We start from the raw sequence: 288,358 nt of genomic DNA on the forward strand, positions 1-288,358 counted from the left end.
ATCCCGTTTTTTATTTCTCTCTATACATTTCGCACTTTAAATTCCATATCTCGTGATATTTTTGTATTTCGTTAATGAATAGTTCTCCATTCAGTTCTTCGCTTTCCATTTCTGCGGGCGCGGGAAAGTCTGCACGTGTGGCTTGACTCATTGCCAGTACAACAAAATACTTTGGTTTGTGTAATATTTACCTGTACCTTGGGCAGAAAGTATTCATACATATGCACTATACTTAGTAGAATGTTAATTTCATATTAACAAAAGAAGAATGTTTTTAATATATGTAAGATTATTATGGGATAGTTGTTGATATGAACATGTTTGATGGTTACCTAGTCAGTGAGTTTGTGTACTTAACAGTTTTAAGAAAAGGATATTATAAGTTATATCAAATAATAAACCAGTTTAACATCGTTTATAGACGTTGTCATATTTATTAAAAAGGTGAGATTAATGGTATTTAAATATCGAAGCTAATATTTTTATGTCAAAGAATTACTACCACTTCGGATTTTTATCTCTGCAAACGAACCAGGTTTACGACTATCTTTTTGATAAGACGTTGTAAAAATTTGGTTTACCTCACCCGGGACTTTGTAAATTCAGTTCCCGAAGAAGAAGAGTAAGGTTGAATTTACTTTTATATTACAGTTAATGAATACGAACTTAACCATATTGCGAAGTGGTAAAGTAATCATAAGAAAAATGGACAACGAAACAATGCAGCAGGAATCAAATACTAGTGACCAAGGTGAGACTAGTATAACACCAGGATTGGCATCGGAAGATATCTTGTTAGCTTTACAGCGACAAATAATGCAGATGTCTACCGAGATAAAGCAGACCATAGAGCAGAAGTCTGACGAAGCTAACAAGCAATATGAAGAATTAAAGCAGACCATGGAGCAGAAGTCTGACGAAGCTAACAAGCAATATGAAGAATTAAAGCAGACCATGGAACAGAAGTTCAACGAAGCTAACAAACAAAATGAAGAATTAAAGCAGACCATGGAACAGAAGTTCCACGAATCTAACACGACCATGGAACAGAAATTCAACGAATCTAACAAGACCATGGAACAGAAAATAGAACTGAAGTTTGACGAAATGGAACAGAAGTTTGACCAAGCTAACAAGCAAAATGAAGAATTAAGTAGACGAATGGACCAGAAGTTCGACGAATCTAATAAGCAATATGAAGAATTAAGTAGACGGATAGAACAGAAATCAGATGAAACGAAACAGACAATTGTCCAGGTGGTGAACGACATATCCTCACAATTTGAGGAAAAGTTAAAAAGGATATCCGATGATTGTCAAGAAAAGCACAATCACCAAAATCAAGAAATCTGTGCTGTAAAAAAAGATTTAGAAGTAATAGAATCTTCCATTAAACAGCAAAAGATCCAGGTCAGCAACAACTCTAATAACATACGTGTAAATACACAGTTGTTAGCTACTATTCAGGAAGAGATTAGAACGTTACAGGCTAAAGACAACATTTACCGTAATAACCTGGGTAGTGATCGCTTTGAGTTTCCCCACTCACCAGAGACGAACTCGCCTTCGCCGGGGTCTGATGAAGATATTATACTAGAAGAAAGTTGTCCGAAGAGTACTGACGAGCGAAACATAGATGGTGTGACGACACAGCATGTCACGGATAGGAACTATCACTCAACAAGAACAAGGAATGAGAAAAAGAAGGTAAAATTAAGTGTTAAGATGAGTGAAATCCGAGCTATGAGCAAATTCAGTGGTAAGTGTAATGAGAATGCTACTTCTTTCTTAGAGAAATTCCAAGACGAATGCAATATAATGTCAATCGATCGATCACAATATATGAAATTAATACCCCATGTATTACTCCCACCTTGTTCCTTATGGTTTAAGGCAATACGTGATCACATTAGTTCATATGAGGAATTCAAAGCGGCATTGATCGCAAATTATGAAAATGACTTTTTGCTTGCAAATAGAGATGCCACCCTTAGAAATCAACACTTCAATCCTCGATTGCACAGATCTGTTGTAGAGTTTGTTGTAAATGTCTACAACGAATTAAAGGTCGTTAATCCTTTGCAATCGGAATCGAGAATAATAGCATCGATTCGAAATTTGCTTCCATTTAAACTGCAACAGATCTTATTTTCCACACAGTGTATGAGTTTCAGTCATTTATTGATGCTTGTCCAATGCTACGAAACTCAATACCATGCCATGAATCCACAATCAGGAATGGGTAAAAATAAGAATAATTCAGATCATTTGGTGCCTGTTCGGAATTTAAATATTCGGAGTGTGAATAATACAGAACCTAACCTAAGCCGAGTATACTCTAGCAATCAAAATGAGCAAAATAGCCAAGGTTATGTAGGGAATCCGCTTAACCTAACTAATCATGGTAATTATGATGTCAGATCACTCAACCGCAGTAGATATAAAAATAATCGAAGTACTGAGCGAAATTCCAGAAATGCAGCGAACTACGTGAATAGACGTAATTGGAGATCAAGAGATGGCACTCCATATCAAAATCGGAATCACGATGAAAGACATGTACCACATCATGTAGAACCTAATCATGATAGCGCAGTACAGTGTACGTTATTAGAACCGTATGCAAGTTCGAATGTAACCTGATTACCGTTACTGAAATTAGGTTAAATTCATGTTAGTTATAGATTCTTGTAAATTTCATTTTAAAGTTTATGTGTTAATATCAATAATGAAAACGATTCTTAAAAATACTTGAAATGCTTAGATAGAGTTTTAAGTAGACTGGAAAATTGATTTTCAAATGATTTTTATTCAATTTAATTCTCTTTAATTCTCATTAATCAATGATAATTTTCAAATGTTTTTAATATGAAGAATCATAATTCGATTTATAATTAATTAAAAGCAAAGATTATTTATATTAGATTGATTTGTGTTGAAAATTTAATTGTCAAAGATTATGTTAAAAAGAAGCTCTATTCTATAAAATCAATTATTCAACGACTACCTTGAATGATATTCTTCTTTATTATAACATCTTAGTGCTACTATGTATACCTTTAAATGCAACATCTGACTTATTTGTTATTTAATGCGCCCGTAAAGATTAATATTATTTGTAACCCACGTTTGTCCTTTACATTTTTTGAAATTGCACCCTGCGACGACTAATTAAATAAGCGACGATATTCTAATAAGAAAATGTAATAATAATATAATGAAATAAATATAATTAATGTAATTAAAGATAAATATTGATGAAATGAAAGAATTGTTATGAATATATTTATATATATATATGTATATGTGAAATATAATGAATAGATATACAAGGTGCGGTTAAAATATGATGGGCATATGTAATGTAAAGAACACTAATGTAAACGGACCAGTGGTTCTTGAAGATAAAAGCCAAGCCTACTCATGACTTTTATATTCAGTCCCTTTGTCGAGCGACATTTTATACAACAAAATACTTTGGTTTGTGTAATATTTACCTGTACCTTGGGCAGAAAGTACTCATACATATGCACTATACTTAGTAGAATGTTAATTTCATATTAACAAAAGAAGAATGTTTTTAATATATGTAAGATTATTATGGGATAGTTGTTGATATGAACATGTTTGATGGTTACCTAGTCAGTGAGTTTGTGTACTTAACAGTTTTAAGAAAAGGATATTATAAGTTATATCAAATAATAAACCAGTTTAACATCGTTTATAGACGTTGTCATATTTATTAAAAAGGTGAGATTAATGGTATTTAAATATCGAAGCTAATATTTTTATGTCAAAGAATTACTACCACTTCGGATTTTTATCTCTGCAAACGAACCAGGTTTACGACTATCTTTTTGATAAGTCGTTGTACCAGCTATAGTTTTCCGACCCGCTACACCTGTGCGGACTCGCTGCAAGCAAGCAGTCCCCGCAACTCGATTTTTGCCCGCTGCGGGTCCGCAGCAGAGTCGTGCGGGAAAGTCTGAACGTGTGGCATGAATGATAAGAACCTATGTATTTCCGGCTCGCGCGGGCCCGCAACAGATTTTTCTGCACGTCTGAACCGAGACTAATGCTAAGGTACTGTTTTGTACTAGAAGATCGTTATTAGAAGTAACAAAGGAGGAACTGAGAATTTCAAACAGCAAACTGTGAGCTCTGTTCATAAGTCTTGTTTCTTTTTTCATTCCTTCCCTTCCTCTCACTCAGAATGCGTTGTTGCCAAACTTACAATTTTAAGAGACTTAGAAAATTTTACTTACGCATTTATAAATTGGAGAAGGTACAGTAGACAGCAAAAAACCTGGAACATTAGCATGTAAGTTTATTGTGAAACTACGCGTAACAGCGCAGGGAATAAACATAACGTCTAAGTGGGACGAATCACGCCAGGACAAATCTGGGCGTCCTCCTCTGCACATTTATTTTGAAACCAAAGACTTCGTCGTTTGACAATAAATTTACATGCTCATGTTGCAGGTTTTTGCTGCAGACTGTACATATACATATATATTTCCTTTATAAAATAAGTGTATTTTCTAAAACTGTATGATGGGAAACGCCACATTGAATTTGGGACTAACTAGCAATGCTCCGGGGCGCAGCCACGAGGGGGAGATCCACCGGGTCCGAATCTCCCAAAAATTTCAAAACTTGACTAACATTTGTAGACTTTCTTAACGAAATATATTTGTTTCACAGATAAATGATTAAAGTAGGCTAAATATTTTATTTTACGTCTCATCATGTACTCTTTCTTTTCTTAAAAATGATCGTTCTATCATTTTTTGCTATGAATATAGGTGACAGTAATTCTTATCGCCTTTACGGGTGCAGAATGAGAAAGGTGTATATTGCATAGACATTTCCCTCCCAGCAAACAGTTCTGGGTGTAGAACTGACAATGCTGTTGTTTTGACGTTCTTTATCTTTTGGCCTCTGCTAATAATGATCTTACATCTGGCGGGTTTCAAAGTTTCCTTTCCACAACATATGGCATTGATAAGCGTAGTTACGCATCATGTGGAAGTATATTGTGTTCTTCGTGCGTTGCTTAACCAAGATGGGTGATTTGGAATGTAGTTTTTATTTTGCTCACGTGTGTGTTTTTGTGTAGATGTATGCATATCTGACATTTACAATTCATATTCCGGTACCTCTTTTGTATCAGGCTGTTTCTATTAATCAGCTGTTTTGGTTTTTAGTTATTAGATTTAATTGTATTGTGTGTGTTCTAATTCTGTAAATAACCTACCAATTCTAAATGAATTCTATACTCTGGCTTCTGTAAATAACTTACAAAAAAAATGCCCAGCTTTCAGCTGAGGAAAAACTTCCAACTAAAGCTTAGACAAAACAAGCAAAGGGCATTCAGGAGAATACTCAAAAAAATTCGGTTTAAATTCACAAGATATCTTACGCCAATAATGTTGTTTGCCTTAGATATATTTCCACAATTTATTTTAAATTTTCCTAGATAAACTGTGAATAAAGTATGTTCAATATATATATATATATATATATATATATATATATATATATATATATATATATATAATATTTGAACATTAATCTCTCCCACGAACTGTCTTCAGTCTACGCTGCAGAGGAATTTGGATCACTTTCAGGGAGTGGGTTTGCTCGAATGATTTCTTCGCAATAATCTAGAAAAACTATTTAGTTAATCTACAAAGCTTCTGAAATTAATATTAACTCGTAAGCATAAAGAGAAAATCTTTTTCGCACATCGAAAAGAATTGACACTTTCAAGGAATTGAATGCCCCAAGAAAAGTTATCACCATTGGTAATGTTTTGTATCGAAAAAGACCTGACAATAAGAATACCAGATTTCAACCAGCACGTATTAAGCAGATTTGCTCCAATTAAAGAGAGGAAAATGAACTTACTAATTAAATAAAGTGACTAATCGGATAAAATGTTCTGCATTATTTTTTTATTTTTTAAAACAATTTTATTTAATTTCACAAGTTACATAGCATTTGCATCTAAAGTTATGCTGATTAGTCAATGAGTCCACCAGGCAAGTAGTCAGCCCAAAAATGATGGGGGGAGGGAGGCGGTAGAAGTTAGAAACGCCGATCTAACCATATTATAGTCCATTTGCAAGCCTACCGTGAAAATTTTAGGGATCCAGCAAAAATTTAGGAGGATTGGATTGGATTTTGAGTTTAACGTCCCGTTCAGCAGCGAGGCTATATGAGACGTGGACCTACTGATTAACGTGGAATCCGAACCACATGAGCTCCCGCCGGGAATCGAACCCGGGTCTCCCAAAATTTAGGAGGGTCCGGCCCCCTAGCCTCTCGTGGATACGGGCCTGGAGCCCACTTTATATCTTCTCTCTCCGATCATTGGTACTGCAACACCCGAAACCACAATCCCCCGTCGCTACTGTATTTGATGTCGTTAACACTTCAGAATACTTCGCGCAGAGCACTTACATGTTACCAAAAAGAACGCTATTTGTTGGCAGCTATCACTTTTGTCATATATAAGTGAATATTATAGCCTATAACTCCGAAAGGAAGCATTTGTGCACCTAAGTTGGTCTATACTTTTTGTCTTATGATGTCAGGAATCACCTCCCAAACGTGGTCGGTGGTTTTGAAACACCTTGTATAGGAGACATTCCGTGTGGGGACACATTGTATTAAAATCTGTAAAATCCCCCAGACATTAGACAAAAGTTACAAAATAATCGGGATTGGACAGAAGTGTCCGGACGACCAGGACATATCCCCTGCATACGTACCTACAACTAGCTAGATGTTAACATGTTCACTGCGGTACTCTAAAACTCAGTTTGGATCTCAGTAATATACGAGTCACCGTCTCTCTCGTTGAAGCGCACAGAAACGAAGTATGGCACGAGCCACCGGGAAGTCGTAACGCAGCCAACGTGTTTCAAACGGAAATTTTCCAGTCAAATTTCTTGTAGAAAGTAAGCCTACTGAACTCCCAATAGCCCTAAGAAAAAATCTTTTCAAGTTTTACGTTCCATGCTTATGCCGACTAAAGGAGACGTCGATAACGAGAACGAAAGAAATAGTGGAATGAAGAAATAGTGGGAGGAAACAGAACCCCGAGAAAAGCTAGACACGGCGTTTCTCCAGCACAATGATCACTGGGCGAGGGCTGGGATAGATGCAGGGACACTCCAGAGCTGAGTGGGCTACGACCACAACAACAACCATAAAGAAAGCGCTTAACCTTTTTGGAACATGGTAAACCATTAAATTCGCAAAAACTTCAGTAATATTATTATTATTATTATTATTATTATTATTATTATATTAAATTTTTAAGTCGCCTTAAAATTAGGCAAAACTTACAGAAAAATCGGGATTTCGGGGAGGGGGTCTGGACCTCCAGAACACACATCTGCAACCAAAATTTTCAACGAAAGCGTTCCTCTAAAATTTCATGTAGAAAGTATTCTACTGTACGTTTTAAGGAAAATAACTGTAATAAAAATAACTGAATATCAATGAAAAGTAAGGTATATAACAAACTAACTTAGGAAATGCAGTACTTATAAAAGCTTTGCTACAAAGACACGTACACAGACCATAATTTGATAAGCTCAAAAATACAAAATACTGTTTAAGATTCATTCTACAGAGCAATTGTTACTTAAAGAATGGACATACACTACTTCGAGAATCAAGACGAGAAATGTTTACGATACTTTTCATCTCTTCTCGATTCTCATCGCTAAAGCATTTGAGTTAGCTTTGTCCCATCTTGAAAGTAAAATATTCCTTCTCGTCTCGATTTGGTTTGTTTTGCTTGAGAAACGAGATGAGAAATTCCTCTTCTCGTGGGCAACAGTAAACAAAACTGGAATGTTCTTGCCAAATGTCACGTTTCTGCTTGTAATGATACCTGAGCGATAATAAGCTCCTAACTTAATCTACGAGACTATTATTATTATTATACCTCAAGATTTGGTAGTTCAAGTATTGAAATATCTGAGCATTCAAAATCTGAAAGTAAAAAAATGAGTGTGATCGCCGATCAATCGCCACCAAAAATTCTAAAGTAAAAAGAAACATGCCTTCCGTGGATCCGATCCGACGACCTTTAGATTACTGGTCGAGCGCCTTGCCCACTGAACCACGATCACTACACAGTAAAAGATTCGTCCTTAGTATGTTCACATTAGGTTTCTTTGCCTCCGGTTACATTTTTTTGTTTCCAAAGGTCTTTCGTATTTCTTTTATGGTGGTCTAAATCAATAATCTTCGGATAGTTTCTATTAATAACGAGTTGTTTTGAAACCTTTGGTTCTCAATTTTGTTTCTTATCCACACCTAACTACAGATATGACAAATTTAATTCTCATACTCTGTATTTGGTTTCAAAGAGGTCCCCATTACCTTGTCAAGGACTTATATCCGCCACTAAACAAACGTTTGTTCGACGTAGTATTGAAGCACAAGGATCACATTGTCAGCTCCAAATTCAAATTACTGAATTGTTGCCTTCTATTTGTTTTTTTAAAAGAAGCATTAGGAAAAAGGAATCATAAGATAGCTGCGACGGAGGTTTGAACCCGACTCCTAATGATTACATTAATGTTCAAGTACGTTATCCACTCACCCAAACTTCTGTAACATATCTCGGACTAGTTGTGATACTTTTTATGAAGTTTTGATTCGATTTTTTTTTATTTTTACAGCTTGTCTAAACTGCAACATTAAAATAAATGTAAATAATTTTATTCATATTTGCTACTTGAATAGCTTTTTCGTTTCCGTTCTTTCTCCCTCCAACCATTATTTCATGACAGAACTCAAGTTGGGAGACTTCGGCAGTAGTGAAAGAATAGTCGAGGCACTAGGTTAGAAATCCGGCGGTCATGGGTAATCTCCTCAAAGTAAGCTTAATACTTTTAACTTGTTCTTGCAGGGTATGATGATCTGTTTGCTCAGTTCTCCACCTAGAGATGAGATGCAATAGTCATGCACATGCTAACCGAGAGAGAGAGAGAGTGCAGACATCTTCAATTGAAATATTATCCGACACATTCATCGATATTCATATTTGATTAGGTTTTACTTCATTTTTATTTATCCTTCATTAAGAAATTACTGTTCTGGATTACTTATAATATAGCAAGATAGTGAATGATATATTATGGAGTATTAGAAGAGAAATCGTATTCTTTTGATATCGTATATACCTCTAATAAATACATGCTTGTATCATTAATTGGAAATTAAATTACACAAACTGATGTGCAAACAAAATATGAATATTTGTCATATTTAAAACATATGACATGCTTTTTACTGATGCAGTGGTTTTCGCAAATTGAATTGACACGCTGCACATCTTGTTTTTACTTTCTTATTTTTTTCTTTTTCCGTTGTATTTCTTTTTTCATTTTCCGAACACACTGGAGACTAGTAATATAACTCCAGAAAATATTCTTGTTAGGTTTAATGTGTAAATGAATAATAATAATAATAATAATAATAATAATAATAATAATAATAATAATAATAATAATACATTTAAAAAATAAAAACTACGATGGTTTTGCTGATAAAAAATATTCTCGCGAAACAAAGTTGGGAGTTAAATGATCTGGATCTGATATTTTTTCTTATAGTTTTAGTAGAGATATTAAAACTGATAAAAGTGAGGGTAACTTTGAAGTAAATAGTGTAAAACATTCGGAGATTTTAGAAAATGCTATAACCTGTGAAATGAATGTTTGACCAACATTGATTTTTCCTTGGTATATCGAAAGTTAAATTCAAATTTATCTGTAACTCTCTCATGATATCAATCGCACTGTAAATACTAAACTGTGTATTCTAACCGATTTTTGTTCGTTGCAGGGGTATGGATATTTTTCTATTTTTTTAAATTTGCTACACTGACACGTTTCGAAAAAACTAGTGCACTTGTAGTACGCCTTATGTAGTTCTCAACCAGCGAACCTTAACAGTATTGTTGGTTGTCTAACGATGCAGGATATGAAAATTGGAAGCGTGAATGCACTTTTGCTCGTGTGTATATTATAAACTTATGTGGGTCAATCCATACGAAGTGGTCCAGACGTTGTTGCTCGACCACCTTCGAAAATTATAAAACTTTCAGTGTGTGAGGTCAATGACATCATTCACGTTATCGAAGGTACAGTCCGCAGCAAAAAACCTGCAACATGAGCATGTAACCAGGGAATCAACATAACGTCTAAGTGGCACGAATCACGCCAGGAGAAACCTTGGCGGCCTCCCGTGCACACGTATTTTGGAGCAAGTCTTCATCGTTTCACAATAAACTTACATGCTCATGTTGCAGGTTTTTTGCTGCGAACTGTACAAGTGTTCCTGAATGGTGGCCATCTTTGTTGTCGGAGGAGTGCCATGTTTTGCATTTACAAGTGTTTGCGAAAACTACAATTACTCAGGACGTACGTATCAGACGAACTCCAAACAAAAACGAATGTTTAGAGGAGAGACTAGGGTACGTGCAGAATATATACTCTTGCTTCTAAATAAATATGCAGGGTTGCAAACTAATTCATGGAATCACTAGAAAAAGTACAGAAAATTACACTTTTGAAGGAGCTGTATTTTGGAATGGCATAAAGTGGGGGGTTCATAAGTTTTGTGCTGAATACTATTGCATGTAAAGAGTCTGGAGAAATATGGCATCGTAGATTTATGGGGGTTCGTAAGTTGGAGTTTGTGATTTTGATGCCCTGTTTGGAGCGTAATATCTCAGGAGGGCAAAGTGCTTAGAAAAATTGCTTAGGCCACAAAGTAATTCTGTATGTGAATAAACTATTGCGAAAAAATCATGACTGATATTACATGGAGAAAAAAGTGAGGACATGGTAAAAACGCGGAAAAAGCACACGCGTGTCGATGCTCATAGCCCGGAAAAATTTAAATGTTTTGATATGTTTCATGCTAGGTCTAAAAAACTACGCATGGTTTAGCAATTAGGCCCGCTTTTGTTTCTGTTCAGTTGTGCAAAAGCTTGAGTGGCGTTTGTTCCATCTTTCTAGCACCATGATCATTGCCAAGTCTACAGAGTGGACAATTTATCTTGACCATCCGCTATAACGGACAAACGAAAAGAGAGAAAAGCGAAACTTTGCACGAATCAACTGTAAGAAGGGGGATCTTTGTATGTATTAAACAGACTCAATAGTGTTGCCAACCCAATATGGTTATATTTTTTTCAAATGTCACTACGTCAGATTATTAGATATTTCAAATCAACGTGTCAAACAATCTTAAAATACCATTTTTATTATTTAGTGTTGCAAACTAATGATGTTATAGTATCACAAACATCCAAAGTTCGGAAGCTTCTAACTCAAATACAGCATAACAGAGATGTACACGATAATGCATATCAAAAGCATTTTAGTGCTGGATACTATGGCCATGATATGACTTGTTTCGAACGAATAGGAACGAAGTTAGTACCAGGGCTTAACATTTTTTTTGAAAGCATTTATTTCGAAAAAATGCTAAGTATCATATCTTGTTACTTGTATAGTTTGTAATGGATATGTAAATTATTTTGCCGTTTACAGCACTTCGATATCTCAAACCGTTCCAGAGATAAGATAAACATTGCTAAAGTTTGCAACACTGCTTAAATCGTGTAATTGCGAGAACTTATTATTACAAACACTAAAAGCTTTGTCTGTAATGCTATAGAGAAGGGAAACAACAATTATTTTAAATATTTCCCACAAATACGCCATTTTTATGTGGGATATATAGGTAAAACGCAACCTTGTAACATTAACTTCCGCAACTGGGATTGGATTTCAATGATACTTTGCTGATACATTACGTGACTTAATACTGCGGTCCATTTCGACGATGGGTGTTGTATGTGAGTGCAATGGGGAGCTAACCTCCTTACAATATAGACGTGGCAATGATCATAGAGCTAGAAAGATGGAACAAACGCCACTCGCAAGCTTTTGCAAACAAAAGCGGGCCTAATTGCTGAACCATGCGTAGTTTTTGAGATCTAGCATGAAACATATCAAAACATTTAAATTTTTCCGGGCTATGACCATCGACACGCGCGTGCTTTTTCCGCTTTTTTTTACCTCATCTCCTCACTTTTTTCTCCACGTGATACCAGTCATGATATTTTCGCAATAGTTTATTCACATACAGAATTACTTGTGGCCTAAACAGCATTTTTTTTAGCACTTTGTCCTCCTGAGATATTACGCCCCAAACAGGGCATCAAAATCAAAACTTCAACTTTCGGACTCGCATAAAACTGTGGTGCCAGTAGTATCATAGGTGTGGATATTTCTCCAGACTTTACATGCAGTAGTATTCAGCACAAAACTTATGAACCTCCCATTTTATGCCATTCCAAAATACAGCTCTTTTAAAAGAGTAATTTTCTGTACTTTTTCTAGTGATTTCATGTATTGGTTTGCAACCCTGCATATTTATTTAGAAGCAAGAGTATATGTTCTCCGTGTACCTCAGTCTCTCCTCTAAACATTCGTTTTTGTTTAGTGCTCGTCTGATTCGTACGTCCTGAGCAACTGTAGTTTTTGTAAACGCTTGCACACGCAAAAATTGGCACTCCACCGACAACAAAGATGACCGCCATTCAGGAACACTTGTGCATAAGACAACGTGAATGATGTTACTGACCTTCTCATACACAAGGTTCATCACACTCCAATTTCTATAATTTTCGGAGATGGTCGAGCTACAATTTTCCTAATTTTTGGATCACTTCAGATGGATTGACCCATGTGGATCTTCCTCACCCCATATCCTGCGGTTATGAATGTGCACCTTACCTGACGCAGGGGTGCCCACAAGGGGGGGGGGCATGACGCAAAGTGCGTCATTGAAATATTTGGGGGGGGTAAAAATCTGTATAAATATGTTTGAGGGAGTGTAAAAAATAATCGAAAAGAAGATTTTTTTCATGGAAGAACACCTATGGGTAGACAATTGGGGGGGGGCATGACGCAAAGTGCGTCATTGAAATATTTGGGGGGGGGGGGTAAAAATCTGTATAAATATGTTTGAGGGAGTGTAAAAAATAATCGAAAAGAAGATTTTTTTCATGGAAGAACACCTATGGGTAGACAATTGGGGGGGGGGGTGCGTCATGGACATAAGGGGGGGTGGGCACCACTGCCTGACGTATGGAAGGTGGCTTCATCAGAAAAAGCTACCCTTTTAAGGATATTGTCCTCATCAATGTGCAGTAACATTTGAACAGCGAATTAATATCTGCAAGGCGTGTCATTAAACTGAAACTTCTGAACAACTACTAGGCATAACATTCTATTTTTTCCTCTTTCCGAGAACCAAAATCGGACGATTCTATCACTATTGGTTCTCGAGCTATTCACATTTCTTATTGGTATATCTTCATCCGCACATGCTGCGTACATTAGGATATTTTGTCAACCTCCGAACGAACGTTCTAACGTTTTAGCACAGAAAATAGCCTATGAACTTCCTTCGCTCGGTACAATCAATTTCAAGATCTTTGAGTCACATAAATACTGAAATTTTAAAAGGCATGCTTTTAGAAGAGTCGATATTAAAAATCTTTCTCTTAGTTCCCAGTATGGGTTACTACTAATTTAAAATGCATAAGGTTATTTGAATACTATGAAACATCAGTATTATTTTTGCATTAAAAAAAAATCTTCCTGCCAGAAAGTGGTGTTCCTACGAAATTTATGTTTTTGTCCAACATCCCACGAATATGCTCCGAAACTAAGGAAGTCTGTGAGGAGTGAAATGGTGGAATGAAGGTAAGAGGAAACGGGAAACACCGAGAAAACCCACGCACACAATGTATGTCCACCATAAAGCTCACTTTGTGCAAGGTAGGATCGAACCACGAATATGTACCAGATGTGAGTACTACCACTAAGGCACTCTGGCTTCTTAAGTCATATTAGGTCGTAATTTAAAAATAAATATATTTTTATTCCCATTAGTTAACTTGCAATAAGACTTCTTAAGAATCAGTTGGCTACACAAAAAAAAAAAAAAAAAAAAACTTATTTTCTGAAAAACAAAACTTTAACTGCTTCACTGAAAGAATGGTTGTTTTAAGAGTGTCAGGGCAGAAAAAGAGCATCGTAGTATATGCAGCAAAATGTATTAACGTCGGCCCATATCGGTTCTTCAAACTTTAATTTCGTACATGTTCTAGTATCTTCTAACTATGTCATGAAGATTGTAATACTGACAGTGTAAGTAAATGTCACTCTACTCTGTTTCTTGAGATCTTCAACTCTTTCGGAAATAAAGACCGGTTTTCCTTGCTTGCGCCGCACAGTGGTCTACACACCCTTCAAACCTGGTCAAAACCTCAAAAATCGAAATTAACACAAATATGAAAGACCTTACACATTTAATAAGGGAAGACGTAAGGTTTTCCAGAAATTGGTAGGTTTTCGCGCAGCTGCTAAGAGTTGAGCCTACAGTTAGTACCAATGTGAAAGATTAAAGTCGGTGGAAGAAGGCCATGTATCTACCCCAGTAGCAGACGCAAAGTTCAAGATGCGAAAACAAAATGTTTCGTTATTCGGCGTCAACAATGATTGTGCAGAACATTGTTATACATTCATCGTTCACGACACATACATACAACTCTTACTGTGTGCTGAATGTGAAAGTAGAGGATGTTATTTGTTAGAGGAAAAGACCAATTGTTGCCTGTTTTTGCCCATCTGGTTTGAAAGGCATATTTGTATGTGAGTAGGGTAATATTTTTGCGAGTAGTGTTTAGGCTAATGACTGTTTTTCCTTGTCACTCTCGAAATGTCATATAAAACAACACGAAGGCGACTTCTACAAGTTCTGTGGAATGAAGAAGGAAACAAAGACACCAAAAGGCAACATCGGATTGGTTTCCTTGAGAAACAAACGTCCACCGAATTGACTAGTAAAATAGCACTAGTCAATTCGGTGAACGTTTCTTTATCATAGCAACCATCCGATGGTGCCTTTTGGTGTCCCTGTTTCCTTCTATATTCCGCAAAACTTGTAGAAGTCGCCTTTGTGTTGTTTTGTATGACATTTCGAGAGTGACAAGGAAAAACAGTCATTAGCCTAAACACTACTCGCAAAAATATTACCCTACTCACATACAAATATGCCTTTCAAACCAGATGGGCAAAAACAGGCAACAATTGGTCTTTTCCTCTAACAAATAACATCCTCTACTTTCACATTCAGCACACAGTAAGAGTTCTATGTATGTGTCGTGATCGATGAATGTATAACAATGTTCTGCACAATCATTGTTGACGCCTAATAACGAAATATGTTGTTTTCGCATCATGAACTTTGCGTCTGCTACCGGGGTAGATACATGGCCCTCTTCCACCGACTTGAATCTTTCACACTGGTACTAACTATAGGCTCAACTCTTAGCAGCTGCACGAAAACCTACCAATTTCTGGAAAACCTTACATCTTTCCTTATTAAATGTGTAAGGTCTTTCATATTTGTGTTAATTTCAATTTTTGAGGTTTTGACCAGGTTTGAAGGGTGTCTGGACCACTGTGTACCGTGCTGATTTCAATAGGATTTTGATAAGGTAGACCTTGGCTTTCGCTCCAAACAAGCTCACCGGACAGGAACGTGTTGGGAGGGCACTCGAACTGGCAGTGAACCAACAGAATACACAACATATATGGTTAGTCATCGTAGTTTACTTGAAGTTATGATATTGCTACTATTAGCAAAATAGTTCTAGATTTGAAATACCGTAAACTGGATATACTTTGTCTGGGTACTTTTAATTTTCAAAATTCCCATTCTAATATCTCCTAAGATTAGGGGGGTAATTTAATAACATTTCTCCTTGTTAAAATGCAATCCTCTTGCTTTCTTCTGAAAGCAGTAAACACTCAGTGTGACCAAGAATGATTATAGTACCAATTTTTTGATGCCATGCAAGATTTTTCATGATTGGGGTAACTTTAGTCCATTTGTCAAAATGACTAATTAATACACGAAAGTATTATTGTAGCACTGTATTTCAGAAGTAGAAGAGAAGAACAGGGTATTATTATAAACACATTGGTGAAATTATCAGTTTTTACTCAATTTCAATCGAACGCGAAATATCGTCTGATGAAAATATTTGTATTCTATTTGGTCTAGGAATTAATTCGTGCGGGTGGACAAGAGATGGCGCAACGAACGGAGCGTCCCACAGTTCCGTGTATCCACACATGTGTTGCAAACCCCTGTCATCGCGTATCGTTCGTAGTATAGGGCAGTGGATTAAAGCGTCAACAACACCAGTTTGTAGTTAAGTGAACATGGCGCAATTTGTGCCTGATAAAGTGTTTTTGCGGGGTGTCCTGCTGCATTACTTTAACATGCAGAAAAGTGCGACTGAAAGTCATCGTATTTTGGTGGAAGTGTATGGTGACCATGCTCTAGCTGAGCGAACGTGTCAGAAGTGGTTTGCACGGTTTAGAAGTGGTGATTTCGGCTTGGCAGACCAAGAGCGAGCTGGACAGCCAAAAAAATTTCAAGACGAAGAATTGACAGCATTGCTCGAGCAGGATTCGTGTCAAACGCAGGAACAACTTGCAGCAGCATTAGGCGTTGATCAAACAACAGTCTCCAAACGCTTGAAAGCCATGGGAATGATTCAAAAGATGTCACATTGGGTTCCACATGAATTGAAAGACAGAGACGTTGAAAGACGAAAAACCATTTGCGAATTGCTGCTTCAACGACAGAGCAGAAAGGGAAATGAAATGAAATCTTTGAGTTTTACGTCCCGCGGTTATGCCGGTTAGGCTAAAGGAGACGGTGATGATGAATAATGAATGAAATGGTGGAATGAAGAGTGGGAGGAAACGGGAGAACCCCGAGAAAACCCACGCACACGGTGTTTGTCCACCACAAAGTTCACTTGGCGGGGGCTGGGATCGAACCCGGGACCCCAAGCACCAGAGGTGAGAGCAGAAAGGGGTTTCTGCATCGAATTATTACAGGTGATGAGAAGTGGATCCATTACGAGAACCCTAAACGAAAAAAGGCCTGGGTGAAACCAGGTGAACTAGGTCCATCACAACCAAAACGAGATATTAACTATGCAAAGGTTATGCTGTGCATATGGTGGGATATGAAAGGTGTGGTGTACTATGAGCTGCTGCAACCGGGCGAAACTATGAATGGAGAACGTTATCGACGACAATTAATGCGTTTGAAGCAAGCTCTGGCCAGAACACGACCAGAATGGGAGAACAGACATGATAAACTTATTGTTCAACATGATAACGCTCGCCCACATGTCGCAAAACCGGTCAAAACCTATTTAGAAAATGTCGGATGGGAAGTTTTACCCCACCCGCCGTATTCACCAGACGTTGCTCCTTCGGACTACTACTTGTTCGATTGCATGAACAACGATTTGATTGGACAGCGGTTTACTTCTTCAGAAGATATCGAAACATGGGTCTCTGACTGGATCGCTTCCAAGGATGAGGACTTCTTTCGCCACGGAATCCGTACATTGCCTGACATATGGGCGAAAGTGGTGGCTAGCGATGGACAATATTTTTCTTAAGGTATTTATGTATTTTGTGTTTGTACTACAGCTTCAATGTGTGCGTACCAACCGCACGAATTAATTCCTAGACCAAATACTTAGGGGTGAATACGAAAAATCTATAAAAGAACGCTACAAATGTTTGAATACTTACCGGTAACTTAAAATACCGATATTACAAGCACATGGGTGAAATCACTTTGTTTAATTTAGAGGCAAACAAAAATATCGTTCAATGAAAATCTCTCTAAGTGGATGAATACTTAACGTCCGAAAATAAGAGCACCATATTCTTCATTGCGGTAGAGTACTTTAGCGGTACCATACTGCTCAGTTTTAGGAAGAAAATTATTGCAATTCAGGCACTGCATAATATCTTTTATATATATATATATATATATATATATATATATACGCTAGAGGGGGATTAACCTTCCTTATTACATCGCACTATTTGTACACCACTTCATCTTCAATATTGGGCCATTACGAATACAGAAAATGTGGGCCAATGCTACTCCACGTAATTAAACGCTTAATAGTTTGTGCGTAATTGAAGGAACATTTAAGGCGTTAGCTTATTAATATTCGCTAATGAACATTCTTTTATATTATATGTCACTTTAATGCAATGAACAAAAGTTGTGGAACTTGAAATATAAATGTTTACTTGCTAACAATTGCTAGCATTTTGCTTCCCACGTTCTGGAAACAAATCACTAGCTGCAATATTCATGTGTTCTCAATGTTGTAATACTTCGATCCATAACTTTTCTTACTGATAAAAACCATAATAACAATGTAGAAAGAAATCAAGTCATCTTTCTCCTTTGGGCCAAAGTATACCCAGTTTACGGTACAGATTATGTATAAATTTGCGATATAAAATTACAGTATTTTCCTGTATAGTAGCTGTTTTTGATCGCACACCAGTCAGTCAAATAAATTACGGTGTGCATACAGTAATATTATCATTCAATTTTCAATCCTGTGTGTGATAAAAACGCAGGGAAAATGAATCAGACCTAAGAAAATTCATAAGGATGATCTAGCGTCGTTTTATCGGACTTAGTCTCTGGAAGGCAGTCTGTGTTTTTGTGTCTAGAAGTGTACCATTCCTCGTACAATGTGGCACTCGGTTTTATCAGCGAAAATAGAGGAGGGTAATGGGGCGTTTACACTTAGTCGATTTAGTCGCACGACTAAATCGACTCGCTGCATTTGCCACTAAATCGAAGAAACTAGGCCGAATCAGATTGATGGATGTGTTCAATTATTTCAACCACAGAAAATAGAACGTCTTTTAATTCAGTTGCCAGTCTATTAGTTGCCTTCGATCAACAAGTGATTAAGTTGAAGACCCGTTTACACGGTCGATTAAGTTGAAAGTGACGTCAATTCAACTGAATCGAACGCAAATCGACTAAGTGTAAACGCCCCATTAGCTTCAAAAATGACTAAAGATGTAGTTCATCCCCGATGTTCGCAAAAACACGCCTGAACATCTCCAGCACTATCAATTCGTGCTTTCAAATCTTGAAAAATTGCGTCATTTACAAAAATCGTCTAGACAATAGGATGCTATTGGTCAGCTAATGGGGCGTTTACACTTAGTCGATTTGCGTTCGATTCAGTTGAATTGACGTCACTTTCAACTTAATCGACCGTGTAAACGGGACTTCAATTTAATCGCTTGTTGATCGAAGGCGACTAATCGACTGGCAACTGAATTGAAAGACGTTCTATTTTCTTCTGCTATAACACCGCAAATTGTACCAATTACTGCTTGCTTGGACATCTTTAAAATTGCCAGTCGATTTCGAATCGACCAGAGGAGGGCGAGTCGACAAGCAGCATTCAATTTCGGTTGAAACAATTGAACACATCCATCGATCTGATTCGGCCTAGTTGCTTCGATTTAGTCGCAAATGCAACGAGTCGATTTAGCCGTGCGACTAAATCGCCCAAGTGTAAACTCCCCATAAGGAAAAAGAGGATTCCTTTGATCATATTACGAGTTTCCAGTCAATGGAGCTCCACTTTGTATGTTCTCATCACCATTTTCTTTCGCCAAAGCGTTGTTGATGATGACATTGCAATTTGGCATTTTGATATTTAGACATTGCAATTTCACAGTGGATGTTCAGTTTACGCAACAAACGGCGACTATGTGGCAATAGGTTTTACAGGTGTTAAATTGCGTAGTCACTGTTGCCACATTTGCTCTACAGTCCTTGACAATCCTCTTGAATAATCGTTGTTGATTCTTGTAACTGAGGATCTCCTTCCGTCCCGCATTACTCTTTTCTCGATGTTTGCAATGAAATATGTAGACCGTAATCTTAGGCTCTGTTCTTCGCGACGCACTAGCTACTGTAGATACACTTACGCCAACTAACCGCCCATCTACAATCTGGTGTCTTTAAAATCAGATATGTGTCCCGTTATGCATCACCATCACCTGGGCGCATCAACATACGCCTCAGTCTACCCCGCCTGACGCACTATACAGGGTTTGTCCAAGAAGTAATGAGAGTCTATAAACAGGAATTTATTCATCCGATTTTAACAACTCCTTAAAATTCTTCAGAATAGTCCCCTTGGGCGTCGATGCACCGCTGCCAGTACGATTTCCATGGTTCATAGCTCCCTGGAAGTCAACTTCAGAAATGCCTTTTAAAGATTTGGTTACGGCCTTCTGGACGGCGGCAACGTCATCAAAACGGCGACCTTTCAGGGCAGTTTTCACTTTGGGAAACGGGACAAACTCTGCTTTACCTTCCACAACCTCCACCATTTCACGACAGTCAACTCGTCGTTATTTTTGTTCATCATTCAATATTTTTGGTACGAACTTTGCATAAACATTTCTCATGTTCAAATTCTCGGTTACAATATTGTGTACTGTTGACTTGTACATGTTAAGTTCTTCCGCTATTAATCGCAGACAACCGACGGTCAGAGTCCAAGAGTTCTTTCACCTCTGACACTTTTTCATTCGAAGAACTCGTCGAAGGGCATCCAGATCGATCTTTGTCCTAAACTGTCTCCCGCCAGTGTTTGAAGTCCTTATGAAAAAAAAAAAAAAAAAAAAAAAAAACTGGGCTTTTGACATATATCGATCTTTGTCCTAAACTGTCTCCCGCCAGTGTTTGAAGTCCTTATGCTAGCAAGAAAAACCTGGGCTTTCGACATATCAGTCTCCGTAGGTCTGCTCAATCAAGGCAAGAGTCTATGAAGCAGTTTTGACCAAGCGAACGCAGAATTTGATGGCGTATAGCTTCTCTATCGTCCGCTCCCTTTTTCGCTTATCCCGTGACCAAAACGATAAAACACACTTTGCGCAACGATCGATCCTCATTCTCTCACTGCTCAGAAGCGACTGTAGCGCGGTGCGATGCTTAGGTAAGACTCCCGCCCCCGATACCGCCCACTGAGAACGATTAGAGCGCTACGCGGCGGCCAGTCTCATTACTTCTTGAACAAACCCTGTAGACTATGTGTACCTACACAATTGAGGCGGAGCTTGTCCGTGGCCAAGCGGTTAGCGTACGCGCCTTTGGCGTGGGAAACCTGGGTTCGATTTCCGCCGGGAGCTCATGTGGTTCGGATTCCACGTTAATCAGTAGGTCCACGTCTCATATAGCCTCGCTGCTGAAAAGGACGCTAAACTAAAATCAACTCAACTCAACTCAACAACAATTGAGGCGCTCGGGCGAACATAATGGCAAGCGCTACTTCCAATGAAATTGAGTTAATAGATGGAATGAATTGTGATCGAATCACATGAAGGTACACTCATGTTCAAAATTATTGTCGCATGTCTATAAATATGTTGTTGTAGGAATAGAATTTGATAACGAATTCACCCGGTATTTCTTATAATGTTAGTATGTGTATAATCGGCAAAGACATGTATGTGGCAAATTTCATGTCAAAAGAGCAGTACATAAGAACAATAAAACTAAAATAAAATTTTCTTGTCCATTTAGCAACATTTTGTTTTACTCATTCTAATTTTCGCATTTATAATTCTTTTCCTATGAAATTTACCTCAAATATACATTTCCCGATTATACACATAGTATCAGTGTTAAAAGTACCCTGCACAATCATTATCAAATTATATTCTTACAAGAGCTTTAGATATGCGACAATCATTTTGGATATGAGTGTACGTAGGTAGTTTAATTTCGGAAATGTATCTATAGATTGCAGGAGAAGCTTATTTGGTATGTCATCGCATCGAATTGCATGATATTATCTACCTTCTTATCTAGTTTAGTCTAAAGTTCATCTCGGCCGCTGCTCAATTAATAACCACCAGGCACTGTATACACATTCAGTGTTATCCTCTCACATCCCCTGTGGTGCAACTACAGTTAATAATAATTCCATTATTGAATTATTACATCATTAATTCGTTTTCACACTGAATATGTAATCTACTGAGGATGCTATTATATTAAGCCGAATTTGAAGATGCCACTTACCTAGGAAATGCTATATTTTCACCAACGGTTGCGTTCGACCTGCTGGCCACCTATACTGACCATTGCCCAGCATCGGGGTTTCCATTGCAGAAGACTGCGTTGCAGCTGGACCATGGGCTGCATTCCTCTCCCCTTTAGAAGCGTTCCCAAACCGACGATTGTGATGACTGGACGATAGAACTGGCACCACTTGAGGAGTCCGAAAGCACGACAGTCCATTGAATTAGCATAATAACTTTTCATAGGGATGTCAGAGAAGGGAATTGCCGAATAGACTTCCAGGGATGCCTTGTCTTGGTACAGTTCAACCTGGTTCACGCTTTATCCGTACAACGCTGGGATTACATACTGGTACTTTTCAGTTAGGACATAAATCTGATAGTACGCATCATTGATTTTGACGTTTTGCTTCACCTTTCAGACACAGCTTGCCTCTGTATGACAAACAGGCCACTATCATGAACATGTTTGGGAAACACTGCACGTTGGCGGAAGAAAGTGCTTCGTCCTTGCGTCAACAGGTCTGCATGTAATGGCACGAACTTTACAACAGTTTGTGAAGTAAATCCACGCCTCATAAAGGGTAACAACAAACCTCCACCTATCATCGCGAGATGGAGTTCATACAGCTTCCTGTAGTTCCTTTTTCGCTCGGCCACATGTTATGGTTTCAGGACGTGCACACTACTCTTGCGAACGACCGTAAAGCGTAAATTCCTATGAAAGGTGCGGTTGATTGTCGCCCGCGGTGTGTGGCATTCGCTGGCCATCGCACACTCTGCATGGTAATTTTCGGACGTCGCCATACATCGAACGACACGAAATAGGAGCGGGGTCCTTCTCACGGGATGGTTTCTAGCTGCTCACAACGATGTGATGGACCCATGACTCTTGTGTCGCATATTTCCGTATAATACGATTCACACTGTCACGATCTATACGAAAATTACGCACTTTACGAATTTCTACGATACGTGACGTCGTGAACGTACCCTCGGATAAGGTTACGATTAACCCCTCCCAGAATCTGTTGAGTTTCGGCAACATTAGATTATGCTCAACGACACTGCTTTACAGCGTGACTAACGAAATACTGTTGCTTGCCTCGTGGCAATCTCCCGGCGATGGACTGCGCATACGCGGTACAGTTGCACAAAGTGAATCCATCTGTATTACCACGTTAACTACCAGCAATCAGCAGTTACGCAAGATATCTGTCCAGATCAGCCTTTCTCAATGCCTGTCACTCCTAATTAAAATCTCAATTGAAAACTGATTTTACTTCTATACTATATATATAATGAAATTTTGAACATACCTCCAATTCAGGATCGCCGATCCTGGGGGTGGAATAGTGGTCGATGCTTCACTTGACAAATGTTGTTAAGACAATATGTGACTATGAAACACTTATATGTGAACGTCCCTCCTCCTTCAGTTACGCAGAGACTGGTGTCATTGCCTGAGATAATAATCTAGTATTATTTGAGCGTGATATCTAGTGTCAAACCTTTCAGGGTGAAGAGGTATACCAAATTTTCTGCAACACAATTCGTTTCACTGATTGTTTCTTCCTAACACACACTATACGTATTGTGGGGTTTCTTCTCTTTTTATGGGAGGAAATATCACCAAAGTATGTTCTTTCGTTTTGTCATTAGGACGAAGTGGAGGCGATGACGGTACTTTCTTGAAAGATCTATGGATCAAAGTCTGAGATGATCCCGGGAATGCTTGTGAAATATTCGAAATGCCACATGCGGCTCATTGAGGTGAGTTGATTAAAATCTTTATCGTTCCATTCAGCAGCAAGGCTACATGAGACGAGGACCTACTGATTATTATGGAATCCGAACCACATGAGCTCCCGCCAGGAACACAAGCGGCTCGTGTGGGAGCTAAAGGTGGTGTTATCATCTCATGAAAAAACAAATCATTCACTTTCACGTCCCACGATTGTGCCTCTTAGTCTAAAGGAAACGGATGATTAAAGCAAGTGAATGATGAAAGAATTGGTGGAAATAATAATGTGGAACAGGAATACCCCGAGTAAACCCATGGACAGGATGTTCTTCAGCGCAAACTTACTTGGACGGGGATCAAACCAGGCACCAGAGGTAAGCGATCTACCATTGAGCCTCCCACAATCATTTAATCGAGCTATGTATCTAAGTTACGTCATCTGGAGGCAGAATATTTAGAAAATAGACCTTAAAGAATGGAAAATAAACATTGAAAGATATGTGGCTACTTAATAGGAAGAACATTAATCTCCATCTCTTGGGAGCTAGAACGAACTATGAAGAACTACTTAAAACATAAAACCTTCGCACGTACTCAAAGCCGATTTTAGTCTGACATGATCTGCAAAATACGTCAATTAAATCCGATCAGGGTCGGATACAGGAGCGAACGTGTTAAAAGAACTCAACAATTCTAGAGAAGTTTTCCTAAAAATATTCTGTGTAACTGTAATTATTGAGTTTTATGCCACGTTAATGAGAAAAAAAAGCCGTTACTGTATACATATTTATTCATACGCCAGTAGAATTAGGCATCGATTGTACACATAATAATGAATATTTACCTAATTAAAGTGGTTCTAATTACCTTCATCAACATATTAAAAGTTCACATAGTCCAACATGTGCTATGGTCATCATCTTGGAAAAATGACAGACGAAGACGCAGCTTCATTCGGTTTTGGCAAATTTCTAAAACCTAGCTGTTCACTTCCATGTAACAACTGATGACCGCGAGAAAATTTTGGGATTGATTTAAGCCGACTTTGCAGTAAGATTAAGGAAGTCTTTTTTAGATTATTGAGTTGTCCTTTTTATATATATATATATTCTAAAATTATGCACCGAAGTTAAGGGCCGGTGGTGAAGTTGATGAATGAAGAAAGCTGGAGAAAATGGGAAAACCCCGAGGAAACAAACGCACATGGTGTTTATCCACTACAAAGCATACTTGGTAGGAGTTGAGATTAAATCAAGAGACAATTTTAAGTACTGATTATCAATGGCAATATTCATGTAAATGTTATTTAAAAATAATTTATATTCTCTTTTCCCTTCCATGTAACAGCCAATATTATTTTCAGGAGTGATGTAAGACACGATGTCACATGTGACTTTTTTAAAAAGTCAAAATTTAACAATTCAGCAACGGAAATGCATTACAATTTCATTCTACATTGATAATTTATTTTTCTAAAAATTTGATGTCTTACCTTGTATTTTCTTGCCTTCCCAACTGCGACAATTTAATTCGGAGCACCTTTCAACTTCCGGGTAAAAGCTTTAATTTGCAATAGAATTGAGCGTCCCTTTAAGCAGCAAGGCTATGATATGGATTTCAAGTTTAGGGTAAGATTTGAAACAAAGAGCTCTCAACGGGGATCGAATCAAGATGCTATCCAGCGCCAAAGGCATGTACACTAACTACATAGCCATGAGGGAGCTCTTTATTTCAAGTTTCGTGATTTACATAATGGATTTCTTTTTAGAAAATCTGATTTAAATCAATCAAGATTGTCCTTGACAAATGTGTTAAGTTTACCACTTATCTCAACTGTAGGACTGAGTTGAATTTCTACGTTGTAATAACAGAAAAATATAAACTGTAAGATCTGTGTAGATTATTACATCGTTATATACCTTCAAGACCAGAAATGCATATTTTCGAAACAAAATGATAAATAAACACACTGTTATGTCAACATAAAGCGTACAGAAAACAAGTTAAGGAATCGAATAAAGAAAACCACAGTCATTAAGTGAATCTGTGTATTTTTTCGTTTTTTTAATATTTTAATTTTTCATATTTTTCCACTGCACTAAGTGCTAGAAGGAATAAATTTACACAAGAACTGAAAGTGATTTACATTGACGAAAATTATGAAGCTGGGTAATACAATGACAAACCCTTCCAATGAAATAGGTGTCAGTTTTTCCAGCACCTGGTCTTTCTCTGCTCTACGCAGAAAAAAAAAATCTACAATAAAACTCACTAGCAGCAACCTACAACTTCCAGTTCATACTAACACTTTTACTTTTTTCACTAGCTCCTTTCTGCAAAACAGCAGAGAACCAAGGAGAATCACAAACTTGCTACTTTTCTTTATATATTAAAGACTGATTCTTTTTTGCGGGACCAACTTTGACAGGTCCAACTGTACAAAGAAAGGTTGACTAAAATATATTTACACGAATTAATTCTTGTTCCACTGCAAACTGTTACATCGGATGATAAATGATAACATGAATAGTTCTATGTGTAATGCAATTCCTTGGATTTTGTATGAATCACCATTACCATTATTAATGCTGAATACGAAGTCAATAAAATGGACAGTTTTATTTATATATATATATATATTTATGTATAATCTTTTAAATACGGACTGCCATTCACGTAATATGAGAATCAGAATCTTAAATCATGCAAAACAGTAGTAGTAGTTTTAAAATTAAACATAATTATGTTTCGAAACAACTCTGAACAGTGATAAATGTAAAAATGAATAATGAAGGTTTAAATGTCAATTTACACAACGTAAAGGAACATGAAAACAATGTATGTTTGTGATACTCCAAATAAAACAAATTTATTCAACTTACAGCATTAACATTTTTTTTGTTTTTAAGGAAAAGCTCTTATAAGCGTATTAGTGCTGGAGAAATACATACAAAATCTACTTCTAGCTACTCACTTGTTAGTGAGTGCAGTTCTAATGTATTATTTCCATTTTTTTTTTTTCTTTTTTAATGTTCTTACACATTGCTGCTTTACTTCATACAAGTCAATACCTTACAAACATACATCACACACGCATTCTGAAATCCACATACATACATATGATGCTCATACATACACAAACGTACCAACCAGTAAATCAGTCTCCTTTTTCTGTTTCTGGAGTTTAAATACTACATGTACACTACGTTTCAAGGGGACATCCTCACACTACCATGGAATGGTTTGCCTACAGTTACGGTATTCCAAGCATGTGAGACAATACCTTTGCTCTTATAAAGAGTACATGAACATTTAACATAAGCAGCATTTTCTGTCAACAGTTGGTCTATATTCTAAACTTATAGGCTTTATATTAGGAGACTGAATGATAGCACTGGACCTCTGGTGGAAATTATTATTAACAGGAACATGTTTGGTTAAGGACTTCAGGTACTCAGCTGAAGAATGTAAATTATTTTACCCTTTATTTCTTCCAACAGGCTGACACAACTGTTGACATTATAATTGCTTGCAACATTTGAACAGAAGTATACACCAGTACAGTGCATCAGAATCTAGAATATACCACAACTTCTATAATTCAAGTTCCTTCTGTCTTCCTACTAACAGGAGTGTTATACGTAAGATTGTGTTTCACCCCTGAATTTGCGACTCATATTTTAATTACTGGCAGCAAAACATGGACGCATTTGTATCTATCATAATTCTTTAAAATTCAAGGCATTATCACGTGTGCATGAGATGTAAAACAGCATGCGGCTTTGGTAAAAATTAACCACATTGGCCATACATGCTGATCTATTACATCGTGTATGCATTTTATTCACATGACTTTATCCATCAGACCCAATTTCACTCTCGTGATCTCGCTTGATTTTCCTATCTTTTCGCGAGTTTGAGCACAATGCCAGCTTTCGCCTTCTCCTTCTCTTCTCCGCCTTCTATGGTCCATTCGGGATCGTTTGGATCTTCATCCCCAACCGCAGACTCCGTACTATCCGTATATGGGGACTCGGGGAAGCTTTCCTGCAATATGAAATTAACTCGTTTCAAACTAGTTAAAATGATCTTTAATTTTACATGTGATCTCCACACATATGTAATTCGAATCTTTAAGAATGCCTAACAACTGAAATATTCAAAATATACAGATATGCAAAACAATGGAAAAATCTTAAAAACTTACCTCTTTAACCCTAAAAATCCCATTGGGTGGGTGGGTGAATGGGGAGGATTTTGCCCGTGCGTTAAAACCATCAATGCTTTTGTAGGATAAAATGTTTCTCAAGAGCTCTTGGTTTTCCACATTGTTCATTTTAATGTAATGTTCACGTTTGTTAGTTTTATAACAGCATCTATTTTATATATACAGTAAATCCCGTCAACTTGGCCACCTCTCTAAGTTGGCTACCTGCCTATCTTGGCCTAGTTCGTCTTGAATCTGCACTTTCCCATAAAACATTCATTACTTACTACTCCGTAAGTTGGCCACCTATCTATCTTGGAAGTTGGCCACACTGAAGCAATGCTTATCCCATGATGATAATGATAAATTTACCTGCGTATCTTGGCCACGCAAAATACCGTTTTGTTATTTTCCTTGACTCTTTCGTATTCCCATATGAGAGGCAGATGGTCTGTATTTGTGACTGGAGAAAAGAAGCATGGATTCCCGCGATTTGCTCTTGGAGGTCAATGGACAGAACACTACCCTGATAAAGGGGTGATGAAAGAAGATTTGAATATGAAAAAGCGCGTACAGGAATTCAGGAAATGGTTGTACGTATTTGTTTACCTGTCTGTTTTGGTAAAACCATTAGCTATATCAGCTCCTCTCATTAGTGGCGGGCTTTAATGATTCCGGAAAATTTTCAAGGTTAAAACTAACCATCTCAATTGTCAACTATTGGCACCTGACGGTTTGTCAAAAGGTAGCGGAGGTTTTGAAATATGAATTCCCTCAAGATTTTCTCAAAACATCTTTTGCTCCGAGGGAAACATTTGTAGCTCATTAACAAGAGGTAGTTAACTACAATATTAGAATGTGCATATCTGCCCCCCCCCCCCCGCCAATAAATAAATAAATAAATATGTCTAGAATGAACCACCATTCAGTAACAACTGAAAAGAAGTAATATAAATTGCATGTGAATTTCTCAATTTATAACAACTTTTCTTGTTTTCAATCTGAATAACTCAGTGTGCTATAATATTAATTTCGATGAACTGCGTACATACACTTGTATTTCATAGTTGTTTGTGTTATTGTGTTTTCAATCCGAATAATCCAGTGTACCAGACTAGTTTTTAGGAAGAGAAAGGTACGCATATATATTAAACATACTATAGTAATATTTTCTAGTACTGTATATTTTTATGATTACTCTACAAACTGTGTTCAAAAAGTTTTGCACAGTGGTCTCTAATTTTTTTTATTTGTTGCAGGAGGAGAATGAAATTTTTTGTGAACATACTTGGAACATTTAGCTATAAATTGGTATATAAAAGTATTTTCTTTTATTTACAGGTGAGCAATAATGGACCGTGAAGTAGATGTCAGGTTGCGACAACGGTCGGTGATGGAGTTCCTCTTCAAGACCGGCGATGACTCTGCCACACCGATTCACAGGAAGTTGCTCCCTGTTTATGGGAAGGACACATTGGATCGCAGCAGTATCCAGCGGTGGTTGCAGAGATTTAAAGAAGGTGATTTCTCTCTACTGGACAATCCACGATGCGGTAGACCATCGACGGTAGTGAGTGATGTGAATAAGGGGACAATTAATCAAATCATCCAAAATGACAGTTGTGTGACGACACGACAGCTTGCTCAAATGACTGGTTTGTCATTGGGTAGTGTGGTTATCAGTGGTACAGTCACTAGGGTACAGAAAAATCTGTGCACGTTGGGTGCCTAGATTACTGACAAGAGAAATGAAAAAAGATGAGGAAGGATGTGAGCGAGGGTCTCATGACGACCTTTACTGAAGAGTAGAAACAGTGTTTTCACGGCGTCATTACCCACGATGAAACATGGTTGTTTTTGTCCGAACCTGAGAGCAAAATACGTCTGAAGGTCTAACTGCGCGGTAAAACATTTGATAGTGAGAAAGACCTTATTTCCTGTGTCAAGCGAGTGTAGAAGTCAATCCCCAGAATTTTACCAAAGTGCATTTACACCATGGAAAGAACGTTGGGCCAGATGCGTCACAGCTCATGGAGGCTACATTGAGTAGGCTCAGTGTATAGCTAAATGTTCTAAGTATGTTCACAAAAAAAATTCATTCTCCTCCTGCAATAACAATAACAACAAACAAACACAAAAAAAACCACTGTGCAAAACTTTTTGAACAACCTTTGTATACACATTATTTATAAGTAGCTGTCGTGCCACTGCTTATCAAAATTTTACAATAAAGTAATACTAGAAGTCCTCTTTTAAAATCACACCAATCACGCTTATTATCTGTAAGTTGGCGACCTGTCTAAGTTGGCCACCTATCGATGGAACCGACGGGGCCAACATAAACAGATTTCACTGTATAAAGAATAATTTACCTGGTGCAGGCAAATCTGATCTCCCCTTTGGACCCTTTTTGATTTTGTCAAAACTTTTTAGTGCAAAACCAACATTGCTCTTCTTTTAAGGCTTACCTCGTGACCTATTTAAATCGCTTAACTTACAAAAGCGTGTTAAATTTTATTCTAATAGTAGACGTAAACACACCGCCAAATCAAAACGGACGTTCAGATGCCCCTGCTTTAATAATGAAAGCAATGTCATATGTGTAATCATTTATGATAAATGTAAAGTATAACTACTTCAAAAGTTTTCTGTTATTAGTTTAGTTTAAAAATGTAAACTTAAAATCAATAAATATCGTGTACCATGTGGATTTGCTGGAGGGTGACACGACGCATTGTCTTGGAAGATTACACTATTTTCCAGTTTGTCAGGGCTCTTTTCGGTAACTGCCGCAATTTCAATAATGACCGAGCTGAACGTTTGGTCTTTCTTAATGAACTCTCACAACAGCTTTATCTGTGCATTCCAGAAAACGGATGCCATCACCTTTCCTTCTGAAGTCCCACACCTAAATTCTTAGATGATACGATGTGCAACGTTTCAATTGCTTCGGTATTGTTGGTTTCCGGCGGGTCGAAAAGATGTACCCATGTCTTATCCTAGGTGAATAGACGATTCACTAAGTTCATTTGTGTCAGCAAGAATACGGGCCAAGTGAGCCTCTGAAAGCTGAATACAGTGTCGTTTCTGACCGACTATGAGATTTCACGAAACACACCGAGCGGGTACATGCTCTGTTGATATTTTCACACCCTAGAATATTATTTTGATAAGTCACATGGAGAATTCACAACGATGTACTGTCGTATGTATGGACATTGAGAATTTTTATTTGTGCAGTTTAGAAACCCAATTAAGAAAACTTAGCCAATAACCAACAAACGATGTTGTCTACAAGGATTCAAATAAGCACAAGTTATGTATTTAAGCTACTTGCAATTTTTCCAACATCGGTTTGGCTTATTCGCTGTCTTAATTTTAAAAGAATCGATCGTTATGTTAGAAAAAAAAACTAATATGTATTTCTTAATATGTAATTCCAACCTTTAAGGGACAGAATCAGCAAGCTCTAGTGAATACAAAAATTTCCATCGAAGTTCACACTCTCGATCGATTAGAATGCTGATAAAAGCATTACTGATTCGCATCCACGCTATTATAACACAAATGATTTTTCGGAGAGTTGGATTTAAGGTCTGAAGAGAGAAAGACTGGATATTTGCTCTTTCCATGTAATACACGAAAATACACGAGTCACTAAGTCAGGACAAGAATGTGTTTCGAACACAGGGCACGAACTTCAAGTTGATTTTCACAGAAACAGGAATTCGATCTCAATTCAAAGAACAATTTTTCTCGAGATGATGTCGCTTTGATTCGTTTGAGTCATTGTCATATCATGACTTCTAACAACAGAAGAAAAGCTCGAACGGCAGACAGACCACTGGAGATGAAGCCGCGCCCTCACGTGAAGCTCTCAAACTTGAAATATGAACCATGTTACAAAAGAAGCCTGCTATGCCACTCGAGTCAGTGAACTTTAATATTTCCAAAGTGTGAACTCCGGACGTCATATGTAGAAAGTATTTCTTTATTCACAGCTCGCACTAAGTAACTTTGCATGCAAAAGTAACAATTATAAATTAATGTTCACGCTGCTTACACTGCTCTGCATGCATTGTGATGTTTTCAGACTAACAGTTTCTGAACTGGATATTTACACTGATTTCAAATATGTGATCAGTTTTTTTCTATCACGTCAGGTTTTTTGAGAATTCGACATATTTAAAGATCATGGTTTAGTGGAAAAATTACTTATGTCCATGTGAAAACTAATAGAAAACATGAATATATTCTAGTAATTGCTAGAAAATTGACATCAATTTTGCTATGGGCGAGTCCTACGATGTCGACTTTTACCTGGCACTACTTTCTCTTGATACAGACAGAAAACATGAGATCATTTCTTTTTCTGTTGAACATGGATCAGTGGTTTACTACCGTGACGTACCAGGACTTATAGAATGGTTTGGTGTGACTTACAATGCATCTGATTGGAGACTTTTTATCGATTCATCGAAATCAAGTTTGAAAGGCGTCTTACTTAACAATGGCGATATCCTTGGCTCTATTCCTGTTGCATATTCTATTCATATGAAAGAGACATACGAAAATGTTAAGTGTTTGTTAGATTTGTGAACTAAAAAGAACACAAATGGCTTCTGTGTGGCGATTTTAAAGTTATAGGCCTCCTTGCAGGGACTTGTTACAACAAACATCCTTGTTATCTCTGCCAATGGGACGGTCGTATAAAGGGTGAACAATGAGTTCGAAAAGAATGGCATTCCGAAAATCTCCGTCACCTGGCGTGAAGAACGTTGAACATGAATTACTCGTGAGGCGTTCAAAAATTTCATTCCCTTTTCTGCATATCAAGTTAGGCATCATGACACAGTTAATTCGTGCTCTAACCCTTTCCGGATCCTGGCATTTTGGGCTATTTTTTAGACTTTCAGTCAAGCAGTTACTGCATCGTCACTATTTATCCTAGGATCATGGTTCATACCTCATTCTCTTCAGAATAGAGCTGGCTTTCGAATGCTATCACTTGCATGCCCATACCATATACCAGGAGAGGAAAAATTGATGTCGAAGGGAAAATTTTTTTTGTCCAACTTTGGGCCCCCCTGTGTGAACGTAGAGACCTCCAAAAAATCTGATAAATAGTACTTGGTAAACTAAATGTGTGTACCAAATTTCAAGTTTCTATCTTAAATAGTAAGGGCGGGAGAAATTTTATCAGGAATTCCCACAATGCCCCAAATTACCGCAAAACACCGTCTCAGGGAAAAAAATTTCCTGAGACATCCCTAATTACCCTAGGGTCATGTTTCGCCCATCATTCTCTTCAGAATAGAACTGCCTTTCAGACGGTATGACTCACGTGTCTCCATCATGTATGTGAGGCGGGAAAATGACGAAAAACGGGATTTTTGCGGTAAAAATATCCTTTTTTTTTTTTTAACCCTTTGCCCCTCTGGTTTCCCCCCTGTTTGAACACTGACATCGGAACAAAAAATCTGGTAAATACTGCTCGGTGGACTGAATGTTTGTGCAAAATTTCAATCTTCTACGTTCAAAAATAAGCCCGCCAAAAAATAATGAACATAGGCTTAATAAGGGAAAAAATATATTTTAAGATTATGACGTCATCACCTCCTATGTCTGGAAGCAGGACGGTCTGAAACCATACGTAATGTCTTCTACAATGCCTCTTTAAAAAAAAAAAAAGCTCAAATAGAATAGAAATAACGCAATGTACCATGAAAAACGTCCACGTCCAAACTGGATCATAGGTTCCCCAAAGGGCTAAATAAGGACGTTAAGTGTTCTAAGTACACATGCAACGTGTTTAGTACTATGAGTATCGAAAAACCCACAGCTGGTGTATTTACTGATCCACAGATAAGAAAAAACTTATCAACGACCCACGTTTTGAGATTACCATGACCTAAATGGAGAAGAAAGCATGGCAAAGCTTCAGAATGTTGTGAAGAACTTCCTGGGTAATACAAGAAGTCTTGATTAGAACGTATTGTAGAAGAGTTGCTCCAAGATCTTAGAAATCTTAGGTGTAATATGAGTGTCAAACTACACTTTTTACATGCACATTTCGAAAATATCCCACACAATCTTGATGTCTAAACTAAAGAACACAATGAACGCTTTAATCAGGAATCAAAGGATATTGAAAAGGTATCAAAGTGGTTGGACCATTGATATGATGGCTGACTATTGTTGGCTGCTGATTAGGGAGAATACAGGCATTGCAACTCCTGGAAAAATGCCAAAACGAAGGAAATTGTTTCTTAAGTAGTAGGCTTTTGTATGATTAATTGTATCTGAGTAAATTATGGTGTTTGTTTGCATTTGTGTATTTAGTTACTTCTGTAATTTTGAAACGACTGTATGTACATGAACAATATATATTATTATTCTATATTATGTAGTTTGTACGTATTGATATAAACATACCTCCCCATTTCCACAAAACGTGACGTGATGGGGGAAAATTGATGTTATATTCGTAATCAGCGCCCCGAAATTATAAGAAAACGCCACCCAAACCAAAATCTTCGGAACTTTTTTTTTTTTTTTTTTTTTTTTTTTTTTTAATTGCACAGCTGTGTTATCTGTTAGTTCAGTAATGGCTGACTTCGTAAACTTAGGAATCGACCTCAAATTTTAACACCGGGTTTACTGTTTAAAACATCCATACATCCGAGTGGTCCAAAAGACTACTTAAATCCGACACGCCACTTTTGGTCCTATTTGAATTGAGTCATTACCAAGCTCATATTAGTTATGTATTCTTGAATTGTATAGTTTGTTTGCAAACTCGTTTTCCAATAGCTTAATTCCTTTAGTTTTAAGTCAGATGCAATTTCAGCTATATAGACATAACCCGAAAGACGCTGTACAAGTAACTGGGACTTCCATTTGAGGATAACCCCTGTTATGAACCGAAAGCTCAGAGTACGATATCATGCACAATAGTTAGAAAGTCGTCTTCAAACTGCAAATTGTTGTTATGCTTTTGTGCGATCTGCACGAGTCTCATGAGACAATGATGTTCTGCCCCATTTGAAATCTATCATCCAGCAACGTTGCATACGACGAAGCATCGTTCCTCAATGTAGCCAGCCTCGTGAATTTCCTTCAATCAAATGCCTCTCGTAGTTATTACCCTGGGCTCTCTCGTTTCCTATTACATTCTCATTTCACAAATGATTTTATTATTACTTATTTTCATTTATCACCAGTCTTCTTCAGCCTAAAGATCGTAGGACGTTAAATTAAAAACTTAATATCATTTATATAAACAGGCACACACAACAAGTGTTACAGAAAGGCCAGTGCTTATAAATCACAAACAGGCCTAGGGTGCACGTGGGGTTCACACGAAAATTTTATAAACAAGATCATCATTGAAAAGATATAAAAATAAGTAGGAAAACGTTTTCTTGTGGTAGCATCGTTTATGAAACAGACACCATTTAATTGAGATTTCTTGAACATTTAGATAGTACTTCCAGAGCTTACAAATTACAAACGTTTGGAGTTAAAAGGATGAAATAAAATGAGACGGAAAAAAAGTCATAACGTGTACAGGCTATTTAAAGCAACACACACATTTCTTGTTTATTGAAAGCTTTCGTCTTATTTTACTTCAATATTAAAGTTTCAGATAATTTTGAAAACATGTTTTCTAAGAATGAAGTATTTCTTGAAAAATGAACTCTCGATACTTTCTTTGTATACATAGGCTTGCAATTAAGATTTGAGAAAACAATGATTAAGCTATACCAACATTCACTGAATCTTCTTGCTAAGAGTTTAAATGCACATAAGACAGCTCAGAAACATTAATGTATTGTCTACAAATACCAGTCTGGAAACAACAATTTAATATTCAGTATTTCCTGATGATAAAATAAAAGACTGGGGACGTATCAATAGCATGATAACAGGGTTATAATTTTAAATCACTTGTACATTGGTGTTTAAAAAACAAACAGTATTTCTGAGAAAATTCCCTTGATATGTGCCTTATCTCTAACGTACTCCTTCTTTGAAGCTTTTAGTAAGGAAAGAAAGAAAAAACTTTCTTTCCCTATTATTTTTCCTAGCCAATCCTACGGTTTAGAAGATACTCGAATTTGTTTTCCCTTGTATAAAAGTCCGACTACACCCAGCAAAACTTAGAATACTGTGAAATGTCAAAAGGGTATCTCCAGTGACTTGACCGATGAGTACCAGGGTCGATATGGGTACATAGTGAACCGGTAGGCTCTGTAGGCCCTGAATACGTTGGTTTGGATATCGCAATGAGGTGTGTTTGAACAGGAGTCGAAAGACCGATCAACAGTTCCAATAGTGTTGTAGTCACTTCTCGGGTCACCGTGCGCCACTGGAGAGGCTTCCGGTGGAGATGTTTGGGTCTGTTCACATCTCCTGACTCTGCTGCGTAATTCTATGCCGCGCAGTACCCATGAAACCACAGAGATCCAGCAGGATCCTCATAAAAAGTGACGAGAACCAGCCAAGAAGCACGTATTGTTTAATTGTGGAGGCGCGTATCTCCGATGACCGACGGGCAATGTGGGTATGGGGAGAACGTGTAGACACGTTAGTTTCCAAATATGCAAACCGCAATGTCACTGCAGTGGCTGCCCGTTTTGAGCTCCGGCACTGGAACAACTTCAAATGTGACACCAGGGTTTCCATTTCGGAAACAAGTGTGTCTTCCCGTTCTCCCCATACCCACAATGCCCAAGGGGCCCGTTGGTCACTGGAGATATGCGCCCCCACAAGTAAACAAGCTATGCTTGTGGGCCGGTTTTCGTCATTTCTTGTGAGGATCCTGCTCGAACTCTGTGGTTTCATAGGTAGTGTGCGGCATAGAATTACGTAGCATAGTCAGGAGATGTGAACAGACCCAAACATCTCCACCGGAAGCCTCTCCAGTGCGCACGGTGACCCGAGAAGTGACTACAACACTGTCGGGACAGTCGATCGGTTTGCAACTCCTGTTCGAATACACCTTACTTTGCGACACTGAAACCAGCGTATTCGGACCTACAGAGCCTACCGGTTCTCTACATACCTATATCGACCCTAGTACTCACCGGTCAAAAAAGTAGGGAGTCAATAATGCATTGGGTGGAGATGCTCTTTCGCCTATCTATAGTGCCCTTTAGGAAAGAAAGAAATAAGAAAAGTAATCGTAAAGCTCACCACAGTGCATCACATTTGATTGCACACGAAGAAAAAAAATATACTGAAACTTATAACTTGAACATACCATCATTTCATTTATATTATCTTTGGTTGATTCTTCTGTCTTTGGTACTTTCAAAGGCGGAAAGGGATGATCTGCTGGCATCGTCTTCAGCATTTCGTCATACACTTCTTCTGACAAGGGGAAAGTACGCGTCTCATATGGAGGAATGGACTGCTGAAAATAAAAAAAATGTCACAATTAGATTTATCAATAATAGACATGGGATTATCTAATGTTTGGGAATAATCAAGGCTTGAAAAACACACTCGCCTACTCGCCAGTGGCGAGTACTTTTTTACATTTGGTGAGAAGTCAGTGTAAAAACTAATTGCAAAAAGATCTGGCTAGTACTTGGAAGCATGAATTTTCAAGTTCTGGGAAAAATACTCTAGCGTGCTATGAGTGTGTATAAGTAACAAACTGTGCCCTCTTTTTGACTATGTTCACGAGGAAAAATTGAGACATTTTATGTTACGTTCACATTATTGCAGTATAAATGTCCGTAAAAACAAAAGTTGCCTGTCGACCATTTGAAAAGAGTTCTGCAGTCTCATCACTCTTAATCATTCTCTTCAGGTGGCCCATTACTTTTATTCAGATAATTTCTAATAGTTACTTTTTTTTTCCGCTACCAATCTTACACGCCAGTCCCGTGACAAGAGTGAAGGGGAAAATCAAAAGAGGTCCAGCATAAAATTACTATTTAATTGCTTCTTGCACCTTAATATAAATTTATGAGCTCGGTACATGGTAGTTTATACAGTGGCCTTCTGCTCATTCAATGAAATTACACTAGTCCTCAGATTCAAAGTTTAGTTTCGAATCTTCAATTAATCTGTATCTGCTCTCGCACGTTTTCTAGTATCCAGAATTCATTGTAACACTGGTTTCTTAGTTTGGATCCTTTTATCCTGTAACATATCTAGTGGTGTGCAGGAACCATTTCTATGAATCACATTTTAGAATGAAATTTTATTTCCCTCTCCTCATAAAGTTAAGTCGTTAAGACAATTCCTTATTCCTTACGTGTTTCCGACCTTCTTTGACACTATGTTCTCCCTAATCTCGAAACAAATGGGTGTACACACTTCCTCACATACTGTCAGAATTATGACAGCTACTAATGGATTTGCTGAGGAAGGCCACACCGGGTGGTTAACACACTACGCTGGATCTAGTTTGGTGTAGTCTTGATCCCGATGGCAGAACTTTCTTCGTCTTTCTGCGATGAGCTTTTGTATGTAAAAAATTTTCTGCAGGAATTCTGCAAAAATTTTCTGCAGAAGAAACACTTGTGATATTACAAATAAACTTTACGCGACGTAAAAAAAACCTATATTTATGCGAGTCGTCCGTGCATTTAAGAAGACACCTACACATAGCAGGCATGTTTTTATGCTTTTCTGCTAGCTATTTATTTTTCCTCTGGCAATTCTTCTGCACAGGCGCGGCAGATTTTCTGCGATCACATCGCAGATCGCGACATGTTCTGCTATGGGGGTCTTGAGTAGTCTCTGTTGACTGCCCAATGTGTCTACAAGTCCTGGAACACGTGCTAGAAACAGCCCTTTGACATCTTCACGATGGCAATCGAATTGAAACGCTTCCTCTTAGCTCCTTTTTCACACAGAGGTAGATAACAAAAAGTTACAGGAAGCTATATTTGGAGAGTATGGAGGATAAAATGCTTCTGCGGGTCAAACGTGAGAAACAACGTTGCAGAGGTGAGGGAATGCATTGTCGTGGTAAAAGCGCCAACCAGAAGGATGTAGTTATAATAGTTTTCGTTGATATGTTTAGCAAGAACGCACCCTCCCCCCACCCAAAAAAAAGTAATATTTGTCAGTAACTGTCGTATGTAAAGGGACTTCATGTTGGTACATCATTCCACGAGTCGAAGAACAAAATGATTATCACTTTTCTGCTGACCAAACAACTTTCGCCTTCTTTGGCGTTAAAGAATCAAGTGATTTTCAAGAGCTGGCCTGCTGGCTTTCTGGGTCGTAATACTGAAGCCAAGTCTCATCACCTGTAATAATGGAATTCAAGTATACATCTCCATGCTCTACAATCAGACGCTGAAGTTCCCTACACTCTTCCACTCACATAATCTTCTGTTCAGGAGTCACTCATCTTGGGACCTATCTTACACAAACGCGTTTCATGCTCAAGTGATCATGTAGAATCGAAAACGTCCTACCATAGGAAGTATGTAACACGTCTGAAAATTTGTAAATTGTTATTCGTCTGTCTTCACGAACAATGACGGCAGCTGTATTAATCACGGTTTCATTTACTATTGTGCTGGAAACGCCTTGCTTTGTTGTTGAAACACTGCCCTCCTTAAATTCCTTGAACCATCAAAGTGCTGTGGATTATGGCAGATCATCATTACCACATGACTACTGCAACAATTTGTATGGTTCCATGCTAATTTCCGCAAACGAACGCAAAACTTCAAACCAGCGTCAAAAAATTTGATCTTCACGAATTGACTCCACTTCGAATCTAGGCGACTTAATATGGTTTGCTCGTACCCTGTGCACACTCATGCACAAACGATCTTCTATTTTTTGTCCAACAATCAGGGCGGATTCATTTTCATCATGTAGCATTGTTTTAACAATGTTTCATCCTTGTGTGCGATATATATATATATATTCAGATCATCATCTACCCCTCTCCCACCCGGAGTAATTTCTGCATAGTTTGTGAATGCATTTTTTAACATTTCAATTCCGAGAACCTTTAAGTTATTGAAAAAATGAGTCAAAAAGAGAGACTTTGCTCTTATAAAATAAACAAAATCCTAACAAATAAATATAGTTTCCGAAACAATAGAAATACATAAGATGTATAGTTCTGCAAATACATGAACATCACATATAATTACAGTATTTTTAAGCCTAGCAAGAGCAATTGATTATTACACAAAAGGATTTATAAAAAGCTTCTGAAATACTCTTAACATACTGTAAACTGTGAGAGACGCCTATACTGTATATTTTAAAAAACAATTAACTTGAAAAGTGATAGTAAGAAATGTGAAGTTCTAATTATTGCTACTACTGATTGCTATCCATCCAAGAAGAGAGTATTTGGAAAATTAGAATTACTACTTCGTTCTCTGAGAAGTTTGGTCCAGCACATCTCAATTTGCACTCACCGGATTTAATACAGCGAATGATAACGATATGCAGAATCAGAATCTGTTGCATTTGTAGAACAATAAAAACACACACACAATGCATACATAGTATCCAACACGCCACATATTTACAAATTCACCATCATATTAAAGCCTATACTATACCAAATATGACTTGATACATACGACGAACAGCCCGAGATTTTTTTTTTTTCTGCGCACTGGATGGTAATGTAATGTTTCCAATGTTATCATATAGTACGTATAGTGAATATCGTATCTTTCCATTAACTGTTGTTTTGTTACAGCTGGTGACGGTGTAAAAGTATGAGGAAACATCTGCCAAAAAGCGTGTCCGACAGTAACAGCAGATGGTGGTGCATTGCAATACAGTATAGGGACGGAAGTGCAGTATGAATAGACACGTAAATCGTTATGTCCAGAATTTACAGGTGGCTCGTACGTGTTTATGGTCTTTAAGTTACAAAATGCAAATGATAAAGCAGTGGTGAGGCAGGTGAGCGTGAGTGTCATTCAAGAGGATCGCACAGGACAGCCATCGACATCCTAGTGCACGAGGGTGACTGTCGATGAAACTGCCGAAGAGCTACTCGTATAATTTATTACATTAATCAGGGTTCATACAGGTTCAAATCAAAAGCTTTTCCTGGGATCTTCTAAAGCTCCACAGAAATTCCATAACCATAATCGCTCTTTATATCTATCTATCTATCTATCATATATATATATATATATATATATAAAACGTGCATCCTCACTAGTTCTGGAATTATTCTTATGATTTTTTTTAAATGTATTTTATTTTCCTTTTCTTTTACATATATAATACAATATTACAAAGTCCTCACAAAATGCAAAAATACACTTAAAAAACTGTATTGAAGTAAGACTGCCATAAAATACGCTATTTTCAAGCAAATGCTATTTGTATGAATTTATTTCTTATAAACTTTCTCACAATGTGATAAAATATATAAAACCATCACTATGGGCGGGGAGATTTGCTGTGGGGAAAATAACCTCTGGTTTTTAGTAAAACACTAGGTATTTGCCCCCGAGGTATTTTTGCGAAAACCCAGGGTTTTTTAGTGAAGAGATTTGCTTATTATCAACCGTGGTGTGAAATACCCAGGGTTTTTCTTGAAATCCACCGACTTGCTGTGCATGTGACTGAAAAGTATTATTTTCCCTGTCTGTCTAATCGAATAGAACCCAGCGAACGTTTCTTGCTTTCCTGTGAGCATGGTTATATCTTTCTTCTGCAGCGTTTTTAGGATTTGGAATAGGCGTTAACATGTAGCTTGTACTAGCACAACCACCGTCAGCTATTAATAATCCAGGAAGGTTTCTTTCTTCGGCTATGACTCTAGGGAACAATTCCTCCAAACTGTTAAATCATTGGTGGAGCCAGGCCAACGTGCAACGATATTTCATATTTTCATATTAGAATCACAAAGTAGCTGTGTATTCCCGATACTATGTACCCCTTTCCTGTTTCTGTACAACTCTGCAGTTGGACCAGAGGGTGACAGAACTGGAATATGCGTGCAATCAATTGCTCCAATTACACCAGAGAATTGTGAGTCCTCATATAACTTCAGTTTCACTACAGGCACTTCTGTTCCTGCAGGTATTTTTATGAACTGGGGCCTTCTTCTAGCTATAATTCAAGTTACACTGTAAAATATTTTTCCTGCAGTTGTGCGATGCACATTTACCAAATCACCACCAACTCGTTGAAAAGTGCCTGTGCGGAGAATGCGTAATGTAATCAATACCTGTAAAAACACTGCTACCAGTAGGATAAATTTCCCCCAGTAAAGTGCTAGGTATTTAAACCTTGGGGTTTTTCACTGTAGACCAAATATCTCCATTTTTAAAAACCCAGAGACATTTAACTCTCCAGACGAAAAACCACTGGTGTTTTGCTGGTGTTTTTTACCAAAACCAAGGGGGCAAAAACCTCGGGTTTTCTTGACACACACCAGCCAAATCTCTCCAACTTTAAAAACCTAAATGAGAAAACCCAGGGGATTTGAAAACCACTAAGCAAATCTCCCCGCCCTATAACTGATGTCATAATTGGCTGCAACACGTCTACGGATATATATTTTAGGTACTCTGGTTAATCTGAAATACCATACAGTATTTTTCCCCCTTTTAATTTGTCACCCAATACTTTTCTTAAACTTACTTGTACACCGTTGGAATCGGACTTGATCATCATTTCAATGCCCAGCACTGTTTATTGGTCAATCATGTGCAAGCACTGGAAACTGGATATTTTGTGTGACTGATTACTTTCTCTTTCTCTTTCTAGTAAAATCAAAGGTATCAAATAACTGATACTTGGAATGTTTACCTGAAAACTACTGATTTTACTTACTTCTTCTAAGTTATCTGGTGTAGTACAACGAACCTCCTCTTTCTCTTTTTCTTTTTCCTTTTCCTTCTCTCTGCTCCTAGACTGTGAAGTTGTTCGTCGTCTGGAGGTTTCCTTAACTAAGCCCTGAGATTGGGAAGATACTTCTCCCGAAATGGACAGAGGTGTGGCAGGAGGAGATGTCAGAGGAGACCCTGTATCTCCTTGGCTATCTAACATGTTCGGGGATAAAGGATCTGAAAACAGAAAACAAGAATTCACAATCGATACGAAACTAAGATAATGTTTATTTTGCCTCTGTAACCAGTTTGAACTAAAGTTAAAGATTTAATTAACAATGAGTCGATAATCTATTTTGGAGATTTATACACCACAAGGTTCAGCCGTACTTTGCAATACTGACACACGCATCATTTGGGACGTGATGACAGATGTGACCAAAGCAATTCAAACAATCGACTGTACTCACTAGCACAGGAATATAGATGTGGCAGCTTGTGCCCTGAAAGACAGTGCATTGCTACGTTATGTGTATGATTTGATAATTCGGTAATTACACTCAAATTAACTTTGGACTTCAAAGGTTAACTGTACAAAATTTCAAGTTTATAACTATGTTAGTTTCTAACATACTCACCAACGAAATAATAATAATAATAATAATGATGTTGAAATGTTTATTAGGGACAAACAGCTACAGCCACAAAGTGCCCCCAAGAGAGATTATACAAATATATGGCGCTTACATTTAAACATAACATAAAAATGAAACATGCAAAACAACATGCAATGGCTATTACAGATGAACATACAATAAAAATCAAAATGAGAAAAAAATAATTATAATCTCAAGTAACATCTCAAACAAAGTACACCCAGTCATGAGACTAAAATGATAACATATTGATATGAGTATACAATAGAGAAAAAAAATTATATAACACATTAAAAGAGAACATACATATAGACCAGTGTTTCCCAACCTTTTTCAACTTGCGGCACACTCATAGATATTATTATTATTATTATTTGCAAATATAAAATACCATGGTAATTTTTTTCTGTGATTACTGTGATAACTTATCACCCCGGACTACATGCATACACAAATTCAGACCTCTACGTTAGCTCTTTCCTTTTCCCAAACATGTTTTCAATGTCCAATAATGTTGCTACTGTAGGCCTTGATTTCTTTCCTTCAAGTGGTTTTAAGGAAAAATGTTACGAAATCTAGTTGTAGCTCTGCACGAGTTGGAGACGTCTAACAATTTTCAATTTGGTAGGACAAATACATGCTGAGATATTCAAAACAATGTAAACGCCTAAAATCGAAAAAGCGCAAAATGGCGGCAGCCGCTGCGTCGCCATGGGGTGTTAAAAAAAAAAAAAAAAAAAAATTGTGGTTTTGAAGTACCCCGATATAAAAGGATAAACATTCATGAAAAAATTAGATTCTTTGGAGATGGTCGAGCGGCACATGCTTGATCACTTAGAATGGATTGACTTTGTTCTTATTTATTGCTCTTTTGACATGAAATTTGCCACATACTTGCCTTTGCCGATTATACACATACAAACGTTATAAGAAATACCGGACGAATTCGTTATCAAATTATATTCCTACAACAACATATTTATAGACACGCGACAATAATTTTGGACATGAATGTACGTAGAAAACTGAAAACTGTGGGAGTTACCGGAAAATGACACATACTTTCGTACACACCTTGTATAAATAATTATTTTACAATAATCTGACATACAACTCCGAATCCATCAGAATTGTCTGCAGTGATAGAATACAAAAACATTTTCGAATCCTCTATACATCTGAGACTTCATATATGAAGAACACTAAAGCTTAAAAGGGAGAGGATGCTATGAGGCAAGAAATCGTACTAACAAAATTGCGGAAGAAAAGTTAAAGGTCCTCCCTAAAGGCAGATTTAAGAAAAAAGAAAAATTGCCGTATGAATACGGGAAAAACTTGTCTGATAATCCTAAATGACTATTGACATATTTATTATTGCTTTCATAAAAATGTCACAACAATTGCACTAATTCCACACACAATTATAACAATGAATTATTAAACAAAACCGAAATGATATAATTACACTGCATTCATATAAATTACAATTTAAATATAAGGTCAAAGAAAAACTATTGTCCAGGGATTAAAATATATAAAAAACTATTCTTAAAGGAGTATAAACACCTCATCCAGTTCCTTTCCAGGAGGTAAAGTGCCAAGGACCGACGAGACGTTACCACGTTGAATAGAAACAGATATGCGCTGTATTAGATAAGATGTGGAACGAACTTCGCCGGAAACACAAGAAATGCGTCTTCCTACCTCCCTAATGAATTCAAGACTTCTTGCACCCCAAGCACCACTAGTTTCAACAGCGATTGGAGTGAAAACAAAACTTTCGAGAAGGTGGCTGTATTTTCTTTGCTTTTCAGCTTCTCTGTGATTGGCAACAGCTCCAGATTCATTACTGACAGAGGGAGATTTGAATGAGCGCATGTGAAGTCCCACAATAAACATTTACCTCTCATCCATGGAACCAGTGTCATCCCATCAGGTCGCTTTCCATCAGTACAACAGCAACCAGAAGGTTCCCGTATTGAAGGAATTCCAGCTGTGCTAAGAGCTCGTAGTATTACATCATTAACGGAGGAGTGTCGGGCGAATCTACCAGCGCTCTTCATGCATGAAAGGCCGTGCAGGCCACATTGGTTAACCTCATCTCCACAAGCTGGATAGCGATGAGGTTCACAAACAGCTAAGCCTGAATGTAAGACAACAGCAATTCGAAAGCTTTCATTTGACAAATGAAGGCCTAAAGGCGGAGAAGGTATCGCTATCAACCATGCATCCACTTCGGGAGATGAGGCAGCAAGGAGCCTGGCTTTATCTTGCGGAACCACAACAGATATTAACAGATGATTATGTAACTGAGATGCAATTGGTGTATACCAAGATGACATAACACTTTTTGCTAATTTCTGGGAGGTTTTTATCTGCTAAGCTTGTCCACTTATTAGAGCCTTCCTGAACTGAACCATCTGGGTCCAAACAATAACCCTGTGGAAGGAGAGCTTCAAAATAAACGCAGAGAAACATGGTATGACACTAAGAATGTAGGAATAGCCATATCCACAGCTCGTTAAATACCAAGACCACCCAAGCCAACAGGTAAACATGCTTGCATCCAAGAGTCGTCATTTAACCGCTTATAAGATAATTTTTTTTCCGCAAAAGTCGTTTCAAATTTTATTTTTGATTGGCTATTTTTGTTGTACGTTGAAGGTAGAGGTACGTGGAAGCAAACATTAGGTTGGGCTCCTAATATATTAGGTTGGTGCGATTGAAATTTATACCTGATTTTACGTCTGAAAGGAAACCACACTTTGCAATGTAATCAACTGATAGGTCGAGATCATGAGTACGTCAATAGTTATGTATACTCATGTCCAAAATGACTGTCGCATATCTATAACAGCCTTCTTGTAAGAATACAATTTGATAATGATTTTGCAGGGTACTTCTAATACTGACACTATGTGTATCATAGAAAAATGTATATTTGTGGTAAATTTCATAGGGAAAAGAATTATAAATACGAACATTAGAATGAGTGAACCAAATGTTGCTAAATGCATAAGGAAGTTTTATTTTCGATTTATTGTTCTTATTTACTGCTCTTTTGACATGAAATTTGCCACATACATGTCTCTGCCGATTATACACATACTAACATCATAAGAAATACCCGGCGAATTCGTTATCAAATTATATTCCTACAACAACATATTTATAAAGATGCGACAACAATTTTGGTCATGAGTGTACATGTACAGAAAACAGGCTGGTATACACAAAAGATAGTACGTTGTTGAACAGGATCTTGCTGCGAAATACATCAACATAGCATTTGGGTCAGGAGTGGTAAATAAGTACCATTGCCGTTGTTTTCTGCAATTGCACGCTCGTGAGAAGTATTTGAAATATGCAAGGTGGAAGTTGCTCCCCGGTGCGTGTAGTTCAGACGAGTTATACACCATTCTACTTCACCCAGTATCTTCTGATAGCTCTGCACAATAGGTAAGGTGAAAAGGTTGAATTCTTTGGTTCCACGTTGAGTTGACACCGGTCAACTGGGATCTCCGTCTCGAGTTTACTAGTTCTCTGGTGTTACGGAATAAGCGTGAAGATTTCCTGCATCGAATTATCACCATAAAATTGAACTTACTAGGACAGTCGTAAACGGTCAGGACGGTGGTTGGGTCATGATACAAGTCCAGAACGGTTTCCAAAATCACCCTCCACACAGAAGGTATTGCTGTTATGGTAGGGATAATCCATCATAGCTTTCTCCACGTTGCACAGGAATGTACTCACACATATTGCACAAAAGACAGTGCAGACACCACAACTGTAGCACCCACCCTATTCTTCTCTCTCTCCTACCGACTACCCACTTCTTTCATCATCTCGATCAATCTTTGCAGAGAAAAACTTCCCCGATGAGGACAAATTCGCATCACAGACCATTTTCGTGATGGAATCGAATCATGGCTGAGTGGTGGCAAAAGTATGTGGCTGTAGCCTCGAACTACTTTGGCTAACCAGATATTGCAGTTTTATTTCCTTTAATTTGAGAGTGACAGGGACGTTTTTTCATTACCGATAGCGCAAAGTCGCCGAACAACAATAGTATGGCGTATTTCTAACTCGTCTGAATTGCACGAACATTTTTCGAGGCCAACTTTCACGGTACACATTTTCAAGTACTACGTACAAACACGAAATTGCAGAAAACAATGGCAGTGACGCTCAATCACCACTTTTGACCCAAATGTAATTTTCATGTATTTCACGGCTAGATGTACCAATGTACCAGTCAACCCGTAAGGAAAAATCACTTGCACTTGTGTGTTCTCCATGGTACACTTTCACATGACCTTGTTGAAAAATACACTACCTTTTAATTGTGTATTCCAGCCTGTTTTCTGTACATATATAGCACTACTGATGTCGCATTCATGATCTCGGCTAATCCATTTATTGCATTAGAAAGGGTGGTTTTCTCTCAGATGTAAAATCAGGCATAATTTCAATCGCACCAATCTAATATATAAGGAACCCAACAAAATTGAATTTTGGCCTTCAAAGAGAAAGGAGGAAGATAACATGAAGATGTGGAAAGACTATAGATCCCACAGTAGTAGAACTAAGCGCAAAGAACCAAGTAAGTCGTCCAGTGTATGTCATCTCGCGAAGAGTACAAAACCACTATAATCCGATTTTCAACTTTTTATATACACGTTCCAACGCTGAGAGTTACATTGATAATCTGACCAGATGACGGTTGTTCACGATGCGCACCCCAAGCAGTTCACCAAACGAAAACCATTACTTTCTGTTGATACAATGATGATTCTGGTGGTTTAAAAGTGGGCTCATTTGGTGTCAATCCATAATGTGATGGAAAAAAAAATATAGAACGTCAATATTGCCCATAAACGGATTAGTTCCCTTAACGAGACGGAAAAGAATAACATATATTTGCTTGTATCGCTCTCTTAGCCGTAGTCAATTCATGTGGGGTCCATCGTACCACTTTTATATTGTTTTCATTGCTTGTGGAAATGTTGGCGAATGGCTTTTGCACTATAACTGAATACTACTACTAACGCCATTACATGTGCTCATTACTGGATTCAATCACAACCTTGAGTGCCTCGTTCATGGATTATGGATGTTGTGTACGTAATGTGTCCTCCAAAATTCACCGATGTTGTTAAAATGTCTTCGTTTAACTTGACTGCCTAATGTCTGACATATTTTTTTCCTGCTTTACTAGCACCTGTTCCCTGTTCAAACTCGTAAAGCATAAAGACCCATAACACTGTTTAATACTTACCATGTTTGCTTAATAATGATCTTTTATAATTGTGATGACCACAAGCAATATGCTACTAGAAGAGGTGCTTCAATAGTTTTTTTTTTTTTTTTTTTTTTTTTTTGTACTTAACAGATACGTTTTAGAGAAAAAGAATTACGTGAATAAGATTTATTTTGAACCAGTCATGAATTACGACCTACATAAATTCATTTGTTATCTTATTAGTAGAGACCGGATGTTAGGCAAAATGAATATTCTTTAATATTAAAGATATGATCAAAAATAACGTTTTGAAGTTTATATGGGAGAGGGGGAAGTGTTATAGTTTCGATTTAAGGCTATTTTATTTTGCCTATTTCTCCCCTTACCATTTTAAATAATTGCTTTAGTGTCTAATGTTGCCTTTTCTTCAAAAATAAGCCTATAAACAACAACATATTTTATATATATAACAGGTCATTCAGTAAGTCCGTAGGATAAGTAAGAAAAAAACAAATTTTGACAAAACTCGATTTCATTATTCAACATAGTTGCCTTCGAGGGCGATACAACGAGTATAGCGATTTTCCAAGTTTTCGATACCACTTTTATATTACGATTTCTCTTTCTCGTCAAAATATGCCTCAGTTTCAGCGATGACTTCATCACTGGACTTAAATTTCTTTCCAGCAAGCATTCTCTTGAGATCTGAAAACAGGAAAAAGTTGCTGGGAGCTAAATCTGGAGAATATGTTGGGTGGGTAAGCAATTCGAAGCCCAATTCATTCAATTTTGCCATCGTCTTCATCGATCTGTGACACGGTGCATTGTCTTGGTGAAACAACACTTTTTTCTTTTGCAAATGTGGCCGTTTCTTTGCGATTTCAGCCTTGAATCGATCCAAAAGTGCACAGTAATAGTCGCTGTTGGTGGTGGTTCCTTTTTGGAGATAGTTGATGACTTACTGGCCGACTGTTGCGTCTTTTGGATTCTGGTGTGTAATAGTGAAACCATGTTTCATCCATTGTCAAATATCAACGATAGAATTCCCTTTTATTGCGGTTTAACAGCGCCAAACACTCCTCTGAAGCATCGAAGTTATGATGTGAGCTGCATTACGAAGCCTGGGACCGGAACCAGCGAAGTGTTGAAAGATTGTGTATTGCTTTCCAAAAACATGACCATGAAAGATACATTAATTGTGATTGCGGGAGGAAATGATGTGGCAAGGAATGAGGGGCAGGGGGCAGTGCGAAACTTGTACGAGGTGCTGTGTACGTTAACAAAGACTAATGTGTTTGTAGTGGGAATTCCATACAGACATGATCTGGTAGAGAGTTCATGTGTAAATATACTACTGAATTGTACCAATCGTAAAATAGCAAAGGTATGTAAGTTTTTCCCAAATGTAAAGTACGTTGATTTGCAGTCGCTAGATAGGTCACATTTCAGAAGACATGGGCTACATTTAAACAGCAATGGGAAGCACCTTATGTGTAATAAATTTGTCCAGCTCATAATTTCACAGTCTACTACCTCAGGTAATGCAATACCTCTAGCTCATGCTAATTTTTTAGATCAAAAGAGTTTAATGATGCAGACTTAGCCAAAAATGTGCAAGCGGTTATAGCACAACAGGATAATGTAAAACAAAGTCACGCTATTGATTTTAAAGTGGGATATTTAAATGTTCAAGGGATCAATAATAAACATGTAGTTTTAAATGACTTTGGGAATGAGAATAATTTAGATGTCTTAGGTTTAAGTGAACATTGGTGCAAAGAGGATGAAATTGTGTTTAATAAATTAGATGACTATGTACTTGTTAATAGTTTCTGTAGGAATCACCGTGGTCACGGTGGGGTAGCTATTTTTGTAAGAGACAAGCTCTCAGTTAAGTGTAAGAAATTAGACCTTGACTTTCTATGTACTGAAATCGATTTCGAAGCCACAGGTATCATTATTAATTGTCTTAAGTTGGTTTTCGTATCACTATACAGATCCCCAAATGGTAATTCAATAGTCTTTCTAGATAGGCTCGAGGAACTGCTAAACTTATTGAGTAGGCCTAGTTTTAGAAATTTTAAGATAGTCATAGGTGGTGATCTAAACTCTGATTTTGACGTAACAACAACAAAGAACAGTGTAGCTGAATTAAAAAATTTGTTAAGGCAATTTAATTATGGTATTACAAATATGAAGCCAACAAGAGGTCTAGCTTGTCTTGATAACATATTTATAAATTTCAATTTATGTCAAATTCATTGTGATGTATCAATATTTCATTTTCTGATCATGATTGTGTATGGGTAAAATTGGATAACGCACTATTAAGTAAGGAGGTTGATATCTTGTCCACAGAATGTAAAATAGTTGTCTCTAGGCCAATCACTGAGGGTAAATTATCTGAGTTTAAGAGTTCACTCTGCAACATGAATTGGTTTCAATTGCTGTCGAATTACAATGACTCTAATGCACTGTTTGAACGCTTCTTGAATTTGTTTCTCTATAACTTTGACATCTTCATCCCACAAAGAATTTGTAAAGTTAATCGGAGCCTACTTAAAAAGCCACATAAAGAAAATAATTCCACGTGGTATACCCCTCAACTTTACTCAATGAAGTGTGAGGTGATGTTACATTTAAACAAATATAGGAGAGAGAAAAATGATGTAACTAGGTCAGTCTATCTGAAAGCTAGGAATACATATAAGCAAGCTGTTAATGAAGCGAGAAAGCAGTATACTTCGGCAAAAATCGAATCGTCTGTTATAAGTGTAAACAAGCTTGGAATGTAATTAATTCTATAGTTAAGAGTAATCAGGACTGTCTTTACCCCAATCCAGAAGATTTTAGTGATTATTTCGTAAATTCTGTAGATGAAGTACACAATAATATTGACAAACCTGATGTAACAGCAGTCAATCTAATGGAACAATCTGTAAATCCTATACACGATAGTTTTGTATTCAGAAATATATCTCCCCAAGTAGTTCTCAACATTGTAAATAACTTTAAGTGTTCAAACAGTATTGATGTTTATGGATTGTCGAGTAATCTAATTAAAAAAGTTATTGATTGTATTGTTCTGCCGCTTACACATTGCATTAACCAATGTCTAACACAGGGAATCTTCCCCGAAGTTTTAAAATTATCACGAGTTGTGCCTGTATATAAAAAGGGACCCGAGAATTGTCCATCTAGTTATCGACCAATTTCTCTGGTACCAGTCTTCTCAAAAATTCTTGAAACTGTGATACATATGCAGTTATGTGATTATCTTGATAAGTATAACCTAATTAGTGATTCACTATTTGGTTTTGTAAAGGGTAGATCTACTGTTGGAGCGATTGATTCGTTGGTAAAGAGGGTTATTAGAGGGTTTGAAAACAAGGATTTTGTTCAGGCAACATTTTGTGATTTAAGCAAAGCCTTTGATTGTGTTGAACACACAATTCTCCTTAAAAAATTAGAGTACTACGGTATCAAGGGTTTAAGTTTTAGATTATTCAAGTCTTACTTAGAAAACCGTAAACAAATTGTTTTTGTAAATAACAATAAATCTGGTATTGCATCAGTTAAATACGGAGTACCCCAAGGTTCAGTACTTGGGCCACTTCTATTTTTACTAATGATAAATGATCTACCTTGCTTTTTATCTGCTTACTCTATACTATATGCTGACGATACGACCTTCCTAAATACTAGTCCTGATCTTAGTAGACTTAATTCTATAACTGAAAATACTTGGGATCAGGTTGTGATTCGGTTTAAGGCTAATGGTTTTTTACTTAACGAGAATAAAATTCAACATATGACTTTTAGTCTAAAAGAAGTGCCTGCTGAGAATAACTCAACATGTGTGAAGTTCCTAGGTATATATATTGACAACAAGTTATCGTGGGAACAGCATATTAATTATATTTCTGGAAGACTCTCAAGAGTAATATATCTGCTAAAACAACTAAAAAATCATGTTCCTGATAACTATGTCAGATCGGCTTACTTTGCTTTTTTTCAAAGTATAATTTTGTATGGTATATTATTTTGGGGTAACAATTATCATGTAAATAGCATTCTTTTAATACAGAAAAAGGCCATCAGAATTATTTCAAACGTAGACAAATTAGCTCATTGCAGACCTTTGTTTATCAATCTTAACATTATGACAATAATCAATCTATACATTTACACAGTACTTCTCTATATAAAAAGTAATCACCAAAATTTACAACTCAGGCAAGACATCCACTCGTATAATACTAGAAGCAGTAAATTCATAAACGTCCCATATCAACGATTGTCCAAATCATTGAACAGTTATGAGACAGTTGGAATAAAACTGTATAACAAGTTGCCTGCATCACTAAAAGATGAACATATAGATAGATTTAAAAGTAAGTTATATAATTGGTTAGTTGCAACGCCCTTTTATTCATTACAGGAGTATTTTAATTGTTCAATAGAAGTGTAACGTATTTTGTAATCTCGTGTTGAGCTTGTATTTAAAATGTATATTGTTATTGTAATTTATTTTGTAATGTCATTTCATCATTAATTTAGTTATATATCATTATTTATTTATACTTACGTATCAATATTGTATCCCATTTTGACGTTGTCTATTGCTATGTATAGCTTAACGACAATAAAATTCTTTATTATTATTATTATTATCGATTCGTCGTCGTTTTTGGTCGACTGTGAGCTCACACAGCACCCACTTTGTACAGAGCTTTCGCATACCCAAATGTTCGTGTAAAATGGTAAAAACACTACCATCTGATATCTTTACAATGTCAGCTAGCTCACGCACCTTCAATTTGCGATCGTTCATAACCAATTTGTGGATTTTTTTGATGTTTTCTGGAATAACAGGCTCATTTGGGCGTCCACTACGCTCTGCATCATTTGTGCTGGTACGACCACGTTTAAATTCAGCAATCCACTTCTCTACCATTTGTCTCGATGGAGCAGAGTTCGGGTAATGTTTATCACGCCATTGTTTGGTTTCCACTGTAGTTTTTTTTTTTTTTTTCATCAAAAAGCAATGCTTTATAAAACTCGAAATTCACTTTTGTCCATTGTTTTTGCACTAACACAAGTTGCTTCACACAAAAATCTTTAACTCACGAATCAATAGTCAGATTGCTGTCAAATGTATACACGTATCGTTTGAAGGTTAGTACTAAATAAAAATCATATGGAAAAAAGTCTAGTAACGCCATCTCTGTGTCATCCTATGGACTTTTTGAATGAACTGTTATATATAAACGTGGTACGCTCATGTCTAAAATTATTGCCGCATGTCTATAAATATGTTGTAGGAATATAATTAGATAACGAATTCGCCGGGTATTTCCTATAATGTTAGTATGTGTATAATCGGCAAAGACATGTATGTGAAAAATTTCATGTCAAAAGAGCATTAAATAAAAACAATAAAACGAAAATAAAACTTTCTTGTCCATTTAGCAACATTTCGTTTCACTCATTCTGATTTTCGTATTTATAATTCTTTTCCTATGAAATTTACCAGAAATATACATTTCCCGATTATACAAATAGTATCAGTATTAAAAGTACTCTGCATAATCATTATCAAATTATATTCTTACAAGAAGACTTATAGATATGCAACAATCATTTTGGACATGAGTGTACATTACAATATATATACCTGTACACACATGGAATCTATCAAGCTAGTGAAAGAAGATATTAAACAGGTATGTTTCTATATTCTTTTGAACACTATCTATGACTTGAATCTATATTTTTTAAAAACTGTATTGAATATTTATCTTCATTATTTCGAGTTACATTTTAATGCCTATTTTTTAAATTTTAAGTGCCTATTTGCCCGCCTATTTTCAAGGTTTTTAAAGTCTATACATCCGGTCTCTACTTATTAGCCTTGCACTAAGCTGTTTTAAAGTATAAATTTCACCTGGTGTATTTGCACCGCTGCTTTCTGCACGACTGTCTGTTCTACGAGATCTGGTACGACCTGTGTGGGGAAATTTGACGAAACTCATGAACTTCTTTTTCTCCTCTACTTCACATCTGTCATGTCTCACAGTAAATATTTCATCACTCATGTCTTCGAACTGAAAATACAAGAAATAAATATTATATTGCAAAATTAAGTTACCATTTTTCATTACAATCATATTACGCAAAATTCTGAGCTCTCATTAATCCTTATAACAAAACCAAGACGCCTGAGTATGTCAGCTATGCTACTAATGGTTTACAGTCAGGCCAATAGCTATCGCTAGCATACAGACATAGACTTGGAGGACACAACTAATTTTTGTAGCTATCAACTTGAGAATGAAACGCAGGGCATTGTGTGTAATTCTCAAGCGCAGTACAACTGTCGATTTAATAATAATAATAATAATAATAATAATAATAATAATAATAATAAAATCTACTCCAATGTAACATATTTGTAAATTGTGCACAATCTCAAATTATGCGGTTACTTTCTTTATGAATTTATCTTAATTTGAACATCACTATGAACCAAACTGAGAAAAAAGTATTTAGAATATTCCGGCAGTTAACAAATTATCTAGATCGTTCTTCTTCAGATTTCCGCTCATCCGACTGAAAATTTCATGAGTCTATTTGCTCATGCAAGCAGCCAAAGCTATTATGAGCGAATCCCTCACTTGCCTGTCAGTTTTTCCACTTCGATATTTGTGACACCATATCGAGTATTTTGAGTGTAGTGGACTGCTTATATAAAACGCAAGTCACCAAGTCCTTGATCATTCAACCCCTCTTAAGAGGATTTTTAATTTTTTCGTAGATAGAAATGATAGCAACCAGGGCCTAGAGTTGAACGGTAAACACCAGGTTACGGCATATGCTGATGTAAATTTAATAGGGGATGATAGGAGAACAATAGAAAGAAATGCAGAGGTCTTATTAAACGCTTGCAGGGATATCGGCTTAGAAGTAAATGCAGAGAAAACTAAATACATGGAAGTGCGTCGGGACCGTAATGCGGCAAATTGCGGATGCGTTAAAATATTAAATAATACTTTTGATAAAGTGGATAGTTTCAAATATTTAGGATCAATATTAACAGATGAAAATTATATTCACGAAGAAATTAAATGTCGATTAAGAGCAGGGAATTCGTGTTACTATTCGGTTCAAAATCTCTTGTTGTTGCGAATTCTGTTGAGGAATTTGAAGCTTAAAATATATAAAACGATAATCATGCCTGTTGTTCTGTATGGTTGCGAAACATGGTCGCTTACTCTGAGGGAAGAACATAGACTGAAAGTATTTGAGAACAAGATCCTGAAACGAATATTCGGACCCAAGAGGAACGGGAATGGGGAATGGCGGAAACTTCATAACGAGGAACTACAGAATTTATATGGTTTACCCAACATTGTTAGTATCGTCAAGTCTAGGAGGTTTAGGTGGGCACGTCATGTAGCTAGAATGGAAGAAAGCAGAAACGCCTTCAAAGTCTCGACTGGAAGACCTAGGCGCAGATGGGAATACAATATTAAGATGGATCTCGCAGAGATAGGGATACAAAATGGAAACTGGATCCAATTGGCTAAGGATAGAAGTCAGTGGAGAGCTTTTGTGAACGTGGCATTGAACCTCCGGGTTCCATAGGCCATAGAGTTAGTTAGTTAGAGGATAGAAATATTATTAGACGTTTCATATGCCGAAAAGCATTAAGAGGTTGCTGAAATAAGTCTAACGTCAAGAGACATTATTTAACTTGCCATGCCAATGAGCATGCTAAATATAAAGAAGAAAGAGCTCAGGCTAATTCAGAAATAAAAAAAGTTAACAAATGTAACTAACAATTATTATTATTATATTCTTGCTATTACAAATCGAAATTGTTGTTTTCAAAATTCTCCTCATAGTTGAAGGATAGACAGTAACATCCTAATACGTTACACAATTTTCAAATTTATTTTCAATGCAAAGAATTTTCTAAAAACTTAGTTCGTTGACCACTGGTGATCCACAGGCTGGTTCCAGTAACATTTAGATGATGTACAAAATATATGAACTAATAATTTTATTTTGGGTTTGAATGATGGTGAATAGAAAGTGTATTTAAATTATTTTTTATACTAAGTTAGTAATAATTATTTTTTTCAATGAATATTTTATTTGACACGGAAAATAAAAAATAGTAACATAAAAAAGTTGATTACTTTAGGTTTGTAAAACAATTTCTGAGCTATTATCTTTGTATCTACACACTCACAAAATTAATGATAAAATACCTATTGAAAAACAATATAAATATCTATATTAGATCTTCAAGTTGCAGTATTGGGTGTTAAATTCAAGTAAGTAGGTCTTGCTTCTTCCCTTTTTTTAAGTAGCCTTATGTCAGGTTAAAAGCCGCTGTACAGCAGCCATTAAGAGTTCCAGATTCAATACTCGATGGAGACAAATGTTTTTCATCCTATCCTCATCACAATGCGGCTCTTAGCCTCACCGAGCTTTTGTGAAATGAAACCCTAGGGCAATCTGGGTAGCTAAGGTGCCGGAGCATGTTCCCGTTTACATTACCCCACTATAAGCCAAAATTAAGAAAGTGTGTGAGCCTTCATTTTCGCACAGCCAATGGGCCCAACTTTCACTTGTTACATACTAAGTGAAAAGTATTAAATGGTCAACCAAACAAACGTTTGTACAACATTGGTAAAACATCCAGATAACGTCTCATGATAAAATGGAATACATGTAATAGGTGTTCTGTCCCGGAACATTTCTTCCTAGGAAGGAGAATAAACTCCAGAAGTGACATGAATGGATATAAATTATATGCATTGCTTGATTGATTTCTTTCGAGTTTAGCGTCTCTTTCAGCACCAAGGCTACACGACACTTGAATCTACAGTTCAAGGTAGAATCCTAACCACTGTAAGGCGTTGAAAGTTTCCAAGGCTCTCCCATCGAGAATCTAATTTGAGACGTTATGTACGAAAGATATGCGGGTTAGACACTGGATCAGAAGGTAATAATAATAATAATAGAACTATGATTTCTTTATATTACCTTATAAAGCTTTTGCGATCCACGTATGCTTCCAATGTAATATTGAAACTTATCGTGTATCCTTTCGTTCATAAGAGAAAATATAAGAAAATATGTACGTATATAATAATTAAAAGTGTTAAACTAAAATATATCTGAATCCTATAAAAGCTTCTTTACAATTATTACCTTTTGAAGAAAAACATAATTGTACAGGGTGTCCGAGAAGTCCTTCCCTGATTATAGAAATTGATAACTCAGGCTAGAAATAAGATAGAAATATGAAACTGGTGTTGAATTGTTTACAAACTATAAAAGTTTTTGTCTGTGTTAGGTTTGTTCTGTTTTACCAAGTCTCAATTTTGTTGCCCGACGACGGTACACGTCGATATGACTTTGCGGTCGAAATGCTATCACGTATTGAGGACGATAATGGTTATCTCAGACGAATTGCCTTTTCCGACGAAGCGACATTCTTTGTCAGTGGAGTAGTGAATCGCCATAATGTACGCATTTGGGGTTCAGAACCCCCCAGGGAGGTCAGAGAGTTCACCAGAGGCAGTCCAAAGGTGAATGTTTGGTGCACGTTATTGCACGATCGAATTATCGGGCCATTCTTCTTCGCTGAGGATACCATCACATCTGCAGTGTACCTGGATATGTTGCAGCTGTATGCTGTTCCTCAGCTGCTTCAGTATCGCCCCGATGTCGTTTTTCAGCAAGACGGTGCACCACCTCATTGGGGTTTGGACGTCCGTGCCTATCTCGATAGGACATTTCCTGGGCGATGGATTGGTCGTGATGGACCAACAGCTTGGCCTCCACGCTCTCCTGACATAACCCCATTAGACTTCTTTTTATGGGGTTATGTCAAGGATGAGGTCTACCGAACACGTGTACCAGATCTTGAAACCCTGCAGCAACGAATAACCACAGTCGTTGCATCGATCCCTCCAGTGATGTTGGCTAATGTGTGGATGGAAATTGAATATCGCCTAGATGTGCTACGTGCTACCAAGGGTGCTCATGTGGAAGTGTACTGATGTGACCAAAACTTTTATAGTTTGTAAACAATTCAACACCAGTTTCATATTTCTATCGTATTTCTAGCCTGAGTTATCAACTTCTGTAATCAGGAAAGGACTTCTCGGACACCCTGTATTTAATTTCATTTTCCAGTTGCGAGTTTAATACATTTTCCTCCAAAAAAGAATGTAAAAAAAGTAACTTCATTAAATAAATATAACTATAAAGCTGAATATTATAAAATAAAATCACCATCTTTCCATGCATTTTGCAAGCACGTTTTGTGAGTCTGTGTGATTCTTATTCCGTAGTTAAGTTAGCACTCCTTGGCACATGATTATTAAACTACCTTGCACGTGCTTCATTGCCTTCATTGCAAGCAACGGCAAGACAACGCTTAGGAGCCAAACGGACGAAACTACTCAGACATTTCAAAACTGGTGCAGATCCTTTTAATAAAGTGCTACTTTAGTTATAAGTATTTATTGTCAAACGTATTGCACGGTAAAAGATGTTTGAAACTACGATAGAGAACGAATCAAAGGAACGGGTTATTGTTACAAGAAAGAAAAGCGAACGAAACAAATACAATACATCTGAAACTACCAGGGTTGGCAAAAACCATGGTTTTTATTAAAAAAAAAAAAAACACGTTTTTTTGGGGTTTAAACTTTTTTTTTTTTTTTTGTTTAAACCAGGTTTTTATGGTTTAAAGGATTTGCTCTATATATTCATATCATATATGGACAGAAATAAGTTTGTTTCGCCTTGATGTTATTATGCAACAACCGGATTATGCTGGAAGGGGTCACATAAGCTTAAAGCGGAATAAAAACCGCTTCTCGAGTTACATCCGAGAGAAATTGTCCTCCATTTGAACTCGGAACCAGGACTAATTGGCCACAAATGTGATACGTCTGCCGACTCACTCACGAAGGAATCCTCATTAAAAAAAAAAAAAAAAAAAACGTTGTACTGATCTTTACATGCTTCTTAATATAACTGTCAAGAGTCATTTCAGAAGGACAAAAAGATAAACAGCTGTACAAGTGAAACCATTACACAGAATTACATATGAACAATTTCAAAGTACGACGGAGTACAGAAGAACTAATTTAGTTCAAGTTAGTTAACAACGACTTTTATTGGTCCAAATTAAAGAAATACACCGACTTAATCTGCATATCAATAAGAAAAGTGAATAAAGATACGAATTATTTGAGTCCACTTTGGCTCTGACTCATTTATACATAAATAGATACCAAAGATACTTATTTCACTAAATGCCTCTCGTGGGGTCTGTATGACTTCCCCCCCATACACACAAAAAGTACGGCATTTTCGATGTATTTTATCAATAGTAAACATTGAAACGAAACAATATTTAGAATTTTTCTTCGATTGCAATTACATAACAATAATAACAACTACAAAAAATCACAAAATAAACATTTATAAACTTGTAAAAAAAAAAAATTGCTTTTGTAGTATAATCTTTTTGAGTAATGAATGGGGAATTTAGGTCTGAATATAATACGAATAATATACGGGAGTGAAACGTGATAACCCACAAATGTGTGTTCATCAAGATTTTACAAACACTTACACTTTTACGAACATTTTTTTTTGTTTTTTGGTTTAAACCAGGCAACCCTGGAAACTACTCTCTATATTTATACTACACACACACAATATTTCATCTCCCGATTATGCCCTTTAGGCTAAAGGAGACGAATGATTAATGAACGTGGATGATTGTGAAATCTACATGTTATGTGTTTTCCACCGGAAACTGAACCTGAGACCACATGGACCAATGACACGCACAGACCTTTCTCATACTTTAAATTATATTTATTCTGTCTCCCCCCCCCCCCCAGGATTATTTGTCCCTTTGTTAACTTTTAAACTCATAGAAAGCGCTGAAAATTCGTACCATGCACATATCGACAGGGAAACATTGATATAGATTGCAATACAACTAAATTAATATGTCATTTTAACCAGATTTTATGCTGTCAAGTTGGGGCAAGTTAAGTCTGGTCTGAACAATCCCATTATTCAATATCTTTCTTGGTATTTCCTTGTAAATGTCTTGGACAACTGTTAGGTGATACAATCACATAGCCTTGCTCGGTGTGTTGTGTTTATTCTGACAATATGAAACAAGGCCCGATGAATTAGTGTTCACACACGTATGCCCCAGCATTTACCCTAGATGGCAAGATAATGGTAGTGTCTTTAGAAGGCATGTTGCTAGTAGTGTAAAGGTCATCGGACAACACAATACGTGTGTGGATCATGATTCGTACCTGAACTACCAGGATGACGCAATTAATATTGTGCCATTATACGACTTCGGGTGTAACCGTATATAATGCGGCACCGAGTCACTCCTCAAAACTACCGCTCACGCAGATCGCGATTCATCACTGAATGTAAAGGTTTTCAGCCACTTTGTGCTTTGTGGCCCCATGCCGCACGTGGCAGTGCCCGAATACTACTGTTCGCGACGTTCTGACTGACTGGTGGTAACTGCAAATGTAGAGTCAACGCCATGGTCCCCATTTCAGCATACAGATTTATTGTTGGATGTAGGTATGTAATTCGGCATTCATCTCGCACTAATTTCTCATATCTGCTGATCACTGAATACATATTTGGTGTTGTAAAGAGAGACGTAAGATGAGGCGAATGAATAGCGATGGTATTCATCGATGAGTCGGTTCTTTCTTAAAAACAACGATGACTATGTGTATCAGTACACATGCAGTAAGCGGAAAATCCCGTGTGTGTTGACACTATGCATACAAGACCAACACCTATCATTCTAATCTTCCAGCACGATAACGTGCGCCCTCATACCATCAGCTTCCTCTACACGTCTATCTCTGGGCTTAAGTTCTACTGAATATCTTTGGGATATGGGACGATGTTTTCAGCGCCAACCGGAGTTAAGCAATTACAACATTATCTACAGAAAGCGTGCAGAATTCTGCATTTGCATCTGCTTGTATGGCTGCTCAAGTGATATACATGTGTACGAAATGTTTTCTTTAAATCTGTTTGACAAGCTAGGTACGTCCTTACGATTCAATGTTACGATGGCTTATCACTTACACAAAAAGTAGCATTCCAATTCATCAACAGGAATATAGACCTATATTTCCAATGAAATAAAAGCTTAGACAATTTTATTTAAGTAACTATACTGATTTTATTTTACCTCCTTATACAACAACAAGGTAATAGAATTACTATTTACGTAGGTTTCGGACCACGTTGGTATTTGAATCCAGTGCAATTAGCAGGCGCACAGACGATTGTCCCAGTATTTCGACTCCAGCGAACTAAATTACAAAACCACGCGACATGTTCCGGTAAGTATAGTTCATTGCAGTATATGATACAAGTACTTACATCACTCTCTTGACTAGATCTTCGAACTACCCCATTGTTCTTTGGGTCCAAGTTCTTCGGAGAAATAACTTCTGCTAATCTCCACCTGAAAATATATACAGGTATAAGTACTAAAGTATATATAGTTTCGTAAATATGTATTGTAGTATTAATCCTAAGTAACCGTAATTTAAACATATGTTACAACAGAAATTCAATCCCACTAGTATCACTTATAATTTAGTATAATGGATGATTCCATTATACACGTAACAGTGTGTCAGCATACAGTCTAGAGAAAAGATCTATTACCATCTTACATTGTAAGACAGGGGAAGGAAAGAAGACACAAAGAGTTTATGTGCAGTTTTTAAATGAAGTGGGATCCGAATCAGTACTAGAGTTTGTATCTGAGAAAAGTATTTCCCATTACGAAACAACCAGAAATACTCGCTTGACCTTTGTCAATCTGAAATCTGTGGTTAATAAGATGTACTTTGAAGAAAAAAGTAGGTGAACATCAGTTGATATCGAATGGAACTATCTGGCGGCTAGTTTTATCCATTTTGAAAATTCAATGCCACGTTTTGTTTCTTAATTTTCGCAAGCATTTGTATCACGCACATTAATTTTAACTAACAAACCCGCACGTCCTGCGCAAGCGCTGGAAACTATTGTTGTCTGAATTATAATCTCCCCTCCCTCTTCTCTTGGTTCTACCATCAAAATGAATAATAATAATAAAAACTTTCCAGGCTCAAACGTCATCTATGTTGAAAATTTGATCGAGATCGGTCAAATTGTTCAAGAGTTATTAAGTTTTATTTATTTTTATCTCTCTCCCCTCCCCTCCTCCTATCCAAAGTTCTACCGTCAAAGGTATATGATAAAAACCACCCCAGGTCCGAACCTTGCCTATGTTGGTAATTGGATTAAGATCGGTTTTTGGTGGTTTAAGCATGATGAAGTCACAAAGACAGTCACACTTATTTTTATTTATTTATTTATTTTTTTTACATATATGCCCCCTACCCCTCCCCTACATTGTGCCATTAAAGCAAAATGAAAAAAACATCCCAGGTCCGAACCTTATCTATGTTAAAAGTTTGATCGAGGTCGGTCGGTTGGTTCAAGAGTTATTAAGTCTTATTCATTTTCATATATTTACCCTCCTCCCCTCCCCTCCCGTAAAATGAAATTAAAAACTTCCCAGGTTCGAACTTCATCTATGTTGAAAATTTAATTGAGATCGATCGAGTGGTTCAAGGGTTATTTACTCATGAACATGGTCACTTTTATTTTTATATTTATTTTTTGTATATCTCCCCATGCTCTACGTTGTTCTATCAAAGTGAAATGGTTAAATTCATCCCAGACACGAACGTCATTTATATTGAAAATTTAATCGAAATTGGTCGTTTGTTTCAAGAGTTTTTAAGTTTTATTTATTTTTTATAATTCCCCCTCCGCGCCTAAGTCCTACCGTCAAAATGAATAGCTAAAAACACTCCCAGGCCAGAACTGCATCTACATCAAAAATTTGATCGAGATCGGTCGAGTGGTTCAAGAGATTAAGAGTCACAAAAATAGTCATTTGCAATCTGGAGTTTCTTGTTCAATAGGATCTGAAGTGTTTTGTTCACAGACACCGCTATTAATATATAGATTACAACAAATTTCTTATTTTTATCACAGTTTCAGTCGACTCTCCTAGCTTCATAGACGGTCAATCTACCCGTTTTTACTAATTGTGTACTTTAAAAAGTATACTATTATATATAAAAATTTGAAGCGGACTTAGTTGTAGTTAGTTTTGCTGAATACTACTTACTTTGGTGTTAGGATTTCCTTGTACTGCAGTTTCTCAACACGAGTAGAGGCAGCTATACTGTAGGGTATGACAATATTGTCAATGTCGTATGAATTCTCCCGCTTCCTCCTTAAAAAAAAATAAAAATAAAATAAATAAATAAATAAATAAAAAAATAAAAAAATTAGTATTCAACTTTAAATCTTTACACTAAAATTATACAATTATGATGAAGCAAAATAGGTACTTTCTTTATATATGAGTACTATATTACCGGAAGAAAAATTCCAGTAATTTTAATGTGAAGAGTTTATTCCCTCTCTGCATATTATACAAAGAGTAGGCACAAAGTCGCTTTTTCCAATGTGAAGAAGTAAAACTAGAGGACTTGACAATCTTTATTATTCTTACGAATATTATTTAAACCTTTCACCATGTTCAATGTACAAGGTAAATCTCTTCCGCACTGATTTCCAAATATTATGATAACCAAAGATAGGCATCCAGTCTCTCGAATGATTGTTCGATTAATTGTTTCAAATAATTCAAATCCTGTGGTGACCGGAAAACACCTCGTCTTTGACAATACCCTATAGTGTGCACAGTGTGAGGTCATATGAACGGGATGGCCAATCTGTTGTACCGCGACGACCAATTCATTCATCGAATCGTTGATTAAAGAAACTCCTCAACAACAACACCAAAGTGAAGTAGCTACATTGTGTTGCCTCGAACTGGATGTTTTCGTAATAAGGGTTATTTTCAAGTGTACACACTGGTAACAGTTCCTTAAATAAATAAATAATATGAACACACGGCAATATAATAATTCACACGTATACTAGGTGAAGTCCTACTACTATGCCAAGATTGATCCCGATTGTTTCAATTTAGTTATAAATTTATTTCTCAAATTTGTGAGAACAAAAAGAAGTCATAAGGTGTTAAATCGGATGAGTACGGACAATGAATCATTAATTGAACATTTGACGGGGAAAAGTCGATAGTCTGGTGTCCTGAGTGGGAACTGGCGCTTAGTGATGATGAATAATACGATTATTTGTGTTTGTTGTACGCAATTCATTGATGATCACAGGGAAATAAGCTGTTGTATACCACTTAGCATTTAGTCCTTCGATTTTTCAAAGCTATGGTTGCTACATGTCCGGTATAACAGAAGAAACAAGTAATAGTTTGCTTGGCAGTACTTCTCGAACGAACAGTTTCGTTAGTTTTGATTCACGTTGACACAAATAAACAGTGGATTGCTGTTTACTGTACTTTCGGGCTTGTATGAATGAATAGAACCAAGTTTCGACCCCTGTAACGACTACACCAAGTTTGACTTAACTCGGTTGAATTTTTTGAGCGTTGCTTTCACCAAATAACACAAGTCTGTGTGCTTCGATCAAGTTGTGTGTGATCCAACGGCTTGGAAGTTTCCGTATGTTCATGTGACCATGCAAAATGGTATGTATTGCTTTCATGTCAATATTCAAGGATACTTGAATCTTACGGTATGTTGTGGCGATCTCTCTCAATTATTTTATGCATCGACATTACTGGCAATAATGGACGTGAATGAACAACCTTATCGAAATTCATCACTAAGAAATGTACGACCGCGCTGGAATTTGGAAAACCAATTGTACACAGTAATATTAGAGATGCTTCATTTTCAAAAGCCAAATGAAGTAGCTCGATCTATTGTTCCCACATTAAGCTACATTTTGAAATACATAAAACATTGCCTGAAATTGTGAACGAGAAATTTCCATTTCTCACACAAACTACTACTTCAAACTGCTGCGAAAAATAAACGAATTTACTTTAAAGAAAAATCTATTCTTCCCAATTTTATAATAGCGGAACACTGGCGCCACTGTTAGTAGTTTGCAAAAACTTTTTCGATAGCCTCAGTATTTCACATGAAGTTATAGTAGGTAAGTTCTACCACTAAGCCAAGTTTGATCTCGATCAGATGAGTTTGGTGTATAGCTTTGTTTCTTAAATATGGCGCAAAAATCTATCACCTATAACTCGGCAACCGTAGGCCTGAACAACATATTTCACACCCTTAATATAACACGTCAAAATCCTACAATAACAACTACTTTGATCCCGATTGCATGAGTTCAGATAAACTCGTACAACATATGGTACCCTTGATTTTTCACGGAAGAGTCAAATGAAAGGCAGAAAGATTAAGTTAATGCAACGCTGTTTTCAAGAGTATTGGTATGAAGACATTATTATTACAACTGACCTCAGTGAGCGAAGGTGAAAAGAAACCACTTAAGAGGTTTCATCACGGCGAAATTAAAATACCGCTAATTTTAAAGTAATTATGGAATATCTTCAAATAGATAATTAAAAAATCGAAATTTGAAACAAGATCGCCCTAGACAATACTATTTTACATGAGATACCGTTATCACGACTCACTTATCTGCTTTCGATTTCCAGCCATTTAGAAAATCGACATTTATTTTCACGTTTCTAAATGGTTGCAAACGGAAAGCTACTAGGTGACTCGTGATAACGCTACTTCAAGCAAAATAATATTGTCTAGCGCGCTTTTGTTCCACATTTCAATTATCTTTTATCTATTTGAAGATATCACATAATTACTGTAAAATAAGCGGCTTTTTAATTTCGCAGTGATTAGGCCTCTTAAGCCTCTTCCCTAAGCTCCTAATTAATTTTCAAACTTTCAGTGAATAATTACTGGCAACGAAGAACATAAAGTAAAGTCAGGTAGTATCTACAAAATGCTACTAAATAAACAATTTTCTTAGCGACCAGAAATTTGGATGCGCAGTTTATGGTGTCATCAATAAGGCATCCAAATTCATACACTACACGAAAGGCCTTAAAAAAGTAATTTATGTAGAAGCATTTTGCAGATTCTAGCTGCCTCATTTTCTAATTGTTTTATGTTCTTCATTGTCTTTCACTAAAATTTCAGAAAAAATAAGAGCTTAGCGAAGACCTATAACAGTATTTCACGGCACTGGAAAGATCTTTCAAATATTTTGAATTACTTCAGCCACTCAGTGAGTTGCAGAAGTGCGAATCAGGTATGTGAAACATTTTAAGACTATATTCATAAATAAATTCCGTTGATCAACAATTATGTGAACGCATGAAGTTTTAAAATCAAATTGCCAAGTAAATAAACTTTCTCATTAACGAAAGTAAAAATACCAGCTCCGCTAAACACAACGAAATAATAGGTATTTTATGTTGCTAATTATAAGCCATATTTTACCTTTAATTATACAAAACTTTCTTTTATCACTCTAGCGCTTTTACTATTTATATGTCTTGTTTAGCCATTTCAGTTTCAAAATAGTACTTCTTTTTTTAACCTTGAAATGCGATTCTAGTTTTATAAATGAGTGTATAAAGTAAACAGATCCGGGAAAATACCGAATCCAATACTATAAAATTTATTTTTTGTCTTCGGAGTGCGATCCACAGATTACTACAACTGTCGATAGCACGTATTACACTTGGAACAAACTAATCCCGAAACCAGAATGGATAATGAACTGCTGACACGAAATCCTATTGGAAGCTTCATTTTTATTTCTCTGTTCTCTTTAATTTTTTTCTCCCTACTACTTTTTTTATCTGCTGATTTTTTTTTAAAGAAAAAGCATAGATATCACATGAAAACAAATAATAAAATATGAAAAATTGTCTTTAAAAAATGAACAACTCGGACAAAATTTTGCTTGTCTTACACACCTCATTTTTACTGTACGTTTCGGAATTAGTTTCATATTTCTGATTCATCGCTAATTTTTATCTATTTATTTTTCAATTCTGTGAGACTCCCGTCCCGAATGTACATTACGAAATCTAACGAGATTTAATAGAACACCCTATACAATAGAACAGAATGGAATCATGGTCACATGAATGAAAATTACACAACAGGATAATACACCATCAATGTGATGTCCGGTTTATCCGGGCGAGTTTTCGCGTTTTTTAAATAACTTTGCCTTTATACCTAATTCAAATTTAAGGTGTAATTACAACGGAGTAAAACCTTACCAATTTATCAGAAATAATAATAATAAACATTTAACAATATGTTTAGACTACAATGAATCGATAAAAACCATATCAATGCAAGTTGTTAAGTAGTACATTTTTGCTTACACAACGGCTGTTGGAGAAAACAATATTATTATTATTATTATTATTAATAATAATAATAATCATAATCATATTTAGCAAAGACACACTATACTTTTCTATACTATTGCACCAAGAAATTTTAATGTCCTGTTACCTTAACAGGTCATGCAATGCATGAACTCGTTCTTTATCTTTTCTATGGGAACTAATTCCATTATCACAGCCTGACTTATCTAATGCTACACCTCCCATTCCACATCCTACTGGAGAAGGTACTGGGGAAGAATGTCTGCTACTAACACCTCCATTCGTCACTTCGCTCTTCACTTCATCTGGTTCTTCAACAGTACTTTGGATGGAAGCTGAAATGATTATTATGAGTTATGAGAAACGACAAAATACAGTAATTTAGAAAACTAAATAAATTTAAACAATATTAACATGGAATGAAAGAACATGTAAAGTAAAGCTGGTAAGCATATTTAGTAACCAGGTGATTGAAAAAATGGAATTTTTGAGTTTTACGTCCCACGGTTATGCCGGTTAGGCTAAAGGAGACGGTGATGATGAGAGATGAATGAAATGGTGGAATGAAGAAAGTGGGAGGAAACGGGAGAACCCCAAGAAAACCCACGTACACGGTGTTTGTCCACCACAAGGTTCACTTGGCGGGAGCAAGGTTTGAACCCGAGACCCCTAGCACCAGAGGTGAACGCTCTACCACTGAGCCACCGCGGCCCCTAACCATGTGATTGAGTATAATAGGCGAAGTTCTGCTTTTGGATTGTTTAACAAATTTTCTTCGTTACGTCGATTTGTAGAATTGGTCACGAAAGCGAACATTCAATGAACATGTGATAAAATTGGATTAAAATATTTTTTTGTGTGCGTTTTATTATTTACTGTATATGAGAACCATGACACTGCATTTACAAAAGTGTATATACATTTAGAAAAGTGTATATAAAGTTCTGTCATTTTAGAACACAAAGTAGAAGACATTTTACCTTGGAAGCAAAAAAAAAAAAAAATTAAGGAAATACCGAAATTTTCTAACTAGTAAGTCATTACATAAATTTCACACGATGTGATACAAGAAAATACTTGAATCTATCGTACTAAGCTTCAAAACCTGAACTACGTCCAAAGTATCTATTTCAGCGTCCAGCATGTGCTTTGAAAGTGAACTGTTTTTTAATATACATTTTATGATATGGCATTTTTTAAAAGTAACAAAAAAATATATATATTTATGGCATTTTAATGTTAATGTCTGTTTTCAGCAATGAGGTTATATGAGATGGGGCCTACTGGATCCGAACGACCACTCAAGTTTGTATTCGAGGTAAGTATCCCACTGGAAATTGAACCCAGGATCACGTGCACGTGCATTAACGACTCGGTCATGGTAAGATAGAGCTGGTATAGAACAGCAACAAATAAACCTAAAATCACTAATGAAATATTCTGAAAAATACTTCGGTGATTGTGCTATCTCATTACTCAATCTACGCTCACGCTATCTCATTACGCACACTACTATCTACTTCGCATAAGGAAGTAAAGTTATACCCTTTCTTCCTCCAAGTGCCATAAACTGTATGCAAAGATCATATTTCTGTTTATCTTTATCCGCAAGTTCTCTTCGTCTGTAAGGAAACTACTAATACAATTTTGACGTCAAACAGTAGAGCCAAAGAATTTTGATAGAAATAAATTTGAATATAAAAATACAAGGAAAAATTGAACACCTCTATTCATACACAGTTATTTTTCAGATTTAACCCTCAGACATGAAATTTACAGAAAATATTCTTTAGGAACCTAAGGTTCTGAAAATATATTTTCCAGACAATAAAAAAATTTGGTCCTTGTCACAAAACCCCCCGCTTTTAACGGCATAATCGTGGAATATAAAACTGGAAATTTTATTTCATTTTCACTCAGGTCAAAATACAAGGGGGTCAAGAGTGCGCAGAGACTGCTTACGGATTGATCTGAAAGCAGTGGCTTTTATTTCTGATGTTCACCCTGGAACTGATAAAAGCAATATGCTGACCATACTAATTTCAACTAAAATCACCGGCTGGCCAGCTTAAACCCTTTGGACATTAATCATTTTATTATAATAATAATAGCACCTATTATCGTTTATCTGAAGTGATAAGAACATTCCTGCTTCCTCATTAAATGGGCTTTGTTTTTCTGGGCTACGTCACAGAATCACAGTGAAGTTTCTTTACTACTTAAATACGTATGATACGCAACGGTAGAAAATCATTATAAAAGTTCGCAAAATTGCAGATTTGAAACAATTTCCACTTCATGGACTTTTTTTTTTCCCTACCCGCCTCTGCTTCAGCACGAACAGGAAGTTTTTCCACTTTTGGTGTAGTTCCAAGATAAGAATCAGTTTAGGCTTAGAAAATGCATCCCAAGTTTGTTTATTTTATTTTTATGAACGAAGTCTGTAAGTTTTAAAACAATGCCATTTTTTACATTACTTTCCTGATATAGGGTCTGTAATTTTAATGTTCAAAATTTAGTCTTAAAAATAAACAAGTAGCGTTAAATTGTACATTGAAATTGTGTGTTAAGATGCACGAAAATGGCAGAATGTGAGGCTTGGGTTCGTAGTAAGCACGTCACAATTATGACAAGTTTACGTATATCTCATAAACAAAACAACCACACTCACATTAGACACATATGATAAATGGTAGCATCACTTAAATGGACAATTTGTTTCAAATAGTAAAAAGACAGAAATGGCATTTTCCTTATTTTTGCTTCAAAGAAATTATTTCGAATTGATTTAAATAAATGATTTTTATTTTAAAAAAAGTTGTTTGAACTTATTACCCTTTTTCTAGAACAAAGAAAAGGACAAGAAATCAATCACTTCTTACATACACAGACAAAAAGTGAACACAAAATCAAAAAAGAACAAGATTACCCACTACCAAATATGTCATAATCCACATTCCTTCCTACATCACTTATTTCTACTCCTCTCTCGGACACAATACTAAATTTAGTATAACTGTGTAAAATAATACAAAAAATTCATGAGCCACACTAGCATGCACAATAACCATACCAACTAACTACTTTCTGTAATCCATTTCACAAATTAGGAAGTATTTCTCCTACCATTTTGCACCCCATCACCCCTCAAGACTGTTTCTAGCATACCATGTGAGTAAGTCATTTCGGTTTATAGACTGACAAAGAGAGTGTTTCGTTCTCATCCTAATCAATCGCAGAAACGAAAGTATGAAGGATAGGGCAATGAACTTAGAGAATTCAAGAAAAGCTTACAAATTTTATTTTCCACACAACGCACACCTACACCCGTGCCCCATTGGTAGCACGAACAATTTTGTCATGTTCTCTGATACTGTTGCAATCGTATCACGGATTCGAATGAAATAAACTCGACCACTGTTATGTCGGCTAGGCTAAAGGAGACTGTGATGATGAGAAATAAATGGAATGATGGAATGAATAAAGTGGGAGGAAACGGGAGAACCACGAGGTGCGATCTGGGATCAAGCCAGGAACTCCATGTACCAGAGGTGAACGCTCTACCACTGAGCGACTGCGGGCCCCTATCACAGATTCAATTTCGTAACTGGTATGCTATTGACTGGAGTCGCAAACACACGATCTTTAATATAACCCCAGAGGAAGTATACAATTTTTTATCAGCATACCAGAGCACTGCCTACGAGCGTTGTTGAGCTGTCATTTTTATTTATGCAACCGTGGCGCCGCGTAGTGAGCAAACGGACAACTTCAAGTTATGAGGACAAAACTTGAAGATATTATGTTACATTTGTGTTACAGTTATTTCACAATTCATGGTGCTTTGTTCGCAGTAATTAACTGAAATCAGGGAGATTTGAACGTAATACCCTGTATAAGATTTTTTTTTTTTTTTAATGAAACAGTTCGAAATATCATTATTTAATGACCAACAGAAAAAAGCGCACAACTTTCCAAAACAAGGAATTCAAACAGAAAAAAAGGAAAAACGGTAAGAAGAAGAAAGTGCTCAACAGCAGAAAATAATTCATTATATATAGGTAATGGTATTGAATTATTTTCTGCTGTTGAGCACTTTCTTCTTCTTACCGTTTTTCCTTTTTTTCTGTCTGAATTCCCTTGTTTTGGAAAGTATATATACTTTTTAGAGATTTTTAATTGTTTCCTGTTTTTTTAGCAAATCTCTCTATTTTCTGCTTTCCAGTGTTTTTAAATTCGTCTATTTTTTTAACTTTATTGTTACCCTAGTAGTGAAGGTAGATACCTAAATTACAGCTAAGACATTAACTTTCTGTAAAATGCGTTGTAACACTTCTTCTTCAAATGGGTCGACTCCTTATGGAATTATACGTGAACATACAGTATTAACCCTGCCAGTTGTAGAGGAATTTCATGATCTATCTTCAAAGACCATCGTCCCGATAAAATTTATATAGAACCAACTATAAAATATACTCGTTGAAGCTCAAGGAAAATTATCAAAATCAGCATGATAATGAAGCTAAACATGAACATACATACAATGAAGTCGGTTAATTACGGTACTAATTTGGTCACTCGTTGAGGAGTTTCATGGTCTAACTCTGAAGACTATCATTAAATCCTAATGAAATTTATATGAAACCAGCGTGAAAGAATACTCAATTGCTGCATGTATGTCAAAGTTAGGCGTGATCATACAATTACGGTATTAAACACTATCAGGCGTTGAGGAGTTTCATGATCTAGCTTTGAAGGCTGTTCTATCATGGAATTTACATGAGACTACCGGACCATGGGATATGCATATACTTCTCGGAACAAAGTAACACCTAACCCTTTACAAATAAGATTATGTATACCAAACAGGAGTCTACAAGTGTTATTGGTGATCCCAACAGAACACCTACGTGTCAGAGATGATCAAGACAAGACACTGCAAAAACCCTGAACTATATAAGGTAAAAGCCCCAGTGTTCGACCATGCTCCAGTATTCGACATGCGAAAATTAAAACGCATAAAACAAGGTATTGTGCAAGCTCAGCGGTTCGAGAATACGTTGCGCAACATTGTGTACGTCCTGGCATGGAATGTGTAAATAATACCTGGTTTCGTTAGTCCAGCGTCGTCGGTACTGAAGAGAACATCATTAAAGCGCAAGATCTGACTGGTTTTCTTTGTGTTCTTTAGTCAATTAGTTAGCGGTAAGTATGTGATAGTGACTTCTTTTTCTTACTGTTAGTATAAATGTATGCCATCACTGTCAATAGAATTTTCTGCTATTTACGCATAGTTTAATGTTTTTGAGAGTTAAATACGAAACACAATGACAAACGATGTTATTCACCCTCTGTCGAATATTGGAACACTAATTTATAGCAGTGCTCTAAAGTTCGTCACCTATGTCGATTACTGGGGGAAACTATATAAAACGAATCACAAACCCCAGTAATCAGGATATGCAGCGAAAATAAGTTCTGTCCAAATTTCAGCCTTCTACGAGACTCGGAACCAATGTTCGACCACCCGTGACGAACACTGGTGTTCTGACCTGTCGAAGACTGGTGATTGTGTTAACGTGTTGTGTTGACCCCTCACAATAATCCCTGCTATCATCTGAAAACTATATGGATAACCGAAACAGGAGCAGGAATTACTGTACAATATAAAAACAACTTTCAAAAATAAATAAGTAAACAAATAAATAAAATGCCAAAGGAATTTTCCCGATACATGAACAGTGTCAAAATGGACATATGTAGATCCAATTTGAAGAGTTTAATGCTACAGGGCATAGACTGGACGTCGTTTAGCATAATGCAATTTTAAATCACAGCTTTTGTTTCCACAGAAAATGCAAATTTCTCCGTGAATACATACCTTTCCCCCTCAATATAAATAAGGGCTAATACTGAGTTCTCTGACATGGAAAACTGAAGCTACACGAAATCTTCCTTTGTATATATATAAAGTTAAGACCTCTGATTTAGAGATACAGTACAATACTAGTACAACGAATTTTACTTAAACATTCGAATTTTTCGTTTTAAAGATTTCGCAATAGTAAATTATTTTCCGTCACTTTAAGATCTTTTCGTCACTCCGAACATTTCGTTAAACTGACGTTCATCATACTGACATTTTCTGTATTTGGGCAATATAAACTTAATGGGAGCTCAGCAACAGCGGCCGTAAGTTTGTGGCAACTATTAGCGCATTTTACGTGATCCCATTCCTTGCAGTTAATATGCATAACTAAATGTGATATTTCATTTCAGGGAATTTTTAAATTTATTAGTGTGTTAGTAATTATTGCGTTGTCTTTCCAGAGATGTCGCGGAAGGACAAAATATATTTAAGGTACTCCGAGGACAGCATGGCAGCAGCCCTAAGTGACATGGATAGAGGTTTGAGCTATAGGCAGGCGGCAATAAAGCACAATGTACCTCGTGTCACGCTCATGGATAAACATAAAGGTCGGACTCCTCTTTACAGAAGGATGGGACCAAGAGGCATCCTGTCACCTGAACAAGAGGAATTGCTCTGTACGTGGGTGAAGACAATGGCTAAAGCGGGATTTCCTGTTTCGAAAGAGACGTTTCTTGCTAGTGTTCAAAAGCTTGCTAAAGAGCTAAACGTGGAGTTTTGTGGCAGAAGTCAACCAGGAAGAAAATGGTTTGAGCTGTTCCGTAAAAGACATCCAGAGATTACATTTAGGATCAGCCAGAATTTGACTAGTCCTAGGAGGTCAGTAACTAGTCAGCAAATACAAAGCTGGTTTAACGAAGTGGAGGAATACTTAAAAGAACATAATCTAATGGAAGTTTTGGAAGAGCCTAACCGTGTTTTTAATGCGGGTGAAACTGCTTTTTTTCCTGAACCCAAAACCAGGGAAGGTGCTCGCTCCAAGAGGAAGCAGGACGGTTTACACTGCAGCAGGTGCAGATGAAAAACTCAATCTAACTCTTGTCGTAACAGCCAATGCAGCAGGGGTTATAGCGCCACCAATGATTGTTTACAGATATGCTCGTATTCCTCAGGTGATCGCAGAATCCGTTCCAGAAGGATGGGCTATAGGGAGAAGTCCGAACGGGTGGATGACTTGTGAACTCTTCTTCGAATATATTGCCAACATCTTTGTGCCATGGGCAAATAGTGAGAATATTCAATTTCCCATCATCTTATTCATCGATGGCCACTCCTCTCACGTATCAATGCATCTGAGTCAGTTTTGCAAGGACAACGGTGTGGAATTAGTTGCCCTGTATCCAAATGCAACACACCTTCTACAACCAATGGATGTCGCAGTATTTCATGGACTAAAACAGGTCTGGCGACAAAAGGTAATAGACTGGCGAATGAAGAATGATGGTCGACAAGTTGACAAGCAAAACTTCGCTTCAGTTCTTAAAGAAACTCTCAGTTGTATCACTCCGACCACTGTGCAAAATGGATTCAGAAAATGTGGTTTGGTGCCACGGAACCCCACTGTAGTATCGGTAGAAGAGCACGAGGTACCTACTGTGAGTGAAGATGAAAAGACATTCCTGGTTATTCTTGAACAAAAAATTGGCAAAGATAAATTAACAGTTTTCAAAGCAAATCGAGGAACCTGGTCAGGAGCCGTAGAAGACACCTCGCTATATAACTTATGGCAGGCATCGAACACCACAGCTGAAGAGGTAACTGAGACAGTGACCACAGGAGAAGACGGCGCAAGCGCAAGTTTGTCTACTGAGCACCGTATCCAGGATATGCTGCAAAAGGTCAGAAGTCTACACCCATCGAATGGAGATCTCATACGCGAAACATTTTAAGCCACGATTTACTATCATTTTCGCGTTGGCCTAAACAAGAAAGACTGTCACCAAACATTGAGATCAGCATTTGGAGATAACGCTCCATAATATACAAGTGTTTAGATGATACAAGGACTTTTAAAGGGGTCGGAGGTCTTTGCAAGATGAAGCCCGTGAAGGAAGACCGTGTTCAACAACGCCGGATTTAGTGGCTTCTGTGTAAGACACCGTCTCTGAAGATCCAAGGTGTACCTATTCGATGACAGAAGAGGCACTCGGCAATAGATCCTCGTCAGTGCACACATCTTTACACGAGCATTTCAAACTAAAAAAGGTAGTCTCTCAGTGGGTACCTCATCAATTGTCTGACTTCCAAAAAGCACAGACGGTCAGATTTGCTCGTGAAACTGGATATGTTAAACCAAGGTGGACACCAGCTGATTTCTAAAACTGAGTGGTGAAGAAACCTACATGCCATTTTATGACTGCACCACTCGTCACGAAAGTCGTGTATGGATCCATAAAGATAACCCGACGCCAACTGCTGGAGAATAAAAAACGATGAAGAAAGTAATGTACGCTGTGTTCTTCCGAAGCACTGGTCTCGTCGCACCTATTAGGTTACAAGAACAGAAGACTGTTACAGCAAACGGTACACAAATCTGTTTACCCCAAGTTCTTGGTTCCTGAAAATCCGAAGTTTAGTCTTCCACCATGACAATGCCTCCTCGCACATTACAGAGCAAACAGTGGAAAAATGAAATGAAATCTTTACATTTTACGTCCTACAATTATGCCGGCTAGGCTAAAGGAGACTGTGATGATGAGAAAAGAATGAAATGGTTGGTTGAAGAAAATGGAAGGAAACCCATGCACATGGTGTTTGTTCACCACAACGTTCACTTGGCGCGAGCTGGGATCGAACCAAGGACCCCATGCGCCAGGGGTGAATACACTACCACTGAGCCACCGCGACCCCAGCAAACACTGGAGTATCTCCAAGCTCATCATGTTAGAACACTCCCGCATCTCCCCTATTCCCCTGATTTAGCTATGTGTAACTTTTGGCTCTTCTTTAACGTTTACGTAACGGCACTTGCGGACACGACGTTTTCATACAGAAGACGAAATTGAAGGGTCGATCATGGATTTTTTTTTAACAGCATTCCAAGACAAGAGTGGCGCCGGGCATTTCACTTGTGGCAGGAGAGATGAAACAAGTGTACTGCTACCGCAGGGAATTACTTTGAACACATGTATAATAATAATAAATTAGTTCATAGGATGTATAAATCTCTTATAGAGAATTACTTTGAACTTTGTAGATAGGTTTCGCGTCACTATACCATTGCATTACCAATAATTTACATTTTTAACTAATAATATTAATACATTGTCTACCTACTACAACTACGCATTTCTTCCCCTATGTAATACTGTTTAACGTACCTCATCCCGCAATGATCACTGGATGGCAGTACATACAGATATTCCATAATATTAATAAACATAGAAAGAAAGAAAAATACGAACTTTCTTTCTGCAGAACATTTAGCAGATTAACAAATCATACTGAAAGTAATTTCAATATTCGAATGTTAACAGTGACATAATTAAAACATTTGATCAAATGTTTGGATTAGATCTAGAACCGCATTCTTTTCACAAACTATCTATTTGTGCCAACTTACAGTAAGGTAACAGGACAGTTTCTCTTTCGATTTTCATGAAGATAGTTAAAGTACACCTGTTTCCCACTTCCAACTGGAATTGTTTCATACGATACGTATCGAATGACAGAACTGAAAGTCTTGCTCCAATAAACCTGGACACTACCTCTGAAAAGTCATTTTCTTATAACCGTATGTAGGAGATTTTAAATTTTGTTTAGTGTTTATATACTGCATTTTTTTTAAATTGTCATCGCTTATGGATAAAAGTACCAAGCCTATTAAAAACAGGTGGGTGGCTAAAACCTTTTGAGTATTAACTACAACTAGCAGCAAAATTTCATACCTCCACCTTTCGAATTTCTCTCAATAATCTCGAAATCAATTATACTGCAATTTCCTTTGGTATGGGCAGAATGCAATCTCAAGTACTTTGCCGAATACTACTGAAACTGATCAATCGATTGAAACTGTATTCTTGGAAATTGTAAACCATGATAAATAGATTAACAAATAATCTGAAGCTTTACATCTAAACTTTAAATTAATTACAACTTAGTAAAAACAATTTTATTGTCCATGTTTTCTTTTTCTTTGCTTACTATTGTGTATATAATCTCGAGATTTCTTTTTCAAACTATGACACCAATATTTCAATGCTCGATACATTTTCATGCGTATGGACACTAACACCATTTGCATACTTCCATCACCATTCAGAATAGATACTAATAAGTGAAATGGATACAGGAAATCAAGGAATTCACCACTAACAGCAGGAGGCAGGATAAACCACTAACCTGGAGATAACCTTAGAACCCCATGACCTATAATCTGTTCACCACCCAGCCGTCTTCTTTCTCTCCCCCCACCCTTGATGCCATCAAAAACACGCTCTCGTCCAGATCGTTTTGGCACTCCACTAGATCCTTGTTGTCCGTTATCATTGATGACATTTTCTGTCACTGGCTTTTGATGTCCTTGCCCTAAGCAAAGTCGAAAATTTCAGTTGTTAACCATTTATTTGAAAATAATTTTTAAAAGTAAGACTGAACAACTGTAGCTAGGACAAAGTCCAAAGTTCAAGTAAACCCTTCGTACTTTAATGTGGACAGGGAAACGTAAATTATGTTAGTTATTATAGAAAAAGTGATTAGTGGTGTATCCTTCCCTAGAAATATTTTTATTTATATATTATTTTCAATAGCCTTTATCAGGAATCAGTCTCAGTCAGTCAGTCAGTCTCTCTCTCTTTCTCTCCCTCTCGATATAACCAAATATTTTTAAAAAATCCACTTGAGTGGAGATATATATATATGTAAAGTTTTTAAAGGAAGTCCCCGGTGTTCAATTGCCATCCCTGTAACTCCGAAATAATAACAGATTTGCGAACATAGCCGAGACCCGTATTTCTAATTTTAAGAGACTGATACTTTGAGCTAAATGAATTTCACAAGCGGCGTTGTCAGAGGGAAGGGTAATAGCAAAAGGTCATGGATTATCTATCTATTAAAATGCTACAAAAGCAATAAAAGCGCCTGAGCTCCAACCTCTAACTTTTGATTTCAAACCTTTGATTTACGGGTGTTTGTGATTTCACGTTTAACAAAGACAAATATTTTAAAGTGTGCGTACTTTATTAAATTATTTATTAAATAGATCTTTTTTCATAAAGTTTATTTTCTAAAATTGTTCAAAGCCTTTGTATTTTAATAAGCCTTCACCAAAATCAATGCAAATGAACTGTGATGTCTGTCATCTTTGGAGCTCTTTTGAACTATACGTTTGTGGGCGTTTATATGTTTGTGGCCAATCCTTTCGACAATGAGACCTCGAAAACTACAGGCTCTAGAAAGATGACGTTTTCACTGATCGATTACAAATTTTGCCTAGATTGTCCAGTTCTAATTGAATATTTAAAAAACATGGCCATTATTTCTTTATTACATTTTTACGGCTCCACTGAAAATGTTGATTTTTTTTTTTTTAAAAAGCACCATATCCTACGCATTATACATTCTAACACCACATAATTGTATACAGGGGTTGCATATCTCTCAGGCATTCATTTCATGGCCAAATAACAATGAAAAACGAAGGATAACCATTTCTTCAGTCTAAGAAGAATCTTTATTGTTTGGAGTGTTTTGTCCAATGAACACTATGTATCACTGACATTATAATTAATTCTGTATGTAATGTATTTGCTTATTACATACTGCATGCAAGAAAGAATACACTGATCATACATGAATTAAAAACTCCAACCGGAAGTAGGCTCAAATCTTGCAAATGGTGCGAGATATTGAAGAAGTAATCGAAAAAATCTCCCCCTTACGGTATCTCTTGCCGATTTTTATCAAGACGTCTTTCACTTGTGTCTGTCAAGGGGCATGTAGAGATGTGAGGAATAACAAGAAGATTCATGCTAATATGTGAATGATGTGGTATGTAGAGAGCGCAGGTTCAGCTAGTATAATTTGAAAAGGTTTAAGAAAGCAAACAATGTGGTACACATTTCGGGTCGCTTGGTGGAGTCTATCAACATTGGCAGTTCGATGTTCGAAGGCCGCTGTCACCCCTAGTTCCGAAACAGCTGAAAAGAATGAGATCTATGAAATATGTCTTCAAGGAGCTTTAACGAACATTTCGAGCAAATTCAAACTCACTCCAGGACACTCCTTGAAGGCGAGGGAAAGAGAGACGGACCAAAAAGTTCCAAATGGCAATAGGTATTACGTAATACCACATCCAAAAAACCTTCTGAACATATTACTGTTCGAAATGGCAGGGGATCAAACGTCGAAAACAACTCTTCTGTTGACGAGGAAACAAAATACGAATACAGCAATGTTGTGTGTGAACACTGCTTATTGTACATTGTTAGTTCCAGTCTCTAATCCACAAAAAACAGAAACATCGTAAATAGGGTTGGCTGGTTTACACCAGCTGTTAAAAAAACTGGTTTAAACCAAAAAACGAAAAATGTTCATAAAAGTGTAAGTATTCGTAAAATCTTGATGAACATACATTTGTGGGTTATCACATTTCACTCCCGTATATTATTCGTATTATACTCAGACCTACATTCCCCCATTCATTACTCCGAGATTATACTACAAAAGCAACTTTTTTAATATTATATATATATATATATATAAGTTTATGGATGTTTCTTTTGTGATTTTTTTTATAAGGAGTGTATCGAAAAGTAGTTAGCAACATTGGGGGTGTCAGTGTGCACTTGCGAGGTTGAACAGACGGCAAAACCTGGAAGCACCTGGTCAGTTGAAGTCTTGTAAACGGATAGCTGCGCGGTTGTTGCTGTGTTCCGAGTTGAATGCGAAATGTCGCGTGTGAAACGGGAAGTGAAGTGGGAAATCCTGCACAATTGGTGCACCGTCAAAGGCATAATATACAATCAGATAGGAAAAAAGTGTGGGGTTCATCATATAACTGTGAAATCGGTCATTGAGAAATTCGGTGAACATTACAGCATTGAAGATATGCCGAGATCCGGGCGAAAAAAGGGTCCCAGAAACCCTGGACTCGACCTAAAGTTGTGCGGTTGATACACCAAAATCCATCAATGTCTGTGCGGGATTTGGCTACCAAAGCGAGAACGTCCATAGGAATGATTCAACGTATCAAGGCCAGACACAATTTGAAAACCTATAAGAAGCAAAAACGTACGAAACAAACACCAAAGCAGAGACAAACGGCACAAACAAGAGCCCGCAAGCTGTATGGCAACATCGTAAAGTCACCAGAGCGATGTGTGTTGATGGACGATGAAACGTACGTAAAAGAAGACTCAAAAACACTTCCGAGACTCCAATATTATACTGCACGCAATGCTGGGGATGTGTGTGCTGCACAGAGGTACGTCGACGTGGAAAAATTTGGGAAAAAAGTACTGGTATGGCAGGCAATCTGCTCCTGTGGTTTGCGCTCCGGTATTTTTTATGCAGAATCCACCATAAACGCAGAAGTATGCCGAAAGGAATGTCTACAAAAAAGACTGCTGCCATTGTATAAAAGGCATGCAATTCCCCTCTTTTTTGGCCCGACTTAGCAATAGCACACTATGCTAAGACGACAGTACGGTGGCTCAATGAACAGAACATCGAGATTGTAGGGAAACACATGAATCCACCAAACTGCCCATAACTCCGTCCAATCGAAAGATATTGGGCAATTGTCAAACGCAACTTCCGAAAGAATGATAAACCAGTGCGCAACATGGCGGACTTCAAGAGAAACTGGGCTGCAGCATCAAGGAAATGCACCGTCGAGACTGTGCAACGGTTAATGGCTGGAATTAAACAGAAACTACGTTCATATGTACGACGGGACGTGTAAGTTGTATTTTCTTTATCATGTAGATAAATAGAAGTTCTCTATTAATAAAAATGTGGGTTTGCTTAACTTTTTATCTTTTCTTCTGACTTTCCTGATATATGCAATGTTGCTAACTACTTTTCGATACACCCCTTAGTTTGTTATTATTGTTATGCAATTGCAATCAAAGAAATTCTAAATATTGTTTCGTTGTAATAATGTTTACCATTGATAAAATACATTGAAATGCCGTACTTTGGGGGGGGGGGAGGCGGTATACAAACCCCACGCATTTATTGAAATCAGAAGTATCCTTTGTAACTATTTATGTATAAATGAGTCAGAGCCAAAGTGGACTAAAAAAATTCGTATCTTTATTCACTTTTCTTACTGATATGCAAATTAAGTTGTTCTTTTTCTTTAACTTGGACTAATAAAAGTCGTAGTGAACTAACTTGGACTAAATTAATTCTTCTGTACTCTGCAGTACTTTGAAATTGTCCATATGTAATTTTGTATAATGGTTTCACTTGTGCAGCTGATTATCTTTTTTCCTACTGAAATGACTCTTGACAATTATATTAACAAGTATGTAAAGATTAGTACAACGTATTTTTTTTATCAGGAGTCCTTCGTGAGTGAGTCGGCAGACGTATCGCATTTGTGGTCAATTAGTCCCGGTTCCGAGTTCAAACTGAGAACAATTTCTCTCGGATGTAAGCAGAGAAGCGGTTTGGATTTTACTTTAGGCTTATGTGATCCCTTCTAGCATAACCCGGTTGTTGCATAATACCAAGGCGAAAAAAAAACTTTTTCTGTCCATATGTGGTATAAGTACATAGAGCACATTATTTAAACCAAAAAAACTTGGTTTAACCCCCCCCAAAAAAAAAGTTTTTCTTTGGTTTTTTCAATAAAAACCATGGATTTTGCCAACCCTGATCGTAAACGATTCACAAGATATAGCTGTGGAAGCTGGTGCATTGCGCACTTTGAGCCGTGTAGCCTGTTTGTATGCTATTTGTAGAATCGTACCGTTGTTTTAACGATTTGTTAGTAAGGAGCTATCTGTAAGGGCTGTGTCGACTCAATCGAAGCATTTGAACGAGTGGTATTTGTAGTGTTAGCTCCCCTGTTGTAGATCTGTTTGACTGTGTAATGCTATTTCGAAGTGATGTGTCACACTGAATACTAAATAGGCACGTTTTGGTGAAGACAAAGTTGAAATCATTTTAGTTTCGGAGAATGCACGTGAGACAATCGTGCATGAGCCAGACGATGTAATGAACTGTATACCGAACGAGCAGATGTGAGCTATCAGAATGTTTCCAAACTTGCTTCATCGCCAACCCAAATACCTTAATACAACAAATATATCACGGAAGTATGTTTCTAGAGGTCCCATCAGTACCACTATCATAAAATACAAGTATTACCCATACAAAACGTACATCAAGCAAGAATTAGAGGAAGATGATCATGATCGAGTTTTGCGAAATCATGTTACATAGAATGGTCCACAGTACAATTCTTCGGGAACATTTGTTTTGGAGACGAACGCTCTTTTTTGTCTGAATGCATTAGGAGATTCCAACCCCCATGTATTTACGGAAGGGAAAACAATCTCTGCAAAAATTAAACATACGGGTAGGCGTTTTAGAAAAAACACTGCTGGCCCTTAGTTTCTTGAAGGAAAACTAACCCGTGACCGTTATCTGCAAGTCTGAAGAACAGAGAACTCCTTGATCACTGATCTAGTATAAAATGCAGCAGGTGAGAATGGTGTGTGTCTATTCGATCCCGATAAAACTATTTATCAACATCAGGGATGTTCTGCACACTATCACTGGGAAGTGTGTTGTTAGCAGAATGAACGTTATGCCAACAAGTAAGTAAGTCATTGTGCTCCCATCAAATGGTCTCCACAATTACCTGATTTACTATTTTGATTAGTTTTCCCTTTGAAGGACACAACGTAAGACTGGTGTATACAACATAATCGATAGTCTCGAAGACCTTGTACAACATTTCAGGACATTTTAGTGAACACTTTATTAATGCCAGGAAATGAATGGCGCTTAATCTGAGAATATTATCATAAAGAGAGTGTCGTACTGCAATAGTACATCTTCATTCTTTATATACGTGCTGGACAAAGTGTAGTATCATTTTGATTCAACTGGTTCCTTCTGTAATGTGCAAATGCACAAGCATCCACAGCTATAAGACTTTTACCGAATTTTCTTGTTAACGCGTTTGAGTTTTCTTGATAGGGGTAGAAGGTGAGATTGCTAACATACAGAGCACAGCCCCTTCACAAAACGTTGCCGTATCTCTATTTTGTCTACTCGTCAACGGATCTTCTTTTCAAAGCTTGATCTGTAATTTCGAACGCTAGTAATATTGCGACTCCAATATTACGTAAGTTGTCATCGTGTAAAAACATTTTCTAAATTAGGTATTATACGATCCCTATTGCAATCTGCAATTTTCGACTTGGTCCCTCTTAAAAAGCACCTTGAGTTCACTGTCTTGTTTGAAATGATCATCAACCTCATTGAGGACGTATTCCATTATTTTCACTAAGTGTAAAACATTTCGAAATTATGGAGGCAACAACGACCTTTTGTGCACTCTGACTTTGATCTGTTATCGTCAATAGGTCCTATCAAACGAACCGAAACGTTTACCACATTATTTCTTTTATTAAATCCTTTGAAATTATAAAGTCTGATCAAAAATTTTGTCCCAAACACGTGTGACACATGCCAGTAGTTAGAAATGATGCGTAAAAATAATCTAGCATGATGCTGTTGTGGAACTCTAATGTTGGTAGAATTTAACAACACCATTACTGTCCTTTGTTTCTTGCAGAGTGAAGATGGCGTGGGGCTAGAAAGATCGTGTTGCAGTTTTGGGCCTATACAAGTTCGGACACCCTCCAACCCCTATCTTTAAGTTAGTACAGGAACTGGATATTTACCGGTACACAGAAATTTGATTATAGCACCATACAGCGATAAAATAAAGATAAGCCTCAATTGTCTTTAGAGGATAAGCCCCACATTGGTAAATCTTGCTCCGTTAGGACCCCAGGTGTCATTAACGCAGTGTAGACAAGAATCGCTTGAAATCCAGCCCATACACACAAACCTATTGCCCTGCAACTGATTGTATCGCCAGGGTGTCTACTAAAAGTTCATTTTCAAATTCCAGGTTTTATCAAGGTTTTCAAGGTTTATTTTTCCTTTTTTTCCAGGTCTATTCAGTAGAGTGACATTTATTGTAACACGTATAAGTTAATGCAATTTTATATAGTTCTTAACAAAAACTGGTTACAAGTAGAGGATGCATATGACAAGTTATAGTTTCTTTAAGTGACAAGATGAAAAAACTGACTAAAATGTACGTTCTCAAAACATTTTACACAAGAAAATGTTTAATTAAAATATCCCCTACCAGAAAGCCGGTTGAGAAAAATGTGCAGTAGCTTTAAATATCCTAATGTAGGAATACTAGACAGGAGTAAACCTTAATTAAACCGACAAACTTCGGGAAATTATTCTCGGCACCCAAACAAGAAAGAAAAAAATAATAATAATAATAATAATAAATAATAATAATAATAATAATAATAATAATAATAATAATAATAATAATAATAATAATAATAATAATAATAATAATAATAATAATAATAATAACCTCTTTAACTATTCACCAGGGCGCAGTTTCCGAGCTAAAAGGTGCCGAAAGTGTGGAAAAATGAACTTCCGACGCCTATATTTCCAAAATTATCCAAAGTAGAGAGTGCTGCTTAAAATCTCACAAAGGAAATCGTATGTTCAGAACAGATAAAACTTCCTTAAAGAGATATTAAGCTGCACTGTCTACTTTGGATAGGTTTGGAAATATAGGCCTCGGATCATTTTTCCACACTTTCGGCACCTTGAGCTCCAAAACTATGTACCTTGGAGAAAAGTTAGAGGAATTTTTTTCTTGTTTCGGGCTCGGGAATCACCTCCCGAAGTTTGTCGGTTTAGTTAAGGTTCATCCTGTATAATAGTAAATTTCCGTCAAAAACATTACTTCAAATAAACTAATATTATAGTAGTAGCACGTGAGTGTTGCTGAACAATGACAAAAAGGCGGGAAAATAGCTTACTCACCGCTAAGTTATGGGATAAAATACAACAAGAGTATTTTACTACAAGCACTCCCCTTTAAAGTACTCTTGTGGTATTTTATGCTAAGTACTGATACGACTTAGCGGTGAGTAAGCTATTTCCCCGCCATTTTTGTCAAACTAGTATTAGTTTAGAAGTAAAAAGAAAATGATCATATATAATACAAATTCTTAACGCAAAGTAGTCCATATTGTTAAACGTTACTGCACGTTCTTCTTGGATGGGGATTGACCATCAGTTATATTTTATTTAAAAATGTATTGTAACATGAAAGTTTAAAAAACTGAAAATGTTATGGAACCACGCACATTATATGAACAAATATAGAAAACAACTTTCACAGTGAAAAGTTTTTGACATTTAACTTCTAGAGTTCAACATCCCCTTTAACTTTTTCGCCTATTCTTCCAGCGTATCTACTTCTGCTTCGGCGTCAGTTAGTATTCTTTTCTTCTTTAATTCCAACTCTTTTATTTTCTTCTTAATATCTTTCTTTCCTCGAGCTGCCCTATCTTCTTTTTCACCGCGGTCTTTCAGATATTCATTTCTTCTGCTTGATGCTTCCTCACATACTGGATCATACTCTTTGTGATATTCATATTACGTATGTCACCAGCAACACGCACAGCATCCAACATACTTCTCTGGGCAATCAAGCACTCCTCTTGGAGATTTTCAACAATGCACTCTTTGTTAATGGAGAAACTCCTTTCCACTGCTGCGTTGCTATGGAAAAGTACATATATCTTATGCATGAATGTTTTAAACGCATTGGAGACACCTTCTTTACATAACAGATGGAGAAAAACGTCTAATCTGTCATTTTTGTAACTGAAATTTGACAGTTTTCGTGCTGTGTCTTGGTCTGAACAAAATTTTAAATATTCCCGTTTTACCATATCAGCATTTACAGGCGTTATTTGCTCCTTCTCGACAAATGTCTCCAGGGCAAGTGTGATACGTGATTCACGAAGGGTTTCGTTGGTCATAGTTTCTGGAGACAAGCAATTTGCGGCTCTTGTTACACTGTATTTTAGAGGACATTTTAGCATAAGTTTTTTACACAGTTCTTGCAAGAATCTTCTGCATTCTTTCTTAAAGCTCAATATATCAACATACTTCACTCCTTTAAGCGGTGTAACCGTAGAAAATCCAACATCAACTAGTTTAAGTGGTTTTAAGATGTCCTTATCAAAAACATCTATTGAGGTCAGCTTTTTTGAAGTTTTAGCTACTTTTAAGACATCACCTTTCACGAAGCGGCTTAAACTATGAATCAACGTGTTTAGGTCATTCCACAGAAACGGTAGTAATGGACTGTCTGTCTGGTACTTAGTGAGGAATTATTCTAGTTCTACAGATACGGACTGAAGGAACCCTAATCTAGCAGGCAACAGTACATCAGAGATGTGGGCTTTTACTTTAGAGAAGTTTGATGTTTCAGGAGGTTTTGTTTTCACTGCATCAACATAAACTTTTAAAGCAGGAATCATAGTTATGGCACGGTTGATAACTTTAGAATTCTCCACCCACCTAATAGAACAAAAGTTAAGAGGGAAAACTGCTGTTCCAGATGCTGCCATGAAATCTGCTCCTCTTGAAGGGAAGTCCTTGAATAAATAGTACAACACTCTCAAAAACTCTGTCACATTCCAACCAGCTTTGGTATGCGCAGTCTTAAAAGCCCCATTAACAATATGTAAAGAGCACGTTCCTGTCTCCAAAAGCTGTGGACCTTCACCATTTTCTTCACTCAGATAGGCCTTCACTCAGAAATTTCAAATTAACGTTGGGGCCATCAAGAGAAACCTGAAGTAACTTACAAAAATCGAGACCCTTGTCCTTGAAAGTATTTATAAATGCACCTAACAAATCCTGGGCAGTAGCATGTCCGAGGAATACTGATGTTAAATAACGTATTAGAACTTTATTTTCGTTACTGTGCCAGGAACGAACTACTAGGCCTAAGTCCATTTGATTTTTCTGTGAGATAGCGTTTAGGCTTTCGTCGAACGATACTGCAAAAAATTCACAATTTTGTAGTTCACGAAGTTAACGTCTGTTGGAAATATGGACCCAATCCAAAAGTGATGACATAATCTATTTTGTCTTTGTGTAACTGCATATTTTTAGCGACTTCACACTCAGGAAACATTAAAGGAAACAAATCTGTTGCACTCGCTTGGCTTCTGGCCGATGCATGATTTCTAACTTTGTGTAATATCCAGATTATTTCTGCTTTCGACACTTATCTCTGGTAAGATAACTGTATTCTTTTACAACTTAAACTTTTACAACTCTTTATTACACCACTAGTTTATGCTGAGCTTTCATTTTTCTCCTGAACAACTGGAGTAGATGATGTGCCAGTCACTGAACTGGAAGACGCTGTAGAATTTTTTTGTATAGGAAGGCTCCTTGTTAACATTGCTTGAGAACTTTACGATCGAACATTGTGCATTAACAGCTTTAACAGCTATTTGATGTTTCTTTCCTTTTTCATGAGATTTCAATGATCCAGCTCCCATATTTGAAATGTCAAAATCAGTTCTGCAGAGTTTACAACCTGCTTTAAATGGATCGTTGAACCTAATAATCCATTTCCACTGGCCTTTCCACAAGTCCTGGAATTTAGTTTTACTTTTCCCCATTTTAATGGCTGAAGAATAAAATGTTAACCTAAATACAAAAAGTGATTCCGTTTAGATGTGGGCAATTTTACTTTTTTCCGGTGATACACCTTTCGGCCACCGGGAATGGTGTTCACTGCGATATCCGCGGGCTTGGACTCCTGTTAAAAAGCTTCGGCACAGGAGTATAAGCGGAATGTTGTTCCAGACATGTTTACTACTCTTGCCACAGAAACATGTAAACCAATGTCTTCACAAAGCAGCAAATAAGCTTGATTCATATTATGCAAATAAGCAGCAACTACAGAGAAAGTTTCTGGCTTGTATGCCAGTATCCCCTCAGTGTAAGACAAACTTAATAGATCATGAAATTAAACTTTTTCAATTACCTTACTCTTATCATCGGGGACTAATTTAGCTCTTTTTGTAGTTAATGTTATTCACAACGACCATGCCAAACAAATAAAATCTTATTCAGTCTCTTCTGGTACCCTCAACATACTTTCCAAAAACATTCACCGCCTGCACTTTGCTCACGTCTGTCTGTCTTTCTCAACTACGTCTCCACTGAATAAGTTATTATTGGCTTTTAACTGATGCTGTAGTATATAACTTTCTTGCATTTTATAAAAATATACTTATTCCGTACCAATCCCAAAAACAATATTTTAAAAACAATTTTAAAACTTCCAGGTTCCTCGTCCAATTCCAGGCTATTTCCAGGTTTTCCAGGTCCAAAAGTAAATTCCAGGCTAATTCCAGGTTTTCAAGGTTTTCCAGGTCAGTAGACACCCTGATCGCGATCATTAACGAAAAGGGTCATCAATGAAGACCTAGGACTGCATGCATATCGCAAAAGGAAGAGGTTAAAAGGCATGATGGGAAGGCGACGTGATAGATCAAAGTTGCTCCTGCAGCAATACGCGAATAATAAGCAATGACTAATTTTGTTCAGAGATGAGAAAATTTTCACAGTTGAAGAACACTTCAACAGATAGAATGATAGGAAGTATGCACAACCAGTGCTGCGGCATGTGAAGAAGTTCCCACGAGTCTAGCGAGGCCATCACCGTGCATTAATTATGGTTTGGCTGGGCATGTCACGTTCCCCTTGGCCTCATGTTGAAAAATAAGTCTTGGGAGTTCCAACAGGACTCAGCACCAGCTCACAAGGTGAAGACGAGAAACAGAACTTTTGATCAAACTGTTAACATACGTTGACCTGCTTTGCTATTTAAAATAGAATTGCCCTTCTCTAACGATGATACTGCTGCAATTCATTTACCTTAAAACATCTATCTATTTAAAATAAGAAATGCGGGTCTAGGCGGTTCGCAAATCGCAACTGTTTCTAAATCATAGAGTGGCAAAGGACTTCATGGAAAACATATATAATGAAGTTTCATGACCTTAAGATACAAATTATGTCCATACATGAAAGCTGAAAGTGAACAGAATTTAAAATTATCTGTCAATAATAAAATCTATACTATATAGATAGATAGTAGCTCACGACTATCAAATTGTACTCCTTGAAATACGAAGCTAAGCGATACGAACATACGGAATATTTTCAGGTAGAAACCTTCGTTAAGTATATATTTATGTTCCATAACGAACATTAAAAAGATGATCCGTTACTCATTATGCGAAATCAATATTCAACCAGCTGAACACACACAGACACAGATATGCATACGTACAATCAACGCTGCTACACGAACACAGCAAATAGTAAATTTCATCCTTCAGGTGAAATGAAGGTTTATTCTCTTGACTATTTCAGTCTTCGATAATATAGAAGCCTGATGAACTACTGCGCTTTGCACACATATTACGTTTTCTTCCGCAATAAAATATAAACTTACAAATGCTGTAGTATTAGAACAAGAATTATATGCTACTGACTACTGAGCTATAGATACTGTGATTGATAAAGTGTGCTTACAACGAAGATTACTTGTATTCTTGATCACAAGTATTTATCACGAACAATTAATTTTTCTATTAAGTTACATTTATTGAGCGTAACTATTTTTAATAATTACAACATGGAACACGTTCATACTTCCTTAAACTATTAAGCTGTAATTCTTATGACTATTTTCCGCAAACAAGAGAAAATTTCGTGCTGGAATATTCCTTTAGTATAAGTTTATTTGCCACTATCAACACACTATGAAAGAAAATACTAAGAGGAGGAGGTAATTTCTAATATTACTAGCGTGTGTGCATATTACTAAATATGAGACTACAGAGTAACGTGTCAGCAGACCCTAGAAAATGATTACTTTGACTATATGGTAAATTATATTATGTATTGTCTGTCAAACAAATAAATGCATGTTTTCTGCGGGATAGTATCTTGCCCCTTGCTGCTATGAAAATAAAATATTACACATTACCCCATATCATTTCGCCAGTAGCTTTCTATTTACTGATCAGCTAAAACAATATTCCTGGACATCGTGGCAAAAAGTGTATTTGCTTTTTCGTGCATTGTACGAAAAACAGACTCAACGCAATAAAAACGAAAGGGAAAAAAATACAATGCGATGTAAAGTGCTTGGAGTCTTTCGACAAATCACTCAATGTAGCGCTTTCCTTGCAAGCAGGTCTTGATGGTGTAATCGGTAACACCGTGGGCTCAAGTTCATGTGGTCTTAAAGATCGATTCCCCCTGAAGGCATACTTCTTATTTTCTTTACAACAATAGAAGTTTTTTTTATCTTTCTTTCTTTTAATTGTCCAGTCATCCCAGAAAAGGAAATTGTGTAGAAACACAACATTTCACTTTTGTATTTACAATATAGCGAAGAAATATGATCATTTCTTGTACTTAAAAACCGTAGACATTAAGTTAGTGAATAATGTTTTTCGGTCTTTTTATAAACAATGTCCAGTGTGTTGTTGGCAGAACTCTACACTGTGGACCTTAAAAAGTCGCAAGTTTATGAGGAAAAAAGTGTCCATTTATTATTATTATTATTAGAATGACAAAAGGAGCAAAGAAAAAGAGAGACAGTCGAAGCTATTGATAAGAACAGAAAAGATATACTTTATGTCAGATTCTTTTTAGGTTTACACATGAACGTAATAATACCTTATTATTACATTTATGGATTGACATATAGAATTATTATTTTACGAGAACAAGAAATGGAGTATAAATATTTGTTAGCTGGTAGCAGTAATGAAGTTTGTTTCGCCCTTCTTCTAGATAGGTTGAGTTGATTTTGAGTTTAACGTCCCTTTCAGCAGCAAGATTATATGAGACGGGACCTACTGATTAACGTGGAATCTGAAGTAAAATTTGAAGACAGAGTTAGTTGTGTGAATTCTCTCACAGATCGAGGTAACGAAGCCAGAGTACTGTGCGTTATGTCTCTTGAACAAAGAAATCAGTTTCTCTGCTGTGGCCATCCTCCCTCGTAGAGTATTCGATAGCAAGGTGGTCTGAAGAACTTGTAGTCCACGGATCGATTCCCGTGCAGAACCATTATTAATTCTTGAGCACAAGTAGAAAAGGCAAAAAACTAATCGAGACGCATGAAGTTTAGAGCTAACAAGTAAGACCAAACCAAAGGTATGGGTCATTACGTGATTTGTCTAAGAACAATAAAATGGAAGAAAGTTGTTTTGTTTGTGTCTAAGAATGGAGTATAAATAAATAAAAAAAAAAAAGAAACTACACTTCTGTCCAGAATTTTTGTCGCATATCTTTCAAAATTATATAAACAGAAATAACTCTCTTTCTTAGAAAATGTTAAATGTCTTCTTAGAAATATGCAGAAAAAGGAAACCACATATTTAAAAAAAAAAAAAAAAATTCTGTAAAAAAATTAAGAAATAAAGAAGTTATAATTGATAAAAGAAATCTCCGAAACTCATCGCCAAATTCTAAGTTCCATTTTCGTAAGCATGGCAAACACGCGGCGAAATTTAGAGAGAGAGGGAATTTTATGCTTTATTAGAAACACAACGTAAATCTTTCATAATGTTAGTTACTATACATATTGCATGGCTCTAATAATAATAATAATAGATAATAGATATTAAACATTTTATACGTAAACAAACAAAGAAAATTAAACAAGCGACAAAATATGCTAAGTGAGCCGGCAGTTTGTGGTAGTGATTTTCTAATATGCGTTTGCTAAAAGAATGAACCTTAACATACCTTCGTAGAGTAGACGGTTATCGTACACTCCCCGTTTTATATAATATTTTGTTGTTATCCATGATAATCAGTTCGAATCCCACACACTACGCCCCCCCCCCTTTTTTTTTTTTTTTTAAGAAAAGCTTGATTCTGCCAATTTCTTAAACAGCAATGTTTTGTTCTAATAATGTTGCTTAGTATTATCGTTTTCATTCTAGTTTATTTGAATATTTTCAAATAGTCCAGAATTACGTCTTTTAAATAAAGTACTACGATTATGAAGAATTTTATAGTAATTAACGTATGACTAAACTTTGATGAAACATTACTAAAATAAAACATTTTCTCCGAATAGTCTCCGCAAGTTAATTTGTAGAAAATGGACAGAAATAGTACACATAAACTCTTAGTTGTCAATTAACTTGCGATAGCTCTAAACCCAAGTAGAATATCCACTCTTTGCTTTATGAAAATAATAAACATTTTACAAAAATAATGATCTTTTGGCTGTACCGTAAATCTTTTAGTAACTAAATAAAATACATATTATGTATCATTTAATCACCCTGACTCGAAATCTGGTTGCGAGGGTTAAGATAATGAATATTACTAAAAACTGATACAAAGCTAGTGGCCGCAAGTGGCCCAGTGGAAGCCGGTGGCTGTAGCTAAGCAAAATCTTTTTTGAGTTTTACGTCCCACGATTATGCCGGTTAGGCTAAAGGAGACGGTGATGATGAGTAATGAATGAAATGGTGAAATGAAGAAAGTGGAAGGAAACGGGAGAGCCCCGATAAAACCTCACACACGGTGTTTGTCCACCACAAAGTTCACTTGGCGGGGGCTGGGATCGAACCCGGGACCCCAAGCACCAGAGGTGAACGCTCTACCACTGAGCCAGCGCCTGTAGCTGATCAGCCTGAGGTCTTAGACTATAGCGTTGTCAACGGCTGGAGCGGCTCGGCTCCCGCACCTCACCTTACCGAGCTGGTTCGAGTCCTCGGCTCAGTTGGACCAAACCGAGCCGAGCCAATGACTCGCCCCAACGTAGCCGCCTCGAGCCAACGGCTTACCTGAGCCGATGGCTTATTCCAACCGAGCCGGCTTGAGCCAATGGCTCACCTGAATCGAGCCGAGCGGGTTGACATCATTATTAAACCGACGATCGTGAGGTTTTCGAGTCCCTCTGTGGTAGGAAGGGAAGAATTTTAATTGTCCTCAATGTTTCTGAATTCAGGTCCCTGTTAATTCTAGGAGTCCTGAAATGTGATTGAAATAGAGAATAAGTCAGGAAGTTAAAAAATGTATAGCGATCACCTCTGGTGTATAGTCCCTGGTTCGATCCCAGCTCGCGCCAAGTGAACTTTGTGGTGGACACGGCGTGTGTGTGTGTGTGTTGGGGGGGGGGGTTCTTGGGATCACTTGATAACTACGCGTTGTGTCGTATATGCTGCGAGTCAAAACTTTAAGACGCTTTTTATCTGCTATCACTGGCTATTGCGCTCTCCTAGTTTGTAATATTAACACTTTAAATGTGCACTACTACCTCGCGACAGATGGCCTCGAAGTTCGTTCACCAAAATCTGCTTTCCCATTATATTTTTTTAATCAGTTCACTTGAATTGAAATACCTATTCTATGGGGGAGGAAGGAGGTTTAAATAAGTCTTCCAAATATTTCTCAAATAAACCTCTTTCCGATCATTAGAAAGTGCATACAGGAGAACTCTGAAATAAAGTAAATGTACGAGCGTCATTTTGTTATAAAATTACATGGCGAACGTATTTTATATTATCCCAAACAATTATCGTCGAATATACAAGGTGAAAGAAGCACTCTTATTAGCAAAATTAAAAAGACCTCAATAATTTATCCCTCTACAAGCCAGGTTTGCTGCATCACCTCCGTGCCAAATCGGAAGAACTCACGACTAGTAATCATAAGGTTGGTTGTTCGCCCCTACCCAAGGATAGTGTTTGTTTCTCCTTTAGTGTTTTTAGACTCACCTTAATATAACAAAATCACGCATACAGGCGATTTAACATATTTTCACGAAATAATCTTGTGGTTGATTGGCGTTTCTTCGCCGATAGTGGTATAATTTTCAAAACGGAAGTGGGGCCACCGCGGATCGTCGCTGCGGGGCCGCCAATTTTTGGCAAAATATCACTAGTTGCCCATCGGTGGTCCACTACGTTTACGGCATGAGGATATTTATAAATAATGGTTACAACAGATTAATAAGATGAGATATAGAATTTGTTCCTTGGTCACTGAATCCATATTAGAAAGCCATTACTCGCTATCCCTTACTGTTTTTGTTCTATGGCGCTAAAGATTGAAATCAGAAATTGTTAATTTGAATCGCGCCCAGCTTGAATAGATGGTTAAAGGGAAGATAGAACGTACTGTTAGGAAGCTGAATCGATTAGATAATACTATATGTCGATATGTCTTACCGTCTTGCTCTACGGAAATCGGTATTGAAACCGGAAGTAGTAGTAAATTTAAACCATTACCGGTTTTGGTAGAGTGTTCGCCATTGTCATGATACGTTGCTTTGAAACGCTGAATCGTTTGCAGAAAACCGCTTGTTGTTATCTAATAACCATATTGTTCTATGTAGATAAACGTTGAAACCGCAAATGATTAACTTGAACAACTTCTGATTTCAACAGAGTAAACAGGGGAGATGAAACCTATCCTTGGGACGGTGAATCGATTGCAAGATCCGTTATCTCTATCTTTTACCGTCTTCTCCATGATAGCTGTCAACAGATGGACGGACGAACGGACATAGCTGTTTTATAAGTCTTTAGATACTTATGCATAGCACAGTTTAGAAGTCTCATACCGAAAGTGAACCTAATGCCAATTTTCAGTATAAAACACTAACTTCCGCCAGCAATTAAAACTGGATAATAGAAGTTCGTCTGTAGTGAATGACGTGTGAAAACTTTGTCGTTTCTAAATACATTCAACTATATTTGATTTGTGTGATAGATTTCATGTAGAAAGGAAAAGATTGCTTTATTCGTATTAAGACTACTGTGCTAAGCACAACTTAGAACACGTAGGCACGAGCTAAAAGTTAGTGGTTAGATGATTTCACGCAGGTAACTGCCTAAAGGAAAGACAGCTTGCCACAGCAGTAGTGAAGAATTAACACAAACAAGCATTGAATCTTTGAACAAGAACAAAAAGACCACATTCAAATTCGGATCAGCTGCGACAAGCCAATTGTATACATATGGTAGTATATAGCATGATCGCAACAATTGATGATTGACACAATGAAATAAGTGGACAATATTGAAACGGAATTATTTAGTTTAATGTTTCACGTTTATGCCCTTCAGGTTAAAAATGATAGACAATTAATAAGAATAAATGAAAACGTAATTATTTTTTGTGTTCTAGCGGGAATAGAACCCGGTACCGCATACACCAAAGGCGCACGTGCAACTTGCTAGACCAACGGGAAGTGTTGAAAGCTAATATTTTATCTGAGGATACAAAATTCTATTCACAATTATTTAGAGTACTTTACTTACAGTCACTTACCTCTAACAACAAAAAGAAAAAGCAATCTAAGTTTTACGTCACATAGTTATGCCGACTAGAATAAAGGAGGCGGTGGTTATGAGAAATAAAAGAAATGGTTGAATAAAGAAAGTGGGGGAAAACGGAACCACCTCGAGAAAACCTCCACATACATGCTGTGTCCACCACAAAAGTTCACTTGGCACGAGCTGGGATCGAGCCAGGGACTATGCGCCAGAGGTGACCGCTATACATTTGTTATAACTTCCTGACTTATTCTCTATTTCAATCACATTACAGGACTCCTAGAATCGACAGGGTCATGAATTCAGAAACATTGAGGACAATTAAAATTCTCCCCTTCCTACTACAGAGGGACTCGAAAACCTCAGATCATCAGTCTAATAATGATGTCAACCCGCTCGGCTCGGCTCGGTTCAACTGAGCCAACAGCTCGAGCCGGCTAGGCTGCAATGAGCGACCGGCTCGGTTCGGCTCAGGAGAGCCGTCGGCTCGAGGCGACTCCGCTGGGGTAAGCCGAGCCGCTCAAGCCGTTGGCAACACTACAGTCTAACACCTCAGGTTGTTCAGCTACACCCACCGGCTTCCACTGGGCTACTGCGGCCCCTAGTTCTGTAACAGTTTGTAGTAATATTCATTATCTTCAGCCTCGCAATCAGCTATCGAGTCACGGTGATTAAATTATTCATAATATGTATTTTATTTATTTATTTATTTACTAGAAGATTTACGATACAGCCAAAAGATCATTATTTTTGTAAAATGTTTTATTATTTTCATAAAGCAAAGAGTGAATATTCTACCTGGGTTTAGAGCTATCGCTACTACACTTTTAATTGACAACTAAGAGTTTATATTCACTATTTCTGTGTTTTTTAGAAATTATTTGCAGAGATTATTCGGAATAAATGTTTTATTTTAGTAATGTTTCATTAAACATTAGTCATATGTTAATTACTATTTCAAATATTTATAAGTTTCCCCTTCCGGCTAGGAATATGATTAGAAATGAAGTTTCCTCTTTTCTTCTAAAATTCTTCATAATTGTAATCAGTCGTTCTTTCAGAAAAAGTGTTCCGGGGGGGCACACGTTGTATTCCGGAAGTGCACTGCTGGTACTATTTTATTTATTATTACATTATAGATGTATTATTTTGGTCTCGTTCGGCGGCACTCTCAGAGCCACGCAATAAGTATAGTAACTAACATTATGAAAGATTTACGTTGTATTTCTAATAAAGCATAAAATTCCCTCTCTGTAAATTTCGCCGCGCGTTTGCCACACTTACGAAAATGGAACTTAGAATTTGGCGATGAATTTCGGAGATTTCTTTTATTAATATTAACTATTTATTTCTTAATTTTTTACAGAACAATTTTTTTTTTTTTGGAAATATGTGATTTCCTTTTTCTGCATATTTCTAAGACATTTAACATTTTCTAAGATAATTTTGAAAGATATGCGACAGAAATTCTGGACAGAAGTGTAGTTTCTTTTTTTTTTATTTATTTATACTCCATTCTTAGACACAAACAAAACAACTTTCCTCCATTTTATTGTTCTTAGACAAATCACGTAATGACCCATACTTTTGGTTTGGTCTTACTTGTTAGCTCTAAACTTCATGCGTCTCGATTAGTTTTTTGCCTTTTCTACTTGTGCTCAAGAATTAAAAATGGTTCTGCGGGAATCGATCCGTGGACTACAAGTTCTTCAGACCACCTTGCTATCGAATACTCTACGAGGGAGGAAGGCCACAGCAGAGAAACTGATTTCTTTGTTCAAGAGACATACGCACAGCACTCTGGCTTCGTTACCTCGATCTGTGTGAGAATTTACACAACTAACTCGGTCTTCAAATTTTACACGTGATTTCGCTAACAAGTTATAATTAAATTTAACGTTACATGCAACGTTGATAGAGCATTAATGGAATAACACAAATTACAAATAGTGATCGAACTTACAACTCTAATCACAAGAATGATTCTTTTTAAGGTGTCATATCACCTCCCTATCTAGAAAAAGACCCGGGTTCGATTCCCGGCAGGGGCTCATGTTTTTCAGATTCTACGTTAATCAGTAGGTCCCGTCTCATATAATCTTGCTGCTGAAAGGGACGTTAAACTCAAAATCAACTCAACCTATCTAGAAGAAGGGCGAAACAAACTTCATTACTGCTACCAGCTAACAAATATTTATACTCCATTTCTTGTTCTCATAAAATAATAATTCTATCTGTCGTTCATGTGTAAACCTAAAAAGAATCTGACATAAAGTATATCTTTTCTGTTCCTATCAATAGCTTCGACTGTGTGTCTTTTTCTTTCCTTCTTTTGTCATTCTAATAATAATAATAATAAATGGACACCGTTTTCCTCAGAAACTTGCGACTTTCAGGTCTACAATGTAGAGTTCTGCCAACAACACACTGGACATTGTTTATAAAAAGACCGAAAAACATTATTCACTAACTTAATGTCTACGGTTTTTAAGTACAAGAAATGATCATATTTCTTCGCTATATTGTAAATACAAAAGTGAAATGTTGTGTTTCTACACAATTTCCTTTTCTGGGATGACTGGACAATTAAAAGAAAGAAAGATAAAAAAAACTTCTATTGTTGTAAAGAAAATAAGAAGTATGTCTTCAGGAGGAATCGATCTTAGGAGCACATGAACTTGAGACCACGGTGTTACCGATTACACCATCAAGACCTGCTTGCAAGGAAAGCGCTACATTGAGTGATTTGTCGAAAGACTCCAAGCACTTTACATCGCATTGTATTTTTTCCCTTTCGTTTTTATTGCGTTGAGTCTGTTTTTCGTACAATGCACGAAAAAGCAAATACATTTTTTGCCACGATGTCCAGGAATATTGTTTTAACTGATCAGCAAATAGAAAGCTACTGGCGAAATGATATGGGGTAATGTGTAATATTTATTTTCATAGCAGCAAGGGGCAAGATACTATCCCGCAGAAAACATGCATTTATTTGTTTGACAGACAATACCAGTCACTACAAAACCTTTTACTTCAAAGCATATGTCAGCATTTCTACTCAATAACTGGACACAGAGTTCAATATGCAAGTTTACATACGCATTACTAATTTTGTAGTTTGTCTTCTTTTCTTCAGTCTTTGTAAGGAAGAATGGTTACCACCAGAATGCAAGGATATTTCCCGACCCCTGGACCTTCTACCTTTGGACAACTTCTTCCTAATTTCTGAAACGCAAAGAAAACCAATTAGTGACAGAAAGCACATCGATAATCTGTATGTATAACACATTTTACATTATAATATTGCAATGTTATTAAGAACTCCAAATTCATATAAACTGATAACTGTTCCAAGAGATCTGATAAAAGACGAACGTAATGATTCAGAAACATTGCTTCAAGCCTAGTATATTCGAGTTCGATTTCTTCGTATAGGATTAAGTATGGAGTATTTTTTTTTCTTTTAAGTAATTTCATTAATATTCCAATGACATATTTCATCTATCGTTTGGTATTCCTTTTCTCCGATAGCCTACAAAACTCAAATGAAACATCTAAAATATCTATTCATACGAACAATACAAGTCACATTAGTTCTGCCACAGGAAAAGGTGAAAGTCCTAAGTACGCTGATGTTAAAGAGGGAATATAGATATATACTTTTTTTTTAGAAACAATTGTTTTTACTGTTTATACATATATTAAAAAGTGTTGGTATGTGAACGTAGCCATTAACAAGACGTAATATATTTACGTATTTATATCGGACTGTTTTCTTGATGTCATTTCAAAAGTAGTGTGCACAAAGGAAGAATACGTTGCAAGCTATAAAATAAGATTAATTTCACATTCATCTCACCAAGTTTAGGGGCCCATGAGACGTTGCTGAATGGAACAGCCAAAGTAAATGCGCTCCCAATTGGAACTGAACTTGGATCTCTCGGTTCAAAGGCGGGAAAACTAATTCAATCAGCTGAAATATATGCGAATGTTTAAATTATCTTTAAACTGAACAGAATTTAACATTTCTCTTCAGCACCGATGCTATATGATGGAATTTAACTTCGGAGATTTTCAGTATGTCGAAGATGCTACACATTAATATTACAGGACTTTGTATGGGACTCCTTAAAAGAAACGGCAACGCATTAAAAAAATAAATAAATAAATAAATTATCTTCTGACTTAATTAATAGCATGTAAAGTTCGATTCAATTCCGTTAGAAAGCAATGAGTGATGTTTTATTTTAAAAATCATAAGCGATGTTTCACGTGGTCTGCAACAACCTAAGAACAAGAGCTTAATAACATGTACAGGTTGTTTCAAAATTTTAAACTCCACTTGTGTCATACTACTGTCAAAAAGGCAATCTGAACTTTTTATGTTCCACTGTTAAAGTGGCTGCTTCGGCGTTGTCTGTATTTGGCAAAGATTCACTGAAGAGGGAGTTTTATTACCAAAGAATCCTTCGATTGACAAAATTGAAGATTTATGCTACAAGCTCCCTTGAAGCTAACCAAAAGACTGCAAGGAAACATCCTACGGGTCCATCGGTCTCTATCGTGGTTTGGTACAGTATGTTCTACAATCACTCTACTACAACTTCGTGTGTGAAAACAATCATCTGACAAGGTGTATCAGACAAGGGTTATACAGCTTACTGCTAAGAAGCTTTAAAAATACTCAAAAAGCAAGCAGAGTTTCCGACAAGATTTTGCACAAGCCCTATATGGACAGATGCCTAATCATGAGTAGTTTCGGCTGAAATGTGCGAGAGTTTACACAGTTGGTCTTTATGCTGCCCTGATCTCAACTCACTGTACTGTTAAGACAGTCTTTCTAGTGGAAATTGTGCGTGATGGGGTTCATATCTATTCCAGAGATCTATTGCCTACGTGAAGATTAATTATGAACATTCCGTAAAATGACTGGCGCAAACAACAAAGTATCTTAGAACTGTCTTAGTAATTCGCTTTTCCATATCTGATATTCTTGAAAAATCACACTTACAAAGAACGTAAAAACACTCATAAAATGTAATCACATGTATCTGAAGCAAACGTTGAGACTTCTGTACAAAAATAAATGAACAAAAATTGATACTTACTTGCTGTAAGCGTGTTTGTTGCTGTCTTCTTCAACCGATTTGTGTACTTTTTCCTATGGTCTACTGGTTTCTTTGATCTTCTGTCTTGCCGTATGTCCTCACTTTTAACAATACTCGTAGTTCTAATAGGCTTATGGCTGTTACGAATAGCTTTTTGTTGCCAGTCTGTGGTCTTCATAAGGGCTTCAAAATGTATACTTTGAAGAGTATCTGCAAACAAATAGTTTTATTACAGATTATAATATTAACTTCACGAATACAGAAGAAATCATATCATAGATACTCATGACTTAACCCACTGACAGATGTTTTATGAAACCGTTTAACGGTACATTCAACGAAGCTTGTTCACTATGGATGCACAAGAATGCTGGAGGTACAGATAACCGAATAAGATATAGCGTGACTTGTTTCAGAAGCATACCGAAATGTGTCGCATGAACATTGCTCTCAATAGATTTGCGTATACCGGAATGTATCCACTGAACCCTCAGATATTCACAGTCATCGACTATCTTGTCCGCAAACGTGACTCGCGTTGCACTAGGCCTACCTGTGAAGATCAACAACCTTCAACTTCGACAGCGGTTTACGAAAGGGGAACTACTTCTTGTTTGTCGTCTGAAGCGGATCCACGTTCTCCATATATGACCGAGGAATCAGAATCTTCTAGTACATCAACTAGTAAAGAGCTCTTCATTATGAACGATCATCATTGCCGGAAAATCGCAAGAGAGTGTTTCGCGTCACGAACCAGAAGAACTGGAGTGAGTGCGATACTAATGTCTTCATATAAGACCTGAATTGAAAGAAAAGTGACTTCAAAACACAAACTACCAAAGAAAGGTCGCAAGAAGATAATGAACCACGATAGGAACAGAGAAAATACGACCAGACGAACAGGAAAGCACCATTGAATGTAACGTTTGTAGTAGAACGTTCAACAAGGCTGGGTGTAGTGATTCCTGCGCTGGCTGGGCTCATGAAAACTGCAACCCTATCGAATCAACATGTGGTATTTAAAAAAATAAATAAAATAAGGTGCGTCTTATAGTCCGTAAAATACGGTAACATTTTTACCATTTTTATTATTAGATTGCACGTTTGATGGGGAACGATTGTCTGATATCTGTTTTACATTAGCGATAGTATTGGGAGAGAGAGTGAAAGACAGAGACACAGTGGGTGTTGAGACATTGCAAACTCGCAAATACGGTCAAAAGACGAATGGAGGGAGGAAGGGATACTGTTCTAAAGTCCAGCGTGGAAACTACGAAGAATTTACCGAAATGTACTCCTACTGAAGAAATAAACTATACCCGGTAGAAGAAACGGAACACTTTAATATGAGTCGGGGGATACCTACGAGGTCAATACTAATAGAAGAAAAGGGCAAAATAGGAATAATAGAAGAAGTAGAAAGTAAATATGGTAAACAGGTAAGCGTAGAAAATAAAGTAACGAAAGAAAGAAACATAGAAGGGAAACAATGCAGAAAAGTAGAAAGCAGAACAATAAAGATGTGTAAAGATAAAAGAGAAGGTGAAGACACAAAAGAATTCGCAGGGTGTCTACCAAGCAAGCATAATCAAATTCCCTGACAAAATTATAATTTTCTCTGACTCTGTCATTCTTTTTTTCTTAGTATAACTCACGAAAAATAACTTATATTTAAAGTGAACTGTAAGTTTTCATCATTGTTTATATGCTTATACAATATTCTACAAACGTACAACGAACCAATTCATTTACCTGTAATTTATGACTATGTTAGTGGTATTTTTTCACCCCTCACAGCCTGGGAAAGATTTTTCCCTGACACACAATGAAATTGCCTGACATTTTCCCTGACCCTGCAAATTCTCTGACTGGTAGACATCCTGTCAAGGAAGAAGAAAAAGTAGAGGTTGAATTGAAAGAAAAAGATACAAAAAGGAGGAATGATGAAGTCGGAAGAATTAAAATAAATAGTTGAGACACAGATGAAGAAGGGGTCAAGAAAAAGCTGTAAAAAAAAAAAAAAAGAGAGAGAGAGAGAGAGAGAGAGAGAATGAGAAATTTTTGTATGATGGTTATTAGTGGCCAAGAAGACATTAATTTGTGCCATATGACGAAGTGGAAAAAGAAACTAAAAAGTTCCGATATAACAGTTGAATATTTGTTGATTGTAGTTAAGAAACAAACAGTTGAATGTTCGTTGATGACAGCTTCTATTGCCTATTACTGCATGTGCTTGAGGGCTTGAGAGAACCAACATGATGTTTTTCGAATATCGAAGCTTTTCAAATGTTAATCGTCGGTAGAATTATCGCGAGGCCGCGTGGCTTTATGGTAAACGGTTTCCTGATCGTGTTTGGCAGTCGAAGAAAGTATTTCGGTGCTTGATACTTCGTATACAGAAGATTGGGCATCCACATCCTTACCATAACAAAGTCAGCAAATCAAGCGCCGTGTTCACGATGGGAGGGGTTTCGATATCTGTGCTGCAGTCCGTATGGATTCCCAAATCTCGACAAGACGATTAGCCAGGGATGCTCCTATAAGCCACATGACGATTTGGAGAATTCTGCACAATAATGAGTTCCATCCTTATCATGTTCATCTGCATTAGGAACTCAGAGAACAAGATTTTCATAACCGTCTGGAATTTTGTCACTGGATGTGCACCAGGAACCAATGCTTTTACCAGAACATTCCATGGACGGATGAGGCGACCTTAGAGAGTAACGGAGATGTCGACATACACGCTCACTACTGGTCCAGCGAGAATCCTCGCTCGGTACGTGAAGTTGACAATCAACATATCTGGAGTCTGAACGTCTGGTGTGATATAATGGGAGACCAGACAATTAGTCCCCATTTCTTCGAAGGTACTTGGGTAGGGTACACTAATTTTTTGTTGCATGTTTTTTTTATGAGTTCTTGGAAGATGTCTCACTAGCAACTCGTGAAATGGTGTGGCTACAAAACGGTTGCTCTGCTCATTTTGCGAGAGTTGCTGAACTTTTGCTCGTTTATTCCCAAACAGGTGGATCGGAAGGGAAAGCCCGGCTTTCTTGCCAGCTCTTCTCCAGACCTGACTGCGCTAATTTTTTTTCTTTCTTTTGGGGACGTGTCAAGGAGTTGGTTTACCAAGAGCGTCCTACTAGAAGGGATGACATGACTGAGAAGAAAAGTAATGTCTGCCATGGACTAAGTGCAAATAAACTGTTAAGAGCAGTCAAATAATGTTCCGGTATGTATTCGCATGTACATCGCAGGTGCTGGACGATCCTTTGAGCATTTATTGTGATTCTTTTTGGACCAAGTATGATATATTGGCGACAATGTTCAGAATTTGAAGTTCACGTTATTTATTTTATTTATTATCTTCAGTTTGTTTATTTGTACTATTCTCGAACAATTGTTTGTGCAATCAATTCCGAAAAGTGATTTCTATTAAAAATGTATGTACACGTGATTTTGAGATAAGCCAGGGAGAGAGGTAGTGATTTCATAAGTTTGAAATTTTAGGTTTTTTGGATGTTTTATTGCAGGGACTTCACATCCAAAATTGTTTCATACGTAGTTTTACTTAAAACTGAAGTGTTTTTCGCTGTTTTAAATGTGTTCCCGGAGCTTAAACTACGGTACTGTCCTGTAAAATTGCTTCCGTTTGTTGATACGTGCACAAGATATGTCGTAATATTTGATACTGAATGCTGTAGTTTTCAATAACGGCACTGTTTGAAAAAAAAAAAAAAAATTAAATTAAATCTTTCAGGTTTACGTCGCACAGATATGTCGGTTAAGATAAAGGAGACGGTGATTATGAGAAATGAATGAAATGGTGGAATGAAGAAAGTGGGACGAAACGGGAAAACCCCGAGCAGTGTTTGTCCTCCACAAAGTTTACACGGTGCGAGCTGGGATCGAATCAAGGATCCCAAGCACCGGAGGTGAATGCTCTATCACTGAGCCACCGCACCCCACCCCCGGGGTACTGTTTGATAAAGCATGTGTTATCTGGTATTCTTTTGAAGTCATTACCGACTAAAACTGTTGTTCTCTAGTAACAATTCAACAATAAACAGAAGTAGATGCCAAACCAAAGAAATCGAAATTGATATCACTTTCTATTTGAAATTTTGGAGTTGACCCCCACAGATATTCCCGCTACGCCAATGAAAATGGAAGCATCACAGTTTGATTTTTCACATACGATTTTTTTTTTTTTTTTTGTTTGAAGAGTCTACGTGCACTACGAGCCGAGAAAATTTCTGAGACGGGTGGTCTGATACACCCTGTATATAATCTTGCAATGAGTTGTAGATAGACAATCTTCTTATCAATTGTATCTTTGGTAGATAACTTGATGTATGGAAACATTCGCACAAACAAGTTCCAAGAAAAAAATTCTTCACTTACGACGATGCGATATATCTACATAGACACGAGAAAATTGCGACGTCAGTAAAGGATTCACGATTAAAAAATCAAATTGGAGAATAGGAGAGGCGGTGATAATACTGACAGTAGGACGTAAACTTACGGGGAACAATATACAGCTATAAAATGCCGACAAACGTAATCCACTAGTCTCAAATGTTTCGTATGTCAAAGCTTTTGGGCATGGTTCGCGAAACGTTTAAGCATCCTGCCACATTTGGTCTGGTCTGAGAAGTTCCTCTATTTAAATTAAAAACCCGTTTGACTATTTGGGGTAGCGGATGAAGAAATAGGTATCCCTGTATTTCCTGATACTGCGAGAATACTCATGAGCGAGTAATGTGACATACTTGCAACAGCTCGTTGAAGCACCTCCAAACAATCCATATGGTTATCCAGGCCCGAGGCAAATTATCAGTTATTAACAGAGACAGGTTGTCAGTTATTAAGTTCTACGAGGATACTTAATTTCTTCTGTGTTGTATATACTCTTATCTTCTTCTAGTATGTATAAAAAATACTTTTAGGAGGCAATATATCAAGCTTAGGAAACCTTTTTGATAGGTAACTGTTTACGAAGGAGTCGTATTCTCACTGAGGTGATAGAAGGCAAGATGGAAAAGAGCTAAGGAGTAGGGAAGCAAAACTATAGTTGATGGTAGGGACGCAAAAAAGTCCTTTCTGCAAGAGGTTGTTTCCTATAAATGCCTTCACCAGTGACTTTCTTATTCAAGTACTGCCATTTTTTCATATAGTTTTGCAATTTAAAAAGTACATTCACTACTTCTAAGTCCCATTTTCAGTGTGGCGATGGCTACCTTGATTGGCTTTGAAACTGGCATTTTTGGTTGCCAGGAAGTGTAAGTTGCTAGTGTTAAAAAAAAAAAAATCTCCGTTAGAAAAAAAAAATCAAACGATGGAGCACGTGGCTACTTATTTACGGAGGTTATATACGAAGTTTCATCTTTCGAAAATGAGGGGCTCGTGGCATCTCTATTTTTGGAGTACATTTTAAACCCTCTCTTCTGCCCCTTTAGGATACGCATTTTAATGAAACATACGAGGCTCGTAAAAATTTGTTTGTTTCAAGTGCTATGTTCAAAAATTGCAAGTACTGAATGTTAAAATATAATCAAGCTTTCTTCTCAAGTCTCCTGTATAATATCGAATGATTACATAATTCTTAGTCTATTAATTATAAACTAAAACACGATATAGTTTGTTTAAACTTGCATTATTAAGATCTTACTATTACATTAAAATGACAGTTTCCAACTTACACTTGATTGGTGTTCTAAAATTGTCAGAAATATCATATTTCAGTCGCTTTAAGCAAAATAAATTTAATTTAAAACAGATTTTTTTAGAAAAAATCAATTTATAACTGATTTAAAATCAATCAATCCTGGTGTCAACTTAGGTGGAAAAAAAATTATCGTCATACTTGTTTGTTCATATTTCATTTGTTACCTATTATTGCTGATGAACGGTTACCATATTGTCTTGAGAGACTCAAATTATATTTTATTGAGATATGATGATGAAATGGCTTCAAATGCTACGGCACCTATGAAAAATCATCACAAGTAAAGGTACACCCTCCCGCTCCAGGAAGCAATTGTGTTATATGCTTGTCTCTATTGGAGCCCCTCTTAATTACTCATTAACAAAATTCTTCTACTACAAATATTTCAGTTGAATCGTCAAGAAAAGTGCATGTTCTTTTACAAAAATTTCAGAGTGAATCGGTCTGTACACAGCCTGCTCTAACTTGAAGATATGCACTTTCTTTTTTCTAATTACTGAAATATGAACTCAAAAAGTTGGCTTGTTTTCAAAATTTTACAGAAACGAAATTATGTAAGTGGATACCCACAGTAGCTGGCAACTGTATATTCAACGAACAGAGACTGCGCTTTTACTTTCTTCTTTTTCCCTGATCCACCATAGAAGTATGATTACAGAACGCAAGTGTGACGCTCGTAACTTCAATTTCTCTAGTATATACACCCAGAAATATGTAAGTTTGTTATATTGGTGATAAGTCTCTAATTTGTTATTCATATGTGTAGGAAACTAACATACAATGAGTCATTTTGTTCCTGTACATGAAAGGCCAAGGGCATTGAAGTGAGAGCGGAATGTTTTATGAGACAGGAAGGCGAACGAAACGTAAGCGAAGCAATGGGATTTATACGTCCTTCAATCTGGTCACTGATCCCTCGTCCTAAATCCAGCAGTGTCGACTTTGCGCACTAGCTTCATTCGCCAGCTGCGTCGACTACCAGCCAACCTATGTAACAGTGGAGCTTTCAACGCAAATTGCTTGAGAATTGATTTCGGTTCTCAAATCTCAATAACGTAAAATAAATATACGAAATTAGACGAGAGATTTCATTATCTGAAAATCTCATTATATACAACAAATATAAAATATTAAAGTTATATATATATATGTCCTATATAAGTAAGTGTATATACTATCCATATTTTGAAGTACAAACGTGATTGAAAGTGTTTCACAGTTTGTGACCAATCTTGAGAAGATCTTCACAAAGTTTTTTCTATTCTAATGAGCAGTATACGTCACGTAAAGAACATCCCTCAAACCTTGTATTGCGTTATTGATTTCAGCGACTGGACTATATACAGTTTCACGGTTTACTGTACTATTCGAGTAATGTTTCATGACAAAATTATTCCAATAGGAGGATTAATAATGCCAGTGTTAACCGATAGCATTTGTACATTTTACGATTTCTCCCACAAATGAGAAAACACGAACCTTGAGCCACATCACCACGAAATACAGTGGCGAAGCGTGCTATTATAAAGCATCCCCATGTGTGTTCTCTATGATCATTCCTACAGAGGGTGTGGGGAGTAACGTCCCTCACTTCTAGCAAATGTGGTACCATTACGGAAATTTAGACTTTGGACGAATAACACACTACTTTATACTCAAAGAAAAAAATAACATATATAACGAACGATGTTGAAAACTCAAAACATGCAATGTCTATTAACCATCAGCGACAGCCTTTACATAGGGCGGACCAGGAAACCGCCTGGGCCCCAATTATGCCCTTCATCAGAGTCGAATTTCCGACTAGGTAAACATACCAAACTACCTAGGGCCGCAGAGCTCAGAGAGCCTGCACAATAAATTTTAAAAAATCGAAACAATTTCATCAGTGGACAGTTCACCATGGAGTGGTGGTGTGGGGGCGAGGGTCTTCTGGCTATAAATTGAATACGGGCGCAACATGCCTAAATCCGCTACTAGCCTCCACCTACGTATGTATTCAGCGTATTAGTAAGTCTGGTTGCGCTTCATCCTGTAGTATCCCTTAGGTAGACGGATAGGGTTGTAAAATTCAAATCATTTTCTGATCAGCTTTGCGTAAGCGACACCTTTCTGCAAAGGTAAAGCAGTACGTTTATGTTCCAATAGTAGCTCAGGTTGCTTTGGTGTAAAGGCAATTACGAGGAAAAGAATCGCGTTCGCAAGCACCAAAGTTTGCTGAAAATTGTTTTCCATAAGCTATTAAAATCCATTCAGTGACTTGCAGCACTAGCTAGAATAGTTTCCTTATATGAGCTGCTAACGAAATTCTCGAAACTGTTCTCCCGGCTGATACAGTGGTTAGCGTGTACGACTGATGCACGTAGTCCAGGGTTCGATTCTCATTGGGAGCGCGTTAAAAATTTGAACACACTACGGTGTGTACTTTAATCCACGGCTTCACGTCTTATATATTCTCGCTGCTGACAAGGGATGCTAACCTTCAAAGAAATTTTTGGAAGCATTTTACACAGTGATTTCATAATACACTCAAAATCGCCTGCACGATTTTTTTTTTCCTCAAAGGAAGCAAGAAACAGGCACACACACTGTGACGCACAAAATACTTCATGTAAAACAACTATTATCGACGGACTCTGTGTAACTTCATTAACTACAGTAAATACAGGGTGCCCAATATACAATGCAACCCAGAGTTTGGGATAGTAGTTAATGAAACGATACACAAATAATGGTTATACCAAAGTAAAGCCTTGACTGTAAGGGGTGAGTACGGAAATCCAATACTTGCCCTCTGCTGCGGGCACCCATGAATACAGCGTAATGTAAAAACACACAAACAAACAAACAAACAAAAACTCGCAGTAGTCATCTCACTTCTACTTAACAAAATGTGTCTTCTTCAAAGGCACGTCATAATAATTTAATATTTTATAGTGGAAGCTCGAAAGTTGATTTATAAACAATGACAAGAAAGTAGCAGTGTTTCTACACTTACAAATCTACATTAAATTAAACTAGACTGCAATCCTGTAACAGACAGAACCCCGACTGTTTTTTGAAAAAAATCTACACAGTGAGTGTTTGTGGATTTATTTCGCGCGCGGTTTCACTAGACACTGGCCACTATACAACACTTAAATGGAAGCAAGTTCTAGAAAAGGATATATTTTCAACGTGAAACCAATGGAAACGGAACTATTAAGGTAACAAGAAAGTTCTGTCGCTTTTTCACCCACCACTTTCGAACATCGATATGCCACGTACAACGTGGCTGGAAGATCAAAAATAGTCCCCATCAGCATCGATGACCTTTTGCCAACGTTCTGTAAGGCCATGGATTCCATCGCGGTAGAACTTGGTGGGCTGTGAAGCAAAGAAGGTATCAAGTGTATTTTGCACCTCTACTAGGGATTTGAATTGGCGTCCTTTAAGGTGATTGTCCAAGGAATGAAACACGTGATAATCTAAAGGTGCAATGTCCGGGAGAATGACGGATGCAATAGTGTTTCCCCATTCAAGGCGTAGAATGGTGTCCCGGGTCATCCTAATTACGTGGGGCTTAGCGTTGTCCTGTAACAGGATGACCCCTTTGCAATTCAGAAGTACAGACTCCAGAATTTTGAGTTTTTCTTGAACACGGCTCAACTCTGACAGTACACAGTTGCATTGATGCTCTGACCAGGTGGTAGCAGTTCCCGATGCACGATGCTTCGAGCAGTCCACCAAACACACATGAGGACCTTCTTCTGGTGCAGTGCTGGTTTCGGCTGTTTTGGAACCGTCCATGGGATGCTTTCCAATGATGACGGCACCGTGGAGCTTCGTACAGGACCCACTTCTCATAGCATGTCAGCATCCTGCCAAGTAATGGCTCCTTCCTCAGACGAGACAGGAAAGCAACATAGGTGTCTGCTTGTGTTGCCTTCTGGCCCGGAGTCGAATCATGTGGGATCCATCGACCCAACTTGTAGTGCTTCCCAAGATGATGAAGGTGCTGCCGAATGATTTCTCCACTCTCACTGAATTGTAGTCCCAGTTCCTCACATATCTGGCCACTATTCGCCTCAATTGCTTCCTGAAGATCTTCATTTTGTACATGTGTTGGTCTTCCGGCATGTGGTGCGCCTTCGAGTGTTTTGTTACCGTCCTTAAACTTGTTAAACCACCCGACTGCCCGCGTAGTCACGATACCCTTACCAAAGACCTGGCGTATCTTCCGTCCCGCTACAGCGGCGTTTCACCCCAGTTTGACTTGTACAGCACACGCCCTTGTGACGCTCTGCGGAGGTCCCATGTTCACTCTGTCTTTAGGCAAGTTTGGGATGTAACTGAACTTCCACATCCCAGGTAATATGTTGAATATACCCACACCAACTGACCTTCGCCTTATTTCCATTCGCATTCAACTCACGGCCAGAGGACCAATTGAACATAGACCTCCATACAAAGAAACAGAAATACCTTTATAACAAAATTTTCGTCACCACTAACATAATGGATATAGGTATAGCGACAGTTTTCTTGTTTCATGCTGAAGAGATTGAACTATAAACCATGATTTTCCAATTAACAGTGTTGAAGTAATAGCTATTTCACTACGAGTCTGCGATTTTCTTTATACGAACACGGTTAATGGGCCCCACGGACTTACTCCGTTGTCCATGGCACCTAACTTTTTCGTGCATCAATATCTTTGTTATGTTTATCGAATGGACCAGGTTTGATTCGGATGTCCGGATGGCAGGTCCATGTCCTTCCTTGAGTTATCAGTGGAATAAGTTGGCATTGAACCACAGCACAGTATAGTTTGATTTCGGAAATATACTATAGCATCCACAACCATCTGCAGACAGGTACCCTTGTATTGAATTGCATGGTGATGTTAAACCTTCTCTTCCACTTTACTCCAAAGTTAAAACATGTGGCTCATCATTGTTTTCTTGAGCCACTTTAACCCTAGAACGATCAGGCCGGATATGTGAGACCCACCTACTTATATTTTAAATAAAATTTTCAACAAAGTTAGCGGTTTGAGTTGTAACTTCGTATATCTTCCTGAAACGGCCGATTAGAGACGCCAGTGTTGCAAACCAGTTTGATAGTTTACTTTTCTATTGTGATTACACACTCGACATCTTTTGAGTGTGTATATACGAACAACATTTCAGTTGGTATTGTGAGCAACTTTAGAACATAATGGAACACGAAACAGTTTCTGTGAGTGGAATTCATAGAATTTTGTATGATGAGGACAGTAAACTCCATGATTCCAATGCAGACCCTGATTTTGAATTATTTAGTAACCATGATAGTAAAAGTGTGTGTGGTGAAGAAGATAAGAGTGAAGAATTGGTATCTGCAGTCGCTGCTGAGAAAACTCCACATACTCCGCCATTAGATAACAATCTCGCCAACAATGAAAACTAAAATTTACCCCCTGACATTTAGTACATTTCAACATAGGTGGTGTCAAATAAACTTATAAGTGCCCTTAACAATATTATTTACCCATAATAACATTTAAGCAACTACTCTTTATATATATATTCGAGTTTTTCTAGAAAATTATAATTTACTGACAAAAATATGTAAACAATTTTAATTAAAAAAAAAAAAAAGCGAAAACACCAATTTTGAGCTGAAATGCTTTTTTGTGTTTTAGAAATACTTGTAATTACATAAAATCATGATTTTATTTATTTATTTTTTTTTTTAATATCCGTTAAAATTAAGCAGTTTTATTTTCTTGGGTCTCTCGGACCATCCATAGCCGGCTACGCTCAGACCCACCCCGGCCGTTTATAAAACTTTTTTCCGCCCAACCATAGGAGGATTAATATAAAAATGAATGGAACTATGTTTATCCGCGAACTTCTTTTAGACTGTTGGATCGATTCATGTGTTGGTGCATGACAGGAACATGACGTAATCTACGCTTTATCATGTTACTGTGTTTAACATTCATATTCTACGGGGGTGCGAGACGGGTCGCAAGGGGAATGCATATGCATATATATATACCGTAAATACGCGCATAATTTTCGCATCCCAGTTTTGAAGGGCATTTTCTGTATATTTTATTTTCCTCGCGTAATTTGCGCACGCGAGGATTTGACAGTGATTTCTAAGGTAAGAAACTTCTTAATCAATTTTTAGTGTTATTTTTCTACAAATTTAGAATTAGTTGTTTGTTGTCAATTCTTGCTACAAAGAAAATGTGTACCGGTATTTTCGTGTTATTTTGACTGGGGAAAAAATTAGATGATCTTTACTGATGTGGCTAATTTTTTTCCCCGCATAATTTACGCACCCTTGTTTCAAAACAACTTTTTTCGTCTAAAAAAGTACGAAAATTACGCGAGTACATACGGTATATATATATATATATATATATATATATATATATATATATATATATATATATATATATAGAGAGAGAGAGAGAGAGAGAGAGAGAGAGAGAGAGGGTTGATTAATTCGTTGTCAATTTCATTTGTTCACTGTGCAAAAGTGGTATGATGTAAAGCTGTGCAATTTGGTGTAACTTTAGATGAAGGACATAAGTTTTGTTTTGCCATAGAAGCATGTCACTTGTACTAAAGTTTGAACAGATATAGGGTCAAAGGTCAAATTTCGATTTTTTCCTTATGGGACTGCAATGGTAAATTCTGAAAGAGCCTGAAAAAACGTAAATCGAAGTGATAAAGAAAAGCTGTATGGTATGATTCTATGTCGCAAGCCGACCAAATATCTGTCAATCAAGTGTCAAGGTCAGAGGTCAAGGTCAGATCAAGGTGACAGGTCACCTTGAGGACCCATTTGAATAAACTGGAAACAACACAATGTCCGTACCTCATCATGTCAAATTGGTTCTCAAGGTGACCTGTGACCTATGACCTAGATCTGACAGTGACCTCTGACCATGACACTTGATTGACGCATATTTGGTTGGCTATAAATGAGAAACTGAAATCGGTATTGATCATTTTACTGTATTTACCAGCAATTGACACTTCTTTAAAATTATCGAAACACACAAACAAAAGTATATTAATCTTTACTTCACAATTTTGAATTTGGAAAATGAAATTTATTCTTTAAACTTACACTTCAACTACAGAAAATTGCTTTAAGAAGTCATTTTTCACTTAACAAATGTATAAAATTCCTTACAAGTAAATTTCAAATTTTCCCTGATACAGTCCCTGTCATCTCTAAAATTATGAAAACAGAAGAACAAACTATATTAATCATTAGAGACCGGATGTTAGGCAAAATGCCTATTCTTTAATATTAAAGATATGATCAAAAATAACGTTTCAAAGTTTATGTGGGGGGTTATAGTTTCGATTTAAGCCAATTTTATTTTGCCTATTTTGCCTATTTCGACCTTTACTGCCTAAATAATTGCTTTAGTGCCTAATGTTGCCCATTTTATGCATTTTCTTTAAAATAAGGCTTTATTGGGAAAATATATAATTTATACAACATAAATAAAGACGCATATATACGTATAATAAGTGTATGCAAATACAAACACGTGCTACGTTACAATGTACATACAGGGTGAACTTCAAAGATGTGCATATACTTTGGGAGGTGATTAATTACATCAAAAGAAGACAAAAAGTCATCTTGTATTTTGTCGAATTCTGTGTCGTGTACGAGTGACAGTGGTGCCAACTTGGAATCGAAAATCAAATCTTGACAATTGGAACGGAACAGATAGGTGTGCACATATGTTGAGAGGTGATTCGTGACATGAAAAGAAGATAAAAAGTCCTGTTGCATGTTGTCGAATTCCTCGTCGTGTACGAGTGACAGAGGTGCCAACTTGGAATCGAAAATCGTACACATACTTCAACAGATGATTCGTGACATGTAAAGAAGACAAAAAGTCCTCTTGAATGTCAGGAAACATCTCCCGAAGTATGTGCACACTTTTATGTCTCGTTCCAATTGTCAGGATTCGATTTTCAATTTTAAGATGGCACCCCTGTCACTCGTACACGACGCGGAATTCCACAACATGGAACAGGACTTTTTGCCTTCTTTTGATATGCATCATGCAACAGGTCTTCTTTTGATATCACGAATCACCTCCCGAAGTATGTGCAGATCTTTTAGGTTCACCCAGTATGTATGAATGCATAACAAGCTTCATTTTTATATGTACAATAAAATAAGATATTAACAAACAGGTATGTTTCTATATTCTTTGAACATTATCTATGACCTGAACCTATTTTTTAATGGTACTGAGTATTTATGTTCATTATTTCGAATTACATTTTAGTGCCTATTTTACTGCCTATTTTTAAAATTTTTAGTGCCTATTTGCCTGCCTATTTTACAGGTTTTTAGTGCCTAAACATCCGGTCTCTATTAATCATTGATAGATGGTGAAAGGTGACTGTTTTGGATTTACAGAATGAAAGTTACTTTTTAAATCTATACTTCGAACTAGATACAAATTTTTAAAAAAGTGATAAAGGGGCTGATAAGAAGTTTGTACCCGTCACCGGCTTTAATCAAAATAACAGCACTCTTTCCGGCCAGGCCGGTCAAAAACCGGCCAGTTGACAACCCTACATCAATTGCTGTAAGATATATAACTTCTGTGAGTAGATTTGGGTTTTATATAAAATTTCCTTCAATTTGATGTATTTATGTTTGTGCATATTTGGGTAGAAACGTCTTTGAAATTCTTATAAGTGCGCAAAATTCCAAAGAGTTGCTATTAATTTTTCCATGATTGTATGTATAAAGCAAGGCTTTTACTTATGAAAAATATGTAAACATAATCTCGAAACCGACAGATATTTTTCTAATCATTAGTTTTTCGGGTTGTTGAAATTATTGGCAACACTCTCGACGTCGTTGTAGAGCCCTATAGACATGTACCGGGATATGAAGAGGGTAATAGAAAACGTTCAATGCTAGTATCTAATCCAGAGATGAACAGTGACACTTCGATGCCGTTTAAGACTAAAATCATCCTTTATGCGTATCCCTAGGGGAGGATGGGGTTCAAACACTTTATATCAACATACTCTTTCTGTGTGAAAGCGATTACAATGTTACGTTTATTATTCAATGTTGCAGACCAGGGATATTATATCACAAACAAAAATTTTGGTGGCCTCTACGGCACTAATAACGCAATTGAGACAGACGGGACAATGGACATTGAAAATATTTTAGTGTGCAATACTATGATCATGATACGACGAATTTCGAATGAATACGAACACAGTTACAACGGACCGAAAATCGAACTTTTTTTCGAAAGCCTGTAATTTTGAATTCCTAATCCTTTCTGGAGATATACTTCCTTGATCAGAAAGTACCAGGAATCACCATCGTGTGGCGCTCTCAGTCACCTGATTTGACTTTCTTTTCTTATGGGTTGCCGTACATGTCAGCGATATTCCCTCCCAATTTGAACATTCTAGTTTGTCATTTGTGAAAGTGACGCAATGCTGAGTACATCTGTTTGGGTGCATGTTTCTATTTTTACAATGGAGTTAACTTTGCAATAAGTGTGCATTAAATTTCGCGTTAAAAACGAATTCAGTGTTGCAAAGACCTTGGAAATGCTGTAAAAGTGTTTCGGCAATGATTTTAAAAAGCTAAAGCTGTTTACCAGTGGCACAAACGCTTTACGCTTGGTCGTGAGTCAGTCGAAGATAATGAACGCAGTGGCAGGCCGCCGACATCAATAAAGTGAAAGAAATGTTGGCCGAAAACCGTAAATTAACCATCAGAGAACTGGCAGATGACTTGGACATTGCTTATAGATCCGTTCAAGACGACATAGCGAATGATTTAGGTTTGCGCCGTGTTGTAGTCAAGTTAGTGCCTAAAGAACTGAATTTCATGAAGAAAAAAAAAAAAAAGCTTCGATATCGCCAGACACGATTTGAAAGGCTGAATCCGACGCAATATTCATCAAATGCATCATCACTAGATACGAGACGTGGGTTTATGAGTATGACACGAATCCAGGCATCAGGCGAGCGAGTGGTGAGCACTTAATGAGCCAAGACCGAAATAAAACCCAGCTCGTCGAAAAAGGTTGGATTACAACGATGTTGTACATCATGAATTTCTGCCAGAAAGTCAGTCAACATGGAGTATAGAGGAGGGTTACCAAAGAATACGCACACCATAAGAGCGCGCAGCGCCAATTACGCTGAAGTGGTAATACACAGAATTATTATTGCTACGCTGTTTGATGCGTCTTTGTGTGAGTGTTGATACGAAGAAAACAGAGGTTAACGTATAGCTCCAAACAGAAAATACAGATAAAAATAACTTTTTTGAATTCTTGATGTAATATTCTAGTACTCTTAGTTAAGAAATTTTTGTGATATAATAGCTAATTACAGTACCTTTGTTACATGGTACAAAATATGAATGTAGATAGAATTGTTTACCATGGCTTAGTTTCGGGGGTCTTGCATGTGCAGCCACGTGGGTGAATTTTACTCGAATTGACTGCTGTATCCCAAAGAGCGCGCGTTAGTGAATTACCAAAGAGCGCGCGCATACTCCTTGAGATAATTTCGTTAAGAATGTGTGTGGGTAGCGGCATTCATCATACAGACTACATGATTATTCTCTGTAGTTAGTTAGTTTAAGAAAGTGGAATGTAACAGAATGTTTTAATGGATTGTAGAATTATTTGCAATTGTTTGTCTTCGATTCAAGCACCAACTGTAAATCTTCTATAAGAAGTATTTTCAATTTACAAAATTTCTTAAATTACATTGATAATGATGATGATCTTCTGTTCTGCCCGAAGATCGCCAGGCATGGTGAATCCATGGTAGTTTGCTATTGCCTTTCATCGTATGGCGACGATGTCCTAAGTAGTGAGGAAATGAACGAAGGAAATGATCAAAATGAAAATCCTGATGCTGAGCGAAACATGGCTCCGATTACCATAGAGAAAGGGAAACGTCTTAGACGTACAGAAGCCGCAACTTCAAACACGTCTGTTCATCCGAGATACATCATTCCTCTTCCAAAATATTTTTTTTTCTTTTTTAAAAAAACGACAAACTGAACGTACAAAACATCGAACTGAAATTTTTACTAGTGCTCCATTTCACAAGATCCTTCAGAGCAAACGAATTAAAGGAAATGTTCAGTCAAAGAGAAAACTTTTTCATCATCTCAATGAAGCATCCACTTCAACAGAGAAAACTGCAGCTAAGATCAACCAAATTTCAAGCCCAATGTGTCACGAATTGTATGAAGAACAACTGACGAGGACTGGATTCAGTGCATTAATTGTGAACGATGGTGACATGATCAGTGTTCGTCTTACGAAGGGGATTTGGGTTCAAGTATGATAGGTATTGAGTGCGCCCTCTTAGGGACCACGAAACGCACTCTTTGGGACAGTGGTTCTTAAGAGTACGCATTTGAGTTTTTTCACTTTTTAACGTATATGGCCATATCTACATTTAGTAGTCAAGTTTTCCATTTCTTGCAATGTAGCTTAACTTTCAATTAAAATTATATTCAATTTATATAATTTTTGCTTCATTATTTTTGGAGCTTTTTCAAGATGAATATTAAGTGCGTGCTCTTTGGTAACCTTCCTCTAATTTGGGCGTTATGAAGAGTTTGCATGAAGCAATTCGCGTAAAAAAGATCTCTGAACAAACTCGTGGATTTCGCAATATGACAACGCAGCGTCGCACAATGTTATCATTATCCGCGAGTTTCTCACCAAAAAACAACGAATACCATTTCGCAGCTACTGAATTCACCGGATTTAGCTTCGTGTGACTTTTTCCTATTTGATCATTTCAAGAAACCATTATGGGATAGCGTTTTAGCCGTTGAGAGGAGATAATACGAAAATCGAAGACGGCTCTGATAGGTATACCGAAAATCGAGTTCCAGAATTGTTTTGAGAACTGAATCAAGAGCTTGCAAAAGTGCGTTGCAGTAGACGGGGATTAATTGGAGGAAGACGACACCAATTTTCAGGAATAAACGTGTATTTTTAATTTTGAGTGAATTACGGAAACTGTTTGATCAAGGTGGTAGTAAGCACTGGCGGAGTTTGCTACACTGCTTGAAATTATGTATTTCAGAAAACTTGTAATTATATCTACAAAAAGTATTGTTATAATGTTACAGAAGCAAAGTAAATCAAAAATTTTTCTTAAAAGTTCCCAGAAATAAGTCATATTGAGCAATATATCAAATTTTACCATTATTATATTGGTAAAATCCATATATCTCCATTTGGATATCCATATATCTCCAAACCATTATTATATCTCCATTTGGTTTGAGAGCTCCTCTGTGGCTAAGCGGTTAGCGTACGCGCCTTTGGCGTGGGAGACCCGGGTTCGATTCCCGGCGGGAGCTCATGTGGTTCGGATTCCACGTTAATCAGTAGGTCCACGTCTCATATAGCCTCGCTGCTGAAAGGGACGCTAAACTAAAATCAATCAATCAATCCATTTGGTTTGAGGTATCAAATTCCTGTAAATTACATTACGATCTTTGGAAACGAAGGACGTAATTGGATATGATAGTTCTCTAAACACTTTTTCGAAATAAAGTCGTTTGAAAAAAAAAATCCAATATTCATTCCTTGTAACTTTGTTTCTACTTCGGATTACGTCGTATTATGACCGTAATATTCGATATGAAGCTACTTTTGAATGCGCATTACCCTATCCACCTCACTCGACTTTATTTCGTCTAGTGAGTACTGTCCAAAATTTAGTTGATTTTCGATTTTGTAATATGCAACCACCTGATGTAGTGTCATTTGAAAATAATAAACTTTATGAAGCGTTGGAAATCCTCTTAAACTTGTGGCATCAGATTGTATGCCAAACAATGTCCCCTGCCGATATTTGCCCGATACAAAATTACAGAATTTTTTGCCCATTAGTTTCAAAGGTAATGAGGATTAAGTGAAACGAAGACTATTTTTTTCACTAACTACGACAATGGACACAAATCATTTATCTGACACGACTGTATGAGATAATTGATTAGGCGAAACGATGGGACACACGTGGAGTGCGAATCGTCCCTGGTGGGTTACTTACATCGGATGAAACCCCAGTAGTAGTGGTTCGAATCTCACTTCAGATCGCGTCTCTGGTGTTTAAACAGTAAATCAATAATTAGTTAAAGTTGAACTTGTTTTAAAAAATCAACACGCGTTTGTACTCATACCAATCACCAATTCTTTCATAATTTATTTTCATTAATTATCTGTCTCCTTTAGCTTAGTGGGCATAACCGTTGGGCGTTAAATTATCAATTTCGTTTCATTTTTGAAAGTTTCGTGGATGCTTTCATGCTATTTTCAAGGTTACTGCAAATTTACTTACACAAGTAGCTCAGCTTATAATAGTAAAAATTCGACGAGCAGTAACTTAATGCCGTATTCCAATGACCATTCGTTTATTCCACTTTACGCGAAGTTCACACTGTTTCCTTAAAATCAAATGCCTTGTAGTAATGTGTACCTGACCTGGGTAACTAACGTCAGGTGTCAGCTTACTCACGCTATATTATCTCATATTATATATCGAATTACATGAGACGAATACCTACATCTGAACAGTAAACACATCTCACACATGAGATCTCACTGAAAATCGAACCGGGTCTGTCGCGCGAAAGGCGCGTACGCTAGTCATCAAAATAACAGTATTGCGAATCCAACATTCTTAAGTTGTACTTTTCAAATTGCACTACGTCTGATTATCATATATTTCAAATACAAAATGTCCATAAATTCAATAGCATTATCTCACCCATTTTGCAAGTGATCTGATATGACCTGATCTGAGAACAAGTACCCTACTAAAGAGCGAATAGCCATGGTATGACATCCACCCAGTACGACATACAATCAAGTACGAGATTTCAACCATAAGTTAATTAAAAAATAAATAAAAATAAAAGACAAGCTATTAAAACACAGCCAACAAATTCAAGGTAATCTGTAACGTGCACGAAGAGCGATCTGTTTCAAACGACTCCATTATGAGTACATACGAGGGACTTGGTGGAAGAGCGCCACTTCCGGTGAAATTGAGCTATAAGTGGAATAGGCTGTAATCGAACCATGGCACAGTAAGTAGGTAGTTTGCAGTTTACTCGCTGTCTTAGGGTGTATAGCTATACATTAGGGTGAAATAAAGGCGATAACGAAAATAGCTACCTTTAAAGAGACCTCAAAAAAAGCAAAAAAATGACTAGTAAATATTGGGCGCAAAATGCGTTTTTCCAGACTTATAAGAGCTCAAGGACTATGGGACCTACTGTAATCAGGTCCAGGATTTACACAGGAACAACTGTATGTTTTATCTATGTTTCAGCATCTTCAGGTAAAGACGCAATGAATTACATAGGGCAAGTAAGAATTCAAAGCGAGTTTTAAGTACTAATTAAGCATAAATAACAATTTATTGGAAAATAACACTTAAAAATTACTTAGTTTCTCTATTAGTGATTGAAAATTAGTAATACCACTTTTCTTCTTATACAGAACCAAATATCAAGAATTATGCAACTCCACACATTTTCTCTCTAAAGAGAAGTTTTTAGTAACAAGAGAGACCTAAATTTATTCTTTACTAACATTTTCCTGTTTAGAAGTAAACAATCAAAACATTAATTATATTAAACAGTTCGACTATCGTCTCTGTTCGAAAACACGAATGACAGTACTTGTTTAATAGCAGTGAGCGATTGCAGCCTAACTGTTCATTAGAAAATGTGCATGTAGGAAAAATAAATCTCACCGTTTATCTTCCTATGGATAGTGTAATCACCTTCGATGCGGGAGACCCGGGTTCTATAGGGGAGAGGGGGGACATCGGTACGATTTTTACCTACCCGAGATTTTAGGAGATATCGTGAACTTGAGAAACATATTTTTTTTCCTACTTAAACTGTGATTCTTGCTACATATACAATGTGCAATATTGTTTCAACTAATGTCCTAAGTGGAGGAAATTACATTTTACGAAAGGTCTGCAATCTGAACCAATCTTCCCGGTGTAGGGGCAGATTGGTATGAGCAAAGTGAAATATCACACAGACTTTTTGATAATAGAGATAACGTAATTTTTTTTTGTTTTATTTTTCCATGAAATATTTTGAGATATAATACTCTATTAAACTTTCACAAACTCAAGTATTTTAACAATAGATTTAAGGACTTACAGCAGCAAAAATGCAAAACAAGAACACGTTTCATAAAAAGATCCAATGCTTGCTTGTGTTCTCATCAAAATTTAAAGGTTCCGCAAGCTATTTACAAAGATAAAAACGTACTATAAATGAGCTTCTGTCTCTAAAGGAAAAATAGAAGTAAATAATCCAAGGGCTACCTACTCCCTTGTCTCCAAAGGAGGCGGAGTTTTGTTATTACAAAGGTAACCAAGAAAGTTCTGTCGCTTTTTCACTCACAATCTTCAAACATCAACATGTCTCCTAAGACGTACCTGAAAGATCAAAAATAGTCCCATTAGCATCAACGATCTTCTGCCAACGTTCAGGAAGGCCATGGATTCCATCGCGGTAGAATAGGTGATAATCGGAAGGTGCAATGTCTGGGGAGTATGGCGGATGCAGTAGTTTCCACCCAAGGCATAGTATGGTGTCTTGGGTCATCCTATCCACGTGGGGCTTAGCGTTGTCCTGTAACAGGAGGATCCCTTTGCGATTCAGATGTGCTGGCTCCATAGTTTTGAGTTGTTCTTGAACACGGCTCAACTGCTGGCAGTACACAGTTACATTGATGCTCTGACAAGCTGGTAGCAGTTCCCGATGCACGATGCCATGAGCATTTTACCAAACACACAAGAGGACCTTGGTGCAGAGGTGGTTTAGGCTGATGTGGAACCGGTTCATGGGATGCTAAACAATGATGACGGCGCCGTGGAGCTTCGTACAAGACCCACTTCTCAACCGTCCAGAAATGGCTCCTTCCTCAGACAAGTCAGCAAAGAAACACAGGTATTTGCTCGCGTTGCCTTCTGGCCCGGATCCAATCATGTGGGACCCATCGACCCAACTTGTAGTGCTTTCCAAGTTGATGGAGGTGCTGCCGAACGGTTTCTTCACTCACACTGAATTGTAGTCTTCAGTTCCTCACATGTCTGGCCACTGTTCGCCTAATTGCTGCCTGAAGATCTTCATTTTGTACATGTGGTGGTCTTCCGGCACGTGGTGCGTCTTCCAGCGTTTCGTCACCGTCTTTAAACTTGTTAAACCGCCGTTGCACTTTCCGCGTAATCACGACACCCTCATCAAGGGCCTGGCATATATTCTCCCTTGCTACAGTGGCGTTTGATCCCAGTTTGAACTCGGTACACCATACTCGCCCTTAGGGCCCTCTGTGGAGGCCCCATGTTCATTCTGTCCTTCCGCAAGTTCACTGTGTCACTGAACTGCCACGATCAGGTAGCATGTTGTGTATACCCATACCAACAACTGACCTTCGCCTTATCTCCATTCGCATTCAACTCACGGTGTGAGGGCCAATTGAACACAGACCCTCACAAAAATCCACATAACTTTATCAATAAATAATACTCTTACTATATGCTGGATTTAGCGTCCATGTACAAATATATATTTGAGGTTGATTTTGTTAGATATGTGCCTATTAAAATCACTCGCATGTTATGACCTGGGGAAAATCTTAACATTTTTCCTATTATCGCTCCTAAATGGTTCCTTTTAGGATCTTATGGTAGAATTCGTACCATACGGGTGTTTTGTTACTTTGAGTTTTAATTCTCCTATTTGAGCTTTTTCGGCCGGGCTGTTTTGTTTGTTTTAAAATTCTAGAGGCATTGTAGAACACGTTACGTATGGTTTTACAGTTTCCTGCGTCGAGATGTAAGAGGTAATGACGTCGTAACTTTAAACAATATATTTTCTTTTGTTAGGCCTATCTGCATTATTTTTAGGCGGGCTTACTTTTGCACCTAGAAGATTGAAATTTTGCACAAACATTCAGTCCACTGAGTAGTAGTATTTATCAGATTTTTTCAGATATCTACGTTAAAACAGGGGCAAAAAGTTTCTTTAAAAAAAAAAAAATATTTTAACCAAAAAATCCTTTTCTTCGGGATTTTCCCCGCCTCAGATAAATGATGGAGACACGTGAATGGTACCGTATGAAGGGCAGTTCTATTTTGAAGAGAATGATGGGCGAACCATGATCCTAGGGTAATTAGGGATGTCTCAGGGAATTTTTACCCAATATCCTTCTTTATACGGGAATATGGGGTAATGTGGGTGTATTTTTTGGGGGGCGGGCTTACTTTTGCATCTAGAAGATTGAAATTTTGCACAAACATTCAGTCCACCGAGTAGTATTTATCGGATTTTTTCAGATCTTTGCGTTAAAAAAATGGGGGGGGGGTGTCCAGAGGGACAAAAAGTTTAAAATAGGTATACTTTAATCAAAAATACCTTTCTTCGGGATTTTCCCGCCTCAGATACATAATTGATTCGTGGGAATGGTACCGTCTGAAAGGCAGTTCTATTCTGAAGAGAATGATAGGCAAACCATAATTCTAGAATGAGTATTGATCTCTGAGGATTTTTTTTTTTTTTTTTTTTTTTTTACTTGAGATCAGTGTCTTTTGCGGTAATCTGGGTCATTGTGGGAATTATTGATAAAATTTTTCCCGCCCTTACTATTTAAGATAGAAGCTTGAAATTTGGTACACACATTCAGTCTACCGAGTAGTGTTTATCAGATTTTTTGAGATCTCTACGTTTACACAGGGCCGTTCCAGTGGGGCCCAAAGTGTGACAAAAAAATCCCCGAAATTTTCCCTTTGCCCTCACTTTCCTCTCCTGGTATACAGTATGAGCATGTAAGTGGTACCATTTGGAAGCCTGCTCTATTCTGAAGAGAATGAGGTATGAACCATGATCCTAGGAATAGTAGTGACGATGCAGTAGCTGCTTGACTAAAAGTCTAAAACAAATACAAAAAAAAAAAAAAATCCTAAAAGGGGTTACCGTTTGAAATTTTGTGTACCTATTGGCTATACGTATAGTTCCAAGAAGTCGGAAATATAATAATAGAAACGTTTTCCATATTATTTTGGTTAATTTATTTTTATGCTTTGATTACGGAAATCAAGCGATCACACGAGAGAGAGCCTATATTATTGCTAACTTTTTCTACTTGATGTTAATCACAATGAAAACTGTGATACTTGGGAAATGCACAAAGAGTAAAAAAAAATGAAATCTTTGAGTTTTACGTCCCCACGATTATGCCGGTTAGGTTAAAGGAGACGGTGATGATGAGTAATGAATGAAATGGTGGAATGAAGAAAGTGGGAGGAAACGGGAGAACCCCGAGAAAACCCACGCACACGGTGTTTGTCCACCACAAAGTTCACTTGGCGGGGTGCACAAAGAGTAGTCTACCCTTACAATTACAAATGGAAGGGGTAGATTGATACAGAGAGGTGGGGGCACATTGGTCCGTACCGATCAACCCCGCATGCATGTGTACTAACGTGCCCCAACCGAACTTCAGGATCAATTCTTATAACTGAAAAATTACTCCACGCAGGGCAATTGAACATAAGTTTTCGAAAATCCAGTGCTTATTACACATATAAGCTTACAAAGACATAAGTGAAAACTTACTTTTGCTCTAAGAAATCAAGTTTTTTTCTGCACATACAAAAGAACGCTGCGTCCAGGGGCGGATCCAGGATCGACTTCTGGGGGGGAGCGATTGCAACGATCCTGCCCCTCTGGATCCGCCACTGGCTGCGTCCATCCATTAACTGTGCCTCATGACGTTTGTTTGTCACCAATGTTGCCAACAAAGTGTTATCCATTTACCTCTTCACAGTGGAAAAATATCTACCTCGTACATATGTGCCCCGGGTACTAACACTCCCCCTCTCTCCTACAACGCCTCTAGACTTGAAATAAAAAGAACCGAACGAAAAAGCTCAAATAGGAGAGTTATAACGCAAAGTTCCAGAAAACACCCGTATGGTACAAATTGTACTATATGATCTTAAAAGGGCTAATAGAGAAACTAAGTGATTTTTAAGTGTTAACTTCTAATAAATTGTCATTTATGCTTAATTAGTACAGTACTTAAAAGTACATCTTTGAATCCTAACTTCCGCTATAAAATTCACTGCGTCTTTACCTGAGCATGCTGAAACATGGATATTTAGATATAGTGTACACTAGTTACTGTGTAAATCCTTGATCCGATTAGATAGGTCCCATACTTCTCGAGCTATGGAGATTTAAAGTTTACTTTCCGTCATTTTCGGCATCTTGTAAATCTGGAAAAACGCATTTTGTGAGATAGGTTTACTCCTCATTTTTTGCTTCTTTTGAGGTCTCTTAGAAGGTAGCTATCTTGGTTATCCCCATTATTTCAACACTCGGTGTATTATATATATATATATATGATTCGGTGAGGAAGTGCATATATTTGGGACGTCATACTAAGTTTATATGAACATAAGATCTATTTCCCCTGGTTTCCAAGATACAGCTGTACCTTTTCAGCTCCTGAAACCTGCACAATTTGTTCTTCTGGTAATACTGTTAACCAGCACAAGTTTTAAGACGTTTGCGTATGACGACGTGCGGAGGAAACGCCCGGAACTCAGGCGATCACGTGACTGACTTTTCTTTACCGGTGCGGTTCAAAAGTGACAATCTCCACTTCAGCCAATCAGAGGCCCCCTGGCGTCAGACGTTGCCATGGCGACCGTGTCGCTTGCCTGGAATCGTTCCAAACTTCTTCACTAGTTTGTAATGAGTCAACAAGTCTGTACTAGTTCACTAGTTCACGTTCATTTTCAAAACTTGCAATCTCCAATTTTGAAACAGTTATTACAAAAAAAAAAAAAAAAAAAAAACTTTCTCTGAGGAAAATTTATATTCAACCCTCAAATATTGCTACGAACTACTATGTCAAAAGAAAAAAAAATTGTACGTTAAAATCTTATGGGATTTTCGAAATATCAATTAATCGCTCGTCCTGAAAAATTCGGAGATTGCCACTTTTGCATTTACACCCCTTATTTAGGCTCGCTGAGTTGGGCTATCGTTCCCCATTCTACGTATTCGCCAGACTTAGCCCCGTGCGACTTTATTTCGGTCGAGAACGAAAAGAAAATCTAAAAGGGAAATATTTTGATGACGTGGAGGCTGTAAAAAGATTCGTAGAGGGTACTCACAGGATGATATAAAAGTTGATTTCCAGAGGTGTTTCAAACAGTGGGAGAGAAGACTGAAGAAGTGCATTGCATAATGTAAAATACTTTGAAAGAGATTGAATTTTCTAACTTCATAAATTATTTTTTCACGGTCAGAACAGAAGTCCAGTTCCTCTTGAGTACCCCCCCCCCTTGTACTGTAAAAACATGTCTCGTAAATGGTAACAATGACGTCATCTTCATTCATATTTTAGCATTTCTGCTAACTTATAATAATAATAATAATCTGATTAAATCTTTCAAAAAATCTACATAGCCCCAAGTGGGTTGTGATTTAAGAAAAAAAAAAAAGTTCTAACCCGGCTTCTGAGGTGCACTGCCCCGTCGGTTTCAGCGTGTTGGAAGCTTCCAAATTTGGAGGTTTGTGATACGGTAGCGTCCTTCGTTTGCAGTACTGACTATTAAATGTGGTAAATTGAGTTCTCGTTCAACATGCACAAAAGCTAAATAGTACGCAATAAGCTAAATAATTTTATTAAAAAAAAAAAAAAAAAAGCTTGGCAACACTTCATCTGTTGGCAATGTGGAGTATGTCAAACGATTTCCTCCTATTGATGTTTACATCATACAAAATTGCAGTATTTTTTTCTTTTTTAACTGTTACAAGATTCACAATTAACTCAAGTTAAAAAAAACACTGTATATAGAACTGACATAGTAACATTAAAAAAAAAAATACAACTTCATGTTGGATTAGCAGTACCATTAATATGGTGATAATGCAGAATATGTAAGACAATGTCCTGTTATTACTTACATCATACAAAAAAAAAAAAAAAAAAAAAAAAGGAAAAAGAAAAAAGAAAACTTAAAAGTAACATGAATTTCCAAATAAATGGTATGATCAAAGCAATTCTGTCTTCATTTTGGTGACCTAAGAAATCAAAATGACAGGATAGGCAGGATAAAAGTTGGAAACCACGAAATTGATCCTGGATTCACCTAGTTTCATGAACACTGTAGTCAGAAACAATATAACCTATAGGTTGTAGGTATAAGAAATAATAGCTCCAACTTATACTTAATAATGTTTCTACGTTTTAAACTACTTGTGTTGCGTTCTTCAAGTATTAACATTATATATCAACCTCGCGTTCTTGGAGGTGTAACTGGCAAAAAACGGCAGCAAACCGATTCACTCTTCTATCGTAGCTATTAGATAAAAGTAGAAGCAAATTATGAAATTCCATATTTTAAACCATATCTCGTAGGACGGTGGGGTTGAGTTAAGTGATTTCGTCACGTCCACTCTCAATCTAAGTGCAACTTCAAACCATACATGTATTAAGTAAAGAAAACATAGACTGGTGTATGTTAAACTTTATTTTTATGCAAACATATATCCATCCCATACTTATCTTTGATCTATTTTTGCTTTTTAACATTCCCCCTTTCAGAAACAAAAGTACCAATTCTCTCTTTCATTTCAATATTTGTAAAATACAGCTCCCGACTCTGGAAGTCAGCGGAAACAAATGAACTATTAGTATTTGACGTAATTGGAGGTTTGTAAGAGAAGCTGTAAGAGAAATTACCTGTTAAGCTGTTAAAAGTAAGGTTGAAGGTAGACTTAGAACCTTTGGGTGACTATCAAACATTAAATTTCCTTATTAAAATTGAAAATTCAGTACAGATTAGTCTGATTTTTGTATTTTAGACTTCTGCATGAGCGCCAAAATATTTTAGCAGTTTTCTCCTATTTTTGGGAACTAGAGTATCAAAATAATTTTATAATACAAAATCTTACATGCGCTTTAACATGCAATTACAAGTTAAATCATATCTTTCTACACAAAAGTAATATAATGAAACCTGTTTAGTTGACCATCTCTGCAACGGTTCGTAAGAGCCGCCATGCTCCACTACACAGTCATTTTTATGAAATCGAGAATGGCTAACCACACAGGTGTCACTATAGCATCAGTGAATATACAAACATGTAACTTACCTTTTACTAAAGCTTCATTCCAAGTTACAGTATGTTCCAATCCTTACCTTATTTCACTGTGATCGTTAAAAACACTGATAACGAATTTTTAAAGACGAACTTTTTATGACTTTCCTTTCCTTTTGAAGAAAGGAAATGAAACCATGCACCGCACTTCATTTTTCACACCTATCTTCACAATTAGAATAACACATACACATAATTATCACACTATTATTTTGAAACCTACCCATTCCCCCCACTCACCTTCTGGGAATGAGAGCACTGGGTGATACGTTGGATCTAATAACGCTATCCGTTCGGGAACCGGCAAAACGTCAAGTTCTTGACTGGCTGTAGGATTTGGTCTACCACTACACAAGGTACACGTTGGGAGAGGAGGTTGACAACCACACTTAATAGTCGTAGGTCTTGCAGCTTTTTTCGACAGAACATGCAGTCCAGAGGACTGAAGTAACTTTCTTTTCCGAAAATTTTTAAGCGGCCTAGTTCTACTCGCTACACACGTTGAGTCCGACGGGGATGTAGGTCCTGTCCGCATTGCACCACCAACTACGCACTGATTATCACTTTTAACTGGGTCCAAAATAATGCCACCGTTCGTAACAACATCGTCTGATTTGGTTCCAGCAGCGAAAGATCCATGATACCCGTTTACTACGTGATGATTTTTTTCTGTTACAGGGCGGCCTACTTTCGATGGCTCCCCAAGGACTATTGTACCTTTCGCTTGACGAATTTGCCTGTAAAGAGACGAAAACCAAATTACAATATTGTTTATGTTTAAACATTACTTGGATCTGGATCTTTATACCAGAGCAATTTTTCCAACATTATGGTAAGCCCAATAATCTCTCATATCAACGCGTTTAAAATAAGTATCAAATAATATCAAAGTAACTTCTTAAAATGAAACTAGTTCTTACCTGCTTTTGTATTTCTAACAAGGGACATCACCCAATTGTCCGGCTCCGATTTCAATGAAACTTTTATTGCTGATAGAGGACATGTATTCATTACTTGTGATAACAGAAATTTTTGCCATCGTGCATGTTTTCTATTTTTTAATAATTTTTAAAGGTTGTGATCTGGTTAATAGAGATTACTGCAGAAGTCCCTTACTACCCTTTGTAAACGGAGTGTTAATGAAAGAACAACCATGTAGATACGTATAGGGCCTAGAGGGAAGTCGTATGGTACGTACGACCTTGACGGCAGCCATCTTGAAATCCGCCATTTTGAATTAAGGTCAAGTTTTTTAAATGGGAATAGGGTAATATGATACATAATTTCGGGCTAGAATTTAATCAGGAAAACAATGGTGAAGTTAGTTTTAAGATGCGCTCATTTGGTGAAAAGTTACAGACATATTAATTGTTTATATTTACTATGTGCCTAAGTCCCTTATCTCCGCTTCTAACCCGCATATTAATGATTATAAGTGGATAAAGGTTTCGGTAATACATATTATGCCTAGAGGGAAGTGATACGATAATGGTATCATTGACGGCAGCCATCTTGAAATCCGCCATTTTGAATTAAAATGAAGTTTTGAAAACTGAAAACCATAGCATGTGGCACCAAATTTTAATAGTAAATTTTCCCCAAAAGCCAATGGTATGCTTAGTTTAGTTCTATAGTTAACTAGTATGAATTTATGACTCTTCTAATGTGCACGAAACGTCCATTATTCGATCTTTCAAATTGGCAACACTCATAATTTTCATCGCATGTTTTAAAATTCCAACTGGCACTTTGCAATTGTTTCCATGGCTCATGTTTTCTAAATTTATTACATTTTTAAGAGTTGCGATTTGTCAGTTCATGAATAGTGTTGGGATAAGCATCCAGCAATCTTTCTGAATTTTGAAGACTTGCCATGTAATTATTAATTTCATAGACAATGTAATTATTAATTTCATAGACAATGTAATTATTTATTTCCTATACCTGCAATTCAATAACTCGTTTACTGACATGAATCATCGCAGAATGAAAGAACTCCAACTTTGCATTCAGATAATACCGGAGACGTAGCTTGTAATGGATAGTAGATGAGACGAGATATAAGTTGAAAATTCACTTCAAAAAAGGAAACGAAATATGGCTGTTGTGTAAATCAATGGTCTTTTGTTTTGTTTTATACTTATTTGTTTATTGTATATTTATTTATTTATTTATTTATTTATTTTCTATAGCAATATTTTAGCTAGTCAGACAAAAAAGTCATTCGTTTTCTAGTTATTGTTGTCGATGGTTCATGTTTGTAAGATTTATAATCAGTATTGATCGGGAACTCGATTAAGTTACACCTTTTTATAAAAAAAGTTACCTGTTTTCGTATTTTGTTCATGGTACAAACTGTGTTGGGAACAGTCATATTACGTCTCTTTGATATTTTCTATCATTGCTGGTGTTCCTTTAAAGTTGTAAAGTTGTATTTATTTAAAAGAAAAAAATACTGTTTGTCGTTTCCGCAACATGTAGGCTACATTTCATGATAATTGTGAGTTCGTGTTACACAAATTTCTTATAATTTCATTTGTATTTCTTTACATCACATAGGTCCATAGGTTCCTCATGTACTTTGGGTTAAAATAAATAATTACACTGCCTAGGAAATTGATAATTACATGGCAAGTCTTCAAAATTCAGAAAGATTGCTGGATGCTTATCCCAACACTATCCATGAACTGACAAATCGCAACTCTTAAAAAAATGTAATAAATTTAGAAAACATGAGCCTTGGAAACAATTGCAAAGTGCCAGTTGGAATCTTAAAACATGTGATGAAAATTATGAGTGTGGCCAATTTGAAAGATCGAATAATGGACGTTTCGTGCATATTAGAAGAGCCATAAATTCATACTAGTTAATTATAGAACAAAACTAAGCGTACCATTGGCTTTTGGGGAAAATTTACTATTAAAATTTGGTGCCACATGCCATGGTTTTCAGTTTTCAAAACTTCATTTTAATTCAAAATGACGGATTTCAAGATGGCTGCCGTCAATGATACCCTTATCGTATCACTTCCCTCTAGGCATAATATGTATTACCGAAACCTTTATCCACTTATAATCATTAATACGCGGGTTAGAAGCGGAGATAAGGGACTTAGGCACATAGTAAGTATAAATTAATATGCCTGTAACTTTTCACCAAATGAGCGCATCTTAAAACTAACTTCACCATAGTTTTCCTGATTAAATTCTAGCCCGAAATTATGTATCATATTACCCTATTCCCATTTAAAAAACTTGACCTTAATTCAAAATGGCGGATTTCAAGATGGCTGCTGTCAAGGTCATACGTACCATACGACTTCCCTCTAGGCCCTATACGTATCTACATGGTTGTTCTTTCATTAACACTCCGTTTACAAAGGGTAGTAAGGGACTTCTGCAGTAATCTCTATTAACCAGATCACAACCTTTAAAAATTATTAAAAAATAGAAAACATGCACGATGGCAAAAATTTCTGTCATCACAAGTAATGAATACATGTCCTCTATCAGCAATAAAAATTTCATTGAAATCGGAGCCGGACAACTGGGTGATGTCCCTTGTAAGTAGGGCATGGTGGCAAATGGGAAAGACATTTTTAACATGAAAGCTCGCACATTTGATCCCTGTTTGTCTAAATCTGTGGTAAGAACACTGTGATCATGGGATTTCTTCGAATTTTTAAGTATTTCTTCAATGCTTAAGAAACAATAACTTTTATTTTTTTAATATTATCACTGTAGACCTGAATAACGGTGTTTTACTAGTGAAAGTTGAGAACTCATTTCCAAAAAGACGATATTCTGAATAAATTGTACAGTCAACGACAAAAGTCTTTTCCGTTTGGTAAAACTTACTTTGGGAATGCGGTAATAAACTGGAACGTACAATAGTGGTATGGCTGGAACGTACAGAAAATTACATTCTTTTTAATCTACTGAAAACTGTTATTTACGACACTAATTTTATCAAACGGAAAGAATTTTTGTCGCTGACTGTACATACTTTATTATATATAAAACTGGTATTGCAAGGTCTCAGATGAACTTCATCTTATAGGAGACCAAACCTGCATGATGCAAAAGACTGCAAAGTAATACCATGTCAGAGTCTTTAACAGATCAACACCGCTTCGTAGTAGCCCATCATCGAAGGAAAAGTAGGAAGATGGCAACAAAGTGTTCCTGTTCGAACTAAGTGCTGGAAAGATCCGAAAGGAAATTACATCTCAAGTACTGCAAATAAAGGAACAAGAGTTGCTCGTGAAAGAGAAATGAACCAGAGTACCAGTAGCACTCACGGTAACAGTACTGAAAATTGTGGGAGAAACTAAAGGAAGAGACCTCACTGACATGGTAGTAGACTAAAGAAGTTCAAGAAGCTGTGGAGGAGGAACGATCAAAAAAGTTCAGAACTCGGGCAATAAACCAGATCTGATGGATTACAAGAAAGCGAAGAAGAACGCCGAAGGCAGTTGGTGTAGCAAAAGGCAAGTCTTATGATGAATTGTACAACAGCCTGGAAACTAAACAGAAAAGAAGATATACAAGATTCCGAGAGTAAGAGAGTGGCAAAAGGAAGATATCTGGAATAGGAATTGCAAGTGTGTAATTTTGAAATTTAAACTTTTTAAAAGGTGATCCAAATATAATTTTAAAATGATCAACCAGGAACGAAACAAATTCATTTTGGAACCACTTTACACCAAATCGACAACTGAGGTTGTATTTTCAAATTAACAAGGATTTTTAATTTCCTTATAATAAAAAGCTTCGCTTTTTAAAATATAAATATTTCAGATATAGCAAGAGCACTTCATTAAACCCTATCATTTATAAACATCTATTTTCATTTTTTGCGGCAACAAAAACGGTGCATATTTAATATATTTCTCCTACTTCCAATTCCACTTCATTGTAGAGAAGACAATTTTTACTAATTTACTGGATTTGTTACGTGTTCAATGATATTTAGTTCCAACTACAGAGGCACTATCTTAAGCCACACTGCCACGTTAAAACTGAGAACTTGTAGCTGTCATTAAAAAAAAAAAAAAAAAAAAAAAAAAAAATCACCATGTACACACAGTCTTGAAAGGGTCATAAAACATTTTTTTCATCTTGCAAGAAGTTGAACGATGCGCAACTTTCTGGGACGTCTTGCTTGCTACCTGCTATCGCCCTCCCGCTGACATAAAAGAAATACCAGTAGCCGCTTCCGAAACAACTGATTCTTTTGGACAGGAAGGGGACTGCGCCAAAATACAAGTTTGTAATGAGAAGGTTCACTGTTTGTCCACTAGAGTCCAGTGCTGCATGTGTGGAGAAACCTTTCTTGCTTTCAAGAAGTTGTAACATGTAAAGAGTAAATAGAAAGATCGGGTTGCAAGTTTTTTTTTTTTTTTTTTATGACAGCTACAAGATTCATTTAACGTGGCAATGTGGCTTAAGGCAAATACACTCTTGTGTGGGTTACTACGAAAGGTATTTTTACCTCCAGTTTAATCTACCGAAAATACACAACAAGAGCTTATTGCTACAGCAAAACAACTAACACTGTACTCAAATTACCGTTTCTTACAATCACTTCACTTTGAAGCATGCTGGTACGAGAGATATATTTATTTTTACCCTACCATACGGGTATCTCCTATCTAGCACATATCGCGCGTGTGGTCATTAAGCTTCTGACAAAGTGACGGTGCACTTTGTAAACCACAATATTATAATGTGTCTACTTCGAAGTTGTTTATAAGGTACTAATCCTTCTATGTTCAGCAATATTAGGTTATTCAAGTAAACAGGAATTAGCAACTCGTAGTTTCTTTTAACAATTTAGTACTGGTGAAGGGTGTTATGGAGATCCTACACTGTGAAACATTACTCTGCATACTAATTAATTACGGTAACCACTTGCTATCTTAAGATTAAATATTAGACTAGCCTTACACTAGCTGGGGACTATTTAGCAGGAGACCGCAATTCTGTCAGTATATTCAGCTGGTATTTAGTGGTAGTAACGATATGTGAACTATTATAGTACGTGATTGTACTCAGGCATAACGCTGCCGCAGCAACTCAAAACATTTGCCATGAGAGAGAGGAAGGTGCAGTAGTTCTGATCACAGTAAAGAAACTCGCTAGTTCCGGAAATTTTATGCAGATAGTAAAAATGTCGAAGATCAGCCAAGATCCGGCCGCCCCCGGGGTAACAGATTCTAAGGTCATACAAAACGCCATTGAGGAAAATCCATCAGTACGGTACGATTTTCAAACCAACTTTGCATGTTCTATTCCACTGTAGTCATGAACTCGTGAGCGAAAACAACCAGGAGCTGCCGCATTGTGTCATATGAGTTGACACCAACTTACGTAAAGAGAAAAGTGGATGTGTGTCGACCTACTGCTTTTAGGGTTGCCAACTGGCCGGTTTTTCATCGGGCCTGGCCGGAAATGTTATTATGATTAAAGCCGGTGACCGGTACAAACTTCTTACCAGCCCCTTTATGACTTTTTTAAAAATTTATATCTAGTTCGAAGAACAGATTTAAAAAGAAATTTTCATTCTGTAAATCCAAAACTGTCACCTTTCATCGTCTATCAACGATTAATATATTTTGTTCGTCTGTTTAGATAATTTTAAAGAGACGACAGGGACTGTATAGGGAAAATTTGAAATTTATTTGTAAAGAATTTTATCAGGGTGGCCACTCACTTGGAATTTCAAAATTCCCTGACTTTTCCAGAAATTTTCCCGGTTTTCCAGAAAATTTCTAGAGAGATCTAAAATTGGTATATATAGAAACCTTGGGCAACTCAGGGACACGAACCCCTAAATTCCAGTAAAATTATTGCTTTTAATTATTCTTTTGTGATTCCAGGCTCCCGGGCATTTGTCCCCTATTCCCCCTCCCCTGTCGCCGGCCCTGCAAACCCGTAAACCATTATTAAACACAAATCATGTGAGTTATACGGCAAAGAAGTCCATGTGTTAAGAAAAAGAATTACTCGAAAACATGGTATTTTGATCCAGGCCCATAGCTAGGAAATGGCCAATGGAGGTGGAGCCCGCACCCTGCGACAATCCTGAACTCCCTTGACTGAAATTTTCATTTCTTTTTTAAACAAATATATGTTTAAAAAATAAGTAGTCAATAATTCTTAAATTTATTTTCTTGGAAAAACACCATTACAGAATTTACATAAAATCGGTTTAAAATTGCAAAATTCAAATCAAGAAACTGTTCTACTCATTATCTACTTATTATTCGTTAATTTGCAATCAAATATTTCTCCGGATTTAACAACAAATATACAATACCTTCACCAGGTGTGCTTATTAGCAACCTCTGTCATATTGCAGTACAAGGTTATGCTATCGTTCTTTGACGTCACAAATGAATGGAGAGGACAATTATGGAGCTACCTGTATTAAGAAGTAGCGGACTTCGGTCTAGAAAGCCGGCATTAACAACTTTAGGTAGGCCCGGGTCCCAAAGGTTTAGTCGTGCCAGCAGTGGCGTGCGGTGGTTATGCAACCGGGGAACAGGTCGACATAGATGGGAAATATTGTGTAACAAAACAACGGAACTGAAGTAAATGAGCACTATTAAAATGTGCTTTTAAGAAATTAGAAAAATTTGTTTGAAGCTGATTTTTTTTTAGAACAATAGTACATGCAGTAGCGGAATTGGGTGTAAAAACTAGGGGGAGGGGAATGCCATTACTTCAAATTGCTGGTCAAAAGGTCAAATATCTGTAAAAAAGCATGGCCAATTAATCGTGTGGTGCAAAAAGTACTGCCGCCACTGAGTACAAATGCATGTGGAATCCACACAGTTTTTGATTCCACATAGAAATACACGCATTAACCAAAATTCCACACATTTTGTGGAATTCGACACACATTCGGAACTCTTCCGGCAGAAATACTCAACTATCGTTCAGCCCTTATATTAATCACGTGACAACCAAAACGGGATGCAGGGGCGCAGCCCCGAGCGAATTCTGGAAATCAAGCAGCCATCGAACTAAACAAGTGTGTTAATTACAAAATGGTCCCGATTTCGCTCCAGCTCAATTCATGGGCAGCACTAAATGACAAAAGAATATGAAGAAAGTATGCGCAGCCCAAACCAGCAGAGCTAGATAAACGAAACCTGGAAGGAAGGAGAAATCTGGGGGCGAAGCCCCCAGCAACCAAAGCTATTTTGTATATAAATAAACCGGCTAAATGGCTAAGAATACAGCAGAACGTAAATTTTCTCCCGAGTAAAAATTCCATGTTTTTCATCAAAATTCCCTGACTTTTCCCGGTTTTCCAGGTTTTCCAGGTGAGTGGCCTCCCTGTTTATACATTTATTGAGAGTAAAAAAGGGCTTCTTAAAGCAATTACCTGTAGTTGAAGCATAAGTTTGAAGAATAAATTTCATTTTCCACATGCAAAATTGTCACGTAAAGGTTAATATACTTTTGTTCATCTGTTTCGATAATTGTAAAGAAGTGGCAGTTACTGGTAAATACAATAAAGTGACCAATACCGACTTTAGTTCTCATTTTTAGCATAATGTACTGTATCTATTAAGCTTATTAATGAATGTACTGAGGAAATGCAGAATACAGGTGCTAATGCACTTTTGTTCACGATAGTATACTTCCTTCCCATGGATGGGTCCGGACAAAGATACTTCAAACATAGACCTATATCATATGGAATTTTTCAGAGGGTGCCGTTTTTTTTTTTTTTTTTTTTTTTTTCCAGAGTTAACAACCTTAACTGCTTCAAATTCAGCGTGATGTGTTTTCTGAAACGGACTCTCGCATGCGACGAGTTTGTTTCTAACCTTAATCTGACCTTTATTCCAAAGAGCTGGAGCGGATGTATGCTGCACTACGCGACAAAAAACAAACACTGGTGAACCAAAATCGCACCATGCTGCAAAGCATAATCCAGAACTACACTAGGCTCGAAAAACCCCAATAAATAAATAAATAAATAAAAAATTAAGAACTTGATGGTATCAAATTGATACCACACCCAGCATATAGTCCTTATTTTGCCCCTTTGGATTACTACCTGTTTCTGTCCATGGCTCACTTCCTGAACTCACAATCCTTCACCCACAGCAGGATGACGAAATAGCAGTGACTAACGTCATTGCCCCTACGGAAGGTGTAGTATCGGGGAACTGGCTGGAAAGTGGCCACAGACAGTCTAACACGAGGGAATATACTTTGAAATGTTCTCTTGCTTTCATTGTACTGTAATAAATATTGGTATGTCGGTACCAGAATATTGCACGACTTATGACTATCCTTCTATATCTTTCGTGGTGTTATACTGCAGTAACAGGGAAAGCGGTAGCTATTTCTAACTCACCCAGATTTTTTTTGTAACATAGGCTTAGTTGTTTATCTTCCAGTAGCCTCATATGATGGTTAATATAAGTGAGTATTTCCATATCGTATCTATAATATACATAGAAGTACCAGTTATGTAATCGTATTTTCAAAGTTGTTCAACACTGTTGGTGGAAGCCGGAGCTGAAGGCTTTTAAATCGGGCATCCTCTATTGTGTAGATTTTGGGCTGGTGGGGAGATCGGACGTTACATTTTTAATATCACGATTATAATCGACACAATGTCCAAATCGACTATATTTATAGTTTGAATAATAAGTTCAATGTTTCTAAAATTGTGAGTAGATAGAAAGTACAAATCGATCAAGTTTAAAAATATGAGCGGTTGAAAAAGTTTTAATTGATGCCTTCAGAATTTATCAGAACAGGATAATAAAAATACATACTGCATACAAAAACAACCCTGACTGGATTGGATTGGTACACACACAATCCAGTGGCAGACTTGTTTTAGAGCGATGGATCCATCTTTCTTTCTTTCTTTCTTTTTTTTTTTTTTTTTTTTTTTTTTAGTTTCTTAAGCGTAAAGTAAATACAGTGGCTCAATAAAGAAGTCGGACATATACATATTTACACATTCCATGAGGAATAAACATTCCAAGAGTATTCTACAGAGAACAAAAAATATATTTTAAGTACTCTATATTATCTACTTATGAAAAATAGAAACATCAATGACAAAACTCAGTTTCATGACTATAAAAAATACAAAAAGTGAAAACATGGCGTAAATCCATGTCAAAAAAGAACTCGGACACTTAATTTGTAGCAAAATTTTAGAATGTTATTAGATATTTTTAATATTTTGTAGTCAATCCTTTATTTTTCACGATCGCTTTCAATCTTCCTGGCATGAATTTTACAAGTTTTTTGCAGAAGGAAGGATCACCTTTTGCCCATTCAGTCTGAAGTTCTGATACCAAGTCTTCCTTTGTTCTAATAGTATGATATTTTAACTGGTTTTCCAAATAAGCCTATAAGTGCTCAATAACATTAATATCAGGAGATTGCGGAGGTGTTTCCAGCACATACGAACAATTATACGGGAACCACAAACGCACATTGAGTGCTTTGTGCTTGTGATCGTTATCCTGGTAGTACTGGAAGTTTTCTATTATTCCCAATATTTCAGCACTTTGTACCAAATTTTGCTTCAGAATATTTAAATACTTTATTTCGTCCATAATACCATCGATTACACAAAGTTTACCTGGACCAGCAGAGGACATACAGCCCCAAACCATTACCGAGCCATCTCTATGTTTCACAGTGGATCGGAGATTATTCGCTCTGAGTTCTCCATTAAGTTTTCGCCAGAGGTAACATTAATCATCTGAGCGGAACAAATTAAATTTACTTTCGTCCGCGAATAACACAGTGCTCCTAAACGAAAAATCTTTATTTTTATAAGCTTTTACAAAACTAAGTCTCTTTTGGCTATTGCACTTCCTTACGAACGGTATTTTACGGGCTACTCTTCCATGTAACTTGCTTCCCTTAAAACAAATCTTATCGTTTCGGGATGCAAACTTTTATCTTAATGTTCTGATACTTCTTTGGCCAGTTTAGGACACTTGTTTTAAAGTTTTTATTAACCTATAGTACAATCCATCTCTCGTGTGACTTTGAAAACACTCTAGATCTACCACTGTTTGGTGTATTTTCCACTGATTTAGTTGATTTAAAACGTCTAATAATATCATGAACTGTGGACAGTGACCTATCTACTATTTTCACAGTATCACGAACTGATTTTTTCCTCTTTATATAGTTTTTGAAACAGCTCTCTTACTGCTAAAGATATTTGCCCACGTTGACTTACCATTTTAACTTTTAAACACACAGTTTCATCCACGTAAAAATAGTGCGGCTTCAACTCGCTTCTTTTGGACATCTAAAACTGTCAAGTAGACAAACTCTTGGAAATTCCCCTATTAAGCCCAAAAAAGAAAGAGAGTGGTGTTAACTGTCCGAGTTCTTTTTTGACATGGATTTTAGCTGTATTTTCATTTTTTGTAGTTTTTGTAGTCATGAAATTGAGTTTTGTCATTGATGTTTCTATTTTCCATAAGTAAATAATATAGAGTACTTAAAATATATTTTTTGTTCTTTGAAGCCTACTCTTCGAATGTCTATTCCCTCTTGAATGTGTGAATATGTATGTGTCCGACTTCTTTATTGAGCCACTGTAAATAAAATATTGATACGACCATATCAATTGGAAACATTGTTTTCAATTGTAATTCGTTTTAATTTAATATTAGTGTTACCAATCTAAAGTTTAATTACATATATGATCAGCTAAATGTTTCAATATTGTTTTTTAGTTAACCATTTCATCTGTAAATTGTTTCGGGTTCAGAGATCTACTAATGAACATTAAGTCCTGAAAAACCTTTACTAAATACAAAGCTACTGTGTCTCATCTGAAAGCTCAAAGATTACATCAGTGTTTCGGCAGCAAAGGAAGTTCCACAGAATATAAAGAAAAAATAAGAGATCCAAATACTTAGAAACTGCCTCTTCAATATTAACAAAACTCTCATTCAGATGTATCAAGGAACTGTATGAAACTTGAGCGTTGCGTACGTCTAGAAACAAAGCAAATCCAAAACAAAAGCAAGAAATATGACTCTTTTTTTCTTTCTTTTTTTAATATAAACTTTTTTTTTTAAAAAAAATATATATATATACTGAAATTGTGCATCCCTCCGAAATCTTGACACTACGTACTAAGACCTCCGACGCATGCAGTTGTTGAAAGTATGATACATGCTACCGGGGAAATGCCTGCGCATGAGCAGACACGTTCGTTTCGGCCCTACTTCCCTTTATTGACTTTTAACAGGAGACGGGTTCAGCATTCACTACTTCCCAGTTTCACTGAGGTAGCTTCAATGCTGCACTGATCAGATAAGAATCTAGTTAACTTAAATAACAATAATAATGATCACAGAAATTCAAATTCAATTCAAATTCAATTATTATTATTATTATTATTATTTCCAGCTACGTTAAGGCAATCGTCCTACAGGGAACGCAACTTGGCTATAAATTAAAGCAACATTCTGAGCCAGCATACATAAATTTAATTTTAGTTCTCAAACGAAGGAACATGGCGTTGTACCAAATCCGGTAACTGAATAGAATACTTTAGGTTCGTTCATAGCTAATCTGTTCCAGTCCTTTGTAGCCAAGTAATATGACAAAGTAATTTCATTTCTTAAAAATACTCTACTTTAGCTTCAATATTTAAAGCTAGTGTATGAGGTATATACTTCTTCGAAAAGTATTTAGTAGTATATTCTGCATTGCTCAAAGAACCAACAATAGTAATTTTACAGAAATGATGACCCAAGTAGGACTTGAAATCATTAACCAAACTTACAGACCACAAATAAAAATATTCAGTAGAATTATATATATATATATATATATATATATATATATATATACGGGAAAACTGCAGAGGTCTTCCAATCCTGCATTTGAACAATTTGTACTACACTCGTTTTGCATATACTCCCTAATAAGTAAGATGGTTTAAACACGCGCCAAATTATGCACATATAATGCTTTAACAGAGGAGAAAACAGGGACTGATTTGCCTCTATAGTCAACGGGTGCAACTAGAATTTGTGATTATGAATTTTTAAAGTGATACATTCAAGAAAATCCATATGAAACAGGTCTTGTGTTAAATCGCATCACGCGGAAACGCTAAATAAATAAATAAAAATATACCTATATACTTCGAACTGGGTTTTCATCAAGTCACTTTGATTTAACATAAATATCCTGAATTGGGTATGAAAAATTAAAATCTATGCGAAAAACTGAATATCTCACAAGCCTGTCAAGTTAGGAAGATCAAACTCTACCCTCTTAATTAAAAATAAATAGGAAAGTGTCCGAAAATCCTTTTTCTTTGGGGGTGGTGGTGGGGAATTTCAATATACTGCAGATGAAATGCACTAGTAACGAAAATAATGGGAATCCACCTTGGGCAGATATATACACTATGTGGTCAAAAGTATCCGGACACCTGGCTGAAAATGACTTACAAGTTCGTGGTGCCCTCCGTCGGTACTGCTGGAATTCAATATGGTGTTGGCCCACCCTTAGCCTTGATGACAGTTTCCACTCTCGTAGGCATACTTTCAATCAGGTGCTGGAACGTTTCTTGGGGAATGGCGGCCCATTCTTCATGGAGTGCTGAACTGAGGAGAGGTATCAATGTAGGTCGGTGAGGCATGGCACGAAGTCGGCGTTCCAAAACATCCCAAATATGTTCTATAGAATTCAAGTCAGGACTCTGTGCAGGCCAGTCCATTAGAGGGATGTTATGGTCGTGTAACCACTCCGCCACAGGCCGTGCAGTATGAACAGGTGCTCGATCGTGTTGAAAGATGCAATCGCCATCCTCGAATTGCTCTTCAACAGTAGGAAGCAGGAAAGTGCTTAAAACATCAATGTAGGCCTGCGCTGTGAAGTGCCACGCAAAACAACAAGGAGTGCAAGCCCCCCTCCAAGAAAAACACGACCACACCATAACACCACCACCTCCGAATTTTACTGTTGGCACTACACACGCTGACAGATGACGTTCACCGGGCATTCGCCATACTCACACCTTGTAATCGGATTGCCACATTGTGTACCGTGATTCGTCACTCCATACAACGATTTTCCACTGTTCAATCGTCCAATGTTTACGCTCCTTACACCAAGCGAGGCTTCGTTTGGCATTTACCTGCGTGATATGCAGCTTATGAGCAGCAGCTCGACCATGAAATCCAAGTTTTCTCAGCTCACGCTGATCATAGTACTTGGAGTGAATCCTGATATAGTTTGGAATTCCTGTGTGATGGTTTGGATAGATGTCTGCCTATTACACTTTATGACCCTCTTCAACTGTCGGGGGTCTCTGTCAGTCAACAGACGAGGACGGCCTGTACGCTTTTGTGCTGTACATGTCCCTTTACGTTTCCACTTCACTATCACATCAGACACAGTGGACTTAGGGATGTTTAGGAGTGTGCAAATCTTGCCTACATACTTCTGACACAAGTGGACCCAATCACCCGATTACGTTCGACGTCGGTGAGTTCCGCGGAGCGCCCCATTCTGCTTTCTCACGATGTCTAATGACACTGAGTACCTAGCAGTAGGTGGCAGCACAATGCACCTAATATGAAAAACGTGTTTTTTTTTGGGGGGGGGGGGGGTCTGGATACTTTTGGTGGTGTATGGTTCCGATGGAATCCCTTGGCTTTCGTGGAGAAATTTCCCCCGGCCGACCACTGAAATCACCACTGGTCCTCGTAATTTTTAAGCTAAATCTACAATCTAATCTAAAATCTGCCAAGTATTCCTCGCTTATTTTATTTTAGGTATAATTTATTATTCCACTCTTTGATCTTGTACAATATTTGTACTAGTGGAAGCAAAATATCCTGCAATCTTCTTTAAGTATCGGTATGTATTTTTAAATTGGTTGCCATCAAAATGTCATTCATTATCGTTTAATCAGTTCAACGAATTCGATACTCATTAACATATTCAAATATCTGGTTTGCATGGAGCATATGCATTTTATACAACAGAATCTGCAACGGACTACCAAAGGGTGATGGTGTAAACTCTATGTGGTACCCATAAATTCGAACTTTTTTACCTTACTTGCTGAACAGAGTCGATTAAGATAGTGGTATTGTGTATGCCTAACTCATCTGAACATGACATTCGTCGATTCCCTACGGAATTCATTTTGCAATGTGTGTCACCGGAAAAGAAAAATGATGAATCAACGACAAACAGTGCGTTTAAATGCAGTGTTAACGTTTCTTTGTGGTTTACTGGACAAAAGTCCCAGTATAAATTCGTACAGAAAAATCATTCGTAACCGTGTAATTTCAGACGCCTCTGTTCAACAACACACTGCCTCTTACCCGCCTGGGTATCACAGCTTGTTTGCTGGATGTGTAGAATTTTTGACGTTAGATTCGTGACCTAAAGTAAATTCCTATGTCGTATTGCTAAGGTGAGTTCCCCACCAAACGTCAAAGTGGACATTTTATTCGCACTAACCTAATATAAGTGAGAAGTTATTTAGGAACTCAATTCATGCAATATGAGAAGAAAGCGTGTATTGGTACACACGCTTTTCCCTCCTATCTATTCCGTCTATCAATACAAAATTTGGTACATACTTTCTTATCCCCTATAGTCTTTTTCCAGATACATTTGGATTACGTCCGTTTACTCGGGACCACTCCAGAGAAGGTCAAAGTTGGTGGGAAGGGATTTCTGCAGAGACTTAACGACAATCTCCCTATTTTCCCAGTTCAGGTACGTTGTGGACCTCAATACATAGCACCTCTGGAAAGCTTGTTTTATGCTGAAGCGAATGAACTATAAACCATGACTTTCCAATCAACAGCCTTGATACAATACCTATTTCACTGCGAGTCTAAAATTTTCTTTATACTAGCAGGGTTAATGAGCCCCAGGGACTTACTCCGTTGTCCATGGCACCTAATATTTTGTGCATGAACATATCTCTGTTATGTCTACCGAATGGACTAGGTTTGATTCGGATGTCCGGATGACACGTTCATATCCGTTCCTTGTAAGTACTGTACAAGTGTACGACTCCTTAGAATAGTTTTTACTCCTTAGAATATATTCCAAAATTTATATTACAATAAACGTTTATACTTAAGCATTAAACCACTGTATGTTGTACATCACGGTGGGTAGAGAAAAAAGCAGTTTCCAAAGTTCGATATTTTGATACTTCTTATAAAAATGTTTTAGTTATTACTATAGGAAAAAATGAATCCGAGGTATCCATGGCAAATGACGCGCCTATCTAAGTATTTTTATACATAACCATCAATGATCAAACCTGACGTATCTGAATTGGAATTTTCTCCATGCTCGCAAATGACTACACCCGGATTTACCCTCCCTGCATTTTTTTTTTCCACAGTAACTTTTATAAAACTCACCATTCATCTTTGAAACACTATTATTTTTCCTTTCACTTTTCAGTAACCGACAGTACTTGGGATTAAAATCAGTCAATAATGAGGGGTGAATTTAGTCCCCTAATATGGTATATGGATACTCCCTTCCATTTAAAAAGATACATGATATAAATATATTAGTTTTTTTTATGGAATATGGCGTACACTTTTTGTGGCATGACAATTATTTCCACTTTGAATTTAAAATGAATCGAGAAGGAGGCAGGATCCTATTTTCCACTTTCTCCCGGGTTTAAAATATATGTTCTATGATAACTTTCATAAATATTATTCGATTTTAACACAATATGGTGTATATGGCTATCGATGTTTGCAGTTTCCACTGCTTGGAGTACAAGTAGGTCAGATATGATGAGTGACTTACCCCCTTCTACCAAGATTTTAAGAAGAAAAATGTTCTAGAGTATCTTCCGTATATATATATATATATATATATATATATATATATATATATATATATATATATATATATAAAATTAGTCGAATATGGTTTGTTTTCTTAATCGTTTCAATAGTTGATACATGTTAAATTGACCAATAATGAGAAAACAGATTCTTCTCAATTTCATATAAGATATGGTCAATTTTTAAAAAGCCAGGAATGCTGCGAAGAAAGGTGTTGTTACACCAAACCAATGCGCGTGTTCACACCCCATTTCTATCCATGGCAAAAATTCATTCCTGTGGCTCAGAACTGTTGCCACACCCATCCTATTCGCTTGATATGGCCCCTCGACTTTCACTTGTTTAGAACCTTAAAAGTTTTAGGGGGTCAGCGATTTACTTCGGGTGCAGAGGTGAAAAGTGCGGTATTGGGATATTTTGCAGGTCTAGAAGGTTTTTTTTTTTTTTTTTTTTAAGTAGAGAAGCGTTACCGGAGAGGTGGCGTAAATGTATCACGGTCGAGGGGGATCACGAGGAAAAATAAAACATAACTTATCCAAATATTTCTAATTTTGTGCTACGAACTTTCCAATCCACTCTCGTATTTAAGTAGTGTTAACTAACAAAACACGAATCTGTTTTACAACTTCACGATCTAAATCCTGCACCCAAGTATTCGAACTTCACTTATTGTAACACAAATAAATTCACATTTACACGCTCAACAACAGACATGGCCTTTGCGGAATACTTATAATTGATGAACGCACAATGTGACTAAACTTTCTACCTCTGAAACCTCAAATACTGAAGTCAATGTAGGCGAATCACAAAAGAGACATGTTCGCGTGACAACTTTTTGTGCGTGTTATTTGGTAACCGACAAGAGAGAGAGAGAGAGAGAGAGAGAGAGAGAGAAAGCAAGCAGTCATTGTAAATGGTTCAAAAATACATTCATTTGAAAAAAAAAATTCGGATATGAAAACTATAGTTGCGCAATTTCGTAACAGATGAATGTATTTACAATTTTCCTTATACTTTACACACAGGGAAGTTTACTGCTTGAGTGTGTCATGTTCGTAACACTATGCTTACTCGCCCACAGTGTTCCTCCCACAATACATACAAAATGACGTCACCATCCAAGGCCCAATTATGTCTTCGCGTACTCACTACGATTTTTCTCATTTGAACACTACTTATTGCTGTTAAAAGTCGCAAAAATGGTAGCAAAGATTATACAAATATTCCCTATCTGAATGTACATGGTAGTGGTCCCTCCCCCCAACTGGACCACTAACATTTCTGGTGTTAGTGGCCAACATCATGAAAGGCCACGGTGCTCAGTGGTAGTCTCTCCCCCTCTGACTCCTGGTTTGATACCAGCTCGCACCAAGTGGGCTTTGTGGTAAACAACTACCATTGCATAGGTTTCTCATGTTCTCCTGTTTCCTTCCAAGGCATAATCGTGGGTCGTAAAACTACAAGATTTTATTTTTTCATGAGGCAACTGGGGAATTATGTGAATTAAGAAGCAGCGAACTCAGGTCCAGAAAGTCGGAAGTAAGGACGTTTGAGACCTGATGTCGGAAATAAGGACCAGACCAGACAGGTCGAACTCACTCAGGTCCAGGAAGTCGGAAATAAGAACAACCACGCATTACTACGTTGAACGTGCTGTATCTGGGTAGTCAAAGCCCTTCCATTGTAGCGGCAGTGACTTAAGTACTTCTTTGTTAATTAATTTCATCAGTATTTCAAACCCGTATGACTATAAAGAAAAATAATGAGAGACTTTGTTATCTGTCTCCCCCGCAATTCGGCTCCCCTCTTTGTACTGAAATAAAATACTTAACGTTATGCTACAAGAGCACACATGAAAGTGTCTATCTAGCGTGTGACGAAATGTTCCAGCCGGTGACGCACATTGTAATATATATAAATGCCCGACTGTGCGTCTTCGACATTTCAGTTTATTACTGTAATCCATGTTTTTCAAGTTCCGCCACTACTGAAACAAATTAATTATTAAAAAAAATAATATTTAATGTTCTTCAATTTCTGTAAGTTTGCAGCTATCTAAAAGCTTTAGTGTGATATCACAGGCTATTAAGTAGTTTTACGTATTTAGCGCACAACAACTTACAGCATGTACAAGACTGCTTCCATTATATTTGACTCGGTTCAACGTATCTTATTTTCTTGAAAAACTGCATATGAAAGAAATCTCAGGTATAACCAGTTCAATGGCAACCCTGCCATGTGACTGACTTCACTTTACAACGGTATGTTGTATATTGTGTAACCATTATTAACTTGTAATTTTGGGCCGTAAGTTATGTTAAATATGTACTAGGCTGATTATACTATTAGAAAAAGAGAAAGAAAAAGAAATAAGTTAGATATAATGTCTGTAAAAAGATATTCAAATGTTTTTAAATAATAGGATTTTGGAATGTCGTTGTCAGGACAACCAAAAATAAATAGTATTATTGAGTTGACATATTAAAAGTCGTGTAAAAGGTATATGTACACGTCTTCATTATTTTTATTAAAGATAAGTTCATAAAGGATACATTGATGTATGATGTATTTTAATGGGCTCAACAATTAAATTGATAAACGAACCGTTCTAACTTGTAAATAAGGAAATTAGTTTGCAACTTTGCAGCACACACAAGTAAATCAAACGACTAATACTTTGAACTGCTCACGACATTCCTCTTCTGCAGGATATGTGGAAACTTATTCTGTGCCTTATAAACAGTGGTCACCGAAGATACATTGGTTCTGCTATGGACGAACATACGTTCTGCTGTAGGAAAATTAGCAAATAGACTTACAAGATGATCGTAATCGTGTTTCCATGACACGCCCAATTTCGTGGTGGATGTGAAGACGTTTCTGATGACCCCATGGTTCGTATATACAACTAAATGATACCAAACTTTCAAATAATGTCATGTGTCCGTGTCAGATATAAATTCAGGAGAATGTCACGAAAATCATAATGGTAGGTAGGTAAGCTTTCGAACACAAAATATCATTAGAGTAGGAAACATTCTAGATTTTCATATATATCGAGAAAAAAAAAAACAATTATTACATATGTATAACCCATAACCTTAAGTATAATAAAGGTTGCATAGCCCGCATTTGTAAGTAAGTATATGTAAATATTAGTTGAATGGCAACACCTTTCTAGAGCTATATGCTGGGTCACTGGTTTTGTTGGAGGTCTACCGTGCATCTGACCAAGTTAAGGAAGTACCGATTAGGTGCAATTTTGTCTACGGAGAAGATATTGTGATTACTCGCACCATAGAATACTGTACCAGCAACAACACCATTTGCGGGTGGGTAGTGGTTTGGAAACAGCCCTGAACGTTTATCACGATCCAAACACTTTTGACCATTTATAACTGTCACAGCAAACGGCGACCTTTGGCAAGTGTAACATGTTGCACGGGGTCCCAAGTTCTATTTCAAATGCAGACACTCGGTCAAAAAGGTGTTAACAGTTTTTTCAGGCCAGCTATCCTGAGTAAAGTTTGCCTGAGTTTTCCTCTTCTCACCAGGTAAATACCGGGATGGTACCTAACACAGGTTCCAACTCGTTTTCTTCATTCCCCCTTTCCCGAACGCTGTGCTCGCCCAGAGACGTCATTTCTCATACGCGACGGCCAATGCCATAGATGCTGGTAATGCCCAAAAATAAGTATAAATAAACAAATAAATAAATTGGTAACCGTGTATGTTCAATTCGTCTGCGACTGCACTAACACCTTTTCTCGAGCATATGCTTCCAATGTTCCTAAGGCGCTCATAAGAACGTTCTACTGGTCAGTGGCACAACTTTCAATGTGTCCCCGATATGAAATTTCACAAACTACGGTATATGGTTTCTATTTCGTAACTCCTGTCCCAAATACACAGTGCGTCTCTGGTTCGATCCTAGCTTGCGGCAAGTAGCACGCCGTGTATTTGGGTTTTCTAGGGGTTTTCCCATTTCCTCCTACTTTCTTCATTCCGTCATTTCGTTCATTATCATCGTTGTCTTCCCTCTTAGCCTCGAAGCATAATTATGGGATGTTCGTAACTAGAAAAAAAAAAAGGGTGGTTTTGCACCAAACGCAAAAGAAACATCTCAATCGCACCAACCCAATATCTAAATTTACTGCTACTATCAATATCTGCTTGGATGATTTCGCATCACACTTTCGATTGCAAAATCATCCGTAGCTATTTACATCGGAATAAGTTGAACATTTGATCAATATCAGTAATAACTTATTTAATTTTAGTCGTACAAACAGTTTTTTTTTTTTTTTTTAATCTAAATGCATTAATACATTAATTAAACATAGGCTGCGTGTACTACTGGATACCGTGTGTGATAAAACATGGCCAATCGTATTTACTGCGACAATTCAAGGCTTCGAAAACATACAAACAAACAATGAAGATGAATGGTTAGTTCTCGGCTTACCGTCTGGAAAACACGAACTGGGTGGATAGACATACGATGTCTAGTGAAGATTTTTAATGGTTCTTTCCAACTCTACAAAGTATATACTTGGATACCTTGACAAGAAATATAGGTTACAGCAGACTTCCAGAATTCCTTCATCTCTTTCGTTATTTATGTCCGGTTAGAATAGCTTCAACAGTTGAGTCAAAAACTAATAAATAAGTCAAAATAATGGATAAGAAACTAATTTTATACAAATCATTACAGGAAACTTATCGTTTGGAAATATTACTATTTCGAAGAGGTAAGAAACAGGCTTTCAGCAGAAATGAGTTAAAGGTTCCGCAGTCCTGTATTTTAGGTTAAACGAAACGGATGATTGATGAAATTGAAACGTTAGTTATTATGAAAGAGTTTGTGGGATGAGAACGTTGGAGAAACTTAAAAATCCCGAAGAAACTCACGGACACAATACTCTCCACCAAAAACTCATATGGCCTTGAATCGAACTAGAAACACCTCGAAGCAGAAACGAGCACTCTAGTTGAATAACCGTGCCCTCTAGTTTATATCTAGTTCGACTCAGTTGACAAAACAGTATTATCAACAACAACAGAATTCAACTTCTCAATGCGATGTAGTTTCAAAACGTAAACATTCTTGGCATTATATAACAAATTTGTGTGTAAAGAAATTCTGCTATAGTATTTGTAAATTCTCATTACAATTAAATATATATTTGGTTCAGCACTGGTTGTTAAAACAAATAAATAAAATAAAATAAAAAATAATTCTTTACAGTTGGTACTTTCGGCTGCAGCGAAGTTATGCTACAGGAAGCTGAGTCCAATATTTTATCAGAATATTTATCACAGTGCAAAAGAAACTAGCTAGCATTATAAACGTAAACAATTCGTTCTAAATTCCTTAACTTTGAATGTTTGATCCATCAGTGTGCTGTGCATACACACACATCCGTTTGCTGATTCATCACAATAGGATTCGCGTAACATGCGGCAAAGCGTAGTTCTTCTATTGCTTAACAAGTAAAGAGTAACAATGCGAGTATGTTGAATGTATGAGTTTGATTTTCAAATAGAAAATAGTCCTCCTACTATTCAGTAAAATTCATAGTGGAAATTTTGCGTTAATTTTTATATTTCTGCATAAACACAAGCGTGTTTCACAACTCATAACCTGAAATTCTAGCCATTCATGTGTGTGGTTCACAATATAATCCATACCAGAAATTTAATTCAATCTTCTTTACCTACTGTTTGTAACTGTGAGAAGTGATTTACAGAATTTTAAAATCCAATACCATGAAACGAAATATAAACGTAAAACCTTCAAATACTATATTTTTATTCCTCTTCTTCTCTCTTAATATATATATCTGTAAGGAGTGACGCAAATATGACTATTTAAAAACTAACAAACCGATATTAACCCTTTTAAGTTTTTTCGGTCGTTTTCGACCGATATTGTAGTGTCTTAAAGATTCGATTAAAAGAGAACTAAGAATTTTGCCGTCATTATTGAGTACAAAAGCAGCACAAGAATGTACGATTTGCTTACTGTAAAACCTCAAGAAGTTAGTATTTATTAGTGTATATATGTAATACTTTTTTATTATTCTGTAGTACCTCTTCGTCCTATCCCATACTGACCATTTACTGTTCTCAATGCGTCAGGTGGAGACTTATTAAAAAATTATGAAATCTTTATACGCCAAATTAAGTTACACCAAGAAGCTGCAATCCAGTTAGTTAATTCACTTTTGTAACTTCACTGTGAACTTCCAGATCTTTCTGTATCTTTTTAATCATATATGTAAGTAATTTTCCTTTGCTGAGTTTACAGATGCATTCACAGAATTCTGACCACCCACCTTGCTTGCTTAGTGGTTTGTATTCTACCAACTGTACGTAGAAATTATTTGATATTTTAGCTTGACCTAAGGACCTTAATTCAAAACAGTCAAAGAAATTTTACATTTGCTTTATTTATTTCAGCTCATGGCTAAAAATACTGGGTTAAGCTATGGATAGCCAGGATTTTCTGAACAAGACTACTTTCAACAGCAGAAAATATTTTTTGCATGCGCTTAAAGGTACACTTGAATTACGCATACGGACTTTTGGAACTTGATGCGAATTATCAAAACCATTAGTTCTTCATTACTAATTTCTAACACTTTTTATAAACGTAGTACTCTGTACTACCCCTTAAAAATAAAACTAGAATAAATTAGTGCCCATTTCATTACCCATTTTGTACTAACACTATTTCTCTCTCTCTCTTAGAAATTCAGCGAGATACGAGACTTCAGCTTGTCTTATGTAAACTAAGCTTAAGATAAAACGATACGCTCTGCGCCTTCTTTGTCTATCTGTAGTTTACATTTGATATATCTGTTGGCAACCACAAGTGTTAGTAAGATTTCATCACGTACGTCTGGAAATTTTTAAATTTGAAGGATATGACTGCATTCATTTTAATGGTATTATATGAATCTAATTCAGTTAGTGCAAATTCTTAAGGCGTACTGAAGACTTCTCAACCCGCAAAACAGTAAATCAACTTCTAGTAATATGAATTGAGGATCATACTGTAAATTATCTTAGAAATCTAACTGCCTCTATATGTCAAAAGTACTACTAAATCCATGTCACTTACGTAGACTGTTCTTATACGTTGCGCAGTGTACTGCTGAGTTGAGAACAGTAAGTGAAATGCTATTTTGTCGCTCCCACATTTGCAGGCCACCCTAATACGGTAATCTCACACGGTTCAATGTAGTGTGTGTGTGTTCCTGTGAATGTTGGGTTTGCTGTAAATTATTTGCATTAAGGGGTTATCTCTGCAACTGTAATAAGAGCCCGATCGACTTCGACGTGCAAACCATGTAAGCTTGGAACCATAAAATAGTTTATCTGTCTAAACAGTCTCACTACTAAAGTTCGTCTTCCAAGAACTCGCTGTTACCTAAGGATTGAATGCACAAATGCGAGCTTTTGTTTCTCGAACGTAACCTATCTGCATAAGCAATCCACGTACAGTACTAAAAAGATACTTTCTACCACTTTGGAAAATCAGTGAAATAAAGGAGGTTGGTAAAAATCACTCTTTTTCCGCCTATGATAGTATGAAAAGTAAGTGTTCATGAAAGCCAATGTATCGCATATATATATGAAGTTCAAACCTTAATCGTTACAACTATCTGAGATGTATGTCAAACATACTGTAGCAAGTCACAGAAAGAAACCCTCAAACATTATGGTTGTTGGCATTCTGCCAAAGTTAATAAGCTTATCTACAAACGTTTGTGTAGTGTGGTTCATGAAACGCTTTATACTATATTGTTGCCTCTTCGAAAAAAGGTCTAAACTGACAGAATAGCAACAACCATGCTTTGTTCACGGGATTCTTTGTGTGATTTGCTACAATATTTTTCAGATGCATCTTACTGAGGTGTAACGTTTAATGCTTGTATTTCAAATACTGGCTTTAATGGACATTTACCTTTTATGACTTCTATAGGCGAAAAAGGCAGATCTTTACCTCATTGGGCAGATAAAGTGGATACTAAGTAAATACCTCGGACTTATGACGTTTTATCTCACTCCTGTCTAATTTGCATGAATTTTACAGAAGTTCAATATTTGATACATGATAGCTACAGCTCACAGATGACGAGAAGAACCCTAAAACAGGGGTAACGGGGAAAGGTCAACGACATGGTAAAGTCCATTTTCGGTTTTTGAGGTGTGGTCTATACTTAGATGTCATCTGCCACTCCGGGTAAAGTTATATGTGTGCTATTCCGTGGTGTCATTTGAAACCCCCGTGCGAAAAGTGGGCGAACCCACACCTACGTCACACTACTTCTGCTAGGGTTCTTCTCGTCATCTGTGAGCTGTACTTGATACAGTATACAAACCTGAACACACATTAATTTAAGAAGTCCTCCCAAAGAGATGGAAAAAGAAGTCATAGCAAACACTCAGGTGAGTTTTTATCTTCATCATTGTATTGTAGAATACAAAAATTTTAAAACTCCGAAAACTTTGTAAATAATTTAAGGTTGGCTTGAGTACAAACTACCAACTGTTTGAATTAAATGAATTAAGTCAAGGTTGTGTTCTAAATCTAATTCGGTTACTGAAACAAACCCAAAACTAATTTTACAGAGGTTGTTAAGCCTACGTTTGGCCGATTTCGTTCCTTCCCCCTCCCGGGCAGAATGGACTCACCCGACCTGGCACGTGGTGTCCTGCAGTGTTGTCCAGTGGCTTCCTGGGAACGGAGTTGTTTTTCCGCGCGGACGACAATAACGCACAAAACAGGACCACTGTTGTTAGTGTTCTGTTAAATTTGTTTTTAAGTGTGTGGGTTTCCGCTCTGTGACCAAAATGCCGCCCAAACTAAGCCGGTTTTGGGAAGGCTATGTTGCGGCTCTTTGTGACGCCCACTTTAGTGTTTCTGTCATTAGAAAACAGTGCAAGAAGAATGGTTGCAACATCAGTTTAAGTGGAATAAAAAATATTATTAAAAAGTACAAGGGCAACGAAGCTCCACCATTTGGATCACCAACGAAGTTGCCTAGGAAGCGGGAATGCACCAAGGCCACCTCCATCATGCAGAAACTCCAGAGGAAACTTCGCAAAATGGCAATGCAAGAAAATCCGCCAACACAAAGGTGTATGGCTAATCGTCTTGACGCGTCTTTGGGACTGTGAGCCGGACGTTACACCATCAACTCAAACTGGAAAAAGTCATAAAAGCTCGCAGCCATCTTCTCGGGGATGCCCACCAAAAGGAACGAAGGTATAACGCCCGGAAACTGTACGAACGGCGGCTAGCAAAACAAAGGTGGATGTACGTCGTAACGCTCGATGAAGCATGCATTTACCTTTCCGACTGCGGCAAACCGAAAGCCATCATGTACCGAGAGAAAGGCGCCAAGAACTTCAGAAGGTGGGTCCGTGTCTGTAAAGAATCATTCCCAAGAGTTCATGGTCGTTACTGGCTATTGTTACCGTGGTAAACTGAAGATTCGTAGGGTGGCGAAGAACTGCAAAATAAATTCACAGTATTTTCAGGAGCAGATCATGCGGCCAATGTACGAGCATGAGATTCCAACAATGTACGGAAATGACGCCAATCTGGTGCGCATTCACATGGACAAGGCTTCATCACATACCTCACGATCGTCCCTCGCATTCTACAGAGAGATGGAGGAGGCAAGTGGTACACAGGTGATACCTTTCAATGAGGTACCTGTTAAATCTCCAGATGCAAGTCCTATGGACTATTGTGGATTTGGATTGCTGAAGCGTGCTTTGGGAAAACGGCGTATGACAACTTTGGAAAGCTGTGCAAAGGGAGTGGGACAAGACTCCCCTCCCAACTCTTCAGAGAAGCCTATTACAGTGGAAATTACGCTGTCGGGCTATTATTAGGAACAAAAGGAAACACATCGGGCACCTACGGACCTGGCGCCATGGATTCTTCTAAATTTTTAAGCAAGTCGAAATTGGCCAAATGTAGACTGAACAACCTCTGTATTCCATCACACAAAGATGTAGATTTTCCAATAAAGAATATGGAAAACATGCGAACTGAATTCCAGAGTTCCATACGATAGAACATCCTCCATTCAATCAATCACATTTTACGTCTACACTTCAGTTTTAGACTTGCCATTCGTTTCAGACTTGCTTTTTCTGACTAGTCTGATTCCTTGCTTCATATATCACGCTCAACCTTTATGAGAACTAATGAAATTGAAACCTCTTTGTCACTCAATTTTCAGTTTCCTATTCTTTCCAATCCATTTTTGTCTATCTTTCGCAATATTATGTAAGAAATCAGCCTAAAATTTAGATAAACTGAGAACCTCAATTTAGACAGACTGAAGCTGAGAACCTAAAATTTAGATAGACGATTCTCAATTTAGTATTCTTCACTATACTGAATGTTATAATTATTAACCGTTGACATAGCGAAGAATTTGCATTTAGAGGGTTTCTGATAGAGAATACTATCGTCTCATTTACTTGTACAAATTTTGGAAATCGCATCCTACGAGAGTGAGGAGAGGAAATTAATTCTTCCTGAATTCCCTGAGCCATCGACTTTCCTGCTCCAGATCACACTGACCTGTTATTTACTTGCACGGTAACACGATGGGGTATTTGCCAGTCGTCGAATATATCGTATGGGGGTGCCACTGTACAGAATCAAACTTTCTGCGTATTATAAAATATTTCTACAGGAATAACTGATGTGTCACGCAACGTATGAAGTTTTAAAATTAGTTAACATTAGTTGGATTTCCTTCATACCTCGAACTGTTACTGCTGACGTTTCGCAACCATTCTACTTTGAGGTTATCTTTATCTAAATAAAGAAGCTACTTAAAATGAAGGACTGCAATACTTGTTTGAGTAAAACACAACATTAACCCATTTGTTCCTAGTGTCCTATCACTAGGAGGGATCGTGAAGTTGGCATTGAGAATTTGTCAACATGTGTTGTGAAAAAAAAGTAAGATTTTAACTAAAAATATAAGTGGTAAAGTGTTTAGACTTGTGTTGTTGGTTTTTTAAGACATCTGTCTATTCTTACGTACAAGTTGTTTACTGTGTAGTAATTTCTTCTTTACACGACATGCTTAGAAACATGAGTATTACATGTAGGACGATAGGAGGATATGGTGTTATGAAATTTATATAGTTTTAAATAGCGTTTACAACTTCAACCGTAGTCAGTGATACTAGAGCGAACCAATCTCCTCAATTGCGTGCTGCTCCTACAGAAGAATGTAATTTGATACCCCAACGAATTTTTTGTAAGCCCCTCCTAACTGTTTAGGCTGGCTACAGGTCCTGTAATACTTCAAATACGCAGAGATAGGTATTTTCTTAGAGAGAAAATCAGCGAACTATCGTTTTGTTTTGGATAACTTCTTTGTAAGTCTCCCCATTTTGGCTGAACTAAAAAGTGGTATATAAACGAAACAGATACAGTCAGGGAGAATAGGTTGCTCAAAGATCCAATAGAATGTAATGAAACTATGAAAAAGAAACATAGAGGGTCGTTTGATAGTTGCAAAGACCATGGAACAGAAATTATACAGGGTGTCTACTAAAATTCTAAAATGATATTTCGTGACCTTTTCTTTCGCAAACCATAAAATTTAATAACATTTTCAAGAGCAAATTTGGGTACGAATTGGGCCGAATTTCCATGCATGAGATAGAAGCGTGCTTTGCTTGCGATTTGGTATGACCATACACATTTTTGGTGATGAATTTTGACGTTTTATAAAACGAAATTTTCCAGTCTATAATTATATTTATAAAGATGAAAAAAATCGTGCCCCACAAGCTAAATTTCGTGACTTTTTCTTAACTTTCATGACTTTCGTGACCCATAGACACCCTGTTATAGTATCTACGTGGAATGACAATAGTGTAGAGTCGATAGTTTCTCTAGTGGTGGAACCACTCTCAAATCTAAACGTTGGTATCAAATCTTCAAAGACGGCAGTGGAGATAGACGAACCATTTATGGTAAAATTGTATAATCAAAACATGAGAGGAATCGATCGGATAGATCAAAGTGTACGTCAATACAGAATATCAATATGAGGCAAATATTGATACAGTTGTCTTATTATGTATATGGTTGATTTGGCAGATCAAAATGCTGTGCTGTTACAGAATAGAGTCTCAGAACAAAAACTAGATCTCCTAAGTGTAATAATAATAATAATAATAATAATAATAATAATAATAATAATAAATTGCTTCATATTATCTTCAAAGGTACGGTAAAGGAACTCGGAAGGGACACAAAGGTTTCCCTTTTCACTACTTCTAGTGCAAGACTCTAGATATGACAGGTATCAAGACTGTCATCCAACAAGAAAAGCAGACTTGATGTTATAATTGTCACATGAAAACTACAACAAGGTGTGTAAAATGCAATGTTGATGTTCATGCCAAATGTTTCATTGATTTCCACACGAAGAAGCGAAATTTTAAAAGAAAACCTTGTTTCATATGAGAATAACTCAAACTTTATGAGTATGCTATTTTGAATGGAGTGATAATCAGTATGCTATTTTGAATGGAGTGATAATCAGTACAATAAATATAAAGGAACCTAGTTTGTATTACTTTTGTGTTTTTATTGTATATAACATTAGAAACAAACCTTATTTTCCTAGCGTCCTACATGTAGGTCGCCTCTAACTCCACTTCCACCAAACAAAATTTTGAAATAATGTTGAAATTGGTTTCAATGTTATCATCGTATCCAGAAACATAAAAATTATCAAAAATTTGTGACAAAAAAAAAAAACCGGCATAAACGGGTTAAATCATTCCAGGCTAAATTGAATATCCTCAACACAAAGTATATACTTCATTATTGTATTGTAAACATGCTCAACAGTTCAGAAGATAGCTGTGATTATGAATGAAAGGGACCTAAATCATGGCAAGTGATTTATGAACACAAAGGATAGAGCAAAATTCTTTACCTTTAAATAAAATAAAATAAAATAAAACTATTTGAAATCTTTTATTTAAAACTAGTGTCAAGGTTAAATACCATGTGCCAATATCTACACAATCATGATTTGGATTAAGTTACTGTAATTCTGTTACTGCATTAGATTCAATTATGAAAGTTGCAGTACTACAACTATTATTTTACAACAAAATTGAGGGTGTATCAGAAGTGCGGACCCATAGGCCAACTTTGGATTAAAGGTTCGAAAAAAGAAATGAAGAAAGTTGTTGGAAATATATAGTTTTCAATCTAAAACTGTGATTTTTTTCAATCGCACCAACCATTTCAGCTCTACAGTGGTAAGATGCCCTATGCTATATGAAAAAGCAACGTTGCCAGTTCAGCATAGAAGAATGCAATCTGCGCCCCGTGCGTTTCCGCCACCCTTCGTGATGACATTCCTGAGCGTATTAAGTAGCGCTTGTCTTTCTTCCTCGCCCATTTTCTACGGTGTTTGCTCTTGCTTTTCTGTATTTGCAATAATCGCTAGCTTTGTAATGTAAAGGATCATCCCTTTTCGTAATTTTTATATTTAATTAACGTATCCCTGAAAGATGTCTCTCTCATGTATCGAAAATAAATTAATTCCTAAAAGAAGCATAAAAGTGTTCAACACACTGCTACCGAAGAAGGAAACATCATGTTTGAGATGTAACAGATACTGAAGATTTTACGAACTGATTTGTTAAAAGTACGTGCTGAATACAAGATATAATGATTGCAAGCATTAGAAAAGAAACTTTTTGGGTTCCTAAAACTTACATACACGCAATACATACAATAACAACTGTGGTCTGGCCTATATGCTCTCCTACGTCGCAGCGAGGTTCAGCCCACTATACAATTTTTCCCCTTCGTTTAGCCACGGCTGCTCTATTTTCTTTATACGTATTTAGGTTCAGCCAGCTGTTTTCTTGGGCCTTTACCACACAAACAATACAGAAACAGATTCTAGGTGTTCTAGCTGCTTCATTTAACACAGGGCGTCTTACCAGTGAGGTCCCAAACGGCTAGTGCGATTGGAAAAATTCTACCATTTTAGATTGAAGAACATCAATTTCCAACAACTTTTCTCTCTTTCCAACAGACTTTTGATACACTCAGTATAAATCACGGAAACAAGACCACCACAAACAAAACATTTTACTTACCTATGAATGTCGTTTTGTTGGCGTATTCTGTATTCTAAATCCGAGATCTGCGCTTGAAGCCACGTCCACCTACTCGCAACAGCTGCTCTGTCTTGTGCCCATCTCCATGCAGCTCGTTTCGCACTGAAAAGAAAGAAAAAAGTTAACTTCATAACTAACTTAATTTTAATTATATGAAATAACCACAGTTGTATTCACTTTAAATATAAATGGTGAAAATTTGAAAAGAATTAACGAGGAGAAAACGGAGGAAGGGAAGCTGAAACAGTTTAACAAAAAAATTTATATTATACCGGGTGTGTCGAAAGTCCGGAGCTATATAAGCTACTCAATTACGAGTACTGATACGAAAAAAAAAATGGAGGCAAGTTGTTAGAAATAGGTGATTTTCAATCTAAAGTGATGGATTTTTTCAATCACACAGCCGTTTCTGCTCCATACTGATAAGGCCACCTATGTAAAATGACAAAAAGTATTGTTGTCAATTCAGTAGCTCGTTCCCTTGGGCGCTCACAATACCAACAATAATGTTTTGTTGGGAAACAAGTTGAGGTGTTGAAGGGTTCCCACCAATAAGATGCATTTCTGCGTGCCTTACGCGCCATTCGAAAGGCCTATTGAAGTAGAAACTTTACGTTTTCATTTTAACATAGGGTATCTTACCAGTGTGGAGACCAAACAGTTGGTGCAATTAAAAGAATTTCACCATTTTCGACTGAAAATCATTATTTCCAACAACCTTATTCTCTTTACACTTTTTCATACATTTACTCATAACAGAGTTTGTCAATGGCCCCAGGCTTTTGATACACCCGATATACACTGGCGAACCACCACTGGTATACACTTCTCTATTTGAGTCATATCACAGAATGTGTGTGTAGTTCTAGACTGTCGACTAACGCAAATAATATTTCTGTGTGCAAATGTGTGTGAATCAGATTGTCTGCAACACTAAAACAATGCCCACTGTGCAAACATATAACTTCGAGCATGACTAACATCTATAGCAAGAGTAAAGTACCATTCATACCTGACATTTAGTCTATCTGTTCAACTGGCTCCCTGTCTGAATAGTTGAGTTTCTGAAACAGCATAATATATGTTCGGGATGTCCTGAGGTCACTACTGTTGTTTTGTGTAATAACTAGGTCAGAACAGTTAATTACATGGGTTTCCACTGTATTTTGATTGAAAGTGAGGTGAGGTGATTTTAGTTTAGTGTTCCGTTCAGCATCGATGTATTTTGATTAAATTCAAAGTAGTATCGCTATTCATCCTTTGGTGGGTAAGGCTATGCTATTATTACTATTTCACTAACTCATATTCAAGATGGAACAACGGTGCTACATACCGTAGTTTAGTACAGAGAGAAATAAGAACTTGGTGTAAACTTACGGTTTATGAGAGAGAAAAGAGAATGAAGCTCTGCCAACATTCAGCCTGAAAGAATTAATTTTGTATTTTTTTTTTCTTACAGTTTTCTAGGATGGCTTTCAATTTCTCATTTAGATTTTATTAATCTCATTTACCTTCCAAACCCATAGGAATAAGTGTACGTATAGCACAGAGTAAATGTTATCTCTTACTTTGAACTGATAAAACTATTGACATGTTAAAGGGTTGTATTTAAAATATACAGAAATGCTAAACTTGAAATAAGGATACCCATATTTACATAGTAGTATTTCAGTTAGTATTCACTGTATGATTCCAAACACGACACAGATTTGTGTAAGTTACGCTCAATTATCTTGGAGAGAGAACCAGTGAATAATTTCGAGTTAAGTGTCTCAGCAGCGAGACTATATGAGACGTGGACCTATAACTTAATGTGAAACCACAAGATCTCCCACCGAGAATCAAGTCCGCAGGCGCTAACCATTTAGCCACGAGGGAGCTTGGAAAGGATAGGGTACTTAAATTATCAAAGTTGTTGTCACTGACAGAGAAAATAAGAGAGAAAAGTAGAAAAACCTAGTCTTTTGCCTCCACCAGAAATCATGGGGTGGCAATTGTCCCCCTTCTACGTGCCTAACTATGAAAAATTTTTACTTATTATTTCTAATACAACTGAATCACTCAAAGTTTTAGTTTTGTGTGTTTAAATAACTCTCTCTAGCTTTGTTAATTTCTGCCGATTAAAAGTAAACTTGTATTTCGTTGTTACTGAACTTAATTACTGAAGAGTTTTCAATTATACTTTTAACAGTACTGCCAAAACTTGAATCTTATCTTTCCGACTGCGGTCACCAGGACAACGACATGGATGCTATCGTGACAGAAGACCGCCCATTTTCCCATGCAACATTTGCGAGTTGGTGGGAGACGGGCGATCTCGGATCGACTGAACACGCAGATGCTGGTAAGGCGACTTTTGTTCCAATCCTCATCCATACTGCAAAACGAAACGCACGATAGCATAAGATAAGAATGTATATGGTATTATATTTTCAATGTAAAAGGAAAAAAAAAAAAAACTTTATTAACTACAATATGTACATACTTTATATTTAACTCAGTCTATAATATTAAAGAAAAGTACAAGGATAATCAAACCGTCTACAGACTTAACTATTTCACTCATTCACGTCACCATGAACAAAACAAAAAAAAAAAAAAAAAAAATCCTTAACCCTTTGGAGTTCTAGTACATATTTTTAGGTACTAAAGTAGTGTCTTCATTATTCGATTAGAAAAGAAAATTTAAAGCTTTTCACTTCGGTTCTTTTTTTGCTTTCTCAAGTATAAAGGCATTGTAGAACACGTTACATAAGGTTTCACACCTTTCTGCATCGAGACATGGGAGGTGATGATGTAACTTTTAAAAAAATATTTTTTTGTTAGGCCTATTTTTGCTATTTTTTTTTGGCGGGCTTACTTTTGCACCTAGAAAATTGAAATTTTGCACAAACATTCAGTCCACCGAGTAGTATTTATCAGATTTTTTTAGGTCTCTGCGTTAATGCACAGAGGTCCAGAGGACCAATGTTTTTTTAAAAAGGAACATTTTAACCAAAAATTCCCTTCCTTTGCGATTTTTCCGCCTCAGATACATGATGGAAAGGAAATCTGTGAGGACTTATCTGCATTTCGTAGGACATATTTATTTTTTATTTATTTATTTAACGGCAGAGTAAAGGCTATGTTTGCCTTTTCTTCCACTCAACCAACTCAAATGTATACAAGATATACGTACTACCATTGACATCGAATCCATAAAAATTACAATTGTTACATTAATGCATGTGTACATACACACATATATACCCCTACACACGAATATGCTCCCTTACATACCCCATACCCTCATACTATTTATCATAAAAGCAAGAAAACTATACATACAGCATACACAGAAAGATATATGTATTCTGAAAAGTATACTACCTTACATTTCCCCCCTCCCCCATATCTTCCCATAAACCTAGTATTATAGGTACATACCTCAAGTTTCTGTTTACACTTGGTTGCTACTGCTCAGCTTTGTTTAAAAAACATAGCACTTCCTTCCCGAATAACTTTCTTACATCCAGAAAATTTTATATGGTTTAGTTGAGCCAATTAAGGGAAGTAAATGTTGTTTTAGTTGCTATTTATGTGGGTTTGTTGCATTAGCAAATGGTGGAATGCTTGGTATATAAGAAGATTACTTGCTTTGATTCTCCAATAATAATTCATTTGTACTGCCAAACCTAGATACTGCCACGAAATTGGTATACGCAATAATTTCAAGATATATCCGGATATCTGTAGCCAGGACAGGTCCAGGATCTGCCATTTTTTTAAATGGGAGTTCCTAATTTATTCCAACTTTCCCTTTTTTCGTACATTATGAACACATGCACATTGCATCATTTGAGAACTTGTTCCATTGTGAAGAGAATGGCATATTAACCATGAGACACGTATAAATACTACAGTGTTTGAAAACTACCGTGCGTTTTCCTTATTTATGCATGAAATTTATTGTCAAACAGGATTGAGAAATATTTTCCCTCGTAACTATTCTAGATAATGCAATTGAACTTCGCACACGCTTACGTATAGACTAGTATTTTCAAGGTAGATTAGGTTAGGTTTCTGTAGTCAACACCGCTTCATAGGGATGCCAAATTTAAAAAAAAATAAAATAAAAAAAAAATGGTGATAATTTTCCAAATTTTACCCCAGACTTCCATTTTCGTATACCACACAACATACGAAATACAATTTGAAAGCTTGTTTATTCCGAAGAGAAGTGGGATTCGAACCCACAACCCCACACACAACAGACTGACTTTTTTTTTTTTTTAAGTTAGCTGATTTATCGAACAGGCAGGGTATCCTGGTGTAACACGCCGATTGTGATAAGATTGCATAGACATAAAGAACATCGAAAAAGAAGCGACACGTATTTATATATCGGCCAACAAGCGCATTGAAAATGGGGCATAAAAATGGGGTCAAAATGAGATTATGTGGAATATAGCGAAAGAGGGAAGAGATATCGGTAAAGGTTTTAAGTACGAAATACTACCCACTGTCGACGCAAGACAATGAGGTAAATCACACCCATGCGAAGAAAGCAGAACATCCAGAAATGGACCAATCACATGTACAACATTGTTACACTGTGCTATGGAAATGAATAAAATGGTGGTAAGGAGCAGGAAGAAACAAGAAAACAGAAAATACGTGATTTTGCTTTGAGTGCATACGTCGACCGTATACGAAAGAGAGACAGATCCATCTCCATGCACGAAGATGGGAGAACACACAGGAAGGATGCAAACGCCTTTTGTATAGACAGGCAGTGAGACAGTACTGCGCCGTGGGTTGCATATATCGCGTAATGGAACAACGTTGAGATGCATGTTGGAAACTAAAATGTGTGTAGGCAGTAGTAACACAAAAACAAAGATGTTACTATTGCTGTTATGTTGTACGCGTATTTTCGTAGTGATGTAAAGTTGATACTCACGAGTGGTACTTATATCGTATACTGTTGCTGTATATCTTACGTATGTGGACCACGTGCTATTACATTCTACTGTGCTATACATTTTTGTTCCCATTACGCGATATATGCAACCCACTGCGCAATACAGTCTCGCTAGCTGTCTATATAAACGGCGTTTGCATCCGTCTTACGTGTTCTCCTATCTTTGTGCATGGAGATGAATCTCTGCACCCAAAGCAAAAACACGTATTTTCTGTTTTCTTCTTCCTGCTCCTTATCACCCTTTTCGCTCATTTCCGTGGCAATGTTGTACACATGATTGGTCCATTTCTGGATGTTCTGCTTTCTTCGCATGGTTGTGTTCTATCTCATTGCCTTACGTCGACTATGGGTAGTATTTCGTATATTTAACCTTTTCTGATTTCTCTTCTCGTTCTCGCTATATCCCACATAGTTTTGATTCCATTTTTATGCCCCTATTTGACTCTTTCCATGCGCTTGTTGGTAGATATAAAAAATGTGTCGCTTCTTTTACGATGTTCTTTTTATCTGAGCAATTTTATTACAATCGGTGTGTTACATCTGGGTACCCTGCCTTGTCAGTACCTTAATTTTCCCAATTATCACTACTTTTACTAGAGACACGAATACAGAAACTTCGAGAAAAGTTCAAGGATCTCCCGAGAATCGAACCCGACACCACGTACACTAAAGGCGAACGCGCTAGCCTAGACCAGCAGGGAGAGCACATGTCCAAAGCAATCGTGCTGCGATACCACCCTCTTGTATTGCTTCTGTTTTAACGAAATGTTACTTATTCATTCGTGTTTTAACAGGAATTGGTAGCAAGTTGGTAATGTTCACAAATAGTACTGGATTGTTTAGATATTGCTCTCCTAAAGTTGCAACAGAATAAGTATCTTCACCGCACGAAAGTAGTTATTAGGTAACAGTCTTAAATGTATTTCTATCATCTTATTATAATGTGAATTTCTATTACGCGCTTCAGAATCATTCATATTCACAAAATTACGCTCAATTAGTCGTTTCATGGACTCAAAAGGGTTTCATTTCATCGTATGTCTGTTCATCAATGTTTCTATTTCCTTTTAACCATTTCTTCACGATTTCTCCAACACTGAGGGAAAACAGGAAATTTTGTGGTGTTGCCATCTTTTACAGCATAAAGGGCATGGGTGGATAAGTATAGTGAAATGGCTCCAGATGAATCTTGGGACGACAAGTGGTGGTATATAGGTACCCCCAAAATACAATAATCCCTCACGTTTCAAATCTCAACTCTCATTGGTTCATGAGAAATGGTGCAAAATAGAAAAAGTGGGATCGACTTATTTCTCAAGAATGGCTGGATCGATTTTGTTCAAACTTGGATGTATGTATATGTGTATACCAGGGCTTTGTCTTAAAAAAAAAAATAAATAAATAACGGCTCCCCCGACCATTTCCCCCCTCAGAAAATTCGACTCAATACTTTGAGCCCTTTTTCACCTATGATAGTTTGCGAGCACAATTATGAAAAAATAATTTTAGATGTCGCTTTAACACTACAATCACACATATTTTTTTTCCAAAATTGTATCACGGGTACGCCATGGTCAGAAGTAGCCAAACCCAACCATACCACAACTAGAAGGGGGCAATTGCGAAACGAACAACTATTGATATAGCTTTAGCATATTTGCTACGTGAATGAATGAGAAATCACACCTGAAGTGCCATATTCACTTCGGCCCCACTAGGACAAGCAAAGGTTATGAAGCTCCTATGCCTGATTTTAAGGCAAAAAAATCACAACTGTAAACTGCAAAGCAAATGCTAGAGGTTTGTTACAAGAATTCGTTGGGCAGTTGAACCTACACATGGAATGCTGAAAGAAAAGTATCGTCTGTGGAACAATGAAATTATAGGTAGTATCGGCTCCATACATGAAAACCACTCCGCAATCACCGCAATCATGAAATCTGCAAAAACTTCAGGAAACGAAAACACATTTACACCCTTTATTGAACAGAAGAAATTGCGAAGAGAGAAATTCTGTTTACATCTATTTACTCACAGGATTTTGAGGATTTTCCTCGAATGACCGAAAAAATATTTGAAAGCAGTGACAGATCTAGCCCGGGTAGGGTCTAAGCCCTTCCAGTTTTTCGAGTGACAAAAATAATTGAACTTTTGAAAGTTTATGGTAAACTAATGATATGGTCAGGGTTATGCCCCACCCCAGTTTTTACCTTCTAGATCAGCCACTGTTTGAAAGGATTGTTTTGTAGATCCCTCCAATATAAACACGCAATATGTTGTTATTTGGCTGAAATATTGGATGAAAGAGGTAATATTAATATGCAGCATGTTAAAGACAACGACAAGATATTGAAAACGAAAATGCATTCAAGACATACAAATGCTTCATCTAAAAACAAATACAGAAGGTTACAAAAATGTCACTGAGTATTTTAGGCACTGTGCAAATGGACTGCGAACAGTTGGCTCTTGCTGCCATGTTGCAGCCATTATTTATTACCTTAGTTATGGAAGATACTTGTCGAGGATCCCAAAACCAGCACAAATCTCGAGCAAAATATTCGATTACGACATTTGTGTAGTCATAATTGAAAACAGTGACAAGGACTGAAGTACGTACTACAATGCTCCTTTCATCCTTACTTGTTTCAAACATTGAAATACTTGTACGTCTTACATGTAACTTACTTTCCGTTTGCAATATCTTGGATGAAAATACCTTTTATTCAGATGTTTGTTTTTCACTACTCTACTTTTTATCCCCATCCCCCCCCTCTCAGGACCTCGGGAGACACTACACCAAAGGTTGTATTACATTATGGTGGTGTTGATGGTTATTCTCTTTCCAGCTGAGGTTATTTCACTTTGATTGGCCACTGTAGTTATAGGTAACATTGATTTTTATATATAAGAACACTCACACTAAAACTTCAGACATCCTCAAATGGGATATTTACGGGGATCTAATGGAAATTTTAACCTCATATTAATATTCAGGTTAATTGATTCATATGAAATAAACACCAATATCAACAGTTTCAGCTTGGCTCAAAATGGGGATGGGGACGCCACAGACCACCAAATGGGGCATCAGTGAGTTTGGTGCTTTCAGGTGTGATTTCTCATTCATTCACTTAGCAAATATACTAAAGTTACATCAATAGCTGTTAGTTTTGCAAACGCCCCCTTTTAGACGTGGTATGGTTGGTTTTGGCTAATTTGACCATGGCGTACCCGTGATACAATTTTGGAAAAAATATGTGATTGTAGTATTAAAGCGACATCTAAAATTATTTTTTCTTAATTGTGCTCGCAGACCATCATAGGTCAAAAGGGGCTCAAAATATTGAATCGAATTTTTTGAGGGGGAAATTGTCGGGGGGAGCTGTTATTTTCTTCAGACAAAGCCCTTGCATATACATATACAGACATCCGAAGTTTGAACATAATCGATCCAGCTATTCTTGAGAAATGAATTAATCCCACTTTTTCGATTTTGCGCCATTTCTCATTGGCCAATGAGAGTTGAGATTTGAAACGTGAGGGACTATTGTATTTTGGGGATACCTATATACCACCCACTTGTCATCCCAAGATTCATCTGGGGCCATTTCACTATACTTATCCACCCACGCCCTTTCTTAACTTTTACAAGATACCGAATACTGTATCTTAGTAAGTACATGACTTATTGATCTTACAAAAATGTGACAATGTTCCTTACGACATAGCGACTTGCTTTATATATTTTTAATATAATGTACTAGTGGGCTTTTCTGGGTTAGTGCACCACTCCGAACTCAACTTTATCTTTAGTTGTGCCAACACTGTTTAACTGATCCTTCTGAACTTGGAGGCAACTTAAACAATTCTTACTAGTATTTAATTTAATATGCACAAATAGCACCTCACTCCCTGTGTGCGTAAAAGCAGTTTCAATTTGACATGTTCAATAGGGATGGTCAAAAATTTTCGTATCCGGATATCCCGGACCCAATGAGATCCGGATCTTGCCGGATCCGGAACTAGATCCAGATCTCGGATCCGAAATTCGGATCTCGGATCTGGATCCGAAATTCGAATCTCAGATCTTTATTCGTATCCAAACCTACATCTGAAATTATGATAAAACTGGATATCTAAAATTCGTCAAAACTTTTTTCGGATTCACTAATATAGTAGGTTGCTATGCTTTTAAATGTTACCATAACACGTTTATGCTACCTTTGTTCTTTATTTTATTTTAACCTTGCAATATTTACATGTTATTTTCTGTCGAAGTCTCTTTAGTAAAATGTTTCCAAATTTGACTTCTTCCCATTTCAGAGTATAGTGAAGTGTCTGAAAACTGATGTAAATGGTAACAAATTCTTCTGTTTACCTTCTTTCTCTTTAAAACTTAATGTTAGCTTCACATTGAAAATATTTATTTTATTCTTAGAAAATAAACTTTACTATTTTCTCATATACAAATGAAATATCTTTTAGATAAGGCCCTTCTAATCGCATGAATACTAGACAAAAACTCTTTATTAACAGTAGTTTCTGACTCACTAGAATTCAACAAATGTAATAATGAATATCCTTCACTTCGAAGGTACAACAAAAAATATAGACTGGTTGGCGTGGAACAACAGTAGATTTTTAAACACACACACGAAAATTTCAGGAGAGCGATATGGTTGTGTAATATTATTAGTATTATTAAGTGTTCGTTCTATAGTAGTTACTTATGTTACTAAAGACTTCCACGAATAAATTAGCACGAAGGAACATTTTGCCACGATTTAAAAGCTACCCAGATAATACAATGATGTAATGACAAAATACTTCAGTCGAGACATGTGCGACCTATGTGATATACGCAAATTTCTGTAGGTTAAAGGATAGTTTATCTTGTTTTTCACTAACTGAAAGCGAAAATATTCTCAGTTAAAATTTATACACAGATAATATGGCTATTCAAAACATTTTCATAATTTACGGCAGTCACGATTTTCTAATCAATAAAGCTACTAGGTATCATATATAGGGTTGCCAGATTTGTAAAATCAGAAAGGACACTTTGACTTAAAAATCACAAAAAAATAAAAAATAAAAAACTTTTTCTGAAATTTAAGTTTGCTTCCAGATTATATCAAACAACACATTTTAAAGATAAAAAATATGGAAATTAATACATTATTAAAGTAAACTAACACAAAAAGTACAATTACAGAATGATGACTAGCTACTAGCAGGCAGCAATACTAATAATACTTTCTGTCCGTTTGAGCTGCTTCTATTAGTGATTTGTCACTTACGAACCTACTACACATTGTGGCATCACAAACATTTCAGAATCACCACCACTACTGCTATAATTCATACAGATTTGAAGTTCAGCCTTCACAATATCAACACTAAGTCTATTTCTAACATCCATCCAAAGTAATTTCATTCTTTAGAATATTCTTTCACATTCTGTATTACAATTCGATATAGAGAAAAATGTAAGATGCTACGAGTTTGAAATTCCTCCGATTTGTAGGAGACCAACACTCCTTAAAATTTCGTGCATAATTTTCTTCATCAGTTCAGACTAATTACAAGCTCTTTTCAGCATATCGTCAAATTCTTTCCGTTAATATTAGCTTTCTTGAGCACTAAAAACATATAACAAAGTTAACCATAATCTTCTTTATTTCTCATTATTAAGAAAAAAGACTAAATTTATATTCTAGATCACAGTTCATTGACGCACTTGAGTGACAATTACAGGCTTTCAGATCAAAACCGAACTGTTTACGTAAATTAACTGTTAGTCAATATCTCATACGAAAAAATGACAAATGACAATCGATATTATTTCAATTTTGTCACTACTGTTTTCAAAAATATACATTGGATTCACTAAGTACAGTACTGTAGTGTCCCGCGATCAGGTATTTAATAAAGTAATGGTACTATAAGAACTTATTTATCCTACTTTCATTCTGGCAATATTATATGCACCTTGAAACTTTTTGTTGATCTGCTTTGTTCATTAGTCTAACTCGAAGAGGAGGACACTAAACGCGTCCGGCTTGGGTACAAAGCCGGACATCAATTTTTATGTCAAAAAGTCGGATGGTCCGGCTGAAAGCCGAACGTCTGCCAACCCTAATTATATATGCTTTTGCTTGCAGTAATACAGAGAACTTAGTAGGTTAGTGAATGACACACCTTCCCACATGATCTAAACTCGGAAACAACACCCTCTTGCTAAAACAATCTCAACACGTTGCTACAGATTTCTAGTAACTGGCAAGCAGAAGTAGACAATCTAATTTATTTTCTAAGTCTCGCGGCTCGTCCTTGGCCAGTGCCTACTGAAGTTTACGCTCGAACTTTTAAAACGAACATCACACGTGTGAAGTAAGCGGTGACTGTGACGTCACGCACATCTTGCACCATGTTGCCATAGATTGCATCACGGATCTCGCGATTTACGGATGCACGGAGAGCCAGCTCAGTGATGCCAATTGAAGGGAAATTTCCCTTGGCGCAGGGAAATTTTGAGTAAATTTTGGAGAAAAGGGAAAAAGGGAAATTGCTTGTAATCTCTCAATATTGCAGGGAAATTTGAACCTCTCTTCAATCATTTATAGATTGAATGTATTTACGTATCTGATTAATCTAATTAAAATTCAGTATATATTCAACGTCGTATTTATTCCAAACATAATCCGTTGCACATATTTCATATAAATTCTCACAAGTTATCTTGCTTTGCATTCGTTAATATTTATCAACATTACACATCGATCAACATATTCAGTTAAATTCGAAACATTACAACAATGCTTATTTAAAATCTTTTATCAAAATTAATCTTCCTCTTGTTGAATTAAATGCAATGCAATAAGATGAAATATTTCTCAATTAAATTATCACTCCAACTATTATAACAGTTTGGTTTTCCCAATCAGAAGATGTTTCTCCCAACCAGAAAATCGATTGTGAAGAGGATTAATCGATGTAAGAGAAGAAAATCTGCGTGTCGTGAATGTAAATATGTATATATGGGCGAATACTGGGTCATTAGTGTGTGTGTTTGTGTAAGTTTACAAATTTTCTGGTAACTGTGCGCACAGAATTACAAATTCGTAAGAATTCCGCATCTCTAAACTCTGTATTGCGCTTACGAACATTCCTCGTGTACAGCCAAAGACAGTAGCAGCTAGAGTTTTCTTTGTAACTGTTCGTATTCGTTTCAGTAAATATGGGAATGCTGTTCTTAAGTAAGTACATACCAAATATATACTTAATATTTTCTTTGTACCTTAGGTTACATTAATATTAAAATCTATCATGATATCTTGGATAAAAATTAAATTTATATAATATTTATTTTATATTCTTTATGATATATTTAGGCTGTCCGTCCTGACCGAGGTATTTATAGGGTTTTTCCTCAGTCATACCAGGCAAATGCAGATATTGCACCTTTAACATAGGTCCTACCCTACACCTTTCCATTATCTTCCCCCTCCTCTATCGCGACGCCTTAGATACCTAAACAACAAATCAAATTCAAATTCTGCGTAAGCTCAAAGGAAGGCTGTCAGGTATCTGCTTGTATGTGGTTATAAGATTGGAGTGAGGGGGTGGAAGCGAAAACGATTAAAAATACGTTTACGAAATACAGTACTTGAACGGTTTGAATGAAGGGAAATTTTGTCCGGAAAAGGGAAATTCTGAAGCTTGTGAAGGGAAAACGGCTCTGAAGGAATTGGCATCACTGACCAGCTACATAATCGTGCATTGACAATCCAGGCGCTGTAATGTTTCTTCTCGCATATCATAACCCACCATACACTAGTTTTAAGCCACTATACTCTCTCCCGATCGTCAAATGTTAGCAGTTTCAGTTTTATGAAGTGAATCCTCATCGGTCACTGTTGAAAACACTGTTTGCTTTACTATCTTTAGCTTTCCAACAAATAATAATAATAATAAAACGGATGCAACTTCCCAAATCACATATTCGAGAATGTTTAGAAATAAGCAATATATGGAAGACACTTTACTACATAATCATAATAATTCCACAGCATCAGTCAGTACAATCTTCTGGGTTAAAAATTTGTATTTGTACTAAAGCAAGCTGCCAGTCACCACCAACACTGTTGTAAAAATCCGTAACAGTACCTTCGGTATAGCCCTTCTGTATTTGTGCTTGCCTTCCCTTAAGACATTAAATTTGAAGAAACAAAATCCAGAACCAAACTAGCAAGTATAGATAGGTCAAAGATGGTCACTGAAGTAGAAATCATTTTCGCCATTAAATTAGTAGGTTGATTCCATACAAAATACAATACACAATACAGACATTTTGCTGAAAAAGTATGCACTGTATGATTGAAAGTGAACGGATTGCTTCCCTCATCCACGGCTATTATAACTCCTCTTGAAAAATAACACGAGTTGTTCGTATTAATAAAACAAATAAATGTAAAGGAGTTATTAGGCGCAGTACCTAAATTATATGAAGCGCGCGCGCGCGCGCGCACACACACACACACACACACACACACACACACACACACACACACACACATTATATATATATATATGCCTCAATGTTTTTAATTTCACGAAGTGGTTTATATGTAGAAATTATTGGGCTCTGTTTTACTTAAGCTAAAAGTTCATAAAATGACGATTATATACTAAAATGATAATTTTAGTTTGTCATCCGTGTTTCATTTCTAAGAGCTTAGTACTCTAGCTTCTAGCGCAAAATTTAAACTTACGTTTTTCTATATATCCGTCAATGCGTACATTTTTCAATATATCCGTCACACCGTACTTCCACATTTCTGTTATACTGTAGCTGTGCAATGATTTAGCAATAATTTTCCGGATACAACCTTGAATACCAATTTATACAAATAATCAGCAGCGGATTTAGAAAAGTACTTTGGGAGAGGTTTCTCTGATTGTTTCGTTTTCTAAAAAGTCCTAATTTTATTTGGGAGGTGCTTGAAGTTTATAAGTACAGGCATAACTAATATTTCGTTTCGTTTATATGTTTAGCAATAATCTTCCGGATACAACCTTGAAGATCATTTTACACTGAGAATCAGTGGTGGATTTAGAAAAGTATTTTGGGAGGGTTTTTTCTTACTAATGTTTAGTTTTTCTAAACATTCGTATTTTCTATTTGACGGGAGCTTAAAGTTTATGAGTAAAGGCATAACTAATAGATATTTCGTTTGTTTTAGACATTCCGTAACTTTGGGGAACAGGCTTCAGTCCGAAAGACCGCCCCCTAGCCTTCACAAAACCGTCACTGCTGGTAATTAGTAATAATAACGATTTAAAAACAATAAGAAAGGAAGTCGATCAACTCACAGTACCCGCACTATTTCTACATTCACAGATGGAATGAAAAAAAGCTTTGTCAGAATGGTCGAATGCTGGGTTGAATCCCGGACTTCCCGATACAAGCGCAAAAGCTAACCACTCAGTCATGTTTGTTGTGCAGTTGTATTTAGCTTAACTTAAATATATTCCGTAGTCTTTTTTTCGGGGGGGGGGGGGGGCGTAAAATGATGAATCCCTCTTGTTAAAAATTCAGAAAACTTGAGGATTGGGTAAACCGTGATGGTGGTTATATAAAACTTAACTGTAGAATGTCAAGAATATACAGAACCCTAAGCTCTAGATGTGCAGCCTTTAAGTGTATCATATAAATCTAAGTATTTCTCTTATGTTTTATTTTAATTTTGTTTCCAAAAGAGGGTATAGAATATTTTGAAGTAAAAATACTACATACAATTTTGCTAGTTAGTTATTTGTGTATTTTTCTTAAAGAAGTGCTTACTTTTAGGGTTGGCTGGTTTACACCAGCTGTTTTTTTTTTTTCATAACCAAAAAAATAAAAAGAACAAACAATGCGAATCGTGTGAACTTTATGGTGACGTTTCCACATATCGAACCATCTGCAGTATTTTTATTTCCTTTTCACCTTTTAATCAAGGTGTCCCATATTCAATTCTCGGTCGAACCACAACCCTTCTTTCATGCGTAAACCAAGTAACGGTTCGGATGTCACTTTAAGCGAAAGTCTTCTCTTTGATAATCACGGTATTACGTAAGGATGTTAAGCCTAAAAATACGAAACGAAGCCAAGGTTGCTTAAATATATTGATAGAAATTTGCAAAATTTATCGATTGCCTAAGTAGCTTCCAACATTAGCTTGGATTGGACTTTCAATGATATTTGCATACTAAATTTGTAATTTAATACCTCAGTTTTAGCGTACTGATTATGATACGTTGACCTTTAAATTTTACATGCAAAGCAATAATAGGATTTTCCCGTTATTGTTTTACATTTAAAATAATGATGGGATTTTCCCCAATGGCTAGGACGGGAGTTTCTCAATTTAAGAAATTTACTGACCGGACTTCTTTAAGCTTATGGGACCTCTTCCAGCATAACCCCGTTGTTGCATAATAACACCAAGGCGAAACAAACTTATTTCTGTGAATATGTAATATAAGTACATAAAGCAAAATATCTAAATCAAAAAACCTGGTTTAAACCAAAAGAAAAAAAGGTTTAAACTTCCCCAAAAAACGGGTTTTTGGCATTTTCAAAAACAACCATGGTTCTTGCCAACCCTGCTTACTTTTGTATATAGGAGGTTAAAAAATTCTTATTATATACATTGGTTAATCCTTTGGGATTCATAATGTAAATATGTTGAAGAAATATTGTTAGAAATATCTTTTCGAAATTCATGGTTTATTTTTGAGGTTTTATATTATTATCGGCATCAACCACTAATTAAATTACTTTTTATGTTATAGAGAAACGAAACAAAGTCTGCTTTATCAATTTAAAGCAGAATTTTGAAAAAAGCTCAAAATTTCCAAAGTAAAAAAGCGAAGCAGAAAAAACAGTTTTTTGTTTTTTCAAAAAAGCAGTTTTTTTCCGAGCCCTTGCATCTCTAGTTATCAAGAATAGTTATGTTGACGCCAGCAAATTCCATACTCCCCTCATACTCTGCTGTCCGTAAGTTCTTAAGGAATTAACGGATTTCAATTCAACAGTCTCTGGTGTCGAGCTTTCTCAAACTTGTTTAAAAAATGGGACCACTTTTATTAATCACAATGTTCTACAGACCACTCTCTATTCCTGCCCATTTTGAAAGCAAACTCATTTTTAAAATATTGAGCATACAGTATTGATTAAATTCCCTTAAAAGTGATTAAGCCATCGTCTGGATCATACTACTACGGGTAGAAACTGGAAATTTGAACAGAATAGTCCCCTTATCACAACAACAAGACAGAGAAAGTGTGAGAAACGTTTTTCTGCAACATGTCTCCTACGGTTGGTAGAGGGTTTTTTCAAATAGCCCGCTAAGTATTGAGGATCTCACGAAATTCTGAAATCAGGCAGAGGAAACTCACCATATAAACTCTTCACTAAGAATTAGGGAATATGGTTTTCGAAAATTTTGCATCTAAAAGGAGAAATGACTATAATACTCAAATTTTCGACTTGGAGAAAAAATTATATAAACTCTTCATAAAAAAAAAAAAAAAAAAAATAGGAAAAGCGGGAAGGAGAGCTTTCGTCTTTGGCGAACACACTATCCGGGGAAGGAAGCGGTCTGGGACCTACAAGGAAGGAACCACCCCAGCATGTCTGGTGTGAATGAGGAAAAGCCAGGAAAGCTCATTCAGGATGGCTGGCCTGAAAAGTTTTTTACACTTTTTTGACCGAGTGCCCCCAGCGTCGACAAATTAAAGAGAGTGCAGTTTTGGCAGTAGTATATTTCTTGCTTTATTTCTCACCCAACTTAAAAGGTCCACTCCCAACTTGGAACAATATCGATGAAAAAGAAAAGTAATTTAAAAGGGAATGTGACTATGTAGAAACCAGCATCATATATGGGCATGTATACGTGACTTGCATCTCAAGAGTGCAATTTGCCTTGCACTGTTACTTTTACTGGCACATCGTTACTTTTAAAAACATACGTTCCACAAGCTCAATATCTTTGCTGGTATGTAAGATTCAGCAATGGCATATGCTTTTGTGCTCAGAATTTCTTCTTTGACTATTACTTATTAAAATAATTCATACTTATTAAAACTTGCCATGTACAGGTAAACAGACATGACAAAAAAAAAAAAAAAAAAAAAAAGGAAGCAAACGAAGAAAAAAATCACATTTTAAACAAACTAAGACGAGTAATAATGATTACATGAACGAATCCAAATTTTCGCGACTATAGTTTTGTTCATACAAAACATGAACAAACCAGTACTGGAATGTCTTCTTATTCACCTTTAATACAGGGGGATAGTGACCTTTTATATTTTAAACCCCTGATTCGTTTCCAAACTGACCTGCCTGCAACTAATTTATAAAACCAAGCTGATCATGATGGTGGTTAAAGACATTTTAGAAGCCTGAGATGGAAGTTTTTTCTTGTTCTTCTTACATCGTGCCAATGTTTGAAACAGACCACTTGTAAATAACGAAAATACCTTCCCTCTTCTTCCAGAATTTCAAAGACTTCTTAAATACTTCTTAGATCTATGTTCCCAAATATGTATGCCCTTGATCTATGTGGCTATATGTTAACGTATGCACCTTCAGCCTGGAAGACTCGGGTTCGTTTTCCGGTGCGAGTTCACCTGGTTCGGACCTCACGTAAGATGTAGGTTCACGTCTCAATATAAAATTGGTGATGTACGGGATTCTAATCTCAAACCTTTGCTCTTGAAACATGTAAGCAATGATTTTCTTACCAGGAAGCAAAAGTGTCCGTACTCATCGTGAGTACGTCATTACAAAAACCTCCACACTTTAAACATATTACGCGTCGTTTCTAGACCACTTCTTGCTTTTGATATCAAACGGAGAATGACGACATTGGAGCAGTCATGAGTCCACATACTAGCTAGGGTTAAACTGTGAAAGTGGGAATCCTAAACATCAGTGCTCAATTAGTTCGTCATACAAGCACATGACCTAGATGAAGTACAACCCCTCTTTCAGAGTCTCTTGAAAATATTAGAATTGAGGGCAAAATGCATTTCAAAGGAAATAGTATGTCCGTGCCTTTATTTTCCTGAAAATATCACGGAAACCACGAACAACTTACTCTTATCACTTAAGCGGAATTTGAGCTACAGCGAAGGCAGACGTACGAAATCTAACAAATACAAGGAATTAGATGTTGCAAACTATTGACCTTATTACTTTTTTTTTCGGTTTTTAGCAACAAAAAAAAAAAACTTTATAAATACAAAAATGAGAATGGACTAGAGAAGTTTTTGATCAGCGCCAGAAAAAAAGTAAAATATATAATTTTTAAATTGTTCACGATAATTTTGTTGAATAACAGCAGAACATAGGGGGTTTAGTGGTAGGGCGCTCACCTATGGTGCCTGGATCCATTCCAGCCCATGTGAGTTTATAGTGGACAACGATGTCCGCAAGTTTTTCGAGATTCTCCCGCGTAATTCCACCATTTCATAATCATTCGCTTTCATTAATTAGCCATCTCCCCTAGCCAAAAGGGCATAAACGTGGGATGTCAAACTAAAAATGGCATTTCAATACCACAACATTATATTTAACAGTATTACTGAAACCGTAAATCTTTTGAATAAAATTCTTTTTAGCAGAATATTATTCTAATTGTTCTACAAAATGACAACTACAAACCAAACATTGAAACCGGAGAACCCACAACGTCCACAATATTCTTTTTCTTTCCCATTATACGACTGGCTTTGAATTCTGAGAACATCTCATATCATTCTTTAAATTTTTTCGTGTTAGAATGGAAATGACAGACAACGGACTATTCATTTATTTAAGATGAAACTTTGATATATAAAGGTTAAATTCGAAGGGGGAAAAGGCTCCTCCAAATTGTTCTCCTCCAAGAGAACAAAGCTACAGTATCCTACAGATCAAGTACTACTTTGACCTAACTTCTTTTCCAAATAAATAAATAAATAAAAATAAATCACGTGAGTGCAACGTGAACCACGATATTTACAATCGAAAATTAAATAACTATCTATTTACTGTCTTGCACTATAATTATAGAACCAGAAATGACTTGGATATGGGTAACTAGTGTAATGAATCATTGTATTATGACATCGTTCTATCAGAACAATACTGTTCCGCGGTTATCAAAAACCCAACATTCACTCGAGATAAACGTCAGATAAACTCATTTAAGAATCAGATGAGTGAGATACTGATATCGTTATTACGACAATCTACAGTAATATAGTACTCCCAAGGTAATTTATGATACAAAAGACAATATATTCCGCTATTTAAAGTTCCAACTTATTACGTGAAAATTTCTCTCGTATTTAAATAACAGAACTCCTATATGTATACAGCCAGATCATAAAACATTAAGCTTGAAGGACGGTGAGTACTCTTAACGTGGGCCTGAACCCAGACTGGGTCTTGAATAGCATGTAAATAGATCATCATGCAATATCAATCCTCACAGGCCATTTCCTACCGGACTATCTCGCCTCTAAGAGAACTGGATTGCAGGGCTACGCCACCAGCCCCGGCTACAGCTAGATTAGGTTCCAATCTAAAACTTACTCTACATATTAACACAAGATATTGCACACCGATATTTTTCTAACTTATGAAGAAATCGGTTTATCGTCGCAGGATTATTAATTAGGAACCATTCGACTCCAACCCAGAAAATTAAGTGTTCATTTAGGCTGAAATAGAACACTTAATGATCTAATTAACAGACGATTGCAAAGTAAGGGGGAAGTTGATTCTATATTATATACATACATATAAAGTGAATAAAATATTTACATGGCTTTCCCAAAAGACACGATTTTGAAAATACTGCTGATCTGATGGGATTTTTAACAATTCTAAACCAATTACTTGATTCACAAGGTAAAATATTTCATATATTATTTTGCATTTTCTAAAATATTACACAATTGTCATTGAACTCTTGTCTCACTTTTCATTTCCTCGCTAACTTGGTATCGCCACCGCCACGAAACGGAAAGCGAACCGTCAGATTTATTTGTGCGGTGTGCACTGCGAGAACCATACACTAATAATTACAGAACGTACAATGCTACTTTTTTCTCTTCTTTTTCTGTTATCTGAGTGTTTTTCCAAAAGTAAATTTTAAACCGATTATGTGCTATAGTTAATGAAACCACTAATTCCGCAGACTATGTTAATAATCGACAAGAATTAAAAGTATGAAAAGGTTTCTCTTTTCATTCTCGCAAAAATAAGATTTTTTAGAAAGTAAGCTATGTATATGCATAGCTATTCTGTTTAAAGATGAATCTTAAGCAGGCTATTTGCTCAGCACAGCTACTTTTTTGTAACCTTAACTACATTGAAACACTCTATCTGTTGAACTTTTTAAGACTAGAAACTATGAGAAACAACAAACAAACAAACTTACACATTGCATTTTATAACATAACTATGTGGATTGTAAGTTCTAGTTTACATTAAACTAAGTTCTAGTTTACATTAAGTATTTTAATTTAAAAAGTGTAAAAATAGTATTTCATTAAAACGATTTTCAAAAGTCAATTATTTTATTTATTTTAAGGTTCTGCCCTACGCTGGCGGGAAAATCAATCTATTCCACGTTAGTCGAACCTTGCTCACACAGTCCTATCGATCCCGTTACAGAACACACCAACACTACCGGGACGTCACGAACCCGACAAGAATGGACCAAGTCCCAAGATAGAGAGGGCATAAAACATTGGATGTCACCATATTTCAATCAATATTATCCAAATTTAAATGCCGTTAAATGCATCATGTTCAACAAGGTGTCAAGGCGATACACTGTAAATGTCACAGTCATGCATGTCACTTCAGCCAATTTAAAGGAAACGTTCGCTAGCTCATCTCTGAACATTTCCTATTTCTGATTTCTTTTTCCTTTTTAATTTTCTATTTTAGAAACCCACCTCGAGAGATTTTAATCTTGACGGAACAGCAAGTTAAAATATTACTTATTTGCTTGTTCGATACGTACAAGCAATAACGTTACTATAATTAGCTGGAAGCTCGAATTCGACTTTCTTTTCCTTAGGACAGAATTTTATCTTCCTTCTATCATCACTGTTTTTTTTATATTCATCTAGTGTTTAAGGTAGCCCACCATGTAAGTTTAACTTATTAAGTGTATTACAACTATTCTTAAGTCGGCGTTCTAATAAAATTTGTATATGACAAAAAAAATGTAAGTAATGTTTTGATAATCACAGGCTTTCCAATGCTAATGAAAAAAAAAATATAGGAAATCACGACGAAAAAATATAGGTTTCGTGAAGCTGTGAAAAAGGAACATTTTAATTATTTCCTGAAATATTTTGAAGGAACATTTGTGCATTTGGAACATTGTGAAAGAACAAGAAAATAACTCACGTAACAATATTTCTACCTATTGGAAGGAACATTTCAATTATCCAATAGGTAGAAGAAAAAAAATCAACGCAAATTACACCAATTGTTATATGAACATGCATTATACTTTAAATATAACTAAATCTTGTTGCAAAATTTTATACCAGTTTCTTAAGTGTTTTCGTATGTGGCTCACCAGTACTAAGCAACGACCATAACGAAAGTGTAAAACTATCTGAAATATAAAATAAAATCCAAAATATAAACAGCAAAAAGTATTGATACACCTAAATAGATTATTTATAAGTCTTTAAAATCACTACTTCATAGAACTTTTTAATGAATATGATCGAAACTAGTTTATTTTTTGATCCATTTAGTAGATGTATGAATACTTTTTGAGCTAACTGTATATTGTGCAATTGTCTTTAGACAATAAGCAGAAAAAAGAACGAAACACTGAAATGTCTCCATTCAACCACTCTACTGTGGAGGAAAAAAATGCCCTCCAACCACCCATACCTTATGTTATTTTTACAAGTGGAAGTAGCAATGCCACAAAAAATATAGAAAGTTTCGTTAAAATGTAGGAAATATAGCAGTTTATAACAAGAGACGCAAATATAGGAAAATAGGAGCATTGGAAAGCCTGTAATCATGAGCCCATAACTACACACTTCAATACAAAAATAAATACAGAAATAAGACCTACTGTATCTTACAACTCAAACAATTAATACATATTTCATTAACTTTTGAAGAGAAAGCCTGATCTTCAACATACAAACATCTTTAAATTTCTGGTAGCAGGATTTTACTACATTAAGTATTCTTCAAAAATACATTAGAAACCAGGGTTGAAAAAAGAATTTTTTTTAAAAAAATCAGGTTTTGCTGATTTTTTATTTAAATCATTTATTTTTTTAAACTAAATACAATTTAAATTATATTCCTTATTTCAAGTATTAAACCAAAGAGAGAGGGTTCAATTTCTTTTTATTACGTAACGTTAGAATAAAATCGAAATTGGAGGTTTCGTAATACTTTGTCTTTTTTTGTAAGACGTTTCTCACACATGAGTTATTCAGAAGCACTACATCACTGTTCTCCCAATACAGAATGAGCAGTCACAATTCACTTCCTTAAAATTTAAAAGGATGGAAGATAATTATGATAACCCTAGTACGTATCTTTTTTGAAGTACCTTAATGAGTAAACGAGCAAAGTAAAATATACCATGCAGAATACCATTTTACAAGAAGCAAAAATTTTGTTTGCGTTCCAAAGCTAGTATATATAAGCCTATATATCATTTCAACAAAGTTTTTTCTTCCATATGTATGAACTATATATGGATATTTGATTTCAAGTTAGCTGCACTCAGTATGACAAAAAAATTATCTGCAACATCTTTTAGTAGTAAGGTGTTTCTAATCCAGAATGGCTTTTGCTTTTAAAATGTAATTTTCAGTTCTCTCTCTAGTCACAGTATCTCGCCCTTAGCACAAAAAGTGAGCCATAGGAAGAAAAAAAAAAAGGATTCACAAGGTAATCTCCCATACTTGTACCTTTTAAACCAGTTTCTCAACCTATGGTACACGTACCACTCGTGGTACGCGAGCCGCTGTTGGTGGTACGTACGACTTATGGCGCTAACGCTTTGGTGGTACGCTAGCGTAAGAGGTTGAGAACCCCTGTTTTAGATTAAGCGTGTTAGCACACGATACCGACAAAATCGGCGAAGGCCCCGATAATATCGGTGTCGATGTAGGCGTACTTTGGACACGTCGCCGACAATATCGTTGCCGGTGATGAGCGAAGTAATCGACACACACAATATATATTCTGCACTGTGTTTCTAAAAGTCTTCTCCATATATGAAAACAAATAAAAGTAATAATAATGGGGAAAATTATTTTTTAAAACAAGGACTACAAAAACTGTTCTGAAGAGATGTGGAGGACGGTACAAAACTTAGAAAAAATAGGCCTATACCTAAACATATTTAGATTTAACAGTGCCGTTTTAAATAACATAGATTTCGTAAACATACTATTTTCGTTTCGATGAGAACTGATGTTGCGGTACATTGCAAACTATATAAGTTTTAATTTTTGTTGAAACACTGTTACATATTGTATGTATGTATTTATTTTGTTTTCCATGCAATTAATATTAATGTCATAGTAGATTAAATGATAAGATTCGAATTACTATCCATTTCATAAAGATAGGCCCCTGACTTCGCGGTGCTGCCGTGACGTCCAGTCAAAACTTATATTGCATTGTCGTACCTCGTTGGAATTGTTGGAATGTTGTCTTTTCAATGCTTAAGACATACAAATTTTCTTTGCACTGTGTAGTGAGAAAAAAATAGAAATTAATGAAAAAGTGCGTATTTTTTCGTACTTTTTTGGTAGATCAATGTTTATAGGACTATATCTCGGAAAGGAGATAACATGAAATAATTTCCTGTGCACGATATGTAGATGCATATGTTACCTGTAATTTCTGAAAATTTCATTACTCAACACGTAGTAATTTTCTTGTTATTCAGTAAAAAGTGAGACATCATTATCTCTGAATTGCTGCGGTGTATTAACAATCTGAAAAAAACTTTTAGAAAGATCTTAAAGTAGCTTTTTCAACCAAACTGTTTTGACTTGTTTTAAAAGATAAACAATCACAAATATGACATTATGATTTTCTCTGCTTTGCGCCCTTCGCTATCGTAGTTTATACGGAGTGCTACGTTGCCACATTTTCCTGGCGCTATTCAGCCGGACGGGTATTTAAACTTGTCACGCACACTGTCCGGCACTTTTTAGAGATATTTTTAAAATGTAATGTCTCCACAGATTTTAAACCAATTTCTTAGAAATTAACAGGATATACAATAAATGTGCCAAATGTTCAAAATTAGAAAAGCGAACTCTTATCTTGTTTGGATTTGCATGTGATGGTCCTCGAAAATTTGTTGCTTTTTGTCAGGTTTTCACTTATTGCTCGCAGTAAAAATACATTTGCACAGAAACAAATACACGCACAAAGTTTATTATATGATACAATCTTAGTTGATATGTAATATTGGGTTTACACTCCACAGAAAATCTGTTTTCAGATCTAAGAGTCCCAGTACTTCTCTTAAGTGTTATACATTTCGAAGCACTTTCCCACGCAAAGTCCAACTTTATATATCAGACAATAAACCAGGGATGCAAATAAGCAACAAGAGTTTACTCGCCCAAGAAAAAAGTTACTAGCCCACATCACATAATAAAAATTATTTACTTAACTTCCGTACGATATTAAATACTCGCCCGCACCGATGAACCACATGCCCCGGGCGAGTGGTTGTTTGCATCTCTGCAATAAACGGTAATATTTATTAAAAACTTCCTTTAACCCTGCGGATGCTACGCACTTTGCATCTCCTTTGTCCTACTCTGTTAGAATTTGCTGATATTGGGGGGTAACTCTCTAATGGCCCCTTGCTACCAGAATTCTACCAGGTCCCTGTACTTCAACACCTGCTGAGTGCAGCAGTTTATCTGCCACATTCGCATAAAAAGTTCGAAGTGCGATATGTTTTCCTGCTTTGTTCCTGTACAGTATGTGAGCATTGACATGTGTGATAAGTCAAACAGCAGAAAAAACCAGCTTCTTCCACCACTTGATAGACATACTAATAGCTCTGGCGTAGTTGATTTGTAAAAATCACGTAAAGCTGGCTTCCGTACAAGGCATATATGAATAATTAGTGTAAAAAGTTCAGTTTTCAATTGAAGTAACACGCTTTCATTTAGAAAAGAAAGATTTTTGTTTTAGTAATTTTTCTTTTTCTCAATCTGCTGTTTTGCGTATTGATTCATTTCTTTTACTACTATTCCTGGCGGGAGCTCATGTAGTTTGGATTCCACGTTAATCAGTAGGTCCACGTCTCATATAGCCTCGCTGCTGAACAGGACGTTAAACACAAAATCAACTCAACTTTTCTTTCTACTATAAAACTTCATCGGTAAAAACAGCTGAAACACTTTATATGCGGAATACTCTGTAGATAGCCCAGCATTTTGATTAATTCCCGGGACACCACTAAACAGGGGTTTTGCATTTACTTGAATTTTATCGCTCCAAGCTACATCAGAATCTGCCTTTGAATAGGAATGACGCGTTTTTTACCCTTTCCCGGCGCAGCCTCAGGTTTACTTGAAACAGAGTTACTATCTTGTTCACTCCCGGATACGCCACTGAGCACAGAATAATCAATGTGATTACTATTAATTACTAACTCATAACCGTCTGAGTCGGAGTCATTCATCAGTTCTGCAATTTCATTATCGCTAAACATTTTGCCTCTTCTTTCTGTAATACCGCCGCTCGTAAAGGAATATCCATATATATATTTCAATCAAAAAGCACAAGATATACTCAGGAAAATATAAATGCACATTCGTCCGTCTCATTGCAATGAACCCATATGATATGAGTGCATGTGTAAGTTTTTGACGCCTACGAACCGAAGGGAAGTGTTGAAGACTTAATCAGTGCGACGTGATTTGACGCAAATACAGACCTCGTCACCTACTCATTGCATTGTTTACTTTCGTTGAAAGAAAACAAAGGACCCATTCTGTGTTACTGTACATTCGGCAGGGGAATTGATCGCAGAACTTTTGGGTGAACACGTGATTCCAAGGCTACATTTCTTTTTAACCTTTAACATGTTCGTAAGCTGGAAAGTGTGTATACTGATAAATCTTGAAGTAGAAATGGAGTCATTGTTAATAAGTATTCAGGAAGATAGCAGGAGCAGCGATGAGTCAACAAAGCCATGACGAAAGTGAATGAAGTAAATAGATTAAGAGATGAGTTTTTGAATGTGTTACTTCAACGTTTTATTTCGATTACATTGAGATGTGTACATTCATGTCCAAAATTATTGTCGCATATCTATAACTGTCTTCTTGGAAGAATATAATTTGATAATGATTTTGCAGGGTACTTTTAATACTGATACTATATGTAGAGTCGGGAAATGTATATTTGTGGTAAATTTCATAGGAAAAGAATACGAAAATTAGCATGAGTAAAACAAAATGTTGCTAAATGGCTAAGAAAATTTTATTTTCGTTTTATTGTTATTTACTGCTCTTTCGACATGAAATTTGCCACTATACACATACTAACATTATAAGAAATACCAGGCGAATTCGTTATAAAATTATATTCCTACAATAACATATTTATAGACATGCGACAATAATTTTGGACGTGAGTGTACATGCATTATTATTTTTATGATGATGTGAAAGGTTATAATAAATACTTTTTCCTATTACATTCTTATGAAGTAGGCTTCGCGCTACAAGCTTCCTGAACGCGACAACACTGCAGGACAGCGTTGCCGCACTTCCACTTACTGTATGCTGTTTCTTCATATAAGCGCGGGGAATTTAAAGGTTGGACTGCAACATGGCTCACCGCTTAACGCAGAGAATATGTTGAAGTAAATATTTTTTTTTAAAAAATAAATACTCTACCAACTAAACCCTTTTTTGTTAATAGTTCCAAATATTTGGAACACTAGACTTCCAAATTTTCTAACAGTGTTTTGTACGTTTCTCTACTTACCATGGGAAAGGAGATAAGAGCGTCGTACATTTGTTTTAATTACACAAAAAATATCAAGTGATGAAAATTGAACTTTTCACAACTTACAGTTAATGGATGCATCTACATATTGTACACAGGAAATTATTTCATGTGATCTCTTTTCTGAGATATTGTCCTATAAACATTGATCTACCAAAAAGGTACGAAAAAATATGCACTTTTTCATTAATTTTTATTTTTTTCTCACTACATAGTACAAAGAAAAATTTTATGTCTTAAGTATTGAAAAGACAACATTTCAGCAATTCCAACGAGGTACGACAATGCAATATAAGTTTTGACTGGACGTCACGGCAGCACCGCGAAGTCAGGGGCCTATCTTTATGAAATGGATAGTAGTAATTTTGTTTTACATTGCTCCCATACATACCTATCGTTTCGTTTCTAGTTTCTTTTTGTCCATGAATTCAAAACCCTCGGCAAGACTTGCATAAACTTCTCGCCATACTTTTTGCTTTTCAATTCTGTCCTTCAAAGAGTCTGTTATCTTATCCCATATGCAAGGTCTACATTCCACAAGTTTAATAAGGGTTAAAATATCGTATGGAAAAATTCTTGCCACCTATAAAATTCTAAGCAAAACTAGAAAGGTAAGAATGCAATAATACACAACCTTTTCATACAGTCACTGTAGCTAAACTACAGAACTCTATCAGGGAGTCGATCCCGGTACAAAGGGGAGAGGGAAAACTTGGATACATAACTTTGGTCTTTGTTTTCAATTGCCATTCCACAAATTCTTTTTTAAAATGGGGAGGTGGGGATAGTTTTGGAAGTGAGAGAAAAGATCTGCAACAAGTAAAGCATGGAGTCACATCCCTGTTGTTGAGATCATTAAGAACATGCCAAATGAGTCACTTGTCCTTGGAGCTTTGCAAAGAGTGTTTGATTGTGCTGGTTTCGTTTCAAAATAATAATTCTACTTGTCAACAAATATTCTATTCAATCATTGCTTATTGAATGGGACCGGGAAAAGTGATCTGCACACAATTCTGATGAAAATAAAAGGAAGTAATAATAATCAGGATTTTTTCCATATGCTTATGTTCACAGTGTATCAAACTTTAAAAATTACGCTTAAATTAATTTCCAGAATGTAATAAAATTTAAATGTATTAGTAGATTTAAACAAATACAATCAAAGAGAGAGAGAGAGAGAGAGAGAGAAAAAATAAATAAAAAGGGAATAGAAAATAATCAAAAGAAACTGGTTATCTAAAATTCTAAATTTCCTATATTCTATTTGATGATAGCTATTTAGAGGGAAACCAGCACTCTTCAGATTTTCCACAATTTATACTTTATTTAATACAAGGAATTAGCTACTCCATAACCGAGACTAAAAAATAATAAGCTGTTCCGAAGTTGTTTGTAGGACAAGATAATAATAATAATAATAATATACAATTGTAATAGAAAAAACGGAAACAACAAAATTCCAAAGACAAGAAACGAAATAAGAATACAGCGCCTTGTCATTCACTCTTCACCTAAACCACTGGCTGGCTGACATTATCGGCCGCATGTGCGTTTAATCATAAGAAAACATTGCCCCCGACAAAACCGGTGTCGGCGATATCGCCGGCAATATGGGGGGCTTGGCCGACAGCATTTGTCGTGTCGGAGGATGTCGGTGGCGTTTGCAAGCTACGATTTGAGTACATTGAAGTCGATTTCACCGCCGACATTATCGGCGCTTCCACCGATATTAACGTTGTCGTGTGCAAACACAGTAAGGGAGGCGGATGATCAATGAAAGTAAACGATTGAGAATTCAATTTTTAGTGCCTTCCCCACTGCGAATCGAATCCGGGTCTGCATGCACCAAAAGCACACGTGCTAGCCACCAGACCACTGGAGAGAGCTCTTAGCACGCAAAGAAATATATGAAAGGTTTATGGCAAATATATGAAAGGTATAATTAACCCTCTTTTTGTTTCCTTAGGATGCGTATCTGAATCGAAATGACAAGATTAGAAGCCCAACTACACTCAAATGCTAACATTGTGTCCAAAAGAAAAAGAAAAAATCATTCCACACGATGCAGCCGTTGCTATTTGTGATAATCTACGCTCCCTCAAAACTCATTTCAATTCAAGTGTTAAACTTATGATAAATGCCCAGGGCAATCCAAGTTATATTTAAAAAATCACTTTAAACAATCCAACTATGTCTTCACATTCGCCATTTTATAAATACAAAACAGGAAATTAAATTACAGAGGCAGGAAACCCTGGGACAAATCTCAACTTATTTTCAATACGGATTCTATACATAGAGTTCCATCTGCTTTACTTAAAGGGGTCATGAGATACATATTTGATCATAAATTTTGAACCCCTCAAAGTTAGGGTTTGCATATTTGTGAGTGACAAGATAAAAACTTGGATCAAGTTAAATGTTAATTTGCTCAAAAATTCATTCCGAACAGTTCACCCGTTTTACCTGATGAAGTGGGACAACGTCGATGTTATTTTCATTAAGAACATAAATTGTCCTCCCTCTTAAAGTAGATTTTTTTAAAAAAACGTTAGAGCACATGGCCACCTCATCTTCCGAGGTTCGTGTGCTAATTATTTTTGAAATGTCTTTTAAATCCTGTCTTCTATCCCTTTATGACACGCATTTTAATGAAAATTACATGATAAAAATGGCTCGATCCAAGTACTATGTTCAAAAATTCATTTCAAACGGTTCACTGTTTTGCCTTTAAGACGGAACGTAGATCTGAGTGTCGAGGAAAAACTCATACCAATTTCCTCCTTAGAATCGGAATTTATATATGTATCAAATAATTTTTAATGAGTTTACATACCAAGTTACATTTTCGTAACTTAGAGATGCTCCTAAGACTACTTTTGAATAAATGTTGACCCTCTTAGGATGCATATTTTAGTCAAAATCACACGATAAAATCTCAGTTTAAGGTTGATACAATGTTCGAAAATTCATTCCAAATGGTTCAGCCCGTCATACGCTCCAGCAACAAAAAGGCATGATATGTGTTGCCACGATATCTACAATTCTTTCTTTTTTTTAAGCGAGTTTCCGACTTACATTTGACTACCAGAATAATAAGATATAGGCCTATTGAATTTTATAGCTGTTTTAAGCAAAATTAATTGGATTTAAATAATGTTTTTTTGTTTAAAAAATTACCTGATTGAAATTAATCAACCCCTCTAAAACCAATGAATTTATCAATTTAAAATCTACAAACATATGCAACTTCTTAAAATTTTACCTATGAAAACTATAACGTACTCAAGTTTCCAGTGGGGGCGCGGTGGTTCAGTGGTGGAGCGTTCCCCTCCGGTGGTTGGGGTCCCTGGTTCGATCCCAGCTCGCGCCGTGTGGACTTTGTGGTGGACAAACACCGTGCTCGAGGGTTTTCTCGGGGTTCTCCCGTTTCCTCCCACTTTCTTCATTCCACCATTTTCATTCATCTCTCATCATCACCGTCTCCTTTAGCTTAACCGGCATAAACGTGGGACGTAAAACTTAAAAAAAAGATTGTACGTCCCCGTAACATCAGTTTCAAGTTATCAAGAATCAAAATCCCACTAAAAATCCCCATAAAGCTCTCTTTATACGCAGCCTATTCTATGTACTCTAAAAGGAGATACACTATCTGAACATGTTGACGAATAAATAAATAAATAAATAAATAAATATACATTCAAGTGCAATCTCTACAATTACAAAATGAAAAAGTAGTATGAAAATACGTTCATGTCAGCAAGCTGATCCTCCTTTTCTCTTACTTATCCAATATCTCTCAAGTAAAATATTTCATCAGTCCATTAAATAAACTGATCCAGACATGACAATTCATCCATCTAATTACTGCACTAGGTTTTATTGATTTTATTATCGAAAACCTTGTCTTCCATTTGTTTATTTATTCTGTACTATTGGCATCATTACACGTTCTTTACACACACAACAAATCAAACTTGATCAGTACCTCCACTCTAAGTATTCTTCCACATCATCCATGAAACTATCAAATTAACATTAATAAATTTGATAAATATATCTGCGTAATTTTTTTTCACACTTTGGCTTATTATTTTACCCCTTCCTTAAAACACTGGGTAATTACCCACAATACTGTTTTCCATTTCAATTACAGAATAGACACAAAGTCTCTTTCTCCGATATGTGAACATATACAAGAAGCTAGTGACTTCACAATCTTTACTGTACTTACGAACACTGTTTTTCTCTCACCCTGTTCAACGCACAAAGTAAATCTCTTCATGCAAATACCATGATAACCTAGGACTGGCATCAATCTCTCGGAGTATTCGAGTAAATGTTTGTTCAAGCAATCCAAATCCTGAGGTTGCACGGAAAACGACCGTCTTTGACACTACCCCACTCGAAGGAGTCGCATGAAGTGAGATCATATGAACGGACTGGCCAATCTGTCATACCACGACCACCAATCCATTCATTGAAATGTTGATATTCAAGAAATCCCTCATAACAACGCCAGGGTGAGGTGGTGCTTCATTGTGTAGCAACATGAACTGAATGTTTTCGTAATGAGGGTTTCATCGAGAACAGTGCGACGGGAACTTCATAAAATGAAAATTCATGGCAGGGCCGCTATCGCCAAACCCCTGGTCACAGCAGTAAATACGAAGAGGCGTATCCAGTGGTGCAAGGACCACAAGGCGTGGACTCGTGTGCAGTGGAAACACGTAATGTGGTCCGGTGAACCTACCTTCACCTTGTTTCCAACAACTGGTCGTGTTTACGTATGGAGAACACCGTGGCGGGCCTGTGATAAGACTGTCTGCTCCCAACTGTAAAGTATGGAGGCGGTTCTGTTACAGTATGGACAGTGATACCGTGGTTTTCCGCAGGTCCCGTCATAGCCATGCATGGAATGATTAATGCTAAGGCGTATGAGGCCATTTTGGGGGACCAGGTTCTACCCATGGCCCAAATATTGTTCCCTGATGGTAATGGCATCTGAAAAGATGATTTGGCATCCTGTCACGCTGCAAAAGACGGTGAGATCATGGTTTGAGGAGCATGACCAGGAGTTATCACACCTCCCCTGGGTTCCACAATCACCAGATCTGAACATCATTGAGCCATTGTGGTCTGAGTTAGAAAGGCGTGTTCGGTTTCATTACCCTCCACCAGCATCCCTTAAGGAACTGGAGCATGTTTCGGAGGAACAATGGTACAAAATTCCATACATCACGACTCAGGAGTTGTATATGTCCATTCCACGTCGGATCCAAGCTGTTTTGGACGCAAAAGGAGGCCCCACACCATACTCGGTATGATTTTCACACTTTTGCAAACGTTTTAGATTTTTTTGTCCTACTCCTCTCTCTCTCTCTCTCTCTATATATATATATATATATATATCACTGGTTCTTCGAAGAAGAATGGTCCTATGACACCACCACTCCAATATCACCCCAAACAGACACCATGGACGTTTAACACTTGTCACAATTTCGTGCGGATTGTTATCACTCCAATTAACACAACTGTGTCTAGTCCAATCCCAGTCACTCAGACACAGTAGTGACAGTTCTAGCACAGAAATACGCTTGCTGATAGTTAGCTTCTTTCTTTTCTGTTCTTGTTTTCAGAAAGCGACTTTGTGTACAACCCTCTATATGCAGGATTCCTACAGATTCTGATTTTATATTGTATATATATATATATATATATATATATATATATATATATATATATATATATATATATATATATATATATATATATATATATATATAAATCCGTGACTTTCCATGGCTTTTGAATGAAGTTCTCGTGGGAAATCGGCCTCCTCCACCTCCCCTACACACGACCCTTCCTCACCAATTTGGCCATTTCTCGTCAAGTATTTTTCTTTCTGTACTACCTAGCCTCTGCTTTTGTTTTCATATTTTACACACACACATACACATATATATTACATATGTATATATATCTTTTTCATAACTTTCCCGTATCCCTTGTTACGCCAAGTCTCTCAATTGTGCATTCAACATCCTCTTGTCAGCTTTTTTTGTGCTCGCTTACCTTTTCCTTCTGCTAGTGCAAGTACTCTTCGCAGCTTTTTACGTAAAACAGTATCTTCTGGTGGTTCAATATTACCTGCCTCTAGTACCCGGTTATAAATATAACTTTCTGTTACAATGGTCTTTCCATTCATATTTTTCACTAGGAATGGTATGTTAATTAAGAATCTTCTTTCGACTGTTGCATCATGCAAAAAATGATAGACCAATTTTTGTTATCTTCTAAAATTTTTGGACTCTTCAGTGCCAACAAGAAACTTGCTATAATTCGTTAGAACTCTGGAAGCAAAACTGCTGAGTTCAGACTGGAGAAAGAGATGTATTCTTTCCCAGTTTTCAGCACGTACATCATCTATGATATCAGACCTATGAAGTTCGTCTAGAAGGAGAGAGAACTAATTTTTTGACCTACACGGGATTAACGTTTAATTACCTAATTTCAGCATATAACGTTATTATTTCCCCATAGCAAACACGAATAATGCCATTGGTCTTGAATTTTGAAACCTGCGCAGAAATCTGGTATTCAATTGTTCGCCTCTTGCAGAAAGCCATTTTGCACTTGGATAAATGATAGCCTGCTGCCTTCATTGTTTCTATACTATCTTGTATGACAGCTTTGTTAATTGCAGAAACTTAATTACGTAGTCCCAAATTTCCAGTGAGTGCCCTCTGAAAACAAGTGGCATTTTCCGACCAGCGGATGTTGCACAACTTCAAAAGAAATTTTGTGCATCCTGTAACATCAGTAAACTTCCCTCGACGAGCTGAAGTCACTTAGTAAGTACTAGTATGTAATACACATTCCAGCCTATCGATTCATTAGAACATCAATTATTAAATTTCCCCTTACTTTTATTGGTTTCCCTGACTATCTTTACCTTTGAATTTTCAATTTGTGGAACCCTGTATGTGAAAATGTAGGATCCAATTAGTATGTAAATAGTAATAACCGCAGTCATCTGGTGAAATCATATGAACTTTTAATATGCTTACTTAATAACTGTGAAAGTGTTTTAAAAATACAATAGCCATTTCAAGTAACACGAGGGGGGAAAAGTGGGTTAGGTACACACACGTTTGTGTGCAAATAGGTATCTACCAGTTAGTTCGTGTGTCCGTATTACACGCATCGTCCAACGATTTAAATTATTATTGTAAGCCAAAATTATTTAAATGGAAAGCATGTAACCAAGATACAAGGCTGTAGTTCCCACGTCTGGTTTAGTAAACAAGATAAAGCGATCAATCTAGTACTTCTCACGCGGTAGCTTGGCAGCTGATTTAAATTGGCAACAGTGCACTTTTCTGCATTGGAGCAAAGCCAAGACCTCAAGATACCTTCCATATTCTTCCATAGGAGAAAAGCAGCTGCCTAAGCCTTTACATCGTTATGCCTCCTCTTTTATATAGTAGCTAATTCGTACACCGAACGTCTATTGAGAAGGGTTAGGAGTTCCCAATTCATTGCTATAAGCAAAGTAGTTATATATAAAGTAAAATCATACAAATGTAAATACTTCTACACATATACCCTGCTAAAGTGTACTTCAAATCAATTAACATAATATTAAGAACTTTATTTTTCTGCCTACAAAGACTAAGTATTCGCTTCAAGCCTTCAATACGTATCACTGTCAATTACTAATTTCAAGACAGCCGTGAACACGGAACTTTCAAAACAACTACACGATTTTAAAATTTCCGTTTTATTGCCTCGTAAATAAGGCTTTCAAGTGTATTGATTATCCAATAGGCATGTAAAATATTTTTAAAACTATAGAAGTTATTGACTTTTTGCCCCAGTTTCTAAGTAGTAAGCCGAGTCCACGCAGAGATCACGTAGAATTTGAGGTACGTGTTTGATTGAACTATTTCGTCTCAGTACTGAATAAACTCTCGGAGAAAGAACTGAAATGAAATGAAGTCTCTTAACATCTAACAGTTATGCCTTTTACGCTAATGAGATGGACGATAAATGAAAGCTACTGTAATTATTGTAAATTAAATCGTGGATTGAGAGTAGAACAAATGAGTTTCATTTCGCAGTGTGAAACTACTGTAGACTTCCAAACTATGGGAAGTCAATATTCAAACTTGGAGAACATCTATAACTACTGGTTGCAGTAGATCAGTAAGATCAATGATAGGACCTGTTCCTCAGACACTGAATTCATATCAGAAAGTCATTACTCGCTTACTGTTTTTGTTCTATAGCGTTAAGGGTTAAAAAAGGAAATCGTTAATTTTGACTACTTCCTGGTAGAATAGATGGTTAAGGGAGGAGATAGAACCTACTCTTCGGACGCTGACCGGAAGTAATAGATTAATCATTTCCGGTTTTAGAAGACTGTTACAAGTTGTGATTGTATGTTCTCTTGACACCCGGAATCGATTGCAGAAAAGAGCATGTTGCTATATATTATTATTTGTGTTCTATGGCGATACATGTTGAAACCGGAAATTAGTAATATGAACCACTTCTGGCTTGAATAGATGATTAAAGAAGGAAATAGAACCTATTCTTGGGAAACTGAATCAATTGCACTGCATCTCGGTCTATCTTTTCCACTCGATGAAAATCAGTATTGAAACCGGAGGTAATTGTAAATTTCAACCATTTCCGGGTCGGTAGTGTTGTTGGTTGTGATGGCATGTTCTCTTGATACCCTGAAATATTAGCAGAAAACCACTTGTTGCTACCTAATACCATTTGTTCTATGACTATAAATGTTGAAACCGGAAATGGCTAAATCCGTCAAATGATCCAGGAAAAAAAATCGTTGCCTGGCAATATTTAAAAACTGAGTTTTGATGTGCAGTGATCTTACCATATCGTTAGATCTAAACCACCATTATTTTAATTTTATTGACTTTAGGTTTCGAGTAGCAGACATTTGTTTTCGAAGATGTGCCATTTGGTAATGGTGTAGGAGTTACCGAGTCTGAAGTATCTCTGCCTGTCGTTGTTCTAGCGATGTGGAACAAAAACCAAAATGATCAGCAAATAGTAAACTACAAGACTATATATTAGCCTTTAACGTCCACGAAGTATAGTAGGGTGAAAAGTAGGTTTGAAAAAGTAGGTAATTGACATTAGAAGTTCTTCCGAGTTCAGCAGACGACGAGGAAGGTAAGTTTTTTCTGAATAAAGAGGTCTGATACGGAAGTGCTCATTTACCAAGTTTTAATCCTTAGATATGGCCCCCTTTTAATACAGAAAAGATTAAAATTTCAGAAAAGTGATAGAAGTGCGTACTTCACAGGTATATCTCTGCTGTGGGATCTGATAAAAATATACAATTCTTCCCTATAACAGGTCTGTATATTATTATTATATGCCAAAAATTAGGAGTTTTAGATCTGGTCCAAAATTATTGTCGCATGTCTATAAATACGTTTTTCCAGGAATATAATTTGATAACGAATTCACCCGGTATTTCTTACAATGTTCGTATGTGCATAATCGGCAAAGACGTGTATGTGGCAAATTTCATGTCAAAAGAGTAGTAAATAAGAACAATAAAACGAAAATAAAATGTTCTTGTCAATTTAGCAACATTTTATTTTACTCATTATAATTTTTTTCCTATGAAATTTACCACAAATATACATTTCCCGATTATACACGTACTATCAGTATTAAAAGTACCCTGCAAAATCATTATCAAATAATATTGTTAGAAGAATAGTTATAGATATGTGACAATAATTTTGGACATGAGTCTACCAGGCAGTGGACCAGACTCACAGAAGGGGTTAAGCAAAACATACAATAACAAATTTTTCATTTATTACACAAAGCGAATTCACGAACTTACTAAGAGATTAATTTCCTATCGAAGTTCGAACTCTTGCCACAGTTGGAGAAAAATTAGCTCAACTGAATTAAATGGTGCCCCAAACGAACAGCAAGTTGAAGTGCTGAATGCACTTACAGCATACGAGGCAAAGCCTATGGTGCACGCGGTCCAGTGTTCGATTCCCAGTGAGAAAGCAGAACAAAAATATTTTACTTGCACCAGGGTTTGAAAAAACCCGGGTATTTTTGAAAAAACCCAACCCACCTGGGCCCATGTGGGTTTTTTCGGGTATTTTCGGGTTTAATTGGGTTTTATCGGGTTTAATTGGGTTTTTTCGAAATATTTCAATGTCTTTGGGGTAAAAATATTAAAAAATGATTTACATTTCAAGATTGTCATTGTCACGACTTGCAACATTTTTCTTTTCTCTGCTGTTTTGAAAAAATGGCCGCCATTTTGAAATTTTTTATTGGATAGCCGAAAATAATCTATACAGCAAATTTAGAATGTCTCGTGCTTCTACCCTCAAAATTTGAACTTAAAAAGTCCGAAAACTGCACCCAGTAGCATGGATACGCGCTATTTTGAATAATGGCCGCCATTTTGAAATTTTATACCGCCAAAATATATACAGCTAATTTAGTCTCTCGTGCTTTTACTCTGAAAATTTCAACTTGAAAGACCGAAAACTGCCCTTTGTAGCGTGGATATCCACTTTTTTTTTTTTTTTTAAAGAGCCATTTTGTATTTTTACGTTCGTATGCCGCCAAAATCTATGCAGAAAATTTAGAGTGTCTCCAGTTTGTATCCTGAAAATTTAAAAGACCGAAAGTTGAACACTTTGTAGTACAGGCAGACAAACGAACAAATGTAGATCATCCCAGGAGCCTGAGTGACGTTCGGCAAATATGAATACCAAATAGCTATATTAATTTAAAACAAAGACATAATTCATCAAAATGTCTTATATGAAATAAATATTTTTCAACGTAAAATAAATGGTTTTATTGTTGAAGTTTACTTTCGATGCTTTGTGCGTTCAGTTACGGGAATTTCCCGAGCAATTGTTACAAGACGGTTCTTTTCTAGTGTTTGCCAACTGTGGAAAGTAGAAAAACCGCACCCCCGCAAAATTCCCTATGATATAGGTCTAAGTGTAACGTATCTCTGTTCGGACCCCCTTCCCCATGGGAAGGAAAATACTATCGTGAACAAAAGTGCATTAGCACCTGTATTCTGCATATCCTTAGTACATTCAATAATAAGCTTAATGCTATAAATTAGGAATGGCCAAAATTTTCCGGATTTCGGAAAATTCCAGAATTCAGAAATTTTTCCGAATTCCAGAATTGGTCATCCTTACTATAAATGAGAAACTGAAATCGGCATTGATCTTTTTTTGGTATTTATCACCACTTATTTAAAATTATCGAAACAAATGAATAATTTAATCTTTACTTGACAATTTTGGAATTGGAAAATGAAATTTATTCTTTAAACTTACACTTCAACTACAGGAAATTTTTTTTTTAATCTATACAATTTTTTTTTATTTTTAAACGTAAAAAAAAAAATATCTATTTCATCACACACTTCTACACCTAACACTCCATTTTCGACAACGACAAACACATTCAATGTTACCAGAACACAGAACAGGAACTGGAGACCACAGTTTAGCACTATAATTTTTTTAAAAAGAAAGAAGTCCGTCTAAGTTCAATATCTTAGGCAAATCTTTTCGGAATTAGTGATAAAAAATTGAAATACGAATATCATCCCAGCGAAGAAATTGCTTTAAGAAGTTTTTTTTTTTTTTTTTACTCTCAATAAATGTATAAAGTTCCTTAGAAATAAATTTCAAATTTTCCGTGATACAGTCCCTGTCATCTCTTCAAAATTATGTACGCCGATGAACAAAATATATTAATCGTTGATAGATGGTGAAAGGTGAGTTATAGATTACAGAATGAAAGTTACTTTTTAAATCTATACTTTGAACTAGATCCAAGTTTGAAAAAACCGGTCATAAATGGGCTGGTAAGAAGTTTGCACCGGTCACCGGCTTTAATCAAAATAACAGCAATATTTCCGGCCAGGCCGGTGAAAAACCAACCCTATTCTTTTCCGAAAATTAATTTAAAACAATTAACAAAGATAGGCCTATAATTCATATTTTATAAAGTAAATGTTTCAAAATGTAATAAATGAAATTGAATATCTTCCAGCGTAAAATAAATAGTTTTATTGTTGAAGTATTCACATCCGATGCGTTGCGCATTCAATTGCGGGAATTTCCCGAACACTTCTTTCACGACAGGTTTTCCCTGAAAATGCAGCTTGCTTTACTGTACATCGAAACTTCAATTAATACTGAAGTTTGAATTCAGCACTTGAAATAGTGTTCGTTACGTACTGTTGGGAGCTCCGACCATTAAGCTTCTTAATTTTGACAAGAATTTTTATGCTATTGCTGGCGTTGATTCTACAGAATGCTTATTTGAAGGGTAGCAACAAATGACTGTTGTAGGAAAACCAAATTTTACTGAATACTTTTGTTACCACCAAAGATAAGAAATAATACTAATAGTTTTACTAATGTATTTACGTATTTACTGTTAGTACCGGCACCTATGACCTTAAACCCGCCAACGTATGAGGGATAAAGTATCTCGGCGGCGCCGAGTCAGCAAGCACACTATTTACGGAAAGAATTTTTCTAAAATATAGAATTGCTTATTTTACTTCAAATAGGCTATAAGCATAATCCACACATTAATTTGTTCTATAATTATCTCAAGCTAAGGGAAGTTTTTTATTCATTCATTCAGTTTATTCAGAACTTTATAAAGGTCTTATGTTGAATGTTGTTGTCTACCTTAAAGTGAAAGCATCTAATTCGCCCAAAGAAAGTTCAAAATCTGATAAAAATAACTTTCAATGTGATCACCTTCGTTGTAACAATAATATACCAACAAAAAGCTCAAAAACCCAGGTGGGTTTTAAGGCGGGTTTTTTCAGGTGGGTCCAACCCTGACTTGCACTCATCTCCTTTCGCCTAAACAACAAGATCTATAATAGACTTGTAAGTTGGGAACAACTTGAGGGAGTGAGACATCTTGGAAAAGGTTAATAGAGATAGAACTGCAACTATTACTGTGTAGTATGGTCATGGCAGCTACCTTGAATTCAGGTAGAAAATTTTAGTAAGATGGGGGGTCATGTTGCATATCGTTTTGCGGTAGCGTTTAACAATAAGCACAAATCTGACTAACTTATCTCTAACCTTTTAATACTTATACCTTCCAAGTATGTATATATTAACTTTCTATTGTCTTTGGATGCTAAAATTTTATTCTTACCACTTATTTTGCTAGGATTGTAAATTTAGTTTCCATTTTCACTGTAATTTACAATTCACATTGTTATATGAATCACAAGATTTAATACAAACTACTTCTTGTGTCATAACTATCTATATTCCTAGGTACAAGTACCATTTAGTTTTGTTCTAGTAATATGAACCTCATAATTTTACATAAATACTCTCTAACATTCTAGTTTGAATTGCACCTCTTGTTTACCGCTTATTTAGACACTTGCTGAAAAGCAAATTGCAAGTTAAAACCACACACATTAGTAGTAAGTAATTGCAGATTAGTAATAATAATTGCAGACAAATTTAAAATAATACCAGATTTGAAACTATTCTACTTGCATTATTCCTACCCAGGATGTAGTCTCTCCTCCCTCCAGTTGTTTCTAATTACAAGGACCTATTACAGACCTTTGCTTTATATTGTATACCGTAAATGCATTCAAAATTTAAGTCGCTTGGATACAATTTAAATATTAATCAATTTAGCTATTTGTTTGATGTGTTGCTTTGGATTCATATCGAACCATGAGGAGTCAAAAAAAATACAAAATAAATAAATAAACGAAGTTGAAAAATAATAAAAAGGGGGACACACCCTAGAATATATAACTACTCGCACCCGTTCATCAAACAGCAGGGAAGTCATTACAAACTTAAACAGAGGGAGGTGAGGCTGTGTATTAATACAATATGCTCACAAAACTTCCCACAATATTCCAACAAAACAAAGTCCTGTCAATATTCCTAGACTCTATTTGCTGATACTTTTACTTACTTCTAACCTGAAATTTCTGTTATGGTGAAGTCACTACTCAATTCAGGAAAACATTACGTTTGAAATGTAAAGAATGGGAGGTAGGAGGATTTTCGGACGAAGCTGGACCGTTCGATTTATTTCAAGATTTGTCATCCCGGTATTACTCTCCCAGGCATGTTGTCAAAGATTAAATATCAGAACAGATTATTGCAATCGAACTACTGACCTTTTAAGAGAAATCTTAACCACTATATCAGGGCTCATAGTGGTCTGGTCTCTTGTAAATAGTTGAAAAGTGAGCAAAAGCACACGAAAGTGACCAAAATCTCATCATGCCCCCTTTTTTTTTTTCCATTTTGACAATTTCTCCATCACCTCTCTGTTTGTTGTTGTTGTTCTGTTTCATTTTTTCTTCTTTACTTCTTCTTTTTGAGCTTCCTCCTTTCTTAGGTTTTCTAAGTATGCTTTGTAGTTACGGTAAGCAGACTTAGCAGTTATAAGAAGCTTTTGAGTAAGTGGAACCAGTTCTGGCCTATTTCCGAATTTCTTCATCCCAGACATTATATTTAACTTAGCATTGAGAGTTCTCAAAGCCATGAAATATTCAAATTCATCACTTACTCTTAAGAACATACAAGAAGCATAACACAAGACAAACATGATGAACCACACAAACACACACACACAACGTTGAGCGGAGAGTTAAATATTACGAAAGAAAATTAAAAGACTATTTTGATAGAAGAAAGAATAGACACAGAAAGGTTCTCAACCCCACCTTGAGAGCTTAAGCATCCACCAATTATCCACTATGGTTTAGAAAGAATAAAAGCTGAAGTGAGAATAAAGCTGACTGTTTCATATGTGGCAGCAAGTACTGCAGCTTTCAGAAGAGTAATGAGTAACAAGTTTCTGCCTTTTTCCATTTATTTTTATAATATTTTTCTTAGAAAATTGCCAATGCAAAACATAAATCACATGAAAAAGTCACCTTACCTCCACAAAAAAAAAAAAAACTCGCTATGAGCCCTGCTATATACTTTATTACAGAAAGAAATCTTCAATCTGTCATCGCAAACTTCGAGCGTGAAAATTATTACTATTATCTACTTCATAACTTGTCTTCAGGCTTAAGTTATTGTCATACAAATGAACATGCGACTCATTTAATTTTCGCTTATAATAAAGAAAAAAATACCAATTGAATGCCACGAAAACTGATTAATGTATAATTTAGTATCGCAGCCACGAATTGCTTAAAAACATTTTTATAGATTCGCGCCCCAATAAATATTTTTAAAAATAAACTGAAAAACAGACAAAATTTAATTTAATATAGTAGAGTGTCGATTATCCACATTAATTGAGACCGAAGGTTGTGCAGATAACGATTTTTGCGGATAATCAAGCATTTAACAAAGAAAAGCACGTCAAGTATGTTTTTCTTGCAATACACTATATTACATACAAAGAAAGTACTGTATAAAAACAATATGAGAAAACACTTGAAATATAAGTGTTTTAAATTACAATGTTGTTTTACTTATACAGAGAAATAAATATTTTTCGGACCAGATCTGGCATTTGTTTTCTTTCTTCTGAGAATATGAATGACTGACATTGCGGATAAACTATCTTTACTGTACTCGTAAGATATGGTGTAATGCAACCAGATATTTACTATTTTACGTTCTTACGAATTACTACAACTGAAAGTACAGCTTTTAATAATAATAATAATAATAATAGCAGTCTCTTTTAAAAGTATCCAAGCTCTAATGATGGAAAGACAAAAGTGTTAATTATTATTGAGCAGTGTGTTTTACTTGTTCCTTTCCCATTATTCTTTCTACGGAAAAAACATTACCGCATCAAATTCGCTCTTAACTTTCACTTTCAGGGGGCATTGAACCTTTGCCTTAGCAGAAAGTATATTCTTCTATCCAGCTGTGTTCCGACTAAAGTATTTTTTCTCTTGGCTATTACGAATAAATTGTACAGCAACTGTACGTGTAAAACAGCGTAGAAATATAGCTTTACCTATGTCACAGTATTACTGAAGCTTCTCCTACATACTTATCCACGAATCTGTGTCTACACAGAATGATCATACCTGTCTTATCGTAAATACGTTATGAATCTCAAACACTCGAAATTCATTAATCTGAACCAACATTCGAAATTCAACTCCTAAATTGTAACATACTTTAGGAATTGTTTTGCTAGTCAAATTAAGTAAAATATTAAATTAAAAATCTGAAATAATATACAAAACCATTTTTCCAGTGTTAACAAGAAATGACCTAGCAAGACTACACCCGTTGCAAAGCTTCGTTTATCGGGAATGAAACAACTGGTTTTCACACACCATGCCTTGCGTATTAAAAGCGAATAGTACTCGATAATATATACGTAGATGATACATAAAACTAATGAACGAAACTATGGCTTCAAACATTATCTTTCTACGAAAGGAAAAGGGTATACACGTATGCGATCATTAATTTGCGGGCATCAGTACATTGTGCGGCAATTCCAAGGCCAAAGCACCAACTAGCTTTCAGTCGGAACGACAAATAAACCTGTTCTGTTTCCAGGCAGGTCTTCAACGCCGGAGGAATAATGTATGATTAGACTCTCAACTTAACTTCTCACAAAATAGTATAGAAGTAAATATCGCAATATTCCGATACAGAACATAGAAAAGGCAGATGCAAAGCCTGTCTCATTTGTCGCTCCAATCTTTAGTTAATTCCGTACGTGAAATCCCAAGTTGTACCCAATAACCTATCACGCACTTGCTGTATTTAGATTACATAGTAGTCAACTATAACTAAAATTCCATAAACTTGATCATAATGTTCTACAGTACCTGTGTCATATTCTAAGAGTTTACAGATTTTCCTTCAGTTTTTCATGCTTAAAAATATTTACATGAAATTTTATAAAAATTTAAGCAATTCATATTTGAAAGAAAAAAAATTAAAAAATGAACAAAACCACCACGAACTTAAAAACTTCGATAAAATCACATTAGTTCTCTATATTTTAAATCCGTAATCTCATCCGGTACAACTTTCTTCCGCGTACCTAAACACAAGAATATTCAAATATCTCCAACAACTATCTCACATATTTTTGTGAATTTTAAATTAAGGAGAAAAAAAAAAAAACAGAATAAGTCACTCATAAGAAAACTGGCAATTGAAACGAACAATCTCAATATATATCACTCATACGTAGGCAATTTTACTTTAGCAGAAGAAATAATTTTACTACAAAATACATTATCTATGTTATTTACATAATGAATCTGAACGTTTCTACTGAAAGTTTTCTATATAAACACCTGAAAAGAAAACATTACATATGCGAATCAGAAAACGTTAAAATTAGCAACTTATGTAGTGCAATCGGTTTGACGTTAACTTCGGGATCATAGTACGCTGTTCGAACCACTGAAGACTATTTGATATTACACATATATCAAAAAGTAAAACGGGAGCCGCAGTGGCTCAGTGGTAGAGCGCTCACCTATTGTGTATGTGGGATCTCAATCTTTCTTTAAGAAAGAATAACAGAAAATTAGTATCGCCTCAAATTGACCACCAAACTGGTTATTTTTATTAAATTGGTCGAGTAGTTAGTTAAACGAATTACTAGACGTTAAAATAAATTATAATAAAATATGCACAAAATTGCTATTCGGAAACTTTCATATAATAAATATATATTTTTTGCACATCTTAATCCTTTACAACAGCTGAAAGGAAGTGAACACTTCGAGAGAATTCTCAAATTACCGCTTTCGTCTGAAATGCTGCTACGAAAGAAAAGACAAAAAAATTTAAAAGAGGAACCCACAATATTGTCATAAGGAACACTGTTCGTAAATATATGGCCTGAAATTTCTGTTTATCTAATACACAACAAAAAGACAAGAAAAAAAATAATAATTCTTATTTTCCAGTCTCATATTATCCATCAAATTGACAAGTGTAATAAGAATATGAGTTTTCACATAATATTAAACAGGGGAAAGAAATATTACCACTTGATTTCAGACTGTATTAATGGAATGAAACAAAATGTGTGGAAGAAAACATCATTTTGAATTTAGAAGAAGAGTTACTACAGTCTTCGTTTCAATAAATGGATCGTCAAAGTAAGAAATAGGAAGGCCATCAAGCAGTGGAAGCCTGGATATCAGGCATGATTGCACTGACCCCTATGTTGACTCTTAGAAAAAAAAAAAAAAAAAATATATATATATATATATATATATATATATATATATATATATATATATATATGTCGTGTTTACGATCCAAAATGTCTTAAGAACATCGAAAGTGTGATACTGAACTGCATGTTAAACGTGTTATACTGTATCACACACAAAAATGAACACATGAAATTTTATTAAAATATCGTATTATATATATACATGATCCGTTTCAGCTTTTATTATATTGTTTTTTGTTTAGCAAACTGGCAAAAGTTAAATAGCATTTTTGGCAGTGATTAGGTTCTATATAAAGTAGTTTTTAAGCTAGAAATAGTTTAATAGCTTAATAAACATGAAAATTACTCAGTTTTATGCTTCCAATCTCTTGTAAAAGGTGTCTAATATTAGCTAATGTAATTTAGATTTCCCAATTTACAGCTGTGGATTTTTCTAATGTCCCATATGGGAAGCCCATCATGTCATAACGAATGATTGTACCACATTATAAAAAAAATTATAATTGACAGTTGAACAACATACAAAGAGTTTTCAAAATTTTGATTTCTAAAGAACATCTACGTTAAATATCAGACGCAATAGACGAAGAGCACATATACAAATTAAGTATAAATACTTAATTAGTAACTTTACTGATGGAGAGATAAATATCCTTAAAACTATTCACTTGGATTGACACAAAATTCATTGCTATGGTAATCGATCAACACCAGTTAATTTGTGGTTATTGGGAAGTAAATGTTATATTGAAGGGGTTTTCCTGTTGATATGGCTTCATAGGATTTGGACAACTTAACAGGTTATTGGCTAAAATTAATTTATACAAGAATCATCTGCTTACTCCATATAGGGCAACAAAAATTTAAAGAACACACGAATCGACTGGGATTCGAATCCATATTTAAGGCGGCTTACCGTCCCGATGCTACCCAGTCTTCCTGAACAATCATGGTTCTATCGCTCGTGAAGTTGCGCTCAGACCATATACAGGGTTACCACTCTCTTTCCCTCCAAAAAATTCCAGGACATATCACCAATTTTCATGGACTTCGACACAGGTAGGTATAACACGATTGTAACTGTAGGTTCAAAACTCAACAGTGAAATGAAAAGTACAGTAGCTTATGCAGTGAATATTAATGCAAGCACAGCATTAATACACAATAATTAAATACACAAAGCGGAGCGTAATGTGCTGTTTTTTTTTCTTCTTTCTTTTTTGTGGCCTTCCAACTCCCCTTATAGCCACTCGATCCACCCGCATCCAGCAGATGTATTTTCATTCTTTCTACATGAAATTTTAATTGTGCACCAAACAACCGTTCTTTTCTCTCTGATTCAATTAGAAATGGTTTCAGAAAATGTCGCTTGTGCCCTTTCAATGCAAATGCTGTAGACTACTCTAAACGCATTAAAAATAGCTTAGTGAAAAGATGTTTCGAAAGATTGCAGTGCATCGGCTGACATTAATTCACAACACTTTCAATCAGCTCAGTCAGTGATTTCATATGTAAGAGAAAAACTGGCAGAGAAAGGTGTAGATGTTGAAATAGTGTTAGGTGATATCGAGGAGGAAGCTTTGATTCATAATAATTCTATTGAAAGAATGGGGAATTTATCAACTGTTAGTAACATCAAAGAAAAGCAGCGCCGAATTTCAACTCCGCTCATCTGCGAGTTGATTTCCTCGCAGATTCCTTCTCTATTTCCTTGTCAAGCAGATCGTACTGAAATATTGGTCCATAATGTAATGGAAGATGGTACGATGCTTTGAAAGATGGTACATTACTTCAAGTTAAAAGCGCCAACGTTAATATTGAGAACACAGTCATAGATAAAGCTCCCGAAAAGAGTTCAAATAACAGTAGACAAGTCTCACCAAATTTTGAAAATAATTTATTTTGGCCAGGACCAATTGCGAAGACTTCAAAGAGGAAACGGAGCAAAATAAATTACCAAGTGCCATATCGTCAGATGAATGGAGAAATATATTGATAGCCAAGATCTTAGAACGAAAGATAGCAATTGAAGATTTTTTTTTTCTTTTTGCGTTTTTTAACTTTTAACTGGAGTGATCAAATAATATTGTGATACACTGGTCATGAAATCTGGCTATGATCTAACAACTTTAGTTCTATTTGAAATGTTTTAGCTTCATGGTTGCTTATATTTTTACGAAGGGTCCGCTCAATACAATTTTGTTCCTGTTTTTCCGAGAAATAAATAATGTGTTTTTTTGTTAAACAATTATAACGTAATCTGTTATATTTGTAGTGTCATGTAGCAAAATAAAAAAACGCTCCATGATATTACTTCTGTTTTTCTTATTAGTTTCGAATTTTCTTGGCTGACTTTAGGTTCGTTAATGGTTGAGTTCTAGAATGTAGTGGCTGAGTACTGGTATTTTTCGGCATTTTAGGAAATTTATAAATATTGTTAAAATCCTAAAAATGACATTAAAAACATTCCTTTCATTGTAAACTAGACTAAATAATGAATACATATATTATGAAGAAGTCTCATTCTGTTCAAAATTAAAATCAAAAATGACATTCAAACTTAAAATTTGAGTTAGGAGGCTGAGTACTGGCACATTCACCCTATATTACGTAGAATTATTCCTCCTTTATTACCCTACTTGTTTTCTTTCTAGAAATCGAAATATAAGATTATGTAAATAGTGCAAAGTGTGCCCCATGAAAAGACGATGAGGCTTCGCGATTTTTTTTTTTTTTTTTTTTTTTTTTTGTGGTAATACTTATGCTTAGTTCAATGTATCATGATTATGCATCGAGGCTAGGAAAGACTAATGATGAGATGGATGATAATGGTGGCATCACGAAAGCTGGAGGAAACAAGGAACCCCGAAAAAAAAAAAAAATCCACGTACACGGCCTCTCTCCACCACAAATCCCATCTGGAGGGAGCTGGAATCGAACCAGGAACACGCGTCAGAGGTGAGCCAGCTTGGACCCATGGAATTCCATAGTTTCATGAATAGAACAGAATATGAATACTTAGTCTTTAAATGTAAGTACAAAACCTAATAAAACTAGGAATGGACAAAATTTTCCGGAATCGGAAATTTCACTTTCCGGCTTTCGGAAAAATTCTGATGTCGGAAGAAACCGGAATTTCTGCCTTAATAAAATGTTATTTGAGGAATACCTCACTTCAATTTCTAATCTAAATAGAAATAACACAAAACCTCTGAGCAAAGCACACGGCTTATCAAAATATCAATGTGTAAGCGTTTCACCAACCAAATAAACCTGTCTGATGAAGCCGAAGGTTCAGTTCAGTTGCTTGGCGAAAATGTTACACATTGATATTTTGATAAAAAGCTTCTGCTCTAAAGCAAAACTAACATGAACCAGACAGTTATTGGTAATTCTAAAATGAATTAAATCATAGTATATTTGCATAAGAATTCACAAGAACGAAATTCTCGTTGCAATGTGTAATTCTAGAAGCTCAGGCACAAGAAAATAGATAAGAACGACCTCAGATTGTAAGTTGTATGTATTTAAGAAAGTTTCTCTCTATAAAAATTAATACTAAACACATTGAAATAACGTTACAATTCCCAAAAACAGAAAACAATCCATACTAGTTGAATGCCTACTATACGTGTATAGCAGGGTGGGAAAAAATCATGATTTTTTTTAAAAAAAAATCATTTTGGTTGATTTTTTTGATTTAAATCGATTTTTTTGATTTAAATCAAATCTTTCTTCTCGTAAATTACAAGTCGCGAACTGAAGAAAAAGCATTAGGAATTAGTATTAAATGCTAATTATGTTATTTAAGTGTAAGTATTAGGGTTGAATTTTGAATTAATCCCCAATTGTTAACCTCTGTTAATCCCAAACAATGTTTCTTAATCCTTTTAAATTATGGCTTTTTTAAAAAGGAAAATTATGGACTTTCAGTCAAGCAGCTATATAATCATCCCTATTTATCCTAGGATCATGGTTCATACCTCATTCTCTTCAGAATAGAACAGCCTTTGAAACGGTAACATTCACATTTCCCTATCATGTCCCTGAAGCGGGAAGTTTTGAGAGAAAATGGGATTTTTCTGATTTTTTTTTCAAATTTTGACTCCCCTCTGGACTCCCTTGTGTTAACGCACATATCTCAAAATCAACTGGGAAACACTAAGGGGTGTACTAAATGTGTGTATAAAATTTCAAGCTATCTTGAATAGTAAGGGCGGGGAAATATTTAACAATGAGCTAAGAACATCCCCACAAGCCCCACATAACCCGCATGTAATATAAAAATTTCCTCAGATATCTCTATTTATCCTAGGGTTGTGATTTATATATTATTCTCTTCAGAATAAAAAAAGATTTTCAAATCGTATCATTCAAATGTCTCCATCGTGTATCTGGGGCGGAAAAATCACGAAAAAAGGGATTTTCTGTTAAAAATACCGTTTTTTACTTTCTACCCCTCTGGACCAACCCCGTGTTTTAAGGTAGAGATCTGAAACACTGAAAAATACTAAGAGGTGCACTGAATAAATCTGCAAAATTTCAATCTTCTAGGTGCAAAAGTAAGCCCGCGAAAAATAATATCCCCCAAATACCCCGATTCCCTTATAAAACAGTATCTCAGGTAACAGTTTCCTGAAACATCCCTATTTATCCTAGGATTATGGTTCGTACGTCATTCTCTTCAGAACAGAACAGCCTTTCAAACGGTACCATTCATATGCCTCCATCTGAATCGCGGAAAAAGCTATTTTGTTAAAAATATCTTTTTTTACATTTTCCGTTCTGGACCCCCGTTTTCGCGCAGAGATCTGAAAACATCTAAAAAAATACTAAGGGATGCACTGAACGAGTGTGCAAAATTTCAGTCTTTTGAATGCAAAATGTAAGCCTGCAAATAATAATAATAATAATAATAATAATAATAATAATAATAATAATAATAATAATAGGTATAATAAAAATATCTTTTTAAATTTATGATGTCATCACACACTATGTCTCGACGCAGAAAGGCGTGAAAGCATATGTAACATGTTCTACAATGCCTTCAGTCTTGAAAAAAAAACGAAGTAATAAGATTTATTGGTACTTTTTAAATCGAATAATGAAGATTCGATTTTTAATAGAATAAAAATAGGTAATATAATTTAAAAGGTTAAGCATTAAGGAAAAAGTATAGCAACGTTTATCAAAATGTCACTTTTTTCACAAAAGTTACTGATATTTGGTAGGGGCATACTTTTAAAAAAATTGGAACTAGCTTGAGGCACGAAATACATAAATTTCGCCTAAAGTTATAAATCTTTAAAAAAATCTGAGAGGGGATAGGACCACTCTACATACGCCCTATTATCTGGGAACAAACAAGCAGACGCGCACACGAAAGAAATTTCGTCTTAAATGTCGATGGTGATTTCCCCGTTGGAATAGTTAACGATTTGAAAACCCAAACCCATTGTTACGAAGAGAAGAAAGCAGCATTGCTTCGTTACCCGTTCAAAACGGGATTTTCCTTAATCATCCTGTGCATGACACTTGTTTTCATACTATGCTGTACATATTGTACATTTGAGTCTCATTGTATTATGATTATTAACTTCCGTAGCCGAATTAACAGAACAGAAATGGGATTTTACTTATTTTCACTTTAAATTATTTTATTTCGGAATTTGATTTAAATCAGCGATTTTTATTTAAAAAATCAAGTGATTTAAATCAATCCACTCTGGTGTATAGTACGTAAGTGATTTAACGTATATCACTATAATGCATTTATGGTGTGCCGCAAAACGCATAGTCTTATTTAAAATGCATTACATTAAATTATTACACCCAAGGGATGCGTTCAAACACTTATTAATGCCAATATTTTTAATAAGAACCCCCACATCACCAGCTTAAAGTAATTACCATCTGGAACAGCAGAAAAATCAACAGAATTAATGAAAAAAAAGCCTCATACGTTCCGTTCCGATTTCTTAAGTGACGTATCCATATCATAGGTGACATATCTGCATCATAGCTATGAATGAATTGAAGTAAATTCAACACACGTGTAGTGAATCATCGCACCTAGAGGCCCATGGCTCACGCTCACGGAACCTTCGCCAATGAAAAAGCTGGAAGCAGGACAAAACAGTTATTCTGAGACATCAATGAAAGTGATATATTATTTGTGCATTTAAGGTTTTTTTTTTTTTTTTTTACTATAAAATATTCACTTTAAAAAAAACTTAGTTGCTTCAGCATAACAACCATAGCTATACTGGTAACAACATCATTAATAATAATAATAATAATAATAATAAGTGACTGCGACAGGAACTGTAGTGTATCTGATGGTAGTGCATTCTGTTTTCAGGATGTTACAGGTAAGATTACCTGTACCTAAAATAATTTTTCATTAGAGCTATAATGGAAGCCATTAGATGTGACTGGAACAGCAGTGTTTTCATGTAAATTAAACGCTGCTGATGGAGGTGTGTGTTCCTATTGAAAAGTTCGGCATATAAGAATATGTAAACGCATTTTTCAGTGTGATTTAAGTTATTTATAAACAAGCGTTAGTAGTTTTTTGTATGAGATTGTGTTGTCCTACCTAATTCTTTTTTAAAATGTAGCGACTACTCACTCACACACACACAAACACACTCAGGACAGACCAAGATAGCACAGTAATTAGATCCTGAAATGTATCACAGACATATATCAAAGGCTTCAAATGAGAATAAGAATAAACCGATTAATGATCTACCGGATTGCCAGGACAGGCCTAAGGAAACGCTCACCTGGCTTTTGTCACCACGAGGAAGCAGAATTGAATTTTTACTATCTTCACCTAATAAGTTCCTACACATGAAAAAGAGAAATCCTTGAAAAGACTTCGTACACATCTAGACTGTAGAATGCTGAAATTGGTAATGCATCATCATTACCAAATATAACACGGTATGTCAAGGGTGTGCTACACCAGAACACGGAATATACTGAACAAGGTCATGGTTTCAATTTCATCTTTAAAACTGTAAATAAGAGAACACTGGGCAATGTAATGCAACTACACGATACAAAATTGCTTCTAGACCCCTCAAGTTTCTATAATTTTCAAATGCAAGTAACTGAAATGTTGCGCAATATGAGGTAATCATAAAAGGAGGAAACTTATAGATCCAAAAAAAAGATTGTATAACATCGTGCTTTCATCCATATCATACACTGACACATTTGGTGTTCAATTCTATATAAAAGGCGTCTACTAGAGTTGACCTAAATATTCCCAGTGTCCCAGAAAATTTTCGGTATACTACAGTGGACTGAAAAGAAAAAATGACAAGCACGCGATCGTATGCAGTGACATTTAACAGTTTGCAAAATATGTCGAAAAAGCAATCATCAATATTCTATTAAAAAGAATCCACACAAACTAGTGGGTGAAAACTTAAAATTGAAGAAAAACAGAAAAGTAAAACTAGTTGGTGAAAATTTAAAATTGAAGAAAAACAGAAAAGTAAAGAGAAGACATTTTTGGGTAAGCCGGTTAAAAGATCTGAGGAAAAAATGATTAAAGCAGTTAAAAGTTGGAAAGACAAGTAAATACGAAAAAATAAATACAGCTGATCCAAACAGGGAACACAAGATCGCAGAAGTGTGTGTGTTTGCGGCAGCCTTTTAACGTCATGGCCAGGACTGATGTCAAAATTAATGAAGGCCTTATAAACATTTAAGAATATATTCGAAAATTACAATATCCATTTCGTCGCCTTAGGCAATACTACTACGGCAACAATAAACGTATTTACAACGCTTAGAAAAATGTTCTTTCTGTTAATATGAGCTATACGTTCAGGTATAAAGTTTGAAAAATTATAATTGTTAATTGTGCCCCTACACTCTCACTTCACTGGCATTTATTTTTTTAAATAACTCATCGAGGCACAATAGTATGGTGGGGATTGGCCTTGAGTTTCCAGGCATAGGTCGTGATTCGGAGCCTAGTTTGACCCGTTTCGTCCTTCATTAACATCTGTGCAGTAAAGGAAAACAAAAAATAAATAAATAAATAAAAAATATAAAATCATCCTTGTTCGGACATCTTTGCGGCATATCCTGCTTTATTCATAACATTGCAATATTAAAAACAGGACCCTATGAAGTTCTTTGAGAATATCTTATTTTAAAAGTGTTTTCCGAAGATCCATTTTTCAGAAACAGATGTGATCAAAGTACAAAAGAAATGGATATGAGACGTACACCTTAATTTATGGTGGATATGAACCACATGACCTCCCACCGAGACTCAACCCCGTGTCCCTACTGCCGAAGACGAGTAGTCTAACCATATAGCCATGAGCGAGCGAGCTCTAAGCAGAAATTGACTTGAATACATATTCCTGAACAACAGAATAAATAACGAGCATTACTACTTCAGAAACAGAAAAAGAAACTACTTCAGAAACAGAAAAATAAACGAACATTAATATACTTTCTCAATGTTTATATAGTATAGTTAGTGATTCTGTTAATAGCACCGGATGGCATTTACTTTGGCATTACTCGAGCAGACCGTTCTTCCTTATTTTGACACATTTCTTACATTTTCAGGTTAGATTAGCACAGCGAACACTAAATGAAAACATTACTACTTGCAAATTGATTTCAGGAGGGCTCAATATAAATAGTGTAAACGTATGTCATAAAAACTACAGTACATAAAACACGAACTAACTCGTGGCCACTAAAAAGGACGAATGCTAATTAACCGAGTCAGAGCAAGAGCGCAGCAGGAGGGCCCGGGCGGCAGTGAGGGGGTACGCCCGTAGGGAGTAGGCGCGTTAGCAACGGAGGGTATACAATAAACGAGGATAGTGGAAGAACATACACATACAATACTTTCACTATCACTCAAAATTCATTTCAATATGCTGTGCACTGAAAGAAGGTGGTATTTCAATATTTGATAGAACCGTCTGATCGGGTGAACTCTTTAAGTTTCTCCCCAAATCAACATGTAAGGTATTCTATGCGATATACTGTATGTTTTCCGCTTTCCTCGGTTATCCATATACCCACCAACACTGACGCGCCTTCTCCCTACGGACGAACTCTGCCTCCTGCATTGACTTGGATAGATAACATTCGTGTTGTTAGTTACCATCCAGCATAAGTTGCTACTGCCTTTTGCACAATAGTTCTTATCGCGTACGTACATTTAAGTGGATCTGCACAGAGGAATTCAACTCCACACCCCTCATCGACGGCTCCGGAGCAGATACTTGAACCAGAGTAACTACAAAGTGATTTGGGGGAGAAACTAAATAATACCTATTTAAACATGGGTCTAACAATCGAAACTATGCAATATTAGGAGTAAACATCTCGCCCTAAATATTTAAACAGTACTATTTTTTTCTGAGGCAACATAGTTTGCCATTACCATTACCATTTTCCTTCGCATTTTCTAAAAGATCATGCAAACACAAGTAAACATCAAAGTAATTACAATCTTCATGAACAAAGAAACGTATCACCAATTACGGAAGGTGTTAAGTTTGCAGACACGGTTTAAGAAGACTTCCCTTTTTCTTTTCATTTGCTACCATGTCAACAGGGGTATTTAGAATGAATTACCTACATATGAACCGTCATGTGGAAAATCTAACTCCAGTATTATTTGCTGAACCTGATAACTATATGCTAAAGGAAGTACATACATATAGGCTAGCCTAAGAGGAATTAACAAAAGCACACTTACATAGATACATGATGCTGTCGTCCATCGTCGTATCCCAACATCTCATCACAGCTCTCCCCGCCAGAACTGCTTGCAGTTGCATCAGAATCCATTCCATTCTCCACATGTTTCAACTGGGTATGGAGTTGTCCTGCAAACCTGTCCAACTCATCGTTAACTTCTGCACTTAACTTTGGTATCACTTTCGAGTTGTTTGATGAATGATCACCTGAACCTGCGCCAAAATACTTATGCGACTGCCGAACTGCAACACCTTGCGACATTTCCAATCGTCTCACTAAATTCACAAGCGCGGACGTAGACATGTTTTTAACATCCTCTTTCTGAAGAATTTCAACTTTAATATCATTAATGTTTACACCGACAGCACCACTAGTAACCGAACTTTCTTTCTGAGGTTTATCCCTTTTCGACACATTTAACATCTTATGAGCAAACCCTACAAACCCTTTCACTTCTTCGCTCACATGAATACCCATTCCACGCGCCTGTAACTTTTTTAACCTTCGCAATAACCTATCCGACATTCTTTCCAGTGCGAACTGTTTTTTACGAGCTTCTGCAATTTTTTCTTTAATATAAACTTCTTTGTTCACTGTCACTAAATTATCATTTAAATTAACGTCTACACACATTGTCATCATGTCATCAACTTCATTTAAAAACTGTCTTTCAAATGTAGCAATATCTGCGTTACTCATAAACATACCGTCAGCTTCACTAGCACCTTCACCAGTATCCATAGTGCCTAGTGAAGTATCACCAGTTAAAGGCACACCCGAATCTGGTGTAGTGTCCATGTGTTCAAACACTTGCAAAAGATCATCCATATTTTGACCCATATCAGCACTTGTATCTAAGTCATTCACAGATATAGCAGCTCCTAAATTTTTCAAAAGTTGATCCATATCATTTGAAAGACTTTTCTCCTTCACAGCTCCTAAATCTAAGGGCACACCAATATTTGCCTTCTGTAAACCCATTGTATTATCCTGGTCCCCCATAGATGGGTCACAACTACTCATCATAAGGCAACCTTCTGAAACAGAAGAACTTTCCGACACTTTAGGTCTATCACTTGTTAACTGCAGTTCCTCTGACACTTTTAACAACTCAGATGCTATTGCTAATGTAGTCAAATTATCGAACGGATCATTTGAGCTTGCACTGTTATTTACATTTACGCAGTCTTTAACTGTTCCATCACTGATTTTTTCACACTTAGGAAACTCACTACTGTTGTCTACAGTGTTTTTGGTCACGATTTGATTTTCTTTACATTCATGATGGCCATCAGATAACGAGATGAACCCTTGATTTCGTGGTACAGGAATATTATTTAATCCATTCAACCCTGATCCTAAAGGGGATGCTGGTGAGGAATGTGACGGAGGAGGTAATTTAAAGTTCTGAGATTGTCCAGCTTCTGTCAAAGCTGGAGCCATAGCACACTCATTTGAATGCCTCAAAGAGGCACACGCTAGTCCCACTCATGCATGGGACTCACATTTATAACAGCTGACTTTTACTTCATTAAATATATAATATATTCAACAGATTCATTTATTAAAAGCACACTACCAGCTATGTTCCCGTGCCTGTCCTGGCGCTGTCACTGCATCCAGTTTGTAAACAAGCCCGAGATAAAAATACCGATACCAAGCTAAAATACATAGCACTGATCTTATAACATTGAAACGTTATTCATCTGAAATATTCTGTACTGTAATTTACATATGATACACGTAAGTGTTACACACTACGCAGTAGCATAGTAAGCTAAAACACAATTACATTTAAACATAATGAATAAACAACTTCACAGTCTATCCAACAACCAGATCACAAAACAGCATTTCCCGCTGCCCGCTAATCCTGTTTATTTTAACTCTTCTAGCAGACAGTATACAGCTTCTAGCTCAGAAATGTATCATAACAAACACGTTCTCGGATAATGTGTTATTCTGTACTATTGTACAAATTTTGTAGTGTACACATAACACTTATAACTCAAACAAACTTCAATACCGATGTCATCACTCCATTTCCTCCCCCCTTTTAATGTACCACCACGTGATCAAGCTCCGTCTTGTTAACGAAGCTGGCAAGACTGCAAATGGAAGACTAGAAAAAAAAAAGTGCGAATGTGAACTTCGATACTAATCTTGCTTGGTTAAAATAACACACAAATCTTGTCCCAATATGTGCACACTTAATTCACTTTCACTGGAATATCACGGCAATGAAAAACACATTCCGAACCGTCAATTTCCGCCTCCACCCAGCCAAAAATTCTGTATCAACAATGGCGGACACAAAACTATTGCGCACCGCTCCACAAGGAACAACCACAATGAGACGGATGATCAAGGCCTATTGCACTACGCAAACGCATAATATACTTGCACGAAATACGGACATATGTCAACAATCTTCTGTGAAGCAAAGTTTGTTTTTCATGATATTTATATTTACAACACATAGCTCAAAGAAGTTTTATGTCCAATATAGTGTAATATATTTTATGACATTTTCATATCATCAACTCAGTCCTTCAATTGTACCCGGAGTAAGTTCCATGACATCAATATAGAAACCCCTCTACGGCGAATACGTTCATTGGCTGCCATCTTGATTCCTGTTCGGACGTGTTCTCCCGCTCACGAACAATTAAAATGTGAAAATAATTCGCACTGATTTTATCTTTAAGCTAAGTAAGTACACATTTAGTAGTTTCTGATCACATTACATTACGAAGAACCGAAAAAGTTACGAAAATATTTATTACAATTTATAAAACTGCATAAAGAAAATTCAAGCAAAGGGGGAACAACGCGTCCACTATAACAGCCTCATGTTTCTTGCGGTGCTTTTGTTCGGATATCTCGACGTGCTTAACAGTGCTGCTAACTACAAATATATTTACCTAAATATTCAATCCAATGCCAATACACGAGGAAATCTTCCTTTTCTCTGCCTCCCGCCCTTTTTTCTTCTCTCCATAAGCAGCACAAGTGAATACAGTGGGGAAAAAAATGCTCAAATTCACAATGATCTAATCTACAAGAATATATCCAACAGAACATGGAACATTTTATAAATTCATTATACTTAGTAACTGAAATCGTTTACGTCCCATGGTTATGCCGGCTAGGCTGAAGGAGACGATGATGATAAGAAATGGTGGAATGAAGCAGTGGGAGGACACGGGAGAACCCCGGGGAAACCAACGCACACGGTGTTTGTGTATACTAAGTAACGGATTATTCTTTAAAGGTGTTCATTGTTTTTTATTTCTATCTTTTAAAAGGTGCTAATTGTTTCTGATTTCTATTTTTTTATTTTATTTTGTTTATTTATTTTGCTACCGTACCGTTTTTAACTCTTACCGTGAGCTACAAACCAAAAGAACCACCAACATAAAAAACACATATTTGTTTACTGCCTATGGAGTGGTGGAAACAAGATCAACTAATCGGAGTATTGAAGCGATTTACCGAAAATATCCATGGGAGCTACTAGCAGCTCGCGATCACTGATTTAGCACATGTAACACAATCATTTCTTTTCCGGCATTTTTCATTCCATAATATTTGTTATGAAGCGATTGTGTCTTAATTAGCCTTTCTAAATATATGAGTATGTAAATAGTTCGACTTTTAAAAACTTGAGATTTTAAGAAGTTGCATGGTCTAGTGGTTCGAGTTCTTACTTCGTAATCGATAAGTCTCGGGTTCGATTCCAATAGCCAGTCATCCTGATTGGTTTTCTTTCAGTTGCAAAAGGCGAGCATAGCTTGGCATTGTCAGTTGTGTCCATACGTATTAAATAAAGAACTAAATCGTATAAAGAGGTCAGCAGTGGAATTTCTAACTGTTGCTTCGCATTACTTTTAAACCAAAAAGCAAAAATCGTCCGATTCGATTCCTTCAACAGCATAAAGTTAACAAGATCTCAATAAACTCTAACCTACTTCAGTAGTCTGAATTTCATTTTAATAGAACTTCCTTTATAAATATTGTAAAATAATGTCAAGTAGTAGTTACAATTGCATATTTCTTATACAGTCAAATTACGTAGTCAAGTTATAGATCCTCAATCGATTATATTCTTCTTCCACTCCCTTTTTTACCTTTTACCATATCTTTGGATCACACCCATAATGTTTCTTTTTTAACTATTACCGGTACTTTTCAAATCTCAATAACATTTCCTCACCTGTTTCTCGTTCTATTCTGTTAATTTTCTTTGTTCTTCCCCACGCCCATATTAAGAACCCTGAAGTTTTTTCCATCTCTTTCGTAATGACTGTTTCTATCCCGCAGAACATAACACTGTACACGAAATATTTGATAAGTCTATTCCGTATTATATGTATTATATGCTAACTTTAAAATGCAAGTAGAGGGCGCTCGATAGCTCAGTGGTAAAACGATGATCTCTAACGCTATAAGACTCTGGTTTCATTCAAGGTCATATGAGTTTGTGGTGGACAACATTGAACTCGCGGTTCTCGTCAGGGTCCACCAGTTTCTTCCCACATTCTCATTTCCTTATTATTCTTTTTTTCGTATCATCACTTTCATTAATCATAGTCTCCTTTAGCCTACGAGGATATACGTACGTCACAAAACTACAAATTTCATTTCATATATTTTTTTTAAATGCACAATGTAGATCTATGTTAGTAAGAGTTTAGATCATTCAAATTGCACAAAATACTTTAGAAAGGAATGGGTTACTTGCAAGTGGGTATGGTTACCACAAAAAGGGATTCCAGTTTCAAAGTCAAACCCATGCAGAGAATAGTATCATTGTGCCAGGAACAATTGTATGTTTCTTCCAGGAATATCTCCGGATCAGGCCCGTATCCAGGGGGGATTTAGGGGGGCTCTAAATTTTTGCTGGCCCCCTCTAAAATTTTCACGGTAGGCTTGCAAATGAAATATAATATGGTGATGAACTATAATATTGTTGGATCGGGTCCCCCCTAACTTCAGCCGCCCCCCGCCCCCCTAAATTTTTGGGCTGGCTACCGGCCTGCTCCGGAGGAAGGGCCAAAGGCCCCCGGAAAAGGCCACCCTTTGGAGCTCATGTCACTCTCGTGTAAGGCACGTCCTTTAACTAACGTCACAAGCAAAAGCGTACGCACAAGTTCGTCAAAGTGTGGGGGCTTCATGCTAACAACTTCATATAATCAGGTGTTTGTACACATATCTTAACCCCTTCAGTGTGGGTGGCGTATATATACGCTTTCATTTTGCTTTGGCTATTTTGTATTGCGTATGGCGAATATACTTGCCTATAATAAGGACTAGCTCGGGAGAGTAATGCTCCCGGAAGTAGAAACGAGAAACAGAGTTCTGATTGGTTGGCGTTATCCACTTCTTGCCACGTTGCATTAAAATAGCAGAAATCAAACGCTTGCTGTTGTCGGCCTTGGTGGCCGAGTGGGCTAGCGCTATATGCTAGTAATAAAAGTCTCTTTTGGCGTGAATTCAAACCCGGCCCGAGGAAAGTTTTTTTTTTAACATTTTTATAACACTTATTAAATTAAAATAATATAAAAATAATACTTTAAAAAGTTATTTACTTACTTTTGTGCAGATAAGTAGTTGTAGTACTTATGCCCTTGTACTCCATGATATAGGGCTCGTTTTGTTCCCCTTGTACTTCATGATATAAATTTTGTGACCAACTTAAAACAACTGGCTAGGATAGCGGTAAAACAGCTGGCTAGAGTAGCGCGCGGAAAAAACGTACTTCCGGGAGTATTACTCTCCCGAGCGGGTCGTCTATAATATGAGTAATGTTATCCCGACAATATTTAGCTAGTTTGCGCTCAGCTGGTTTCAATTGTTGCTTAATTAAAAGAAGAAGAGGAAAAAAGAAAGAAATTAAAATAGAGTTTGGGCTTCGTCAAATACAGTTTTCATTCTTTGTTTTGTTTGAGACCAGACAGCACAGTAATGGCTTCAAAACGATATTTCAACGATGCTGACATCGAGCAAGAGTTATTAATTAGTGATTCTGATGTAAGTGATTTTGAAACAGATTTAGAATCAACATCCAAAGTTTCCCCCACAAAAACTACACTTTTTACAGCGGTTCGCATATGAAAATTACGCACTGAAGGGGTTAATGTGGTAAATACCTACTTATGTATAATATCTTGTTCACGGATATGTTCAAACCTGAAACTTCCTTACCTATGCCATTGGCTACAATGTAGCTTCCTCATATCTTGATCCGCCCCCTCCCGGCAATTCCTTCTGGAAGAAAGCTTGATTCTCTATACTCCCATAAAAGACACTTATATTACAAAATTTTGAAAACTGCCCTTCGCCATACCAATCAATAATGTCGGTAAGCACTAACCATAACTCCTGCACAATTTGCTAAAATATCTAAAAGAAAATCCTTTTGAGGACCTAATCTGCTGGCAAACTGCTCTTTCGACCAACATGTGTTGTAGCTTACAGGCTAACATCCCAAAATAGAATGTTGCCAGGGCGATATTTTTTCTTCTTTCTTTTTTCTTTTTTTCTAAATGCTTCTTTCATAACAATTACATCTTCACATAAGTAGCTAGCTAGTTAGCCCTACTTGCAAACAACTGAAGTTTACCGAGTAAATAGCAGAAGTGTCTTCATGCTGGCAACGAGGAAGAAGCAACTGTTTTTTTTTTTCTTTTTTTTCTGCTGTTTTGGTAACATATATGTGCATAAGTTAGCAACCTTTATTGCCACAGAGCTATCAAGAGCAATATTATTCTGCAACGCACGACGACGACGACAACGCATCAAGCAAGGATGTAATTTTATTGTTGCGTATTTCGTTAGCACGACATTAGGAAAGTTATTTCTTTTTTACACCTGATAGAAGTTTCTATCTTTAAGATAGGCCTAGGCCTATTTCCTTCCTTTTCTTTCCTTTTTTCAAAATAATTAACATAACATTAACTTTAAAAAATGCATAACAATACAAAATAAAATATAATGTAAACTTTTACTGCAAAATAAATTTAGAAATATTTACGAAAAATGAAACCTCCGGTGCTTGGGGTCTCTGGTTTGATCCCAGCTCGCGCCGTGTGGACTTCGTGGTGGACAAACGCCGTGCTCGTGGGTTTTCTCGGGGTTCTCCCCTTTCTTCATTCCACCATTTCATTCATTTCTCATCATCACCGTCATCTTTAGCCTAACCGACATAAACGTGGGACGTAAAACTCAAAGATTTCATTTTCATTCCAATACTTTAAAAAAAAGAAAAAGGTACTAATTACGGAACCTCTTTTTGTTACAAAAAAAAAAAAAAGAAAGAAAGAAAAATAGTCGAAAACAAGCGCTAAACGTCATACGAACACAGCTCTGTGATTACTTGTACAAATGCGACACAGAATTTGTCTCAACGAATATTTTGTTTAACATAGCAAGACATCCGGACTGTAATTGAGACCACGATGCGAAATCATCGCAGTCGAAGTGAAAGAAGACAGGAATGTAAAGAAGAACGAGGAAAAACATTAAACAATTACAAATACTGTAGTATGTGCATCACTGTTAGATGTGTGTCACAGTTAGGAATATGTCATCAGCAGAAGACAAAAACAGCAATGGACAATTTAATAATAAGAGTGTATTTTCTTATACAGTATATGCAATTTCAACCGGTATATACAGTATATACATGATGATGCCCTGAGCGAATGCCTGATTGATCAACCACTAGGTCAAGCTGCTAGAAACTCGATGTCTGGATAGGGGATAGAATTTACGTCGTAAGGCACTAAAAGGGGGGAAATAGGGGTAGCAATTATTATAACAAAATGTCTGTATCTCCGAATTTCTGAAGGGACTCCACAATGGACAGGTGTCGCTTGAGGAGTCCGAAAGGACAATAGTGCATTGGACTGACATCTGGACTCTTGACAGGGATATCAAAGACGGGAATTGCCGAAATTCCAATTTTCATATTCCACACAGCGATAGAATTCCAGTTATCTTTTCGCCATGTGGCTACATGTCTTGTCTTGGTACAGTTCAACCAAGTTCACGTCTTCTCCGTACAATACTGTGATTTCAAGCTGATACATTTCACTTTCTTTAATCCACCATTTCATTCATTTCTCATCACCGTCTCCTTTACCCTAGCCGGTATAACCCTGGGACGTAAAACTCAAATATTTCATTTCATTTCATTTCTGATACATTTCAGTTAGAATATGAGTTTGGTAGTACGCAGCACTGATTTTGACGTTTCGCTCCACCTTTCCGAGACGCAGTTTGTCCCGGTATGATAAACCGACTACTATATTCGACCATACTGCTCTATTGCGCGAGTAACGAGATACTTATCCGACACGATATGATATGATACGATTGCTTGCCTCATGGCAATCTCACGACGATGAGTTACTCATGCGAGGTACAACTGGATACTGACTTCGGCTCAATTTAAGTGAATCAACCTCTGTATAATTGCAGAAAAAAGTGGTATGGGTGCTTCCCTAAGGTGCCCATACAAGATGTTCGAATTTTGTGTTAACCTCCCCCGTGGCAAATTTACGTTTTCGTTTTACACTCATTGAAGGAAAATTTACATTATAGTGTACATTTTGAAAAGTATATGTAGATGTACATATTTTTAAAGGGTCCAAATAAATGTTAAAAGGAATAATGATAATTTTATCCCAAATAAATCAATAAGTATCCCTAAAGAATACTAAAGTTCCATGGTATACCAAGCATACCAAAATCCACAGAGGAAGTTAAAGAGTCAGAGATCAGACGAATGCTATAAGAGAGATTCAGATGGACAATAACACATAGGTTCGGGGATAGGAAAAGTGGGAAGGAAAAAGGGGGAGGTGTTATTATCATCATGTGATATCCGTATCTCGGAATTTCTTAGAGATATAAAATTTTATATTTGTACTTTCTATTTAATCAGACCCGTGTTTCTGTGTTTTTAGATGTCTGGCACCAGCGCAAACCCCGGGGGATGTAGGGGACATGTTCCATCAATCTTGGAATTGGGGGGCTTTCCTCTTCAATAACCCTATTTGAAATGAGTTTTGGGGGAAGAAATGTAATGATTTGTGTCCGACTGCCACAAAGAAAATTGAAATGTTATTGACGTCCCCCAAGAACAAGCATCAAATCTGCCAGCCTCCCAAAGTTGAAGAAATCTCTGCTCCCCTGATCCTCCACAGCATTGTTTTCCAACTTCATAAATATTTTGAATATCGCTTAATAATAATAATAATAATAATAATAATAATAATTATTATTATTATTATTATTATTATTATTATTATTATTATTATTATTATTATTATTATTATTATATGGGAATGGTCTTACCCCGTCACCCCAATGCTGAAGACAGATTTGCGCCGCTGAGTTTGGTACAGCAAAATGACAGTAAAGAGGGTGGAGTGATTCATTAAGATGCCAACACAAGACGTTTAAATATCATGCGAGATTTTGAGTTCAGATGAATTGTAGGCCTATCTAAAGTGGGGGGAAAAAAAGAAAAAGAGAACTTAATATTGCCCACAATAACACGTGAGAGCATTTGTTAGTGTGCAAATACAAGCAGGAACAACTTCCTGATGAATAAAAACTACAAATTATTATTCGCAATGAATGATATACAGGGTGAGGCAAAAGCCTGAATACACCAGTATAAAAGTAGAACGGTGTAAGGAATCATAATGTCGTTTGGTATGGAGTGTCTATAGGTGGGGGCGCAACTTATAGGATCTATGGCGACAGCGGTGGCCATCTTGAAATCCGCATCTTAGATTTGGGTTACGTTTTTCAAGTGGGAGGGGGGTCATATCGCATATCATTTTAGAGTGCCTTTTTTTCTGAAGAATACACTTGTGCAATCTGTTTTCCGATATATTTATTTGTGTAGGAGTTATGACCTGTTAAATGTTAAAATTGCAAGGAGGTGATTAATTTTCTTTATAATTGCAGGTGATCTACAATGGCACTTACACAGGAGGAACGCATTGAAATTGTGTTAATGAGTGTTGGACGAAGTGCCAGAGTGATTGCTGCTGACTTCAATGCCTAGCATCCTGAGAGAGAAGACATTTCACACACGATAGTTATTGGACAAATATCATGCAATGGGTTCTGTGGCGGACAAGCCACGCAGTGGACGTCCAAGAACAGCCACCGACGAAGAGACTGCAACAGTAATTGTGGCATCGGTGGTGAAAAGTCCACATCGCAGTACGCAGCGGTTATCGGCAATATCCAGTGTCAGTCAGCGTTTAATCCTGAGGGTGTTGAACACACACACCAATAGCACACGTACAGGTTACAGTTGCAACATCACCCCTCAGAGGATGACCCTGATCGGCGGTTATAGTTTGCAGAATGGGCTCTGGATCAGTGCGACAGTAATCGTAAGTTCACAGGCGTTGTTCAATGACGAAGCTAACTTTCATGTGTAAGGTGAGAACAGAAATCACCGTTACTGGTCAGTTGCAAACCCCTAGTGGATGGATCCTTGTAAAAAGTGCTGATGGTGGAAAAGTGATGGTTTGGTATGAGATTTGGGACACAAGAATCGTGGGTCCAGTGTTTATTGATGAAACATTGAATGGGAAGAGGCATCTGAACATGCTCCGTGATTAAGTGTTTCCAACGCTGTTGAATCCGCACGGTGATTTCCCAACTTTCTTCCAACAGGGCGGTGCACCTCCCCAATATGCTACTGAGGTCAGTTTCTGGATGAACAGTTTCCAGGTCACTGGATAGGTAGGAGGGGTCCCATGAAATGGTCACCACGGTCCCCTAATCTCACACCTCGATTTTTATCTGTGGGGTTATTTGAAATCAATTGTATATGAGGAAAAATCAACACTGTAGACCATCTCTGCCGGCGTATTGAGGAGGCGTGTGCCTCTGTTGACCCACAGACCCTGCGACGTGTGCAGCAGGACTGGCAAAAGTGACTCCGATTGTGTATAGAGCGCAATGGTCATATTGACCATATGCTGTAATGCCGACTCTGACAAGTGACTCAAACTTTAACAAGTCATAACTCCTACACAAATAAAGATATCGCAAAACGGATTACACAGGTGTATTCCTCAGAAAAAGTGTCTAAAATGATATGGGACATGACCACCTTCCCATTTGAAAAACGTAACCCAAATCCAAGATAGCGGATTTCAATATGGCCGCGGATGTCGCCATAAGTTGCACCCCTACTTATAGCCATCCCATACGAAACATTATAATTCCTCACACCGTTCGAATTTTATTGGGGTATATGCAGACTTTTGCCTCTCCCTGTACTTTTTTACAGCCATAAAAAGTTTTTGACGATTCTCCCAAAAGGTAAGCTCAGTTTGATGTCATCTATCGATTCATCTACAGATCATATTTGCATAATTTTATAGTTAAACAAAAATTAAAGAGTTAATCATGTCAAAGGGGCTATCTGTCGATATTAAATCTCTATACGAGAGTTGTTACAAAAGTTTTAATCCTATATATGAACGCAGCAACAGTGAGTTTATAGATGGTGTTACTTTTGAACATAGTCCTCTGACAAGTCAATACATTTTGCTCATCGATGGTTAAATGTGTTAATGCCGCTGGTAAAAAATGATTTGTTGAATGCGTGTAACATTTCACCTACGACATGCAGAGTCAAAATGAGTACCTTCCAACTTCTTTTTGAGCACTGGAAAGAAATGAAAGTCACAAGGTGCCAAATCAGACGAATAAGGTGGGTGGGGACCAACCCATAGCCGCAATTGTGAATTACTGCCATTGTGATGACTGACTTATCGTTAGGGACATTGCCTTAATAGAGAAACACATCTGCTGCCAGTTTCCCAAGACGATTCTGCCAAATATTATTATGCAGCTGTTGCAGAAGGCCTGCATAGTACTTCCCAGTCACTGTTCGCCCTTTGGAAGATAATCCATCATCACTATCCCTTCCGAATCCCACCACTTTATCAGCTGAAGTCACTCACTTGGCCTTCTTTGGAGAAAGGGTCTGAGGGATGTTTTGCACTGGTTGGAGCTTCGTTTAGACTCCAGTTGGTAATGGGGGGGCGCGGTGGCTGTGGTAGAGCGTTCACCTCCGGTGCTTGGGGTCCCTGGTTCGATCCCAGCTCGCGCCGTGTGGACTTTGTGGTGGACAAACACCGTGCTTGTGGGTTTTCTCGGGGTTCTCCCGTTTCCTCTTACTTTCTTCATTCCACCATTTCACTCATTTCTCATTATCACCGTCTCCTTTAGCCTAACCGGCATAACCGTGGGACGTTAAACTTAAAGATTTCATTTCATTTTTTCCAGTTGGTAATGGTGGACTCAGGTCTCATCTACTGTTATGAATCGACTGCGAAAGACATTTGGATTTATCCGGATGAGATGAAGATTGTCCCTTGAAATGTTACGTCTGACGAGCTATACATCAGATGTCAAAAGTTTCGGCACATTTTAAAACCAATCTACAGAAAACACTGAAATCTGATATCACGCTAATATCAGTAGGGGGCATGGTTTGGTATATTCTGATACCACAAAGTTAACAGTGCTGCCAATCAAACAAAATTGCATCACTTCAAATGGCACTATGTCAGTTATTAGTATTTGAAATCTACATGCTAAATTAAAACAATGTTACATCTATTATTCAGTGTTGTAAACTAAGGACGCTATAATATCACAAACATTCCAATTTTGGTGGCCTCTACAGTAGTAGTAATGCGAATGAAACAGATGGGACAATCACATCCGAACTACTTTAGTGTTTAATACTATGATCATGATACGATGGATTTCGAATGAATACGAACAAAGGTACAAGGAACTAAAAAATCTGACTTTTTCGCCAAAGCCTTTATTTTAAAAACTGTTTACATAAGTACCTCATCTAATGCATAGGTTTTCAATATATATGAAAATCGTAATGCCATTTACAGCAATTTATTAATGTCAAATTTTTTTGAAGATACGGTAAAAACTGTTAGGTTTGCAACACTGCTTAAAATTACGTAATTCTTCGGTTTTACTTGTTCGAAATATGTCATATGATGACCATAGTATTCGACATTAAGACAGTTTGGATGTGTATTACTCCGTTCATTTCATTCTCATTATTACTATTGTAGAATCGTCCAAAATTAGTTTTTCTATGTTTGTCATACTTCACTTTTACTTTGCAACACTGCATGACAAGAGTGGTATTTTTTTTTTTTTTTTTCGTTTTACATGTAACTTTGAAATATGTATCAACTTGACGTAGTGCAATTTCAAAAAAAAAAAAAAAAAAAAAAAAGTTGGCATCATTGTTAACCCTGTAGTATCACAGAGTATGTCAAGCAATGTCCCCTGTTGTTGTTAGCATGATACAAAATTTTAACGCATTCTGTCCATTGGTTTAAAGGTTACAAGGGCGTATCAAGAAAAATGGTCCATCCTGTATACGAACACTGTACAAAATATGCATATAATCGGGTGTTCTAAAAATGGACAGACAACAGGGCACTATTCTTTCGGTTAAAATAAAACGAAAATGCTATTTAATTGTATACCCTCCGGAGTATCCTTCAGCCGCTGTGGGGAATCAAAATTTCACTATGTGGCAAAGTCGCAGATTAACTTGTAGCCATTACCATTATTTTACGAATCCATCAAGCAATTACACCGATTGTTACGGTAATACGTGGTGTTACTATCAACATCTATTAACTTTAACTGTCATCTGTAAAGAATCGATGTATCTATTTGACAGATTGATTACTCTACTGGGTCAATCCATACGAAGTGGTCCAAAGGTGGTTGCTCGACCATCTCCAAAAATTATAAAAAAATTGAGCGTGATGAACCATGTGTATGAGAAGGTCAGTAACATCATTCACATTGTCGCATATACAAGTGTTCCTGAATGGCGGCCATCGTTGTCGGTAGAGTGCCAATTTTTGCGTTTGCAAGCGCTTACGAAAACTACAGTTGCTCAGGATGTACGAATCAGACAAACACCAAACAAACACGGATGTTTAGAGGAGAGACTGAGGCAAGGGTGTCGATCCTGGGGGGCCCAAAATGGTAAGTTGGACTCGGTTCTCCTATTTTTATATGTCATTCATTCATTTTCCCATTTTACTAATGCGTATCTCCCTTTAGCAAATCTATTTTATTGATAAACCCCTTCCTGACCTGAAACTATTGTGTTACAGTACGTAAATATGTAAATTACATCACGCATAATACTCTTCCTCTGGCTAAAGGAGCTAATTCGTGCATTGTTCCTGTTGTTTTTGGAATTTCGCGCGTAAAAGGATAAAGACCATTTAAAAACCAAAGGAAAGAAAGAAGGAATGAAAAAGACCATTTAAAAAGCAAAGAAAAAGGAAAGAATGAATACCTTAAGATAGAAGAAAGAAAGGAAGAATAGATACCTTAAAAACTAAACATATTCACTTTTGGCAATTTCCCTGTACGTTAATCCCAGAAGTTTACAATCATGCCAAATTTCATCTTTCTAATTCTGCTGGAAGTACCTAAACATTTTGGTGTGTAGAAGATGTCCCATATAAATAACACTGGATGGACCTTTCAGTTCCCCATAAAACCTCTCTACGGTTAAAAATCTTATTTTTGTTCATTTACTTAAGTAACGCTAACGGAAACATACAAGCACACCGAATTTAAAGTTTTTATTCCAATTCCAAGTAGCTAAAACATGAGTTTATAAGTCAAAAAAACGGTCCATTAAAAAAAAATACAGAATTCCTTCATCCTCGCTTTAGACCCCCTAAAAATTAAAAATATTAACTTTTGGCAATTTACCTGTGGGTTAGTACTTGAAAGCTACAATCATGCTAAATTTCGCCTTTTCACGTCAACCGGAAGTACCCTTTTATGTCAGTTCATGCAGTTTTATATTTAGTTAGTATAGATAAAACGCAACTTTGTGAACATATTAACTTCCGTAACTTGGATTGGATTTCAATATCACTTTGCTGATACATTAACTCTTTGAAGCACGGTGGTACTTATATTACACCACCTTTTAGATAACGTTTTAGAAACACCATGCCGCAAGGAGTTAAATGCTTTCATACCGCGGTCCAGTTCGACAATGGGTGTCGTGGCTACAAGGAGGGCTAACCCCCTTACCATATAGACGGGGCAATGATCACGGAGCTAGAAAGATGGAACAAACGCCACTCACAAGCTTTTCCACAACTGAACACAACAAAAGCGGGCCTAATTGCTGTACCATGCATAGTTTTTCAGATCTAGCATGAAACATATCCATACATTTAAATTTTTCCGGGCTACGACCATCGTTACACAGGTGCTTTCTTCGCGTTTTCACCATGTCCTCACTTTCTTCTCCATGTGATATCAATGATCTTTTTTTTTTTTTTTTTTTTTTTTTTTTTTTTTTTTTTTTTTTTTTTTTTGCAATAGTTTATTCACATAGAGAATTCCTTTGTGGCATAGGCAGCAATTTTTTTTAGCACTTTGCCCTCCTGAGATATTACGCCACAAAAATGGCATCAAAATCACGAACTTCAAATTTCGGACCCCCATAAATCAACGGTGTCAGCTGTGGATATTTCTGCAGACTCTTTACATGCAATAGTATTCAGCACAAAACTTATGACCCCCCCCCCTTCACTTTATGCCATTCCAAAATACAGCCTCTTTAAAAGTGTAATTTCCTCTAATTTTTCTGGTGATTTCATGTATTGGTTTGCAACCCTGCATATTTAGGTAGACGCAAAAGTTTATATTCTTTGTGTACCTCAGTCTCTCCTCTAAACATTCGTTTTTGTTTGGTGTTCGTTTGATTCGTACGTCCTGAGCAACTGTAGTTTTCGTAAACGCTTGCAAATGCAAAAATTGGCCCTCCACCGACAACAACGATGGCCGCCATTTAGGAACACTTGTAAATGCGACAATGTGAATGATGTTATTCACTTTTTCATGCACACGATTCGTCACAAATTTTTATAATTTTCGGAGATGGTCGAGCAACCATTTTCACAATTTTTGGAGCACTTCAGATGGATTGACCCTACTCTATAGTTCTTTATCTCCGACGTTGCCTCATCGTGCAATTTCTCTCTCCAGACGAGGACCCGAAAGGTATACCATTATATAATTTTTGTTTTTATTTTGACTTTAGAATAGCGCTCTATGGTCCGTGGGAGCTATTTTTAGTACACTCGATATATATATACTAATTTACTAATTCTTATTTACATACATATTTTCTCTACATGCATAGTGACGGCTCTTGAGGGAAGTCACATCGCTATTTTGTATACAAGAATTAGTATATTAGTTAAACTTCTTTTCTTTAGCTTGTAGTAATAACAGTTAAATTTTCATAGATATGACTTTCTTGAAAAGCCCTACTGTACTCTCACAAATAATGTCATAGTTCATTGTATATTTTAATGGTTTTCAACATTTCGATTCTCTCTGACCGGCAAAGCAGAAAGCAAAATGACACTAAGCAAAAATAATTTCCGGGACCGTTGATTGAAAACCACTGGTATAGTCGATATATGCTGTATGTGAAAAGAAATCGTCAGATTAACAACGTCTTGCGCCTATGACCTGTAGAAAGAAGACGGATGAGAGCTAAGTGAAAACGAGGGGGAGCGAACTGATGGAATGAGAAAGCGGAAACAAAGAGAAAATTACGAGAAAACCAATAGGCGGAAGGGTCACGAAGACTATAAACTCACAAGACCTCGGATCGAACCAATGACTCCTCGCTCCATCTCACTCAATCATTCCCTTCCCCATGTTCTCTATGCATAATATAAAAGAAAACTGCGTTTTTATTTTAGATCCTCAACGAAATTTACAGTTATATTTACTTTCCTAACTTTCGGCTCATTTCATCGATCAATGAACCTTATGGTTCGGTAGAAATCCGTAATGGGAAGGTGAAGAAAACGAACGCAAAATCGAACTAGTCTCATTTCGCTATGATCGAATCAGGAACGGTTACTATAGAAATCGCCTGAACGCTGCACAGATACGAAAAGCGCTCCTTCGTGAAGAAAATAAACCCATCTGAGTTAAACTAAAAGCAGGTGTTTGCATGTAAACCAGCTAGGTGAGGCTGCTACAATAATACACCATTATCAATAGTTACAATAGTGCAAACGAGTACAACGAAAAAGAACATGCAGAGGCAATATCCAGCAAAGATGACAACGGACGGTACTGGCGCGCGCGCAAAAAAAAAAAAAAAAAATCAACGAAAGATAGAACTACATTTGCCTAGTGTCAAAATTTGACAAGATTGGTTGACTGCTTAATTAAGTGGAGTTTGGTACCTTTCAACCCGGTATGGGGGATTGGATTATCACTCGGAATAATCGAACTCGAAAATCCGAACAAGCCTCTTGGTCAAGGTCCTGAGAAAATAAATGTAGGTTTCCTTTAAAAAAAAAAAAAAAAAAAAAAAATCAAATCTATTCAATGTTTGGGCCCCAACTCGAATGTAGTTTGCAAAAATGGAAGTGAAATCCCAATGCTGTACTGAAATTAGCTGACAGTGCTAACAGCTCTACATATGGCGGATAATAATATTAGTAAATGATGATATAAGAACTGTTGGCGGTGGAAGCCCTTTAAACTAAGGAAGGTTGATGATTAAACTAATTGAAAGAGGATGGAAGAATTGATGGAATGAAAATGTGGTAGGAAACCCACGGACACTATGTTGTCACCACAAACTTATGTGGCGGAGATCGAACAACGAACCCCACGCACTAGAGGTAAGCGCTCTACCACTGAGCCACCATGTCCTCTGTCAACGGTGAAATAAGAACATGTAGGCACGTCACTTCCAATTGGTCGATGTATGGCGTAGAGCGCGTTTTTACAATCTGAGAAAAACAAAGGAAAAACACAATGAAGGAAAGGGGATGACTTAGGAGAGCAAGTATTGGCAGTGTACGCACAATCATAGATCCACCAGTAGTATGCTTGTAAAATCATCGACTGCGTGATCGATATTCTTGTCTGTTGCCGCTGTCTTTTATCAACATAAGGTTACCTACCAGCTCCTTTCCCTCTCACTAAGAAGGCGCGATGCAAACTGTGACGTCAAGGAGCATTGAGTAGGAAATGGCTAGTGTAGACAAAGGGGAACATCTCAAAAAACTACGAGCACGACCTTTCACTAAAAGTTCACTCAGAGAAAAATTATAGGTGAATTGTGATAAAAGTACTTCGTTTTTGTGCGAGTGGTCCGCATGTGATGTGTAGTTTTTGTGGATTTATATATTCGTATTTATCATCCGTTTCTTTCAGCATACAAAGCATGATAGTATTAGACGTTAAAATAAATTTCACATTAATTTACAAGCTTACATGAATTGCGATCAAATCCGCGATCGTTTGCACCAGAAATGAACAACACCCTATCACTGAGTTATTGTGCGTCTTGAGTCTTGGCATTACCTGTTGAAGGGCTCGTTCTTCGCCCGATAAAAGATTAATGGAAGCCGTTTGAAACATATTCCAGATTTGACTTCTGATTTAAGAAACTCGTTAACGCGGGATCGAACCCACTGGAGCTTCGGAACTTTACAGACCAGAAGCTTGCCCTTCAACCCAGTGATTAAGTTGCCACATTTCCGGACACAAAAGTAGGGACATTTTCGATTTTACTGAAAATTGGTGAAATCGTTTAATTAACGAGAAACTACCTACTACAATATACCTACACATAGAAGAAACATTAAAATTAAAACGCTACTGTCATAAAATTACAATCCTAGAAGTTAAAACAGATAGACTAATCTGTTCATGTAACTTAATACATATGATACTGAAATGCTATTTCTGTCTTTGTTTTCTCTGAACTTTAATTATATTTGGTTTATTACATGTTACGTTTTCAAATGTATTACAAGGCCCACACACGGTCCAAGGTTTGCGCAAACAAGGCTGTTTGTGCAAACAGTTTGACCGTGTGTGGCGATGTATGAACTGTTTGTGCAAACGTTTGTGCAAACATTTTCCACATCGAACTCGTTCGAAAATTGTTTACACGAACATGATGTTTGCGCAAACACGTGGACCGTGTATGGGCATGTTTGTGCAAACACGAGCTTTATTTCCGAGTAGGAATCCTAGTGTACAGACGATTATTTCTTGCGCTATGGCATCAATGAATAGGAATCAAGAATTCTGGCGAGAATTTATTGACCTTTATAGAAATTTACCTGAACTGTGGAAGGTAAAGAGTGAAGATTATAAAAACAGGAATTTGAAAAATGCGGCATATGAGAAGTTAGTGAATAAAATGAAGGAAATAGATCAAACGGCGGACAGAGAGTCAGTGAGGAATAAAATCAATTCACTTCGTTCTGTATACCGAAGAGAACTAAAGAAGATAAATGCAAGTACAAGATCTGGAAGTGGAACAGATGACGTGTATGTACCCTCGTTGTGGTATTTTTCCCATATGGACTTTCTGAGAGACCAGGAAATGCAATTATCCGGTATTTCGACCTTGGATGAAATAATTGATGTGGAAGAAACACTTTCATTTAATATAAGTAGTGGTAAATTTGTGCATATGTTATGATAGATATTTTCATTTGTGACCTTGTTCTCAAAAAAAAAAAAAAAAGTCTTCATTCTTCACACTGCACCATTTTAAACGTGCATGTTGGTAACAACAGTCGTTGTGCTGCTAACTTCAATAGTTTCTGGAGTTCGCGCCTTCGCGGCCGTCGGTGGGGCCGAAGGGGGGGTGGGATCAACACCGAAGCGCGGGAGTTCCAGCAATGACATGATTGATAATCTGCATGACATCACGTAATAGGCATTTTTCAGCGCCCAACGCCACCGATCATACCTCCACTGAGCATAGCAGCACGCGGAGTTTTGTTGCATTCGTACAAAAGATTTTATGTTCTAGTTGATAAGATTTAAAAAAAAAAAAAATCCTTGACTGAATGACTGCAGACCCATTTTGCAAGCAGCTTGTTACAAACAGTCGCTTTGTCATTTCATCAAGCAATGAGCTCACCAACACCAAGCGACAAATTTCGTCTACTGTAGTACCCAATAACATCTGCCAGGGTGAAAAACTTAGTCAGACAAAGGTCATAAGCTGACATTGCCAGACTAAAGTCTAAATTAGAGCAATCTTACGAAAAAAAAAAAAACTGTAGGGTAGGCAGTGGCGGAGCTACTGCCTCTGCAACGGCAGGGAGGCCCAAGACGTAAGGAGGCCCTGATTATATGTGTTTTATTTTAGTCAGACATGAAATCGCAATCAAGAAAAATAATTTTTGTTACTTCCGTTGAAAACTATACGCACTATTTTACCCTAAGATTATTGGTTTTGAGCGGGTATAACACCTGATTTTGTCATTCCTGATGTGATCAAAGTTGGGGAAAAAGATATCTTCATTTTTCTGAGTAAGTTTAGAACTACTTTCGGAACAGTTACAGTCCGTTTGGCTACAAGTCTGAGGTAAATTTAATATATTACAAAATTTATTTGAAATTAAATTAGATTTCACAACAGTATATGCGTATGTAACTCGTAATCAAAAGATCATTAGGAAAATAAGCAACATAATATTTTTCCAGAACTGTCACTGTCAATCAGCCGTGTACACATACATATCCTCGTTGAATTATAACAGTGTAACAATCATGAAAACTCCATTCACATATATTATATTCAGTTTTAAACAATTAGTAAATAGTCCTAATTCAAAGTAGCGGTAATATTCTGATTATTACATGTAGTTACTCGTGTTTACATGGTGTCATTCATTGCCTGACTTTGAATGTCTGTGCCGGAAAGAAACATGAAATGCTTAAATTGTTTTATAGGTCCTAATAAGTCCTGGCAAGATTTTTCTGTATCTGTGTGTGTGTGTGTGGGGGGGAGGGCTGATTTTGAAGTTCCGCCACTGAGGGTAGGTGTTATTTATATAGCCTACTATACATTAACGTTAAACAAGCTGCTTCAGTGGACATGCTTACGCGATTAAACTCAAAATTGAACTGAAGTTTGTGCAAACAGTTGTATCGTGTGTGGCCGAGTGTTTGCGCAAACACGATGTTTGCACAAACATGATGTTTGCGCAAACCGTGGACCGTGAGTGGGCCCTCTTAAGCAATGGATAATTCATGGGAGCAAATGAGCTTCAAAAATCTATATCTATTGGCTTTTCACGGCGAGGATTTTTGCCCGAGTTTCGAAATAATGTACTTCTAATTTCACTAACAATGTAAGCAGGGTTTGCCCAAGTGGGCCCAGCCCGAAAAAACCCAGCGGGTTTTTTCGGGTTGGACCCACCTGAAAAAACCCGCCTTAAAACCCACCTGGGTTTTTGAGCTTTTTGTTAGTATATTATTGTTACAACGAAGGTGATCACATTGAAAGTTATTTTTATCAGATTTTGAACTTTCTTTGGGCGAATTAGATGCTTTCACTTTAAGGTAGACAACAACATTCAACATAAGACCTTTATAAAGTTCTGAATAAACTGAATGAATGAATAAAAAACTTCCCTTAGCTTGAGATAATTATAGAACAAATTAATGTGTGGATTATGCTTATAGCCTATTTGAAGTAAAAGAAGCAATTCTATATTTTAGAAAAATTCTTTCCGTAAATAGTGTGCTTGCTGACTCGGCGCCGCCGAGAGACTTTATCCCTCATACGTTGGCGGGTTTAAGGTCATAGGTGCCGGTACTAACAGTAAATACGTAAATACATTATTAAACTATTAGTATTATTTCTTATCTTTGGTGGTAACAAAAGTATTCAGTAAAATTTGGTTTTCCTACAACAGTCATTTGTTGCTACCCTTCAAATAAGCATTCTGTAGAATCAACGCCAGCAATAGCATAAAAATTCTTGTCAAAATTAAGAAGCTTAATGGTCGGAGCTCCCAACAGTACGTAACGAACACTATTTCAAGTGCTGAATTCAAACTTCAGTATTAATTGAAGTTTCGATGTACAGTAAAGCAAGCTGCATTTTCAGGGAAAACCTGTCGTGAAAGAAGTGTTCGGGAAATTCCCGCAATTGAATGCGCAACGCATCGGATGTGAATACTTCAACAATAAAACTATTTATTTTACGCTGGAAGATATTCAATTTCATTTATTACATTTTGAAACATTTACTTTATAAAATATGAATTATAGGCCTATCTTTGTTAATTGTTTTAAATTAATTTTCGGAAAAGAATAGGGTTGGTTTTTCACCGGCCTGGCCGGAAATATTGCTGTTATTTTGATTAAAGCCGGTGACCGGTGCAAACTTCTTACCAGCCCATTTATGACCGGTTTTTTCAAACTTGGATCTAGTTCAAAGTATAGATTTAAAAAGTAACTTTCATTCTGTAATCCATAACTCACCTTTCACCATCTATCAACGATTAATATATTTTGTTCATCGGCGTACATAATTTTGAAGAGATGACAGGGACTGTATCACGGAAAATTTGAAATTTATTTCTAAGGAACTTTATACATTTATTGAGAGTAAAAAAAAAAAAAGGACTTCTTAAAGCAATTTCTTCGCTGGGATGATATTCGTATTTCAATTTTTTATCACTAATTCCGAAAAGATTTGCCTAAGATATTGAACTTAGACGGACTTCTTTCTTTTTAAAAAAATTATAGTGCTAAACTGTGGTCTCCAGTTCCTGTTCTGTGTTCTGGTAACATTGAATGTGTTTGTCGTTGTCGAAAATGGAGTGCTAGGTGTAGAAGTGTGTGATGAAATAGATATTTTTTTTTTTTTACGTTTAAAAATAAAAAAAAATTGTATAGATTAAAAAAAAAATTCCTGTAGTTGAAGTGTAAGTTTAAAGAATAAATTTCATTTTCCAATTCCAAAATTGTCAAGTAAAGATTAAATTATTCATTTGTTTCGATAATTTTAAATAAGTGGTGATAAATACCAAAAAAAGATCAATGCCGATTTCAGTTTCTCATTTATAGTAAGGATGACCAATTCTGGAATTCGGAAAAATTTCTGAATTCTGGAATTTTCCGAAATCCGGAAAATTTTGGCCATTTCTAATTTATAGCATTAAGCTTATTATTGAATGTACTAAGGATATGCAGAATACAGGTGCTAATGCACTTTTGTTCACGATAGTATTTTCCTTCCCATGGGGAAGGGGGTCTGAACAGAGATACGTTACACTTAGACCTATATCATAGGGAATTTTGCGGGGGTGCGGTTTTTCTACTTTCCACAGTTGGCAAACACTAGAAAAGAACCGTCTTGTAACAATTGCTCGGGAAATTCCCGTAACTGAACGCACAAAGCATCGAAAGTAAACTTCAACAATAAAACCATTTATTTTACGTTGAAAAATATTTATTTCATATAAGACATTTTGATGAATTATGTCTTTGTTTTAAATTAATATAGCTATTTGGTATTCATATTTGCCGAACGTCACTCAGGCTCCTGGGATGATCTACATTTGTTCGTTTGTCTGCCTGTACTACAAAGTGTTTAACTTTCGGTCTTTTAAATTTTCAGGATACAAACTGGAGACACTCTAAATTTTCTGCATAGATTTTGGCGGCATACGAACGTAAAAATACAAAATGGCTCTTTTAAAAAAAATAGTGGATATCCACGCTACAAAGGGCAGTTTTCGGTCTTTCAAGTTGAAATTTTCAGAGTAAAAGCACGAGAGACTAAATTAGCTGTATATATTTTGGCGGTATAAAATTTCAAAATGGCGGCCATTATTCAAAATAGCGCGTATCCATGCTACTGGGTGCAGTTTTCGGACTTCTTAAGTTCAAATTTTGAGGGTAGAAGCACGAGACATTCTAAATTTGCTGTATAGATTTTTTTCGGCTATCCAATAAAAATTTTCAAAATGGCGGCCATTTTTTCAAAACAGCAGAGAAAAGAAAAATGTTGCAAGTCGTGACAATGACAATCTTGAAATGTAAATCATTTTTTAATATTTTTACCCCAAAGACATTGAAATATTTCGAAAAAACCCAATTAAACCCGATAAAACCCAATTAAACCCGAAAATACCCGAAAAAACCCACATGGGCCCAGGTGGGTTGGGTTTTTTCAAAAATACCCGGGTTTTTTCAAACCCTGAATGTAAGAGACTTTTTTCTTCCCTCACAATTCTCTGCACCGTTCGCTAAAACACCTCACAGGCCGCTGCGGTTCTTTCATAGAAGCCAGTGTTTTCCATGACCTTTCACGTATCTTTAAAATGAAAGAGTACAAAACTCCCACTATTTTCCCTGGTGAGTGTGTAATTGGTGCAATGTTAAGAAAATAATAAGTAATTAGCCTCTTTACCAAGTTACAAAAATACAGGTGTTTTATAACTTTTTTAAGAATACGATACAGACACTTGTTAAAATACTCGTACAAACTGTCCGTGCGAAATACAGGTGTCTGGCAACCCTATCAGTGATTCAATAAAGAAAAAAATATCTCTCCGTTTGAACGCCGCTATTTTTTCATCCTTGGACTTCAGTTTAATTAATTCATACAACTAAACAAGATGTGTGTATTCCGTTTATAAAAATATCATCGTTACAAAATTTTGTTACTTGATCTCTAAAGGCTCAAAAGAAATATAATACTGTAGCTCCCTAATACTATACAGAAACAAAGTTGGAAAACGTCAATGTCAGGGTTGCAAAGACGGGCCCTTGGTGGTTGTGTTTGGGCAAACTCCGTACTACGTGAGGAGTAGTAGAACGGCAGTGTGCAGTGAACTGAGCATACGCTGATAGTGTTAAATGAGCGACCTCTCTGATTTCCCAGAAGGGCAAATTGTTAACGCTCTGGTATGTAATGCAAGTGTGATGAAATTGATAAGTATGTTGGGTGTGTCGCGAGAGACAGAGTACAAGGTGATGACCGCTTACAAAAATCACGGTAAAACCACATCGGCGAAGAGTAACAGTGGCCAAAAGAAAACTCTCAGTGATAAGTCCAGACAAAACTTAAACTGACTGTCACTCAGACCCTTTGTGCGACTGCGGAGCAAGTGGCGAGGAACTCGAACACCACCTTCCACAACCTATACCGGCAATTATCCATACACCGCCAGTTACATGACATGGACTTATATTGTCGGGCTGCACGGAGAAACTCCTGATAAGGTACCATAACACTTTAGCAAGACACCAGAAACGCCATAAATGTGTGGTATGGTTAGATGAACCACTGTTCACACCTTATTTCAAACAATGGACCGTATATGTGTGACGGCCAAAGAGCGTCCAAAGATGCGTACGATTCGCACTTTTCCCACCCGATTGTAAAGCATGACGGTGCCCCTGTAATTTTATGGGTCGCTATATCCTGTGTTTCAGTGGGTCCCGTGCTGAAGCTTACTGGTCGCGTCACTGCTCGTGATTTGAATCACCATTTTAGGGGACCATATGCATCCTATAGTCCAGATGTTGCACCTATGCTTTTGTGCTCTTCCTCGTTAAACCTCATCAAAACAGGAGGAAGATAAGCTGAATGTTCAAATTTGAAGATCTCATACAATTGTTGTTTAGCTTTCACTACTAATAACATTTAGTGGAGAAGCTGACTGGGGGTTTAAACAACCTGATTTATTACACACCGTCAGTGACCTACGTACGCTATCTATTGACCTAACTTCATAGTAGATTTACGTTTTATGTGAAGTGCACTTCCCCCTTCATTGCGGCACTACCAACTTCTAATGCATTATCATAATTTACATGTTCATAAGCTAATACAGCAGTATATGGAGATTCACGTTGAATTGTTCCGTTGAATAGAAGCAATCGATAATGCATTTAACATTTCTGATGTAATATTAAAGAGATTCCCTCAAGTTCCGATGAAGTGGATACAATCCCAGTGAATTCCGCTATTCATTCTACTATTTCTTAGACGCAAAGGTGAAGTGCACACATGTATCAATAGTGAAAGGTGAAATTCTTCGACTTCATGTTAGTCCACCGCTATTCTTTATAATTCTCACGTACTTTATTCTAAATTTCGCACCAAAACTTCTCATTTTGTCTGATGGCTAAATAACTTTCTGCGACAAACTTTCGCAATTCATCTTTGGACAATATAGATCAAAGCTTCAACTCTTGCTAAAGGTAAATGTGAGCTGACTTAACGTAATTGAGGTGCCCAGTGGCAAGAAGATTTGGAAGCATCATCTAACTACAGTGTAGATGGAGGAATAAGTAAGTGCCCGCATCTCCCTACTTTCACAAACATGTGGATATTCTCAACCATATCGACGAACTGAATATACAATATCTCGGAGTACAGCCATCAAATAACCATACATCTCACTGTCACTACATAAATTAACATACTTCCCTCATATTCAATCATATTTCAGTTAACTTCCTGTCATTTTAAAGCTCTTAAAACGACCTACGATCATAATGGCCAAAAGTGTAGTAGTTGTTGTTTATGATTATTGGGATATTTAGACTGAAAGATTAAAATATATTCTACTTATAATAAAAGTGACATTTTGTCCTTTTTCTCTTATACACATATCAAAAAGTGTGACCAGAATGAATACAACATTTAATTATCTACTTTTCGCAATTAATTTCCTTGAATTAAGTACAAGAAAAACGTTTCTACCTCTACTCTATGAGAAATTATACTCGTTTAAAATTTACTCTATAAATTCTGACAGCAATCATATTGATGACGTCAATCTTTGAATCCTGCACCTGAATTCTTTGGGACTTTTTGTGATGTATACCTATTAAGTAGTACTACACATTCCAGCTCGTTTCGTTTCGTTCTTTTTTATGTCTAGGTTTACTTCCAAATACGCCTAATTTCACTTCACTATTTACATTTTCAAACTATACTATCCAAAAGGATAAGTGGGAATCCATAAAATGACAGTTTATCGGTGTATCAGAAAGAAAGAGAAAAAAGTAAGATACAGCTAGAAACATTTCATACACGCCTATAGGATTCAGAGTTTCAAGAATAGGTTCCATCTACGATTCAATTGAAACATGATGGATTCGATAGATTTAGCCACTTGCCGTTCCATATTGGTTCTACGGAGACAAGGCTGTCCTGTTGATTTGCAGGATCTCGTGCGAAAATAAACCGCAGAGCCAACGATGTAGATGAGAATTTCATATCCAGCACGAATAAATTATTTTGCGTTAACTTACATAGTTTTTTTTTTTTTTTTTTTTTTTTTTTCATATAAACGATACTGATATCAAACTATGGGTGCACTTCGTGAGTATGTAGTCGTAAAAATGTCTCAGAAAATGATGGTCCGGCCGTAAATATTTTAAATGGAATGAATTACAAATAGTAAGCTTGCGACTTTTCTGAAGAATAATTATTTGCTCCTTAGGGCTGAGGCAAACCCACCATTTGTCCCGCCCTACATATAATTAATTAAAAATGGTTAAGAGATGGTACCAATCAAGTTTTCTTTTTTATTATTTTATTTAAAGAATGCCTTTATCCTTGTATTGAAATGAGGAGTAGTATATCTACCGATTTCGATTTCAATATTGAACCCCCACAGTTTGGAAGTTCACTGTAGTTTACCAGTAGCGTTATGTCAGTTTTTGCCACGGACGGGGACGACAAGACTGTGCACCAACATAAGAGTTTCACGTTTTTTTAATAGTATACAATTTATTTAAAACCTCCCCAAATGAGTTCCACACTGTGAAACAAATCACACTTTTTTTTACTAAGATAAAAGGTTGACTATGTCTTATAGCGCCGTCGTAACAAAGCAATCGCTTTGCAACTCAAATGAATACTGCCCATTGTTCCAAGCATACAACGAATCGTTGATCACCTTACGGGATAAACACTATCAGCTGTACAACATAACAGAAATAGAAATAAAGCAACAAGGCTCTGGAATTCGCTCACATCAGAAACGGCTTTTTTCAAATTCTAAATTCTGTTTAACATCAATTCCATGAGCAAAAATATAAATATATTTAATACTATGTAAACCTTCTGTGCAGCATGGCAATAATTATTGTCTGGAACTTTTACACCAAAGTTTCTCATTTTTACTACTTTACAATATGAAATGTTGGGTTTTCGTACAGGAAGAATGAGAAATTAGAAGGTGAATTTGAATTCCTTTACTTCCACCAGTGGCGTATTTAGGGGGGGGGGGCTTCCGAAATCTTACTTACTATAGTAAAGTATATGAAATATCTTGCAGAATTTTCATATTTTCAGGCAAAGCCCCCCCCCCGAAAGTTAGCAAAGCCCCTCCCGAAACAAAATCGTAAATACGCCACTGACTTCCACATACATTTCAATCAAAGTAAAATTGCACAACCCAACTCAATCCAAGTGCTAACCATATTCAAAAATTCTTTCAAACGTTTCAATTATTTGATCTTATTTGGCATCTTAGAAATACAAAATTATAGAAAGTGCTACCCTGTATCTCCCTTAGAAGCCAAATTTTCGGAAACGCTGGGATATGTATCCAATTATTTTTTACTGGAGAGTTTATTTACTGTGCTTCATCTGCTTAACTTTGAGTAGCTCGTGAGATACTCTTATTTCTGAAGATATACGGTGGTTCGGTCGCAGAGCGCTTACCTCTTGTGCGAAGGGGTCTTTGTTCGGTCCCAGATCATGTATCTGATGAACAACATCGTGACCGTGCGTTTTCTCGAGTTTCTTCCCACATTCTCATTCTAACTTTCTTCATGCTCACTTTCATTAATCATTTGTCTCCTTTAGCCTAAAGGGCATAATTATGAGACGTAAAAATAAGTAAATAAATGTCATTTCATTTCCATATATTCTTGAACCCTTCTCCCATTATGACATGCATTTTAATCAGGGTTAACAAAAACCATGGTTTTTATTGAAAAAAAAACAGGTTTTTTTGGTTTAAACCAGTTTTTTTAAATAATTTTTTCTATGTATTTACATCACATATGGAGAGAAATAAGTTTGTTTTGCCTTGGTGTTATTATGCAACAACCAGGTTATGATGGAAGGGATCGCATAGGCTTAAAGCGGAATCCAAACGTATTTTCGGCTTACATCCGAGAGAAATTGTCCTCCATTTGATCTCGAAACCGGAACTAATTGGGCACAAATGCGATACGTCTGCCGACTCACTCACTAAGGACTCCTGATAAAAATACGGTGTACTGACCTTTACATACTTGTTAATATGATTGCCAAGAGTCATTTCAGAAGAATAAAAAGATAAACAGTTGCACAATGAAACCATTATACAGAATTACATATGGACAATTTCAAAATACTGCAGAGTACAAAAGAACTAATTTAGTCCAAGGTAGTTCACTACGACTTTTATTAGTCCAAGTTAAATATGACGACTTAATCTGCATATCAGTAAGGAAAGTGAATAAAGATACGAATACGAATTATTTGAGTCCACTTTGGCTTTGACCCATTTATACATAAATAGATACAAAAGGTAGTTCTGATTTCAATAAATGCTTCTCGTGGGGTTTGTATGACCCTACTACACAAAAGTAGGACTACGGTATTTCGATGTATTTTATCAATAGTAAACATTATTAAACGAAACAATATTTAGAATTTTCTTCGATTAAAATTGCATAACACTAATAACAAACTATAAAAAAAAATCACAAAAGAAACATTCATAAACTTATAAAAAAAAGTTGCTTTTGTAGTATAATCTCTTTGAATAATGAATGGGAAATTTAGGTCTAAATAGGCCTATAGTTCGTATACGGGAATGAAACGTGATAACCCACAAATGTATGTTCATCAAGATTTTACGAACACTTACCCTTTTACGAACATTTTTCGGTTTTTGGTTTAAACCATCTTGGTTTAGACCAGCTAACCTTGATTTTAATCAATTGGCAAATCCCAATTATGAAGTTTCAAAAATTCATTTTAAACGGTTAAACAGTGTGGATTTGTATAGCGGACAAAAATAAATAAATAAACATTTCGTTTTATATAAAAATTCATTTACGGTACTATTGCAGTCTTGTCTACTTTTGGTAACGAATTTTACTCATATCCCTGTCTCACAGACATGCAAGACTACATTCTTTAGCAAAACTAAGAAAGATTTCTTTTGGATATATTCATAAAAAATTAACAACGGAATATATTCAATAAATTTAACTGTACTTCAACCACTGAAACTACGTTTAAAACGTATCATGTCAGCAAAGAACTGAACGATGTTTTCTATTTATGGTTGAAGGTAATTCTTGCAAGTTGCTTTCAAACTTTTCAGCAATCACCTTATGAGGTAAAAAACATTCAAATAATTTATTATAAGAGGAAAATTACCTATCTGAAAATAGATCAGTACCCTAAATTTCTTTGTGTAACTTGGTCTCCGACAGCACACATCTCCCAGTCCCAGTGCAGGCTTGTCATTTAATGACCTTGGTGTGGAGTCCTCTGAAATTACAAGTCAGGCAAATACGTACGTACGAAGAACAACAAAAGTTCAGGAAAGAACCGCGTCGCAACACCTCGTTGTTTCTGGAAAACTATACGGAAGTTAGATTACTTTGTTCAGGTACATTCTTTGGTGTAGTTCATCATAGATTACACTGTACAGTAGATCCTTATTTGTTTTACAAAGCCAATGTGTGAAATTCAGCTAGCCTAACATTCAAAATCATGCACATAGCTAATGAAGTTTCAATATACTGTACACTCACATTCAATAATCTGGCCATCTGTCACTCATTTATAAGTTTTGTATTCACAACTATAGTCAATATTTTATTAGAGAGTTTCCAACAAAAGAAAAACGAGGTCAAAATTATTCTATGAATGTGAGTACAGGGTATAGCTGATTTTCCCTCCTGTGCTATCAGGATCAAGAGAAGACATTTGGCTATCTTTTTTTGAATTGATGTACCGCCTCATAAAGACCATACGTGCAGGAGCGGATTAAAGGTGGAGCCAATGGAGTCCAGGCTCCAGGGCCCACAAAAATTCCTCTCTTTAAAGACCCACGCTATTTTTTCAGTTCGCTACGCTCGCGATATCACTGCAGTTAAGTCTTTTCCCACCAGCGCCTTACACTGCAGTACATAAGCATTTAACTGTTAATAATGAATGTAATTAAACTAATTATTGTAAACTGCGAGCACATTAAAATATTACAGCATAGTTTTCGGTGTATCGATGAGCCTATGAGGCTGTGGAAGTCGGCAATATATATGAGCTGGAATTATTCGTAACATAAGGCCCTCTTGAAATAGTCGGCTCCAGGGCCCCAAAAGCCTTAATCAGCTTCTGCATATGTGTACTACTTTGTTTTCTTTCTTAAAATAATATGTTCTTCCTCATGTCGCCCAGACATCACACAATAATTTTTTAAACCTAACTTAGGCCTCCCTTAGCTTAACAGGTATAATCACGAGATTTCAAACTCAAAGGTTTCGTTTTCATTTTACTTCCATGGACGAACTTTTGTGTGTTCTTTCAATTGATATCACGACACATAAACACAAATCAAAGATAACGTTAAGTATAGTTTCAATATTTACCCTTAAAAAAAAAAAAAATAATAATAATAATAATAATAATAATAATAATAATAATAATAATAATAATAATAATAATAATAATAATAATAATAATAATAATAATAATAATAATAAGTAATAGTAATCAATAAATAAAAATAATAACCCTCATGCTTCCATTCCTTCAAACTGAAAGTAACAACTTCTGACACAAAAAAAAAAAAAAAAAATACAAAGATATTTTTTTCAATTAAAATATCTCCACACACATTGAAAATAAATATTTACTCAATAGGTTTCAGGAGTTCTCCCAGCCTCTGTAATATTTTTACTTGGGTCAACTTGAGAGTAAAGGCGGGCGGACCATTGTCCCCAAGTCGATTATGTGTGGTTCTTCATTTGCCTGTCCCGAATATTCAGAAAGTACTTTTAGCCACTGGCAAATATCTTGGGAGGAGTGGAGGGATGAGAGAGACATGTTCCTTCCAATCATGGAACAGGGGGACTGTATCCCCAATAATCCGGTTTGAAATGTGTTTTTGGGAGAAATGTGATGATTTGCGTCCAACTGCCACAAAGGAAAGTGAGATGAAATTGATGTCCCTCAGAATAAGCCTCAAATCTGCCAGCCTCCCAATGTTGAAGACAATTCTGCTCCCCTGATAATCCACAGCATTGTTTTTTAACTTCATAAATATTTTGAACATCGGTTAAAAAAAAAAAAAAAAAAGGTTATGGGAATGGTCTTACCCGTCCCCTTAATGTTGATGACAAATTTGCGCCGATGCTTTCAGCTTTAGTACGAGGGAGGATCAAATGAAAACCTTAAAAGTTTATAATAAATTTCAAATGTTGTGCTGTTGCTTTGAAAGTTAGCAATATAGTTTCTAACAGTATTTTCTTTCTTCAGTAGGTGGCAGAAGAGTCTAGTCAAACAAGCACCAGCACAGGAGCAGTTTCAAGATGACCGCCCCACTGTCCACATGCACCGCATTAGAACAGCGTTCGGTGATCCGGTTTCTGAGTAGTGAAGGTGTGAAACCAATTGAAATTCATCGCAGAAAGGCAGCAAAGTATGGTGATTCGTGTTTGTCCCTGCAGCAAGTATATGAGTGGTGTAGGAAGTTTAAAAATGGCGTAACATCTGTGGAGGATGCTCCTCGACCGGGACAGGCTCACTGCGTAGTGACCGACGACAACATTGCGCTAATGGAACAGCTTGTAAAGGACAACAGGCGTATTACCCTGAAAGAAATCCAACAATAATGAAGATTAGCTTTGGTTCAGCTCAACACATTGTGCATAATGTTCTGCATTTCAATAAGGTATCAGCAAGATAGGTCCCACGTCAGTTGACTGCTGAATTGAAAGATCATCGCGTCGACGCCTGTGAAGAACTTTTGCGTCGTTTCAACGCCGAGGGTGATGCATTTCTGGACAGGATTGTTACAGGCGATGAGACCTGGGTTCACTATCGTCAACCAGAAACCAAGAAAGCGAGCAAGGAATGGCGGCATAGCTCTTCGCCGAAACCAAAAAAATTCCGCACTCAACCATCAGCAGGAAAGGTCATGCTCACTCTTTTCTGGGATTCTAATGGAATAATTTTGGAACAGTACATGGAAAAAGGAGTGACAGTAACCAGTGCCTCGTATTCAAACATGCTGAAAAATCAACTTCGCCCTGCAATCAGGCGTAAAAGCGGGGACTTTTGTCCTCAAGAGTACTCCTACAGCATTACAACGCCCGACCGCATACTGTCCGTTTGACCGTTGAGACTATTGATGACATGAAATTTGAGTGTCTCATTCATCCACCCTATTCACCAATCTTGCCCCCAGTGACTTTCATTTGTTTGGACCACTCAAAGAAGCGATGGGCGACAAACATTTCAACAGTGATGAAGAGGTGAAAAATGCGATGCACGCGTGGCTACAATCTCGATCAAAAGAATTATTCCACCGAGATATTCATATACTTCCGAAACGGTGGAATACTTGCATTGAAAGTCAAGGGTACTACGTTGAAAAATAAGAGGTAAGATTTCCTTTTCATTATTACATTCTAACATTTATTGCACTTTTAAGGTTTTCATTTGATCCTCCCTCGTATTTGGCAGTGTTTCTCACATTCTCTTCACGTGGAACCAGATTGCTATTTTCTCTCCTTCGAAAGCAAATTTATTTTTTTCTTTGTATGTTTCGAGCATATACTAGTACTTTTAAAAATCCTTTTAATTTTATATTAGTATTAAGAGATTTTTTTTTTTTTTTAATAATCTAAGGCTATGAAGAACATTTTATAATCAGAACATTTTATAACATGTATACACACTGTTATGCACCCAGATATGTTTGACACTCTCAAATACTGTATGTGGTAACCAATTCAACTGCTTTTTTCTGTCTTTTTTTTAGATTAACATTCAACGTAAGAGTTCCACAAAGGTAGATTTCAAGGACCTCTTTGGTTCGTGGACCATAGTTTGAGAAATGATATTATTTTTAGGGATCAAACCTCTAATTTCTTAAAACTTCACTTACTTTATATAAAGTATGAACTGAATCGCGTTCAGAATATTAGTATCTTCTTGAATATAGAGTAACTTGCATTGATGTACCCTTTTTATTTCTAAGTACTAGAAGTAAATGCTTATTTTCAAATATCTTGTTTAAGAGGGGTTCAAACCAGAAATCATCTTGCATCGAAACCCAAATGAGTTGATTCTAAGCAGCATTAAGGAATAATCCACACCCCAAAGCAATTAGGTCGTTCCACCGAGATACATAGATCTTATCCAGAGTCGTTCTGACGCGTGATTATTGTCATGCTAAAGACTTCGACTAACATAGGTTTCTTGCAGTAGTCAGGCCTTTAATATGACGCTAATTATACGTGAAACGACTCTGCATAAGGCCCATAGTGTTGCTACACAACTGTTAAGTGATGGTAGCAATAGTTACAGTTCACAATTATGTAGATTTAGGAACAATACTCTGGACAGGACTAGTTTATTATCATTAGAAACACTAAACAATGACGCTTGGTTTTATTACTTCGTGCGTCGAGGGTTGGAACACTAAAATATTTATTACCATTCTGTATACGGGCAATCCGTGGTATCTTCTGCAATGTTATGTTTTTTTTTTTTTTTTTTTTTTTTTAGTGGGGATCCGTAACTTATATGTTTCGCAAATAGTGTGAAAATGAGGTGTTGCAGTTTTCGACTTTCTTATTTATTTCAGATATATAGTGGTTATAATTGTTTAGTTATTTTTTTATGGCATTTTAACTGAGTGAATTGTGTATGAACTGGTCAATAAATTTGTTTTTTATGGACTAAATTAGGAGATAGATTGAAAATTACAGAAAGAGGAAGACAGAGAAACCATTACTACCTTCGATCTTTAAAGTTGCGCATTTAAGGAGAAAAACAATGGAACATCGAGTATTTTAGTTTAGTTAACTAAGAAAAGTGTCAACAGCAAATGGGTCCGTACATTAAAGAAACTTTTGTCTGCATGTCTGTTTTGCTCGAATGCATATAATAAAGATCATTTACAGGTAAATAATATGATTGTGCTTCTTTTGATACAGCATGCTTTAAAGCATCAGGCAAATGTATTATCATTGACTGTCGAACTACCACTTCTAAACGAGCTCAGTAGCTGCAAATGACAACTGTAAGTAGAATAAATGAAGTTCTTTTCCATTTCACATTTTGCTTCAGAATATTCTCCAATAAAAAGAGCTTATACAAAATCCACTTAGAAGTCACTTGTATAAACAAATACCAATTTTTAAGCCAGTCTTCTGGAGAAACGCACATAAAAATGGTTGCGTGAAAAGTCTCCAAAAGTTTATATTTGCGCCTGAAAGTAAGGAAAGTGAATTTCAATATCCCAAACACACACAAGATATCGCGTGTCTGAAGCCAACAGGCACACCCAAATTGCATTATTCCAACTAAACCAGCGAGCCGTGTGATTCAGCCAACTCAATAGTCGCATGCTGGAAACTATGGTTGCGGCACGTCACACATTTTGGTGCCGAAAGTATGAGATAGTTCACTGGTTCTTTCAAGTAAATGTACTAACGAACACAATTTATATTTAAAAAGAAAGGGAAAAAAATGGAAAGGGGACACTTCTGCACTTGTAACATATGACACCAAACGCTGTTAGAACCCTTCTATATAACTAGTTATGCTGAGCATTGTGAATCGAATCCTCTCTTTCACTAATTTCAACCCGAACTCTAGGAGCAAATCTCTACGACACACAAAATATTCTATAAAAATATGTGTTTAATAAATATTTAGGAAAATGTTGTACAAAACTGGAAAGATCGCACTCGCTAATTATTTCAGCTGAAAGCAATTGCGAGACTGGTAATTCTCAGAAAAAAAAAAAAAGATCATATTCGACGAAATTAAATATTTTTTAACAAATTATCAGAGAGCGGATTTTAAGGTGCAGCACCTTTTCTAAAAATGAAGTTGTTATAACAACCAAAGTTCAAAATATGTATTTCAATGCATAAAATGAACTGAAATAAAAGCACTTTGTTGCACTTTTTTAGTGAATGTTGCACCTTTTTTGCTAGATTAATAAAATTTCCCCTTTTCCCACTTCTTTTAGCCTTCAGCACCTATATTGACTCTTTTTTTCTCTCTTTTTTTAAAAAATGGACAGAACAATGTTTTATTTTCAATCTAGTTTACACATAACATTCCATAAATTTACATGCGATCTTGACTGATTTGCTAGAGATAAATTTGAACTGAATTTGCGAAACAATCGTGACAGAAACCTTTGCAATGCAAACTGAACTTCCTGTCCATGTGCTTACAAAATATGAACCACTGGTTTCCGTTATGTCGAGCGAAGTTTCTTCGCACACAAGGATCTCCTGAACCCCAAGCGACAAAAACTAATATTCAAAAACATAGAAATGTTGTGCATTATCAAGTACAACCAGTTTCTGAAGACCCAGTAGTGTGTAACTGTTTCTCAAGCCACAATATTGCTAAATTAAAGTTTTCTTTTTAAAAATACCGAGTTGGTTTTAACCACAATTTTATTACAAGAATCTGGAATGTTGTACAAGTTTGGGCTTAAATAAAACAATTTTGCATTTTAAGTCAAATGTTTAAAGCCAAGATTTTAGCAATATTTGCTGGTGTAATGAATAACGAATGTTCATGTAACTGTAAACTATAGCACTTAATAATGATATCCTATTAGAACCTTTTTTGCACCTTTTTGAATGATTTATCAGCCCCTTTTATTCCCTTTTTCCTATCACATTTTTGCACCTTAAAATCAGGTACCTAATGATCATACAACCTTTATTTAAATCTTCGGACAGGGGAGGGGAGTGGAGGCTTAAGTGGGTCCTCATATTTGATTGACTTGCAGGAGTGGGGATTAAGTGAAAACCTCAAAAATCGAATAATACTTACAAAAGTTATCAAACCGATCTCGATCAAATTTTCAACACAGATGAGTTTCGGATGTTTATTATTATTATTATTATTATTATTATTATTATTATTATTATTATTATTATTATTATTATTATTATATCACTTTGACGGTGCAATTTAGTGGAGGGGACTAGAAGATATATAAAAATGATCGAAAATGACCGATATTAGTATCGAATCGATAGTTTTCGTAGTTACTGAGATGAACAGTGATACTTCAGATGCCGTTTAAATCCATGCCACTAAAAACAAAAACAGCATATTTCACGGGTACCAAAAACATGAGATAAGGAGTTGTACATTTTACCAAACACATGACATAAGAAGTTGTGCATTTAAAATGTATATATTAACCCAGCAAAGCGGATAATCGATGCTAGTACACTATAAAAAATGAAGTCGATGTTGTGTTTCATCACGAAAAAAAGAAAAAAAGGCTAGCTCGTTTGAAATGAATTCTTGAACATAGCACCTACCTTAAACTGGGTTTTATTTCATTTTGATTTACAAGCGTGCCTTAACGGCTGGAGAGAATATTTAAAATTTATACCAAAATTATAGTATCTTAGGAACCCTTCAAATTAGGGCGATAAAATTTGGTACATAAACTACTCATTAAATAAGAGGATACATGTTCCAGTGTTCTTGAGAATTTCACTTTTAAGGAGGTTAAAGGGGCAAAATTCTATATCGCTCCAGAAAACAGAAAGGTGCTAAGCGCCAAAATGCAAATTTCTCAGAAGATGAATAAAAACGAATGAAACACTAATTAATTCTGATTCTTTCTTGCTTGTAGAATTCAGTTTTTATTGCAGAACCTTTCATATTGTCTCCTGCCACTTGTCTCATTTTTGCACATTAAACATGAAATGGGTAGTCAGGATATGCACTTAGTTGATAATCAAAGAAAATGGCGCTTAGCACATTTATGCTTTCTGGGGGACATACTATATTATATTATATTATACTATATATATATATATATATATATATATATATATATATATATATATATATATATATATATATATATATATATTCACATTCAACTCGACGTCGTCTGCCTCATCATGGGGAAATGGCTGAGCTGGTAGAATGCATTTTTGAACATAATAGTACCTACCTTAAACTGAGTTTTACTAATACCAATTTGATTCAAATGCGTATCCTACGGGTAGAGGGAGTTCAATGTTTATGACAAGAATATATACAATCTGCACGACCTGCTCAAGTTAGAGAGATGAAATCTGATATAGAAACTTATAATTAGAAACAAGTGGATGCACCAGCGTTTTTGAAAATTCTGAGTTTAACGGGGGAAGAAAAACTATATTTTTTTCTCATTGCAATTTATAAAAATGGCACCAGAGGTTGAAGCTGTCATCATCACCAGGAAACGGTTGAACCATTTGAAATGAGTTTCTGAAGATAATTAGCACTTGACTCGAGTCGGGTTTTATCACTTGCATTAAAATGCGCATCTTAAGGAGCAAGGCTGGTATGCCCAAAAAATAAAATAAAAAAAATCTCACGAGCCCTCATGTTAGGAAGAAGAAAATTGGAATATAAGCTCCAATTGAGTTGAATTGATTTTGATTTTAGTGTCCCTTCTAGCAGCGAGGCTATATGACACGTGGACCTACAGATTAATGTGGAATCCGAACCACATGAGCTCCCGCCAAGAATCGAATCCGGGTGTACCACGCCAAAGGCCACGCTAAACCCTTAGCCACGAAGGAGCTCTATAAGCTCATTAAAAGCAAGTGAACATGTGCTCAAGCGTTTTCGGAAATTCTGGTTTTAAAGGGTTTCTAAGTGGGCAATTTCCATAATTTTCTTCTCAACATAAAAAATGACGGAGTTTCCAGTTTCGCAAGATTTTTTTGAACGTACTGTAGTTAGCTCTTGGATCGATTAGCTTATAGTTAACAAATTAGCTTATACTTTCTCCCAATCATAACACACCATTTCTCACATAATACCCGCACCACAAAAGCTTTAAGGCAATAACAATTTGCAATGACTCATATCAAGACCTTGTCAACACTTTGATTGGGTTAATTCATGTTGCAATTTTAATTGAGAGTGTTTATTCAGTGCTTTCCAAACCCAGTATAAACATCAATGCGCCAACGCGTTTTTCTCTTGCTGCAAATTCGCCCTCAAACAGATTTTTCTCCCAGTCAACGATTGTTAAATGAAAAGAAGCAAAGTTGAATTGTTTAATACGAATCATTGGTGTACCTACATTTTTAAAACAAAAAAAGGGGGGAGAAAAAACCAACGCCGTAATCAGGATGTTTTCAGCGAAAGCATGCACTTTGTGTGCTAATTTCATTCACTGAGAACGGGAGTATTCTCCATGGTGCATTTTATAAACACAAAAAATGGCTCTAACAGTAAAAATGATTCAAGTAAAAGGAGAGCATTTTCCCGCTCGTCCAGAAACAAGAAATATTCTAAAATTTACTTTTCATAATAGCAACCTAATTTGGAGCTGAATAAGATAATTAATCCTAAAGACCTTTCAACATTCCGGTAAAAGTGACAATTTTTAGATAATTTTAAAATTATTTCTGGAAACTAACCACAAGTCTCGCGAAAATCTGTGAACTATTTGATGGGAAGTTTTTTACTCTTTTAGAAGTAGGGTAAGTATTTTTTAAGAAATTAGCCAAAACCTGAATGAAGGTGCCTCTTCATCCAACATTTTTCTAAGTTAGCGTTTCTGCACAATTCAGATCAACACGGATTTTTAGAATATTGATGAGGAAGACAATACAACAATCCTATGAAGAAAAAAAATCACCGCTAATTAGGTTCAAGATCACCAAGCAAATGCTAATTCAAGTGGTCTGTACTCATATGTTTATTATTTTAACCATATGATGTATTTATCATTAGATAAGTTACCCAATTTTTAATGATAAGCAGGCTTGCCACTTTACGTTTTAATCATGAAGATTTACTAAAATTTATATTTAATGAAATTTAAAATTAAAATCTAAAAGTAAAAAACACAGTTACAATCTAGGAATCCATAAATCACGTATTTAGTAATAATATACTGGAAAATCTTATAAACAAAAATAAAACAGTTTTTAACAATATGAACAAAACAGAACTACAATTGATTACAAAAGAATAGACATCAAATTCTGAGACTGACTATGATAAAGGAATTATTCCGCCTGTTTGTAAGACAAAAATGTTAAATATTGGCAAACATTCTCTAAATTATTTTTGTTTAATTCTGCGCCAGTGATCTCATTCATCTGGAAAACGATCTGTTGCTCTTTTGCCAGATCATTGGTTATTGCTGTTGGCAATCAATGCACCAAATTATTTGCCTGATTTACTGCAGCAGTCACATACAACGAGAAAATACATTTCAGAACGCCTTTGATTTAATTGCCTTCAAAGGCGGGGAATATGTGATGGTTTCTTTGTATTATTTGTTAAAGTTAATACAACCACTACTAGAATACTAACAAAAACAATACTGTTATGGTAGGTTTACGGAAAGCTTACAGTATGTTTTTAAAGCTTCCATGGTTTTTAGTATGGGATGACCCAATTTTAAAGGAGCAGTTCGGCTTAAAAACAAGTTTGGTGCAACAGAAAGAATTTTGTAAAATAAGAGACACGTATTTTTTTTTTTAATCTTGATAGGGCTCTCATTCAGTTTCTATAGGTGATTGTTTTTTATGAATCGCAAATGCTGACGTCACTCGTGGGCTAGCAAATAAACTCAATGTGAGTCAGCAATCACTCCCTTGTGCGTAGCTGATAAAACTTTAATAGTGCAGTGGATTTAATAGATTGTTTTGGGTTCGTTAACAGTCTTACTTTGTGTTGAATTCTTGATGGACATTTTTGTTGTTTTCCTACAGCATTAGTATATATATATATATATATATATATATATATATATATATATATATATATATATATATATATATATATATATGAGAGAGAGAGCAGTGATTACGTAGTGTTGTGCGAAGCAGTTTCTTCCAGACATGTTTTTGGGGGACAATGTCTTCCGGAGCTCTGAGAGTGCCCTCTGGAGGAGACCAAAATAATACGTCTATCATATAATAATAAATAGAATAGTACTGTCTGAAAATAATATGTGCCCCCTGGAACATTTTTTTTCTGAAAGAGACACTGGTGCGAAGTAGAAAACACGAGTTAGTACAGCGGGTGCTATGTGTGATGTGAGGTAGATGCTCACATGCTATGTGTGCTATGTGTGATGTGATGCCTAATACGTGCTGTGTTTTCGGTTGTACCTTGCGCATGTTCAAATGCTCCGTCACAATTTCATGAACCACAGTTTTTCGTAAATTTAACATCTGGGCAATTAAACGAATACTTAGTCGACGGTCTGAGTTCAAAACTTCGCGCACACGAGTCACATTTTCGGCGTTTGTCGAAGTCGAAGGTCTTCCAGCACGGTCTTCATCGGCGACCTCTTCCCGGCCCTCCGAAAAGGCCTTGTGCCACCGAAACACACCACTTCTTGCTAAAGCATCATCTGGGTAAGCCTGCTTGATCATATCAAACGTCTCTGTCGCAGATTTACCGTGTTTAACACAGAATTTAATCGCGTACCTCTGCTCTAACGAACGCTGCATTTTCGGCTTGCACCACTCTCAGAAACACGTCGCGCGAAAAAGCCTGTCCTGACTCTCCGTGTGCTCGGAGACAACTAACCAGCTGCTCGTTCGTTAACTAGGAACGCCCTCTACCGGATCCAGTCGGTGCACGCACGCTCCGAAGTACAGTCATGGCGGAATAAAATCAGTCCTATTACTTCCTTAACAAACCCTGTATAATCTACAGGTGCTCATATAACAGTCGCGTGAATGGCGGGCAACAGTGCAGCGCGCGTTACTTAACCGCACGTAGCTCCGTAACTATTATTCGTACATGCACTACAAAGATACCAATGGAAAGATGAAAGTTTGCTGAAACTCTTTATACAGTTTTACGATATCTGCGATAGCAAAACGTCCATAACCAAGTAAAGAAAAAAAATAATATGTTTCATTTCAATTATTGAGGGCTTCAATCGTTTCGTGCGGCCCTGGATGGTGTTCAATTAAAACAATATAGAGCTTGAGCTGAAGCCCTATTATTTATCTTTTATTTGAGACCTATTTTAGTATTGTGGGTTTAACAGTCTGTAAGTAGCAGCCATTTCAGTGATAACTTCTGCTTTTCCAGCACTCCAGAATTTAACCGCCTGAAATTCCAGGAAGCGACCACGGGAGATTAGGGGACTTTTGATATGTTGTTCAGTACATCGAATAGAACAAATTTGCAATTTTCAGCTTTATTCTACTTTTCGCACAGTTTGACCCAAATTTTGTCTAAAATGATTGGGCTATAAACGAAGACGACAAAATCTCTTCTTCTATTTTACACCGTATCTCCATATTTATTTTCCAAACCACCCCTTCACCACAACCATGCCAACAAAAATAAACAGAAATTTCGTTCGCTAGTGCTGTATGTCATATTTCTTGAGAGCATAATTTACAACGTTTAACAACTGTGTTGAGCTCTCTCGTGGTTATGGGCTATATGATTAGTGTACGTCCCCTCTGCGTGGGACATCCAGGTTAGATTCCCGGTAGGAGCAAATGCGGTTTGGATCTCACATTAAGCTGAAAGCCCATGTCCCATATTGCCTCAGTGCTGAAATAGGCGTTAAACTCTTATTCAATTAACAACTATTCTCTTTCAGATCTGACAAAAGTTTAACGTTTTTTACTTGTAGCCAGCTCAGAATATCGAATTTTGTCCATGATTTTTTTTAAAAGTATTTATCCCGTGATCGGGAAATACTGTCAACAACTACAGCATGACTTTTTTTTGTCTAATTTCGGTAAAGTTTTAGCTAATCACCCTATAACTACAAACAACGTGTGAGCGAGATCTCCTGTTTCCTCCCAATTTCTTCAGTTTACAATTTCGTTCATCATATCACAATCTCCCTTAGGTTCAGAATATAGAAACGTGGGGCGTTAAACTAAATAAAACTCTTCCCTGTCATCTCATCATGGTAATCTTTAGTTGTTTTCGAATTTCGATTTTTAAAAAATAAAAGAAGTAGTAATTTCTATAAACCTATGTAGCAGAGTTATTGTTTTTCCTTTTTAGTTTGATTGATAATCCCAAGAAAGCCTAGTGCGTATCTGTAATTTTTTTTGAAAAGCATATGTAGTATTATCATCTGCACTATGTGACAAGTACAAGGTACATAATCAGTGCGTCTGTCCCATATTATCCAAGTTCCATCTTAATAGTGGATCTTATGTTTTTCACTTCAGTATTTTTTAAATCCTTCTTAAATAAATCTGAATTCAGAAAGGAACGTCATTTCTGCATTTTAGATAACTGACGATATCGTTTCCCGCATTACGAACAAAATTAAAAAAAAAAAATTAAAAAAATTCAAACGTCATTTGTCGTTCTCTTATTATAACACCGAATAACTTCACCAGTGGTACTTCTGAGTAATAACTTCACCAGTGGTACTGTGTACCTTTCACTTTCAGAAACTCCTCCCTATTACTTCAGAGTTTCGGACTCCTATTTACTTATAAGGCACGGTACGGACTCCACACCATTCAATTTCGGAATCTGAGTAGTAATCGTAGCAGTTGAGATGTAGGTACCAATATTAACATTAAATTATAAATCTTTATTTATATTGTATGCATACAGCATACAGTACATATATAGAGCGATATATGACATTATTTATATCTTCTGTAAACTGTGAGATATAAATAATCGCACGGACTCTGTAATTTATTCCATAGACCCCTAGAGGTTCGTGGATCACCAATTGAGAAAGACTGGGCTATATGATACTCGCTTTCCTAATTCTCAAATTGGTGTTTGTGGGCATTCCTCATAAATATACATGAAAACATATTTAAAATCATTTATTTTGTACAATTATTGGTACCTAACTGTTTTTCTTCAGCGACGAAGACGTACGGCCATTAGAAACGCTTAAAAATTCCCCCCAGGAAAGTCAACGTTTCCACAATTTTGCTGCGTCGATTGTTGCTTTCACTGTTAAAATGTTTTTTATATAACAATGAAAGCGACTTAAATAACAATAAACAGACAGGCAGAGACCAACAAAATGTAAGAGATGAAATTTCTAGTTTAATGTCCCATGATTATACGCTAAGGCAGCCCTGTATCCAGGGGGGAAAGGTCGGCTCCCTCTAAATTTTTGCTGGCCCCTAAAATTTTTACGGTAGGCTTGCAAATGAACTATAATATGGTGATGAACTATCATATAGTTGGATCGGCCCCCCTACATTCACCCGCCCCCTACTTCAGCCGCCGCCCCCTACATTTTTGGGCTGGCTATGGGCCTACGCTAAGGGACAGGGTAATTAATGAATGAATGTAAATAATTTATGGAATGAAGATATGGGAGGACATGGGAAGATTCGAGAAAACCTACGGACGTAATGCCACCACAAACTTATATCGTCTGTGATCACTGTTCGTAGTTCAAGAGAAATTTCCCTCATGTAGGGAGATTTCTTAGGTAAATTTAACATAAAAAGGAAAAAGGGAAGGAAAGTTTTTGATAACACGTTGAAAATTTAGGGAAATTCTGGCGCTGACTGAATGATCAATATAAATACTTAAATTTTTCTTTGTTTTTCAATAAATACACGAATACAGTATTAGCAATAGTTTGTGTCTCCAAAGTAGCATAATCTGCATCCCTTGTTGGTTGGGTGTATTTCAGAGCATTTTGTAAAATAATAATAATAATAATAATAATAATAATAATAATAATAATAATAATAATAATAAAGATAAAGTAAAAAGGAATAGAAGCAATAAAACAAATGTGTTTGGCACTTCCTTTAATATAGCTAAATTAATCTTATGATCACGTAACTTCTGTCATAGGAATTGAACACTCAACAAAATAAGGAAAATTTGAACAGAAAAGAGAAAATTTTGAGTAACTTTAACGAAATTCAACGAAAAAATTACGGAAACCTGCCAACACTGCCTGTAATTAGGGTTACCATATGATAGACTTGAAGAAAAGGCATTTTTAGATTTCACAAAAAAAAAAAAAATCAAATCTCTCATTCGCATAGCGAGAATTTTTACGGTTCGAAAAAGAGAACATGTCCGAGTGGAAAAGAACGTCTGGTAACCCTATACGAGATCGACTCTGAGACTCTTTGCACCTGAGGTGAGCGTTCTACCACTAAGCCAACGTATCCCTCCAAGACTAACAAACCCAGGTTTTATTTATTTATACGGCCCACATATACAGTATACGCCAAGCAGTTGTCTTAAATATCAAAAAAACGTAAGTATAGCGACACATGAAAACCTAGGAATTAAGGATTTTGTCGGGAGGTAGTATCTGGAAAAGTCTCCAAGAATAAGAAGTTGGATCAACCCGAGAGAGTAAAAGCAACCGGTGGTCCTAAATTGTCAAGTCCACTATCTTGATCATTTCTAGACCACCGGTCGCTTGTTGCGAGTGGAAGGTTCCCTTCCCCTTACACCCTCCCCCTGTACTGAAGCTAAAAAAAAAAAAAAAATGAGCGTTTCAAATAAAAGGCCATATCTCCGAAACTAATCAAGATGTTAATGAATTTCTTTTTCCGGTTTTATCACTAAGGTGTGCTTTACGCTTTTGTCTATTCATGCTTTGGATAGACTCAACGGGTTTCCGGAAAATTTAACTTAAACATTAAAAACTGAAATATTTTGTCCTTAATATTTTCTTTTTGCTCTGTATCTCCCCAATAAGTTGAGGCATGGAAAAAAAATCCCTAATCAAGTTTTTAGACCATTAAATTATCTTTTCAACGGTCCAATATTGTTAGGTTTACTTCCAAAAGTAGCCGTACAGCGAGGTAAGTTTGAAGGAAAGTGCACTTTGATTCGAATGCTGATGCTTCGAATGGCACCACTGAATTTCAGCTCACGTCAGTCAATAGAGGTTTTGTTTCCGAGATAAAAGCTGATTTTTTCCCCAATATTTGAAGAACAGTTCTTACACTTCTCCCTTGAGCTCTTGTGCACTGTTATGATCATTTCTAGATCTCAGGTCACTTGATACGACCGTGTGTTAAGGATTACAAACTTTTGAGATAAGTAGTGATGTCTTTTATAGTGTTAAAATTCATTTACAGTTCATATTCAGGTTGATTCTGATTTTTCAACTCTATTTGTGTGCAGTATTTCTCCACCGGTCTTCGAAAATAATTCCTTATTTCTCTAACAAAATTGCTTATCTTACCATAATGAAAAAGCAGAAAATATAAATAAGGTAGGAACATATGTAAAGATGTCTTAAGTGAGGACAAACAACATTTACAGGTCATATATAGGGTGATTGATAATATCGTTGTACATCTAAAGGGTGTTTCTAAAATCAAGAATGGTCTGTGTTTTTCAATTGACATTCTAAAAAATGTTTTTGCAGAAACCTCAATAACTTGATTTGTGTGTAATTTATGACAATATTACATCGAACTTCATTAAATGCTTACTAATTACTGGAAACAAGCAAAACTATAATAATATTCTACATTATCATATCAAATCTGCGCAAAATTATATGTCTCTTTAGTCTTTTAAACCCTTATCAGATGAATCATTTTCTGCTACATAAGTGTTTATAAGTAAGTTATAACACTTGTTACCATTACAGCTACTGGTTTTCATGCACTCCACTGAAGCCTGCACACACTTGCAATTGTTTGTGTCCCACGTATGTTTACATGTACAAGACTTTTAACTCTGGGCAACTTTTAGACAGACTCCTGAGCGGTCCATTCGGGCACCAATTTTCTATTTGTAGTTGGTGCCAACCAAAATGTTCGAGTTGAAGGAAGTCAATATTCGAGTTGTTGGTGTGCCGCCAAATGTATGTCTGAAGGTGTGCTCACTTGATGTGGAAAATTAGAGCACACTTCATTGCTGGAAGATGGTCTGCTTTTTTGTGACCGGCCAAATCAGCGCAGAAAGTACTGATCAAAGATTTTTGTGAATTGGTGTAGAGATTCACCACAAATTTTACTGCACGTGCTATCGTCTCATCATCCACATTACCAGATCCTAAACTACTTAGCAAGTATAATTTTTTACAATATACATTCCATGCTTTCTGTTTCCCATTGTCTGCGAACTGACTGGTGGTGATTTGGCGGATATTTTTGTAAAATGTGTGCTGAACTTTCTAAACAGGGCGTGCTCACGAATTCGGCCATTACAGTCCATGTTCTATTGAAGGAGATACAACATTCAGGCGAACATCAAGTATTTGCTGACAGATCAGGTGAAATATTGAAGATCGTGATTCTCCGCTTCTTCGACATTGGAAATGCTTTATTGATTTGCCTGAAAACAAATCTGACCTCGCAGCATTTCTTTCTTTAGAGCTGACTGATTAGGTTCTGTAGGCAAACATTAAAAGACGAACAGTTAGTTATCACATAGGGTGGATTTACAGACTTACTTCAAGTAGAGTCATCAGGGGGAGAAGACCTACCGTTTCTAAATATAATCATAAATAGGCTGATACGAGGATAATACTTCACGCATACCACGCTTTCATCTGCGGTTGCAAGCAGCTGCCAATTGCCTCCAAAGACACAGACGTTCTTGTTCTCATTATTATTATTATTATTATTATTATTATTATTATTATTATTATTATTATTATTATTATTATTATTATTATTATTATTATTATTTTTAACAATTAAGGCAGAAGAATATGGATGTCTATTAGAACAGCAATAAAATTAGAATTTGTTATAACGCACACAATTATGAATGAGCTCAACGATGAAATGACATTTCTTGCCAGCGTTCCATGTACTTACTGCAACGATACCACCAGTCAGTTCTCAGGAATTGGAAAAAAGAAACCATGGAATGTATATTGCAAAAAATCATACTTGCTAAGTAACATAGGATCTGGATGATGAGACGATAGTATGCACAGAAGAATTTGGGATGAATCTCTACACCGACTCACAAAAAATCTCGATCTGTCGCTGATTTAGCCGGTCACAAAAACTCAAACTTCCACCAACAAAGCATGCTTTAATGTCCAACATCAAGTGAGTACACCTTCAAACATACATTTGGCGGCACGCCAACAACTCGAATATTGACTTCCTTCAACTCGAACATTTTGGTTGGCACCAACTACAAATAGAAAATTGGTGCCCGAATGGACCGCTCAGGAGTCTGTCTAAAAGTTGCCCAGAGTTAAAAGTCTTGTACATGTAAACATACGTGGGACACAAACAATTGCAAGTGTGTGCAGGCTTCAGTGGAGTGCATGAAAACCAGTAGCTGTAATGGTAACAAGTGTTATAACTTACTTATAAACACTTATGTAGCAGAAACTGATTCATCTGATAAGGGTTTAAAAGACTAAAGAGACATATAATTTTGCGCAGATTTGATATGATAATGTAGAATATTATTATAGTTTTGCTTGTTTCCAGTAATTAGTAAACATTTAATGAAGTTCGATGTAGTATTGTCATAAATTACATACAAATCAAGTTATTGAGGTTTCTGCAAAAACATTTTTTAGAATGTCAATTGAAAAACACAGACCATTCTTGATTTTAGAAACACCCTTTAGATGTACAACGATGTTATCAATCACCCTATATATGACCTGTAAATTTTGTTTGTCCTCACTTAAGACATCTTTACATATGTTCTTACCTTATTTATATTTTCTGCTTTTTCACTATGGTAAGATAAACAATTTTGTTAAAGAAATAAGGAATTATTTTCAAAGACCGGTGGAAATACTGCACACAAATAGAGTTGAAAAATCAGAATCAACCTGAATATGAACTGTAAATGAATTTTAACACTATAAAAGATATTTCTACTTATCTCAAAATTTTGTGATTCTTAACACAGAAATGATCACAACAGTGCACGAGAGCTCAAGGGAGAAGTATAAGAAATGTTCTTCAAATATTGAGGAAAAAATCAGCTTTTATCTCGGAAACAAAACCTCTATTGACTAATGTGAGCTGAAATTCAGTGGTGCCATTCGAAGCATCAGCATTCGAATCAAAGTGCACTTTCCTTCAAACTTACATCGCTGTACGGCTATTTTTGGAAGTAAACTTAACAATATTGGTACCGTTGAAAAGATAATTTAATGCTCTACAAACTTAATTAGGGATCTTTTTTACAATATCTCAACTCATTGGGGAGATACAGAGCAAAAAAGAAAATATTAAGGACAAAATGTGTCAGTTTTTAATGTTTAAGTTAAATTTTCCGAAAACCGGTTGAGTCTATCCAAAGCATGAATAGACAAAAGTGTAAAGCACACCTTAGTGATAAAACCGGAAAAAGAAATTCATGAATATCTTGATTAGTTTCAGAGATATGGCATTTTGTTTGAAACGCTCATTTTTTAGCTTCAGTACAGGAGGAGGAGGTATACGAGGGGACCTTCCGCTCGCATCAAGCGACCGGCGGTCTAGAAATGATCAAGATAATGGACGTGATTATTTAGAACCACCGGTTGCTTTTACTCTCTCGGGTTGAACGAAACTTGGGTTGAACAAATAACCACGTGTTCTGCCTCCCGACTAATTGAGATATCTGGGCTTTCGGAAGTCATGACGTCCCTCAGCGATCACACTGTACGGTGCATTGGAGAGGTAGAAATGGGGAAAGAAGGAAATAGTCTGGCGCCACTGTGTTAGGTACCATCCCGGCATTCGTTTGGTGTGAATAAGGAAAACCCAGGAAAAACCTTACTCAGAATGGCTGGCTTGAAAACGCTGTTATACCTTTTCGACCGAGTGTTCCCACCGGAAATATATGGAAATCTAGTAATAATATTTGGCGATACTACTATACTAGTTGAAAACATCCAAACGCATATTAAAATAATATTTACGCTTCCTGTCAACTTTTCTGGAATAACAGTTTATAAAATGAAATACTGTTTCTAGTTTTAAAAAAATCAAATGATAGCATCATTTTTCAGAGCATGCCAATTCTCGTGCTGCAAAACCATAGATTCTCATTCTTCAATAGACATTATCGTAACTTTTTAATACGACAAAAATTTTGCCGAATATTTATGATGATTTTCTGTTCTATATATATACTGGATTCGATGTTAAAGCAAACAGAACTCGCTATTACAAACTCGCAATAGATATGAACAATTCATTTTCATCTATTGTTTCTAGTTACTGTGAATATGACTGAACACAGAGCTTATAGTAAAGTACTAGTTTGAGAAAATATCACGTAGTTCTTAATACTACGTTATTAAAACCTAATCGCTGAAGGAGAGGAGAAAAAGAAAAAAAAGCTGACAAGGTGTGCGTGACGTAATACACCGAAAGACGTAAACATCCCCCACCACTGGCGTTCAACCTTGGAAAAAGCTTTGTGCGTGGATCAATAGCTTAGGGTCACGAGTTCAAAACCTGGTGTTCTCCGTTACCTAAAACAAACGAGAAAGGAAGAAACACCTGTTTGGAAATCTCAACGATTGAAATATTTCACAAGAGTGATAAATCATAGCCCTTTTTTTTTCCTGGGCCACTGTAATTGACTGTGATACGTGTGATTACATTACGTGTGAATAAAACAACGCAATTGATGCGTACTCTAATTCCGTATAAGCCAAACAAATAATTTGCTGTCTATTCCCAAATAAAGTATTACAAATTCTGGAATTGAACTGTACGAATTGTTCTTTCATTTCGATGGGGGCGCGGTGGCTCAGTGGTAGAGCGTTCACCTCCGGTGCTTGGGGTCCCTGGTTCGATCCCAGCTCGTGCCGTGTGGACTTTGTGGTGGACAAACACCGTGCTCGTGGGTTTTCTCGGTGTTCTCCCGTTTCCTCCCACTTACTTCATTCCACCATTTCACTCATCTCTCATCATCACCGTCTCCTTTAGCCTAACCGGCATAACCATGGGACGTAAAACTTAAAGATTTCATTTCATTTTTTTCTTTCATTTCGTTCAGTCATGTCGGAGATGAAATAAAAACAATCACATTCGTTTATTCAAAAAATGAAGCTTTTATAACAAGAACTTTAGGAATGATCAAAAAAAAAATGGATCAAAAGATTGCGATCCTGGCCAAGAATTTTACGAATGATCCAACAAAAATGCATGAAAAGACTGCGATCTTGGCCAATAATTAGTTTTTGGATCAGGAGCCACAAAATTTTTGAACGGACCCTAAATCGAGTTTCCTTATTTTTTACGGCATAAGCACATCATACTGACACGGGAGGGTCCCACAAGTTGTCGCTAAAATCTGATTGCCACATAGCACATCTGATAGAGCATCATGAGAAATGAACATGAGCAAAATTTAAGGTGCTATGGACCAGAAGGATGGGAACTAGGGGACTTCAAAATTTGAATATCCCAAGAATTATATCATGGAATTATGTACGTTTAAAGTAAATATCTTGAAAACCATTAAATCAATCAAAACAAAAGTTGCACAAGATAATGAGAACAAAATGCCCTATCGAAAACCATAAACAGTGTTGCCATAGGTGAAGCAGTGTTGCCAACTCAGCAGAAATATTTTATTATAAATAGCACCATATACAAGTGTGCACAGATTTAAAATGCGCTATTATCACTAAACATAACAGTGAAGTGTAGTGGTACAGTGTTACACACTATTGGAGCTACATGTGCTGAAAACGTACGATGGAGAAGTTTGATATGTGGGAACAAAGGGTAATAAAAGAATGCAGTGAGGATTTTGCAATATACTTCTGTAACCCCGATGAATAAGCAGACAACTCGCGAAAACAAAATGATCACGCGAGGAAAGAAACCCGGGTTTTCTAGTTCTGCGAATTGGTTCTCCAGGTTATCTTATCAATATTTGGAAGAGTGCTTTCTTACTTTGTGTCTTTCGTGTTAAGTGACATATTCTTTTACTTCCTCTTCTACATACCATATGATTTATTCACATTAAAAATATAATTATTTTATTACTACTTCATTTCGTTTTTAGTCGGACCGGATAGCGGTGTGGACTAGAATGCTGTACAACCGACATATTAGGCATCGCGGGTTCCAATCCCGCCTCGGACATGTTTTTGTTGTACTTTTCATTTTACATTTCATTATTGTATTTCTCTTTCATAGTGTTTAGGATCCCACTTTACTCTCCTATATAGCCTCGAAGCTGACACAGGACGTAAAAATGGCATAACTCAATTTCGTTTTTCAAATGCATCAATATTTTGTGACACTGCTGACATTTTGCTATGTTATACTATCTGTGCTATGCATTGGAATTAAATTCATAGTATGAGACCCAAATTCCTTTATTACCATCTGTTACCACATATCAAACTTTTCCATTGCACATTTTCAGCACACGTAGCTCCAATAATGTGCAACACTGTACCAGTACGCTTCACTGTTATGTTTAGTGATAATAATGCATTTTAAATCTGTGCACACTTGTATATAGTGCTATTTATAATAAAATATTTTATGCTGAGTTGGCAATACTGCTTCACTCATGGCAACACTGTTTATGGTTTTAGATAGGGCATTTTGTTCTCATTATATTGTGCAACTTTCGTTTTGATTGCTTTAAAGGTTTTCAAGATACTTACTTTAAACGTACATAACTCCATGATATTCAAATTCTTAGGATATTCAAATTTTGAAGCCTCGTAGCCCCTGTCCTTCTGGTCCATAGCACCTTAAATTTTGCTCATGTTCATTTCTCATGATGCTCTATCAGATGTGCTATGAGGCAATCAGATTTTAGCGACAACTTGTGGGACCCTCCCATGTGAGTTAAGTGTTTTCATTGTGTTACTCATTGCATGATTTTGAACGTCTAAGTTGGAAAGAGACATGAAAGGGTTGAGTTGTTTTATAGAAGCCTAAAGGATCCTGAAAAGAACTTTTGCTCGGGGACCTGATTGAAAGTTTCCCTACTGGATCGAAGACAAATTAAATATCGATTAAGGCACACACTTTTGTCACATGTTGTGAATCAAACAAGTTCAGCTAAATTTAATAAATAATTATTTGAGATCAACTATCTCAGGAACGATTACATGGACTAGCTTCGATGGTCATTGAAAATGACATACTCAATGAAATGGATACGAATCCAGAGATTCTGCTAAATTGAAAGCCAGAACAGTGTATTTATAACATGAACTTTTCAGTAAAAAAAGAAAACGAGAGATTAAGCTAATTACAATAATCATATCACTAGAAAATACTATGTAAATATGCTTTTAATTAAACATAAGAGCATATCTTTATCAAAATCAAACCTGTGTTAATGGTAGACCTGAGGCTCAAGAGTTTTATTCTGTTTCGACTTTTATGTTCCAATTGTACTTGTCAAAATACATCTTAGATATATATCTTAGTTGTTTCTTGTGCTTATTTAATAAAAAATACTATTAATTATTAAAAACTGGAAATTTGTTTGATATTCATCCACAGTCAATTAGTTATAATTTTGCCATTTTTCGTCGATATTCACAAGGAGACTACAGATATTGAAGAAATTTGAAATTGTAACAATTACTTGACGAATTTTTGTCAATTACAACTTTCTACTGTTCTATTATCATTTAGGTAGGGGCGCCTATATATTGTTTGCTTACACTTAAGAAATGTCTACAACCGGCCCTGGCTCCAGTATCACAAAGATTCAAATTTTGGTGACGTCTACAGCAGTAATACCGCAAATGAGACAAAAGGGTCAATGCACATCTAACATACATTTAGTGTCTATTTCTATGATGACGATATGATAGATTTCGAAAGAACAGGAACAAAGTTCCTAGGGATTGAAAATTTTACATTTTTCAGATGTCTTGATTTCGAAAAACTGCTTAGATACGATACGTAGTTAGCTCATTCTCAAACAGAAATGGCTTCAATAGATATAAAGTTCATAACGCCACTTACAGCAATTTGATACGTCAAACCGTTCTAAAGATACGGTAAATAGTGGTAGTTGGCGACACTGCTCAAAATTATCTAATTCCGTTAAATTATTTGTAATTACACCTGCCGAAAACTATTGTTGGAATGCTACAGAAGCAAAGAACAACCATTCTAAAAAGTCCCCACAAATACGACATTTTAAGCAACACATACCAAGGTTTACCAATTTTTTTCATACCTTCGGAACAGTTTGAGACATCGAATTGCTGTAAACAGCTTGATGATCTTTATGTATATCCAAAATCACCTACTTAATTGGATGTTATACTTATCTAAGCATTTTTTTAGACGTGTTTTGAAGACAAAGTTTTAATTTCTTGTAACTCTGTTTCTCCTTGCTCGAAATACGTTATCTGATGATCGTAGTATTCGACACTAAGGTAATTTAGATATGTATTGCCCTGTCCGTTTCACTTGCATTATTACTGCTGTAGAATCCTCCAAAATTTGATGATTTTTCGACGTTTACGATATTGTCGTACTTAGTTTGCAACACTACATTGAAGTGTCCTGACGTGGTGCCGTTTGAAAAGAAAGAAAGAATACAAGAATACAACTATGTTGGGTTGGCAACACTGCTAATCTGATTGTATTGCAGTGTGTCAAACAATGTCCCCTGCATGGTACAAAATTTCAGCGTTTTGTATTTATTAGTTTAAAAGTTACAACGGCGTATGAAGATAAATGATCCACCCTGTATATTATGAAAAGTTCAATCCCCCTTTGCGATAAAGCTAGATTCGAAACCACGTCAAATATGTTTAAACGTATCCTAGTTCTTTAAAATAGGTAAAATCTCTATCCCCCTCCAATGTTATGTTATAACAAACTTCTTTTCATATACACGCATGACAGATTAAGATTAATGGGAATACGGTCTTCTGGCATGAGTCGGCAAATTGATTACGTCGATATTAACTTCCTTCACATGACTCTCTCGAATAAAAGGATATTAAAAAGCGGTCTGATCGAACATTTTTCCATACATGTATATCACGTCAACACCAAACACAAGCACTACTACTGTCTGGAAAATAAAACCTGGTAATCTTGACTGTTATAAGTGTTACTACCGTTACTACAGACTACTTTGATTTGTTTATTTTTCGATAGATCTCGTTCTTGTTAACGCATCACTCTGTACAAATTGTTTTTGTTGAAGATGCAAGATTTTTAGTACCACCATGATAAATATTTATTTTCAAGAGGTAAATCTTGGATTAACTGTCGCTACTTTGTAGTCGTCCTGATATTTTTGGTTCAATGTTCGTACACATACTTGTAACCCGAGTCTTTACTTAAGTAGTATGCGCATCACTGTTAGGAGTATGTGGGTCATCGTCAGGGAAAAAATAAACAACAATAAATATAATCTGATACTTAATGCTTATTTTCCATTATACAGTACATAAATAAAATAAATAAATATTCCAGCAGCAGAATAAAAACTATCAATCACAATCCATTATACAGTACATAAATAAATAAATAAATAAATATCGTCGTTTCCCCACTTCCAAAAATAACTATGAAGTCCCTCCCCACTTAAAAAAATACAATGGACAGAGATAGGTATGGGGACGGCATGGCGTCATCCGTCTTTCTACCTTTTCAGATCCACTTTTACCCCAGCTCTCAAGCATCTCATTTTGTCCAATACAATGTGATCTATTAATTTACGAGACTATACTTTAACAATAGTAAACAGAAATTAAAGTTTAATAGTTAATCTAAATTTAGGAGTACATCTAATTAACCATATTGTGTATTGTCGTCTTGCTAGTATTATAATAAAAAAGTTCGATGAGAGTATATTTCCAGTTTCATCTTAGCTGGTTATTGTAATATTAATCTTCATGTTTTCAAAGTCTTTGGTTTTTCGATTCAACGAGAGCTAAACCCTGGCTAACAGCAAACCTGTCGAACTGAAGTTCCTCGAACATAAGAATGAAATAAGATACAAAGACGATCGATGGATGAAATTGAAAGGTTTTATATTCATCTTTCAGGTTATAAAAAGACGATTATTACATTTCACCAATGAACGAACCTTCCCTTAACTCATTTCATTATAGTCTGCGCCGTTGATGGTGACACTGTAGCGCGTACATAATCCACTTTAAGCACATCTATTGGGTGTTGTTTACTTATGCCCCACTTTCTCCAAGTTTCCGCTTTACTATAGACAAGTATTGTTCCACAGTTTCAAACTCAGGGCAATTAGATGGATTGATCTCCTTGGGTACTAACTCGACTTGATTGAGCCAAAACATAACCTTGGGCTTTGCAGTGGCGGATCCCCCCCTTCCAGAAGAGGAAAGTTTTTTTTTTTAATTTTATATATAAATAAAACCCATCCCAGAGTTTGGAGCTCTTAAAAGTAGCTCTAAGTAGCAGTATTACAACCCACCGCTCCCCCAGAAGTCCGTCCTGAATCCGCCCCTGGGGCTTTGTGTTATAACTAGACTTCGGATCGATATGCACTAAAAAACGGCAAAATATGCATGCAAATATGCGCTAAAAATCACGAAAATATACACCGAAAATATGCAGATATGCACTAGAAATTATAAATATGCACCAATCAAAAGCTAAAGTTAAATGTGGAATTTTATTATCTTTAGAGAAAAAGGTTGTATTATTTGAACTACATATACTTGGTGCATAACTATGATGCATTTATGTTACAATACACAACTGTGTAATTTTCGGTGTTTTCTGGCAAAAACCTGCATTTGTCGGTTAAAACAGAACTGCACATCGAAAAGTTTCTTCGATAAATAAACATTTCTGTCTTAAAAGCACATAATAAAACCTGCCTAGCATAATTGAACAGAACTCGCAAAAATTTCCGTTAAATGTTCAAGAGTTAACGGAGATAGATCTATGCTTAAAATATAAACAAGGCACATACATACAATGGACATAGTGAGACAAAATGTTGTACATAATGTTAGGCCTACCGTATTCAATTACAGCATTTATTTATGCTATGAAATAATACACATAAAACTTACAGTGAAAAAAAACCTACATACGGTTTCAGAGGCCAAGACAAAAAGTAGATACTATGCCCTTTTCAGCGCCCCTCTCTCTACTATTGGCCCCCTTTTGATCTATTGTGTATATTACGCTAATCGTTCCATGTCTCTAGACCAGCTAGAGAACGAGTTACTGTTATTTGAAAATAACTATGTAAATTTCACTTCGTTCAAAAACTAGGGCCTTACATGGCAGTGGACTAAAGGGTAAATGTGTAGGGTAACAAGTAAACGAAGACCTTTACAGACAACGTGGTTCTTATACCTAACCTCTCACAGAATGTCTAAAATTTTTCTAAATGCTACATTCCAGAAATTGAAAATTTCCGTTAAAAAGTATGTTTTAACATTCATTGTTCGCAACACAGCTTCCGCCTAATCGAGAGAATTTAACACATGTTTTTTTTTAGCTTTAAATTCATCGGACTGTGAAATATTTCCGTTTAATAAGGGGTCTATTGAAGGCTGTTCTTACTGTATTAAAAGCCTGTATTCAAAAGCCTTATGCTCTTGCTTAAAAGAAAATAAATTCACCTGAAATTACTTTTTGTATCCAATTATATGTAAATCCTAGAATATTTTATTCTAGCGTAACATTGTCCGTTTCAAACAGCAATAATTTACAGTATATAATATTGATACTTTAAATGGAATAGATTTGAGCGAGACACGGAGCATAAATGGGAAGAAAGTAAAGTTATCGAAAACATAACAGAAGAATTACAAGTAACACTTCCGAAGTGTAGCACTCCGATTTTGATAAAATTTTGCCCGTAGATACTACACATGAAATAAACGAATACGTGTTTTTTATTTTCTCCGGAGAAACGGTTTTAGGGGGGAGCAAAAGCCCCCATCCAAAATTTTGAAACTTGGTGCCCGAAAACCAAAAACATCTGAACCGAAGTCAACGAAATTGTACACACATCTTGTAGACATAAAATAGGGAATACGTGTTTCGTATTTTCCTGGAAAAAACGGTTGGGTGGGGCACGGACCCCTCCAAAACTTTGATCACGAAATATCAAAAGTGCTAGTAACAGTGTGTCAGATGTGTGTAAAGGACATGAAGAATTGCAACGACACATTGTGTAGGGACAATACGAAAAAAATAAACGAATACATTTTTTTATTTTCTGCAGAAAAACGGTTTTATGGGGCAAAAGCCCCCATTCAAAATTTTGAAACTTGAGGCCCAAAAGGCAAGAAGAAGTGTACCGAATTGAATGACATTGTGCACAGATATTGTAGACTTAAAATGAGATAATTGGGTTTCGGATTTTCCTGGAAAAAAGCGGTTGAGTGAGGCACGGCCCTTCTAAACCATTGATTACGAAATATCAAAAGTGCAAATAGCATACGTGAGAAATTCCTAAAAATATGGAAATTGCAACGAAACTTCGTATAGGGACAATTTGCAAAACAATAAATGAAACGTGTTTTAATTTGTGCGGAAAAAGTGTGTTGGGACCTAGGCCCCATCTGAAAAAAAGGTAAATATTACCGTAATAGCGCAGGAAGGAGTGGACCAAAGAAAATGAAATTATGTGTAGATATTCTATAGACCATGTGTAAAATAAGGCCTTTCGTGTTTCTCAAGTGTCCCTATCTGTTTTGCTTCAAGTTTGGCACATCAACAGTAAACTGGAAATAAATCGATACCTGTTTTTGTTTATGTGGAAAAACATTGCAAGTTTTTCATACTATAAAATACGCTATACTGTTTGTGCTTGTAGTTGATCTGCCAAATTTGAAGAAATCGACTGGAGGCACTTGTGAAACACGAAAGGTCACATTTTACATATCCAATATCTATATACAATTTAATTCGCTTCGGTGCACTCCTTGCACCACTCAACGCCTCGGTCCACTAAACAGCTTTTTTTTTTTTATTTTCAGGAAAATACGAAACACGTATTCTCTCATTTTATGCATACAATATGTGTGTACAATTTCGTTTACTTCGGTTCACTTGTTTTTGGCTTTCGGACGTCAAATTTCAAAATTTTGGGTGGGGGCTTTTCCCCAATAAAACCGTCTTTCTGCAGAAAATTAAAAAAAAAAACTATTTGTTTATTTTCTGCCTATTGTTCATACACCGTTTCGTTGCATTCTTCATGGCCTTTACACACATCTGGCATACTGCTACTAAATTTTTATATATATATATATATATATATATATATATATATATATATATATATATATATATATATATATATATTCGTGATCAAAGGTTTGGAGGGGTCGGTGTCCCACCCAACCCTTTTCTCCGGGAAAATGCGAAACCCGTATTCCCTCATTTTACGTCTGCAATAGCTGTGCACAATTTCATTCGCTTCGGTTCACTTCTTGTCTTTCGGGCGTCAACTTTCAAATTTTGGATCAGAGCTTTTACCCCCTAAAACCGTTTTTCTGCAGAAAATAAAAACCCATATTAATTTATTTTTGCATATTGTCCATACACAAAGTTTCGTTGCAATTCTTCATGTCCTTTACACAATCTGACATACTGTTACTAACACTTTTGATATTTCGTTATAAAAGGTTTGGAGGGGTCCGTGAACCACCCAGCTATTTTTCAGGAAAATGCAAAACCCGTGTTCCCTCATCTTATGTCTGCAATATCTGTGCACAAGTTCATTCACTTCGGTTCACTTCTTGCCTTTCGGGCGTCAACTTTCAACATTTTGGGTGAGGGCTTTTGCCCCCTAAAACCGTTTTTCCACAGAAAATAAAAAAACACGTATTCGATTATTTTATGTGTAGTATCTGCCTGCTAAATTTTACCAAAATCGGAGTGTTACACTTCGGAAGTGTTACTTGTTAGTAGGAAAGTTACGTTTTGAGAAACCGAGGTACGTATCAAAGCAAGACAAGCTTATACTTAAATACTCTCATAAACTCCTTAAAGAAAAATTTAAGAACGTATCTCCTTATCTCAGAATGTAACTGCTACGACAAGTTTTAGATTTTGTAAAGCAAATATTTTAATCAATTTAGAGCTAATTTAAAAAAGGGTTGTTCATTTCTTCCCGAAATACATTTTTCAATTTTTCAATAGTTTCTTTGGAATGAACTCTGTCGAATATGAAAACACACATACACACATCTGGGTTGTTTCATAGTTGTATAAACTCCTTACCAGACTTGAAACTGCTGTGAAAATACAAGAAGGCCAAAAGATAGAGTGCTTCTGAAGTTTAAGCTTTTGCTGTCGAACAAAATAGGAATGTCCTCTTCTGAAAACGAGCTTACCTACTTTGAAAATATTATTTGTTTAGCATACACTTTGCAAAATACTGTATATTTTCTTCTTGAATTGTTAACGTCTCTCAATTTCAATCCATTGTTTCAAAAGATAACTTATACAAGATTTTTGTGTCCCATTTAGTTATAGTGCGACATCTTTGTCCAATCTTTGTCCATTTTTGTTCACATAAGAAAAAAATTGTATTATTCAAATTAAGAAAAGAGGGCCATTTCAAAATTCCGGCCACTTCGATCACCTAGTGCGACACCTTCAAATTTGAATTTTAACTAGCTCAGAATTTTGACCAATTTACGTATATTTTTGTACACCCAAGAAAAAAAATTGTTCCATTCTAATTGCCCACTTCGATCACATGTAATGCGACATCTTCAAATTCGAATTTTAACAAGCTTAAAATTTTGTTCGATTTTTGCGCATTCATGTACCACAAACAAAACGTTTTGTACCATTAAAATAAACGAGGGAGGGTCATTCCAAAAATTGGCCACTTCGATTACCTCTTGAGCGACATCTTCAAAATCGAATTTTAATTATCTCAGAATTTTGTCCAATTTCCGTGCATTTTTGTACCATCAAAAATTCTGTTCCATTCAAGTTAGGAAAGGAAGGCCATTTCAAAATTTTGGCCACTTCGATCACCAGCAGTGTGACTTCTTTAAATTTGAATTCTAACTAGCTTTGAATTTTCTCTATTTTTGTAGATTTTTGTACCACCAGCACAGTTGAAATTCAAATTTGAAAATGTGTCACTACAGATGATCCAAATTACCAAATTTTTAAATGACCGTCCCTGGTTTATTTCAATGGTAAAGAATTTATTCTTCGTGGTACAAAGTGTTCAAAAATTCGACAAAATTCTGAACTAATTAAAATTTGAATTTAAAGATCTCGCACTACAGGTGATCGATGTCGCCGAAATTTTAAAATGGTCCTTTGTCGTTTATTTGAACGGTACAATTTTTTCTTGCGTGGACGAAAATGGGATAAAATTCTGAGGTAGTTAAAATTCAAATTTTAAGATGTCGCACTACAACTAAATGAAATATTTTTCTTTTAGTATTCTTATATTGTCACAGGACCACACAATTTACGAGATGGTGACGTGGAAATTTTATTGTATGTAAAGTCATGCATCATTACCGGGAGAATGAATCCCTCACCCATTTCTTATTCTCCTTTCACATGACCTTGGAACATATTCGAAACCAACAACAATTAACTATTTCAAGATCTTGAGTCTATATTAGAAACTTGAAATTCCATTTATGAGGAAAGTTGTTGGATGTTAAAAATTTTCAATTTTGTTGTTTCATTAAATATGCATTTATATGCATTAAAGACATAAACATGCACTAACCTCCAAAATATCCACATATATGCACTATAAAACTCTGCTATTTTACTCCAAAACACCTGAAAGGGATTTCTGTTTAAAGAGCATATCAATATCACATCAGGAAAAAAACATGCAAATATGCAAAAATCCGAAGTCTAGTTATAACGTATGAATGGCAAAATCCCTTTGTTCCTATATTCGTCCATGTAAATCTGCGACGTCACGGTACATGATGCGATGACCCATTAAAATCTTCGTTTTGAGACCAAAACTGCAGATCTTTTGTCAAACCATCAGTTTCTTTGCGAATCTATCAGCAATAACGAACTTGTACTTAGAGGGCATATCACCACGACGAGTTGTTGGCCAGGAAGCTGTTTATAGTCCATTTTGATGTAAGCTCCATCGTCCATCAAGTGCGGACTTCACATTTCGTCAATACACCTTTGTATAACATTTTGCTCGCTTTTTGGTCATCCCATTTGGCTTCATGGCACGATTTTCATGTTTACCGAATAAGATTTGTAGCCGTCTATTGAAAAAATATTTCGCACGGTCTAATAGTTACCAACATCTCTCTTCCCATGGACACACCAGGGTGAGACACAACATCTCGCAGCTCTCTGTCGCAGGTTTCAGTTTTTTGAAAGATTCGCTCTCCTCTCTCTACTATCTCCTTGCACCGCTTGATTATGCTACGTATTATGGTCTTTGGTAATGTTAATGGTGTTTGGTAATGTTAACAGTTTGGGTAACTAGGAACAAGCACGACGAATTTTCCTGTTACTTGTGCAACATCACTTTTCATTTCTCGTGTCCCATGGTCTATGATTTCACAACGTGATGTGATGATCTATCTTGAAGAACATTTTATTTGACCAGTTACTTCTTACAGCATTGTAAACGAATTACTCGCATTTCTTTTGTGAAAAAAAAAATGCTAGATTCAAATTTATCTTAATCCCTAGAATGTTATATGATCAGGGATGCACTGCAGAGAAAGAAACGTAGATTAGGGTAGCCCGTCTGAGTGTTCAAAATTTTAACTTAAATTTCTGATTATTAAAGAAAACAGTACTTTTAGATTTCTGCTTTTATTATCATGTTAATTTATTGGAAATAATACTAGTTTTGTTATTCTTTTTACTAAGTTACTCCAAAGTATATTATTATAAATGCTATTTTGAAGAGCTCAAACCCAATGGTTCTTAATCTGTAATTTGCAGACTGCATACCAAAAATGGATCACTTAGTGTATGACAAAGTTTGAGGAAAACCAGTGTTTCTGCAATATACTTTCATTAAACAAACCGAAGAAAATTACAAGTGGAAAGAAGTAAGAGCGTAATTTCAACTTTTGACATGAATCCCGTTATAAGGAACAGAAAGGAGGTAAAATTGTACGTAAATATGGTTTAGATGAAGGGAAAAGGAGGGAAGAACAGACAGTGATTCAACCAATACAAGACACGAACTTCTTTCTGGTGAAACTTTCCAGCTTGGAAACCTACATTACGAACAGAAATATCAATTCTACATGACCGGATTCAAAATAGTTTAAAAGACTATTTTAGCTATTTTGAATAGTTTAGGTCGATTATCTTCTGAGATCAAAATCTTAAGCTGTCATGGCTGGGTATTCAACTAAACATTCTGTCCGAAGAAAAAGAAATAGTAGTTTGGCTTAAAAGTTTAAAGGTGAGAAATAAATAAACAGCGTTTACAAATACACAGGAAATAATAGGCAAAGAAAGCATTTCAAATTCTATGACTTAAAGACAAAGACAAGAATACTGTGAATAGATAAGGTGACGCGGCTAAAGGAAGTGGAAAAAAGAGAAAGGAAACATTTTGCTGAAATACGAAAATGAAGTAGGCAAGGGAGTACAGCTAAAAATAGTATAGAAAATCGAAGATGAAAGACGTTCTTCTCAAGCGAAATGAAATTTTAAGCAAATAAAGGGATCATTGGCGATTATGCCCTTTAGAATAAAATAAGTTAGTAATAAGTACAAGTGAATAATGCAAGTGGAATGAAATTAATGAGTAGAGACATGAGAAAGTGCCAAGAGCACCAACGAATACGATGCTATCCACTCCAAGCTCCCTCTAACTGGGACTCAATCCGAGATCTTTCGCACCGAGGACGACTGCTTTGCCACTCAGTTACCGTGTCACGCCTTACTCAACAGGATGATCGCAGCCACACCAACCCACTTGACAATTTAGGTGATGGCAGTAACGCTCGCAAAACTCTTCTTAATTGCTTCGAGTTTAGAAATGTTCGCTATAAAGATTTAATTTCGTCTCCATTTTGGAACATATTTGTTCTGTAACAGGGACAGATGCAGATAAAATGCTAAATAAAAGCAAAGTGAGTGCATTTGTAAAGTAACAAAAAAAAAAAAAAAAAAAAATCGATCACAATGATACATAGTCACTTCCTTTATTAAAAGATTGCCTGCTTTGATTCACATATAAAGTTGTGTGGTAACATCGTCTCTTATTGAATAAGAATTTTGTTGAATTTAGTTGGGCAATATATTCTTCGGCGTTTCCATAGCAACGAGGAAAGCAGGTACTTGATTGCGACACCAGATGAAACCTAGGGAACTGTTGCTGGGATGCAAAAGCCTGTTAAACTGGAGCACCAACGGCGAGGCGCACGGGAATGTTATTAAAGCGATCATCCGTGTAGTTCTTTTTTCTTTGTTTCTTCTTTTTCCCTATCACAAACAGGATCTTAAACTAACATAATCACTACTCATTATGAATTAACTAATGTAAAGAGGCGTACCTACGTGGGGATCCGCTGGGTCTGAACTTCCTCAAGGAACTTTGTTGACATATATTTGTACACTTTCTTAATCTCTATATTATAAAAGAAGTGCTGACTGATTGATTAACGCCCAGGTTAAACCACTTAAGCTAGAAACTTAAATTTGGACAGGGCATAGGATTTGTGACGTAAAGTCCCACCAAGAAAAAATGTTTGGAAATTCGACAGGTAAGGGGGAAAAGAGAAGTGATAATTATTATCTTAAAATAGCCATATCTCGGAATCTCTGAAGGTTAGAGACATGAAATTTGGTATATGGACTTCTCATTTAAAAGAATTAGACATGTCTTTCTTTTTACATAACCTAAAAGGGAAGAAAAGGGGATGGAAATTTAAATTATTATAATAAGATATCCATATCTCGGGATCTCTTACGGTTAGAGATATGAAATTCGGTACTCGCACTCCCCATTAGACAAGCATTTAACCGTTATATATATATATATATATATATATATATATATATATATATATATATATATATATATATATTAGTCGTACAAGGGAAGAGAAAAAGGCGAGAAGAAAGAAAGGTGAGGTTACAATTATTATAACTGGATAACCACATCTCGAAATTCGTTACGGTTACGTACTTAAAATTTGGTACTTGAACTTTTCCTTTAATGTCATTTAAGACGTTTCAGCGTTTTTTTTTTGTTTTTTTTTTTTTTTTAATTTCTCTACAAGGAACGGGGGAAAAGAGTCGGGGTTTGCAAATGTTAAAATAACACGGCCGTATCTCGAAATCTCTTAAACTTGATATGAAAATTGATGTGGATAAACGTTTGTCATTTGGCATTAACCCACACAGAAAATCGTGGATTACTGATTGTTGTAACTTTAAGTTGGGTAATAGTTATATAGGAAATTTAGAAGTAGACGGAGTTTTCGAGTATCTTGGTTGCAAATACACGTTATGTAATAGTATACAGAACAAATATCATTTGGATGAATTAGGTAGAATACTGAGTGTGGTAGATAAACTTTCTTCACAGACACGTCAGAAAATTTATTTGACTGAAACATGTTTGTTTTTTTTTACGTCTGAATTGCGAGTAGCCTTCATTTTTGAACTCTGTTGATGAATTAATTAGAAAGTTATATATATTAGAAAGAATCATTTGGTAAACTCAACTGTTAATTGTGTATTCTATTAAAAGAAAAGGGATGGTGGACTAGGGTTCCCCAACATTCACACAATATTATATTGCTCGCCCAGGTCAAGTTTATTTATACATTAATACTCTGAAAAATGATAACTTTTTGATTGAGATGGTCAAGGTATCAAATTTAAATAAAACTGAAGATACGGGTCTACTATTATAACCAAACTACATGCAGAAAGACTATATCGAAAGGAAACTGTGGTGAACCACTTTTACTCAGTTGGCTAGGTTCAGGTTGGCTACGTGGTTGCCACTCACTTTGAACGAAAACATCAAAAATCAATTATCCACAATCGCCAACGGTTTGATCACTCGACATTGTTCAACATAATTGGTCACAAATAGCGTTTTCGATACCGCATTGTCATTGACGATGAAAAATGGCGTCTTTACGTCAATATGAAGTAGCGAAAAGCATGGCTCAATCCGGATAAACAACCGACTTAGCAAGTAGACCAAAATTCTTATAAGATATGTTGTATGTATAGTGAGACGGGGAGGGCATAATTCATTAAAAACTCCTTGAGTATAACCAAATCCTCAATGAGGAGTCCTCGTTCAACAACTACACCATTTGGACAAAGAAATTCAGAAAAAAGGACTGAATAGGTGAAATGACGTTCTTCTGCAACATGACGATGCCCGTCCTTACAACGCCAATATGACTAAACCTGGGATTCAGCAACAACTGAATGGGAAGTGCTGCCTCATCCTCTATGCTTTCCAGACTTGGCACCGTAAGATTTCCTTCTCTTTCGATCGCTTTCGAATGTTTTGCGCGGTGTATCGTTCAATAACGGCGCAGAATTGAGGACTTGGTTGAACTAATTCTTTTTGGGTGAAAACAGGGGGCTCATTCCGTAACGGTTTACGTCAACGCAACGCAAAATCAGCATTTTAGTTTGTGACAACACACATAGCAGTTATAACTGAATTTTTCATTATTTGCGTTGCACTCTTCTTCTTCTTCTTCTTTTTGAAAGCTGGTATGGAATGACGCCCCGGGAGATTTCCATCGCCGATGCACTGTAGACAGTGGTGTATTTAGGGGGCTTCCAGGCTTAAGCCCCCCCCCCCGAAATCTTACTTACTATAGTAAAGTATATGAAATATCTCGCAGAATTTTCACATTTTCAGGCAAAGCCCCCCGAAACAAAATCGTAAATACGCCACTGACTAGACATTATTGAACAATACGAGGAAGTCATAAACAATAATGGAGAGTATAATTATGATTAATTTATTCTAGTTTGCTTATTTAAAGTAAATTAAAAAAAAAAACTCAACTCGATAAAATTACAATCCTTGGGAGAAAGTGAAAGACCCTTTCTTACGTAATTTTGTACTGTTTGAAATTCTCAACGATAATGTAATATGCACCTCATCTGAATTTTGTTTTTTCTGTCTATTTTGGATTCATATCAAGTCTACGAGGACCACAATTCTATACATTGAGTAGTACTTGTCCGCAAACAACAGTTTCAGAAATGCTTATGTAGAATATTGTAGAAGTACGGTGTGGCAATCCCGACTGAATAAGTTTGTTTAACATAAGAATTAATGGCGTGCTTTCTTTCTTTCTGCGACGATAAACCCTCAAGTTTCTTTAAGCCACTTAGATAACTGAAGCTACATATAAATCAAAATTTCATTAGAACTTTCACAATTTTTGCTTGTTTGAAATCGAAAAATACAAAAATGCGTACGTGTAAACTCATCAAATCATTAAATCTTATCTTGCAATTGTTAACTTGTTAACTAGGAAAACAATAAGATATTGTCAAGCGTTATATAAGAAAATAATTTGCTATTTCAGGAAATGGTATTATATATTAATACGTACAAGCGTCTGATGGTCTAGTTCATTAACTTAATAAAAAACATATGTTAACTTTCAATGATGATATCAACCATAACAAGGCAAGTGTGTCACTTGCAGATTAGATTGGAGCTGCATAGTAACGAAGACCAAAGATCGATCATAAAAACACAAAATGTGCTCACCTACACACTATAAACTTTCATAGCTGTCTCTACATTATGATAAGGTTACCAGACACCGGTCCCCGTATCTCGAGGACAGTCCCTAGACTTAATGCAGCTGTTTCAATATGTTATATTTATAAACAGCAAAGGTCCTAATGCGTCACGCTAATTCGTAAGAATAAAAGACACGTTAATAGGTGTCGCTAAGTGTTAAACTGTACAGGTAATCTGCCGATTTAAAACTATAAATTCTTATAAATTACGGATATCAATTGTAAGACAAAATAACTTCCTATCATACCTTTTTCAAATCTTTTTTTTTTTTTTCGAAAGAAATGTCATGTTTAGGTCACCTTGCGAAGTAATTTATGATTTTCCTGCATCTAATATAAATAAAATGAAGAGTTTGTGCGTCTATGTGTCTGTCTGTGTGCGGCCTGGGGACCAGACAAGTAGACCGAGAGTTACCAAATTTGGGTCACGGCCCCAGACCAAGACGAAGCGTTTATATATATATATATATATATATATATATATATATATATATATATATATATATATATATATATATATATATATATATATATATATATATATATTTCGTACCTGGGCGATCTCAGGGGGGGGGCGTTTACCGAGACGTACAAATAATCCAAAATGACCGATTTTAGTGTCAAATACATAGTTTCCGTGGTCGCTGAGATGAGTGGCCATACTCCCACAGGCGTCAACTTCCAAATACAGCCCCCATGCGAAGAATGGGTATTTCAGTTAGTATGAAATTTAAGTATTTTGTAGCTGTGCAGGAGACACACTGATCATGGAAAGCTGAACAATGATATAAATTTATTATGAGAGGTCCACTTGTCTTAGAAATATATTATCATTCCGACTTCAGTTGAAAAGCCGGCCCTGGATTCATCGAAAAGAATCTGGTAATCTTACATTATGAGCTATACGATACATATTTCGAATAAGCTAATCACTTTTGCTCACACTAGATGATCACTTCATTTATAACTACCTGTTGGAAAATCACAAATGCAGAACTTATTTTCCATTGCTCTTGTTGCTGTTATTTCCTGAACTTATTTTCCATTGCTCTTGTTGCTGTTATTTCCTACAACATAATCTCACATTAAAAAAACAAAAAAAAAAAAAAAAAAAACTTTGAGAGTGCTTTTATCATCCAACTTCTGGTGCAATACATACATTTCCCAAATAGCTATAACCGCAATAAGATATCCACTGAAAATTACTTTCGCCTGAAAAAAAATACAAAAATATCATTAAAATTATAAAACAATGTATTTTGTTACTCGAAGATGTATATAGGGCCTATAGTACTGTACGTCTTGGGTCGACAATTTTCCTCTATTATACGGGAGCTTCTCCACACTAGATTTTTTCCATCTGGGGTCACGGTGTGTTATTAGAGGGACATGGGACAATTACGGCAGCTAAACGTAAATCTTATCCCAATATCCTTTGCTTTAATTTTGACAAATACCGTAATAATTATGTATTATTTGAATGGTTAAGAAGAAAAATCTCAAACTTCTGAAAGAGAAATGAGATCTGGTTTTTGAACTCCCAACTGCCAGAATTGTGCTAACTCAGAGAAATTTTGGCAAAGCTTCTTCATGCACTGACTTTTCGGCAAACATATGATAGGCCTATTTTAATAATTTAAAACAATGTTCTTAAATGTTTTCTATCGCTGTTTATAAGAAAGTTATGAAATAAACGCCACACAGTAAAAACGTCTGTTATAATATTTTGATTCTACAGAAGCATATAAGAACAATTTAACTATGAAAAGTAATAGACAGACTTTGAACTCCTGGCCTCAGTTTATTTAAAACATTTACACTCGATATACTGTATATTCTGGAAAATGCAAATAGCCTATATTGTCAACTACAGTAAGAGACTTGCGAAAGTCACAATGTTAGTAGAGACTTCTCAGTCAAAATCTGAGTTGGGGCCTATTGGAAAAGTTGATCTTTATACCTAGAAACCCATTTGCCCATCTTCCCTGCCATTTACTGTCTTCTACTATAAATAGTACATGTCCATTTAGGGTAAGAGAGCGAAAAATATTTACATCACTATCAAAATCGAAAAAGAAATTCCTTAACCGTAATGTAGGTATCTATGTCAAAATATATTCATAAAGACATCCAAATTCACCTTTCGATACTTATCTTCGTCAATTTTATATTCTAGCTAAAAGAGAACGTTGTCCCATAGCACAGCAAAATGGGACAATTATGGCACCTCTGGCCATCTGTAATCGAATGTATTGTGCTTTAGAACATGGTAAAACCACTTACACTATTAAAAACATTTTTTTGTACAAACAAACAAAAATGTTACTGTAAAAATTTACGCCAGGCAAAGTGTTATGAAATCCGGGAAGCAGTTTCTTCTTATTATTATTATTACTTATAACAGCTATTAAAATATTGTTTTTAAACAATCATGGTTTCTTTGTGTAAGGCAGATAACACATATTACGCTAAATTGGGCTATAAAACTGATATACATGGAAATTACAGGCCTTTGCTATACTTGCCGTCTTCCAGAATTGCCCCACGTCACCCTACGAAAATAGATTTAACAACTTCTAGAATAAAACGACCTTTCTACTTCAATGGAAAAATAGTTAAACACAAATAATATCACGAACCAACTGTAGGATTTTGCCAAGAGGGCCACTCATCAGATAGCAAATATTATTACAGCATGGTAGCGTGAGTAACCTACACACCACGAGGGGTTTTAAGTTAGATATGTATGGCATTTCGTTCATGAGGCCTCGAGCTTAAAACCAGCGTGAATTACATTCATCTCGTATGAAAGTTAATGTGTTAAACCTTCTCCCGTCTCTCGATCTCGATTTCATTTAATCCGGGTTCTTTCTCTCTCTCTCTCTCATAACAGTGGCGGATCCAGGATATGATTAAGGGAGGGGCTAAACCATAATTTGCCGTTTTATCCAGTGTAAAACAGAATTGAAGCCCATTTTATCCAGTGTAAACCTGAGTGTCAAGGAGGGGGCTATAGCCCTGTAGCCCCCCCTTGGATCCGCCCTTGTATATATATATATATATATATATATATATATATATATTAGTTGTAATGGCCTGTCTTCGCAGGCGAAGGATGATAAAAAGACTGTGAACTCCTTTCTCCCTTGTGCTAAATATTTCAATGAAACTGTAATGATAAATACCCGTAATGTCACCTTCCAATCCTCATTCAATATCTTCGCCGTTGTGACGGCTTCGCTGAAAGTAAAGGAATGGGTGAAACAGATAAGAAAGAGGAACGCCTTCGGCACTGTTACCCCTATCGATCCCAGGCCAGTTGACACGCACGGGTAGAATACGGTTTATGGATTTTATTTATTTATTTTTTTTATATATAAAATATAGAAATGAGAGAAAATAATAACGAAGAACAACACCTTGGTTGAAAGTAATGAATGAAATAAATATAAAAGAGCAACACCTTTGGCGTTGCCATCCCTATGCCTTCGTTGAAAGTAAACAAATTTGTGAAATAACAAATAGCCCACTCTGACGCCCAAGAAGGTTATGCTGCGAGTTTGGTGGGATTCAAAGATCATGACCGGACAGAATAATAGACTCAGATGTATGATGTCGACAATTAGTATGAGTGTACCTAGCAATTAAAAAGAAACAGCCGGATCTTGTCAACAGAAAGGTCGTCATAACCAAGCTCATAACGTCAGACCACATACATCATCAATGTCCCGTTAGAAATTAACAAAACTTGCCTGGGAGGTTTTAATGAACCTACCGTATAATTCGGACCTGGTATCCGTCAGTCATTTGTTCTAGTATCTGTAGAATTCCATGAATGCTGTTAGATTGGTTTCAAAAGAGATCTGTGAAAATCACGTGATTTTTTTTTTTTTTTTTAACTAGAAACCACAATTCTATAGCGACGGGATTAAGATATTGTTGGAAAAATGGCAGGTTATTTAATAAAATGATGCATATGTGGTTCCGTAGTGTTATATTCAAATCACATTAAATACATTTTCAATTTTGACATCCAAAGGCTCAATATTTTTTAGACGACCTGATATGACTGTCTCAGCCATATTAAACCCTGGATTACTGCAAAAATTAACTTATGGGTTTGCTGTCTGCAATATTTTTTTACGCCATAATTAAGTATGGCTGGGACACCAATACAAATCACGTAAGCAAATCTGTAGAACACTGCACGATAGCGTGACGCGCAAACTGGCATGTTTCCCTTTTATAATTATAATGTTCAGCTTAATGTACACTCGTGTCCAAAAATTTGTGTCGCGTGTCTTTAAAAATTACATAAATAGAAATAATTCTGTTTCTCATAAAAGAAAATGTCATATGTGTTGCTGAAAGTGTCGAGAAGAAGAAAACACGTATTTCTTTTTTTTAAAAAAAATCAATTAAAAATATATAAATAATGGAGTTATAATTAAAAAGAGAAATCCCGAAGCTTTTATAACTTAAAAAGAAATCCCCGAAACTTTTATCGCCAAATTCTGTGTCCTTCTTCGGTAAACGTAGCAGACGCGTAGGGAAATTTACTGACAGAGGGAATTACTGTACGTGCTTTATCAGAAATACGCGTAATCATGTTGTGATGTTAGTTATTATATATGTGGCACAGTTCCAATTTGCATGGGCATTCACTCTTTTACAACCAAACAAATGACTAGATAAAAATAACATACACATATAAAAACAAAACACGGGAAGCAATCACCCTACTTCCATAATTTTTTATATATATACGTTTTTCAAGAAGTAGTTCCC

General features: G+C 36.3%; 1 protein-coding gene across 2 annotated transcripts; it reads right to left on the minus strand.

Annotated features, from left to right (window-relative positions):
- Positions 1-25,857: 25,857 nt before the first annotated feature.
- On the minus strand, positions 25,858-218,405 carry nsl1 (non-specific lethal 1). 2 transcript variants are annotated; one of them, XM_081736215.1, is made up of 13 exons: positions 215,790-218,405; positions 160,689-160,811; positions 129,866-130,362; positions 101,644-101,853; positions 99,635-99,760; positions 78,447-78,632; positions 68,304-68,511; positions 64,019-64,126; positions 62,209-62,293; positions 54,674-54,833; positions 42,830-43,062; positions 37,296-37,448; positions 25,858-27,870 (listed from the first exon to the last, which is right to left on the minus strand). In XM_081736215.1, the coding sequence occupies exons 1-13, from the start codon at positions 217,232-217,234 to the stop codon at positions 27,724-27,726; spliced, it is 3,681 nt and encodes a 1,226-aa protein (XP_081592341.1). In that variant the 5' UTR covers positions 217,235-218,405; the 3' UTR covers positions 25,858-27,723. The 2 variants fall into 2 exon arrangements, with proteins under 2 accessions (XP_081592341.1, XP_081592342.1); XM_081736216.1 differs by lacking the exon at positions 78,447-78,632 and having other exon boundaries at positions 215,790-218,401.
- Between the last annotated feature and the right edge of the window lie 69,953 nt (positions 218,406-288,358).

The sequence above is a fragment of the Thermobia domestica genome, chromosome 13, assembly GCF_964235325.1.
Source record: "Thermobia domestica chromosome 13, izTheDome1.hap1.1, whole genome shotgun sequence".
NCBI lineage: Eukaryota > Metazoa > Arthropoda > Insecta > Zygentoma > Lepismatidae > Thermobia > Thermobia domestica.

Excerpts from the sequence above, each read along its gene's own strand:
- nsl1 (XM_081736215.1), bottom strand. The coding sequence starts at position 217,234 with ATGGCTCCAGCTTTGACAGAAGCTGGACAATCTCAGAACTTTAAATTA. Across the intron at positions 64,127-68,303 it reads GCATTGCATGACCTGTTAAG|GAGGAAGCGGGAGAATTCAT; the intron begins GTAACAGGACAT and ends TTTTTTTTTAAG. Across the intron at positions 54,834-62,208 it reads GATCTAGTCAAGAGAGTGAT|TTCGAAGACATGAGTGATGA; the intron begins GTAAGTACTTGT and ends TTGTATTTTCAG.